The following is a 288,358-nucleotide window of genomic DNA, read 5'->3' as shown; positions in this document are numbered from 1 at the left end:
CTGTGCAAAGCATGATGGGATTTCTGATATTGTTGTTCTTGTTCTGCTGTTTTGGTGCAATTTTTTTTTTTTACATTTTGAATTTGACATTTGAAGCCTAGCGTGTGCAGCTGGGAGGGGTGATCAGGACACTGGACAGTTGGAACTGTGTCTCCTGCTCCCTGTCACCTCCTTTCAACCAAAAAGATGGCTGCCCCCATGACAAAGATGGCAGCCCCCATGAATCACAAACATTTGCCTGTTCTTTAAAAACAGGGCGGGTAAGAGATTATATTACCTATCTATTCTAATTAACATAACTAATGTAACTTGATGACAGTATGTTTGTTTAGGCTGAAGTTCCCCTTTAAAGAAACACTATTTATACCCACGTGTTCTAAAATGACAATGTACAAATAATGTCTAAGTAGTTGTGTAAACATTTTCTTACTTTTCATGTTAAATGTCAGAGGCAAAAGCTTTAATTCATTGTGTGTAGATTTTAGGTGCATATGGAATGTCTCATTTGCATAGGCAACTTTCTGCAGTCTGACATGCTAAGAACTATGTAATATTAAAGCAGAGTTATATGAATTCAAAAGCCTCAAATCAAATCAAAACAAAAGGTATTAGGTTTCACACACACAATTACAAATGTTTATGTTGCACATAAGATACATTTCCGCTGCTCTCTGTGAGAGAAAGCTCTGCCTGTTTCTGATGGAGCTCTCTGCACACACAGGGTTAACAGATGCACTGTGAGGGAATTCCCCCCTCCTCTCAAAGGCTGATTCTGGCATCAGATTAGAGCAGACTGCCATCAGAAAGGAATTAGATAACAGTAAACAAAGAGATACAGATTCAAATGCATACACCAGTACCTAGCAGCACTTCCCAAACATTTCCTATCTCAATTGAAAAAGAAACATGTTAACCATTTTAGCCACGCGGACGTGAGCTTCACGTCCGCAGTGGCAGCAGCTAGAGCTGCAGGGATGCACTAGTCATGTCCCTGCAGTTGCGGAGGTCTGTGCGCGATCCTGCGGGCAGATGCCTGCGAGCGCGCTGCTGCTGCTAGCAGGGGAATTTGCTGCAGGGGACAAAAGTCCCCTGTGCCAATCCGAGCATGTCCGCCGAGAATAATAGACAGTTTTTGCTCAAGATGGAGCTCCCGCCGTCATTTCCGCTGGTTTTCAACGCCTGATCATTAAATTTATGAATGGAAACAATGTTTCCATTCATAATCTCCCCGCCGCTGCTGTGATCGGAGGCTTCCGATGGAAGCCTACGTCACTTTCCCTTGTTACAATGTAACAATACATTGTATCCTATGTAGCGTAATTGTACGCTCAGCGGGGACATCTTGTGGCCAAATAGTAAAATACACCTCCTGACTATAGGGGAAAAAAATAATATCTATGTCAAGAGGGCCTCTTATTATTAAATAATGGGCTCAAAATTAGTGATGGATGTAAAACTGAAAAAATGCACCTTTATTTCTAAATAAAATATTGTCGACATACATTATACTAGGGATATAATTTTACCGTTGCAATAACCGAGACAAATGGGCAAATAAAATGTGTGGATTTTAATTACGGTAGCATGTATTATTTTAAAACTATAATGGCTAAAAACTAAGAAATAATGATTTTTTTTGTATTATTCCTGTCAAAATGCATTTAGAATAAAATAATTTTTAACATAATGAACCACCCAAAGAAAGCCTAATTGGTGGCGGAAAAAATAAGGTATAGATCATTTCTGTGCGATAAGTAGTAATAAAGTTATTGGGGAATTAAAGGGAGGAGCGCTGAAAGGGGAAAATTCCTCTCGTTCATAAGATAAAAAATACCCGCGGGCTGAAATGGTTAATAAATAGTGTTCCTTTAGAAAATTTTATTATGTCCAACAGGGGTGTAACAACACTCCTCTGGTCCCCACAGCAGACATATAAGCATGGGGCCCCTATAGCACCTTTTCTTTAAAGGTTATGATGCTGTTGTGAAGCTTTTAGAGCAGTGAGGATGTTCTGAGTTCAGGTACGCTTTAACAAAAGTGGAGTTGCATTGTTAAAGGGTGCTGTGGTGACCATTTAGGCCTCTTGCACACTGCAAGTGATTCCGATTCAGATTCCGCTTTTTAATCAGTTTTTACATCCGATTCCGATTCCGATTTGCAGTTTGCTCCCTGCACACTGCAAATCGTAATCTGAATCGGATGTAAAAACTGATTAAAAAGCGGAATCGGAATCGGAATCACTTGCAGTGTGCAAGAGGCCTTAAACTTCTTTTTAATAGACTCATGCCTTAGACAAGCTTTACCTACTCTTTGGATTCAATATATTTTCCAGCAGTAACAATAATAAATGATCTTTACTCTTCCCACAGGTGGCACTTTAACAATTATTGTGCAGGCCACTAAAGAAAAGTTCGGTAAGATCCTGTTGAAAAATATGTTACAATTATCAATCATCTCCACTGGGAAATTATTCTACACCTTAGGTAAAAAAAAAGAAGAAGAGAAATTGCAGCAGTGTGTAACCCGTCCGCGCAGTGACACAATGGGGAATGGAGCAATGGAGGCTGCGGGGCAAACCACATATTAGTAAATTGGTCTCGTAATTGTGACTTGGATTTTCATATCTTCCAGGAATAGGTTACATTAAATCAGCCAGTCCCTAAACCATTTATAGATTCCCATAGCCTTTTTTTTTTATTATCCAAGAACAAAACCCTATGTCTACTACTATAAGTGGAACAATAAACTCAAAGTGATTTTATTTCATTTTGACCAGGTTAAGAATATATATATATATATATATATATATATATATATATATATATATATATATATATATATACATATATATATATATATATATATATAGTGGCTTGCAAAAGTATTCAGCCCCCTTGAAGTTTTCCACATTTTGTCACATTACTGCCACAAAAATGAATCAATTTTATTGGAATTTTACGTGAAAGGCCAAAACAAAGTGGTGTACACGTGAGAAGTGGAACAAAAATCATACATGATTCCAAACATTTTTTACAAATCAATAACTGCAAAGTGGGGTGTGCGTAATTATTCAGCCCCCTATGGTCTAAGTGCAGTCAGTTGCCCATAGACATTGCCTGATGAGTGCTAATGACTAAATAGAGTGCACCTGTGTGTAATCTAATGTCAGTACAAATACAGCTGCTCTGTGACGGCCTCAGAGGTTGTCTAAGAGAATCTTGGGAGCAACAACACCATGAAGTCCAAAGAACACACCAGACAGGTCAGGGAAAAAGTTATTGAGAAATTTAAAACAGGCTTAGGCTACAAAAAGATTTCCAAAGCCTTGAACATCCCATGGAGCACTGTTCAAGCGATCATTCAGAAATGGAGGGAGTATGGCCCAACTGTAAACCTACCAAGACAAGGCCATCCACCTAAACTCACAGGCCGCACAAGGAGAGCGCTAATCAGAAATGCAATCAAGAGGCCCATGGTGACTATGCACGAGCTGCAGAGATCTACAGCTCAGGTGGGGGAATCTGTCCATAGGACAACTATTAGTCGTGCACTGCACAAAGTTTGCTCTTATGGAAGAGTGACAAGAAGAAAGCCATTGTTAACAGAAAAGCAAAGTCCTGTTTGCACTTTGCCACAAGCCATGTGGGGGACACAGCAAACATGTGGAAGAAGCTGCTCTGGTCAGATCGGACCAAAATGGAACTTTTTGGCCAAAATGCAAAATGCTATGTGTGGCAGAAAACTAACACTGCACATCACTCAGAACACACCTGTCAAATATGGTGGTGGCAGCATCATGCTCTGGGGGTGCTTCTCTTCAGAAGGGACAGGGAAGCAGGTCAGAGTTGATGGGAAGATGGATGGAGCCAAATACAGGGCAATCTTGGAAGAAAACCTCTTGGAGTCTGCAAAAGACTTGAGACTGGGGCGGAGGTTTACCTTCCAGCAGGACAACGACCCTAAACATAAAGCCAGGGCAACAATGGAATGGTTTAAAACAAAACATATCAAGTGTTAGAATGGCCCAGTCAAAGTCCAGATCTAAATCCAATAGAGAATCTGTGGCAAGATCTGAAAACTGCTGTTCACAAACGCTGTCCATCTAATCTGACTCAGCTGGAGCTGTTTTGCAAAGAAGAATGGGCAAGGATTTCAGTCTTTAGATGTGCAGAGCTGGTAGAGACATACCCTAAAAGAATGGCAGCTGTAATTGCAGCAAAAGGTGGTTCTACAAAGTATTGACTCCGGGGGCTGAATAATTACGCACACCCCACTTTGCAGTTATTGATTTGTAAAAAATGTTTTGAATAATGTATGGTTTTCGTTCTACTTCTCACGTGTACACCACTTTGTATTGGTCTTTCACGTGGAATTACAATAAAATTGATTCATGTTTGTGGCAGTCATTTTCAAGGGGGCCGAATACTTTTGCAAGCCACTGTGTATATATATATATATATATATATATATATATATATATATATATATATATATATATATATATATATATATATATATATATATATATATATACCTCTCACTACACTGTAGTGGGAAGAATATAAAGGCAGCCATATTTATTTCCTTATAAACAATACCAGTTGCCTGGCTGTCCTGCTGATACTCTGCCTCCAATACTTTTAGCCGTAGATCGAGGTCTGGCGCGGCTAGAGGGAGGGAGGGAGGGAGCGGCGGCTAGAGGGGTTGAATGGCGGCGCCTGGGTGCAATGCACCCGCAGCACCCGCCCAGGCTCGGCCCTGCCTGCACTATACGACTGCACTAGAGGCTTCCTGAGCCTAGATGCTTCCCTCTCCTTAGGTAACTGATTTTTTTTTTTACCTGAGATCTCTTTATGACATTTTAGGCCACCTAGATATTAGCACACTGTAGCTACTGCAGGTGCTTTTTCCTCAAGATTGACTGTGTGAACTCTGCTTGTTGCAGATTATTTTCCAAGCCCCCCAAGACAATGCCTATTCATTTTTTTCTGTATCTCATTTATAACTATATATAGCATCAAGCTGGTTCAGAAACAGTGATGGTTCTGTGAGAAGAAGGGCGGGCAATTTTAAATTATATCTTGCATTGTATAATTTAAATTTGCGTTGCATTTGTCTATTGTGTAGCAACCTTCTACTCCACTTCTCTTGAACAATTCTGATGTTTCTGCTTCATGCAGCTCGGATACGAAATTTTTTGAAACTACTGAGAAGCGATTAAATGATGGATCTTTCTAGCATTAATGTTATTCAGTCTTGCATTCTAATATTAAGCATTCTAATAATACAAATAATGATGATAATGATAATAATACTGTGCTCACAAGTAAACCTTTATCAAACCAAGGCAATTTAAGCTAACCTTGATAAAATTCTATGTAATAAGGCTTTACCATCATTGTTGTCAGTAGATTTGCTAAATACTGATGTAGATTTTTTACATTATATACAAACAGTTGTCTTTCTTGATTTAAAACGGAACTGAAATGACAACAATAAAAGTGTTTGACTTACCTAGGGCTTCTGCCACCCCTTGCAGCCTTCCTGTCCCACGGCGGTCCTCTGCGTTCCTCTGTTCTCCCGCCGCCAGCTACTTTCGGTTACGTTGACTCGGCAACTGTGCCTGCGCGCCCTGGGCCACAAGTATATTTCTCCGCAATAGCATCTTGCGCTATTAGCACAGAACACTATTGCAGGCAGGAAAGATACAGGTGGCTTGCGGTCGACTTACAAGTTGACTGTACGACAATATCTCCTTGGTTTAACACAAAATCCCCCACGGACAGAACTTGAGCTGATGTCCTCCTTAGTGGATGCGGTTGACCATGCGTCCTTTTTATTTCCTCTTTCTGTGTCGCTAGCAGCCTTAGGCTCGGTTCACATTAGGCTGTTTTCAGTCTACATTCCACTCCGATGAGCGGAACGCAGCAGCCGCAGCAATGCTTTCCCTATGAGAAAGTTCCGCTTTGGTCCGTTCCCTGCGTTCCGCTCATCAGAGCGGATGTTCCCGACATGTCGGGACCTTGCTTTCCCGCTCCGCTCACGGAGTACAACACAAGCGTACGGGCGGATGCGTCCTAATGTGAACCCGGCCTTAGGGGTAAAGCCCACTTACACCACTTCTGCAGTGCTTGCTGACCGCCTGCAATCAGTAAAGTGCAGTGCCAAAGGAACTCTATGAAGAGAGTTCCACAGCAGCATTGCGATTGCAAAAGCGCTGCCTGCACAAATGTTGCAATTTTCTTAAAGTGATCACTATACAAGGCAATGAGGGCCTTTTCGCTCCATGAATCACAGGGAAAATTGCTCTATCAGGCACCTGGCCTTAGGAAAAACTATATAAGCAATTAGTTTGTGGCCAATTCTGCTCTACATTTGGCTCCATACTATTGTCTGAAATTATTGTTACTGTTGGACTGTTCAAAAACCCTTCTGCCCATACCCTGCCTTGCAAGGTTCTGGCAGCACTCCTGTCTTCCCAGCCTCAATCCTTATATCTTGCACATTTTGGACCTGCGTGTAACCGAGTGCTGGGATGAAGGATAAAGTTGTCCCTTGGTTGAGCGGTGATGCATCTTGTAGGGTGAAAACTGCAGTGGAGATTAGGACATGAGAGGACATGGGCACTTAAGAGATCCATAGGCTTCACAACTTTTTTTGTGCTATCTTAAAGTGCATCCTGGGCAGTAACTTCCAAATTCCCGCATGAATAATTAGATGCACATAGCAGGATGCATTGCAACTCATTGTCAAAACCTGTGTAGTATGTAGATATGAACTTATTTTTTTGTAATTAAAAAGATAATTTCACCTGAACTTAAGTTAAAAGTGTTTGCAGGCAATTAACAAGTGAACATGGGCCCATGAGGTTGGAAGCAAAAGTTCAGATCTAGTTTCCCAATCCAGATTAGTATTACTATCCTCATACATCAGAAAGGACTTGTACATGGCATTTGCTTCAATACATGTTAATGCTTAATCTGATTCATATTAGGTTAATGAATTCAACCTCCCCCCCATTGATCTCCCCTAACATAGGTACAAGCCCATTGCATGACCAATATGAGCAGATATATTCAAATGTTCATCAAAAATAATAGATTGCTCATTGTATTTCCCTCTGATTTATATAGAGCCATCTTTTCCACGGTGCTTTACAGAGCAAAGAAACAAACATGGGTACATAAAAATACAGACACTGGTCAGTACTGCTAAGGGCTCGTTTTCATTGCAGCACAGGTGGCCGTGCATTGCACAGGGTTCCCCCAGAGGTGGCGCTTGCAATCCCATTAATTTATTATGAATGGGATAATGGCGCAAATGAGCGCTGAATCACAGCACATGTATGAAAGCAACAGACAGTGCAGTCTATGCACTCTCTGATGTACCTGCGATCGCATTTCCATAAGCGCTGCTAAAACCTGCGTATCTAAATGAGCCCTAAATCAGTGTAAGACTATCTTACATAATAAAAAACATCGGACCTGCGTCTGTGGGCTGCATTCATGCCAGGCACTGAATGCGCAGGTGTGGAGCATCGGCGGTTACCACGTGCACAGACATTTGTGGGTGTGGGATGTGGGCTTGTGCCGCATGCTGTCAGGCGGAGGATGGGGCGTGTGCAAGTGCTTTGCTTCCAGCACCCATTTTTGAAATGGGCCTAATTGCCTAATAGTGATGATCGCAATCTGCAAATTACGATTACGCGAAATTCCACATATTTTTCCGTAATTACGCATACACTTAATTACAAATTCGTAATGCATAGTTACATAGTTATTTTGGTTGAAAAAAGACATACGTCCATCGAGTTCAACCAGTATATTGACTTTGTGTAATCAGTCATAATTACGCATGAATTTAAGTGTAATTTACGGGAATCCTCTGGATGATCTTTTTCCTACAGTGCCCTTTAACAAAAAAATGTACAGCAAGACTCACAAGTAGAGCAGCATGGATTACACAAGCTACGTCAGCGTTACCCAGATACTGTGGTTTGCGCTAACTGTGCAACGCACAACATAGACTACATGAGTAATGGTAAAATTGCAGTGTGCTCCCTGTGCACAACTTTAATGAACATGACTAATAGCACAACGTAGATCAGATTGAATCCCAGCACGAAGGGTCCCACTCGCAGACACCTAAAGGAACGCTGGATTCATGCAAAGAGAAAAATGTATGCAATCTAGGCAAAGCAGTGGAAGCCCCACTCACAGACGTCCAAGCAGTAACACGGCAGGGTAAAGGCAGTAGCTATTGCAGAAATGGTGAAACAACAGATTGCAGTTTTAGGGTCTTTTTCCACTACCCTGTGATTTGCCATTTGATTCTGATCACAAATCACTAGGTACATTAAACTAATGGAAACTGCAGCAGCAATTTCCATTAGTGCGATCCGATTGTGATGCAATATTGGTCCAAGTGCAATCGTCGTCCTCTTGCGTTTTTGATGAGATTGAGCTCTACTATAGTAGCTCAATAGCAATCGCATGGTGGAAATTGAAAAGCGATTGCGATTGCATTTCATAGTGGAAAAGAGCCCTTAAAGCGGATCCGAGATGAAAAAGTAACTATAACAAGTAACTTGTCTATATATCTTATATAAAGTTTAGATAGTTTACACAGCAAATCTAGCTACAAACAGCTTTAATAGAATACGATTGAGTATTCCTGTGATACAATGACAGCAGCCGTGTTGTTTGTGTACATTACACAGAGGCAGGCTTATCTGCATCTTGAGCAAAAAAACCTAATACTCCTCCCTCTCCCTCAGAAATCTCTGGCTAGTAATACCTCCCCCTCCTCCTGCCCAGACTGAGCTCCCATGAGCCCTTGCTGAAAGTGCCTTGGCTCTCTGAAAACCTGTGGGTGTGGCTTCTTGAGTTTATAGGGAATTAGAGTATTAAGACAAAAATAAAAAAGTATTTGGCTTGAGGAATGCCCTATAAACAATAGGAAAGGAACACAATTATGCAATGAGTAAAAGTTCATCTCGGATCCACTTTAAACAGTTTTAAGCATGCAAGGTAAGCGTTGCTGTTTGGCACGCATATGAAGCAGTCAGCTTTTAAGCAGGGTGAAAAGTTCCAGACAGCCAGACAGCTACAGTATTTGCCTTAGTTTATACGTATTACTTCCACAGCCGTATTCAAATCCAATACTCGGCTGGGGTTCCGAAGCACTGCTGTGCTGAATACTGTTAGTCCAGTCTTTCTATGGTTGCTGATCATAGTTAGCATGCAGGCGACAGCATAGCAGCAGTATCCCTTGCAGGTTATGGAGTAGCATGGGACGCCAAAAGCGCCTACATTCAGGATGTCCACTCAACCTGCCAGTCAGGAGTGTGATGTCGGAGGTCTCCTAGCTCCGCCCACCTTAAAAGTACGTAGTGATATAACATCAGATGGAAGCCTTGTAGACTTGAAGATTCATCTCTCGGCTGAGCACAGGCTGAGCTCATTGTTCTTCTTCTTACACCTCCTATTACTTTCTGCCTCTCACCCTCATCTCTCCGCCCCCTTCCATAGCAACATCATTTGATCACTTTAGACTGTAAAGAGTCAAAATTCATAATAGAAAAACAACAATAGACAAATATAGATACATAATTACTTAAGGCAGATGCAGAGAGAAAATTCATGTGAGAAAACAGATAAAGCATAGATGAGGAGTTGAAGCAGATAAGGGGGTGTATGCACTAAATGTTAGGCACGATGAGTAGAGCATAATGCATTGCATGTAAAGTATTACATTCTGCTCTACTCATTGACCCATATGCAATTCACTTTTTCTCCTTAGTTTTCTCCAAGTTTATATTTTTACACATTGTAAATAATGTGCTTTCTAAGCAAACAGGAAGCAAGAAAATACACTGAATACTTTTGACAGTACTTTTCCACCTACCTTGATATTTTATTTCAATTGCAGAGTGCATAAAGTTATTTTAAACAGAAGATTAAAAATTATCCCCTAGGAGAAAACTTGGGTGAAAAAGTAAATTGCATATGGGCCATTGTGTGTACTAAACTGCTTAATGCAGTTTAGTACATACAGCACACAGGGTCATATGCAATTCGAGGAGATAAGAAGCTGAAAACATGCGAGCTTCTTATCTCCTCACATCGCTCAGGATTTACCGGAAAATTCAATTACCAGTTTCACCTGAGCGATGTCCTTGCGTAAAGGAGCATAACTCAGGCGAATACTAGGTATTCGCCGAGCGATGCTCCTGTGTGGCCAGCGATGTGGAGCGAGGCATTAGTGCTGGGGAGCTGTCCTTCAGCACCACACCACTGCAGCCTCGCTCCCTGGGAGATGCGCACGCATCGTCGCAAGGCTGTTACCCGCCGCCCGTCGCCTCCTGCCGCTTGTCGCTGCTGGGAAATTCTGAAAAAACATACCTCCATCGTTCCGGCTCGCCGCATGTCCCACGCCGCTCCTCCGCTCATCTCTGTCTCTGTGAGTATTCTTGCTGGGCGCAAAGCATCTTTGAGTCTCCCGCCGGGGCTCCCCATTCATCCACTAGGTGGCCCAATGAGAATCAGCCTGATTCTCATTGGTCCAATTAGAATCAGAATGATTCTCATTGGGCCACCTAGTGGATGAAAGGGGAGCCCCGGCGGGAGACTCAAAGATGCTTTGCCGGGCTCCAATACTCACAGAGACAGAGATGAGCGGAGGTGCGGCGTGGGACATGCGGCGAGACGGGAACGATGGAGGTATGTTTTTTGTTACATTTTAAATAGGTAAGGAGTCGAAACTGACTCCTTTACCTATTTAAATCCCTGGCATCTGGGGTTTCCTTAGTAAAGGAGGCTCCCAGATGCCAAAAACAGCCCGCAGACACTGGCGATAGGTCTTTTCGCCTGCTCAGAGCAAGTGAAAAGTTAGCACCTATGTTTGGCGGGAAGCATCGCTTCCCGGGAGGTGCAAAATGCAATTGCATAGGGGGAAAGGAACTTGCTGGGCGATTATATCGCCCAAGCGAGTTCTTTTCTGCCCTGGGGGGTGTTAAATGCAATTGCATTAGGCGACCTTGCTGACGCCTATTTTAAGACCTCGCCAACACTTAGCGCTGGCGAGTTTGGTAATTGCATAGGGCCCACGGAGAGATAGTTCATGAGATAAGATGGATATGGAGAAATATTTAATAAGACAAGTTTTGTGAATCAACCCTTCAGGCACTTGGGCAGCACAGTGGTGTAGTGGTTAGCGTTCTTGCCTTGCAGCGATTGGTCCCCGGTTAGAATCCCAACCAGGGCTTTACTAGCACAGAGTTAGAGGTCTGCGCGGGTCTAAATTTTCAGACCCACACTCGCAGCCCTGCTACCCACACCCGACTCGCAACCCGCTTTCTGGTGAATCTGGTACCTGCACCCGACCCGCAGAACCACTATCTGCACTCAACCCACACCCCGATTAAAATCAAAACTGGTACCCGACCTGCATTTCGGGTAACCCGCGGGTACTCGACCTGATGCAGGCCTCTACACAGAGTTTGTATCGTCTCCCCGTGCATATGTTGGATTCCTCCAGGCACTACAGTTACCTCCTGCATCCCAAAAACAGACAGAAAAGTTAATTGGTTTCCTCCTCAATTGGCCTTAGATTACAATACATACAAGGCTGGATTTACACTAGGTCAAGTATGTTAGGGCTTCCTTTTCATGTTTAACATCCGTGTACTGCAGCTCCTTTCTTTCATGTACAGCTCCCTTGGGCATCAGATTTCCTTTTTCATGTGCTACTCACTTTTTCAGTCTTCTCATTTATATGTAGCAGCTCCTATTCCACATCTAGATACCAACTTAGGCTTCAGCTGCCAAAGGCCCAGGCCTTTGTGGCCCTACCAGAAAGTTAGTGCTATATACTGTAAATACAAAATAATAATAATAATAATAATAATAATAAGAAGAAGAAGAAGAAGAAGAAGAAGAAGGAAGAGGAGAAGAAGAAAAAGAAGAAGAAGAATACACTTACTATGTGCATTCATGTTTTAATAATCAGACCTGCAGTATCTGGTACAACGCTGGGTTTCAGACATCAAACCAGAGATCATTTTTCCAAGAAATGGTTAGAGCAATATTTTAAAAATAAACTGACATTTACAGGAAAGATTTCAATGGAATGTATGTTTGTTTAGTATTAACGCTGACCCATATTTGCGCATTTATATCAGTTTAAACAGAATCGTGCACATGTCTTTGTTGTTGGAATTACAAGCTGTGATGGGAGTGCATAGCGCGCGTTGTCTAAATGCCAGTCTAATAAAGAGCATCAGAAGAGCGTCTGGTATTCTAGGATATGAAAATGTAAATGAATGCTGTTATTTACGCATATATATCAGATGGCAGGAGGGAGACTGACTCAGAATGACAATGTGTTTGCTAAATAGTTAATTAAGAAACACGGGTTAACTGGTGTTATCGTGTTTTAATATCCTGGATTACAGAGTAGGATAGGCAATCTATGAAAAGGCACGTCATTCTGGTCATACCTTGATTTGTATTAGGCTCGAAGCTTGAATGTGTAATGAAAAAACAAAATACTTACCAAGGTAGCGAGAAGCCTCTTAAACGTCTAGAGCAATGCTCCCCAAACCAGGCCTCAAGCATCACCAACAGTGCATGTTTTGTGGAAATCAGTGAGCAGCGAAAATGCCAATATTCTTTTGGCATTCATTTTTCACAAAAATAATGTTGACCTCTTGAGGACTGCAGGGCTAAACCCCCCTAGTGACCAGGCCATTGTTAGTAAAATTGGCCACTGCAGCTTTAAGGCCAAGCTGCAGGGCCGCAAAACACAGCACACAAGTGATTCCCCCCCTTTCTCCCAACCAACAGAGCTCTCTGTTGGTGGGGTCTGATCGCTCCCCCATGTTTATTTTTTTTTATAAATATTATTGTTGCTGCTTTTTAAAAAAAAACTGTTCCTTTAAATCCCTTCCCTCCCTCCCCACTGCCAGTCAATTACGGTGATCGGCTGTCATAGGCTTCTGCCTATGAGAGCCGATCGCTCTTTTGTCCCCCAGGGGGACAGCCATGTTACACGGCTGTCCCCAGTACAGCGCTGCTGCCGATCGCAGTGCTGTACATAGAAATAGATGGCGATCACGTCGTCTAACAGTCTCCCGAATGGCAATAGCCAGGGCCGGATTTGTACTTTTTACCGCCCAAGACCACTGTCACCAGACCCCCACCTTCAGTATAGGTTTCGAGATGACCCTTCCCCCTTCCCTTCAGTATAGGTAGCCGGATAACCCCTCCCCCTTCCTTCTAGTATAGGTAACCTGATGACCCCCCACAGTATAGGAAGCCAGATGACACCTCCTCCCCACTTTCCCTCCAGCATAGGTAGCCGGATAACCCCTCCCCTTCCCTCTAGTATAGGTAACCTGATGACCCCCCACAGTATAGGTAGCCAGATGACATCTCCCCACTTTCCCTCCAGCATAGGTAGCCAGATGACTCCTCCCCACTTTCCCTCCAGTATAGGTAGCCAGATGACTCCCTTAATACTTCCTTTTCCCACTCCCCCCTTTCAGTATAGGTAGCCAGCTCTCCTTCACACCACAGCAGCCACCAGTGTCACTCATTTCTCCACTTATTTCCAGTACAGAAGCTTCATCTTCCCCTCTGTCTCCAATGCTGCCCAAGTCCATAGCCGCCGGCGACAACGCAAACGTGCACAGAGAGCAAGGTAGCCGCTGGCAGCAGAGTACCCCGGTTAGGCGCTCACCTGATCTCCCTGCCCACAGAACTTACAAGTTTGCAAATGCTGCATAAGTTCAGCCTGCTGCTTTGGTGCCCTTGCCCCTGTGGTGCCCTAGGCCATGGCCTAAGAGGCCCTGGCCTAAATCCGGCCCTGGCAATAGCCGCTCGAAGACTGAAGGCGAGGCGGAGCTCCGCCCCCAAGCAGAAGATGCGCGCACAGCCTGCGTGCGATCTCCTGCAAAACAGAGCCCCAGGACTTTACGCCAATCGGCGTTAGGCGGTCCTGGGGCTGCCACCGCGGCTGCGCCCATCGGCGTGAAGCGGTCGGAAAGAGGTTAAATTCCACTTCCGAGTGAAAATGCCATCAAAAGAGGTACCCTGCTCTTTCAATCAAGGCCATCATCTCAAAGTTTTACGAGGTGGTGGTGGTGGGGAGTTGTCGTCATGATGTGTAGATTTGTAGTTACACTTCTGCTGCTTGGATATTCCACACAGCACAGTCCATATCTGGTCCTCTTTGCCCAACATTTCAGAAGGACTGGATTTGCTCCTAATCTGAGATATATGAGGTTAAAGTTTCAAAAACTTCAAGACATCAAATATTCTCACCTGACAGTCATAAGATCCGATCTGCAATTCTTCGGCTTCAAACGTCTCCCTCACCTTAGCTCAAGGAAATGAAGAAAACTTTCTTCTTCCTTCCAATTTTATTAGCATTTGTCTCAGACAGCAAACTCCAGATTATACATTCCGTACAAATGTTTTATATAGCATTTTATTCTAAACTTTAAAAAGAACCAAAGTGTTTTTTTTCCCTGGAAGTTTGTAGAAGACACACTCTCTTTCACTGCTTTATCTCTGTATAATATCAAAGAAAATTCACACCTCGCCAACAGACCTGCAAAGTCTGAAATTTACATTTGGCTGATTTTGCTGGTAAATAAACTTTCTTCCTCAAGCATAATTGCCAAATTAGTTACAGGAAGGCATTGCAACTCAACAAAACACACATACAAGGCCAGCTTTTTGTTATTTCTCCCACCAGCAAGATCTGCACTTTATGTTGACAGTGCCAAGTTTATCCTGACATTCCTTGAACCCTCTAAGATGTTCCACAGAAAGAGGAGGTCAAGTACTAAATTTCCAATGGAAACCTGTTTAGCTTCAAGGAGTCTGGAATCAGTAGAGGACATGAGCGTGCTAGCAATCTACAATGATCATTGCTGAAAACCAGTGTAGCAGAAGTGGCAACCTTGTTGACCTAACCCTTAGGCCCCGTTCACACTTGCGATTCGAGTCCGCAAGTGTCCGGGGGTCCGGGTCCCGCAAAGAGACCGTACGGGTCTCTGCCGTGGCCACAAGTTGCCACAAGTTGCGGATCCGGAATGTATCAGTTCCGGCTACAATAAAGTAGCCGGAACTAGATACATTGCAGTGCCAGAAAGGCACCGCAAGCATGGGGGATACCGGCGTGTAGTCTGGGCCCCCCAAGTGGCATAGGACCGGTGCTGGAAGCATCCGGTCCTATTGCCAGTGTGATGAGAAACATCTGTTTCTCATTGCACAGCATGGCCGCATGTTCGGGTCAGGATCCGGCCCAGGTGCGTGGGCCGGATGATCCGGACCGAAAAATAGCGCATGTTGGAAAAGTGTTGGAAAAGTGTCCGCAGTCCAGATCCGATCCGGCTCCGTTCTGTATGGAACGGACGCATGTGATCGTCCTCATAGACTTTGCATTGCTATGCGGAACGTACGTTCTGTTTGTACAGTATACGGTCCGGATCCGATCAGGCGAATCCGGACAGCGAACGCTAATGTGAACCAGGCCTTAGAATACAGAGGTTTTCACCAGAGTGTGCCACAAAGAATTTTGGACTTCAATCACCAAATTATGTGTATGCACATGCAGAGCTTAACACCCTGTTTCACATCAGTGATGAGTGAAAAGGCCAATATTCTTTTTGCATTATTTTTCCCGAAAATAATATTAAATTAGATTTTTGAACGAAAATGCCGTTAAAAATAAGTTTCGATATTTTTTGCATTTTCATGAATTTTCAAGGTAAAAATATAGATTTTTGTTGCAGTCATTTTTTTGCGTTAAAAATATAGTTTTCCAAGTTTTCATGATAAAATATCAATTTTCAATGAAGTACAAGCTAGTTTTCGCAAACATTTTCTCTAAACAAAAATCTCTAAATCAAAAATAGCATTTTCGATGACTTTGAAAATTTGCAAACAACACTGTTGAGCACCTGCAACCAACAAAGCACATGCATACATACATACATACGTGGGCATTCTTCTAGAAACAAGGACAAGTAAGACTGGTGTAGCTGTTTGGGCAGGATCAAAGCCAGGTGACCCTCACAACCAATTGTCAAAAATGGAAAGAATACTTGCCTGGTTTAAGTCTCAGCCCATGTGAGCCGGGTCAGAGACTAAATCCTTGTATGCATGGTTAATGTCTGACAGAGTGAATGAGGATAGTACTGGAATTATCATCCAAAGGCTCCACCTAACAACCTGTGATCTTTATCCGGGTCCAACCAGGCATATGTGTGAAAATAGCGATTGGTTAAATGGGCACTGGATATGGCCATTATTCTCATATTGTGGTAATTGTGGCTGGTAAAATGGGTGCCAGGAAATGCCTAAGGGCCTGTCTTTACTTGTCAGTTTTTCTGTGTGTCAGTTTTTCTGCATGAGTTCTCTGACAGTTTTGCATTGCTGTCAATTGTTTTTCTGCATGTGAAAAAGGCAATCAATTGGTTGTAGTTTTCTTATGCAGAAAATGCACAGAAAAACTTGGAGTGGAGACAGGCTTTAAAAATGTTTTCTAATTTTTCAATTTTCTACTATCTCTGATCCCCAATACTAAAATAGTGGTAATTACACCTGCTGTGTTGCTTTGCATCACAGATTCCTCCACACTTACCTACCATCATTAGTTACTTCCTCGAACACAATATATGCATATCCACACCTACCGTTGATTGATGTATTGAGAGAAAAGAAGTGGCCATAGCAGGCATGCCCTCCTCCAGTTTGCATTGAATGGAGGAGATGAGTGTGTTGGAGGTCAAGCTGCAGCAGTGATGAAGTGGTCTACCTTAAAGTGGTATTGTCAACATAAAAATCACATTTAAACAGCAACTGGTCTGCATGTATTAAGTAATAAAGATGCTAATTATGCATTCAGAACTTGCAAAACTTTCTGCTTCTATGGTTTGGAGTTATCATATACTTTAGGAGCACTGGCCCTTTAGTAGTCAGTGCCAAACAGTTGCATGCTCGGGTTCTTTTTATCTATAATATATTCCTCCTTTTCTATTTATTTCCCTGCCTAGCTGCTTATCTGAAACATGATCCCCTGCTCACTTGTGTTTACAAGAATGGCTGAGGTGACTCAACGATTGGAGGAGAAAAGAAAAAGACAGTGCAGTTCCTAGTATACACCTCAGTGGGAGTGTCTGAAGGCAGCTAATGAATACACAATGAGCAAGAGAAGGGAGGAGGGGAAACAAGAGTCAGGGAGGATATGATGTCAGTGTTATCTTAGCAAGATGGCCACTGCCTAGAATAGGGGATTTCTGCTTTTCCTTTATAAAATTCACAGGAATCATTACGTGGATAGCACAATACATCTGTTATGTAACTAGAACTAGTATTTATCTACTTATATATGAGTTTTTTATTTCTAGGTTAGCATGGGTGTCACTTGTTCTTTAACCTATTTTGGTTCCTGGACGTAGTTTCTACGTCCAGGAACCATGCGCGCTACCGCGCGCTCCCGCGGCCGATCGCCGCGGATTCGGTAGCCAAGGAATCAATGTATCGGGCTATGGTGCCCGATCATTGATTCCTCTCCCCCGCTGAAAAAGCGACAGCTTCTCTCTAGAGTTGGGCCGAACCTCCGATTTTAGGTTCGCGAACCCTGTTCGCGAACTTCCGCAAAAGGTTCGGTTCGCGAAAAAGTTCGCGAACCGCAATAGACTTCAATGGGGAGGCGAACTTTCAAAGTTTTAAAACATTCTATCAGCTGCAAAAATGATAGAAAACATGTTTTAAAAGCTCTAATACCTGGAGCCACACCTAATTGAGTGAAATACACATCACTGCTGGAGGACCTGCCCACCCTCCCTCCTCCAAGCAAGGTCCTTTATACCATTTGCCTACCTACACTAATTAGTTATGGGACAGCTGCTACACACTCTGCTAGGGAGATTTTATCCTACCTCCTACCCTTCTACCCTTCTACCTATTCCCTCCTGCTTAAGCAACCTAATGGTTCTATTGCATTGAGCATAAATGTTAAATTTTAGGCAAGCTTCACTTACTTCTGTAGTGGTACAGTGCTTAGGGTGACGTGCCCACCACACAGTGAGATCTGGGTTTGATTCCCAGCTATGGTATGATCTGGTGTTTGACATTTTTGTAAGATCTGACAAGATTAGCTGCATGCTTGTTTCTGGTGTGATTCACACTACTGCAGCCAAATAGATCAGCAGGGCTGCCAGGCAACTGGTATAGCTTAAAAGGAAATCAATATGGCAGCCTCCATATACCTCTCACTACAGTTCTCCTTTAAGCAACCTAATGGTTCTATTGCGTTGAGCATAAATGTTAAATTTTAGGCAAGCTTCACTTACTACTGTAGTGGTGCAGTGCTTAGGGTGACGTGCCCACCACACAGTGAGATCGGGGTTCGATTCCCGGCTATGGTATGATGTATACTGGTTTTTAAAATAGTATAATTCCCTGGCAGAAGAGACCCTCCTCCCTCCGGTAGGAGGTAGGAGGTAGGAGGGAGGAGGGAATGGGTAGAAGGGAGGAGGGAGGCCAATTAAAATCTCCCTAGCAGAGTGTGTAGCAGCTGTCCCATAACTAATTAGTGTAGGCAGACAACTGAGTCAAATGGTATAAAAGGTCCTAGCTTGAAGGGAGGGTGGGTGGGGTCTTAAGCAGTGTGTTTCACAATAACATGTCTGCTGACAGTAAAATGGAGGGGAAAAATTTTGCTCAATACAGCTTTATGGGGCGAATCGAACTTCCGCAAAAGTTCGCGTGTTGCAGGCGAACGCGAACCCCCAAAGTTCGCCTGGAACCGTTCGCCGGCGAACCGTTCGGCCCATCTCTACTTCTCTCGGAAGCTGCGCCTTTTCTGGCCGTTCCCTTCCCGATGTGTCACTGTAAGCGTATGTTACGCTTAGAGTGACGTCATGTAAACAAACTCATGGCCGCCATCTTGTGGCCAAAAAGTAATACTACACCTGTAAAAAAAATTTTTTTAAATCAACACACATTTACATTATAAATCTATTGTTTACCTCCCACCCTCCCAAAACTACCCAAATAAAATGTTTACTATAAAAAAACAAAAAAACATTACAATAAAAAAAAAACATGTAAATATTTACCTAAGGGTCTAAACTTTTTAAATATCAATGTAAAGATGAAATATTTCTATATTTTTTTTATTTTAAACTTGTAAATAGTGATAGATGCAAAACGGAAAAAACGCACCTTTATTTCCAAATAAAATATTGTCGCCATACATTGTGATAGGGACATAATTTTAACGGTGTAATAACTGGGACATATGGGCAAATACAATACGTTAGTTTTAATTATGGAGGCATGTATTATTTTAAAGCTATAATGGCTAAAAAACTGATAAATAATGAATTTTTTCATTTTTTTCTTATTCTTCCTGTTAAAATGCATTTACAGTAAAGTGGCTCTTAGCAAAATGTACCCCCCAAAGAAAGCCTAATTGGTGGCGGAAAAAACAAGATATAGATCAGTGCATTGTGATAAGTAGTGATAAAGTTATAGGCTAATGAATGGGAGGTGAACATTTCTCACGTGAAAACGACGGAACCTGAATGGGTTAACCTCCTTAGCGGTAACCCCATGTCAGGCTCGGGACGGAAATCCACAGCTCAGATTGATAATCCTGAGTTGGATCCAGTGCAGGTGTGGAATGTGTAGGGCTGCCACAGAGCTATCTAGCGGTATGATTTTTAGGGTCTAAAAGCTTGTGAAAAAATTGCAGTGCTTTTGGACAATAAAATCTGGAAATAATCATACCGTCGGGGAAGCCAAAGGGCAAACATGATATCAAACATCAATGATGTCACCATGAAGAGATACTTATTGGAACTTTAGTTGTTATGAAGGTCTAACAATGAGGATTTGGGTGGAGCAGGCTATCTTTAGTGTTAACTGGGGGGGGGGGGGAGTAATGGGGTAAATAAAAAAAATATAGCGCAGTTAAGCCTTAAAGTGGCCCTGAACTTAAAAATGTAATAGCAAGCACATAACACATGTGATACATTTTAGTAATCTAATCAAAATAAATTCATTTTACTTTTTAGATGTCAACATTTTTATGCCTGCTGTCTGATAAAGTGTATTTCCTTAGGGTTTTCAGCACACGGGAATAAAGACAGTTTTTGTGCCCCTCTCTGGACAAAATGGGTGGGACCACACATCAGAATGTGGTTGTGGTCGGGGGTGGAGTGAAATGTAAAAATGCTGTTTAGATAGCCAGATGTGCCCCCTTCCCTGTTTAGATAGGCAAATATGCCCCCTTCCCCTGTTCAGATAGCAAAATGTGCCCCCCTTTGAAAATAACCAAATGTGCCCCCTGTAGATAGTCAAATGTGCCCCCCTAAAGCTAGCCAGATGTTCCTTCCTTTAGATAGCTAGATGTGCCCCCTTTAGATAGCCCCACGTTTTCTGCTGCTGTTAATGCTTCTTCATTCCTCTGCCGAGGCAGGGAGAGAAGCAGGGCCACTTCGGGCAGCTAGTGAGCTGCCTTTCATGCACGTGGGGGTGCAGAGCCTGTGCTGCGTGCCCACACAGTGCTACACCCAGGAACATATGCCCCCCTCCTTGCCACCTCATAGCTAAGCCTCTACCAGGCGGCTCTTTCCTCCATTTACTTATTAGCTGTTTGTTTCCCTGTGACACTGTGTGACCCTGAGCATTCTTATCTTTTACAAGAAAATAAAATGACCCAGGATGGGGACTTCGGGGGGGGGGGGGGGGGGGGGTGTATGTGAAATCCACTGTGAGCTGTCCAGGGCACTACTATATGAGTCATGGGTTTCTCCCTCTGGAACCCCCTCCTTCCTTTCCTTTTAGGGATCTCATGCAGAGTAGAGATGTCACGAACATAGAATTTTCCATTCGCGAACAGCAAACTCAAACTGCCGTAAATGTTCGCGAACATGCAACCCACCATAGGCTTCAATGGGCAGGCAAATTTTAAAACCTACAAAGTTTCTGGCCACAAGTGATGGAAGTGATGGAAATGTTTTTTCAAGGGGTCTAACACCGGGACTATGGCATGCCAGAGGGGGATCCATATGAAAAGTCCTTATTAATCCCAAAAGGCAGGAATCACATTATGCACAGCTCTGGGTGTCAGTGGGCTGTGGAGTGTCACATACAGAAAAATGCAAAAGTACTATCAGAATACAGTGATATAATAATGCACTGGAGTGGTACTCTGTCTGTAAGTTTAATGTAGCAACAGCAGTAGCAATGGCTGATCAATGGCGAGCAGTATTCTGCGAACATCCGCTGTTCCCTTTTGCGGCAAACAGCAAACATTTGGCATGTTTGATTTGCCCCCTATACATTATCATTGAGCTAAACTTTGTCCCCTTACCCAACAGTCAGCAGACACAATGCAGCCAATCAGCTAGCACCTCCTCCTGAACACCCCACCACCCTATCAAAAAGCAGTTGCAGTGGCCCTATTGAATCAATTCTCTGCTGGCTGCTGACTGTTAGTGAGAGCAGGGACAGACTTGCTGCAGAAAGGTAGGGAAAGCATTAGCTAGGCCTGTGTTATTGTTCCTCACTAGCAGTGAAAGCAGCTCAAACAGCCCTTTTGAAGGCTAGCACATCGGTCTCCTGTGTTTTTGTGTGTGTGACACTCTACTGACGCCCACTGACACCCAGAGCTGTGTGCACACTACTGCTGTGCTGTTGCCTCATTAAGTTGCAGGCACAGAACCACTCCAGTGCATTATTATTTCACTGTATTGTGAAAGTACTATTGCATTTCTCTGTGTGAGACACTCCACAGCCCACACACAAAGAAATGCAATAGTACTATCAGACTACAGTGAAATAATAATGCACTGGAGTGGTTCTGTGCCCGCAACTTAATCAGGCAACAGCAGTAGTGTGCACACAGCTCTGGGTGTGTGTGTGGGCTGTGGAGTGTCTCACAAAAAACAACAACACAGGAGACCAATGTGCTAGCTCTCAAAAGGGCTGCTTAGGGTGCTTTCACAGCAAGTGAGGAACAAGACCACAGGCCTAGCTAATGCTTTCCCTACCTATCTGCAGCAAGTCTGACCCTGCTCTCACTAACAGTCAGCAGCCAACAGAGAATGATTCCAATATGGCCACCTCAACTGCTCTTTGATAGGGGGGTGGGGGGTCCATGAAGAGGTGCTATCTGATTGGCTGCCATGTGTCTGCTGACGTTGAGCAGGGAACACACTTGTCTTTCAGTTTTCTGCGCGCGTTTTCCTGCATACTTTTTCTGCACACCAAGGGCTTGATGCACAAAGCCGTGCAAACTGTTTAGCACGGGTGTGCTAAACAGTTAGCATGTGAAGTGCTGTTCGCGGACTTTTGCGCGAGCAAAGTGCCGCAATTCGCGCGATTGCGGACTTTTGCGGGCGCAATTTGCTTTGTGAATCAAGCCCCAAGTGTGTTTCCATGCAGGAGCATAGCAGCTGATGTAATTGATACAAAAAACTGACAAAATGTGCAGAGTCATGATGCAGAATGTCAGTTTTTTTCTGCGCGGGAACAAAATATTAAGTGTGTACTAGCTCATTGATTAACATGAGTTCTCAGTTTTTCTGTGCAGAAAACGCGTACGAAAACAGTCAAGTGTGTTCCCTGCCTCAGGTAAGGTGCCAAAGTTTGGCTCCATTATGATGTACAGAGGGCAGGTCAAACATGCCATATGTTCGCAGGTCGAAGAAAAGGCGAACAGTGGAAGTTCGCCGGGATACTGTCCGCTGCGAACCCTTTGGGCCATCTCTAACAGAGAGTGATTGAGAGGCTTCCAGTATGACTAGCACTGCACCTGGCACCTTACAGCATATCACAGGGAGAGTGGCGTATTACATGAATAAATGAAAGGATGATATATATCTTAATTAAATACACCCATAGCTGCAAATTATTGCAGGGTATGTATCAGCTGTAACAAAGAACTGTTTTTCTTTAAAAGTTATTATGCTGTTGTGTATCTTTTTTGAGCAGAGAGGAAGTTCTGAGATCAGGTCTGCTTTAAGTGTAAGTACAATTAATTTAAACCAAATAGAACACACAAGCTTACAAAGAACAAGATGTAAAATAAACCTGCCATGATATGAGGAATGATTTTGCTTTAAAAATTCTTCTTTCTTGATTGGTGTTTTAATTCTGCTTTTAATACATACCAAGCAGGGGCGTAGCAATAGGGGGTGCAGACACTGCAGAGGTTGCGATCACATCGGGGCCCTTGGGCCAGGGGGGCCTCGAGGGGCCCTCCCTCGATTGCAGTGTTAGCTCTCTGTTGGTCCTGTGCTGATAATAATGACTTCTATAGATATTTTGAATAGTGGTAATCATTAACAAACTGTTCCCCATCCCTTTCTAGCACCTCTGACACTGTAGTTGCCATTGGCAGGCTTTGGTGCGCCGTATTAGTTGTTATGTATAGAGTGCTAAGGGGGCCCCAATGTAAAACTTGCATCGGGGCCCACAGCTCCTTAACTACACCACTGATACCAAGTCACTTCCCAGCACTATGCAGGTGCTTCAACTTCAGATGAAGTCTTGTTGAGTCTTTGTTAACGCAGACTCTGCTGAAGCCAAGACATCCGCTAGGCATCTGGAATTTGGTAGGAAGGTAATAACAATGACAGACTTCATATTTCTCTAACTTCAGCTATACTTTAAATTGATTTATTTATGTTTGGATAATAGGAAGAGAATGAAGTGTTGCTCTTAAAAGCAATTTTATGAAAGCTGAATAAACAGGAAGGCATCATGTCTGCTGCAGCAAATAACATTATTGGCGGCTTTCAAACTAGTAAGTATGTCAAAGATCTCAAGTTTAGTCCTGAGCAGAGCTGAGAAAAAAAATGTGCTTTGTCTTCCTTCAGCACAAAAACAGCTGGCTGATGTCAAAAATATATTTTATTCAATAGTCACCTAAATTTGTGACATTAACATTTGGGGAGGGGGGGGGGGGGGAGTTAAAAAGAGAACACTTCACAAAAAGTTTGCCTCCGAGACAAAAAACACACATACACAAATGTGAAAAAAAGGCTGAAGGATTAGACTTGAAGAGTATATATTTATTTATTTATTTTCATACCTTTAAAAAGTCACATGAACGGTCTCCATGGCAACCCAACTGCTGACTTTCGCTGCGGACAAAATGTTGCATCTGCTTTCTGATCCCTGAAGGCCAAAACTCGAGAGTTGGAAAATGAAAACAAGGAAAAAAAAAGCAGAAGAGAAGCCTATAAAGGCTTAATATAAACCACGTCTTTTACTCAAATCTATAACTTCCCCCTGGTCAAAGCCGGTCTTTTCATCTGCCAATCAGACAGCGATTCCGAGTCAAGTAATAAGGAGCACAGATACAAGCTGATAGCTCGGGTTTTGGTTTTTCCAGCAAACTTTGAGACCGCACAGATGAAATGGTTTAATAATTTAAGGTAGGCTTACATGGAAACTTTTTTCCTGGCCATTCTACGGACATGAAAAGTGAGGGCCTGTTTGTATTATTTAACATGGTATTCTTTGTGATTTAAGAAAAATCCTACTTCCTTATTGAATCATTAAAAGCAGATATCTGGTAGAGTAAACACAAACTCTTCAACACATTGCAAAGAAAGCCAAAGTCCAACTTTTATCCTGCACTCAGGAAAGACTTGGATGTTGGATGCTATGTATTGCTAGCTGTCTTTTGAGGCACAGTTTAAGCAGAGTTTGTATTTCCTCATTGTATTCTTTTGGGTTCTGTTGAAAGTCTCTATTTTCTTTCCTCGGTCCAAATACACTCTGGAGGTGATTGATCACTACATGTGTAAAGGAAACTGGAGCAGAGATATTTACCCATAGCGGTCAATTAGGACTTTGCTATTACATGTGTTGTGTACTACTGTAGTGATGCTTGAGGAGTCTGAGCACAGAGAGAAAAACCTTTCTGTTCACTGCACAATTGTTCTAATGACTGCTGTCTGCTGAACTACTGATAAGGAATTATACAAAGATTTGTAGACAGTCCCTATTCAGTGTGCTAGTGCTGTACTGTAGTCATGCTGGAGAAGTCTGCAAAGCCAGGTCTCCTCCATCAGAGATGGAACGAGTGAATGTAATAAGCTGAGGCTGGGAGGACACTCATCTATCATTTTTTGGTATCTGTTTTCTGCACACCAAGGGCTTGATTCACAAAGCGGTGCTAACAGTTAGCACGCTGGTGAAAAGCCCTTTATCATGCCTAAACTCAGTTTAGGCATGATAAGTTTAGGTGTGATAAGTTTAGGTGTGATAAGTTTAGGCATGATAAGTTTAGGTGTGATAAGTTTAAGCGTGATAAGTTTAAGCACCAACTGGATTAGCACCGCAGTGCACAGCTGATCAAAAGTTTTGCGCTAGCAAAGTCTGGTGCACTTTGCATACCGTTTAATGGCGCTGCTTTGCTTGTGGGACTTTACGCGCGATCTAAACTTATCTAAACTCATCATGCCTAAACTTATTATGCCTAAACTGGCTTTTCACCAGCATGGTGCAATGGTTATCATGCCTAAAGTTTCTAACTGGGTTAGCACCGCTTTGTGAATCAAGCCCCATGTGTGTCTGTATGTGTGAAAACGTGCATTTTTTCTATCACAAAGGCTAATGTAATTGAGAGAGAAAATGGGCCATATGCAATTCTCTTTTTCACCTGAGTTTTCTCCAAGGAGATAATTTTTCATCTTCTATTTAAAATAACTTACTAGCACTTTTCAGCTGTTAAAGGCCTGAAAAGTAGCTAAATAGTACTATCAAGATTATTCTGAGTATTTTTTTGCTTTCTGTTGGCTTGAAAGGTATTTTATTGACACATTAAAACATATCACCTTGGAGAAAACTCAGGAGAAAAAGTGAATTGCATATGGTCCAATGTGTGCAGTGCTTCACTGCTGTCTGTTTTTATCTGCTGCGGAAAACACATTCAAATGTGCAGTAGCCAATTGAATAACATTGGTTCTCAGCTTACTTGTGCAGGGGGGAAGGGGGGGGGGTAGAGTAGGGGGCCCCATCCAAAGTTTCGCAGGGGGACCAGTGATTTCTTGCTACACCCCTGATCGGAATACCATGGACATTTTAAACCAATCAGAAGACTTGGCTATTACTGAGTTTTACTGAGTCTTGCGATTGGTTTAACATTTTTGTGGTATTCTGATGTCCATGGAAAAATTCTTCAGCCCATGATTGGTCCAATACTTTTGAGTTCTGTGATTGGACTAACATGTCCAATTTGCAGTAACGCGGTATTTCCATGGAATACCGATTAAGCTACTGTATTTTGTTCATTAAGATATATACAGGAAATGACATATTTAAATCTTTGGTTCCACTTACTAAGTCCTATAAGCTTTCCTTGTCAGTATCTTTCCTAAAACATAAGATATTAAAAGGGTGTCCACTGAAAAGGCTGTCCACAAATTTGGGCATCAAGTGAAGCCCCTAACGGGATATCGGTAAAATTTCTGATATTCTATTGGGCACCGGCTAATACCGATAGTAAAATATATCGGTAAACACATTAACTCTCCTTTTATCTACACCTAACACTAACCTACCCCGCACCCGAGGATATATGAGCCACAATGTCAGCCACTAAAGTGTCTGCTAACTTACATCATTTTGTTTATAAGCTGTGGCTCTGGAGACCCAATTATACACTAGGTGCTACAACAAACATTGCAGTCTGTGCATCGCCCAAATTACATGACAAGCGGAGAAGCCCAAATTATCCACTTTGGTCAAAGGCATGTGGATGAATTTAGGATTAGATAATTAAGTAATTTGAATTTATTGTATACGCCTCCCAAACATATTACAGATTTTCTGTAATAAAATGTTCTATGCCACTACAAATCCAAAGGATCACATAAAATTGGTCACAGTTGGGAATGACCTGTCAGAAAATTTAACAATATCCTCTCCATGTTAAAGAGGAGCTGTCAGTCATACTATCTCAGAAAAAAACACATATATAAGTAGATACACACTTGCTCTACTTACATAACATGATACGTATTGCACTGTCCACATTTTGATTTTAATGATTTTTCTACAGTAAAAAAAAGAAAATCCTTCTTACCATTGCCCATTTTAACTGTGGCTATTTTGAAGTCAATCCTGATGTCATTTCCTCCCTTACTCTCCTCTGCGTGATTGTGTATGCATTGCCCGCCCTTCACTATAGAAAGTGCATTGTCTCAGCATGAGAAATATTGGCCAATTGGAGAGGAACAGAGGTGTGGGAGGGGAAAACAGGAGGGAAAGAGGTTTCAGCCAATCAGGCTGCATAAGTTAAGTCTGAGGGGAAAGTAGAGAAGCATAAAAGGACAACCCAGCATGCCCTGCAACTTCCTTTGTGTGTACCAAAGTTTGTGTGTACCAAATAAGTCTCAGGTAAAGTGGGGAATGATCATTTTGTCAACAAGAAAATAATAGTTTGCCAGATAAAAATAAAGCATTTATTTTTGATTTTATGCCCGACGGTTACACTTTAAAGCCAGACTGCCATATTCAAACTTTCTGGTGCTACTTGTTAATTGCAAACTTGGCCATGATTTACTCCTTGGAACTCTACAGAAAATATTGTTTAGCAGAAGCAGTCAGAGCTGGAGAATCAATCTACCAGCTCTCCTATTTCTGAAAATGACTATTAAATTGCTTTCTTTAATCTGAGGTAAAGGTCTTGCTCCTTCCCCTCCCCCTTCTCCTCCAGTATTCTCAGTGGCTTAGTAGGCGATCACGTGGCTCATTTCAGATTTGAAGCAGGCAGCAGGTTTCCCTCCCAGCAGTTTCTGCCATCAGATTTGCTCTAAGCATATTTTTACAAATAAAGTAGCAGCAATTCAAGATTGTATTTTGAGTCTCCCTTTTTATTGATCTGACCGTTCTAGCTGTCAATATATGCAGGGTATTTTGTCTTGTAAACAGTTCTCCATAAAAGAACAAAATGTATTTTGCATAAAACTGTCAGCACTGAGCACAGCCTCTCTTCTTTATTCCTTGATGTTGGATGATATGATTGCAGATTTTTCCTGCAAAACAAGTACAGACAAGGAGGCACAAATAAAGCAGGCATTTATGCTACTGTTAGTAAATAATCATATGCTGCATATGGTTATGTGCATGTCTTTGACTAATGCTGAACCAGCAGGAATCCCACTGGGCCTCATTAGAAAGAGGTACAGTGCTGATGTTGTTCATAATCCAATAAAGCTATGTCAGAAAGCAGAGCACAAAATAATCATGCTTTTAGAGGTAGACATTCTTTTCTATATTGCAAGCATATTTTTCTTAATGTTTGTGATCTTAACTTCGTTAATGACTTATTTAACCTCTTCCGGGCCATGCTGATTGAAAAGGGTGTAATTTTCAACAAGCCCACTGCAAGCTCCAGCCGCTACCGCCGATCGCACTGCTCTCCAGCCGCTGCAGCCTACTAGCCCTGGTGTTGCAGTAACAGCTGAGCTCCGTGAGCCTGTCAAGACCTGATTTTATTGGCTCCTGATCCTGTGATCACTGTGAGCTAATCACATTGGCTTACAGTGATTACAGCGTCAGGAGCCAATCCAATCAGCTCCTGACCGGCTGATGGAACTCTGCTGTCGCAGCAACACTGGGGCTAGTGGGCTGCAGTGGCGGAAAAGCAGCGAGATTGAGTGGGATTCAGTGACGGGAGAGTGACACAAACTGCAAGAGCTACGGGTCCATGAGGCGTGATGTCTGTAGGCTCCATTTTTTCTACCAGTGATCTCTGGTCCGTAAACTAATTGTAATCCGTTTAAAAAAAAAAGTCAGAGACTCACCTAAGGAGTGGGAGGCTCTGGGTCCCATAAAGCACTTCCTCTCCTCTCCTGGTGCCCACTGTTGTCCTGGCTCCCCGTAGCGGCATCCCACCGTTTCGGTCAAATACCGCTGTCTCCTGGCCGAAGGGAGGCTTCGGAAATGCTTCGGGAGCCTGAGTGCTCCCGAAGACGGGCTGCTCTACACTGCACATGCACCCTCTATGACGCACTCGCGAGTGCGCCGCCTGTCTTCGGGAGGACTCGGCTCCCGAAGACTTCCGAAGTCCCCGCGGTTGCGGATGCGAACGAGAGAGACAGCGCAGCATGGAGGGCACCGGGAGAGGAGAAGGTAGGCTCATTATGACCGAACCTTCCCTCTCCTTAGGTGAGTATCTGACCTTTTTAAAAAAAAAAATCTGGGGTTACATTAGCTTTAAGAAGCCAGAGACTGCTTGTACTGAAGTGGTTAAAGTGGACCTAAATTTAGAGCTTTCTTTCTTCTCTAAAAGATGCACAACAGCATAATAGCCTTTAAACAAACAAAAACAAAAACAAAACACATTTCTTAGTTACAGCGGATACAAATCCTAAAATAAATCTGCACTGTCTGTTTCTACTTCCTGATTCATGACAGTAGACATATTGTTAACATCCTGTGCTTTCAAATGAGCCTATTTGCCATTTCTGTAATGGCAGTCATGCAACACATGAGAGAGAGGTCAAATTATAATTTGTGATTAGGCAAGACAAGACAAGGCAAATAACATTTATATCGCACTTTTCTCCTGGCGGACTCAAAGCGCCAGAGCAGCAGCCACTAGGGCACGCTCTATAGGCAGTAGCAGTGTTAGGGAGACTTGCCAAAGGTCTCCTACTGAATAGGTGCTAGCTTACTGAACAGGCAGAGCCGAGATTCGAACCCTGGTCTCCCATGTCAGAGGCAGAGCCCTTAACCATTATACCATCCAGCCACAAATGAGGGGGGATTAGACAGGCTAAACTCTCTAAATACATACAGGGTGCATTTCTCTCTGTTTTCCTTCTGTCCTGTGCAAGAGTTCAGGTTCTTTTTAAAAGAAACAAAACAATAACATTCCCAAGAACCAATTAATGAAAATGATTAGTACTATTGCCAAGACTGGATTATTAACCTCCCCAGCGTTCAATTTCCCCAGGATTTCTGTGCAAACAGTGATAAAATTTATTTTTAAAACTTTTTTTTTCCTGTAACTTGCCAAAATGTGTCAAGCAAGGGTCTAGTATACAGTGCAGGAGAGTATTGATGTGTATGCACGTTTATACTGTTCACAGCATGTTTTTTTGAACGGACATTTCTGTCCATACCGCTGGGGAGGTTAAGGGATACTCTGCCATTGCATTCCAAGTCCAGTCTGGCCAATCTAGCTCAGCTCTGTCCACGATTTCAATCCACAGCACTTGATTTCTGGAAATGAGGGTACTTTGGATATGGAAGAACGAGGTTGCTATTCATGAAAGGAATATATCTATATTTCTTGCTTGTGCTTGTAAGGAAAGTGGAGGGGGGAGGTACAGGTAGAGATGCTCATTTAGATTTCGCGGAGTTAAAATTGTCATATTTCCGATCGGTTCTCTGAAATCGGAAAAATGTAAATTGGATTTCTGGAATAATCCAGTTTACTACAACTCGGTAATTTTAGACCAATCACAGGACTCGGAAGCATTGAACCAATCAGAGAATGCAGAATTTTTCACTGAAAACCATATTGTTGCTTTAATTTTAGACCCGTCACAAGACTCGGATACTGCTGAGTATTCCTGAGTCTTGTGATTGGCGTAAAATGTCTCTGGTATTCTGATTACTGCAGTAAAGTTCTGCATTCTCTGATTGGTCCAATACTTTTTTTTTTTTTTAACTTTCAATTCTTTATTGAAAAATGTCTAACAGTGCAATATATTATAACACAGTACAGTGTAACATACATAAATCGGTTTATATTTGAACTTGCATATAATCACAGAGTACTGTAAAGGCATATTCAGAGATCCCAAGATGATACTTTTCAGCTCCTACCTTTTGGCTTAGCCAAACTACACCTATCATATCCTGGAACATCCTAGATCTCATTAGGTAATAAACCACATATGAATTGTATGTATATAAAACACAGTAACTTAACTAGTGGTGATACTAAGCAGTACTATTCTATTTTTCTCTACAAAGCCACCCCTAATAGGGTCAAACTTTAAACAGAAAGAACCGTCCCAACATATGTCTCAAAACAATGCAATGCGGGGAAATAGATGAAATGAGATGAATCCTAATCATTTATTTGGTTACTAGTTATGTTTAAATTATAACGGGGAGTGGTAGTAGTGGAGAGTGGAGAACTTAGGGGAAGTATGTATATCAATCCGTTGGTCCAATACTTCTGAGTCAACTCAGGAGTACTTGGTCAATTGCAAAAATTGAGACACAAAAAAAGCCTTCTCGAAAATCAGAAATTGTAAATTGGAAACCGGAAAATCGGAAATCTGCAGAATTGGTAATCGGCTTTGATGGAAATCAGAATTTCCACGTAATCAGAAATCGGCATTTCCGACCATCCCTAAGTACGAGTTGCAGAAGACTATGGGAGGACTAAGGGAGCACACTTGTTCATAATTGCAGAGGTTTTGTCACATGCGGAAAAACAATACAAGTCGATAGGCCACTCATTTTTTTTAAGTTTGTCTGTGTTTCATTTTTTTTTTTTTTTTGTAACACTGTTTTTATTAAAGCAAAATGTATAATACAAACAACTGAAGAAATCAGTATATGGAAATGGTGACAAAACGACATTTGACATTTTTATACCATAAATGATTGTACATAGATAGCATCGAATCACCAAACATAAATGAAATAGTCTGGGATAATCCTCAGACTGGCAAAAGAGAGAGAAGTAACATAATAGCTAATGAGAAATAACAAGAAATAAAAGAAAAAATCAAAAAGATACGACTAGCCCAAGAAAGCTACATGTCTGAGATCAAATATGAGGGATTAATCCCATAATCTAATTGTGACAATTTATTTTATATATAAACATACAAATGGGCCCAAATAACAATGAAGAAAAATAAAAAGATAATGGAAATCTACTAATTTGGTCTGTCCTCAAATCTGTGTTATAGCACATGGATTAGATAATACGTGGTTCCCACAAAAAATAAAGAGATTGTATGGTTAACAAAATAAAGTAGCAATACGTGCAACCATAAGATTAGGGCCCCTCTCCATGTGCATCCAGGCATGATTATTAGTAAGGGATAGAAAATATAAGGATAGATTCAATCAAAGGGGATGTAGTTCAGGATCTGTGTTGCATTTTTGTGTTTCTTTCCACAGTAAAAAAAATGGAAAACCTTCTGCTTTCTCATCGCTTATGGCACATATTTGTAATGTTATTGTTTTTTGCAGAAAAATGAAAAAAGGGTAATGAAAACAGATTTTTTTGCATGGAAAATACAAAAAAAAAACCCCACAATTGCTTGGTGACGTAAAAATGAAAATGCACCTGCAATGTCGCAAGGGCAAGTGGATGCCCTGCCTAATGGCCTAGAGAAGTGCGTTTTATCATGCACGAGTAAGGTCTGTGCATGCCCAGTAGGGGACACTTCTGCACACTGCACAGATTAAAAAAAGCTGTGCACAAATGTCTTCATACTACTGCATCTTACTCATGCATGCTCAGTCCAGCTACACTCATCCACAACCGCAAGTGAGACCAAAGCAAGAAAATGACCCTGTCCTGGAATGGTGGGCTTGACCAAGATCCAGGAAGTTTCTGGACCATCTGGAGGCTTTCAACTACTGAGGTGAGTATTTTTTTTTACCTGCTTTCCCTATTAAAGGTTTGCTTTTTAGGCGGTTTGTGAAACAAAAACAAAAAAAAACTGTCCTGAAAGTAACCACAACTGGAGAATCAACTTCAGACTAGGCTGAAGAAAAGTGAGAATGGTAGACAAAAAAGCAGGGGCAAGTGAACTCCTAGGTGAATGGCCATCAATGTTTGACTGCCCCATTTGTCACATTTTGTGTGATTGTGTGCTAAATTAATGAAGACCCTAAAGAACTCCACTGTTGACTGTTAAACTTTGAAAAAAAGACTGGATTTTGTTAAAATGCATACTGACAAACCACGATACTTCTGTGAGAATATCATTTGCACAAGTAAGACAAAACCAGGGGCTTCATGGAAACTCAGGCCTATGACTGCAGATTGAAAAATGAAGCTTTCAAAGACAAGAACATCATACCTACTGTGAAACTTGGAAGAAGCTGTGACTGGCAAAGGGTGCCTTGCGTTTGAACAACATCCAATTTGAATAACATCAAGAATCTACAAAAGATACCTTTGTTGAAGGTACCCTTCAGATATGACACAGTTGGAGCAGCTTCCTGTGGAACAGCGAGCCAAACTATCTGTTGACAGGTGCATCAGTCTCACTCAAAACTGCAATAATCCCTTTTTTGCAGTAATGTGATTGCCTTGAATGGCTGTACAACAAAATATTAGGTTGAGTAGTCCATAATTGCTGCCCTTGCCATTTGTGTCTGTGCTATCAAAACTTGCATTTTGTTGAATCAAACAGTTAAAGAAGGCCACACTGCATACTATTGCTTATATTTCTTTTTAATTTGAGAATTACACATTTATAATCAATATTTCTGACTGATTGTAATATTTAAAAAAAATATAACCAATGTACCAACACATGTTGAATTTGTAGGATGTCAAAAGCCAGCTCACATACATTGGCCAGGAATCGAACCCAGGTCTTCAAAAGATCGCTTAAATGGTCTTCAAAAGATCATTTCCGGTTTGCAATCCTACTGGGATCAGATATCCGACCTAGATTCGGATTGAAATTTTTTTTAATCCAGATATCCGACCCGGATAGAATAGAGGGGTATCCGGATCCGAATTATTTGCAGATAGGTAAAAGTGGTATCCAAGCACTCCTGCCTGGGGATTCTTCCAGCCCACTGTAGTCCATTATCTCCCTCAACCTCCTCCTGGTCCCCTGCGTTGTGGCGCTGTCAGCCCTGTAAAGTCTGTGACATTGCTGAGTTGTGAACTACTGTGCATGTAAAGTCTCGGCAGTGTTCACCACCCGATCATGCTCACGTGTCTGGGAGTATACTGTGAACACACAGTCCATTAATACTGTAACTGCACTGGCGCAGAACACTCCAGGCTATTGGAGCTTGATCAGGTGGTGTGTGTAGCTGGCCAGGACCATGCTTGATCGGTGGCCCGCAACCTAGCTGGATCACTGACGTTACAGGAGCATAGAGGATCGCCCCGGGAGGATGGAGAGGGAGCACACAGACTATGGGGGGCTGGAGGATGCCCCAGGTAAGTATAACTAATAACTAGATAATCTACTCTACACCTGTAATGCCTGGCAGATCTCCTGCTTTCTTTTCAGCTGCTATGCCCCAATCTAACACCACCTTCTTCACCCCACGTGGCGCGTCCCCCGCTTGAACAGGAGGTGAGTAAACAACACTTATCCGACTTTGGTTACACCCAGGCTTTAAAGGTGCAAGGTATAGCAGCTAAGGCCAAGAAAGCCTGAGTACCAAAAAAAACCATCAAGACTATGCAGCTGGGTGATATGGAAGAGGCTACGCAGATCACCACCGGAGTTATGGATAAGAGAGCAAGATTGTCCAGAGCAACCGCAGCTCTGAACTTCTGATAACCACCACAAATGAACAAGACACAGTGGTTGCTCAGGGCAACTGCCGCCTGAGCCGCTGACTGAGTAACAAGACAAACAATAGACAGACAGATTGGTTGTTAGCGAACAAAACACACTGGGATCGCCCTGAGCTTCTGACTGAGTAACAAGACAGACAATGGAGAGACAGATGGAATGCTTGCCAATCTAATTACTGCCCCAGAGATAGCAAGCCTCCACACTGACTTGGACAAGATGAACAAGTAAGAGCATAACTAATAGCAACCGTAGCCTATAGTTACGTTCACAGGAACAGGACTAGCACGAACAGACAGACAAAAGGATTGTTTGCCTAGCAATTGCAAACATCCACACTAATACAGACAAGACAAACAGGTAGGTGCGTAACTAAAAGCAACCGCTCCTATGGTCATGTCCACAGGTACAGAGCAAGCAAGATAACCACCAGTCACCAACATGGTGAAGGCAGTCTCCAACTAGCAAGATGGTAAGACTTCACTGTACCCCCACGGGTGCAGTGAACATGCAGAAAGGCAAGGTAATGCAAAGCAAAGTAATACAAAATACAACTGTCACAGCATGGACCCAGCAACAACTCAGGTAAGCTGTAAGCTATGTGGGGCAAAGTCTGGAATGACAGGCAGGCTTTTATGTGGACATCAGCCAATGGGAACAGACATGCAAATTCCCACACAGCTGAATGGTAATCATGCAATCCTGTGCTACACTGATTGAAGGCTGCAAGCTGTCTGTGAATGGAAGGAATTCTCATTATACAACCACATGCATGTAGTGAAATCAAAACTGCTCAGCTGCAGCTCTGCTGCAACCAGCAGGAGGGATCCTTACAACACCATTCAGTTTTCATAAAAAATAATCAGAAAAATAATCAGAAATCTGCCACTCCTGACCTTGTTTTATCAAAAAAGGGGGGAAGGAATTGACATAAAATTGGGTCATTTTATTGTATCGTGTATGGCCACCTTAAATCTGTCCTTTAATTTTTACCAAATATTATTGTCAGTTTTGTCTGTTTATTAGATTTCTTCTCTCAAGGATGTCTATTAACCTCCTTGCCGTTCGAATAAATCTGGCAAGGAGGCAGCGCCGCACTTTTTTTAAATTTTTTTTTTTAAATCATGTAGCGAGCCCAGGGCTCGCTACATGATAGCCGCTGAGTGGCGGCATCCCCCAACCCACTCCGATCGCCTTCGGCGATCAGGGTATGCAGGAAATCCCGTTGAGAACGGGATTTCCTGCAGGGCTTCCCCGGTCACCATGGCGACCGGGCGGGATGACATCACCGACGCCATGGACGTCGTGACGTCAGAGGGAATCCCGATCCACCCCTTAGCGCTGCCTGGCACTGATTGGCCAGGCTGCGCAGGGGTCTGGGGCGGGGCGGCTCGGCGCGGCGGGTAGCAGCGAATCGGCGGCGAGCGGTGGCGATCGCGTACTACATGCGTGTAGGAAAAAAAAATTATGCAAATCGGCCCAGCGGGGCCTGAGAAATCCTCCTGCGCAGGTTACCCCGAACTGAGTTCGGGATAACCGGCAAGGAGGTTAACAAATTTGCTATTTGTATTTGTAGTTACAAAGCCTATCCACTTCTAAAGGGAAACATTATATTTTTAGTATGTTACTCTTGCAGCCACTTTTTGTCTCCATTGTATATTCAAAAAAAATATTCAATAAAAAGTTCATGGGTATACATTTTCAATTATACATTTTGTACAGTTCTAAAATTGAGCTGTTATGTCTTCATTGTTCACTAGTTGTCACAACCCAATAGAATTTAGAACCTGAGAACATGTGCTGAAGCAATTCCAACCCAGAAGGTGCTAAACCCCTTCCGGGCCTAGGTAGCAGAAAGCTGTGCCCTTTTATCCCTGCCCGGGCGTAGATTTCAACTACTCATTGCTGAACATTCATGTCGCTCTTAACATCAATCAAATACAACAATCACAGTAATCACAGAAAAAATTCTGTGAAAAAAAAACAAAGAAACAAAAAAAATAAATAAAATCTGTGGTCCCTAACCACTTGCGGATCAGGTACGTTGAATCAACGTCCAGCAGGTGGTGCTACCGTTCTGACCGGACGTTGGTTCAAAGACCGCGCTAACAAACCGTCCCAACGCGATCGTGCACACCCGGAGGGGGAGATTAAGCTGTCATATGACAGCTGGCATCTCCCCCGAGTGGTCAGCAGCCATCGCGTATGGCTGCTGATTACGTGATCACTACGATCGCCGGCGGATCGTAGTGATCACTTTGAAAGCAGTGGCAGCAGGGGGGAAAGAAGAGGATCCACTCACCTCCCTGCCGTTCCAGCGACGATTGGCGCCCCCCTGGGCCCCCTCTGCTCTGGCCGGCATCTCTGTTCCATGTGACGTCAGCGCCGGGTCCCGGCTTGATAACGTCATCAAGCCGCGACCCGGACCTGAGCGTCATTTGGAGCGGAGATGCCAGCTAGAGAAAAGGTGGCTACTGCTGCTCATCGCTGGAGCCTGGGAGGTGAGTGAAAGCTGCCAGCTACAGGGGGGACACCTGCCGCCATGGGGAACACCATGCCCAGCCAGCCACAGACGGGATCCGTCCGCCCGACCCCCCCCCAAACGCGCCACCCCCCCATGCAAATTGCCCTGGTCCTTAAGGGGGGTTAGGCGGCCGGTCCCGAAGTGGTTAAAGTGTACCTGAGATGGAAAAAAACTAACAAAACGAATTCCATACCTGGCCCTTCCTTCAGCCACCATCAGGGTGATCACTCCCTCACCATCCTCCTCCATTGCCTGGACCATGCAAAATTAAGTCCTCCAGTCGGGGCCAGCCAGTAGAGGCTCAGTCCGGCTGCGCATGCTCCCCTTCACACTCCCATGGCTGGGAGCATTCTGCGCCTGGCGTGGAAGCATGATGAGGCATGTGCACGGACTGGCTGTGCATGTGCAGAACATTCCCAGACCGGAGTACTTTCAGGGGAATTATGGACGAACCAGGTGGAGAGGGAGGATGGTGAGGGAGTGATCAGCCTGAAGGGGGCTGGAGGAAGCCCCAGGTATTTTTAATTTTTTAAATCATTTTAGCCTACAGGGCATTTTACACAACAGCATAATAACCTTTAAAACAAAAAAAAACATTTCTTTGCTACAGCTGATTCAAATCCTGCAATAAACTTGCAGCGTCTCTACTTCCTGATTCATGGAAGCGGTCATATTGTTAACATCCTGTGCTTTCAAATGCACTTATCTGCCATCTCTGCTGTGGCAGTCATGTGACACAGGGGAGAGATCAAATTACATAAGACACAAACGCGGGGGAATAAAACAAGCTAAACTCTCTAAATTCTATCTGTCCTATGCAAGAGTTTAGGTCCAAGTCATAGCAACTTGGAAAGAGAAGTAATTAGGGGTCTGGTGATTGCCTTACCCTTGCTCGGCCATAGACATAAGAATATTATGTCTATGGTGGCGCCCCCAAGTCAGGCGCAGCGCGAGTTAGAGTGTGGGGTCTACATGAAAAGGGCGCCGGTAAAAAAGGGCGCCTGGTGGAGCCCATATATACCAACTTCGGCTACAAAAAAGGCACCTGGTGTAGCCCATATAAACTTCGGCAACAAAAAAGGCGCCTGGTGTAGCCCATATAAAAACTTAGGCTAGAAAAAAAGGCAATAATATGGGCTACAAAGGGGCACCTTACTGTAGCCAAAAACCTTGTAGCTGAAAAAAATACGCTTGTAGCCTATATCAAAACTCGGGCTCCCTTTTCTACACCTTGTAGCCCATATTTCCAGAAATAACATTGATGTCTATGGCGGCGCCCTTTTCATGCAGGCAGCTCGGGTGCCCTTTTCAACCAATCCCAGAGTGTGCACAGAAATGTCCTGCTTAGCTAATATTCCATGCTGCAAAGCTTTGATTTTGTAGCAGTGTTCATTACTAATATTATAATTTGCTATAATTATTAGTATGACAGTCTCCTAGTAAGCCTTCCAGTGTGATCTTCCTATTTGCAAAAGTATTTTATTATAATTTTTAACAGTGAAGTAGTTCTACAATGCTTATTAGTATTAATAATAGTAATAATTGTGTGAAAGCAACATCAACAGAGATAATCAATTATGCTCAGCTATTGCATGTAGTGCTTTCTCAGTTTCTTGGAATACACTTAGAATTCTGGGTAATGGTAATAAGTTAAGATAATACGTTATCTTCAGCACCGAGATCCACTTAATGTAAATATTGTAAGGATAGTAATTTCTCACCTATTTTATAGGAACCAAATAGCGAGAATAATTGCCATTATTTATTCCGATGTGCGTTTTCTCTTATAATTTGTCTCAATTACGGTAGGCTCCTATTTCCAACAAATACCCAGTAGGTTTCATGTTGTATCTGCACAGCTAAACTCAGATGAAGAACTATTATAATGTGGTTGGAAAATGTCATTTTTTTATTTTTTTCCATTTTATTTATCGCCGGGTATGAAAACATATGTAGGTATAGTATTTTTGTAAGAGCAATATTTCTTATCTCCGATATTATTCCACGCACGTAGCTAACTGGAAGCTAAGGGACAGTGGACCACACACTTACAAAATACCACTGCTCTCTGTAGATTAAGCCATTTAATAAATACAGTAACTCGCAGAATTTGTCAATGAGTGGGTGATGTTTCCACAGCTTAAAAAGCATGAAAGCTCAACAATACCCAGTTGGGTCATACGATGAAAAGAACACATTGGTCTAACTTAAGTTGACACTCCTTTCCTAAAGAAACTAAGTCTATTTTTCTTTTGCAATTACAGTAGGTGCATTTCTTTCTGAGGATATTGGCAATATATGTAGGCCCGGCCCACCCATGACGCCAAGTGAGGCGTCGGAAGTCTGGGGGCGGCACAAGACAGGACCAGAAAGTGTGCCTGGCCTGCAGTTACCCAGTTTATAGCTGCCTGCCTGGCCGTGTGGGTGTTTGCCATAACCGTGAGCCCACTGCCCTCCCTTCCTGAGTGCCTTCACCTCAAACTACCTATACTGGGGGCAATTATACTACCTACACAGGCAGGAATTATACTACTTGTACTAGTGGCAACTATACTAGCTACCTATACTGGGGCAATTATACTACCTATACGGGGCAACTATACTATCTTTTCTGCGGCAACTATATTAGCTACCTATACTGGGGCAACTATACTACCTATACTGGGGGCAACTATAATACCTATACTGCGGAAACTATACTAGCTACCTATACTGGAGGCAACTATACCAGTTAACTATACTGTGACAACTATACTCTGCTACCTATACTGGGGCAACTATACTACCTACACCGGGGGCAACTATAATACCTATACTGGGGAAACTATAATAGCTACCCATACTGGAGGCAACTATACCAGCTAACTATACTGGGACAACTATACTATGCTACTTATACTGGGGCAATATTACCTATACTGGGGACAACTATACTATGCTACCTGTACTGGAGGCAACTATACTACTTATACTGCGGGCAACTATACTAGCTACCTATAATGGGGCAACTATACCTGATACCCTATACCTAAGGCACCTATACCTGGCTACCTACCTATAGTAAGAGGGGGGGGGGGATTTTTGGGTGCTGTGCGATCATTCAAAATAGGAGGGGGCATCCTTATAAGTTTGCCTCAGGCAGCAAAAAGTCTAGAACTGGCCCTAAAAATTTGACTTCCTACAAGGGCATAACTACAAGTTATAAACATTTTTGAAACATTTTTGAAAAATGTTTTCCTCTTGTTCCCACTGTCCTCCTTAATACACTGAAAATTCTGTGTTTCTAGCACATACAGGGGCTTTGCTATTAACTGCTTAAGTCGGCTGCCATTAAAATGAAAAAATAGCCATTAATTCGCGTGAAAGACATATTTTTGGGCGACTATTTCACAGTTGAACTACCTCTGCCATGCAACCTTTACCTTTTTTAAATACATTTTGGCTGCAGAGATTCCCCGAAAGTTTTGAAGTTCTCCTGCCTATTAAAGTATATGGAGCCAGACGCGAATTGCCGGTTCGCAAACATTTGCTGTAAATTAGCGTTTGTAAACCGAAAACGTAATGTTTGCTTCATGACTATAAATCATTCATACAGTACTATAGCCAAACAAGGGACATGATTGCTAGGCAGCTGTTATAAGATGACAGCCTCCATATTAATTTAACTAATGACATTTAACCTCTTGAGGACCACAGTGCTAAACCCCCCTAAAGACCAGGCTGTTTTTTGTCAAAGCTGCAGGGCCACACAACACAGCACACTAGTGACCCCCCCCCCCCCTTTTCTCCCCACCAACAGAGCTCTCTGTTGGTGGAGTCTGATCGCCCCCTAAATGTTTATTTTTTTTTAATAAATATTTATTTATTTTTGTAGTATTTTTTTTTAATTTACCTAATTTTTTTTAACAAACCCCTCCCTCCCCCCAGCCGGCCAATCCTGGTGATCGGCTGTCATAGGCTTCTTCCTATGAGAGCCGATCGCTCTCTAGCAGGGGTGCTTGGATACCCCTTTTCAAAATCTGAATTGATTCAGATCCGGATACCCAGATATCCGAATCCAAACTTTTTGAAATCCGAATAGAATTGGATATCCGAACCCAATATCCGAGATATCCGCCCGGATTTGGATATCCGAATAGAAAACCGGAAGTCGTCTTTAAATTGCTTCTAAAACGTTGTTTAGGGTAAATGAGGCATTCAGCATCATGTTTTTATAAAGGGAAACACTAATTGATGATGTGGGGACTTAAAATCCCCCCCCCCCCCAAAAAAAAATAGCTGTAAATTAACATCAGGACTAGGTTCCAGACAGCGGTCATGCAGCCCACATTGTGTCCAAAGTCCAACCGCACAACTGGGACATGACAGTTTTTTAGGCCGGACACCTCCAAAAAATTATGCAGCAGTTGTGTTAAATATAGGTGGTATCAGTGGCCTGTGGCACCCTGGCGGTGGGAGCAGCACAGGCAGCAGGAGCAGGGCAATGCAGCAGCAGTAGGTGTAACGTCTGCCAGGAGCATGCTGGACATGGCACTTGGCACATGGCACTTGGCACATGGCACGTGCCAAGTGCCATGTGGCAAGTGCCACGTGCCACATGCCACAAGCCAAGTGCCCCGTGCCACATGCCATGGGTCAAGTGCCACATGCCACGTGCCATGTGCCAAGTGCCCTGCGCCATGTGCCAAGTTCCACGTGCCATGTGCAAAGTGCCATGTACCATGTGCCAAATGCCACGTGCCAAGTGCTGTAAAAAATGTGAACCAGGCGGCTTAGGTAGTAATAGTTAATCATGAGGAGCCAGGAGGTTGTGGTGGTGGTGGTAAGGGTGGTAAGGCAGGCATAGTGATTTCCAGCCACTTCATGTCCACCTCTTGCAGTACTGGGTATTGCAATGTGCACCTGTCACACACAGACAGGTAGCGGACAGGCAAAATGACACTTCGTGCGCTCATGTAGGTAGGTGGATGCACTGTGAACAACAGGTAGGTAGGTATATGCAGTGATGGGTATTACAATGTGCACTTGTCACACGAGTGAGTAAAATGGCCGTCGATGCCTGCCTTTTATAAGGGGGAGGGAGTGGCTCCAGGAGGGAGTGTAGCCTGATTGGCTACAATGTGCCTTCTGACTGTGATGTAGAGGGTCAAAATTGACCCTAATGGTGCATTATGAGGGCAAACCGAACTTCCGTAAAAGTTCACGTTCGAATGCGAACCACCGAAGTTCGCCGGGAACTGTTCGGGCCATCTCTAACCAGATATTGCCATCATCTTGAACCTCTAGCCCTGGATCCTCTTATATTCCAACATTGTGGACTTTGTTCCCTGCCACTGCCCTAGCTACAGCCTCCTAAAACTCTGTTCCTGCTCCTCACCCCCCCCCCCCCCCTGTACCTCTAAATCGCCCCCATTTACCCTCCCAACCTAAAGGGAGTAAAAAGTGACAGCACTAGGCAAGGCCAGTGGTACTGAAGAATTGCAGCTAGGACCCTTTGGCTTTCAAACCTTTTCTCCTTGGTCCCTACCCCTTCCCAAATTTCCCCTGTTGTGTTAATTTTTGCACCATCCATGCTGTTTATGTGTATTTTCTACTCTATGCCTACCTAAACTGTATTTTTATATATCATACCATCACCAACCCTGTATGGGCCAAAACCAATTCCAGGTACAACTCCCTAATGCACTTGGTGAAATCAATCTGATTCTAAATCTGATTTACCTGCAATGATGTCCAAAGATGTGATGTGATGTGAAACCATCCCATTGCTGGTCTGCAACAAAATACAGATCAATTTAGCAGATGTTGACTAGTTATTTGTAGCAGAAGTATGAACTCACACACACACACACACACACACACACACACACACACACACACACACACACACACACACACACACACACACACACACACACACACCTGCCCATTCAACCCTATATGAGCCCGAAAGTACTCAAAGTACAACTGAAACAATTAGTAGGAAAGATGTTTTATTGTTTTACTAACATGGGGTTTCCTCCAGCTCCCTGCAGTCCATCTGCTCCCTCTGTGTCATCTGGTCTTCTCCGTTGAGCTGCTGTGAAGTCCGCAGTCCAGCTGGTTTGTGAGATAATGCACATGCACAGTCCAGGCTACAAGCACATGTGCATTAGTCCAGGAGGACAGCAGCATATGTGCATTAGTCCATGACTGAGCTGAGTCCATGGGGCTGACAGCTGCATAACCAATGGAACCAAAAGGATGGCAAGGGAGCAGATAGACTAAAGGGGGCTAGAAGAAGCCCCAGGTAAGTAAAAAATCCTTTTATGCATTTGTCTCAGGAACACTCCAGAGTCTTGTTGATCTGCAAAGGACACGACGATGATTAAACATCAAAACTTTTTTGCGTGAACTCTATTCTCAGATGTCCAATTCTTCTTTTCCATGAAATCATAAGACATCAAGCTGCAATTAAAACACTCCAGACGAGAAGGCATTGTGAAGCCTTCGATATGCATTTACTGCTGCTTTTGATGATATAATAGATCACTTTACCATTAATTGCCGCTGATTAAAGGTTACCAATGATTGAAAATAATTGTGCTAAGATAATGTACCAGATTGAAATGAAGTCCATTGAAAAAGTGAACTGTTTTCCTTTAAATGGGCTAGAAAATTGGGGAAGAGCTAATTGCAATGAAAATCTGCAATGGTTCCCTTATAATGTAGCTGTTCCCAGGAAAATATAAGTGCATTTTGCAAAACACACAATAAATAAGAACTTTTTTGAAGGTGTGTTTTCTCGTGCCTATTGACTTCAATGGATTTAGAAAAAATGCATGCCCATAAATGTTTGCTTACATACTGATTTGGGCAAAAGTGTTTTCTCATTCCCATGGACTTCAATACATTAGGAAAAATTATTTTTTTTCAAGGATATATATATTTACAAACATTCTTATTTGTGCGAAACTGAGACACTTTTGTGAAAATTGTGGCAAAACCAAAATGTTCATACTCACCCTTTACTTCCTGACAAACATAAAACTTTTTAAGAAAAAGAAAGAGGACAAGTGTTGGCTTGCCTCTTGTAGATCCTATAAAACAAAATTAAATATTTAAGATAAGCTTTCATATCAGCATTCTTATCAGCTCTGCAATTCGGATTCTAATTTCTAAATGAAATGGAGGCTTTACACTGGGCTGCGGCAGGGAGTTAACTCACGACTCGCACCAGCAGCTTGTGTCCTGAGTACATTTTTGAAAAAGAAGAGCGAAGGTTGGGAACAGTGAGATGTGAGACTCCGTGGCATGCAGATGGCTGTGAAAGGGGGAGAGGTTGGGGGGAGGGGGGGTGTTATTGATTTAACCACTTGAGGACCACAGTGGTAAACCCCCCTAAAGAACACCAGGCTGTGTTTTGCATAATTGGCCACAGCACACGAGTGATTCCCCCCACCTTTTCTCCCCATCAACAGAGCTTTCTGTTGGTGAGTATACACATACACAAACGTTTAAGCGCACATCCTATCCAATATAAAAGTCCATAAAACACTATTCAGGAGTTTCTCAAAGCTGTTCTCATATGCAGTATCTTGCTCTCTTCTACCACCATCACCATGGACACCCAACAGTATGCAGACTCACCAGATGTATTGGCCACTGCTAGACTGGCCAACCATGCACAAATCCAGGAGCCTCAGTACTTCAGGATCCTGGTATCGCTGTGATGCTGTCCGTTTAGACCACCATCATCCTCCCCATAATCCATGCATTGTACCTCAAAGAAACAGCCTCCATAGCGTAATTCCGTAAAAAGCTTAAAACTTTAATATTAAAATTGCACTCACATGCTCCAGATTGTATTGCACATTTAGAGTTTCACGGGCTCTCCCCCGTTGCTTGGCAAGGCACAGCTTGTGTTGGGTCCTCCTGTTCCCCCTCCACTCAGCCTGCAGACACCACCGCCTTCACCGGCCGTTCACTTCCTGGTATGTCCAACCTCCCGCCCGATCGATTTCGTCACTCCCTCGTGACTCATCAGGGGCACGGGAGTTGGACTCATTACCAGGGTTTTTATATCCTTTGATGTGAGGGTAATTGCTTCCCCCTCCTCCTCCGTCCGCGTCATACGCGTCATGACGTACGCTTGATCACATGTCTCATTCAGTTTTTTTCGCTTCCGCCCTTACTACATGCGTCATTACGTCCGCGTTCGGGCACCGTTGTCCGCGTCATCCGTCCGCGTCGCATACATCAATACGTACGCATTACACTTGTTGTCAGGCTGCTCTGATTGGCTGCCTATTTCCGCGTCACATGCGTCATGACGTACGCGTTAGTTTTAACTGGTTTGCAAGCTGATTGGTGCTCCCTTTTCCCACTTCCTATCTCCGGGACCTCCCCACCCTATCCCAGTTAACCCTTCATGTAGGTGCATTCCACACTCAGGGCAACTGTATATAAACCTTATATTGTCCCTTGCAGGGAACATGGGTACTTATACTTTTACCAGGCCACCCCTTCCTATACTATTTCCCTACAGCCCGCCCTGCAATGGGGAAGGCCCGTTTACATCACAATCCTCTACATACACATTAATTGCACATGGATTATACCCCCCAACATCAACCCCTTCACGTCACATATTCTTAATATCATATTGACCTCTATACTACCTATTAGTCTTGATCAGTTGTCAGCTATAAAACAGTTGAGGTCTAGGTCAATATTTAGCCCCCCTGGCTGCAGACTCCCCAGCCCATATATCCATCTTGTCTCTTTCCTGGATATGTGTCGGACCTTGTGACAACCCCTCCACCCATATTCCATCTTTTCAAGGCCGGAGAAGTGTAGTCCCCCCGGATTGCATTGGTGGTGGGTTCTGAAGTGTTCTGATACACTATGTCCTCCAAACCCTTTCTTGATGTTCCTGATGTGCTCCATCACCCTAGATTTCAATGCCCTGGTGGTTCTGCCCACGTATTGTTTCCCACACCCACACCACAACAAGTATACCACCCCCACTGTATTACATGTAATGTTTTGTAATATCTTGAACTTAGCTCCATTTGCATGGGATGTGACCTCATTTATCTTGCTACCCTTGGCCTCTTCGCATGCCTTGCACCCTCTACACGGAAAGAAACCTTTCTGCTGCCAAAAGGCTGCCTTTTTATTCTTAGGCCCTTCCACCAGGCTGGGTGCCAATATCTGTTTTAAATTGGGGGCCCTTCTGTATATAAACTGGGGCCTCTCTGGCAGGATCCTCTGAAGTGTTCTGTCCTCCTTCAATATATGCCAGTGTCTCCTGACCGCACCCTCCATCTCTCTATACTGACTGGAGAATTCTGTGACAAATGGAACAACATACTTTGTGCCCTCTTGTGTTCTTCCCCCCCTAATCAATCTACCCCTGTCTTTCTTCCCTATTTCGATGACCTCTTTATATAACTCTTCCTCCCTGTACCCTTTTTCTTTAAACCTTTCCACCAATGTGTGTGATTGTTCCATATAATCTTCCACCCTACTGCAATTCCTACGAATACGTGTGAATTGTCCCCTTGGGACTGCCTTCAACTAGTGTTGGGCGAACAGTGTTCGCCACTGTTCGGGTTCTGCAGAACATCACCCTGTTCGGGTGATGTTCGAGTTCGGCCGAACACCTGACGGTGCTCGGCCAAACCGTTCGGCCACATGGCCGAACTAAGAGCGCATGGCCGAACGTTCCCCGAACGTTCGGCTAGCGCTGTGATTGGCCGAACGGGTCACGTGGTTCGGGCCCGAACGCGCTCTGATTGGCCGAACGGTCACGTGGTTCGGGTAAATAAATACCCGAACCACGTCATATCTCCGCCATTTGTCTGTGGGTTTAGCTTTGGGTAAGCAGGCAGGGTAGTTCGCTCTCCAGCCACGCTAGCCAGGGTCCCCCCCAGTCATTGTGTGTCGCTGCTGGGAACAGTAGTACACCGCTCGCTCAGCCACACTATATATAGCATTGTTTACTGCCACTGTGTACCTCGCTCAGCCACGCTATATATATAGCATTGTGTTTTCTGACACTCTGTGTACACGGCTTAGCCTGACTAATATAGCATTGTGTGTACTGCCACTGTGCACCTCGCTCAGCCACGCTATATATAGCATTGTGTGTACTGCCACTGTGCACCTCGCTCAGCCACGCTATATATAGCATTGTGTGTACTGCCACTGTGCACTTCGCTCAGCCACGCTATATATATAGCATTGTGTTTTCTGACACTCTGTGTACACGGCTTAGCCTGACTAATATAGCATTGTGTGTACTGCCACTGTGCACCTCGCTCAGCCACGCTATATATAGCATTGTGTGTACTGCCACTGTGCACCTCGCTCAGCCACGCTGTATATAGCATTGTGTGTACTGCCACTGTGCACCTCGCTCAGCCACGCTATATATAGCATTGTGTTTTCTGACACTCTGTGTACACGGCTTAGCCTGACTAATATAGCATTGTGTGTACTGCCACTGTGCACCTCGCTCAGCCACGCTATATATAGCATTGTGTTTACTGCCACTCTGTGTACACCGCTCAGCCAGACTATATACCGTTGTTTACTGACACTCTGTGTACACCGCTCAGCCAGACTATATACCATTGTTTACTGACACTCTGTGTACACGGCTCAGCCTGACTATAAAGCATTGTGTGTACTGCCACTGTGCACCTCGCTCAGCCACGCTATATATAGCATTGTGCTTTCTGACACTCTGTGTACACGGCTTAGCCTGACTAATATAGCATTGTGTGTACTGCCACTGTGCACCTCGCTCAGCCACGCTATATATAGCATTGTGTTTTCTGACACTCTGTGTACACGGCTTAGCCAGACTATATAGCATTGTGTGTACTGCCACTCTGTGTACACCGCTCAGCCAGACTATATAGCATTGTGTTTACTTCCACTCTGTGTCTGCTGGGCCTGGGAACAGTAGTACACCGCTCACCCGCCACTGTATAGCATTGTGCTCTGTGTCGCTGCTGGGAATAGTGGTACTGTATAGCATTTCTGTACTGCCACTGTACTGCTGCCAGTCAGCGTGTACTGTAAGGATAAGTGAAATGAGGAAGAAATCCGGTGAAAGAGGAAGGGGCAAGGGAAGAGGTGTTTCCCCTGACGGTTCACGTACAGGCCACAGGGGAGCACCCAAGAAAACCCACTCAATACCGCCCATGTTGTCCAGGACAACAACCCTCACAAATCCAAAAGAACAGGACCAGATAATTACTTGGATGACCTCTCAAGCGTCCAGCAGTGGGTTAAGCAGCACCAGCACATCACGCACGAGGTCCGAGTCCTCAGCCAGTTACAAGGAGCCAGTGGGCACAAAGCTGACACAACCGGCAGCGACACCACGCACACAACTGCCAGATAACCAGTCCTATGAATTACCTCAGGACACAATGGGGTATTCGCAGGAGCTATTCCCAGCCCAACAAACTTCCACCTATGAAAGGTCAATGGAGGAACAGCCAGAAATGTTGTGCCCGGATTCACAACCATTAACTGTGGGAAATGCACCGCGCACTGAAATACAAGGCGAGTCCGAGGAGGACTCGGAAACCCAAATCCCAGAGCAAGTTGGGCAGGAGGGGTTGCAATTGCAGGAGGTCGGCCGACAAGATCTGGAAGACGACGTTGGAGTGAGCTGTGCAGAGGTTGTTCTGGGGAGCTCTACTCCACGCCGGCGGCCCCCCACAATGACATATGACGAGTTTGAGGAGATGGAAGAGGAGGGTATGGACAATGTGGACAGAGACCCAGATTTTATTTGTGAACGAGAACATCGCCGTCGTAGCAGCAGCACAGATGAGTCTGTTGAAGAACCCACTGCTGCACGAGTTCGCCTTGTGCCACAAGGTAGGCGGCGCGCAATTTCAGGCACCACAAGCGTGGAAGTTAGAGTGAGAGGCAAAAGAGGAGGAAACAGAAATCGCCAGCAAGGAGGCAGGTGCTCCAAAGTCTGGGCTTTCTTTGAAGACTGCACTGAGGATGTTACCATGGCGATTTGCAAGGTGTGCAAGACTCGCCTGAGCAGGGGGAAAAGTATTAACAACCTCTCCACCACCAGCATGAGCCGCCACATGCTATCCAAACATCCCACTCTGTGGGCAAACGCGGCAGGACAGGGTACCAGCAACACTGCCTCCCTTGGGTTCACCAGACTCACCACCAGACCCGCCTCAGCAGCAGCAGTAGCCCAGCCATTGCGTGGTTCACAACATTCACAAACATCAGACGACGCTGACACTGTCACTTTCCGGAGTAGTGCTCTTGAGGTCTCCCAGTGTTCATCAAACACAACAACCAACAGCCTTTCCGTGTGCAGCGCTACGGTTCAGTTGTCTGTGTCGGAGATGTTTGAGCGCAAGAGGAAATTGCCAGCAAATGACCCCCGGGCCGTGGCAGTAACAGCCAGCATAGCCAAGCTTCTGGCCTGCGAAATGCTGCCATATCGAGTGGTGGAGACAAACAGCTTCAAGGGCATGATGTCAGTGGCCATCCCACGTTACGTGGTTCCCAGCCGCTACCACTTTGCGCGCTCTGCAGTGCCTGAGTTGCATGAGCACGTGGTCAGCAAAATAACCCGAAGCTTGAAGAATGCCGTTGCCTGCAAGGTTCACCTCACCACTGACACCTGGACGAGTGCGTTCGGCCAGGGTCGATACATCTCCCTTACCGCGCACTGGGTGAACCTTGTGGAGCCTGGCAGCGATTCCTCACCTGCTACGGCGCGGGTGTTGCCCACGCCGCAAACAGCTGCACCGCCGTCCCTCCCACTGGATAACAACAGCAGCACCTACCTCTCTGACTCCTTCTCCTCCAACGCATCTCAAAGCTGTACCTCATCCGGAAACGCTAACCCAGCAGCAGTAGGATCGTGGAAGCAGTGCAGCACAGCTGTTGGCATGCGTCAGCAAGCGTTGCTGAAGCTGATCTGCCTTGGGGATAAGCAGCACACAGGGGAGGAAATTTGGAGGGGAATAAAGGAACAGACGGATTTGTGGCTGGCACCGCTGGACCTGAAACCGGGCATGGTTGTGTGTGATAATGGGAGTAATCTCATTCGCGCTTTAAGGTTGGCTAAGCTGACACACATCCCTTGCCTGGCGCACGTGATGAACCTAGTAGTTCAGCGGTTCCTGAGGACATACCCAGGCATGGCCGATCTTCTGTTGAAGGTGCGTCGAGTGGCCAAACATTGTAGAAATTCCAGTACTGCTTCGGGGGCACTCGCCAAGATGCAGGAGCGCTTCAATCTCCCCCACCATCGCTTGCTGTGTGATGTCCCTACGCGCTGGAATTCTACGCTGCACATGCTAGCCCGCTTTTGCGAGCAGAAGAGTGCAGTGGTCCAGTACATGACGGCGCAGTACCGAGGCGCATCCGGCCAGCTGTCAAGCTTCTGTGGATCCGATTGGGCCAACATGTTGGACCTCTGCCAAGTCCTCCAAAATTTTGAGCAATCCACGTTGCTTGTGAGCAGTGACAACTCTTCAGTCAGCATTACCATACCACTGCTGTGTTTACTGAAGAGGTCGATGTTAAAAATCAAGGAAACAGCTGTCATGATGCAACTGGGGGAATCTGAAGGAGAAATCGATCAGCGTGATGGTACCAACATCAGGCCATCCGCCTCAGGGAACGCTGGCCCCAGCAGCTATGACGAAGAAGAGGAGGAGGAACAGCTGGAGTTGGAGCAGGAATTTCATGCCACCACTGACGAGGGCCAGAGCGGTGCACGTTGGACTTCCACAATTCAACGCGAATGGTCAGCAGAAGCAGACCAGGAGGAAGGTGACGACTATGATGCATCACAACAACTATCACAACGCTCACAAGAGGATGATGAGGATTCTGGTAGGACTCTGGCACACATGGCTCAATTCATGCTAGACTGCATTGAACGTGACCCACGCATTGTGCGCATTCTGGACAACACCAATTACTGGGTTTATACCCTTCTGGATCCACGGTACAAACACAATGTTCCAAAACTGCTTGAATAAAGAGTCAGACAGGTCAAAATGGAAGAATACCAGCAGGCCCTTGTGGAGACTTTAGAGAGGAGATTGACATCCTCCCCCTCCTCTAGCCAGTTGTACGCAGACAGACTGACTTCCGCAAACCCAGGACGACCAGGAGGGCAGCAAACAACGCAAGCCGCAGCTAGTACCCAAAAGGGAATGGTATCGGCAGTGTCCTTGGAGTGGGAAAATTTTCTGACACCCATGCAGCAGCAGCCCACTGAACAGCAAGCGTGCAGATCCACCTCCAACACCGATCGCCTGGAGAAGATGGTCAAGGACTACATGTCAGATGACGTAGCTGTGTCGAACAATCCATCTGCACCCTTCAACTATTGGGTATCGAAGCTAGACACCTGGCACGAACTGGCAATGTACGCAATAGAGGTGCTGGCTTGCCCGGCAGCCAGCGTTATGTCGGAACGCTGTTTCAGTGCTGCCGGAGGCATCGTCACAGATCGGCGTATCCGCCTCTCTACAGAAAATGCAGACCGTCTGACTCAAATTAAAATGAATCAATCCTGGATTGGAAATGACTACGCAACACTCCAGGACCCCAACCAAGTAACATGACCAATGAACATCTGGGATGGTGTAGCGTTTCCGGTCCCTGTTTATTGAACCTCTCATCTGTATTACATTTATGACTACATGGCGGCAAAAAGCATTGCTGCTATATCCGCACGCTTTTTGTCCTCATGCAAGGCCTGGGTTGTTGTGTCTCAAAAACCGTGGCCTTCTCCTCCTGCGCCTGCTCCTGTTCCATCACGTCTGCTGCTGCTGGGTTAGCGTTGCCGCGTGGTCCCTGTTTATTGAACCACTTATCTTTATTACATTTATGACTGCATGGCGGTACAAAGCATGCTATCCGCACGCTTCTTGCCCTCATGCAAGGCCTGGGTTGTTGTGTCTCACAAAGCGTGGCCTTCTCCTCCTGCGCCTCCTCCTGTTCCATCACGTCTGCTGCTGCTGGGTTAGCGTTGCCGCGTGGTCCCTGTTTATTGAACCACTTGTCTTTATTACATTTATGACTGCATGGCGGTACAAAGCATGCTATCCGCACGCTTCTTGCCCTCATGCAAGGCCTGGGTTGTTGTGTCTCACAAAGCGTGGCCTTCTCCTCCTGCGCCTCCTCCTGTTCCATCACGTCTGCTGCTGCTGCTGCTGCTGGGTTAGCGTTGCCGGTCCTTGTTTATGGAACCTCTTATCTTTATTACATTTATGACTGCATGGCGGTACAAAGCATGCTATCCGCACGCTTCTTGCCCTCATGCAAGGCCGGGGTTGTTGTGTCTCACAAAGCGTGGCCTTCTCCTCCTGCGCCTCCTCCTGTTCCATCACGTCTGCTGCTGCTGGGTTAGCGTTGCCGCGTGGTCCCTGTTTATTGAACCACTTATCTTTATTACATTTATGACTGCATGGCGGTACAAAGCATGCTATCCGCATGCTTTTTGTCCTCATGCAAGGCCTGGGTTGTTGTGTCTCACAAAGCGTGGCCTTCTCCTCCTGCGCCTCCTCCTGTTCCATCACGTGTGCTGCTGCTGCTGCTGCTGCTTGGTTAGCGTTGCCGGTCCTTGTTTATGGAACCTCTTATCTTTATTACATTTATGACTGCATGGCGGTACAAAGCATGCTATCCGCACGCTTCTTGCCCTCATGCAAGGCCGGGGTTGTTGTGTCTCACAAAGCGTGGCCTTCTCCTCCTGCGCCTCCTCCTGTTCCATCACGTGTGCTGCTGCTGGGTTAGCGTTACTGGTCCCTTTTCCTGGAACCTCTTATATGTATTACATTTATGACTGCATGCCGACAAAAAACATGTTACCTGTGCAAAGAAAACAGACATTTCCCGCATTTAAAAGACAGTTTTCCCTTTGAAACTTTAAAATCGATTTTCTCAAAAACTATAAGCTCTTTTTGCTAATTTTTTTTTTCCTCTTGTACCCACTCCCAAGGTGCACATACCCTGTAAATTTGGGGTATGTAGCATGTAAGGAGGCTTTACAAACCACAAAAGTTCGGGTCCCCATTGACTTCCATTATGTTCGGAGTTCGGGTCGAACACCCGAACATCGCGGCCATGTTCGGCCTGTTCGGCCCGAACCCGAACATCTAGATGTTCGCCCAACACTACCTTCAACTAGTGTTGGGCGAACAGTGTTCGCCACTGTTCGGGTTCTGCAGAACATCACCCTGTTCGGGTGATGTTCGAGTTCGGCCGAACACCTGACGGTGCTCGGCCAAACCGTTCGGCCATATGGCCGAACTAAGAGCGCATGGCCGAACGTTCCCCGAACGTTCGGCTAGCGCTGTGATTGGCCGAACGGGTCACGTGGTTCGGACCCGAACGCGCTCTGATTGGCCGAACTGTCACGTGGTTCGGGTAAATAAATACCCGAACCACGTCATATCTCCGCCATTTGTCTGTGGGTTTAGCTTTGGGTAGGCAGGCAGGGTAGTTCGCGCTCCAGCCATGCTAGCCAGGGTCCCCCCTGTCATTGTGTCACTGCTGGGAACAGTAGTACACCGCTTGCTCAGCCACACTATATAGCATTCTGTTTACTGCCACTCTGTGTACCTCGCTCAGCCACACTATATAGCATTCTGTTTACTGCCACTCTGTGTCTGCTGGGAATAGTAGTACACCGCTTGCTCAGCCACACTATATAGCATTCTGTTTACTGCCACTCTGTGTACCTCGCTCAGCCACACTATATAGCATTCTGTTTACTGCCACTCTGTGTCTGCTGGGAATAGTGGTACACCGCTCGCTCAGCCACACTATATAGCATTCTGTTCACTGTTCTGTGTCTGCTTGGAATAGTGGTACACCGCTCGCTCAGCCACACTATATAGCATTCTGTTTACTGTTCTGTGTCTGCTGGGAATAGTGGTACACCGCTCGCTCAGCCACACTATATAGCATTCTGTTTACTGTTCTGTGTCTGCTGGGAATAGTGGTACACCGCTCGCTCAGCCACACTATATAGCATTCTGTTCACTGTTCTGTGTCTGCTGGGAATAGTGGTACACCGCTCGCTCAGCCACACTATATAGCATTCTGTTCACTGTTCTGTGTCTGCTGGGAATAGTGGTACACCGCTCGCTCAGCCACACTATATAGCATTCTGTTTACTGTTCTGTGTCTGCTGGGAATAGTGGTACACCGCTCGCTCATCCACACTATATAGCATTCTGTTCACTGTTCTGTGTCTGCTGGGAATAGTGGTACACCGCTCGCTCAGCCACACTATATAGCATTCTGTTCACTGTTCTGTGTCTGCTGGGAATAGTGGTACACTGCTCGCTCAGCCACACTATATAGCATTCTGTTCACTGTTCTGTGTCTGCTGGGAATAGTGGTACACCGCTCGCTCAGCCACACTATATAGCATTCTGTTTACTGTTCTGTGTCTGCTGGGAATAGTGGTACACCGCTCGCTCAGCCACACTATATAGCATTCTGTTTACTGTTCTGTGTCTGCTGGGAATAGTGGTACACCGCTCGCTCAGCCACACTATATAGCATTCTGTTTACTGTTCTGTGTCTGCTGGGAACAGTAGTACACCGCTCGCTCAGCCAGAGTATATAGCATTGTGTTTACTGCCACTCTGTGTACACCGCTCAGCCAGACTATATACCATTGTTTACTGACACTCTGTGTACACCGCTCAGCCAGACTATATACCATTGTTTACTGACACTCTGTGTACACCGCTCAGCCAGACTATATACCATTGTTTACTGCCACTCTGATTCTGCTGGGAACAGTAGTACACCGCTCGCTCAGCCAGACTATATACCATTGTTTACTGACACTCTGTGTACACCGCTCAGCCAGACTATATACCATTGTTTACTGCCACTCTGATTCTGCTGGGAACAGTAGTACACCGCTCGCTCAGCCAGACTATATACCATTGTTTACTGACACTATATAGCAGACTATATAGCATTGTGTGTACACCGCTCAGCCAGACTATATACCATTGTTTACTGACACTCTGTGTACACCGCTCAGCCAGACTATATACCATTGTTTACTGCCACTCTGATTCTGCTGGGAACAGTAGTACACCGCTCGCTCAGCCAGACTATATACCATTGTTTACTGACACTCTGTGTACACCGCTCAGCCAGACTATATACCATTGTTTACTGCCACTCTGATTCTGCTGGGAACAGTAGTACACCGCTCGCTCAGCCAGACTATATAGCATTGTGTTTACTGCCACTCTGTGTACACCGCTCAGCCACACTATATAGCATTGCGTACTCTGCCAGTCAGTGTGTATATTGCTGGGATCAGTAATACTCCACTCACCGTCAACCACTATATGAGCTCAACATGAGTTCCCCAGAGACCTCCGCTGTGAGCAGCACTCCCAACAACAGCAACAGCCAACGCCCCACGCAAGCTATAACATCCACCCCAGCAGCCAGTGGTCAGCAGCAGCCCTCCCCGGAGGAGAACGTTGTGTCCATCAGTCCGTCGCCAGAGCGATTAATGAGGGCTGCCATTGAGGAGATGATGGGGCCTGATGTGGAGGAGGAGGTCTGGCTCAGGCCAGCATCCCAAGTTAATGTTGAGGACGATGAGGGGTCTGTGTCTGGGGATGTTGGGGTGGCAGAGGTGGTGGGTGGGTCAGACTCAGGAGAAGAGTTGTATGATGAGGATGATGATCGGGACCATCTGTATGTGCCTCAGAGTCCGACCCCGGAAAACATGTTGTATCGTGTGTTTAGGTACTAAAATCTGCGTTCCCTCCCAGTAGTGTTGGGCGAACAGTGTTTGCCACTGTTCGGGTTCTGCAGAACATCACCCTGTTCGGGGTGACTATATAGCAGACTATATAGCATTGTGTTTAATGCCACTCTGTGTACACGGCTCAGCCACACTATATAGCATTGTGTTTACTTCCACTCTGTGTCTGCTGGGAACAGTAGTACACCGCTCACCCGCCACTGTATAGCATTGTGCTCTGTGTCACTGCTGACAATAGTGGTACACCGCTCACCCACCACTGTATAGCATTTCTGTACTGCCACTGTACTGCTGCCAGTCAGCGTGTACTTTAAGGATAAGTGAAATGAGGAAGAAATCCGGTGAAAGAGGGAGGGGCAAGGGAAGAGGTGTTTCCCCTGACGGTTCACGTACAGGCCACAGGGGAGCACCCAAGAAAACCCACTCAATACTGCCCATGTTGTCCAGGACAACAACCCTCACAGATCCAAAAGAACAGGACCAGATAATTACTTGGATGACCTCTCAAGCGTCCAGCAGTGGGTTAAGCAGCACCAGCACATCACGCACGAGGTCCGAGTCCTCAGCCAGTTAAAGTCTGGGCTTTCTTTGAAGACTGCACTGAGGATGTTACCATGGCGATTTGCAAGGTGTGCAAGACCCGCCTGAGCAGGGGGAAAAGTATTAACAACCTCTCCACCACCAGCATGAGCCGCCACATTCTATCCAAACATCCCACTCTGTGGGCAAACGCGGCAGGACAGGGTACCACCAGCAACACTGCCTCCCTTGGGTTCACCAGACTCACCACCAGACCCGCCTCAGCAGCAGCAGTAGCCCAGCCATTGCGTGGTTCACAACATTCACAAACATCAGACGATGCTGACACTGTCACTTTCCGGACTAGTGCTCTTGAGGTCTCCCAGTGTTCATCAAACACAACAACCAACAGCCCTTCGGTGTGCAGCGCTACGGTTGAGTTGTCTGTCTCTGAGATGTTTGAGCACAAGAGGAAATTGCCAGCAAATGACCCCCGGGCCGTGGCAGTAACAGTGTAACCCTGTGTGTGTGTCATTGCAACAGACACACACACCAAGGGTTACAGATGCATTTACTTTTTGTGAAAGTGCTGCTGTAAAGGGAACCTGCAGGTGCTGTCAGGTGGAGCCCATGAGCAGGAAAGAAGAGAGAGAAGCTGGGCATGTGCAGGGAGGAAGTAACAGTTGAGTTTTACAGTTGAAGGCTAGTGAGGGGGAGGAGTCAAGTAGCCATGGAGACTGAGGTGATGAGGCAGCAAGAAATAAAGTGTGTCACGATACTATACTGTACTGCAGCAAGAAATACGCTTGATTTGTGAGGAAATAGAGTAGAGACACGGGAAGAGACCAGCCATTGGTGAGACGGTCTGAGCAAGGCAGAGGCACAGACAAGTAAGCACTTACCGGAAACTGAACTAAGGAAGAGAAAAAGAGCTGCAGACATTACATGAGAGGAGAGAGACCACTCACAGCTACAGGCCAGTAAAGAGCAGCAATACTGGAGAGATAAGCCAGAAGAGAAACAGTAAGCAATAAGAAAGAAAGACAAGGATATTAAAATGTACCTGTAACAGAGAGAGATAACAGAAAACAGCAGAGACATTACAGTGACACAGAGACAACAGGACAGCAATGCATACAAGAGAGAGAGATAACAGAAAACAGCAGAGACATTACAGTGACACAGAGACAACAGGACAGCAATGCATACAAGAGTGACACAGAGCAACAAGTGACAGGATTACAGAAAAGGAGTGAAGACTGCAGTGCAGTGTCTGAAGAGATTGTGTGACAACAGCTGGCAGACAAAATACAGAGAATACAGCGGTGCTTCTTATACATTAAGTGATCATTCACATAGTTACATAGTTACTTTGGTTGAAAAAAGACATACGTCCATCGAGTTCAACCAGTACAAAGTACAACTCCAGCCTGCTCCCTCACATATCCCTGTTGATCCAGAGGAAGGCGAAAAAACCCTTACAAGGTAAAAATTCCTTCCCGACTCCAGATGGCAATCAGATAAAATCCCTGGATCAACATCATTGGCATTACCTAGTAATTGTAGCCATGGATGTCATTCAACGCAAGGAAAGCATCTAAGCCCCCTTTAAATGCAGGTATAGAGTTTGCCATAACGACTTCCTGTGGCAATGCATTCCACATCTTAATCACTCTTACTGTAAAGAACCCTTTCCTAAATAAATGGCTAAAACGTTTTTCCTCCATGCGCAGATCATGTCCTCTAGTCCTTTGAGAAGGCCTAGGGACAAAAAGCTCATCCGCCAAGCTATTATATTGCCCTCTGATGTATTTATACATGTTAATTAGATCTCCTCTAAGGCGTCTTTTCTCTAGACTAAATAAACCCAGTTTATCTAACCTTTCTTGGTAAGTGAGACCTTCCATCCCACGTATCAATTTTGTTGCTCGTCTCTGCACCTGCTCTAGAACTGCAATATCTTTTTTGTAATGTGGTGCCCAGAACTGAATTCCATATTCCAGATGTGGCCTTACTAGAGAGTTAAACAGGGGCAATATTATGCTAGCATCTCGAGTTTTTATTTCCCTTTTAATGCATCCCAAAATTTTGTTAGCTTTAGCTGCAGCGGCTTGGCATTGAGTACGATTATTTAACTTGTTGTCGATGAGTACTCCTAAGTCCTTCTCCAAGTTTGATGTCCCCAACTGTATCCCATTTATTTTGTATGGTGTTAGACCATTGGTACGACCAAAATGCATGACTTTACATTTGTCAACATTGAATTTCATCTGCCATGTATGTGCCCATATAGCCATCCTATCCAGATCCTGTTGCAATATAACACTATCTTCCTTAGAGTTGATGATTCTGCACAATTTTGTATCATCTGCAAAAATAGCAACATTGCTCACTACTGTATCCACTAGGTCATTAATAAATAAATTGAAGAGCACTGGACCCAGTACAGACCCCTGTGGGACCCCACTGCTAACAGTCTCCCATTTTGAGTATGATCCATTGACCACAACTCTTTGTTTTCTGTCCATTAGCCAGTTCCCTATCCAAGCACACAGACTCTTCCCCAGTCCTTGCATCCTCATCTTTTGCACCAGACTTTTGTGGGGAACAGTGTCGAAGGCCTTAGCAAAGTCTAAGTATATCACATCTACAGCATTCCCAATATCCATATTAGCATTCACTACCTCATAAAAGCTGAGCATGTTAGTCAAACAGGACCTGTCTTTAGTAAACCCATGTTGATGCTGAGAAATAAGATTATTTTCTACTATGAAGTCATGTATAGTATCTCTTAGTAACCCCTCAAATAGTTTGCATACAACTGATGTTAAGCTTACAGGTCTATAATTTCCTGGATCTGATTTTTTGCCCTTCTTAAATAATGGGAAAACGTGGGCTGTACGCCAATCCACTGGGACTCTGCCAGTTGCAAGAGAGTCACAAAAGATAAGATAAAGGGGTTTATCTATAACTGAACTTAATTCCCTTAGGACCCGAGGATGCATGCCATCCGGGCCAGGTGCCTTGTCTATTTTTAATTTATTTAGTCTTGCCTTTACTTCTTCCTGCGTTAAGTATTTAATATTACAGTTAGAAGATTGAGACTCTTCCGCCTCTGTAATTTGCAACAGTGCTGTTTCCTTTGTAAAGACAGAAGCAAAGAAAGCATTTAATAACTCTGCCTTACCTTGGTCATCCACCATTGAGTTTCCACCTTCATCCTTTAGGAGTCCTATACAGTCAACCTTTCTTTTTTTAGAGTTGATGTACTTGTAAAACTTTTTTGGGTTAGATTTGATATCCCTAGCGATTTGATTTTCAGCTTCGATCTTTGCTAGCCTAATTTCTTTTTTACAATTTTTATTGCACTCCTTGTAATTGCTGAGTGCAGCCTCGGACCCCTCCTGTTTTAGGACCTTATAGGCATTCTTTTTCCTCTTCATTTTATCTCTAACCTTTCTATTCATCCATAGAGGCCTTTTTTTATTCCTAGACATTTTGTTTCAATTATCAATTCAACATATTTGTCTCATCCTGGATGTTGCTAGGTAACCACCAGACATTTCTCTACTTTCCCTTCTGTCCTATGCAAGAATTCAGATCCACTTTAAAAAGACAGCAGTGAAGAAGTGACAAATAGCAGAGTGCTGTGTATGGAAAATTCTGGCAAGTAAATGCTAATAAACTGAATTACTTATATGGTTCCTGAACTAGCCCTGATCCTAACAGGGTGAAGATAAGAAGTTTATGAATGTTTTGTCACTAAACTATTTTTTTATCCATATCATTTAATACAAATATTTCTTAAAAAGAACTTGATTGGTGTCTAGAGGATTTCTTTACAGTTAAAGCATTATAGAGGTGTTACAACAGCCAGCCAGCATAGCCAAGCTTCTGGCCTGCGAAATGCTGCCATATCGAGTGGTGGAGACAAACAGCTTCAAGGGCATGATGTCAGTGGCCATCCCACGTTACGTGGTTCCCAGCCGCTACCACTTTGCGCGCTCTGCAGTGCCTGAGTTGCATGAGCACGTGGTCAGCAAAATAACCCGAAGCTTGAAGAATGCCGTTGCCTGCAAGGTTCACCTCACCACTGACACCTGGACGAGTGCGTTCGGCCAGGGTCGATACATCTCCCTTACCGCGCACTGGGTGAACCTTGTGGAGCCTGGCAGCGATTCCTCACCTGCTACGGCGCGGGTGTTGCCCACGCCGCAAACAGCTGGATAACAACAGCAGCACCTACCTCTCTGACTCCTTCTCCTCCAACGCATCTCAAAGCTGTACCTCATCCGGAAATGCTAACCCAGCACCAGCAGCAGTAGGATCGTGGAAGCAGTGCAGCACAGCTGTTGGCATGCGTCAGCAAGCGTTGCTGAAGCTGATCTGCCTTGGGGATAAGCAGCACACAGGGGAGGAAATTTGGAGGGGAATAAAGGAACAGACGGATTTGTGGCTGGCACCGCTGGACCTGAAACCGGGCATGAAGCTAGACACCTGGCACGAACTGGCAATGTACGCAATAGAGGTGCTGGCTTGCCCGGCAGCCAGCGTTATGTCGGAACGCTGTTTCAGTGCTGCCGGAGGCATCATCACAGATCGGCGTATCCGCCTCTCCACAGAAAATGCAGACCGTCTGACTCAAATTAAAATGAATCAATCCTGGATTGGAAACGACTACGCAACACTCCTGGACCCCAACCAAGTAACATGACCGATGAACATCTGGGATGGTTTAGCGTTTCCGGTCCCTGTTTATTGAACCTCTCATCTGTATTACATTTATGACTGCATGGCGGCAAAAAGCATTGCTGCTATATCCGCACGCTTTTTGTCCTCATGCAAGGCCTGGGTTGTTGTGTCTCACAAAGCGTGGCCTTCTCCTCCTGCGCCTCCTCCTGTTCCATCACGTGTGCTGCTGCTGCTGCTGCTGCTGCTGCTGGGTTACCGTTGCCGGTCCCTGTTTATGGAACCTCTTATCTTTATTACATTTATGACTACATGGCGGTACAAAGCATGCTATCCGCACGCTTTTTGTCCTCATGCAAGGCCTGGGTTGTTGTGTCTCACAAAGCGTGGCCTTCTCCTCCTGCGCCTCCTCCTGTTCCATCACGTGTGCTGCTGCTGCTGCTGCTGCTGCTGGGTTACCGTTGCCGGTCCCTGTTTATGGAACCTCTTATCTTTATTACATTTATGACTACATGGCGGTACAAAGCATGCTATCCGCACGCTTTTTGTCCTCATGCAAGGCCTGGGTTGTTGTGTCTCACAAAGCGTGGCCTTCTCCTCCTGCGCCTCCTCCTGTTCCATCACGTGTGCTGCTGCTGGGTTAGCGTTGCCGCGTGGTCCCTGTTTATTGAACCACTTATCTTTATTACATTTATGACTGCATGGTGGTACAAAGCATGCTATCCGCACGCTTCTTGTCCTCATGCAAGGCCTGGGTTGTTGTGTCTCAAAGCGTGGCCTTCTCCTCCTGCGCCACCCTCCTCCTGTTCCATCACGTGTGCTGCTGCTGGGTTAGCATTACCGGTCCCTTTTCCTGGAACCTCTTATATGTATTACATTTATGACTGCATGCCGACAAAAAGCATGTTACCTGTGCAAAGAAAACAGACATTTCCCGCATTTAAAAGACAGTTTTCCCTTTGAAACTTTAAAATCGATTTTCTCAAAAACTATAAGCTCTTTTTGCTAAAAAATTTTTTCCTCTTGTACCCACTCCCAAGGTGCACATACCCTGTAAATTTGGGGTATGTAGCATGTAAGGAGGCTTTACAAACCACAAAAGTTCGGGTCCCCATTGACTTCCATTATGTTCGGAGTTCGGGTCGAACACCCGAACATCGCGGCCATGTTCGGCCTGTTCAGCCCGAACCCGAACATCTAGATGTTCGCCCAACACTACCTTCAACCACTGTGAGTGGTGGCAACTTTTTGTAGATAAATATCCATTCCTGTCCGTGCTTTTAAAATACGTGCGTGTGATAAAGTGCCCATCTTTTTTCTCTATTTCTAGTGTATATTCTTAGTGTCACACTCCATTTCAAGTCTTATATTCAAATCATTATAATTCAAAAAACTCCATGAACTTTTCCAACTCCTCCCTATTCCCCCCCCCCCCCCCCCATACAATGAACAAATCATCGATGAATCTTTTCCACATATATATCTTCCCCTTATGTTGTGCATTTTCCAGTACCAATGATTCCCACCTCCCCATAAACAAATTTGCAAGTGATGGTGCAAACCCCGCCCCCATTGCACATCCCCTAATCTGTATATAAAATTGTCCCCGATACCAAAAATAGTTCCTACCAAGTGCATAGGTCAACAACTCAAGTATGAATTCCACCTGTTCTTTCTCCAATGTTCCGTCTTCCCTAAAAAAAATGTTTTACTGCTGCCAAGGCTGCTTCATGTGGTATGTTGGTATACAGACTCGCTACGTCTGCCGTCACCATAATGCTATCATCATGAACCTGATTATCCTCCAGTATTTGCAACATATGTTTCGTATCCTTGATTACATATGGTAACTTCTTTACCAGTGCCTGTAAATAAAAATCTATGTATTGTCCCAGCCTGTGGGTTATGGACCCAATCCCGCTTATTATGGGCCGGCCAGGGGGGGCACTGGTGCTCTTATGAATCTTTGGTACCTGATATATGATTGGGATTCTTGGCGCTGTGGGTATCAAAAACTCAAATTCCTTGTCATCCACTATACCTTTGTTGAGCCCCTCCCTCAGGATCCCCCTCAATTCTTCTTTAAATTTCTTAGTAGGGTGCCCTTTTAATTTATGGTACGTGCTGGTATCATTGACCAGTCTGTCTAGCTCCCTGGTGTACTGATCTTTGTTGATCTCTGTTGGTGAGGTCTGTTATTTTTTTATAAATATTTATGTGTTTTTTTTATTATTATTTTTTACTATTTTTTATATATATATTTATTTATTTAAAACCCTCCCTCCCCCCAGCCAGCCAATCATAGTGATCTGTTCAGGCCCTTCGCATTGACAACATAATATACGTCATGCAGATAGCACTCCAGCCATGGCGCCGACCACTGTAAGTCTGCGACAATCAACCTCTCACAGGACTCAGTAGCATCATATTTTGGAATTTGCTAAACAGGTGAAGACTCTACAATACCACCAACAGCATCAGAGTCAGCCAGCAAGGTCAGGCCAACAGACACAACACATATTACCCTGTTCCCTGGTGGTGGTGTAGAAAAGGCATGGGGAGCTCCTTAGCGGATTCATCTGAAAATGGCGCCTGCGAATAATGGCGCACGGTGTTGCCGCTAATCTGTTTGCCGCTTATCGCTATTTAACGTTAAAGCCTTATTGTTATTTAGCGTTAAAGCCTTATCGTTATTTAGCGTTAACACAAAGAACCCTCTCTGTACCTATCCCTAAGCCCTAAACCCCCCCTGGTGGTGCCTAACCCTAAGACCCCCCTGGTGGTACCAAACCCTAAGACCTCCCTGGTGGTGCCTAGTGATGGGCGAACACCTGGATGTTCGGTTTCGGGAAAGTTCGCCGAACATGGCCGAGATGTTCGGCATGTTCGGGCCGAACCCTGAACTTCCCGAACATCCCGCTTTTGAGGGCCCTATGGGGTCGCAGGCATAAGGGGGGAGCATGCCCCGATCGCGGGGGGGGGGGTCGGAAATTCCCCCCACCCCCTCCGCTAGCGCTCCCCCCTCTGCCCGCTTCCCCATACAAAAGTTTAAGCAAAGTACCTGTAATAGTGGATGGCCTGGCAGTGGCACTGTGGAGTGAGGAGGAGGAGTCCGGAGAGTGACGCGTTGAGGGAGGCCGGGCAGCGGGCGTGAGGTCAGAGAAAGGGCGGAAGTACCACAAGGGTACTACCGCTGAACCGCCCGCTGCCCGGCCTCCCTCAACGCGTCACTCTCCGGACTCCTCCTCCTCACTCCACAGTGCCACTGCCAGGCCATCCACTATTACAGGTACTTTGCTTAAACTTTTGTATGGGGAAGCGGGCAGAGGGGGGAGCGCTAGCGGAGGGGGTGGGGGGAATTTCCGACCCCCCCCGCGATCGGGGCATGCTCCCCCCTTATGCCTGTGACCCCATAGGGGGGCAGTATTCGGCCGAACAGGGCCCTGTTCGGCCGAACAGGGGCCCTGTTCGGCCCTGTTCGGCGGCCATTTAGTAGTTCGGGGCGAACCCGAACTTAAAAGGCCGAACACCATCAGGTGTTCGGCCGAACTCGAACATCACCCGAACAGGGTGATGTTCTGCAGAACCCGAACAGTGGCAAACACTGTTCGCCCAACACTAGTGGTGCCTAACCCTAAGACCCCCCTTGTGGTGTCTAACCCTAAGACTCCCCTGGTGGTGCCTAAGGCTAACCCTAAGACCCCCCTGGTGGTGCCTAACCCTAAGACCCCCCCCGGTTGGTGCCTAACCCTAAGACCCCCCTGGTGGTGCCTAACCCTAAGACCCCCCCCCCCCCCCCCGGTTGGTGCCTAACCCTAAGACCCCCCTGGTGGTACCAAACCCTAAGACCTCCCTGGTGGTGCCTAACCCTAAGACCCCCCTTGTGGTGTCTAACCCTAAGACTCCCCTGGTGGTGCCTAAGTCTAACCCTAAGACCCCCCTGGTGGTGCCTAACCCTAAGACCCCCCCCCCCCCCCCGGTTGGTGCCTAACCCTAAGACCCCCCTGGTGGTGCCTAACCCTAAGACACCCCCCCCCCCGGTTGGTGCCTAACCCTAAGACCCCCCTGGTGGAGCCTAACCCTAAGACCCCCCCCCCCCCCTGGTGGTGCCTAACCCTAACCTTGACAGTGTTACATTAAATCCATTCACCGTTTTGCAGTTATACGGTAAATAATGTCTGCAGTTTGGCTTATGTAGGGCGCTATTGATAAATAACGTTACTGTGGGCAATAACGTCTGATGTTTGGCAAATGAACGGCACTATTGATAAATAACTTAAGTGTGTGCCACTATTGATAAATAACGTTAGTGTGTGCCGTTTTTCTTCTTTTTTCCCTGTGCGCAATTATTATGCAGTACTAACGATAAATAGCGATAAGCGTATCTTTTTAATGCGGCGCCATTTGTATGCATAGGTGCTGCGCGCCATTATTCAGTGATCCGCTCCTTAGCACCCCATTAAGCCTAGCACCCATCCCCAGCCCATCCCACACCCCTAGCACTCCAGCCAGCCTGTACCTATCCCAAGCTCCTCAGTCAGCCTTTAACAATCCTTAGCTCCCCAGCCAGCCTGGTACCCATGCGTAGTGCCCCAGATAGCCTAGTACCCATCCCTAGCTCCCCAGCCACCTTAGTACTCATCTCCAGTTTATTGGTTAGCTTAGTGGCCTTTAACAAACTTTATTGTTTTAAAACAATAATAAGGCGTACTGCATTAGAAGTGGACAAGCCGTGAGCATGGTGGTATGGTAGATGGCCTACACTTATGGCTCTAGGCCCCGGATATGACACTCGTCCCTGCTCTCACATAATCTGGTACATGGTTTACTACAAGCTTTTGAAATGTTAATTTTCTTCTTCAGGCATTATACAGAACTGGGTCAGAACCGTACACACTCTCTGCCATTTTTAACCTGCGCTTCTTTTTAAATGTATACACTAGGGCAGTGATGGCTAACCTTGGCACTCCAGCTGTGGTGGAACTACAAGTCCCATGAAGCAATGCAATACTCTGACAGCTCTAAGCATAACTCGGGGAGGCAGAGGAATGATGGGATTTGTAGTTTTTTCACAGCTGGAGTGCCAAGGTTAGCAATCACTGCACTAGGGATACTACTGTTATTTTTTTGCTGTTGTTTGTGATGAGCTGTGGTGTGTAGCTTATAGTACACCGCCCATGTAATATAGTGTGTGATGGTATCGATGTTACAGCTCATTGCTGTGTTAAAATAAACTGATTGAGCAAATGCACTGTACATTAAAGGACAACTGTAACATGAGAGATATGGAGGCTGCCATATTTATTTCCTTTTAAACAATACCAGTTTCCTGGCAGCCCTGCTGGTCTATTCATTGGCTGCAGTAGTGTTTGAATCACACTGGAAACCAGCATGCTGCATGCTTGTTCAAGGTCTATAGCTAAAAGCATTAGAGGCAGAGGATCAGCAGGACAGCCAGGCAACTGGTATTGCTTAAAAGGAAATAAATATGGCAGCCACCATATTCCTCTTGCTACAGTTGCCCTTTAAAAACTTTGTGTCACCTGACATTGTCACTCAAAGGCTATCATTCATAAAGCATTTCCGCATGTGGAAATGCTGAAAACAGCTGAATTTACCGAGCACTTAGCAAAGTGTTTATTCATAAAAGCTGTTTCCGCATGAAAAGCTGACATTCCTGAGCAGTGCAGGAAATTACCGCCTTGTGCGGTGATTATGTTAACAAATGTCACCATAAATCAATTCATAAAGATTAGAGCAAGCGGTGTCAGCACGGATAATACTGCTTCCTTGGCAGAGCCGATAAGCATGCAGAGAACAGCTAAGCTAATGAGACAGACCTCCCAGGCAGCAGCTGCAGCGAGAGCAGAGCAAAAAAAAAAACATCCCAGAATACCAAGGCTGTGTTTTTTAACCCCTTGGGTACCTGTTTTCAGATACATTTCACATCACAAAGCCTGCATGTGTAACATTTTTTTTGAACTTCCTCTAAGTTGTGAAAATTAAATAGATTGTTTACAAAGACTAATAGACAGATTCCGGCAGATTCAGGCAAGGAGAAGCCGTTTTAAAAAAATGCACATGTAAAGGGATGCTGGGGCTGCCTCTTCTATAGTAACGCTGTCTCTGGAGGAGAAAATGTATAAACTCGGCAGCTTCTAGTGCTTCCGCCAGCCTACCACCTTCCTAGTTCAGGGAAAATACCGAACTTGTATCGCAACTGTAAACATTTTTATGAATGAGCACACAGAAGTCTAAAATACTGATTGCGGTATTTTCCCGCACAGATTTTTACCGCACTGCTTTTATGAATGATAGTCAATGTGTTTAACAGCACTGTCTTTGTAGTGCAGTGTTAAGGCTCATACACACATCAGACTATAGTCTTTGGAAAATGTAAGATCACAGACCAATCTTACCCCCCTTCATGTAGTATGAGAGCCATACCTTCACAGTCTTTTCTATGGAGTTGAACTCCCCATCAGAGAAAAATCTTTGCAAGATGCTGCACACAAACATGCTGTATAGACACAAAAGATCAGTATCTGCAAAAGATCTGCTCCTGCCAAAAATCTGTTCCTGCAAATTGCATTCATAGTCTATGAGATCTGCAGATCATCATACACACCTTATTTAACAGACATTCATCTGCAGATCAGACAATCATCTGCAGATCTGAAAATCCATCCTGGTGGATCTTATCTGCAGATGAATGTCCATTAAACAAGGTGTGTATGATGATCTGCAGATATCATAGACTATGAATGCATTTTGCAGGAACAGATCTTTTGCAGGAACAGATCTTTGGCAGATACTGATCTGTTGCATGTGTACAGCATCTTTGTGTGCAGCATCTTGCAAAGATTTCTGTCTGATGGGGAGTTCAGCTCCATAGAAAAGACTGTGTAGGTATGGCTCTCATACTACATGGAAGGGGGTAAGATTGGTCTGTGATCTTTCATTTTCCAAAGACTATGGTCTGATGTGTGTATGAGCCTTTAGGCCCACACTGCACAAACAGCATACTGTATATTGCAACTTCACTGTCATTTAAAAAAAAATGTGTCACCTGACATTCTTATATTATAAATATTCATAATAATATAAATGTGATAAACATGTCATAAATATGTAAAAAAACAAACAAACAAACAAAAAACTCTAATGTAGCTAAACCGAATCCCTACCTGACTGAGGTATACAAGGTGGCCATTTGAAAAATCTGAAAACTGGATTTTTTTTCTTCATTTACACATTCATAAAGCCTCTGCATAAAATACTTTTTTTTTTTGGGGGGGGGGGGGGGGGGGTGATTTTATCATTGATCCCATCTGCCATGCCACTTCCTGGCTTTTTAGACAGTTTTGGCACATTTTTTAAAAAAATATTGTGGCTGAAAAAATGTCCTGAAGGTTTTTGAAGTTCACCTGCCATTAAAGCCAATGGGGGAGGTGGCTGGGGGGTCTGCCTTTTCGCAAATATTTGTGGAAACATGCAGTGGTATAGCTTAGGAGCTGTGGGCCCTGATGCAAGTTTAACATTGGGGCTCCCCCAAACTCTCTATACATAAAAATTGATACAGCGCACCAAAACCTGCCAAGAACAACTACAGTATCAGAGGTGCAAGAGGGGGATGGGGAACAGTTTGTTTATTATTACCACTATTCAATGTATCTACAGAAGTGATTAATATGAGCACAGGGCCAATAATGAGCTAATACTGAAGTTCAGGGTAGGCCCTACGGGGCCCCTCTGACCCAAGGGCCCTGATGCGGTCGCAACCTCTGTACCCCTTATTGCTACGCCCCTGGAAACATGTTTGTCCATCACTAGTGAGATATTGAAATTTCATTGGATTCAGACACTCCCTAGCTGTAACATAAACAGCAGTTTTACAGCAGAGGCCTTACAAAGGACTTTGTAAAAAAAAAAATTGGGAACTTCTAGATACAACCCCTCCATGTTCATTGTCAAAATGACTTGCCAGCTGCTTTCTATTTTTGCAATGGGAAGTGAAGCATACTACAGTTGTCTATTTCCTGGAGAGAAGTGGATTAGCAAAGTCCCCAATTATTTGGTGTTGGATCTTGTTTCCATTAGCTGCACACATACAGGTATTAGATCAATACAAGCATTACAGGTATTTAAGAACCCTGTGTAGCCAGCCACTTCTTGACAGTGACTTTTAAGTAGTTGTGCAGAAAAAAAAAAAGGATTCAAAGGAAACTTCATCCTTATTAACTTCAAAAGCTACAAAAGGCATACTTCTCTCAGTTCAGTGGCTTGCTTTTGATTACTTATGCTCAGGTCTACTCATACTGCTGAAACCATAGGCTCAAACCAGAGCTATGTTCAGGCATCCATTCCTCAGTCACCTTCTTTGCTGGCCAATAATTATTATTTTCTCAATGTATGCCTGCTTACTTTATATTATAAATCCTTTTCTCCACCATAATGCTAACTCTGACCTGGTATGTATATTAATGATACAAAAAATGAAATTAAAGCGGACCCAAACCAAAAAAATGTTTAATTTAAAATATTTAGTTGCACCACTCTGACACATACAAAGATAAATAAACACTCCTTCAAGCCTATGAGCATTTCAGTGCATGCTTTTCAGCCTCCTCTTTTCATAACTAGGGTTATACAGGTGGCAGCCATTAGCAATTCCTCCATTACCGGACACCACCTACTCCACCAGTTTGCCGGATTCTGTCCCGGCAATATGAAAGGAAGGGAGGGGTTCCTCCAATAAATGTAAAATATTTTATATTTGTCATCATGCAGCTGAAAAAAGGCTGCTATTTATTATTATAATTTAGAAAATAGATGTTATTTCTGAAATCTTGTATTTTTAATTTGGGTCCACTTTAAGGCATTGATGTGTAGTAGGCACCCATGCTAAAAATAAAATAATAAAGATGAGAGCGGTAGATGTGGAGCACTTTACCTATGAAAAACTCTTACCTTTTGTAATTTCAGTACGTAAGCCTAATGCATTTAGTGTCCAGTGCTTAGGCTTGCTTTCTTCTAGATTGTTGCAGCAGGTAGGCTTTCACTTTTGGTTTTGAAAAACTGCATAATTCTTTACAAAACTTTTACGCATCATTAATTAAGAAACTTGTCAGTTAAATGCAAGTAAAATCATTGAGCTTGACCCAAGGCCTTACATATTTTATTTTTGCATAAATGCAGAGTAAAGCTTTTTTGAACTTTAGTAGTGAGAAGAATATGGAAGCTGCCATATTTGTTTCCTTTTAAACAATACCAGTTGCCTGGCAGGCCTGCTGATCTACGTGGCTGTAGTAGAGTCTGAACAACACCAGAAACAAGCATGCAGCTGATTTTGTCAGATCTGACAATAATGTCAGAAACACCTGATCTGCTGCATGCTTGTTCAGGGGCTACGGCTAAAAGTATTAGAGGCAAAGATCAGCAGGATAGGCAGGCAACTGGTATTGATTAAAAGGAGTTAAATATGACAGCCTCCATATCCCTCTCGTTATAATTGTCCTTAAATTATTTCAATATAAAACTAATATATATTATTTTCTTCAAAGAATGCAACATGTATCTATCCATGTTTCTACATTTGTAAAATTCCTACAAGTGATCTATTTTCAAGCCCTTTCCTAAATGTGCAAGCCTATGCATGTGTTTATCAAACGGAAAAAGTGTATGTTAAAATCTATTATTTATCACCTTAACCTCCTTGGCGGTAACCCCGTGTGTGACACGGGGTAAGCCGCCGGAGGGTGCCGCTCAGGCCCTGCTGGGCCGATTTATATAATTTTTTTTTCAAACACGCAGCTATGCTAGCTGCGTGACTGCTCTGATCGCCGCCGCCTGCCGCCGATGCGCCGCTACCCACCGCGGAAACAGGCCCCCCCTCCCTGAATACCCCTTGCGCAGCCTGGCCAATCGCCGCCAGGCTGCACTATGGGGTGGATCGGGGCTCCCTGTGACGACACGACGTCCGTGACGTCGTGACGTCACTCCATTCGTCGCCATGGTGACGGGGGAAGCCCTCAAGGAAATCCCGATCAGAATGGGATTTCCTTATGGGCAAGCGGTGCCGGCGGCGATTGGAGGGGACGGGCGGACGCCGCGGGGAGGGGGGAAGCATGTAGCTAGCGCTAGGCTAGCTACATGCTACAAAAAAAAATGGCGAAAAAAACCCTCCCGCGGCTGCGCAGCCACACATTTCATACCGCCAGGGGGGTTAAAGCTTAGTACACATTTGTGAATGCAAAAACAATGTTAAATAATTACATTTTCGTGTTGTTATATTTATGTCCATATTAGCTAACTTAAAATTCACAAATAAACACTTTAATGCCAGAAACCCACTAGGGCCTAGTGCACACCAAAAACCACTAGCAGATCCGCAAAATGCTAGCAGATTTTGAAACGCTTTTTCTTATTTTTCTGTAGCGTTTCAGCTAGCGTTTTGCGGTTTTGTCTAGCGGTTTTGGTGTAGTAGATTTCATGTATTGTTACAGTAAAGCTGTTACTGAACAGCTACTGTAACAAAAAACGCCTGGCAAACCGCTCTGAAGTGCCGTTTTTCAGAGCGGTTTGCGATTTTCCTATACTTAACATTGAGGCAGAAACGCATCCGCAATCCAAAATCTGCAACAGCCCGGGAGTATGCGTTTCTGCAAAACGCCTCCCGCTCTGGTGTGCACCAGCCCATTGAAATACATTACCCTAGCGGATCCGCACCCGCAAGCGGATCGCAAACCGCAGCAGAAACGCTCCGGTGTGCACTAGGCCTAGGAGTGATTTTTAATTGCTAGTGATTTGCTCTTGCTAATGCAATGCTATGGGGGATTTTCATAAAATCACATAGCTCAAGTGGGATCACACCCATTACATTACATTGGCAAGAGTTTTCAAGTCGCAAAACGCTCAGAAAATCGCTCCTAATGGGTTTCTGGCCTCACAGTTTATTAATGAAAACAAACTTACAATGAACATTTGTTTTATATAAAACAAATAAAAGAAGAGAATATAAATAAGAATATAAACAAGTAAATAAGATATATTATATTATTAATAATGAATCATTTTAATAATTAATAACAAATGCAAAACAAAGTTTCAAGAAGGTGTGAGAAGATACATCTTTTTTTATTATTATTTAATCACAACAGTATAGTTGTGGCTTTATGAAATGGAAATATAGTTAGTTAAATTAACCAAGCCTTCAGCAATGTTTATTGTTCTCTTAAAAGGTACTTTAAAGAGACTCTGAAGCGAGAATAAATCTCGCTTCAGAGCTCAAAGTTACCAGGGGCACGTGTGCCCCTGCTAAACCGCCGCTATCGCGCCGCTAAACGGGGGTCCCTTCACCCCCAAACCGCCCACTGCAACACTTGGTCGCAGACTTGGTCGCTCCTGGAGGCAGGGCTAACCGCCGCAGCCCTGCCTCCAGTCGCGTCTATCAGCGGCGCATCGCCGCCTCTCCCCCGCCCCTCTCAGTGAAGGAAGACTGAGAGGGGCGGGGGAGAGGCGGAGATACGCGCTGACAGATGAGCGTGGGGCAGGGCTGCGGTGGTTAGCCCTGCCCCAACCAGGAAGCGCTCCCCCGCTGCACCGAGGAGGTTTGGGGGATCACGGACCCCCATTAAGCCGCAGGATAGCGGTGGTTTAGCAGGGGCACACATGCCCCTGCTATTTATGAGGTCTGAAGCGAGATTTATTCTCGCTTCAGACTCTCTTTAATTCATAAAAAAAAATGTAAACAGCAGCAAGTTCTTTTCACACAGTCTTCCTACAGATTCATGCAATTAGTTATTGGGAGTGACACAATTATAATTATTTAGTATTCACATAGCACCAACATCTTCTGCAGCGCTGTACAGAGTATATTGTCTTGTCACTAACTGTCCCTTAGAGGGGCTCACAATCTAATCCCTACCATAGTCATACGTCTGTAGTGTATGTATCGTAGTCTAGGGCCAAATTTGAGGAAAGTCAATTAACCTATCTGTATGTTTTTTTGGGGATGTGGGAGGAAACCAGAGTACCCGGAGGAAACCCACACAGACACGGGGAGAACATACAAACTCCTTGCAGATGTTGACCTGGCTGGGATTTGAACCCTGGGACCCAGTGCTTCCAAGGCAAGAGTGCTAACCACTACGCCACCGTGCATGCCTTTACAGCAGTGCAGCTGCATGGAATTTGTATAGTCTCCCTGTGTTTGCGTGTATTTTCCCTGGGCACTAAGGATGGTCGGAAATGACGATTTCCATTTCCGTGGAAATTCCGATTTTCCATCTTTATGATTTTTTCATTCTTTGATTTCTTATTTTCCTTTTTACCTATTTCAAATCTTCCAATTTTTTCCGATTTACGATTTTCTTGGAGTATTTTATTAGTAATTTTTTGCATCAGGGAAAAATGGAATCGAAAAAACGAAAAAACGGAAAGTCTTGTGATTCGTCTAAAATGTACATTTTGCTCACAATTCTGCATTGTCTGATTGGTCCAATGCTTCCCAGTCCTGTGATTGGGATACAATTACCAATTTGCGGTAAATCAAATTTCCGTGGGATTTTGATTTACGTTTTCTTAATTTCAAAATTTGGATTTCTGATCGGAAATGTCCACGGAATTGGAATGAGCATCCCTACTGGAGTATGAGAGGAATCGGGAGACTTGGGTGGAGGATCCAGCCGGTATGGCTTATCCTGCTCCTGCACAAGTTCCTGGCGATGTTAAATACTATTCCCCCTCCTGGCCACCATGGATGGTGGGGAATGAAATAATTCAGCTTCCAGCATTTGCTGGCGGCCAAATTATAGTGTTTTATAAGTAACTTTAGCTCTGTCTTCTGACGGCGCTGAAGTTACTCACTATGCACCGCTATAGTCGTAATTCCTATTATGGCCTATGGTGGCACCAGCTGCACCCAAATCTCCTGCACTAGAATGGAAGTGTTCATCCCTACTGGGCACACTGGTCTCTTCCCATATCTCAAATGTTGACTGATTCTATCCATTAATTGGCTTAAGAATTTGGTAGGGGCTATGACTATGGGAAGAATGACATTATGAACTCTTTAGAGAGACAGGTAATAATATGAGAACATACTCTGTTAAATGCTGTACAATATTAATCTGTACAACAGAGTATTCTGGGATGCATACAAATAATAACGGTACTTATTGTATTATGGCCTGTTCCCAATAGTACACTATTGGTAATGTTATTGGTACTCTACTATCACCTTATCTTATCCTCACACTACCACCACCCCACCACCACCAACTGTGCCTTGTACTAACATAACCAGTGGCATAGCTAAGGAGCTATGGGCCCCCGATGCAAGTTTTACATTGGGGCCCCCCATGCACTCTATACATAACAATTGATATGATGCACCAAAACCTGCCAATGGCAACTACAGTGTCAGAGGTGCAAGAAGGGGATGGGGAGCAGTTTGTTTATGATTATTACTATTCAAAGTATCTACAGAAGTGATTATTATGAGCACAGGACCAATAGAGAGCTAATACTGCAGTTGATGGAAGGCACTTCGGGGTCCCTCTGGCCCAAGGGCCCTGATGCGGTTGCAGCCTCTGCACCCCCTATTGCTATGCCCCTGAACCTAACCCCTACCTACTCCTTAAAGAGAAACCATAGTCAAGGACTGAACTTCATCCCAATCAGTAGCTGATACCTCCTTTCCCATGAGAAATATTTTCCTTTTCTCAAATGGATCATCAGGAGGCTCTGTGTAACTGATATTGTGGTGAAACCCTTCCCACAGTGTGATGTCATGACCATGGTGCTGACATTAAACTGTGGGAGCCTTGTTGCACTGTGGGAAATAACAGCTACAGTATTTCCAATTGCCAAAAAAGCAAACAGCATCTCCTTTCACTGACATCACCTGCCAGCAGTAAAAATGTCACCATGTGATAAATGTCAGAATGTAAATCAGGCAGAGGAAAGATTTTACAACGGGCAAACACTGACTGAATTATTTATACATAATTATTGTAAAAATTAAACACTTTTGTTCTTTACATTATTTTCACTGGAGTTCCTATTTAACTACCTAACGACCTCGTCACATCGATGGGCGTGACCGCGGCAGCAGCCCCAGGACAGCCTAATGCCAATTGGCGTCAAGTCCTGGAGCTGCAGTTTGGCAGGGAATGCATGCGCGATCATTCTCTGCCGGTTCACGGAGCTCGCTGTTAAGAGCCGACATGGGAAAGAATTCCCCTTTGTTAACAACTGTATAGCGCTTCTATCTCCTGCAGGGCTGTACGAGGGACACTGGGCTGTCCATCAGAGCGGCTCGATCTGCACGGCCTCTCATATGTATCAGCCTATGAGAGGCCACGCAAATCGAGCTGCTCTGAGGGCGGGGAACAGTGTCGATCGCCATCCCATGGCGATTTAGAAAGGCACAGGGGGGAGGGAGGGAGAGGGAGGACGGAGGGAGGAAAAGGCCTCTGTTTACTCAGTAACAAAAAAAATTTGATTGCAACAGTGATCAGATACCCCCGGCAGAGTGTCCTATTAACCTGCTGGGCGGTCTGGACGAGCTCAGCTCGTCCAGTACCGCCGGAGGCTGCCGCTCAGGCCCTGCTGGGCCGATTTGGCTGAAATAAAAAGCAGCACACGCAGCCGGCACTTTGCCAGCCGCGTGTGCTGCCTGATCGCCGCCGCTCTGCGGCGATTCGCCGCGAGCAGCGGCGAAAGAGGGCCCCCCTAGCCGCCTGAGCCCTGCGCAGCCGGAACAAAAAGTTCCGGCCAGCGCTAAGGGCTGGATCGGAGGCGGCTGACGTCACGACGTCGGCTGACGTCGATGACGTCACTCCGCTCGTCGCTATGGCGACGATATAAGCAAAACAAGGAAGGCCGCTCATTGCGGCCTTCCTTGTTTATTCTGGGCGCCGGAGGCGATCGGAAGATCGCCTCCGGAGCGCCCTCTAGTGGGCTTTCATGCAGCCAACTTTCAGTTGGCTGCATGAAATAGTTTTTTTTTTATTAAAAAAAAACCCTCCCGCAGCCTGCCTGGCGATCTTAATAGAACGCCAGGCAGGTTAAGGACACTAAAAGGAGGAAAAAAATCATTTGTGTGCTGAGTTGTAGGGCTGTGCAGCATGCTACCAAGAGGCATAGCCCTGTGTTGTAAAAAAATGACCTGGTCGCTAGGGGGGTGTAAGCCTGAGGTCTTGAAGTGGTTAAGGTGACATACACTTATAGATTTGTAGCAGATTCAACCATCAGATAGATTCCTGTCAGATGCCTGTCAGGTCGAATGTGACAGGAATCTAGCAGATGTGTGACACATACAAGGAACAGATTTCTAATATTGAAAATCAATCCAAATGCATTGTTGCACCATTTAATCCAATGCAACTCTATGGGCCATCGATCTGCTGCCAGCAGCTGATCGACCCAGATTTTCCATCTGGACCGATCGAGTAAATTAATGAAATCGGACAGAAATCGATTGATCAGCTGATCGATCATGCTTCCTGCTGCATCAATTTCTAGCCAATTTGATCAGAATGGTTGAATCGGCAATCAATAGATGGCACGCAGTGATGGTCATAATCAGCTTATTACGATTACGCAAAATTTACGCTTATACGTAATTACAGTTTGTAAATACAATTGATTTTGTATAGTGATTCGTAATTTACCTAAAATTTTGCGTAATTTGTGCGTAATTTTGTGCCGACTGACACCAAAATGGCTACAAATGTTAAGGAGAATAGTGAGTACAAGTTAAAAAAAAATGTCTAAAAAGATCTTGTAGTTTTTGAGAAAATCGATTTTAAAATGCAGAGAAAAAATGGTTTTCAAACAAAAAAATGAGTTTAAAAACCATTTTTCTTTGCATATTAAAAATCGATTTTCTCAAAAACTACAAGTTCTTTTTGAAAAAAAAAATATTGACTTGTACCCACTATTCTCCATAACATATGTAGCAATTTTGGTAGCAATAGCATGTATGGGGGCTTTGTTATTAACCGCCACAGTCAGCACCAAATTTTGCGCAATTGCGCGTCAATTCTGCAAAAACTTATGCAAAATTATGAAATATTATTATTACATACAAAATGAATTAAGATTTTCTCTGAAATTTTGTAATACGATTACGATGTGTGAATGCAAATTTTGATGCAAAATTTTGCAATCAACCAGTGTATAGGCCCTTTAACACTAACCTCCACCCTACCTGCACCAACCACTAACGTCCCTCCTACCGGCACACAACACTAAACTCCATCCTACCTACACCAACCACTAACATCCATCCTACCAGCACACAACACTAAACTCCATACCTACACCAACCACTAACGTCCCTCCTACTGGCACACAACACTAAACTCCATACCTACACCAACCACTAACGTCCTTCCTACCGGCACACAACACTAAACTCCATACCTACACCGGCAACCACTAACGTCCCTCCTACCAGCACACAGCACTAAACTCCATCCTACCTACACCAACCACTAACGTCCCTCCTACCAGCACACAACACTAAACTCCATCCTACCTACACCAACCACTAACGTCCCTCCTACCAGCACACAACACTAACCTCCATCCTACCTACACCAACCACTAACGTCCCTCCTACCAGCACACAACACTAACCTCCAGAATACCTACACCAACCTCTAACGTCCCTCCTACCAGCACACAACACTAACCTCCACCCTACCTACACCAACCACTAACGTCCCTCCTACCAGCACACAACACTAAACTCCATCCTACCTACACCAACCACTAAATTCCCTCCTACCAGCACACAACACTAACCTCCATCCTACCTACACCAACCACTAACGTCCCTCCTACCAGCACACAACACTAACCTCCACCCTACCTACACCAACATCTAATGTCCTTCCTACCAGCACACAACACTAAACTCCATCCTACCTACACCGAACACTAACCTCCCCTTATGTACACCTAGCCCGAAAACAACCAGTGAGCATGGAATGGCATGCATTTTTGATATTTAAGGCATACCTGAAGTAAGAGGGATATGGATGCTGCCATATGTTTTTCTTTTTAAACAATGTAGGTTGCCTTGCTGTCCTTTAAAGGTGTCAGACACTACAGTACACATCCTGAGTCATTCTGCAAGAGGTCATTTTTTATACATACCCTCCTTTTCAATTTCTTAATTCCGTTTAAATCTACTCATTGCCCTGAGTCAGTGTTTGTGAAAATTCTTGCTATATCAGCTGTTCTGCTTAAAGGATACCCAAGGTGACATGTGACATGAAGAGATAGACATGGGTATGTACAGTGCCAAACACACAAATAACTAGGCTATGTTCCTTTTTTTCTTTCTCTGCCTGAAAGAGTTAAATATCAGGTATGTAAGTGGCTGACTCAGTCTTGACTCAGACAGGAAGTGACTACAGTGTGACCCTCACTGATAAGAAATTCCAACTATAAAACACTTTATTGTTGTGACTTCAATGTAAAAAATGCGAACAAAACTTTCTTACAACAAAATTTGTGTTAAATGTGAACGCCGAACAGCCGATGTTCACCAGGAACTGTCCGGCGGTGAACTGTTCAGGCCATATCTATAAATGATTAAAAACAGTTTAAAAAGGAGAGGTATAGTTGGCTTACCACTCCCGTGGGTTTCAAGACAGCCAAACACAGTTAATATAACTTGATTGAGATTCAAGACTGAGTATTGCATAAAGTAGGGTCAGACAATGCATTTCCTGCTTCATCAAGTCAATAGTGACCACAGAAAGTGCCATTTTGCCAGAGAGCATCCTATTTAAGTACCTCAGTAGTCATCAAGGAGAGAGGTTTAAGGGACTGGATAGTAAGAAGTTGGTTTGATCCTTTTGGTAGATCAGTTAGGGCAGGGTATCATTTTAGGTTAGGCATTACGAAGGAAGATTTTTTAAGTGGCCAATTTAAAGTGTAAGTTAAAGTATATTCATTAGTGATGCATTGTGGGCGACAAAAGTCTCTCTCTTAAAAGTTAAATTATCGCAAATACCTTCTCTTTTTCAAGGCAAACTACACCGAGCATTGCTTTTTAGTAGGAGGGCTTTCTGGTCTCTTATAGTCTCCTATGATTTCCTAATAATTTTTGGTCTCCCCAAGCTGCTTGGGTATTCTGTAGGTTAAAGATGGGTGTCAAAAAGGAAGATTTGATTAAAGATAGAAGTTAAAGCTTGGTGTCAGAAAGAGTTAAGGGGATTACAGTGTTAGAAACCTATCCAAGAGAGAAGTTAACCTGGGACTGTGAGGTGAGGGTGCCAGAAACTATGCCACCCTGCCAGTGAAGAAAAATCACTTTTCTGAAAGGTTAGGGATAAGGTTATCCGGTACTTACATATTATCCCGTCTGGAAAGTTTGGCCGCTTTTAGTTAAAGTTCTGTTTGATCCCCTAACCATTTTTGGAAAGCTAAAAGTCCCAGCTTTCATTTGCACTGGATCCTGAGTCAATGCGATGCCCCATTCCCAAGTTAGGTGGGGTTTGGGGGACGGGTGTCCCTTGCACTTTGCTGCAGAGAGCTCAGTGGAATTGAGTCCCCTGCCCATGCCAGAGAGGAGGTGTGGGTGCATAGCTGTGCTGCTCCCTCTGCTCCCTCGTCTGTAATGATAGACCCAGGGCACTTGTCATAAGTTTTGAAGGCACATATTTATGCTGCGAAGGAAGAAGACCTACTGGGTGTGCTGCTTATCATAATGTTGGGTTCGTCCCGTACTTCTGTAATTACACTTTCGGCAGCCAAGTTTAGGGGACACCCCTCGTTTAAAACTCCAGAACTTGGGAACTGAGCATCATACCGACTCGGAAGCAGATGCAACAGAAAGCCGGGACTTTCAGCTTTAACAAAAAGCTGCCAAACTTTCCAGATGGGATAATACGTAAGTACCAATTAGCCATATTCCACATGAAAGTTAACTTCTTCTTAGCACTATCTCTAACCCTAACCTTGTAGAATTTCAATCTCAGAGAACTTGCATGTTAGCATAGTAGATAACATTCATGCCTTTTAGAGCTAGGGTGCCTGGTTTATTTCTCAGCTGGGACTCCGACTATATAGTGTTTATATGTTCTCTTTCTGCTTGCACATATGCTCTCTGGGTTGCTCCTTCACCCCAGAATCACTTTGATAAAAAAAAAAAAATGAAATGATGACAAGACTAACAGTTTTTCTGGTAGAATTTTTCCTTCAAGGAGATATTCTCTTTCAAGGAAAAGTCAAATTTATGCAGGTTAATTGGCATTATATATACATGAAATGGTATAAAACAACATTCAACAACAGTTCTACTTCCCCATAAACATTAATGCATTTTAGTTGAACTTATCGAAAGTTTCATTTCTAGCAGCAAAATTTATCTTTACAGAATTCATTTTGAAGTACAAAAATGTACTCAAATTTGGATCAAACTTTAAAACTTATCTGTACTCCTTGATGCCTAAAAAACAAGTCATTTTGTGGACAAAGACATCAAATGGTAAAAGAAAAACAAAACAAAACAACAATGATGTTCATATAGGACAACATAACTGGTGAAGGTTAGGGTCCTTCTTAGGAGAACATTGAAGGTAGTTGAAAACGGAGATCAATGGTACAAAAGTGCCAATCACAAAAAAAGAAAAAAAAAATTAAAATCCGTTTAAAAATGGAGATAGTGGTGGACTTACTTCTAACATTCAGTACACTACATATGTAATTTCAAGCAGAATTTCTTTATTTGCGACACATGAGACGCGTTTCGCTGGCATACCCGCTTCCTCAGGCAATGTTATGGAGCATCTAAGAGGGGTGTAGTCCCATTTGCCTTATGTGACAGTGAGCGAATTTTAGCCCGAATGAGGGTAGGCTTGTGATCCCCATCTGTGATTCTAGTGGTCGCCTGTATGGTGACCCATATTTGTGAGTATATTTTAGGTATCACTATTATTCATCCTGAGCAATACATACTTTACCATTGGAGGTCTCAGTGTTTGCATTGGTACTTGGCTTGCAAAAATAACCATTCTGTGTGACGTTTCCTATGAAGGCTCCATGTGCATACCATCCAGGCCCGGAATTACATCACAGGAGCTTATAGGCACACATGTCCTGGCACCCTAGACTCCATGAATCTACAAACCCCCTCTGAACTGCACCACAAGTGTGCTGGCTGGTCCAGCTGTCACTTCTTCCTTAACCATCATAGGTAGCTACAGGTGTCCCTTAGCATTAGGTAGCTAGAGGTGCCCTCAACTGAAGGTAGATCTGGTCAGTGGGATGCCAGGAGCTGGGTGAGTAACCTCTCATTAAACTCTGCTCATGACTCTGAAGGAGGTAGAGAGGCACTAGAAGAGGGGAGTGAGCCACCTTTACATCATCAGGTGCCTGTAGGCATGTGCCTACAGTGCCTTATGGTAAATCTGGCCCTGATACCATCCAACTCTATTGGCATTCAAAACAGATCTAACATATTTGAACTTGGTGTCTAACTGCTGGCCTTGAGATCAGCTTTAAGGCATGAGTTTAACCACTTGAAAGCTAATTTAGTGATACCATGTTGAGTTTCAACCCACGACTCAAATTTTAGAATTCAAAGAACCTTCATCTTTTGTGTGTCAATATAATATTTTTAGAATGCCAAATCTCTACAGAATCACATTTCTACTATGCACCATCGTTATTGTACTGTATGCAGGCCCGGATTTAGGGCAAGGCCGCCAAGGCCATGGTCTAGGGCACCACAGGAGCAAGGGCACCAAAGCAGCAGGCTAAACTGGTGGAAGTTTGAAAATGCTGCAATGCAGGGAGATCAGGCAAGCGCCTGACTGCAGTACTCTGCTGCTAGCCGCCTGTGCAGCGGCCACCCTGCTCTCTGTGCAAGTTTGCATTGTGACTGGCGGCTATGGACTTGGGCAGCATTGGAGACAGAAAGGAAGAGGAGCTTCTGCACTGGAGATGAGCGGAGAAATGACACTGTGACACTGATGGCTGCTGTGGTGTGAAGGTGAGCTGGCTACCTATACTGAAGGGGGGTGGGAAAAGGAGGGATTAAGAGAGTCATCTGGCTTCCTATACTGAAGGGAAATGGGGAGGGGTCATCAGGCTACCTATACTGAAGGGGGGCGGCTAGTGACAGTGGCCTTAGGTGGTAAAGAGTACAAATCCGGCCCTGACTGTATGTCAAAGCATAACACCATTGAATGACTAGTCTCCCCTTCCTACGGGCTATTTAATTGTGTTAACTCACCAAATGCTGCAAAAGCAGATACCTTCTTTTGTTGACAGGTATTTCAAAGATAGATCTACTTGACATTTCAGCAAGAAATTTGAAGTGATCCTTCTATATTTCTAATTACATATAAGAATGCTATACTCCGGAGGAAGTGCCACAGTTAACTTCTGCGAAGCATGTTTAAAGAGAGTCTGAAGCGAGAATAAATCTCGCTTCAGACCTCGTAAATAGCAGGGGCACGTGTGCCCCTGCTAAAACGCCGCTATAGCGCGGCTTAACGGGGGTCCCTTCACCCCCAAATCCCCCTCGATACACCCGGGAAGCGCTTCCTGGTTGGGGCAGGGCTAACCGCCGCAGCCCTGCCCCACGCGCGTCTGTCAGCGCGTATCTCCGCCTCTCCCCCGCCCCTCTCAGTCCTCCTTCACTGAGAGGGGCGGGGGAGAGGCGGCGATGCGCCGCTGACAGACGCGACTGGAGGCAGGGCTGCAGCCGTTAGCCCTGCCTCCAGGAAGGGAAATTCTGCGACCTTTTTACGACACACTTTTGCGGGGGGTGGGTTGGGGGTGAAGGGACCCCCGTTTAGCCGCGGGATAGCGGCGTTTTAGCAGGGGCACACGTGCCCCTGCTATTTATGAGCTCTGAAGCGAGATTTATTCTCGCTTCAGAGTCTCTTTAAAGCTGATTAAGAAAGAAAAAAGGTAATGATGATGTTCATTTGCAACTCTTGCTACGCTATTGGCATGTTTGTTTTTAAATGACTTCCTCATGAGATTTGCCAATCTTACAGCTGAGAACTTCTTTGACAAGGTCTTCCTCAGAAAAACAACATGTTCTTCTGTTTGTTTGCATAATCAGGGCTGCTAGCAATTAGAGAGGCTTCAGCAATCGTTCGGGTACAAAGAGGGTCAATACGTTGATAGTTGATGCATTGTGCCTGCTTAACTCCCTTTAATTAAAAAAAAGGAGCCTTCAAAACAAGTCATCATGAATAAAAGAATGCTACTACGTTTCTTCTCATTTTCTTGAAGTAAAATGTTGTTGGATCATGGGGTATGACAGAGGTCCTCTCCACTAACTCTTTAGAGAGTTGATAATTTAAAGATGTTTCAGAAGCAACTTTCAAAACTAAGCTGAAGAGTATGCACTAAAATGGATTTCTTTGCGCTGAAACGATTGAAGGACTCCCGAAATGTCATCTTGGAAAAACACAGAGGTTAATTGGTGATGGAATGTCTGCTAATTGTGAACTTTAAGCTGTCTTGTGGAACTTAGCATAGTCTTAGGTTTAGCTGCTAAGTCCCAGTGAAAGGATTATTATCATAAAATATGTTCAAATTAAAATTCATATGAACTAAGCATTTATCTTAAGGTGGCCACACACTATACAATAAAATGATCCAATTTTACAGTAATTCGATAAAAACGATCGTATCTCTCGAAAAAATTAAAAGCTTTTTTTTCATTCGACTGAAAAATCCGATCAGTCTTCCCAATTTTTTTCGATTTAAATCGATCTGGAATGCCAGATATTTCTCTTTAATTTCTACTAAAGATTGTATGGTGTGTGTTGGAGTGTTAATTTATTAATATACACACCCTAACAATTTTCTCTGAGTTTCGAATCATTTTTATCATAATTGAGGAAAAAATTGAACATAGGTGTGTGGTATATTGGTCATATTTTTGAAATGTTACAATCGGTCAGAAAAATTGATTGCAATTCTTAAATTGAACAGATATTTAAAAAAATTGTATGGTGTGTGTGGCCACCTTTAGAGTAAGATGCACTATAAATTTCCCTTTTTCCTATGATTCTATGACTTACAATAGATAGTAAACAGCTGCAAAATGTGCTCTCTTTTACATCAGATAACGCGTGCACGAACCCAATTTCTTGCACGCGTTATGACCTCCGGCGTGATGTCGGGAGGTTGCGTTGTGACGCTGATCAGCGGTAGTTTTAATTCAACTGACGCGGAAATGCCAGTGCTGGACGTTACAAGCTCCCAGATGTGTTACAACGTAACGCTCTAGAGCGCTTTGTCTAATGTGAAAGTTAACATGAAAGTCAAATAGACTTTCATGTTACCTTTCTAATTGCATCCTAGGAGCGATCCGTCAAAACGCACAGATCAGCTCTTAGTGTGAAAGAGTCCTTTAAACTTTTCTGTAAAAAAACAAAAAAACAAAAACAAAGGGCAAATTCCTTTTGATTTGTGTTTGTTTGTTTTGTATCCCATGCGTGATATAAAACAGCATACATTTTAACTGAAATATGTTGCTTGTTGCTGTTCAGTGTAAGTGGATTGAAACTATAATGGGCAGTGTTTAGGTCACAGCCTAAACTCCCAAGAGTGTGTGCATGACTTTAGGGGCTGCAGTAGAATGAGAATTATAATCATAATAATAAACACTATAGCATGTAAACACACCATAGTGTGCTCCCTGCAACATGAGTCAAAGTTCAAATTATTCTTGTATTAATGTGCAAGTATAACAAATTGCTACATATTACTAGCTTATATGTGTGAAGGGAAATCATAATGTTTTTTGTTGTGTTGTTATTACCACATATGCAGGATTGTTTGCTCCTAAAACAGGCCTAATTCTTTGTTGGAAAAAAAATCTTTTACAAGATAGAAGCTTTCCTCTATAATTCTGGTCCATGTTGACATGATTGAATCATGCAATTCTTGCAGCTTTGTCAGCTTACAGCTGCACATTAGGGAAGCTTATTCAGAATCCGGGAAATGGAAATTTCTGCATTTCCGTTCGGAAATCGGCATTTCAGATCGGTACTCGGAAAAACGAATTCCGTCTTTGCCCAATCACAGAGCTCGGTAGCATTGGACCATTCAGAGAATGTAAATTTTCTGATTTTTTTGTGGTCATTATTTTGCATTTTCTTGTGCAAAAAAAAAGAAAAATAAAAAGCTCCTCTGAAATTGGAAAAGCATAAATAGTAAAAAACGGAAAAAAATTGAAAATTGACATTGGAAAATCTGGAAAATTTGCAATTGGAAAAAATTCAAAATTGGCATTGGCGGAAAATCAGAATTTCCGCAGAATCGGAAATTGCCTTTTCAGACCATCCCTACTGCACATTCATACTATGGATCTCTTGTTCTTTCACACCGCAAACCATCACTTCCCTGGACTGCTGGCACAAGTCAGGCTGGGTACATCAATTCTGTTGATGCCAAAATGTGACCGAACAATTTTTTCACTTTAAAAAACAAAACAAACTAAAAACAATATTTGTCTGTTTCTGACTGTTTTAAAATGCTATGACTAATTGCAGCATTGGCTATATTCTTGTATTCCCTTTATGTGTATGTAGTTTGCTCCTGATATATGCCTATAGGGACTCCTTTTGTATCCTAATCTATTGTCACTTTCTCTATGGTACTGTGGGGTCAATTCATAAAGCATTACCGCATCCGGTAATGCAGAAAACAGCTGACTTTACCAAGCACTTAGGAAAATGTCAATTCATAAAAGCTGTTTTTGTATGAGCAGTGAGGTAAATTATCGACTTGTGCGGGAAATACCTCAACAGACATCAGTAAATGTCAATTCATAAAAGCTGTTTTTGTTTGAGCAGTGAGGTAAATGATCGACTTGTCTGGTAAATACCTCAACACACGTCAGTAAATGTCAATTCATAAAGCCTACAATGTGCAGTAAAGCCACAAAATAATACCATCTGCTTTGAAGTGGTGAAAAGAGTGCGTAGTCTGTGTGAGAAGATTGTGCTGGAAGCTGTGACTCACAAGCTGTGACTGACAGGAGAAGAGAGCCAATAGAATCAGCCCCTGTTCTCCTGCAAGTCTGAATGATGGAATCTTATAGGACCCGCAGCCTTCGATGGAGGGACAAGATTTCAAACACCCCCCCCCCTCCTCCTCAGGAAGCAGCAGAGCGAGAACAGAACAAAACAGGCTTCCCTGAATACCTTAGGCTGTGTGGCTGTTTAGGTTCCTATTTTGAAGATGTGTAAGAGCTAATGGGGGAAAATCACCTAAGCAGGGCATGTGTAAAGTTTCTTGAAGTTCTTCTAAGCTGTGGCAATTAAATAGAATGTTAAGAACAGAGGCATGTTCTCTGCCTTGTGACATACCTCTGTGTCCCCATACCACTGCTCCTCCTCCTCCAACTTCCGCGCTATAGACCACCAAGATTGAAGACATTATTTGTCGCCATTTCAGAGGTAAACATAGGGGAGAGGGATTCCCTGTTCAAAAAGCCCACCCAGGGAGTTCCTGCTATAGCTGCCATTGGGCAACTCTCTCTCCCTGGCTGTGCCCCCTGCCGATCCCCTGCCTATCTGAGAGAATTAATCTCTCATCCCAGCGTTGTGGCCTATAGGACACAAAAGTGGAAGTGGGCCAGTGCAGCCCACAGGAGCGGCGTGGAGCAGCTTTTTTTGTGGCTACCTAACCTGCTCAGTCCCCTGTATCAGGTGGCCCGCTTTTAAAAAAAAAAAATGTTAGCTGACCTTTCTTTAACATTGGCAAGGAGATTCATCCACAACTGTTTGACCCAGGACTGACGAAGGGAGTACGTTTCATTGGGCTGCATGGATCTACCCCTTTTCTCTATATTGATGTTGCTGCCCACATTTGATAATAGTTGGCTGATAGGGATTTCCTCTGAAGATTTCCATGTGGGTGCTATTAGGTGCAAAGTTGGCTTTAACAAGTGACTGACTAGAGATTAGATAGAACTGTTTAGTTTATCCATGTAATATAGTAAAAGAGCAAATGTTGGGGATAATATGACTTGAGGAGATATTAAAGGGAACTTAAACTGAGAAAGATATGATTTTTTCCTTTTAATATAATACCAGTTACCTGACTCTCCTACTGATCCTGTGTCTCTAATACTTTTAGCCACAGCCCCTCAATAAGCATGCAGATCAGGTGCTCTGACTGAAGTCAGACTGGATTAGCTGCATGCTTGTTTCAGGTGTGTGATTCAGCCACTACTGCAACCAAAGAGATCAGCAGGACTGCCAAGCAACTGGTATTGTTTAAAAGGAAACATCCATATCCCTCTCAGTTAAGGTTCCCTTTAACTACTTGAGGACCACAGGCTTATACTCCCCTAGTGACCAGGCCATTTTTTTTACAATTCAGCACACTGCAGATTTAACAGTTCGCTGCACGGCCATACAACATACACAAATGAATCTGCCCTCCTTTTCTTGCCACCAACAGAGCTTTCTGTTGATGGCATCTGATTACTGCTGCAATTGTCTTTTTTTATTATTAATTTATTGTACTTTATTTAAAAAAAAATGTGTACTTTCTTTATAATTTATCCCTCTCCCCGAGAACAAATCCCTGTGATTGCCTCTCATAGACATCAGCCTATGAGAGGAATTGCTTTGTGAGCCTCTCTTGGGGACAGCTCAGTGACAGAGCTGTTCCCCGTACATTGCTGCACTAGATCGCAGCGCTGTACAAGTTATTTTGGCCATTTTCTTTGTTATAGCCTGGTAACTCCGATCGCGGCTGGCAGGCTGTTTAAGGAGCGGAGCTCCGTAACTCAGCAGGGGTGCGCACGCGGAAGATCCCCGCTAAGCTCCACTCCCAGGACTTGATGCCGATCAGTGTTAGGTGGTCCTGGGGGAGCTACTCTGTGGCTGCCAATTGGCATTAGACGGCCTCAGAGTGGTTAAAGACTTGAATAATTGTTCTGTTACTATGGGGAATTATCACAGCATATGAAGAAGAGTACTTGTATGTTGGTTGCATCTCCAATGTGTAAAGCAAGGGGACTAGAATAAGGGTACTGAGAGGGGGCAGGGAAGGCTCAATAGGATTCAGAGCCTTCACTCTCCATAAGTAAGTATCATTTTGTTTTGTTTTTTGCTTACATTTCTTCAGTTTTACTTTAAAGTGTACCTGAGGCAACATGTGACATGATGAAATAACCATATGTATGTACAATGCAAAACATATTAATAACTAGGCTGTTTTACTTCTTTTATTTTGCTGCTTGAAAGGGTTAATTTTTAGACATGGAAGTGACAGCTTCTGTCTCTTTGGTACATTATTGGGGAATATAGTAAACCTCACTGATAAGCAAATGACAGCCATACAAGTTTTCCTGGTAGAATACAACTTCTGAGAGCAGGGGGGTGGGGGGTATAAAAAAAAAGTCATTAGTTCATATATTTTCATTTAGGAACACTTAAAGAGAGTCTGAAGCCAATTAAATTATGTCTCTTTTTTGTACAGTTAACTTAAGCATTAAGATCAAAGCTGATTCTCTGCATTCCTGCTGCAGAACAAGGTATTTATCCCCTAAAATCCAAGGGGCAAAATTATTCTATCGCAGGATTGTGCTTCCTGGAAGAGGCAGAGCTTTGCACAGTAGCTCTGCCTCTGCTCCAGTCAATCTCTGCTGATCTCCACCTATCCCCGCCCCTCTCAGTCTTCGTTCACTGAGAGAGGCGGGGAGAGGTGGTGATTGACTGGAGAGGAGGCAGAGCTACTACACAAAGCTTTGCCTCCCCCAGGCAGCAAAACCTATGACCTGAAAAGTCGTGGAATTCTGCCCTGGGATTTAGGGGGGATAAATATCTTGTTTTGGGATGCGTCGAATCAGCTTTGAGCTTAATGCTTAAGTTAACTGTACAAGTAATACAGGTTATTTTATTGGCTTCAGACTCTCTTTAATAAACTGAGCTGAGGCAACAAAATATTCAATCTACTTTATAAATGTTTAAATATAAAACAAAACCATGCAATATCTAAAAAAAAAGACATTTTTTAGAAGTTGGAGGATAGATACGATTGTGTATCTCATCAGTTTATTTTTACTTTGGGTTCACTTTAAAGCACAGCTCTCATGAGAGAGCTTTGAAGGCGGCCATTTTGACCAGCTTAAAAAAATGGTATCTTGTTATACTGTTGATCATCTAGTAATAAACCACTCACTGAGAGTGGGTTTACCGATCAGGTGCTTTGATGACTCCCGTTTTGGGTGAAATTGGCAATCGCCTGAATTTGAACAATAGCTATTGTTTTCCCCTTGTGCAGATCTTAACAGGTGCAGGAAATACATGCACTGGGGCAAAAGATAAGTAAGGAAGACTAGGGTATAGAATGACAGAAATCAAATAAATAAATAGAGGCGTTTGTGACACAGTGCCCCACCCCTCTTTGGAGTGTCTTATGGGAGGAGGTGTGGCCCGGACTGTCAGTGTGCTGGACCATGCAAAGCTTTGTCAATTAGCATCAGACATGTGATCACTATAATTAAAGACTGAAAAATAAATCACATACAATTTAACATAAAACAATATGATTCTGGTGCTATTTTTGGGGTTTGAGCGAGCTGTACAGCGAATGTCCTATTTCATGTTTCGCCACTTTAAGATAAACTCTTGCTGCTCGAAGTGTGCCTTAAAGTAATCCGTATGATGAATACATAGGATGCGGCTATGATTTTATTACTTTCTGGGGTGAAAAGGGGGATATTTCATTGCCAAAGTGCACCTCCTCATTATCTATAACTTTTATAGTGCGCTGTCAGCACATCACATGTATCATTCTTCGGAGCGACTGAATTTGTAACAATTTACAGCACCCAGAAGATAAAAACTGCTAAGTCGGCATCGCAGAGCTATTTAAACGAGACCTCCGTGACCTCAACAGCTAATTTGACAGGATGCAAATTCACATTTACAATAATATATACAGAATATAAGTTGCCTTGTTTGCAGTGGCACTTCTATGTATTATTAATGCTTGGATTTCATTATACAATAGGGACAGAGTTGTCGGTACACTTGTAGCAGCACCAGTTTAACCACTTCCACCCGTTACAAGGAAAGTGCGTCTAAAGGAGAGAATCAAAACTACGCATTTCATGTACGGAGGTGTGAAAATGAAGCCATAGCAGAAACTTCGAGCCTGATGCACAACTCCGCGGTAAAGGTGCACGTAAAGGAGTGCAGAACTATTTTACCACAGTGTTGCGCATCTAGTGATGAGCAGAAATGATGCCCATGCATAATTACACTTTGTAATACACAATTAGGCATCTTAATGCAAAGTTTCGAGGGAATAGCGTAATCAATTTCGTAGTTAATTGTTCCCATTCGTAATTACGCATGAATGTATGCATAATTTATGCGTAAATTTGTGCTGACTTTTGCAGTGAATAGCAAAGCCCCCATGCATGCCATTGCTACCAAAATGGCTAAATATGTTAAGAAGAATTATAAATCAGATATTTCAGAGCGCTCCACACCAGGGATGGTCGTAGTCAGCCAACTTCGCTACGCTGGAACTACGCGTAGTTTTACGCAATTACGCTTCGGCAAACTACGGTTTCGAAATGAAATATTTGCTTTGTATGCATTTCGTAGACTACGCATTAAAATACGCAATTATGCGTAGTGCGAAGCGTAGTGTATGCAGATGCTTATGCCCGTATGCAGAACATTTTACGCATTAATTTCTCTTTAAATGCTTGTACTGGGACCTCTTCTATGCGTACATTCCCCTTTCCAATGCGTAAATTTGTAAGCATACAATCACACACAGAAACATAGATGCGAGTAATGCATTCATCGATCACTACGCAATACACATGTTAACTATGCATAGTGGGCGTAAGCTACGCGTAACAGTACTTTGCTACACGTAAAATAGTTTTGAAACTGCACCTATGAACTATGATGCGTAGATGCGAACTACGATGCGTAAATTCGCGCTGGCGTAGTTTCTGCTCATCCCTGCTCCACACTCTAACACAATATCTTTAACCACCTGTGGGCATGCTGCAGAGTTCAAACTGTTATACCAACATACAGAATATTAAAATAAATTCAAAAAACCTTGCACTACCACACAGTCCACTAATAGACGAAGTCCCCAATTGTACAGACTGTAGGTTGGATCAACTTCAATCTTCACATCTAATGCAGCCCAGAAAAGGAACAAAAACAAGGAAAAAAAGTTCATCGCACAGGCTGTCAGGTCAGTGGAAATCTTCCACCCACTACATTCCGTGCAAAGTCTTATATAGTATCACCAACTTCTTGTGTTCCGCCACCTCTAGGACCACTCTCACCTTTGCTTATGGCTGCCTAGACCCCACAGACAGCATGAGATGCAAAATCACAGGATCTTTTTCCACTTCTTTATATCTTATTATAAAGAACTTACTATATATTTTCTGAGGTGCATTTGATGTGAAGATTGAAGTTGATCCAACCTACAGTCTGTATTATTGGGGACTTTTTCTATTAGTGGACTATGTGGTAGCGCAAGGTTTTTTGAATTTATGTTAAGAAGAATACTGGGTACAAGTTACAAAAATAAATGTTCAAAAAGACCTTTTAGTTTTTGAGAAAATTGATTTTAAAAATACAAAAAAATGGTTTTAAACCATCTTTCTTTGTATTTTTAAAATTGATTTTCTCAAAAAATGACAACTTCTTTTTGAAAGATAATTTTTTTGACTTGTACCCAATATTTTCTTTAACATATATTTCTATTTTGGTAGCAATGGCATGTATGGGGACTTTGCTATTCACCACCAAATTCGGCACGTAATTACGCATAAATTACGTGTAAATTCATGCATAATTACAAATGATTATACAAAGTTAATCGAATTACAAATTTGTCATTATGTGTAATTGCAAAAATGTACTTGTAATTTTGCGTAATTGTAATTAGCAGCTTACGCACATCACTATGTGCATCAGTCCCAGAGGCATAGCAATAGGGGATGCAAAGGTTGTGACCACACCGGGGCCCCTGGGCTCATAACCAGTATTAGCTCTTTATTGGCCTGTGCTGTTAATGATCACTTATATGGATGCTTTGCCTTTGAATAGCAGTAATCATTATCAAACTGTTCCCCATCTTCTTGCACCTCTAATAGTGAGGTTAGCCTGTCATAATAGCTGTTAGGCTATGACACACTTGCTGCTTTTTGTTTTCCATATCTAATGTATTTATAATGTCTGTATCGCACTTTTCCAATAATAATTTTTATTGAATTTTGTCAATATAACAAGTAAACATTTTGCATGAGGAGCACCAAACATATACATGAAATACAATTATTCGTAATCGTACCTTTAACATTTTATTTTTTAAGTAGACTCGAGAAGAGATATGTAGTTAACCTCTCGTCAAATAGCCTTGATATGTCTTATTGCTCATACTGCATGATTAATGAGATCCCAACCACTACCTTTTATATTCGGCTGGTTTAGGATTCACAAATCCCATCAGTTACTCTGATTGATTGGCGCAGTGGTCATAGACCTACCAATCAAATTGACTCAATATATATCTAATGACTAAAGAGCAAATTAGCTTGAACAGTGATATTTGTCAATGATAAAGCTACATAAGTATATCTCTTCTCCATACCAGAATTATACACAAGTGTCTACCTGTATGATTTATTATGTAAGATAATACAGTGTCTCCATCATGTCTGGTTTGGAAAATCTGGAATATCTGGTAGAGAGGGAGAGAACGACGAGGATTTCTTCCTCTAGTGAGTAATCTATAAGATAGATTAAGATGCTTCTTCATTGAAAAATCTTATTTTTAACCTTAACTCTACAATATAAAACTTCTAACCTAAACTTCAAACCAAAGGAGGAAAAATAAAGTTCCATTTACTCCTGCTTCAAAGTTCTGTATAGCACTTTTGAGTACTCTAACACTTTGTTATAGTACCCCTGATGAAGCCCCTGTTTTTTATGGGGTGAAACATGTTGGGTTGTATGATGGGTTGGTGTGTGTTTAGGTACCATACAGTCTGGGAAAGAGGGGTTACCTACGGTGTGAGGATTAATATAGCCTCACTCACATGGCTCTGTGAATTTACATTGTGGGAACAGTTTATTTAATTTTTCAGGCTTAACAATTTTAAAACTATTACTTAATAATTATGTTTTAAGACATCTCTGTGTAAAGGATATAAAACTGTGTATTTTTTATCTCTAATAATTTGGTGGTCCTTGGCAGGTCTGGTGCATAGAGATGTTACGAACATAGAATTTTCCATTCGCGAACAGCGAACGAGAACTTCCGCAAATGTTCAAAGACAGGCAAATCTGGCGAACCGACATAGACTTCAATGGGCAGGCAAATCTTAAAACTTTCAAAGACTGTTTCTGGCCACAAAAGTGATGGAAAACTTGTTTCAAGGGGTGTAACACATGCCAGAGAGGGGATCCATGCCAAAAGTCCCACCAAAAATTACGGAGTTGACGCAAAGTCCAGTTTTAATCCCTAAAGGGTAGAAATCACATTATGCACAGCTCTGGGTGTCAGTGCGCTGTGGAGTGTCTCACACAAAGAGAAATGCAATAGTACTATTAGAATACAGTTAAATAATAATGCACTGGAGTGGTACTGTGTCTGCAACTTAATGAGGCAACAGCAGTAGTGTGCACACAGCTCTGGGTGTCAGTGGGCTGTGGAGTGTCACACACACAAAAAAAAAACACAGGAGACCGATAGTGTTGATCCGAAATTTTCGAAATTTCGCGTTACTATAATTACGCATGCGAAATTTGCTATTACGATGCGAAATTATGGTAGCGTAATTGCCATTAAAATCGTAATTGAAAATATCGTAAGCGTAATTTTCAACGCGTAATTTCGCGTTTCGTTCATAACGTAATTTCGCGTTAAACCATAACGTAATTTCGGGTTTGCTTAATTTTCGCGAAAGTTAGCTTATTTTTTTTCGCGTTTTCGTCTGCATGGTGAATTTTGATGCGAAATATCACTACATGGCGAAATTTATATATGCGTAACGCGCAAAAACGACGCGAAAATTAACGCTTACAGTAATATGAACTATCGCGAAATTACGTTATGTAACTACGCTTACAAACGGTTGCATGCAAGGCAAAAGTAATTTCGCGATACCCACTGTAATGCGAAAATTACGCGAAAATTACGCTTATGCGGAATTTCGCGAAATCCTTCTTTATTACGATTATGTACTTACGGCCATAATCGTAATTACAATAATTATGCGACATTTCGCGAAATCGTAATTAAGTCATTACGCTCATCTCTAGTGCTAGCCCTCAAAAGCGCTGTTTGAGGTGCTTTCACAGCAAGTAAGGAACAAGAACACAGGCCTAGCTAATGCTTTCCCTACCTATCTGCAGCAAGTCTGACCCTGCTCTCACTAACAGTCAGCAGCCAGCAGAGAATTAATCCAATATTGCCACCACTACTTCTTTTTGATAGGGGGGTGGGGGGTCCAAGAAGGGGTGCTAGCTGATTGGCTGCCATGTGTCTACTGACTGTGAGGTAAGGGGTCAAAGTTTAGCTCAATGATCATTTATAGGGGGGAATCGAACGCAGCAAATGTTCGCCACAAATACGAACAGCAGATGTTCGCAGAATACTGCTCTCCGGCGTACAGTTCAGACCATTTCTACTGGTGCACCATATGAATTGTTATGTATCAAGTGCTGGTGGGGGGGGGGGCAGTATAATACTTGCAATGATCAAGCCCTTCATTTTCTTTTAGCACCAAAAACCCAATGCAGTGGTTCAGAGGGTACTTATATTGTACTCTGAGTCTGTCAATAAGGCTGCATAAGAATAGGCTAAAAATGACCATAAAGTGCCATATGGAATACTGAAAGAAAAAAAAAATGCAACAAAGGAATACAGGGCAGTTTGAGTAGGATTGGTAGTTTAGGAGCTCTGGGCACTAGTACACAAGCACTTTAATGACAGCGCAGGTAGATTTGGGCGCAGCTGTAGTAGGAGTTACAGCTATAGCAGCGCACACAGAGTAACTCTGGTGCTGTCAGAAGACGGAGCTGAAGTTACTTTTATATAGGAGAAAACAGAGGCGCCAAAAGGATAAAAGGGGTTTTAAAGGAGCTTAAAAGCCAAAAATTTGGTAATTAATGGAGGCAGTGGTGGACTTACCTCCTCCAAGCAGACACAACACGACTGTACATTCAGTCTATTTATTAACGAACTCCAGATAAAACAAAGAAACGCGTTTCACGGGTCAGTGCCCGTTTCCTCAAGCAATAGAAAAAGGAGTTACAGCATCTAGCAAAACATCTTTGTTTTGCTAGATGCTGCAACTCCTTTTTCTATTGCCTGAGGAAGCGGGCACTGACCCGTGAAACGCGTTGCTTTGTTTTATCTGGAGTTCGTTAATAAATAGACTTAATGTACAGTCCTATTGTGTCTGCTTGGAGGAGGTAAGTCCACCACTGCCTCTTCTAATTACCAAATTTTTGGCTTTTAAGCTCCTTTAAAACCCCTTTTATCCTTTTGGCGCCTCTGTTCTCTCCTATATATTATTGTATCCACCCTGGGTGGAGGGTTGCGACCCTTTTCTACTATCTACAGAGAGCGACTTCTTATTCCTGAGTGGGGTCAGGATAATCTCCCCACCTGCCTTTACAGTGGTTGCCTATTGGTGACCCATGCTTGTGAGTATAACAACTATTACTCTTTGTCATTATCCCCTTTGTCAATACATACTACACTATTGGGGCTCTTGGTGTTCCTCTGTTTATCTCGTTTGAAGTTACTTTTAAAACACAATAATTCGGCCTCCAGCAATTGCTGGAAGCCAAATTATTTCATTCCCCTCCATCCATGGCGGCCTGGAGGGGGAATAGTATTTAGCGCAGCCGGGAACTTGTGCAGCAGTAGGATAAGCCATACCGGTTGTATCCTGCGCCCAACTCTCCCGGCGCCGATTTTATATGTATATACAGTACAACTTTCACATTGTATCAGTTTTGTATGTGTTTCTATGGCTGTGTTTACACATAAAAGGTGTAAAGTTTTGGTCTTGACAGGTAAATCTGATAGAAACCGATGCAAAACTGACAGGACGGTGCTGGACTGGACTGGAAAGTAAAGATCTGTGTATGAACCAAGCCAAAGTTAAAGCGGATCCGAGATGAAAAACTAACTATAACAAGTAACTTGTCTATATATCTTATCTAAACTTTAAAGTTTAGATAGTTTTCACAGCAAATCTAGCTGCAAACAGCTTTAATAGAAAATGATTATTTCTTCCTGTGATACAATGACAGCAGCCATGTTGTTTTTAAACATTACACAGAGGCAGGCTTATCTGTATCTTGAGCAAAAAAAACCTAATCCCCCCTCCTCCTCCCTCCTCCCCTCTGCCTCTGAAATCAATGGCTAGTAACACCTCCTCCTGCCCAGACTGAGCTCCCATGAACCCTTGCTACTGCCAAGGCTCTCTGAAAACCTGTGGGCGTGGTGTATTTAGTTTATAGGGAATTAGAGTATTAAAACAAAAGCAAAAAAAATATTTGGCTTGAGGAATGCCCTATAAACAATAAGAAAGGAACACAATTATGCAATGAGTAAAAGTTCACCTCAGATCCACTTTAAAAAGAAAAAAAAAAGAATAGTGAATACTGATGATGATAAACATAAATGTAGACAACAAAGGAAAACAAGTATGAAACAAGCAAAATAATAACATTCAGGCAAGCTTTACTTTCCCAACAAGGAAAGCGAACTGGAACTTTGAATTCATTTGATCTGAAATGATGCTACATGTGACACTTGTCTGTCGTGTTCAGACGATTTTGTCAAAGCAGAACACATCTTGTTGTCCCCATGGAGACCTGGACACCAGCATTCTGGGACCAAAGTTACACTTGCAACAACAGTGATAATTGCACGCTGTGTGCAGCTCTCCTCGGGTGAAATTATATTTCATCCCTAGTTTAGCACCAGCACTAAGTCTCATTTTACCCAACAGACTCTTTTCACCATGGGAAGCAGAGCGACTTGAGGGGGTAACAACAAAGCGCCGAGTGTTTCCAGTTCATACACATAGCCCAGTCCCCCACTGAGACAGCCAGCCGCCAGCATACAGCTCTTTCAGAGAATGGGATCAATTTGCTGACAGTGTGAGGCCCGAACTGTAATTTTCCCCGTAGTGTGTTGAGAGGTGCAGATTTGATGTTTTTTTAGAAAACGCATGTATATTCCAGGGTTTGATTACATGTAAACATGACTCTCATACAGTCTGACTGTGAATATTAAAGTCAAAGTCCCAATTGAGTCACGTTTCCTAGACCTATGTAGGCACACAGTGCTAGCTTGTTCATGTCTCTGTAGAGGTTCTTTGGTTAGACAATGTCAAATAAATCCCTTTTAAACTGGAGCTGTCAGCTATACTATCTCAGAAAAAAAAAATCCACATTTATAAGTAGATAAATACTTGCTCTACTTACATAACATATGCATTGTACTGTCCACATTTTGATTTTAGTGATTTTTCTATAGCTGAAAAACAGAGAAAATCCTTCTTAGGTTTCCCATTTTGTCTGTGTCTATTTTGAGGCCAATCCTGACATCATTTCCTCCTTTACTCTGTCTGTGTTTCACTGGCTTCATTTCCTGCCCCACTCCCAGTCTTCAGACACTCCCATCCAGGTCTGCAGTAAAAAGTGCATTGAGAAATATTGGCCAATCAGAAAGGAACAGTGTGGGAGGGGAAAATAGTAGGGAAAGAGGCTTCAGCCAATCAGGCTGCATTAGTTTTGTTTGAGGGGAAAGTAAAGAAGAAAAAAAGAAACCCCAGAATGCCCTGCAACTTTTTTGTGTGCAGCAGATGTACCAAATAAGAGCCAGGGAAACTTGAGAAAGATGTTTTATGGAGAAGAAAAAAAAAGAGTGATTTTTAACGTTTGGCTTGCCTGGTTACCATCCTTATTACTTGTTTACCAGATAAAAAATAAAGAATTGATGTTTGATTTTATGCCCGACAGTTACACTTTACAGTGAACTGGAAAGATGTGGTAAGAATCTGCACACCTCCTCACACACTTATAGTGTTGGTGTTTAATTTAAAGAGAAACTCTGACCAAGAATTAAACTGTATCCCAATCAGTAGCTGATACTCCCTTTTACACGAGAAATCAATTCATTTTCACAAACAGACCATCAGGGGGCGCTGTATGGCTGATATTGTGGTGAAACCCCTCCCACAAGAAACTCTGAGTACGTACTCTTGGCAGTTTCCTGCCTGTGAACCTTGCTGCATCATGGGAAATAGCTGTTTACATCTGTTTCCAACTGCTACAAAAGCATGCAGCAGCTACATCACCTGCCAGCAGTAAAAATGTCACCATGTAATAAATGTCAGAATGTAAATCAGGGATTTAAAAGATTTTACAATGGGCAAACACTGACTAAATCATTTATACATAATTATTGTAAAAATGAAGCAGTTTTTTTATTACATTACCTCTTTAAGGCTAGGCTTGGGTATCCTTTGAGAGCAACTTTACTGTACACACACACACACACACACACACACACACACACACACACACACACGTTTAAGGTATTTGCTTATAAAGTGTTTTGTTAATGTTGACACATAATAAAATCTTACCTCATCCTGATTTACATTCTTCAATTTATCAGAAATTCTGGCATCTTTACTGCTGGCAAGGTGAATCGCTGTAGTCCAGTCCTTGTGGGCCATATCCATGCCAGTGCTCAGGATGGACTGAGAAAGGGAGAAATGTGTTCTACTTGATAATCCGCACCCTTCCTTATCCAATCACTACCATCAATTTATTTGAGCTGTGCCAAAAATGTGTGAGGACCTCGGCCCTTGAGGACTGGAGTCGGACAGCCTTGGTCCAGGCTAAAAATCATTGAAAGGGTGAGGCTACATACCCATACACAGCAATATCTAGATTTAAGGCACATTTCTAACACTGAAACAAAGATAATTAAGGTAAAAATGGGTATCCTTAATAATGTATTATGTTTTATTATATATCATTATGGTTCCTCTTCAACTGGGTTGACAACCTAGACTTCAGTGCAAAAGTTGGAAATCCAATCTCAGTACACTTTTTGTCAAGCTTTGGGTTTAAGACTGTGAATCTTGTCAATCATTAATTTTGGTGGCATGTTTGACCATGTCTATTAATTGATTTGCAAGCACCGACTTCCATCTTCAGAGTGAAACATGTTAGCAGGTTAGAAGAATGTTTGCACCACCCTACTGCACCACCCTACTAGGAATGACCTGCAAAAACTCAGAAAACATGATATGGGAGAGGGAAAATAATGGATCTGATCAAAATATATTTGTGTGTCTTAGGACCCTATCACACTGGGGTGGTGGGGTGCGTCAAATTGAAACCGATCACAATCTGTGGTGGTGCTGGTGCTGATGCCCCCCCCCCCCCCTCATACATTACCTGCTCTGGCCGGCGCGTATTCCCGCTGTCACCGCTGTCTTCTTCTCCGCTGGGTTCCGCGTTCCGGTCCGGCTGCCTTCACTTCTTTCTGTCCGGGGAAGTTTAAACAGTAGAGGGCGCTCTACTGTTTAAACTTCCTGCCGGGACAGGAAGTGAAGGCAGCCGGACCGGAACACGGAACCCAGCAGAGATACGCGCCGGCCGGAGCAGGTACTGTATTGCCGCTAGCGTCAGTCGTCGGGCATTAGAACGCCGCTATCGACGCACTCCCGACCCGCCGGCGATTGAGCAAAATCTTCTGCACGGAATCGACGGGAACGATTGACTTCGGATGGAAATCGAAAATTCTGTCATCGTTTGCGCGACAATTGAAACAATTTCACAGCAGATTCGATCACAGTGATCGAATCTGTTGTATATCGGCGGGAAAATCGTTAGGTGTATGGGCCCCTTTTTTAGGATAGCTCTTGGAATAGGAGAACAGTGATTTATCATCATGATATACTGTATATAATGAACAAATAAACATTGTTGTAATTAAAAATCATTTATATGTGAGATAAACAAATTACAAGTCACTTCCACAGATCATTTTTAAGAAGCTCATCAGAGAGATCACAGAATGTGATAATGTGAGTTCTAATTGCAAAACTGAGAGTAGAGAAAGCAGAGTTTGCAGACTAAAGCCTCAATTTGCAGAGAATATGAGGTGTTTAGAATCACAAGAAATGATAGCAGTTCGATCCCATCTATGCCGCGAGCTAGCTGAAATCCCATCTCTACTAGGCATGGCCGATACTCAGGATTTCAAGTTTATTAACAACTGAATGCGCTCACAAATTTTACGGCGGAAATTTGGACACCAGAAATCTGAGGCACACCCCATTGACTTTAATGGCAGGCGAACATGAAAATAACTTTATGGATAAAATTGCTTTTTTTGCTTTTTTTTTTTTTTTACACAATTTGTTTATAGATTATTTAGTCAGTGTTTGCCCATTGTAAAATCCTTCCTCACCCTGATTTACATTCTGTAATTTATCTGTGGTGGTGACATCTTTTGTTCTGTCAGTTGATCTGTACGGAATGTTCATTACTGAGAGTGCTATGCACAGAGGGAGATTTTGCTTGCTTGTCAGGACCATGGTCACGACAGCACACTATGGGAGGGGTTTCACCACAATATCAGCCATACAGACACCCCACTGATAATCTATTCAAGAAAAAGTTAAATGTTATTGTGGGAAGGGGAGTATCAGCTACTGATTGGAATGAAGTTCAGCCCTTTGTTTTAGTTCCTCTTTAACCACTTCCCAACTGAGGGGTTTTACCCCCTGACCACCAGAGCAATTTTCACCTTTCAGCGCTCCTTCCATTCATTCGTCTATAATTTTATCATTACTTATCGCAATGAAATGAACTATATCTTGTTTTTTTCGCCACCAATTAGGCTTTCTTTAGGTGGGACATTATGCCAAGAATAATTTTATTCTAAATGTGTTTTAATGGGGAAATAGGAAAAAATGTGGGGAAAAAATTATTATTTTTCAGTTTTCGGCCTTTATAGTTTTTTAAATAATGCATGCTACTGTAATTAAAACCCATTAAATGTATATGCCTATTTATCCCGGTTATAAAACCGTTTAAATTATGTCCCTATCACAATGTTTGCCGCCAATATTTTAGTTGGAAATAAAGGTGCTTTTTTCAGTTTTGCGTCCATCCCTAATTACAAGCCCATAGTTTATAAAGTAACAGTGTTATACCCTCTTGACATAAATATTTAAAAAGTTCAGTCCCTAAGGTAACTATTTATGTTTTTTTTTATTGTAAATTTTTTTATTTTTTTTTTAATTACAAAAAAAAAAATTGGGGAGTGTGGGAGGCAGGAAGTAGAAAGAGGCTGGGACTTTGTTATTTTTTCACAATGATCGCGCTGCTCAGCCGAGCGGCAGCAGATCATTGCGGGCTTAGATCAACGAACGTGAATGGATTTTCCCGTTCGTTGATCTCTGGGCGAGCGGGCGGCGGCATGTTTACTAGCGGCGGGCGGCGTGTTTACGAGCGGGAGCGCGGACAGCGGCGGGAGTGCGCAAAGTACGGATTTCTCCGTCCCTGGGGGTGAAAGGATGGAAAAAGGGGCGGAGAAATCCGTACGCGCGGGGGTAAAGTGGTTAAAAGGACAACTGAATGTCATATTTATTTCCTTTTAAGCAATACCAGTTACCTGGCTATCCTGATGATCCTCTGCCTCTAATACTTTTAGCCATAGAGCCTGAACAAGCATGCAGCAGATCAGGTGTTTCTTGTTTCTTCCAGAGTAAAATGAGTCATAAATTACTTTTCTACTAAGTTGCTGTCACTTACAGTAGGTAGTAAAAATCTGACAGAACTGACAGGTTTTGAAATAGTCCATCTTATCATTGTGGCTTCTCAGCAAGGCTTTTATTCTTTATAAACACATTTGCTGAAAATAATGTATACAGTGATCCTGGCCAGCCTCCTAGCTCAATGCACCTTTTTTGGGCAGTTGGACAGAGCAACTGCTATTCACCAAGTGCTTTTGAAACTAAACAAAACCCTGAGAGTTGTTTCCATCAGATTTCTGCTACCTAAGTGACAGCTTCATAGGAGAAAAAGGAATTTACAGCTCATTTTACTCTGGAAGATGCATACTTCTTATCTGTATGTGTTTACACATATTTTACATTTTATAATTTTCATGATAGTGGTCCTTTAAAGGATACCTGAACTGAAATGTGACATGATGAGTTAGACATGTGTATGTACAGTGCCTAGCACACGAAAAACTAAACTGTGTTCCTTTTTTTTCTTTCTCTGTCTGAAAGAGTTAAATATCAGGTATGTAAGTGGCTGACTCAGTCCTGACTCAGACAGGAAGTGACTACAGTGTGACCCTCACTGATAACAAATCCCAACTATAAAACACTTTCCTAGCAGAAAATGGCCCTGAGAGCAAGAACGAGATAAAAAGGGGAATTTCTTATCAGTGATGGGACACACTGTAGTCACTTCCTGTCTGAGTCAGGACTGAGTCAGCCACTTACATACCTGATATGTTATTCTTTCTGGCAGAGAAAGAAAAAAGGAACACAGCATAGTTATTTTTGTGCTAGGCACTGTACATACACGTGTTTATCTCATCATGTCACATGTCAGTTCAGGTATCCTTTAAGGAGTGCTGCTGTTAATTATTGTTTCCAAGTTGCATAGAGTAACAAGCAGAGATGGAATATAAACAGCAATACACTGCTAGAATTGCACTGCACTGCTGAGTTCTCTTGGCAAGGATAAGTCACTCTCTCTGTACAGCTGTTTATGATGATGCCCTTTCCACAGTATCTCACTAGAGGGGTCACCAGGAATGGACTTCAGACACTCGGAGAAATCACAGTCTAAGCTCACTGAATCATCTCCTCCGCTGCAGCAACAGATTGAAATGTCAGGACTGTTCGCTCAGGTGCTGCTTGAAGACATTTATACAGTGACTGGACTGGTTTACCTTTGTGCAGCTCAGACGAGCCTGCCTGCTAAGAGGAATGGGAGTTCTCTTTGCCAAGTCCTATTTTGCTTTTCTCCTGCAATGTGTTTTGTGTGTAAATAGACTGCCTTTTATCAGGAAATCCTCCGTTTTACTTTTTACGACAGCAGCTGGCACTTGAATATCATGTACTGCTGGTTTCAATTAATCAAAGATCAGGGATGACAATAATGTTGACAGATCTCAGGTGGACTAACATGAGTTTTCAGATTACAGCCATTATTGTGAAAACACGGGATTTCTATGGAGCCGAAAGTTGAACCTGCTGGTGCCAAGTTTGGGGGCTGGGAAAATGTAAACACAATTGATTGCTGCTTTAGAGTAAACCTGAGATAGTTTGCACAAAATGAGGGGGTCGTTGAGGAACACAGCTGGTACCATAATGGGATGATTGCTTATGTCTCTCCTTATGTCTCCTGAATCAATGCCACCCACAGCTGTCCCCACTCCTTACTTGCATATGCCTGCTCTGAAAACTTAGCTTTTCAATATTATAATATGTACTGTGCATATGCACCAATATTATTCTATGTACTATGCATATGAGCTCCTAGATGACCATGCCCTACTGACAGAGGCATAAACACTGATGGATCTACCATGTTGTGACTTGAGGCAAATAGTTAAGAGCAGCCCGTGCCAGAGGCACCAAACTGATAAGGGTCCCGTAAACATTAACGGTCCATATAAAAAAAGAAAAAAAAAACTGTCTGCTCTCTGTGCTAATGACTGCATGTGTCCACCACACAGATAAGGAATTATACAAACTTACAATTTGTACACTATCCTTGCATCCTAGGGTTCATAAAACAATCTGTCTCAGTCTGCAGCAAGCAATGCTCTGATGACTTCATGTACAAAGTTACAGGCAAAGCAGTAGACTTTGTAGACTATCCCTTTCAGCCAGCCCTCTGAAGACATTCCTTAGATTCACACACAGGCTAATGACCACATGGTGTATGATTACAGACACAGTGGAGAGGGTAAGTTCAATCTGTATTACATGTCTGGAGATCAGAGTGATCAGATCTGCCTGGAATCAACAGGAAATATTGAGGAAAAGTATGGGCACCTTCATGTATTTACACCCCAGGAACTGTTATGTGGGGCTCCCAGACAACCTGGCAGCAGGCCACCCTACCCAGCAGCAAGCCAGACCAGTCAGCACAGAAGCCAAATAACTTTGTCTAGTTATATTTAAGTGGCACTGCCTATTTATGTGATATGCTGTATTTATTTATGTATTTTTGTATTAATGGAGAGGGGGCTTCATCCAACATTTTGCTGGGCATGCCTACTTAGACTGCTGTTAATTTAATGTAAATTAGGCTTCACCGAAGACCACACCCATATTCTGGTGGCCCCACTCATTTTTAATCTGGAGTGCCCAAAAGTGCCCCGGATCTCTTAGCAACGCCCCTGTAGGGAAGTCTTGTTGTGTGTCATTGGTTGGATACTTTTTCACTTTCTACCAGTGGGAGTCCAGACCACCAAACTAAGAGTTAGAGCCTCTAAACGTTAAGAGTAGATTAACGAGAGTAGAGTGGACCATGAAAAAAATGATATTCAGTCTGTTACTCTAAAATTATTAGTTGTATTCTTTTTTTTAAGTAAATTGCATAAATACATCTTTATTTGTGGATTTTCCAGATACATTAGTAGCCATGTATTTTATTGCTTGACTTTTTCACTGTAAGGTGAAGCAACACAAGGAAAAAAAACTGAAATAAAAATAAAGATAAATATTTCATAGAGACCCTTGTTAATGAAAATTAAACGTATGTCAAGTACAACTATTTCTGGAATGCCAGCCACACGTTCAAATGTGCTTGGTAAGCACTAACGATCTCCTGTCGACACGTGGGAATCTCAATGTAGTCTATAATTTAGTAGGATGATGAGATTCTTCAATTTATGAGTCAATATTTTCACCAGTAAGCAAACAGATAAACTGATTAATTTCTGTAAGAATGCTGAACGTAGGGAAGGAAGGTAATCATTATTTACATCCACGCTCTCTTTACTTTAGCTGTTGACTTAGGGGAAAAAAACACAGGATCATTTTTTCTTCTTATTAAATAAGACTTGATAGGCTGGTTTGTGAAATTAAGCCATCCTTGAAGCTCACTATGGCATTGGTATTAAGGATTCGAGCTGGTTTTGGTGCCTTTAATTGGGTCATCGGAAATAATGATACTCAGAAAACCAGTTAAGTAACAAATTAGGCAACAGATCTATTTCTTGGGAGCTAATAGGGTTGGCCTTCCCTTCAGAGCATCTAATTTGATGGAAACCAAAAAATATTCAGTTCTGCACCAATGGTTAGATAATTACAATTATGGCAAGTCCATGAAATATAACATTGCGTTTAGTTCCAGACTGTAGAGCAAAAGTGAAAGCACTGCATTGTGGGTTAAATCTTGTTACCCATAGCAACTTATCAAAATTTATAAATAAAGGAAATATGTACAGAGAGCCAATTTATATAGGAGATATGCCATAGACATTATGGAACATTTTCATTGTCTAGATGATGAAATTAAAATGCCATGGTCAATGAGATACTAATTTTTCCAAACTGGTGAAAAATTTTAGTTAATGATATGCAAATGTAGGCATCATAGAAATAGGTCAATCAAATTTAATAGACAATGCATTTAGTTGATTCATGTAAAGACTAAATACATTTGCCTCACTTTAGAATTCAGTAAAATGTTAGCATCTGATTGACCATCCCTACTTGCCATATTTACACTTGGATATAAATAAAATACAGCTTTATGAAGATCTGCATTATCCTGAGGCAAATATTGTAGGCAGCCCTCTAATTTTGAAAAAGTAAATACTAATCCTCAAAATGAGAGGTGGTATTCACTACCTGTCAATCCACCATACACTACACAAGTAATGTTTTGGATTGAATAACAATTGAGTTATTTACCCTCAGAATCGTTCTGCACACACATGCACATTGCATCTACAGTGCTGCCTATAAGTATTCATACCCCTGGCAAATTTTGACTTAAAGTTAATATTATTCAACCAGTAAGTAATTTTTGATGGGAAATGAAATAGGTGTCTCCCAAAAGATAAAGTGATGTACAGGAGGCATTATTGTGGGGGAAATACATTTCTCAGAGTTTATTTTCATTTGAGCATAACGTGTCTAGTCCAAAATTATTCATACCCTCCTCAATAATCAATAAAACAGCCTTTATTGACTATTACAGCAATCAAACACTTCATATAATTGCAGACCCACTTTTTGCATGTCTCCACAGGTATTTGTGCCCATTCATCTTTAGCAATGAGCTCCATATATTTCAGGTTGGAGGGTCTTCTTACCATCACCCCAATCATTAGCTCCCTCCACAGATTCTCAATTGGATTCAAGTCAACACTCTGGCTGGGCCACTCCAAAATGTTAATGTTGTTGTCTGCTCACCATTTCTTCACCACTTTTGCTGTGTGTTTTGGGTCATTGTCATGCTGAAATGTCAGGCCATGCTTCTCTGCAGACTGCCTGATTTTTTCGTTGAGAATCCTCATGTATTGCTCTTTTTTCATGGTGCCATTTACTGTGATTAAGTTCCTTGGTCCGTTGGCTGAAAGACACCCCCAAGTGAGATGGCATAACTTATGTTTTCTTGATGCTAAGCAGTAGACAGGCTCTTTAATTCTTGTTCAAATACTCTTTAAATTCTTGCTCACTTTAAACCATCAGAGAGGTATCATTGGCATATCTCAGACTGTTAATATTCCTGCCCACTATTTTAATTCCAGCATGTGACTCATCCAAACCAGTATTACTTATTCAGGATACAAGTTAAATAAATATGGAGACAATATGAGACCTTGTCACACTCCTTTATCAACCATGAACCAAACTGTTATTCCATATTAAGTTCTAACTGTTGCTTCTTGGTTTGCATATGGATTCCTCAAATTCTGTCCCTAGGCTTGCATAAAGGACAAGGGGGCATGATTTGAATATGGAGAAAAATGTTTTTGTCAGCTACCATAATTATAAAGAGGTTCTTTACAGTATGAGTGGTTAAAATGTGGAATATCTTAACTTCAGGCATACACTACACTACCACTTCAATGACCTTACCTGTCACACATAATTCCAATTCTTCCCTAGCAATCACTTTAAGTCAGCCGAATTGCAGTGCTGTTATCGACCCAAAAATATTTCACTGTAATTTTGCATTTTCACAGAAACATTTTTGTTTTCATTAAAATTTCAGGGACGCAAAAGCCTTCAGTTTCGCTCCTCACGCCTCCAAAAGTAGCAGCAAAGTGGAGAATTGTGAATTACTGGAACAAGAAGTAAATCTCCGACAACACGGATACAGGAACCAGTAAGAAACATTGCCGAAACCTTTCTCCAAGCAATGAGCGTAGAGAGCCATCAACAATTATTACGCTACATTTAAGGCAAATTTGCTTCTTTGTAGCATTCACAAGAGACTTCAGTATTATTTTAAAACTATTATAAGCCTATATGTTTTTTTCCCCTCAGTTCCCAGCAGCTTTAAAATGAATGCTGGAAATGGAAAAGTAAAACACAATGAAAAATATTGAAGCAAAGAAACAGCTTTATGTAGAAAGAACCCACACGCCTATCACCTATTATCTGCAATGTCATTATATGTGAGCTTTGATATTATATTGAAATACTTTATAGCCATAATATGACCTTTAGATATAGGAAAACAAAACATTCTAAGGCTCAAAGAAACAACAGCTCTGCCTGCATAGTCTACAAAAGGCAGCAGCTATGTAAATATAATGTGATCAATGCAATGAAATATCAAAATGTCACAGTCTTCACTGTTGCTGTTGAATAGTCAATAGCTATGGTATATAACTTTTATCCTATTGTTTTGTTGCATATATGCTTTATTTTACTTGTGGATTCTCTTCACTTTATTCTGGATTTTCAAAAGGTTATTATCTTTAAATATGTATTTTTTTTAAAGTGGAGCGTTCAGCCATACTATCTCAGAAAAAAAACACACATATGTAAGCAAATAAATGCTTGCTCTACTTGCATAACATATGTATTGCACTGTCCACATTTTGATTTTAGTGATTTTTCTATCGTAAAAAAAGAGACTTCTTAGGATTTTCCATTTTGTCTGTGTCTATCTTGAAGCCAATCCTGATGTCATTTCCTCCCTTACTCTGTTTGTGTATCTTTGCCCGCCCCACGCCCAGTCTTCAGACACTCACACCCAGCGCCCTCTACTGTTTAAACTTCCTGCCGGGCCGGAGGAACTGAAGCATGCCGGAGACCAGCGCGGACACGGAGCAGCGGTGACCGGGCGTAGACGTGCCGGCGGAGCAGGTAATGTTTGCGGCTCTATTGCGTCGGTTGTCGGGTACTCAAACGCCGCTAGCGACGTGCTCCCTACCCGCGGGCGATCAACGCTAATTTTCCGCACTAAGCGATCGACGGGATCGGACGAAAAGGATCGAAATTCGGCGTGTAGCGCAAACGATTGGCAGCAGATTCGATCCCAGTGATCGAATCTGCTGTCGAAACGGCGGCGAATCGGGCCTGTGTATGGCCACCTTAAGTGTTTATATAAGGTCATTAATGTTTTTAGTCACCTAAACCAGGTATTATAAGACTTGAAGAAGCTGTAGACACAAGGGTCCTTTGCAGTGCAAAATTATTTGCTTACTTGAACCATATCTTATTACTCTTAGTTGTTTTTTTTCCTGATAAGTCTCTCTTTTATAATACCCAAATCCTTACCAAGCAAGATCACTGGAACGCAAGATCACCAGACTCAGACTCACATATTTTGGCAACATGATACAATCAAATTCCTTAGAGAAAGACCTAATGCAAGAACTGGTCAATGACAAAAGGTGACAAGGCCACCAGAGAATGCGTTGGCTTGACACCATCAAAGCAGACACAGGATTGAGCTTAAAGCAACTGGTGGAAATGGTACAAGGTCGGACAGCATGGAGAGAGCTAACCGATAGAACCACTAAGAGTCGGATACGACTGAATGAATAGCATCATCATCAAATCCCTCCCACTCCATCCGTCCCGTATCCCCCTAATCCCCCACCCCCACTTTATTAACCTCCCTGGCGGTATTCACGAGCAGAGCTCGGGCTGGCTGACACATGTCAGGAGCGGTAAGCCCGAGCTCTGCTCGTGTGAGCAAAACAAATGGCTGCATTGAATTCCTGGGTCCCGCGCGCGATCAGCGCTTGTCAGCGGGACCCAGGCTTCTTCCACCCGGCCGCCGGAGTCCCCCTTACCGCTCTGATCTTTGGGGACCCGGCGGCCAAAATTAGCCCATAATTAGCCGATCAGCGGCAGAGTGACAGGGGCAGCGTAGGGTCACAGGGGAGGGGAGGGGAGGGAGGGAGTATTAAAAAAAAATTAAAATAAACTCCTCTGATTGGGCCAAAACAGCATTGTATTGGATACAATGGGATTTTGTATCCAATGCAATGTTGCCTTTTGCTTCCTGGATTGCTGAGGTGTTGTGGCTGTTGAGCTGGAGAGGAGCTGGCTGTGATCTCTGTGAGTGCTTATCTAATCTTGATTTCTGCCTACCTGTTACCGATTTTTGCCTGGACTTTGACTACTCTTTTTGCCTTCTGCCTGGATTTGATTGATTACCCGTTGCTGATTTTGCCTGGACTTTGACTACTCTTTCTGCCTTCTGATTGGATTTGATTGATTACCCGTTGCTGATTTTGCCTGGACTTTGACTACTCTTTCTGCCTTCTGCCTGGATTTGATTGATTACCCGTTGACGATTTTTGCCTGGACTTGGACTACTCTTTGCCTGCTGCCTGCACCGACCTCTGCCTGGATTTACTATGGCATCATCCTCCAGAAGACGTCTCACCGTGGAAGCACTGGCGGAGTTGGAGGACAGCGATCTGCAGTCACTGGCGGACTCCAGTGATAGCGACGCACCTGGGGATCTGTCATCCGACCCAGATAGCGACAGCGACAGCGACGCCATCACCAGCGACATTAGTGATGTCCGGGTTTGGTGCCCCATCGACCTTTCTCAGTCTCCGCCACCGCCCCCACGTTTCCCTTTTACTGGGGAGCCTGGCCTGAAGAAGGAGTGCGAGTGCAACCCCCTGGCATACCTGCAGCTTTTCTTCTCGGAGGCGGTTATTGAGAGGATAGTGGAGGAGACTAATCGCTATGCGACCCAACAATTGGCTACTCCTCAAGGACCCTTTTCCAGAAGCAGGACCTGGGAGCCGGTAACAGCAGCGGATATTTGGCTGTTTTTGGGCCTGATCATTCTGCAGGGAGTGGTGGGGAAGCCCCTGCAGAAATGGTACTGGAGCACGAATAAGATCATTGCAACCCCCTTCTTCGGTACAGTTATGTCCGAGTACCGTTTTTCCCTTATAATGAAATTTCTCCACTTTTCTAACAATGAAACTTTTGAGGAGTCGACCCACCCTGCTCCAAAACTAAAAAAAATTTGGGAGGTCTACCAGATGGTGGTGGAAAATTTCAGGACCACGTATGTGCCACAAAGGGACATCAGCGTGGACGAGAGCCTGATGGCCTATAAGGGGAGGCTGAGCTGGCTCCAATATATTGCTTCCAAGCGGGCCCGCTTTTGGGATCAAGTCATACACGCTATGCGAGTCAAGTACCGGATAGGATACATCTGGAATACTATTTTGTATACGAGAAAAGGCACAAAATTTTGTCCCAGGTTTAGCGAGTTTGGAGTGGCGACATCGTCTGTATTGTCCCTTCTGGATCCTTTGTTGGACAAAGGCTACTGTCTCACCACAGATAATTTCTATACCTCCCCTGAACTGTCTGAGATTCTTATAAAGCATAAGACTGACACCTATGGCACTGTTAGGGCTAACAGGAGGGAGATGCCGTCGGCCTTTGCCAAGCAGAAGCTGAAGACTGGGGACATAGCTGCTTGGCAGAAAGGGAAGATGTTAGCCCTCCGGTGGCGGGACAAAAAAGACGTCCGTCTCCTCTCTACTGTTCACGACACCTCCACTGTCCCCACCAGAACGAGAGGAGGAAAAGATATGGTAAAACCGCAGGTCGTGGTGGACTATAACCACACCATGGGTGGTGTGGACAAAGCTGACCAGGCGGTGACCTTTTATCCTGCTGTCAGGAAACAGCAGAAAAAGTATTACAAGAAGATTTTCCGGCACCTACTGGAATAAAGCATTTGGAATGCATACATTCTGCACAAGCAGGGAAGTGACAGGCCAGTGACGCATGCTGATTTCATCTGGAAACTGTGCGAATGTATCTGTCTAAGGTACCAGACTGCATCGGATGCCAGAGTTGGACGCCGTGCCTCTTATGTGGTAAATCCGGAGCGCCTCACTGGCCGCCATTTTATGGAATACATTCCACCAACTCCCCCAAAAAATGCCCCAACTAGGACATGTCATGTGTGCTGCAGCAAAAGCGACGAGAAGGGGAAAAGAATCAGGAAAGAATCACGATTCTACTGTCCAGACTGTGATGTTGCCCTGTGTGCAATTCCTTGCTTTAAAATATACCACACACGGGAGGTGTATTAGGAGTATATATGTACATACTGCATAATCTGCTTCCTTATTTGTACAGTTTTATTTCAGATTATTGATAAATTTATTTACTTCAACAATTTTGTGTTCCTGACTTTTATTTATATGCAGAATGTCTACCACACTTTTATTCGGATGTATTTTGGTGAGTTAAGACTTAAAAATCGGAGGCCTAAAATTAACGAAAAAAAATGTACTGCTTTTGACTCCTAATTCCTGACAGAAATGCACCGCCAGGGAGGTTAAGTAAGTAAGTAAGAGCCACAGCATCCAAACGCTTCTGTGACAGCCAGATAATCTTGACCAGCCCTGCTGAATTCTACCCAGCAGTCGGGATCCAACACAGCAATTAACACTACTGCACTTTTTGTACTGGAACACCTTGGCCAGCACTGCCAGATGTCAGCACTCGGGATCATCACCAGCGTCAGCCATCACCGCTGGTTTCTTTGAAGAACTAGTTCATCTTCTGAACCTTCGCCACCCTCTGTCCTCCCACCCATGTCTCCTTAGGGATGACAGATGATTGCCAAGTGTAACTGGTGGCGCCTTAGTATGGCAGCCTCAGCTCTTAACTTTCGGACACTATCCCTCCCATCCTTTCAGAACCTGTATGAGCCAAAACCAATTCTGGGTACAAACCCCCGTTTGTACTTGGCGAAATAAATGATTCTGATTTATTAGTAATAGTGTCCTCAGAGTTAAAAGCAAAAAAGAAGTGTGAAGAGGAAGCGAAAAAAAGAGAACGACAAAACAAAGGAGAATACATTTCTCTCACTCCTGCATCAAATTATTATTACATTATTGTGTACCTCTTTTCTTTGAAGTGAACAATTCATCATGTGTGCTCTTTCGCAATTCAAAAGTAAAGCACATGCATTTCCAGCAATATGCATTGATATGCATTAACTGACAAGCACATTATTGCATATGGGTACATGTGTGAACCTGCAGCAGCCTGAATCTGGAACTTTTTGAGTTTTTAAAATTTCCAGGACACGCCTTACTTACCAAACCAAAATACAATTTAGATTATTTTTTGTATAGTGAATACGTGTAAAATTCACAGATGTGCAGTGTAAAAATGAACTAAAGGAAACAAAATAAAATAAGTCTTAAATTAAATATATCCATTGTATTTAATACAAAAAAATTACATTAAAAGATACCGGAAGTCAGTGGTGGCTTCAGCTTCACATTTTTGAGGGGCACAAAGGCTAGCTGGCTGGTGGGGCCATTTGAGTGATCAAAATTTGTTTGTATGGTGAGTTTTAGATATTTTATTGCCTAACTCAGGTAATAAAATTAAGGCTAACTAGTTCAGCAATGATAGGAACCAAACAGGGGCGTAACTAAGACCCACCGGGCCCCCCTGCTGAAATTCTGAGTGCCCCCCCAGGGCCCGCTCAGGGCTGTTTTGGGGGGCTGGAGGGGTCGCAGAATGAGGGGAAAGCCATGGCCACACTCGGCGGGGAGGGAGGATGGTCCCCCCCTCCCTCACCTTGGACTCTCCCCTCTGTGCTCCCTTCCAGCTTCAATAACTGTGTGTGTGCAGGTGTGCAGCGGCAAGCAGCGGCAGACCCACATACCTTTCTTGCATTCCAGCGAGGAAGTTCTTCTCTCTAGCCTGTGGCATGACTTCCTGTATAAACAGGAAGTAGTGTCAGACACTAGAAAGAGAAGCATCCATGCTGGAACGCACAAAAGATATGTGGATCAGGATCTGCCGCTGCCCGCCACTGCATACACACTGTTATTGAAGCTGTAGGGGAGCACAGAGGGGAGAGCCTGAGGTGAGGGAGGGGGGGACCATCCCCCCTCCCTGCTGAGTGCGGCCATGGCTTTCCCCTCATGCTGCGACCCCTCCAGCCCCCCAAAATGGCCCTAATTGGGCCCCCCCGGGGGTGCAGGGGCTGCAGACCCTATTGTTACGCCCATGGAACCAAAGTAAACATCACAAACAGAACTCTTTTAAGCAGAGCAGATTGTCCAAATGATGGTGCTATTATTGAAGAAAAGTTACCTACATAAGTACTTGGCCAGTTTGCTGGCATCAGTGGCATGCTTTAATCCTTACTTGCTAGCAAGCTGCTCCTGTGTGGATCCCAAACAAATCATTCTAGTCACTAGCGGGGGGCAGGAGGGAAAGAAAAACTGTGAGTGCAACTCCTTATCTTAGTAGCTAAGCATTTCTGCAGACTAGAGCTTGTATTTTACAGCCAGGAAGTTTTGAATCAAGACCCTTGGTTTACTTAATGCCTATATAGACGTTGATTGAAATGGAGAGATTTTTACAGACCCTATCCAGTTCACTGTACGCTACTGGAGCCTGGCAACAGTTAACTATATGTTACTGGGCAGGGGGCAGTGTCGGTCTGGGAGGTGGGAAAGCTGAGGAAATCCACTTGCTGGCCAAGCAGCAGTAATCAGGTGTTGCTGCTCACACTGAAGACTTGCTGCAAGTTTTTATTGGGAGCGATAACACAGGGTTACTGTTGCTTGTCCAGCAGGTGGATTTCCTCAGTTCTTCCACCTCCCAGTCCAACACTAGCAGGTGGAGGGAATCAGGGGGGCACAGTGATTAACGGGGGGGGGGCAGCATTCCCCAGCATCCCCCAGTGTAGTGCTGCCCATGCCAGAAGTATACAAAAAGTGGCCAATTCATCTTACCGAGGGTTCATCCAGCCCCCTGTAGTCTCGTTGTTCCTCAAAGTATTTCTGGGAAATCACTAGAGATTGAAAGCAATCCCTAAATGCTCAAAAAAAAAATGCATTAGTGGGTTCCAGCCCTGAAAGACTTTGTTGGTGTAGTAGAACTTTTGTGTCTTGTTACTCTGCATATTCTTGCCATTTTATAGGATTTGTTTATTTTTTTACTTTGAACTGTCCCCTCTAGCTGAACATGATTTTTTTTCTTTACTCACAGATTCCTCCTATACAGATGTTTCTGGTATCATAATTAAGTTATGACATCAATCCCCCAGCATCCTTTGCACCTATGGTTTGGAAAGGAAAAAAAAAATGCCCTGGCCCAATTTCACACTGAGGACGGGGATTTCAAGACCATATGAGGAATACGAACCCTGGGGGTGAGAAAATGATACTTTATTATGTGTGATTTTATATATTTTGGCAATTTATTAGATTTAAAGCAAACTGTAATTTATAATTTAGGTACTCTTTAAAATGTGGGAACACTTCTTAAACTGTCCCTCTAAAAAACAATCCAAAGCCTTACTCAGAATCCCACTTAGCACCTTCTTACCATCCCAATCTAAACCTTAACTCTTGGGGTGACATGGAAATTCTTGTATCTTAATAAGATTATGCACAAAGAAAGACTGATGTTTTTCACGAATAAACAAGGCAATCACAAGATTCCAAATTCTAAAATAATTTCCTATTATAAATTGCACCATACACTTACTTCCATTAATCATAAACTGACCCACCTACCTGACTATATTTTAATCTATCTAAACTGTAAACATCCTTTCTAATGTTCAATTTTACTATGGTACTATATGCTTTTGCCTGACCTTACAAAAATCCTACCCAAATATGCAATTGCTTGGTCGCAAGACATGAAAACTAATCTTAGTATCCCTAAATTGATCAATTCTACCAGCTCCTTTCTCAAGTACTCAAGGTGTAACTCACACTGGGAAATACACCAGAAAGTCTTAATGGCATTCGGCATCATTCTCGAATGGTACCACAGTCCGTATATTCCACCAACTGGTTGAATACACCTTCAGGGACCCTCAAAAGGCTCTGGGAGCACTCGGGTCCTTGAGTGCCCATAATATGAGCAGGTCCATACTGCACATGCACGAGCACACACTCAAAAGGGCTCCCGGGGGTGGCGTCAATTCACTGGGGGACATCAACGGAATGTAGGGACCAAGAGGTGACAGAAAAGGCTCTATAGGATCCAGAGCCTTCTCTATCGATAGGTGTCTGACTTTTTTCTTCTTTTTAATGACTACAGTTTTGATACAAGTTCTGCAGTAATAATAATTAGTAACTAATAAGTATGGTTTAAATCAGGTTGGGATATGCATTGTATGAAAAAGTAAATCAATAAGCACTAAAAAAAATGATAGTCATATGAAAACACTCCAGGAGAGGAACAGCGGTGCAGATTTCAAGGCTGAGATCACAAGGGAAGCTATGTGTCTAAGGTGCTGACATCTGAATTTGGAGGCCTATTTTTAGACTGGTCCCTGGCCTATGTAGCCCCAAGCAATATCTCTAAAATTAGATAGTAATTTATTCTCTGTAAAAAAAGAAGCCACATCTCTTCACACTGGCAAATGATACATCAAACAGTGATATATTCCCAAAAAAAAAAAAAAAAAAAGAACACGCTCAACTAAGCACCATTTGCATTTAAAAAATGGCCGTACGATGTTACTTCATTTCAGAAGAAAAGTTTGCCTTTTCTCTAAGGGAAAAACTATATTTATTGCTACCTACAAATATAAAATGGGCATATGGAGAAAATTTAATTCCTGCATGCTTCTGTACCTTCCCCTAAGGCTGGCCTTAAAAATGTACAATTTTAATGTGTGCTCTTTATCCAATCATGTTTCATCTACCCAGAATGAAGGGTTATTTAATATAGAACTAAATAGTGCTGCTCAAAAATGGCACCATTCAATCCGAGGTCTGTTCCATTAAGACTGGTTTTACACCTGATGTGTACATTTGTATTGCTCCTGCCACACCGGATTGCACTGTAAAAATTTGCCCTTGTATGCACGTGAGTTACACTGCTTTAATTTTGCACCAGATCGAATGCTTCTGATGCATCCACACAACATTAAGTGTGCAAGGCTCAGAAACCATCTCAAGTCCCAAAAAAGATTAAAGTCAAAAAAAAAAAAAAAATCTAGTCCTTGTTTTATTTTTTACCAGCTGATGACCCGTCGTTACTCGGGTATGTATTTGGCTGGTGCTGGCTCCGCCCACTTATTCTAACCCACTTAATCTAACACACAAACACTCAATGACCAAAGTTTGTGAGCTTTGGGGTCTTTGGCATCAATAATTTGTATATTCCCATAGAAATTAAACAAATCAGATTGGCTGATTGTGACTCCACCCTCTCTACCAGCATTCGAACCCCAGTCACCCAATGACCAACTGTAGCAGGTTTAAGGCTTTAATGAATTTGGTCCCCAGTCACCCAGTGGCCGACTGTAGCCAGTTTGAATACTCTGCCATTAACAGTGTAAGAATGGCAGTAGTTTAAATATTCTCCTTGAAAATCAACAGGCAAATTTTGATTGGCTATTATAGGCTCCACCCACTTCCCTGAATATTAATCTCAGTCACCTAGTGACCATCTGCACAAAGTATGAGAACCCTGCCATTAACAGTGTAAGAATGGCTGCATTTTATATTTTCCCAGTGAAATTTGTTTTTGGCTCTGCCTACTTTTTGTTACCTTGACACACAGTCACTCAATGACCAAGTTTGTGAGCTTTGTGGTCCTTGGCATCAATAATTTGTATTTTCCCAGTGAAATGAAACAAATCTGATTGGCTGTTTGTGGCTTCACCCCTTTTAGTGAATTTGGACCCCAGTCACCCAATGAATGACTGTATCAGGTTTGAGGCCTCTGCCTTTAATAGTGTAAGAATGGTAGCAATGTAAATATTCCCCTTGAAAATCAATAGGTGCATTTCGATTGGCTGTTTTAGGCTCCACCCACATTTCTAAATATTAATCCCAGTCACTCAGTGGTCAACTGTGTCAAGTTTGGGAACCCTGCCATGTACAAAATGTAGTTGTTAGCACTGCTCACTTTTTCTAACCTTGACATACAGTCACTCAATTACCAAGTTTATGAGCTTTGGGATCCTTGGTATCAATAATTTGTATATTCCCATTGAAATTAAACAAATCTGATTGGCTGTTTGTGGGAGTGCCCCCTTTCTGAATTTGAAACGCAGTCACCCAGTGATCGACTGTACCAAGTTTGTGACACATGCTATTAACAGTGTAAGAATGGCAGCAATTTAAATATTCCTTTTAAAATCAACAGGTGAATTTTGATTGGCTGTTGTAGGCACCACCCATTTTCCTGAAAATTAATCCCAGTCACCCAGTGACCAACTGGGCAAAATTTTACAACCCTGCCATTAACGGTGTAAGAATGGCTGCAGTTTACATTTTCCCAGTGAAATTTGGTTTTGGCTCCGCCCACTTTTTGTAACCTTGACACGCAGTCACTCAAATGACCAAGTTTGTGAGCTTTCGGGTTCCTGGCATCAGAAATGTGTGAATAAAAGCAGTTTATCCACCAAGGAAGTCTGATTGGCTGTTTGTGGCCCTGCCCCTTTAGTGAATTTGATCCCCAGTCACTCAATGACTGACTGTAGCAAGTTTGTAGCCTCTGCCATTAACAGTATAAGAATGGCAGCAGTTTAAATATTAACCTTGAAAATCAATAGGTGAATTTTGATTGGCTGTTGTAAACTACACCCACATTACTGAATAATTATCCCAGTCACCCAGTGGCCAACTGTGTCAAGTTTGGGAACCCTGCCATTAACAGTGTAAGAATGGTTGCAGTTTTTATTTTCCCATGTAAAAAATGTAGTTTGCGCAGCCCACTTTTTCTAACCCTGAAATACAGTCACTCAATTACCAAATTTATGAGCTTTTTGGTCCTTGGTATCAATAATTTGTATATTCCCATTAAAATTAAACAAATCTGATTGGCTCTGCCCCTTTCTTAAAATAAACCCCAGTCACCCAGTGACCAACTGTACCAGGTTTGAGGCTTGTGCCATTAACAGTGCAAGAATGGCAGCAATTTTAATATTCCCCTTAAAAATCAACAGTTGAATTTTGATTGGTTATTTTAGGCTCCACTCACTTTTCTGAATATTAATCCCAGTCACCCAGTAACCAGCTGTGTAAAGTTTGAGAACCCTACCATTTACAGTGTAAGAATGGCTGCAGTTTATATGTTCCCAGTTAAATTGGGTTTTGGCACTGCCCACTTTTTGTAACCTGGACACACAGTCACTCAATGGCCAAGTTTGTGAGCTTTTAGGTTCCTGGCATCAAAAATGTGTGAATGGAAGCAGTTTATCCACCAAGCAAATCTGATTGGCTGTTTGTGGCCCACCCCTTTAATGAATTTGGTCCCCAGTCACCCAGTGGCCGACTGTAGCCAGTTTGAATACTCTGCCATTAACAGTGTAAGAATGGCAGTAGTTTAAATATTCCCCTTGAAAATCAATAGGTACATTTTGATTGGCTGTTGTAGGCTTCACCCACTTTCCTGAATATTAATCTCATTCACCCAGTGACCAAGTGTGGCAAATTTTAAAACCCTGCGATTAACAGTCTAAGAATGGCTGCAGTTTACATTTTCCCATTGAAAATGAATGGCGGAATTTGATTGACTGTTTAATGCTCCGGCCACTTTTCCTGGATTTGTAACCTCGGTCACCAAGTGGCCAAATGTGCCAAGTGTGGGGACTCTGGCTTGATTATTGTGAGAATGGCAGCCTTTTACATTTTTTCCATTGACATGAATGGGTGAAATCTGATTTGTGGTTTGTAGCTCCGCCCATGTGTGCTGGGGGGATGCAAGACCCCCAGAACATATCATCCTAGGGAGTAAGGGATCTATATACCTAGTTTTGCTCACATCGGTCAAGGCGTTTTTGCGTGATCGTGGCACATACACACACACACATCCGATTATATATATATATAGATTAATATGCAACAATGGCATGGGAAGACCACCTGATGAGAATAAACAGGTCCAAAGAACAAAATGGCATGGAAATACCACCAGATCCGAAGAACAAAATAATGTGAAGACCACGAGCTCTGAAGAATAAAATAACATGGGGAAACCACCAGGTCTAAAAAACAAAATGGCACAGGAAGACCAACAGATCATAAGAAAAAAATGGCGTGACCATCAGATCTGTTATGATGATCTTGATGAACAGTTTAGAACATGCTAGGTATACACCATTCAATTTTCTGTCCGAATGAAGGGTAATCTGACAGAAAGTTGTATCGTGTGTAATGTATGTCCAAACTGCTCCAAAATGGTAACGGGATCGATTTTCCGATGATAACTTTGCAAAATCAAACCTATTATCAATAGGAAACACATCAGACATTTCAGAAATAATCATCCGATTCCCATTAGTTGTACAGGAAATTGAATAGTGCATATCCAACATTAATTATGGCTAAAATGTGCTAACAAGAAGCAGTGCTGCTCCATGGTTGGTGTTTTAGATGTACTTGCAAGTTAGCACTATAAACCTCACAGGCAGCACAAAGACATGTTGATGATGCTTTATCCACTTGAGGACCATGGGCTTAAACCCCCCCTAAACACCAGGCCATTTTTTATAAAATGGGCCACTGCAGTTTTTAGGCCTCGCTGCAGGGCCGCAAAACTCAGCACACTAGTGACCCCCCCCCCCTTTTTCTCCCCACCAACAGAGCTCTCTGTTGGTGGGGTCTGCCCGCTCCCCTAATGTTTATTTTTTTATACAAATATTTATTTATTTATTAATAAATTTCCCAGTTTTGTAAATTATTTTTTATTCCCCCCTCCTTCGCTCCGCCAGCCAATCAGCATGGTCGATTGTCATAGGCTTCAACCTATGACAGCCGATCACTGTCATGTCTCCCAGGGGGACAGCCGTGTCCCCCCAGTACAGCACTGCCATAGATCGCAGTACTGTACAGCTATAAAGGATGGCGGGTTCACCATCTAACGGTTTCCTAGCGGGCCACTGGGAGGCTGATGACGGAGCGGAGCACCGTCATTCATGCGGATATGCGCGCGCACCGGCGCGCGCAATCTCCTGCAAATCCCCGCCCCAGGACTTAATGCCAATTGGAGTTAGGTGGTCCTGGGGCTGTCGCCTTGATCACGCCCAGTGTCATTAGGCAGTCTTTAGGTAGTTAAAATGCAGCTCTACTCCACACTAACTCTGAAGTCTCTGCCTTTGCCAAATTCTAATATTCTGCAAATGCTGTACTACTGAAGTTCCTACAGCAGTATAAATAAGCGTTATATCACTCAATAATATACCTAATGTGGGCAACGCATATTTTATCTGCATGACATGCTTACGCTATTTGCATTTTTTTTTCTTTTGTAATTTGCTTAAAGTGGATCCGAGATGAACTTTTACTCATTGCATAATTGTGTTCCATTCCTATTGTTTATAGGGCATTCCTCAAGCCAAATGCTTTTTTGTTTTTGTTTTAATACTCTAATTCCCTATAAACTGAAGAAGCCTCGCCCACAGGTTTTCAGAGATCCTTGGCCGTAGCAAGGGCTCATGGGAGCTCAGTCTGGGCAGGAGGAGGGGGAGGTATTACTAGCCAGAGATTTCAGAGGCAGAGGGGAGGAGGGAGGAGGAGGGGGGATTAGGTTTTTTTCAGAGGCTGAGTGCTGTATGTAATGTTTACAAACAACATGGCTGATGTCATTGTATCACAGGAAGAAATAATCTTATTCTATTAAAGCTGTTTTCAGCTAGTTTTGCTGTGTAAACTATCTAAACTTTAGATAAGATGTATAGACAAGTTACTTGTTATAGTTAGTTTTTCATCTCGGATCCACTTTAATTTGCACAGCAAAAAAGTAAGTGAACCTAAATGGTCAAACGCAAGGTTTTTATTTACATAAAAAGTTTTTTTCAAAGGAGTAGAAAAAAAGTGCAAAAAAACCCCCCAAAACCTATTCAGAGGTATTACAGCAGAGAGGGTCACACTGTAGTCACTTCCTGTCTGAGTCAGGCCTGAGTCAGCCACTTACTTACCTGATAATTAACTCTTTCAGGCAGAGAAAGAAAAAAAGGAACACAGCATAGTTATTTGTGTGCTAGGCACTGTGCATACACATGTCTACCTCATTATGTCACATGTCACTTCGGGTATCCTTTAAGGAAACTTTCAGGTTACAAAATGGATTATGAATCGTCTTTGTCCACCCATACAAGCCCACTGCAGCTATTGCCATAGCCCTTACACATATAGTTAGTAGGCACCGGAATGGCTTCTATGACAACAGCAGGTATGGCCGCAGCTGTAGCGGGTGCCTTCAAGCTCACATTTAATTGTAGCTTACTTAGGAAAAGGAAGAGAAGTTTATATTATAAATGAGCAAATGCAGGAAAGGGTCCACACACAAGCTGAATGCAGGAACCGTGTAATTTATTGTCACATCACACACATGTCAAGACATATGACTGTTGGGTGAACCCTTCCTTGGATTTGTTGTTTCCTTGTTGCGGACCCTGCCTTGGATTTGCTGATATACTTGCTTAAAGAGAAACTATAGTGAAAAGGGGGAAAAATCAATACATTGCAAAGTGAGAAGTCAAAAAATAGAAGAGAGATCAATTATTATTATCAATGATATTTGCCATGCAATTTCTTGTTATTGTTTGATCCACAATCAGCCTGCATGTCATCATCTTTGCTACTGGCAGACATGAAAAGAAACAGATAACTGCCATTACCTATAACCATACCCCCTAATAATATGATAGGCTAAAAAGTTTTTTTTAATATAGATATACTTATACACAGAAGGAGATACTGGTTGCTTGACAGTTGGAAACAGCTGTTATTTCCCACAATGCAACAAGGCTTACAGACAGGAAACTGTCAGGACCCAAGTCCTGACATCACACTGTGGGAGGGGTTTCACAACAATATCAGCTATACAGACTCCCCTGTTGATCTAGTCAAGTAAAAGTAAAGATTTCTCATGGGAAAAGTGGTATCAGTTACTGATTGGGAAGAAGTTCAATCCTTGGTTACAGTTCCTCTTTAAAGAGAACCAGAGATGAAGCACCCACTTGTATTTTACCTTATAAATCAGTGGGAACATGACAGTAAACACCTAATCTGCTCTTTGTTTCATTGTTCTCTGTTTAATCTGACTGTTATCACCTCTGATAAGAATCCCCGACTGAGCACTCAGTCTAGCTTTGCTACGGAAAGATTATAGCTGAGTCTGTCTTCTCTGGTGTCTTTTCAAGCCTAAACCTGCCCCCTTGTGGCTCTGCTATAATGACTCAGCTATAATTATTCCCTGCAAAGCCAGACTGAATGCTCAGTCCGGGATTCTTATCACAGCTGATAACAGACACTTTTAGCAGTGAGGAATGAAACAGAGAGCAGGGTAAGTGTTTTCTCTAATGTTCTTACTGATATATACTGTATGGTAAAATACACAAGGGTGCTTCGTCTCTGGTTCCCTTTAAGGATCCAGTACCAGCTTTTACCCACTTTCACATGGGTGTGGGTGTGCAATTCCTTTGGATTGTATTTTATACATGAAACATAACCTGCTTGGCACCCAGTGGTCAGTACAGTACAAGGCTCTCTTATATGCTGTGATTTCTTAACACAGTTAATCAAATAGATCAATACCTTGAGAAGAATACAAAAGAGCCAACTCAAAGTAAAATGGGAATGGTTAATCATTATGCTGATCAAGATTGGATTATGTGTTAATTACCATAGAAAATATGAAAGGTTATTCGGATGTGATATCTTAGACTTCATAAATGCTGCATTCAGAGGGTCAGAGTTGGCCATGACTGAAGTTGTGCTAATAGAATGTTCACTGTCAATTATATTCCCACTAATGTATTAATCTTTTTACAAGTCCTTCATCCAGGCTGGCATTAATTAACATTCCCACTCAGCGGGGTAAATTTAATATGCTGGAGTCCAGGCCTATTAGAAAACGCATTTCATTGGTCGCAGTTCGTAGAAAACGTCTGTTTTACACTGAATTAATTCATCATTTGTCTTCTTTCTTTATGAAGCATGTGCAGAAATGAACCAAGAAATAGAATGTAGAATATTTACGCCCATTGTCCTTTGTGCAAAATGGTTACTGAATTTGCATTAAAACGTAAATGTGTAAGATGGCTTATGAAATAATCGTGTTCATCTCGGGACTCCTACACCTATTAGTTAAAGTGTATCTGAGACGTAAAGCTATCAAAGGTGCTTCCTCCAGCCCCCTCCGCACCAATCGCTCCCTCGCCGTCTTCCTCCACCTCCTCGTTTGCCCAGTAGAAGACCCGTTGTCTTGGCCAGTTTGGGCCAGTGGGCGCAGGAACAGTCCACCCGCGCGCTCACCCCCGTCTCACTCCCGCGGCCACCTGAGTGGGCCCCAACTGGCGAAGCTAACGGAGGCTTCTGCTGGGAGAACTAGATGGCATGGGAGTGATTGGTGTAGCGGCTGTAGCGTCGTGATAGGGGGTGCGGGGGGTGCGACCCGCACCAGGTGGGGTGACCACTGCCGCTCTAGAGGGGGTGCACTTTAATGTAGGGGGGAGCCACGGGGAGGGCAGCCCGACCTCTCCCTCCCTCGCCCTGGGCCGCCCTCCATGCTCCCCCCTCCCAGTGCAGAGTGAGCACGCAGCCGCAGGGAAGCGCTGTTGTAAACTTCTCACCTCCCAGGTTCCAATCGCTGCATTTGCCGCCGGTCTCCTGCTCTGCATAGATGCTGATACACACGCTGCTTCCTGTTTAGCCGGAAGCAGCGTGTGTATCAGCATCTATGCAAAGACGGGAAGACCGGCGGCGAGTACAGCGATTGGAACCAGGGAGGTGAGTAGTTTACTACAGCACTTCCCTGCGGCTGCTTGCTCACTCTGCACTGGGAGGGGGGAGCATGGAGGGCGGCCCGGGGAGAGGGAGGGAGAGGTCGGGCTGCCCTCCCCGTGGCTCCCCCCTCCATTATGGGGGGCACCTACCTACCTAATACTGGGGGGCAGCTACCTATCTAGCCTATACTGGGGGGCACCTACCTAATCTAGCCTATACTGGGGGGCACATACCTAATCTATAGTGGGGGGCAGCTACTTATCTAACCTATACTGTGGGCACCTACCTAATCTAACCTATAATTGGGGGCAGCTACCTAATCTAACCTATACTGGGGGGCACCTACCTAATCTAACCTATACTGGGGGCACCTACCTAATCTATACTGGGGGCAGCTACCTATCTAACCTATACTGGGGGCACCTACCTAATCTAACCTATAATGGGGGGCAGCTACCTATCTAACCTATACTGGGGGGCACCTACCTAATCTATACTGGGGGGGCAGCTACCTATCTAACCTATACTGGGGGCACCTACCTAATCTAACCTATAATGGGGGGCAGCTACCTATCTAACCTTTGTTGGGGGGCACCTACCTAATCTAACCTAATATAACCTATACTGGAGGCACCTACCTATCTAACCTATACTGGGGGCAGCTACCTATGTAATGTATACTGGGGCACCTACCTATCTAACCTGTATTGGGGGCACCTACCTACCTAGCTAGCCTATACTGGTGGCAACTATACTGGCTACCTATATTGGAGGCACCTACCTAACTAACTTATGCTGGGGGCAACTATTCTGGCTACCTATATTAGCCCACTGCCTTACTGTTACATTACAGTCACCCCCACCCATGTGATGTCATGTCCACACCCATTTTTTTGCCGCTGCACGCTTCGTTTTTTTTTGGGGGGGGGGGGTGTCAGTAAATTATCCGCACCGGGTGTCAAACACCCTAGCTACGCCACTGTGTAGCAGGGCTGTAATAAGCCCCAAGTATGTATAAAACTTTTATAGCTTCACATCTCAGGGAACCCCAGGTAAGAAGGAGATGGAGGCTTCCATATTTATTTCCTTGTAAACAATGGCAGTTGCCTATCAGCCCTGTTGACCTTCTGGCATAAGTAGTGTCTGAGTCAAAACCCTGGAGCAATATGGCTAATCCAGTTAAACCTGAGTCAGAGTCCCTGATCTGCTACATGCATGTTCATGGTCAACTGCTAAACATATTAGAAACACAGGATCAGCAGGACTGCAAGGCAACTGGTATTGTTGAAAAGGAAATACAGTACACATGGCAGTCATTATATCCCTCTCACCTGGGGTTCCCTTTAAGCAAAACAGAAATGTGCTTTCTTGAAACAGAAGGTATTTGTGATTATTCAGGTTGGAGAGAGAATATGATGTCTCCCACAATGCATCACTGCTGAATATGCAAATCATCCCTTTAACAAGCTAAATAACACATCATTGCATTTCAGCAGTTCTGGAGACGTGTTTGGCTTTCAGGGACATGTGATGGGGACATCCTACGGGGCCCCATGCAAACTTTTTTTTCAGCGGGCCCCATACGTGGTAGGTAGGCCCTTAAGGCTGAAAGAAAAGCGCAAAGTTATAATTAGGGGTGGTAAGAACTCCAAATCCACAGAAGTTCCAAAATTTAGCAAGAAATTGCAAATGTGGGGTTTGTATTGTGAAAACACAACATTTTTATTTATTTGGAATATATTTTCACATACACCATGGCTTAATACGAATAGTGTGAATTTACAAATGTATTTCAAAGAGGAGCTGTCAGCCATAATATCTCAGAAAAAAACACATATATAAATAGATAAATACTTGCTCAACTTACATCACATTTGTATTGCATTCTCCAAAATTCGATTTTAGTGGTTTATCTATAGTAAAAAAAGAGAAAATGCTTCTGAGGATTCTCAATTTTAACTGTGTCTATCTTGAAACCAATCCTGATATCATTTCCTCCCATATTCTCCTCTGCCTGTTTGTCTATGCATTGCCCGCCCTACTACCAGTCTTCAGACACTCCTACCCATCTCTGAAAGGAACAGAGGTGTGTGAGGGGAAAACAGGGGAGGAAAGAGGCTTCAGACAATCAGGCTGCATTAGTTAAGTCTGAGAGCAAAGCAAAGGAGCAAAAAAAACAACCCAGCATGCTCTGCAACTTCCTTTGTGCGGCCGGTAATGTACCAAATAAGAGTCAGGTAAACTGGGGAATGATCATTTATGAACAAGAAAAGTAATAGTGATTTTAACTTTTGGATTGCCTGGTTACCACCCTTATTACTTGTTTACCAGATAAAAACAAAGAATTGATTTTTTATTTTATGCCCGACAGTTACACTTTAACAGTAGATTACAACTTTACTTAGAAGTTTACCTAATCGCTTTGGATTTTCTAATTTTCTATTAGAAGTTTTGTATTTCAGTGCATCAAGCATGCTCAGTATACATGGTTTGTTATTGATGCAAAAATTAGATAAAAACATTTCTTCTTCTGACTGGGCATGCTCAAGGGACATGATTTATGTGTTTATGAAAATGCAAAAATTATATGCAAAAACTCAACATTAAATCATTTCAAAATTTACAGCTCACTTGAAATTGCAAAATTCTGCAAAATATGGACAGGACGCTCCTCCATAGTAATAATGATTACCCCCCATGTGAAGCAGAGCCCTGGTCATAGCTCCACTCATTGTAACCCGTATTTCCTATACCACTGGATTGTATTTACGTATTTTTAACACTTTTTTGTTCAGCTTGGCAGATTTTTTTTTATAAAGAGGATGATCACTGGTTTAGATATGATTGCAAGTTGAATTCTTTAGTGGTGTGGAATGTTACATTTTCTTCCAATCTGAATGATCAAAAAATTATTCGCTTAAAAGTGTACCATTAACAGGGACCTTTTCTGAAAGTTTTGACAAATGATGAAATATTGAATATTTTCGCTTCAGGTTTGCTTTTAATTGAACCTGAACCGATTAAAATTATTTGAAATAAACACATGATGTACCTGCAAATGAATATTACATACTTACCTCAACATCAGTTCCTCTCAGAAGTTCACAATTTTCTTCTTACAATGATTCCTTCCAATTCTGAAAATGTTTTTGTGAGAACTGAAACATATCAGTTGCTGTCAGTTAAATATCAGATGCCGTCAGTTATAACTGAAAGGACAACTTATGAGCAAGGTAATGTCAATGTGTATCTACAGTTGTAGTGGGCAATATTACAGTTTAAGGGCTCATTCACATCTAGGGTGTTTTCTGTATTTTTTCAAGCGCAGGCGATTTTCAAAATCGCCCCAAAAACGCGTGTGCAATGATTCCCTATAAGAGAGTTCACATCTGAGCAGTTCGTTTCCGATCCGCTCAGCAAAGCGCTGCCTGTACCATTTTTGATGCGATTTTGCCTCAAGGGAAGGTATAGGAAAAACGCAAAACGCTCAAAAAATCACTTTGTGCAGCGATTGCGTTTGCATTTTTAAGAATAAATACATTTGATTTATTTTTTTCCGTGTCAAAGAGTTCACTTCCTGACTTTCGTCAGGAAGTGAATTCAAAAATCTCTCTGCTCTGAGGGCCCTTTTCCACTAGCAATCGCAATCACAAATCACAAACGCCAGCGATTGCAATTGTGATTTTTCATTAATTCTGTTATGCGATTGCGATTTGCGTTTTTCATTTGCATTGCATTATCATTGTAAAAATCGCTCCAGAAAGCGATTGCGATTTGCGATTTGCGATTTCCACATCGAATCACTGTAGTGGAAAATACTTCTCATGATTTCTATGATAAAGTAACAACCCTAGCGATTTAAAAATCACTAGCCATTTGCGATTTTGCGATTCAGCAATCGCTTTAGTGGAAAGGGACTCTGAAAAAGCGCTTATAAAAGCGCTTTAAAGAAAAATTGCAGTGCGCAGTGGAGCGCCGGGAGCCACAAAAAAAATCACGCACAAAATGCGTCTGCATTTGCGATTTTGATAATGGCCATTTTCAAAATAGAGAACATAGAATTCTATTGATCACAGTGGGCAAACAGAACACAGGAAAGGAGAAAGAGATTGAGGAGTAGACTACACGGGAGGTAAGTATGGCCCGTGTATGTTTATTGTATCCTTTAATTTTCAGTTCAGGTTTGTTTTAAGTCAGAAAGCCCGTGTATATCTTGTGACAGTATTCCCCAGAGTTGTACTAGGATCATTTTAAATCCCAGTACTGTATACTGTTTGTCAGTAAACAGGAAGCTCAGGAAAATGACTGAAAGAAAACCATTTGTGCTCTACACTGCTATACAGCTACATCAAAATGACTCTCTGGTACGTTTCATTGTAGCCGGAAACAGAAGACTAAATGCATTTGCCAGGCTGGAGGGGAAAAAAAATCCCTGTAGAATATCAGTGGGGGCTCGTCATTGAAAGACACAACATGTGTCAACATTTCATAAAGTCACAAATACTTGCAGAACTTTGTTCCAATCCAGCACTAATATCCATTCCTGTGCAAAACTTTCCCTTCCCTCTGTTTACAAAGAAAGGAGCCAGCATGCTTTATTCCTCTTTTACAAGGATTATAAGATCCTTCATATCCTCTTGCGTGGTATGTGTATGTTCTGGGGTGGAATCTGATGAGACTAGACAATTGACTTTTGCTGCCTGCTGATTTCAATGAGCAAAAGAGAGGGGATAGAACCGGCATAATTTCAAGCGTGTTGGGAAGCTCTCCGTGGCCATCATCTATAATCAACAATTTTACAAGTTTCCGATTGCATGCAGCTTGCGTTAGTTCTGAGCCACCTGTGAGCTTACCAGTCGTACTTAGGTAATACATCACTTTGTGGGAGATCTGAGTGACGGGATGATATGTGCCTCTTGAAAACTGATGTCTCGCAGGGAGCCACGACGACGCAATCCAATAAACCATTTCAATGTAAAGATTTAGAAATACCTGCTGGAGAATGTTCTAAGCCTAACTTTAGATGTTTGTGAGTTCCAGTGGACCCCCATCAAATGGAAATTGCAATTTTATTAAGGCCGTGTCACCCTTTGAATAGCTAAAGAGCCAATAGAGGAAGAGAAGCACGAAGCTTTATGAAAACGTTCCATGTGTTTCATCAAAGCAATGTTGAGTCTGGCTCAAGAAGGTCCTCCTGGGCTGAAGGTCATTGGGAACATGTAAGTGTTCCTTCAAGCCTAGCCTAGATGTGTTTCAACTTTTAATTGATAGAATACCTCACACATTATGGTTGTAAAAGTCCTCAACACTCAGACATATCACATCATAGTGAAGGTTTCTGAAAGACTGGCAAAAAAAAGAAAACAGCTGAGAAATTGTGGACCTATACTTGGTGCTGCCAGTTTTCATTTTATATCATTTTAGACTGTCCTTTATTAAAGTGTACCCGAGGTGATACGTGACATGATGACATAACCAGGTGTAACATATTAACCACCCTGGCATTCTATTGATTGCGCCAGGGTGGCGGCGCAGCAGTATTTTTTGCATATTTTTTTAAAATCATGTAGCTAGCCTAGCGCTAGCTACATGATTCCCCCTCCCTTTGGCATCCCTCCCAGCCCTCCGATCGCTATGGGCGATCAAGCCCATCCGGAAATCCCGTTCTGGGGATTTCCTTTAGGGCTTCCCCCGTCGAACGTAATGACGTGACGTCACAGGGAGTCCCGAACCACCCCTCAGCGCTGCCTGGCACTGATTGGCCAGGCTGCGCACGAGGTCTCAGGGGGGGGGCCCTGTTACGTGGCGGGTTGCGGCGCATCGGCAATCGCCCCGAACACGCAGCTAGCAAAGTGCTAGCTGCGTGAATTTTTTTTTAAAAAATCGGCCCACCGGGGCCTGAGCCATAACCGCCTGAGCGCCTGAGTGTTGCCCTCCTGCGGTTATGGACGAGCTGAGCTGATCCATACCACCAAGGAGGTTAATAACTATTTTCTTTTTCTTCCTGAAAGAGTTAACTTCTGGGCATGCAGTATATCTTCCGGACTTTTATCAGATTATAGCGTAGCTCTTACTGATAAGGAAATAAAGCCATAAAACTTTTTCTTGTAGAGAACAATTTCAGTGTGCAAGGGATAGATAAAAAAGGTCAATAATTCACTTATTTTAACTCTGAAACACTTAATAAACTGCCATTGAGCAGAGATAATAAAACATTAAAAATACTTAATTTTTACACATAAAATAAACCATGCAATATTGTTAAAAAAAAGGTCATTTTTAAGGGTATGAGGATAGATACAATTGTTTATCTCATCAGTTTAGTCTCCCGTCAGGTTCACTTTAAGGAAAAAAATGTAGCCTGAAGTGCATGCATTAGGAGAAGTTCTGAACTTTTAGCAGCCATTGCTACATTCTGATATGACCTAGGTGTAGATTTCAACCTGTTGCCATCTAGTAGATAAAAATGTTTAAAAATTCCAAACCAGTGAGTTATGTAGCAATGTGTGGATTGCATTTATTCCATGAGTTGCACTACTTGTGTGACACCTGTTAAATAGATTGTATGAGAATGTACCTGCACACAGAGGCGTTCCTAGGGTCCTTGGAGATCGGTGGCACCTGGGGGCACTGGGTGGGGGCAAAAAATAGGTGTGGTCATGCAGTGAGCGGGCGTGGCCATGGGTGGGGCCAATCGTACATTAGATTAGGACAGTGGTGGCGAACTTTTTGGAGGCCCAAACTGCAACCCACAAGTCACTTATCTATCGCAAAGTGGCAACAGCAATTTAAACTAAATACTATACAAACGTCTTAACACATACATGAACATTATGGAAAATCCAAGTTGAAAAACTGAAAAGATAAACAATTTCATCCATCCTACTCCTGAAAAAATATATGTATTTTTTTAGAACCTCCCAGTTTTATTTTCTGTTTTAAAAAGCTAAAAAAGTAGGTTTAATGCTATTGTCTCATATGATGATGATTCAGCTTTTCCCATAGTGTCGCAGTTAGCAATCATGTGACCCCCAACAAGACAAATTCAGCAATCATGAGGCCCCTATCAAGACAAATTCAGAAATCATGAGGCCCCCAACAAGACAAATTCAGCAATCATGATGCCCTCAACATGACAAAGTCAGCAAGCGTGAGGCCCCCAACAAGACAAATTCAGCAATCATGAGCCCCCCAACAAATCATGAGGCTCCCAACAAGACAAATTCAGCAATCTTGAGGCCCTCAACAAGACAAATTCAGAAAATATGAGGCCCCCAACAAGACAAATTCAGCAGTCATGAGACACTTAAATAGACAGCATTTCACATAAATAGGCAGAATGCCCCCTTAAAGCAGAATATAACCCTGCATTTCAACTATGCTCTAAAACATTATTTACAGCATATTATATGCAACCAGCATTTTTTTTTACTAGACCAGCATTGGAAGGGTTAAACACAGAGGTTTAAAGTTCTGTGGAGAGATATGCAGAAGTTCATTTAGATACATTTAACTAAATAGAATGTAACAAGTGATAAATGTTACACACTCTTTGGCTGTCCTCCAGCTCCTTCTCAGTCAGAGAGATGAGTCACATTCAACACTTAGATACATTTATGTAAACAAAATGTATCTATGTCAGCTTCGGATGCGTCTGCAGTTCTGTCCAGGAACTTGAAAGCTCTGTGTAACCCTTCCAATGCTGGTCTAGTAAAAAAAAAATGCTGGTTGCATATAATATACTGTAAATAATGTTTTAGAGCAAAGTTGAAATGCAGGGTTATATTCCGCTTTAATATGGTAGATACCTCTCACCTGGCTTCCGAATTCTCCTCTACTGGCTGCTGTACCTGGCAATACTGTTTTTGGCTGGATTGGGGATGATGTGTGAGCTGAAAGGCCTGGCAGTGATGCTGTGGCCTGGCTGGCGGTGATGCTGTGGCCAATGTTGTGGCTGGGTTGGCTGGCAGTGATGCTGGGCTGTGCTTGGCTGGTTGAAGTAAATGCTGGCCTGACTGGTGGTGATGCTGTGGCCTTTTTGACAGTGATTCTGGGCTGGTTGGCTGGTGGTGATGCTGGGCTGGCTGGCCTGGATAGTTTAGGTAGCGACAGGTGCCCCCTAGTTAAGGTAACGCCAGGAGTACCCCAGTTTAGGTAGTGACAGGAGCCCCCCAGTTCAGTTAGTGACAGGAGCCCCCAAATGTAGGCAGTGACAGGAGCCCCCAGTTTAGGTAGTGACAGGCACCCCCCAGTTAGGTAGTGACAGGCACCCCCCAGTTAGGTAGTGAGTGACAGGGACCCCCAGTTGGGTAGTGAGTGACAGCAGGGACCCCCAGTTGGGTAGTGAGTGACAGCAGGGACCCCCAGTTGGGTAGTGAGTGACAGCAGGGACCCCAGTTAGATCGTGAGTGACAGCAGGGACCCCAGTTAGATAGTGAGTGACAGCAGGGACCCCCAGTTAGATAGTGAGTGACAGCAGGGACCCCCAGTTAGATAGTGAGTGACAGCAGGGACCCCCAGTTAAATAGTGAGTGACAGCAGGGACCCCGTTTAGATAGTGAGTGACAGCAGGGATCCCCGTTTAGATAGTGAGTGACAGCAGGGACCCCGTTAGGTAGTGAGTGACAGCAGGGACCCCCGTTAGGTAGTGAGTGACAGCAGGGACCCCCAGTTAAATAGTGAGTGACAGCAGGGACCCCCGTTAGGTAGTGAGTGACAGCAGGGACCCCGTTAGGTAGTCAGTGACAGCAGGGACCCCCGTTAGGTAGTGAGTGACAGCAGGGACCCCCAGTTAAATAGTGAGTGACAGCAGGGACCCCCGTTAGGTAGTGAGTGACAGCAGGGACCCCCGTCAGGTAGTGAGTGACAGCAGGGACCCCGTTAGGTAGTGAGTGACAGCAGGGATCCCCAGTTAAATAGTGAGTGACAGCAGGGACCCCAGTTAGGTAGTGAGTGACAGCAGGGACCCCATTAGGTAGTGAGTGACAGCAGTGACCTTGTTAGGTAGTGAGTGACAGCAGTGACCCCTGTTAGGTAGTGAGTGACAGCAGGGACCCCCAGTTAAATAGTGAGTGACAGCAGGGTCCCCCGTTAGGTAGTGAGTGACAGCAGGAACCCCGTTAGGTAGTGAGTGACAGCAGGGACCCCTGTTAGGTAGTGAGAGACAGCAGGGACCCCCGTTAGGTAGTGAGTGACAGCAGGGACCCCCGTTAGGTAGTGAGTGACAGCAGGGACCCCCGTTAGGTAGTGAGTGGCAGCAGGGACCCCGTTAGGTAGTGAGTGACAGCAGGGACCCCCGTTAGGTAGTGAGTGACAGCAGGGACCCCCGTTAGGTAGTGAGTGACAGCAGGGACCACCGTTAGGTAGTGAGTGACAGGGACCCCCGTTAGGTAGTGAGTGACAGGCGCGCTCCCCACCCCACCTACCTTGCCGTGTCAGACCTCAGGATCAGCAGGCGACCCAACCAGATAGAGCGGGCGCCGGGCACAAAAATGCGGAAGTGATGTCACTTCCGCATATCAGCGGTGTCCGCTAGGTCCTAGCGCCCGCTCTATCTGGTCGCCCAGCGCTGATCGAGGTCTGAATGGCAGCGGGGGAGCAGGGCAGAGCGGGGCAGCGGTGGCCGGGAGATCCGTGGCACCCCAGGACAGATTGGGGGCACGCCCCCCCCAAAATAGGGCTAGCGACGCCCCTGCCTGCACAGTTCGCCGCGGCCCATGTGACCGTGATTGACAGCGGCACTTTGCGCAGCCGCAGTAAGGCTGGATACTGAGCCCAGAGACCGGGCAAATGGCGGGGAGCGGAGCGGTCGGCATTGGACAATCGGCTGCAAGGGGCTGGAGAGAGCCACAGGTGAGTAAACCTCATTTTCGTGCATTTGGCTGATAACTCCTTTAAGTTAACTCTTCAATCCTTAAAATAACTCCAGAATTCTAAAGTTAAAGACAGGCTGTTAATTAACTGTGTGTGAAAATAACTACAGAGGAGGTAACTTAACTACAGAGGAAGTAACTTAACTACAGAGGAGGTAACTTAAGTAATGAAGAGATAATATAACTCTCTCACTGTGTGGAGGTACATTTTCCTGTGCCTTATTATCTCCAGCATGATCTTAGTGAATTGAGGCCACTGTGTGAGATAAGATAAGAGGTTAAGTTGCTCCAAAATTTCTCCAATACAGTTACGGCTAGCTCCCGTCTTGTTCAATGTTGTAATGCTGCCTAATGCCTGATAACCAATGTATGGAAGCATGCTGACACCGCACACACTAAAGCCACAGGGGGAAGGGTTATTGAGCAGCACAGGGAAGAGAGGGCATTGACGGTTACTTGAACACTACCACACTAAGCCACTGCCCACAATAAAGCCACAATAAAGCCACTTGCGGTTATATAGGGGGGGGGGGCACGGGGGAGGGGGCATTGGGGGTTTATGATTTTTTTCAAAATTAGTGATTTGCTGGTTCAGTTCTATGACTCATGACTCATCCTGAATTGTTAAATCTGGCCATTGTTTACAGGATATCATACCCATGCTATGTTTGCAACAGGTCACACTTGAAAGCATTTTTAGCAGACAATACTAATTTATACCACTGAAACGAATGTTACTTCTTAAAGACCAAGCGTAACCCTAAGTTATTTGTTCCAGTTTCACGCACCAGGGGGAAACCACAGAGTTCAAAACTTATCTACAGTAGTAAGTCTGATAGCTAAGGGAATACAAATACACGGGCAACACCAGCAATTTGTTTCTCGCTAACACTTTGCTCTTTGTACAGTAGCTTATTGATCTTTCCCGCACAAAGTACTTCCTGGCTCACATTACAAGTGAGAATCAGGGAATTAAAACCTTTAGGTATGAGAAAGGTTCAAAAGATTTTCTAAGAGGTCGTTCAATTGAAGTCGCGTTTACATTGGAGATATACTGCATGCATGTGTGTGTGTGTTTCGGCTGTTGAATATTACGTCTAGCTCCTTGGTGAAATCCATGGTGCGATACAGAGGTCCCTTCTTCATTTTTGTATTTCATGGTATATATTACTTGGAGAGCTTTAGCATGATTACTTTCATTTAGTAATCCTTTAAAATCAGCGTAAATTATAAAGAAACTGATTAGGTCAATAATTTCATTTATAGACCTATTTGTAAATAGGACAGACCAGGGTTGAACTCTGTGTCCTTATTTTAGATTTAAAGAGAATCTGTATTGTTAAAATCGCACAAAAGTAAACATACCAGTGTGTTAGGGGACATCTCCTATTACCCTCTGTCACAATTTCGCCGCTCCTCGCCGCATTAAAGTGGTTAAAAACAGTTTTAAAAAGTTTGTTTATAAACAAACAAAATGGCCACCAAAACAGGAAGTAGGTTGATGTACAGTATGTCCACACATAGAAAATACATTCATACACAAGCAGGCTGTATACACTCTTCCTTTTGAATCTCAAGAGATCATTTGTGTGTTTCTTTCCCCCTGCAGCTATCTTCCACTGAAGTGTCAGGCTGTTTCTTCCTGCAGAGTGCAGACAGCTCTGCCTGTATGTAATTCCTCAGTATGTGAAAGCCCAGCCAGCTCAGAGGAGGATTTATCCAGCTTGTAAAAGATAAGAGAGAAGAGAGAAGCTGCCCTAATCTAAATAATACACAGGCAGTGTGCAGAGAGGGACCTGGAGGGGGGAGATGCATCACAGAACCACAACACTGAAGAACTTGGCAGCCTTCCAGACACAGGCTGACAAGTCTGACAAGAGAGAGATAAGTTGATTTATTACAGAGATGGTGATAGTAGAACGTGCTGCAGTAAGCCGGAACACATTAGAATAGCTTTTGGAACTTGTAGGATGATAAAAAACAGGATGCAATTTTTGTTACGGAGTCTCTTTAAGGCACAAGAAATAGGTTTCAATGCTATCTGATTGGCATCTGTTTGCTTAGGACAAAGTTATACAAGCAGGCCCGGATTTCAGTCACAGGAGTCTATAGGCACAGACTGGGCTGGCAATACCATAGAGGCAAAGGGGGCAATTGCCCCTTGGCCCGAGAGCCTGTAGGGGCCCCCCATTTTATACATGCCTGCAGAGAACGAGGAAAAGAGGGGTTGATGGGGAGAAGTCCAGAACATGGTGATGCCTCGTGTCCTGTCTGGATTATGTAAGAGTTTGCTGTGTGTAAACTATGAATTTGTAAGCGAAAGAAGAAGGGAAATAATGAGGACCCAACAATGCATCTGCGGACCTATCATGGGCACCTAATGATTTTGTGTGGCTGGGAGGGTGGTGGGATGGGTCCTGGGAGTCGGCTTGGGGCTGCAGGGAAATGTTGCTAGGGCCCCTCAAGTTACTTTTGCCCTGGGGCCCCATTGTAGCTAGAACCGGCCCTAGGCACAGATATTCTGATACCCTAGACTCCATGAACCTACAACCCCCCACCGAACCGCTCCGGAAGTGTGCTGGCTGTCATAGCTGTCACTCCTCCCTTACTACCTAGCTACAGGTTTCCTTTAGCATTAGGTAGCCAGAAGTAGTTAGTGGTACCCCAACTAAAGGGAGATCTTGTCAGTGGAATGTCTAGAGCTGGGTGAGTAACCTCTCGTTTACACTCCTCTCGGGACTCTGCACAGGGAAGGAGGAAGGGAGGAACTGGGGATGGGAGTGAGCCGCCTTTCCATCATTAGGCGCCTGTAAGCACATGCCTACAGTGCCTTATGGTAAATCCAACCCTGTATACGAGGCAAACCAGGTACAAAATACATGATCATGCAATTTTTGAGCTGGTTAGCTAGATCCTATATTACAAGTATGAGGCTGGCATAGGAAAGGAGCATACGATCAAGGAGAGCAGTGTTCCCCAACCCTGTCCTCAAGGCCCACCAACAGTGCATGTTTTGTGGAAATCCAAAGAGTTAGTTAATCAGCTCTGCTGAGACACTAATTACCCCACCTGTGCATGGTTGTGGTTTTCTGCAAAACATGTACTGTTGGTGGGCCTTGAGGACAGGGTTGGGGAACTGTGATGTAGAGAACGTTAGGGAAGGGAGGACCCTGCCAAAAGCTTACAATCTAAGGGATGTAAGAAGATCAGGGAAGCCTGTAGGATACTAAGGTATTTTTTATTTTCTTTATCTGACTTCAGGTACGTTTTGACAGTGAAGAAAAGGGAAAACACTAACAAGTTTCAAGTAGGCTTGGTACTATATTTACACATGTTGTTTAGGCATGGTACTATTTATACACTTGCGTAGTATGCGTTACTGTAGCAAATCTTGTGTTACCCAGGTAACGCAGAGCACACTAATTGCGCAATGCGTGCTACCTTGCCAGTATAATTATTTGTAGCATAGCCATGTGTATGCAACCAATGAGTGCATGTGGGGTGTGCAGAGAGAAAATCAGTGTAGATAGAACCCATGATTATCTAGCCATTTCTCTAAGCTGGTGTGCCTTGCCGATTCCTACTGGTACTGTAGAGATACTTGTTATACAGATGTAAATGGCTAGGGTCACTGTGTAAAATATACAGTAGCTCTTGATTAGTAATTATAACAAAGCATTTAAAGAGGAATAATAGAAACATAAGTGCTTTATTTTACAATAATTATGTATAAATGATTTATTTGGTGTTTGCCCATTGTAAAATCATTCTTCTCCCTGATTTACATTCTGACATTTATCACATGGTGACATTTTTACTACTGGCAGGTGATGTCAGCAGAAGGAGATGCTGCTTGCCTTTTTGGCAGTTGGAAACAGCTGTAAACAGCTGTTATTTCCCACAATTCAACAAAGCTCCCACGGTGTGATGTCAAAATCTCAGTGCTGTGAGGCGCTGACATCACATTGTAAGAGGGGTTTCACCACAAGATCGGCCATACAAAGCCCCCTGATGATCCGTTTGAGAAAAGGAATAGATTTCTCATGGGATAGGGGGGATCAACTACTGATTGGGATGAAGTTCAATTCTTGGTTACGGTTTCTCTTTAAGAATTACAGAACCTGGCTATTATAGAAGTGGCCTTGTTGTTTTGGGTGTTACTAATTTTGTCAAGCTTCAACTCTAGATCTAGCAGCCTGGTTCTTTAATTCTTAAATGTGTTGCTTTAATTACTAACAAAGAGCTATATTTTACAAGGGGATACTGGCAGTCTACATCTGTGTAGCGTGTAGAGAGCATGCTGCACATGGTGGGACCTTGCAAGTGCACATAGCACTACAATGGACAACCAGAAAGTGAATCCTGTCAACAGGGCAGTTTTTTAGGCCGTAACAAGAACTAAACGTGAAATAAGAGATCTTCTTGAAAGAAAAATATATACTTTTTATTATTTGAAACCAATATAAATTACATAAGCGCTGTTTTTCACCTCGTACACAAAAACAATAATTTATAGTTACTTCCTCGGTGTCACTAATCGGATTCAGTGTTATAGTTTGCATATTCATGCCATTTATTCTGTTTCTCTAAAAATAAGACAGGGTTTTACATTAATTTTTGCTCCAAAAGATGCATTAGGACTTATTTTCAGGGGCTGTCTTGCATTTCCATGAACAACAATCTATATTTATTCTTGAACAAAGAAAATTATTAAAATATTTCAATATGGTCATGTTTACTAGGGATCAGTGATGATCGTAATCAGCTAATTACGATTACGCAATTTTTTCGCGTAAATTTTGCCTATACGTTATTACGATTTGTACATTTGATTTTGTATAGTCATTCATAATTTTGCGTAATTTTGTGCAGACTTTGGCAGTGAATAGCAAAGCCCCCATACAAACTATTGACACCAAAATTGCTACATACAGTATGTTAAGGAGAATAGAGCATCAAAAAAAAAAATTTCCAAAAGGAACTTGTAGTTTTTGAGAAAATCGATTTTAACCACTTCCCCACCGAGGGGATTTACCCATGAAACACCAGAGCAATTTTCACCTTTCAGCGCTCCTTCCATTCATTCGTCTATAACTTTATTATTACTTATTGCAATTAAATGAACTATATCTTGTTTTTTCGCCACCAATTAGGCTTTCTTTAGGTGGGACATTATGCCAATAATTATTTTATTCTAAATGTGTTTCCAAAAACATACAGATAAGTTAATTGGCTCCCACTAAAATTGGCCCTAGACTACAGTACTTACACTACATAATACAGACATATGGCAATGGTAGGGATTAGATTGTGAGCTCCTTTGAGGGACAGTTAGTGACAAGATATATATATATATATATACTCTGTACAGCGCTGCGTAATATGTCGGCGCTATATAAATACTAAAATAATAATGGGAAAATAGGAAAAAATGTGGGAAAAAAATTATTGTTTTTCAGTTTTCGGCCATTATAGTTTTTAAATAATGCATGCTACTGTAATTATAACCCATGAAATGTATTTGCCCATTTGTCCCGGTTATAAAACCGTTTAAATTATGTCCCTATCACAATGTTTGGCGCCAATATTTTATTTGGAAATAAAGGTGCATTTTTTTCAGTTTTGCATCCATCCCTAATTACAAGCCCATCGTTTATAAAGTAACAGTGTTATACCCTCTTGACATAAATATTTAAAAAGTTCAGTCCCTAAGGTAACTATTTTTTATTTATTGTATTTTTTTTAAATTACAAAAAAATAAATAAATTGGGGAGTGTGGAAGGTAATGAGTTAATTTTATTGTGTAAAACGAATGTATTTGTATATGTAAAATGCTTTAGGGTGTAGTCTTTGTTCATGCGACCTGTAGCGGGCAGTGGCGTGCACAAGCGACGGGAGCGCGCGCACAAGCGGCGGGAGCGCGGACAGTGGCGGTAGCGTGGGAGGTACGGATTTCTCCGTCCCTTGGTTTTATAAGAGTGGAAAAAGGGACGGAGAAATCCATACCGCGGGGGGTAAAGTGGTTAAAAATGCAAAGAAAAAATGGTTTTTAAACTCAGAAAAATTACAGTTATCATTTTTCTTTGCATTTTCAAAATCAATTTTCTCAAAAACTACAAGGTCTTTTTGAACAATTATTTTTTTGACTTGTACCCACTATTCTCCTTAACATATGTAGCAATGTTGGTAGCAATAGCATATATGAGAGCTTTGGATATTAGCCAGTAAATTTGGCACAAAATTATGCGAAATTTCCCAAAAATTATGTGAAAAATTACACAAAATTATGAAATATTACTATTGCATATGAAATTAATTACGATTTCCCCTGAAATTGTGCATGACAATTACAATGTGTAATTGCAAATTTCAATGCAAAATTTTGCACCACTGCTAGGGATGGTCAGATATGCCCATTTATGATTTTTTTTCCAATTTCCAATTTTCAAGGAGTATTTTATTAGTCATTTGTTGCATTAGAGCATGCAACAGATAAAAAAAATCGGAAAAACTAAATCGGAAAAAAGGAAAATCTTGTGATTGGTCTAAAATTAACATTTTGCTGAAAAATTCTGCATTCTCTGATTGTTCCAGTGCTTCTGAATCCTGTGATTGAACTAAAATTACCAAGTTGTGGTAAATCGGATTTCTGCGGAATTCCAATTTCCATTTTTCGATATCCAAATTTTGATCAGAAATGCGGATTTGAGGAAATTTTTATTCTGCAGTATCCAAACGAGCATCCTTAGTTATCACACTCTTAATCATCATCATAATGCTGCAAGCCATGAATTCCATCATGAATTTCTTATAACTCTATTTTCTTTCTCCATGCACAACAATCTATGTTTACAGAGAGTCCGGCACTTGCCAGTCCTTATTGTTTTGGTTCTTGGGAGGTCTTTTGAGTGCCATTCTTTTGGGGTGTCCACCTCCCTTAGTGAAGAGTCTATCCGTCATGCTGCATTTTACTGACAATTGATTTAACTTTTTTACATGTATACCGTAGCTGCGTGTACACTATTTAACTTGACTTTTTATAAACTGTAGCTAGGGCTTATTTTTGGAGTAGGGCTTATATTTCAAGCATCCTAAATAATCATGTTTGTGCTTATTTTTGGCATACATTTAACAAAGGTGCCTGTTGAAAAGGGCACAGAAATAGCAGTAGCAGAATATCGGTAAATTTACCAATATTGTACCATTGTACTATTTAACTAACGTTAACCCCTGGTTGTAGAACAGTAAAAGTATAAAATGATTTAAAAAACAACTAAAATCCCCCATTTTAGTTGTTTTGTGGTGGTGGAGTTACTCCCCACAGAGCAAAGTATATATAGGAACAATCATTTTTGTCTTTACTCCAAAAACAGTACTACAACACGTTTCACAGTTCTATAGACCGCTTCATCAGGCAAATGCAATAGGAGTAAGCTTTTTATGTGTCAGGAAGAGAAAGAGTGCCTCTGAGAACCATAACCCCTGGTTTCCTGCTTAATTAGGGTGCCCACTATGCGAATTGTGACTAGAAATACCATTTGTAGCCACAGTTCACAAAAGGGGCGGCCCCAGGAACCGCTACTATAGTGGGCGCCTTTATTTTTGGGAAAGGTTTTATTTTCAGGAAAACGGTATAAAAATAATGATCCTGTTCAGAAGCATCTTCATTTTCATCCTTTATATGCATCGGGAGCTCGAACACGGAGAACAGCTTTCATCTCACCCGGCCCTGTGTGCGGCAGTACCATGCACAGCTCTTACAGTACTGCTGTAAGAAATACGATATTGCTGAAAATATTGCATCAACAATGGGATAATAATAAAGACAACAATACCGATTTCTCGTAAGTTCTAGGTGGTCGTTTGGCAAAGAAATACACATCAACAACAGTATAAATAAAGTTTATATTGCAAGTGGTATTTGCGGTAAAGGTACAGAATACTGATGAACCACAGAAAACAACATGTACAGAGCACTCCAACCATATAAGCACATAAAGCTTAGGAAACAATGCCCACAATGTATACATTAATACATAACATTAGTGCAGCTTCCCAATATATCTTCTAAATACAGCCCACAATGCGCAGATACATCTTACCATTAGCCATGGTTTCCAGCTAACAGCCTCACCAGCCCATTCCAGCAAAAGACCCCTCACTGCACATGGTCAAAGCCTTTATCCTGCTCTACTCCACCCCTTCACCACACATCACTTCCGGCTCAGTGTGGCGCACTGTCATTGGCAGAAAGGATGCCCCTCAGGAGATTCAAACTTTATCCCCGCCTAAGGTCAGTTAAGCAGGAAGTGACGTCCTTTGTCTGAAACATGTGCTCTAAGAATGGATTTTCAAACCGTCCAATTCTTACAATCCCCCACTTGAAGGTGATCGAAATTTATGAGAGAACCTTCACCAAAATGTAACAGTCCATAGATCCATGAATGGGATTAGATTGGATTCCAATGTCCATATAAAGAGTCCATCAATGTTAGTTTCCCACAAAAACAGTCCTTAAAGTTCTCCTTTTATGTAAATATTTTCCAAATTGCAGATTTAAAAGTTCATAACGACTCCAGTGGCGATGCATTTAGTCTCTTGCACAGTCGCAGAAGTTATCAAGACGTCTGCAGATAGCACATCCGGCTCAGGGTTCCAGCACACTGGATTCTTGGTTAACCTACATTTGCGCAAAATAACAGAACACAAAACAACACAGTTCACAGAATCACAAGTCCTACCCCATTATTTACTTTAAACAGCTTTGATAGGACTTCTGATTGAAAATGACAATGATATATCAAGACCCTGCATGGGACCCATCGAATTTTCCAAGAGTATCAATTTAGAGACTAGCACATGCTCTGTTCACTACTACTCCAATATCAGGCCACGCCTAGAATGCACACATCTGCAATTATCTGCCCAGCTCACAGTCTCAGCTCTCTGATCACTCACCACTCTGGGTGGTCACACTCCAGCTCTGTGTGACTTCTGCTGCCGAGTACCTCTCCCAGCTCACTCTGGTTCACAGTGGTTTTGCGCGGTTCCTGAGATTTGGACTTAGACATCCATGGCAAGTTACACCTGCCTCTCATCTTACTCATCTGACAGTACCACGTCACTCTCTGGCAGCACTCAAGCATGCCACTTACCAAGCCAGGATGGACTCATGATGCTCCCACACTCAGTCGTGTGGCACACGGCACCTCACATGCCACAGATGCTGGGAAATTAGTCAAAGAGCTCCACACTCCGTGATTCTGAAACAGACATATTAGCAGACAAAGCACAGCAATGGAACCTCATTATGATTTCATAGCTTCAAAAGCATATGCGTGAACTATATTACCCACTAAGTACAATAGTACTGCAAACTGAGCCAATCACTAGGGTCACCCATGTCTCTGTACATCAGCATCATCTCCAATTGTGACTCTGTAAATGTGCAACACATAGAAAACATTATAAAAACATAACCAACTTTGATATCTGGACTGTAACACTCTAAATGCAATGCCATTACAACTTTCTGCAAAAGGATCTCTGTTAGATGTAGACATACACAGTTCAATTCCATTACACAGTTTTAAAATCTTGTGGACCTCTAACTGCAGACTGCATTTACAAAAACACATCTCCAGGGTGAAGATACTCATAATGAGTGCACATGGTTTTTTTTTAACATTTGCTGAATCTGATTAATAATTCTGGCTAAATCTTGGCTGAGATATGGCCTGCATATTGGATCTGTACATTTAATTATTTGGGCATTTACCTTAACAATATGAACAGTTTCAATTGAGCTTTCTGTAACAAAACATCTGTACTAGAGCAAACATCCCCCACTTGACTATCTATAAAACCCCCAACCCAGTAAAAGGATTGAAAGCAAAAACTGTTGTTGATGTGTATTTCTTTGCCAAACGACCACCTAGAACTTACGAAAAATCGATATTGTTGTCTTTATTAATATCCCATTGTTGATGCAATATTTTCAGCAATATCGTATTTCTTACACTGCCACTGTGTACACTATATAAACGCACTCAGCTATTGGAATTCTCAGAATTAGAACGATGTCTCTTTCCATTTCTGCAATTACATTGCAATCAGACGTCTCTGACGAATGTTGAACCGGGCGGTCATGCAGAACCATTAGCTCAAGAGAAATCACATCTCTGTGACACTGACTCTTGGAAAATCACCAACGGATAGGGGTCCGGCTTGCTTTTAATGAGTTCTAAGCAGTTTTACGAACTCCGACCTTTAGCCCTTACCAGCTGAGCATCTGAAAGAATCAATAAAGTTGTAAATATATTTCCATGTAATAGCAGGAGCTGGTAATGGGACACGTGCTGCAGGACGGAGACAACTTATAAGGAATCCTCAGAACCAAGTAAGAAGCAGAGCGGTGAGTCTATCTGACAGCAAGCTCTAATTAACTACAGCGGAAGAGGACAGATTAGATAGCTGTCAGAGCAAACAAGGCACACTGTTATATGAAATATCAACAGGGGGTAACGCATCTTAGCAAACACAAAATCATAAATGCTCATTTTTATTCTTCTCTATGAGGAATAAGACTTTTCATACCTCTAGTGTTCTATATTGAAATTTGCTTGTGCATGTGCGTCCATTCGTGTGTGTGTATGTGTGTGTGTGTGTGCATGTGTGTGTGTGTGTGCATGTGAGCGTGTTTGGTACAGCACAAATAAAAATAAATAAACACTCCTCCTTCCTTCCCCCATACAATTCATAGGCTTTGATTCACGAAGCACTGGTAAAAGTGCCATCCACTCCCAGCACATGCATTATTATTATTATTAATTGTATTTATAAAGTGCCAACATATCAACCACTTGAGGACCAGAGGCTTATACCCCCCTAGTGACCAGACAATTTTTTACAATTCCGCACTTCACAACTTCAACGGTTTATTGTGCGGTCATACAACTTAGCACCCAAATGAATTTTACCTCCTTTTCTTCCCATTAATAGAGGTTTGTTTTGGGGGTCTCTGATTGCTGCTGAGATTTTTTTTTTTTATTAAGTAAAAAAGATCATTTAAAAAAAACCCCTATTTCTTTTATTCCCCCCTAAATTAGCCCTAGATCACGTTACATCCACTACACAATACATTCATAAGCATACGCCTATAATTGAGATTAGATTGTGAGCTGCTCAGAGGAACAGTTAAGTGACAAGGCTGTCCTCTGTACAGCGCTGTGCTAAATCGCAGTGCTGTACACATGTTTTTCACCATTCATCATGTAAATATCAGCCTGCCAGCTCAGATCACGGGCTGGCAGGCTGATTATGGTGGCCCCCTGTGTTTACTGCAGAAAAAGCGCACTCGAGTGCTTGTTTCCTGCAAATCTCGCTCCTCACGAGATGATGCCAATTGGCGTGACGGAGGAGAAGCCACTCTGAGGTCTATGATCAGCGTTAGGTGGTCGCAGAGTCTCGCTCCTCACGAGATGATGCCAATTGGCGTGACGGAGGAGAAGCCACTCTGAGGTCTATAATCAGCGTTAGGTGGTCGCAGAGTGGTTAAGCAGTGCTGCACAATAGATAAATGGGTTAACACACGAGGTCGTACAAACAAGGAACTCACAACAAAACAAGATAATGCAAATGTCTGATAACAGTAGTCCAGTGTCTTTGTTCAAAACAGTCTGTTCTAGTCCTCAAAAGGGGTGTCAGACAGTTAGATTGCATTATCAAGCTGGAGACACTAGAGGAGAGGGCCCTGCCAAAGGCCTACAATCTAAAGGGTGGGGGTAGAGACAATAGGTGCATCTGTTCAGAGGGTGCCCAGCAGAATGTATTATGGTACTGATGCGAGTGACTAGGCCAGCATGAAAAGGTGAGTCTTAAGGGCTCGTTTAAAATTGTTGGGGGTAAGTCTGATGGCTAGTGGGAGCGAGTTCCAGAGAGTGGGGGCAGCCCTAATGAAGTCCTGCAATCATGCATGTGAGTGAGATATGCGCGTTGTGAACAGGCTCAAGTCGTTGGAGGATTGGAGGGGGCGGGCCAGTATGTGCCTGTGGACAAAAATGGAGATGTAGATCGGGCATGTCCTGTGCACCGATTTGTAGGCCAAGCCCAAAAGTTTGAAATTGATTCTGAAGCGGATAGGGAGCCAGTGGTGTGCTTTACAGAGGGGAGTTGTAGAGGCACTGCGGTGAGAAGAGTTTAACAATCTGGCTGCTGCATTCATTACAGGTTCGAATGCTGGTCTAGTAAAAAAAAAATTCTGGTTGCATATAATATGCTGTAAATAATGTTTTAGAGCAAAGTTGAAAAGCAGGGTTATGTTCCGCATTAAGACATTGTTCTCCTCCTTACCCCACCCTCTGGAACCAGCTCCATTGTGTGCCAGGCATTGTCCCTCCACCCCCTCCATAGCCTCTAGGCTAGATATGAATCTGGATAGCACATCATTACTGTTCCTGTGGGTAACATTAATCATGCATGAGTACCTAACTTAAAGAGACTCCGTAACAAAAATTGCATCCTGTTTTTTATCATCCTACAAGTTCCAAAAGCTATTCGAATGTGTTCTGGCATACTGCAGCACGTTCTACTATCACCATCTCTGTAATAAATCAACTTATCTCTCTCTTGTCAGACTTGTCAGCCTGTGTCTGGAAGGCTGCCAAGTTCTTCAGTGTTGTAGTTCTGTGATGCATCTCCCCCCTCCAGGCCCCTCTCTGCACACTGCCTGTGTATTATTTAGATTAGGGCAGCTTCTCTCTTATCTTTTACAAGCTGGATAAATCGTCCTCTGAGCTGGCTGGGCTTTCACATACTGAGGAATTACATACAGGCAGAGCTGTCTGCACTCTGCAGGAAGAAACAGCCTGACACTTCAGTGGAAGATAGCACAGGGGGAAAGAAACACACAAATGATCGCTTGAGATTCAAAAGGAAGGCTGTATACAGCCTGCTTGTGTATGGATGTATTTTCTTTGTGTGGACATACTGCACATCAACCTACTTCCTGTTTTGGTGGCCATTTTGTTTGTTTATAAACAAACTTTTTAAAACTGTTTTTAACCACTTTTAATGCGGCGAGGAGCGGCGAAATTGTGACAGAGGGTAATAGGAGATGTCCCCTAACGCACTGGTATGTTTAGTTTTGTGCGATTTTAACAATACAGATTCTCTTTAAAGGGGCACTACGGCGAAAAATTGTAAAATTGAAAATATGTGCAAACATATACAAAGAAGAAGTACGTTTTTTCCAGAGTAAAATGAGTCATAAATTACTTTACTCCTATGTTGCTGTCACTTACAGTAGGCAGTAGAAATCTGACAGAAGTGACAGGTTTTGGACTAGTCTATCTCTTCATAGGGGATTCTCAGCAAGGCTTTTATTCTTTATAAAGATATTCCCTAAAAAGGATTTATACAAAGATGCTGGCTGGCTTCCCTGCTCCCTACACAGTTTTTTTTGGCAGTTGGACAGAGCAACTGCCATTCACTAAGTGCTTTTGAAAATAAATATATCCCTGAGTATCCCCTATAAAGAGATGGACTAGTCCAAAACCTGTCACTTCTGTAAGATTTCTACAACCTACTGTAAGTGACAGCAACATAGTAGAGAAGTAATTTATGGCTCATTTTACTCTGCAAAAAAATGTACTTCTTATTTGTATATGTTTGCACATATTTTAAATGTTACAGTTTTTCGCTGTAGTGCCCCTTTAACGAGGAACTGTAACCAAGGATTAGAGGTGTCCAGAACCTCCAATTTTCTGTTTGCAAACCGAGTTCACGAACTTCCGCAAGAGTTTGGTTCGCGCAAACTTCCGCGAACCGCAATAGACTTCAATTGGGAGGCGAACTTTGAAAACTAGAAACACTTATGCTGGCAACAAAAGTAATGGAAACGATGTTTCAAGGGGTCAAACATCTGAGTTTTTGCATGGAGGAGTGTGGGATAGACTCCAAAAGTCCCGAGGAAAGTTCTGGATTTGATGCAAAGCAGCGTTTTAAGGGCAGAAATTACATTGAATGCTAAATTGCAGGCCTAAAGTGCTTTAAAACATCTTGCATGTGCATACATCAATCAGGGAGTATAATTAGAGTACTGCTTCACACTGACACACAAAACTCACTGTGTAACGCACCGCAAACAGCTGTTTGTCTTGTGACGGCCGTGCTGGACTGGTGCGCACCTTGGAGAGATTGCTCTTCCTCAGTGATATCAGGTAATGTCTGACTGCCTTATCAACTTTTGATGGTTCTTTCTCTACCATTGTTAAAGCTTACATCTATTTTTTTTTTACATTTTCTGCTGGCTGTTCAGTACCTGTAATGAGAATCTGTTATGGAGGGCAAGTCTGCCATTGTGAGTGACTACGGGTAATGTCCGGGGAATCATGCAGTTATGGGTATCACAATGTGCACCTGTCACACACACACAGGTACCGGACAGGCACAGTGACACTGTGTGCGCTCACGTAGGTAGGTGGGTGCACTGTGAACAACACGTAGGTATATGCAGTGATGGGTATTACAATTTGCACCTGTCACACACAGACAGGTACCGGACAGGCACAGTGACAATGCATGTGCTCACGTAGGTAGGTGGGTGCACTGTGAACAACAGGTAGGTATATGCAGTGATGGGTATTACAATGTGCACCTGTCACACACAAACACAGGTACCAGACAGGCACAGTGACACTGCGTGTGCTCACGTAGGTAGGTGGGTGCACTGTGAACAACAGGTAGGTATATGCAGTGATGGGTATTGCAATGTGCACCTGTCACACACACAGGTACCGGACAGGCACAGTGTCACTGCCTGCGCTCACGTAGGTAGGTGGGTGCACTGAAGCGAACAACAGGTAGTAGGTAAGGTTTATGCAGTGATGGGTATTATAATGTGCACCTGGCACAGCAGTAATTACACCACCAAGGTGCCAAAGGCCAGCTGCGACTGACTGACAGGGCTGTATATAATGCAAGTGGGCCACACACACACAAAAAAAAAAATAGATCACAAGAACAAGATTAGCTCTCAAAAGAGCTGTTGAGGGGTGCTTTTTTAGCAATAACAATCAGCAAGGAGCAAGCTAAGAAGCCTACAAGAGCCTAACTAAGCTTTCCCTATAGGTCTCTGCACAGCTGCTCTCCCTGCTCTAATTAATGCAGGCACACGAGTGAGTGAAAAGCCGGATGCTGCCTGCCTTTTATAAGGGGGGGGTGGCTCCAGGAGGGAGTGTAGCCTGATTGGCTACAATGTGCCTGCTGACTGTGATGTAGAGGGTCAAAGTTGACCCTCATGATGCACTATGGGGACGAACCGAACTTCCGGAAAAGTTCCCGGTTCTCCGCAAACGCGAACCACCGAAGTACGCCGGGAACAGTTCGCCGGCGAACCGTTCGGGCCATCTCTACCAAGGATTGAACTTCATCCAAATCAGTAGCTAATACCCCCTTTCCCATCAGAACTCTTTACCTTTTCTCCAATATATCATTAAGGACGTCTGTTTGGCTGATATTGAGGTAAAACCCCTCCCACAGTGTGATGTCAGTTTCCTGTTTGTGAACCTCGTTCCAACGGCCAACCAAGCAGTACCTCCCACTGTGCTGAGTTTCTTGGGTGCCCGCTGGCTCCACTCCTTACTGTTATAGGCACTTTATTGACCTGATGAAGCAGCTATGAGCCGTGAAACGCATTGTCCTAGTGCTTAATAAAAGTATTTCTAATTAAACTGATACTGAGTCATCTCGGTTAAGGAAGGCTGATCCATTATATTATTTTTTTGCATGAACACCACTATTTTGGTCTAGTCGGTGACCATCTCACGGCATATATCAGGCTCCTCCCACCACCAGAGTTACAGTTAAACCCTAATGGGTTTAACTGTAACTATATGACCTCTCATAAAATCTACAATAGGTGTTTCAGGAGCTGTGACAAACGTGATCATCACAAGGCCGAGTGAGGATGGTCTTTCCCCACATGTGCAGATAGTGGTTGTTTGGAATGGATTGCAACCCTGACTTGTGAGTACCTACGTCGTACATTATTTCTTCCCACCGAATATCCTAGTACAGTCCCTGTACTTTTCTTTCTCTTTCCTATAAACAGACCCGATCAGGTCTGCTCTACTGTGCAGGCACATGTGACTTACGTCTGCTCAGTAGAGCGGAACTGATTAGGCTTTGGCTATTTCCACCAGAGCCAGTTGGAAAGCCGCTACTGCACCTGCACTGGAGCTGGGAAGGTAAAAGCTGCAGGTGCTTCTGCACTTGCGCCACAGCTGACAAGCTTATTGGCTATATTTTTGGTGGCTGCCAGCACTGGATCCCGGAGGGTGAAGAGGACGGGGGAAGCATCATTAGCATCCTGAAGCTTCCCCCTTCCAAGGTAAGTACCCCCTAGGGACTGTTTTTTTTGTTACAATTTTACTTTAACGCAGGAACATTAGGCTGTAGCTGTGACTGTGATAGGGATTTGATTGTGAGCTTCTCAGAGGGATAGATAATGACATGACCACGTACTTTGAAAAAGGGCCGTGAAAGATGTACGGGCTATATATAGTAAATATATAATAATAGTTAAAAAAAGCATAAAAAGTTTGACAGCTGTTTTTCACAATGCCCCTTATCAAACAGAGTACGCAAACTTTAATCTTCGAGGAATGTTCTCCCTTTTATCATAGACCAGCATAGCGCTGTATTATCTCTAGCTTAGACATCACCTCATTGTCATCCATATCTTATAGTAGTTGGGCTGCTGTAATGAAGGAGAGAACGGCTCGCCTTGCCAATCACCGCTCTTCCACACGACGCCGTCTTTGTGATCTGCATAGATTCATTACTTGCTTGAAAGTTGCCTCGAGCTAGAGCTGGTGGGATAGCAGCCTTTTCATATCTATCTTTATGTATGTATATATATATAAATATATATATATATACATATATATATATATATATCTCCTCATACATTTATACCATTTCATAAAATATGTACATACTTTAAGACTCAGTTGCCTACATTTTAGTCAAAAGTTTTTGGATATCCTATTATGCAAAAATCTCACTTAAACTCATTTTGGATTCCTCCGGGAATGCCTCTTTTTTAGAACTGTTAAGTCCTGTACTTCATTGCTGTAGAAAATGTTCTGCTAAAGAGAAAAAAAAAGGGGGAAGGAGATATGACAGGAGAAAGCTGTTCCCAACTAGACAAAACTCTGGGGAATACATTTCACTATCTGTCTAATGCAGTAAACTAGTGTCAATCAATCACCGTGCCTCGAAAAGCAAGAGGTTAGGCTTAGTTCCACCAGTCAGGATTCAACGGGAGACGTGTGTGACTGTGTGTCACTTGTGGTGGAATTACTTTTTTTAACAGATGCAAAGCACTCAAGTCATGTAAAGGCATTGTCTAGATGTATATGAATAGCAGACTTGAGCCATGACCTGGATGCCGCATGCATGGAGATAGAATGCCTGAAAAATGTATGAGCAAACTCAGAAATGATGTCAATGTATAGGGGTTGTTTCCTTATTGCATTAAAGGTAATTCCACGTGCATGAAAAAAGGGCGCCAGGAAAAAAGGGCCCGTCTGGATAACGAAATGGTGCCCGGGGTTAACGAAATCTCAATAACAATAAACATTGTTCACGAAATTGGTTAACGATAAATACAGTGTTAAAACAGGAGTTGATAACGAAAATATGTGAACGTTTAAAATCGTAACTTAATTCAACAATACAGCTTAACCCAACCCTACACTCACACAGAACCCTCCCCTGGTGGTGCCTTAAACTAACCACTTCCCTGGTGGTGGTACCTAACCCTAACCCCCCCCCCCACCCGTGGTGCCTAACCCTAACCACCCCCCCCCAGAAGTGCCTAACCCTAACCAGCCCCCTGGTAGTGCCTAACCCTAACCACCCCTGGGTGGTACCTAACCCTAACCCCCCCGGTGGTGCCTAACCCTAACCACCCCCTCTGCAGAAACACCCTTTTACACATAGAAACGATAATATACAGCACAGACCAAAAGTTTGGACACACCATCTCATTCAAAGAGTTTTCTTTATTTTCATGACTAGGAACATTGTAGATTCACACTGAAGGCATCCAAACTATGAATTAACACATGTGAATTGTGAAAGTATAGTACATAACCAAAAAGCATGAAACAACTGAAAATATGTCATATTCTAGGTTCTTCAAAGTAGCCACCTTTTACTTTGATTACTGCTTTGCACACTCTTGCCATTCTCTTGATGAGCTTCAAGAGGTTTTCACCTGAAATGGTTTCCAACAGTCTTGAAGGAGTTCCCAGATATTCTTTGTACTTGTTGGCCCTTTTGCCTTCACTCTTGTGTCCAGCTCACCCCAAACCATCTCGATTGGGTTCAGGTCTGGTGATTGTGGAGGCCAGGTCATCTGGCGCAGCACCCCATCACTATCTTTCTTGGTCAAATAGCCCTTACACAGCCTGGAGGTGTGTTTGGGGTCATTGTCCTGTTGAAAAATAAATGATGATCCAACTAAACGCAAACCAGATGGAACAGCATGCTGCTGAAAGATGCTGTGGTAGCCATGCTGGTTCAGTATGCCTTCAATTTTGAATAAATCCCCAACAGTGTCACCAGCAAAGAACCCCCACACCATCACAGCTCCTCCTCCATGCTTCACGGTGGGAACCAGGCATGTAGAGACCATCCGTTTATCTTTTTGCACAAAGACACGGTGGTTGGAACCAAAAATCTCAAATTTGGACTCATCAGACCAAAGCACAGATTTCCATGGGTCTAATGTCCATTCCTTGTGTTCTTTAGCCCAAACAAGTCTCTTCTGCTTGTTGCCTGTCCTTAGCAGTAGTTTCCTAGCAGATATTCTACCATGAAGGCCTGATTAACACAGTCTCCTCTTAACAGTTGTTCTAGAGATGTGTCTGCTGCTAGAACTCTGTGTTGCATTGACCTGGTCTCTAATCTGAGCTGCTGTTAACCTGCAATTTCTGAGGCTGGTGAGTCGGATGAACTTATCCTCCGCAGCAGAAGTGACTCTTGGTCTTCCTTTCCTGGGGCGGTCCGCATGTGAGCCAGTTTCTTTGTAGCATTTGATGGTCTTTGAGACTGCACTTGGGTACATTTTCAGAGCTTTCCCAATTTTTCGGAGTGACTGATCTTCATTTCCTAAAGTAATGATGGCCACTCGTTTTTCTTTAGCTGCTTTTTTCTTGCCATAACACAAATTCTAACAGTCTATTCAGTAGGACTATCAACTGTGTATGCACCTGACTTCTCCACAACGCAACTGATGGTCCCAACCCCATCTATAAGGCAAGAAATCCCACTTATTAAACCTGACAGGGCACACCTGTGAAGTGAAAACCATTTCAGGTGACTACCTCTTGAAGCTCATCAAGAGAATGCCAAGAGTGTGCAAAGCAGTAATCAAAGCAAAAGGTGGCTACTTTGAAGAACCTAGAATATGACATCTTTTCAGTTGTTTCACACTTTTTGGTTATGTACTTTACTTCCACATGTGTTAATTCATAGTTTGGATGCCTTCAGTGTGAATCTACAATGTTCCTAGTCATGAAAATAAAGAAAACTCTTTGAATGAGATGGTGTGTCCAAACTTTTGGTCGGTACTGTATTTGATAACATAAAATCTGTACATACATACAAAATAATACGACAAAAACTATAATGTTGCAAGCTTCTAAAAGGATAACATACTTCAAAAACTTTAATGTTCTAATGTTATTAACGATATTTATCGGGCACCTTTTTTCTGCTTTATTTGCTGTATTAATGATAATTGCATTCGAATCTAATCTATGGCGGCGCCCTTGTCGTCCACCAGCTGCCGGCGCCCTTTTTTCCTGCTATCATAATTCCTGGTTAACTAATGAGATAAGGACTGTAGATTTTTTTCTTAACCTAAATCTGTACATAAGTCAAAATACTGTGTCATCTCTGTCTGTTGCCCTCCTGTGTCTCCATTCCAGTGTCCCCATCAGTGTCACCTCTGTTTCCCTGTGCCTTTAGTGTCCCTCTCCATACAACCTCTGCCTCCCCCCCCCTCCGTGTCCCCTCTTTCTCAGGGCCGGTTCTAGACTTTTTGACGCCTGAGGTTAACCTATTTCAGCCTCAGGCCACTCCCCACCCCTTATTTGGAAGTAACATACAGTACCTGTCAATTTACTCTGCTTCACTTAATGCTCTCAGTTAGCAAGGGAGCATATGCAACAACTTGAGACACGAGATGCTGCTGCTCAACGCAATAGCACACTGACTGGCTGGCTGCGAGTCTGTGACACACTGCTCACTCTTCAACAACAAAAACAAAAGACCGAGAGCCCAAATTGTGCAGAATGTACAGATAATTGGATTAATAATTTGATTAATGGTTATACTCACAAGCACGGGTTGCCCCTAGGCAACCACTCCATATGCCAGTGGGGAGAATTAGAACCTGACCCCACTCAGGTATAAGATGTCGCTCTCTGTAGAAGGAAAACAGGAAGAATCCTTGCCACCATAGGTGGATCACTTTGTTATTAGGATGCGGATCAGAGGCGCCAAAAAGAGTAAAAAATGTAAACAATTTAAAAATGGGGGGAGATTTAATCCCAACTCACCACCCATAAAACCAAGAACCAGCATAAGACTCAAAGTTCAATAAGAACAAGAACGATTTATTGGTACTCCCAGGTGCTACGCGTTTCACGGGAATTATCCCGCTTCCTCAGGCATTCAAGCAGGAGTACAAGCTATAAGAGATACAAAATAATACAGTACATAAATTACAGGACCCCAAATGCTTGTAATTAAATATATAGAGTCTAGCAAGATGGCCAATATTTCGACTAGGCAAAGTGCAAATAACAGTGCAATCGTATGTCTTATCCATAGACTTGATTCATCATAATTAAGATTGATTATATATTTCTATAGTTGATGTCATAAAATAGAAATAAAACTAAAAATAAAAGCAAAAACGATGGTTTGCTATAGTTGTCACTTTGTTGCAGAGGTATATCAGAACACTGATGTAACATAGAACTAGCTAGTACACACAATATACCATATAGTTCTCATATCCCATGACATATTGTAAAGTCGCAAGTTCAGCCGTAATTGTATGCGGAGTAATGTATAATAGAAGAGGGACTCACCTATTAGGGGTCTGGTATGCACTTAGCGCCTCATTGTGGAGTACGCCTGGCTGATTTCTATATATAGAGAGATTGTACTAGTGGAGAACGCCGTCTCCGCATGGTGCTCAATTACTTCCGGTGTGTCACACGGAGGTGACGTATGACGCGCGTGCGTCAGAGGCTGTGGGCGCCATATTGGATCCGGGTACGCGATGCCATTAGGCGGCGGTGGATCTATGGCGTCAAAACAGACGCACGCGCGGCTGTTGGGCATAGTAACAAGTAGTGGAAATGACGCCAAAACGCCTGAACTAATGTCCAGTCGCATGAAGTGTGTAAATGCGTCTGTATGGACGCCATTATTATTTATAACATGGGCTGGAGCAAATAGCTGGTGCAACACTTCAACCATATATAAAAGCAACAGGATCGAGGGGAATATTGCTTGAGGGGAAGTATCTAGGTGTAATATAGATTGTATATACTGTAGTGTTGCACCAGCTATTTGCTCCAGCCCATGTTATAAATAATAATGGCGTCCATACAGACGCATTTACACACTTCATGCGACTGGACATTAGTTTAGGCGTTTTGGCGTCATTTCCACTACTTGTTACTATGCCCAACAGCCGCGCGTGCGTCTGTTTTGACGCCATAGATCCACCGCCGCCTAATGGCATCGCGTACCCGGATCCAATATGGCGCCCACAGCCTCTGACGCACGCGCGTCATACGTCACCTCCGTGTGACACACCGGAAGTAATTGAGCACCATGCGGAGACGGCGTTCTCCGCTAGTACAATCTCTCTATATATAGAAATCAGCCAGGCGTACTCCACAATGAGGCGCTAAGTGCATACCAGACCCCTAATAGGTGAGTCCCTCTTCTATTATACATTACTCCGCATACAATTACGGCTGAACTTGCGACTTTACAATATGTCATGGGATATGAGAACTATATGGTATATTGTGTGTACTAGCTAGTTCTATGTTACATCAGTGTTCTGATATACCTCTGCAACAAAGTGACAACTATAGCAAACCATCGTTTTTGCTTTTATTTTTAGTTTTATTTCTATTTTATGACATCAACTATAGAAATATATAATCAATCTTAATTATGATGAATCAAGTCTATGGATAAGACATACGATTGCACTGTTATTTGCACTTTGCCTAGTCGAAATATTGGCCATCTTGCTAGACTCTATATATTTAATTACAAGCATTTGGGGTCCTGTAATTTATGTACTGTATTATTTTGTATCTCTTATAGCTTGTACTCCTGCTTGAATGCCTGAGGAAGCGGGATAATTCCCGTGAAACGCGTAGCACCTGGGAGTACCAATAAATCGTTCTTGTTCTTATTGAACTTTGAGTCTTATGCTGGTTCTTGGTTTTATGGGTGGTGAGTTGGGATTAAATCTCCCCCCATTTTTAAATTGTTTACATTTTTTACTCTTTTTGGCGCCTCTGATCCGCATCCTAATAACAAACTGCTCACTCTTGGCCACTTCATTCATCCTTAAGGTGGCCATACACTGGTCGATTTGCCATCAAATCGACTAACAGATACATCCCTCTCTGATCGAATCTGATCAGAGAGGGATTGTATGGCTGGCTGACTTTACTGCAAACAGTTTGTGAATGGATTTCGGCAGGAAATTGATTCACAATCTGTGGAGCTGCCGCTGCCGCCGCCGCCACCTGCATACCTTACCTGATCCGGCCAGCGAGAGTCCCCCGGTCTCCGCTATCTTTTTCTCCGCTCTGGGCTCCGGGGGAAGTTTAAACAGTACAGTGCGGGACAGAAAGAAGTGAAGCCTGCCGGAGCCCAGCTGAGAAGGAGCAGCAGTGACAGCGGGGATACGTGCCGGCCGGATCAGGTAATGTATTGCCGCTAGCGTCGGTCCACGGACATTCAAACGCCGCTATCGATGCACTCCAGATCCGCCGGCGATCGAGTGAAATTTTCCGCATAAACGGATCGATGGGCTCGATCGATTTCGGCCAGAAAATTATCGTTTGGTCAGCGTTTGTGCAACAATTTCACAGCAGATTCGATTACAGTGATCGAATCTGCTGTATATCAGCGGGAAAATCGTTAGGTGTATGGGCCCCTTTAGTCAGCAGTACCACCTCCTCCCTTCTGCTGTGCAAGTTAAATGAAACACTTCTGCTCTCCTGCCTCCCTCTTCTCCTGCACATACCCTGCAAGATGAACAAGGCTAGAAGACAGGGAAACCCCAACTTAAAGAGAAACCATGACGAAGGATTACATTTCATCCCAATAAGTAGCTAACACCCCCTTTCCTATGATAAATCTTTTCCTTTTCTCAAACGGATCATCAGGGGGATCTGTATGGCTGATATTGTGGTGAAACCCCTCCCAGAGTGTGATGTTAGGACCATGGTCCTGACATCACACTGTGGGAGCATTGTTGCATTGTGGGAAATAACAGTTGTTTCCAACTGCTTAAAAAGCAAGCAGCAGCTACTTCCATTGACATCACCTGCCAGCAGTAAAGTTTCAGAATGTAAATCAGGGAGAGGAAAGATTTTACAATGGGCAAACACTGACTAAATCATTTGTACATAATTATTGTAAAAACTAAGTACTTTTTAACTATTTTATTATCACTGGAGTTCCTCTTTATTACGTAGCATGATGATGCCATCGCAATGAGTCTTTGGACCATTCATATTGACGGGTCGTTTGTAAATCAGGTGCCTGTAAGTTGGGGGCTACCTGTAATTCTGTTTATTTAAAGCACATCTAGTCTTAGAACTCAATGAAGACTTTGAAAAATGTGACTTCTTCTAAATATAGAAAACTAGTTATAGCCAGTAAGGATCAAGACACATTCCCTAGGATCAGCTGCAGCCAATAGGGGAAGGGAGGAGGAATGGTGGTGCTCTGACAAAACTGCTTTTAGTGGGTGGGTTTAAAGGGAACCTAAACTGAGACGGATATGGATGTTTCCTTTTAAACAATACCAGTTGCCTGGCAGTCCTGCTGATCTCGTTAGCTGCAGTAGTGGCTGAATCACACATCTGAAACAAGCATGCAGCTAATCCAGTCTGACTTCAGTCAGAGCACCTGATCTGCATGCTTGTTCAGGGGCTGTAGCTGAAAGTATTAGAGACACAGGGACAGCAGAAGAGCCAGGCAACTGGTATTATTTTATTAGGAAAAGTCCATATCCTTCTCAGATTAGGTTCCCTTTGAGGAGGGGAACAATGCTCTTATGGTGCCCATACATGGTACAATTTTTCACTTTTTTTCGATTACATAATTTTGTTAGATTATTCCGTTAGAGATTTTTCCAACATGCCCGATCAGATTTTTATTAAAAAACAAAACAGGATAATTGATTCTTTTTTCTTGATCGAAAAAGATTATTTTAAATCTTCGTCAAATAAAAGGGAAAATATTACGTTTTTATTGTACCGTGTATGGGCACCATTAGTCATTGCATTCACTTAAAGATCTGGCATTCCTGATCTTTTAATTACCTTGTACGTGCCACACCGCCACTGCCAGAGTAATCACAGTTTCTGCATCGCTCATTGACTTACATGCATTCGGTCACAGCAGAAATCCGCCGGTAATGTGCTGTTGACTTTGCAGCAGGTCATTGGTGGATCTGAAACTTCCCATGCAACGTGGTGTGACCTGGTTAGTGTACTAGGCCCCATATGTTTTCTTTGCTGTTGTGTTACGACACAAAAAATTTGTCTAAGCGTAAAAGGGGCCTTAAAGGGAACCTAAACTGGGAAGGATATGGATTTTTTCCTTTTAACCATTTAAGTGATTGTCATGTCCAGGAGGCTGATGCTGTGCTGCTGCCTGCTCCCGCATGGGCCCGTGCCTCCCCCGTTAGCCCGGAGATCAATGAATGGAAAAAATACTGACGGCTTCTCATCAGAAGCCGCCATCTTACTGACAAAAAAAAAGTTCCTCATCCTCCATATGCTTCCTGGAAGCGAGCACACCAAGAATTACCCAAATAAAAGTTTAATTAAAAAAAATACAAATACAAAAAAAACAACATATAAATAGTTACCTAAGGTTCTGAACTTTTTTAATATGCATGTTAAGAGGGTATATTAAGAACATTTTTAAATTATAAGCTTGTAAATAGTGATGGACATAAAACTGAAAAAAATTGCACCTTTATTTCCAAATAAAATATGGGTGCCATATATTGTGATAGGGATATAATTTAAATGGTGTAATAATCGGGACAAATGGACAAATAAAATACATAAGTTTTAATTATGGTAGTATGTACCATTTTAAAGCTATAATGGCCAAAAACTGAGAAATAATGATTGATTTTTTTTCTTAATACTTAATGATGTAAAAATGCATTTGGAAAAAAATAATTCTTAGCAAAATGTACCACCTAAAGAAAGCCTAAATGGTGGCAGAAAAAAACAAGCTATAGATCAATTCATTGTGATAATTAGTGATAAAGTTATTGACAAATGAATGGGAGGGGAAAATTGATCTGATGCATAAGGTGAAAAATACCCGCGGGCTGAAATGGTTAAAATGATACCAGTTGCCTGAATCTCCTGCTGATCCTGTGTCTCTAATACTTTTAGCCACAGCCCCTCAACAAGCATGCAGATGAGATGCTCTGACTGAAGTCAGACTGTATTAGCTGCATGCTTGTTTCTGGTGTGTTATTCAGCCACTACTGCAGCCAAAGAGATGAACAGGATTGCCAGGCAACTGGTATTGTTTAAAAGGAAACATCCATATCCCTTTCAGTTAAGGTTCCCTTTAATAAAAAAAAAATTGGACAAATGCATTTTTAAAGAAGTGGATTAACTGACACATAAGTTATATATTAAAGCACAACATATCTACAGGGATTCATGCCAACTCCAAAGCACTGTATATGGACAAGCAACTCATCCACATTTTTGCATTTCTGACTTTAGATTGGCCTTAATCTTTAAAAACTCTTGACTTGACTGGTTGATTGCAATTTGCAATACAGTACAGGCCTTTTATGTACCACATTTGAAATGTCTCAAAATTAAACTAATTTGGTTCATGAAAAAAAAATTACATCAAAGAAACAATACCAGCAGCCAAGTTTTCAAAGAGCTGAAAACGGCTCCTGTTAAATATATATGCTGTATATAATCTTAGGCTGTATTTCTACTGCCAGCCCATTGTTCTTGCCTTGTTTCACGTAGAATCTTATTTTTATGGCGAACTTGAGATTCCTAGAAAAAGAATCTTTAGAACTAGGAAATATATGTGCAATGCACTCTAGAAATTGAAGGTCTCTGCACAATTGTCATTTTACCAGTTGGTTATCTGGCTCCTACTGGGTAGTATATTACATTAAAGGCCACTGTATACCGAAATAGCAGCTTTCAGCAAACGTTGGAGAAAAAGATGTATGGTTTGAAGGTGTAATTTTTACAAACTACTGTTATGCACAAACCATAATCAAGATTCAATAAGTACTCACAAACTAGAGTCAAAGACTACAAAGTACAAAAACACGCCTCTCACCAAGTTTGCGATGTAGAGCTATATTTACTAACTTATTTTCCTTAAAGAGGAGCTGTCAGCCATACTATCTCAGAAAAAAAATACATATATAAGTAGACAAATACTTGTTCTACTTACATAAAATATCAATTGCACTGTCCAACTTATGATTTTAGTAATGTTTCTATAGTAAAAAAAGAGAAAATCCTTCTTAGTATCCTCCATTGTATCTGTGTCTATCTTGAAGCCAATCCTGATGTCATTTCTTCCCTTACTCTCCTCTGCCTGATTGTGTATGCATTGCCCGCCCTCCACCCAGTCTTCAGGCACTCCTACCCAGCTCTGCAATAGAAAGTGCATTGTCTCAGCATTAAAAATATTGGCCAATCAGAGAGGTGTGGGAGGGGAAAGCAGGAAGGAAAGAGGCTTCAGCCAATCAGGCTGCATTAATTAAGTCTGAGGGGGAAGTACAGAAGCAAAAAAGGACAAGCCAGTATGCCCTGCAACGCAATGTACCAAATAAGAATCAGGTAAACTGGGGAATGATCATTTATCAACAAGAAAAGTAATAGTGATTTTTAACTTTTTTATTGCCTGGTTAGCATCCTTATTACTTGTTTACCAGATAAAAATAAAAAAATGATTTTTTATTTTATGCCCGACAGTTACACTTTAATGTTTCATTTTGGCATTACCTTCTTACTCTTTTTTTATCTACAATAACATTTCAGAAAAGAAAATAGTGAGTAAAAGAAAGTCAGCCAATAGTGAGGAGCGATTATGTTGCGGTGGTGTTCATTGGGTAAACATGTTGGGGAACTTCTTGCAGACCAGCAAGCCTGGGAGATAGGATTTGTGGCTAGGTGAAACCACCATTGTGAATGCGGTCTCACCTGCCGAATCACACCACAATTTTACCTATCACTGTGCAGTCTCCTGTTACCTGGCCCTCATCCCTCTGCCCCATACCTTCCCCTGAATGTTTATTCACTCACCTTGCATGTGAGCCGGGCAGTGTGTAGGAGAGCAACTCTAAAATTGGCTATCAAATCCTGACAATTGTCATGAAAACTTATGTTTTTGGAAATACTTTTTTACAAAGTTAAATATACATTGGAACAGAGGCTGTAACAAATTCCTTTTTACATTGTACATGGAAGGACAACAGAGATGTGTATATAAAAAAAGGGCGTGGGAAATGTTAGCCACTAGTAGAATGTTAATTAAATTACCAATATTCTACTACTACTGGGCACTGGCATTTCCGATAGTAAAATATTAGCAAACTTTAACCCTATTGTCATACAAGCCCTCCCTCTACCGATGCCTGACTCTAACTAACCACCACCCCACCAATGCCTAACCCTAACTGACCCCCCCCCCCCATGAGCGCGTGTGGAACACCCAAACTTCTACAGCATCTCCGGTGCCCACATTTTTTGTTTCCAAGTGAGATTACATCAACCATCCCTTGTGTCCACACTCTGTGTAGTGCTGCTAAATAACCATTCAAGAATCTTTTTAAAACTTTGTACACACAGTAGACCACAATCGTAACCCCCCCTCCCCCACCCCCCCAAAAAAAGTTAGCAAGCATCAGCGAATGATGTTGGAGCACATTCAGCAATGGCACAACAATGGTCTCCTGATCAGTGGTGCTCGTAATGGCCCAAAAACTTAGTTTCGCAAATTTCGCTAAGTTTTCTGCATCGTAAAACTTCGCATTAAACTTCGCGTAGTATTTTACGAAGTTACGGGTACAGCGTAGTTACGGCTACGATACTACGCGTGTAAACGAAATTGCGTAACGTAATTACGCATCACTTAACTAGCCAGTGCGCATGCACCTACTATATTTTAATGCGTACAATCATGCTTATGATGCGTATAAACATACGCATTAAACAGCGCATGCGCGTCACTAACATAACATGTCCTCATGCGGAAATTTGTAAGTGTGCATCAATGCAAAATGACTAATATTGTAATGAACCGTAATTTCGCGAAGTTACGGAGTCATACGAAATTACGATACATAATTACGGTCTACACGTAATTTATTACGCATCCTCCCGTAAATTTCGCATTACAATTACGATGGAAAACGGCGAATTACAATGCGAAATTTCGCGCATGCGAAATTTCGAAGCACCACTGCTCCTGATAGGATTGTTACTGGAAGTGTGAAAATGAGGACCCAAAACTACGATATTCACAACACATGAGTATTTTGAATTAATTGATTGTTTGCCGTTGCGCAGTATGAATGACTAATGTCATTATTGTCCAATCTAGCAGGAGGGATTGGTCTACATTGATGATAATTGCTGTCTTTTAACGTCCTTGGGGAATTTTATTTTAAAAATGATTATCAGCTGACCTGCTGTATGTCATTTGCTTCTATGACCGCAGTTTATTGTGCTTTGTACTACAAGATGACCATTTAGAAAAGCACAAAGATAAGGTACTGAATGGCCGGGCCTGGATTTACATCACAGGAGCCTATCGGCACAGATATCCTGGCACCCTAAACTTCGCCCTCCATGAACCTACAAACACCGCAAGTGGGCTGGCTGGCCCAGCTGTCACTTCTCCCTTACTTCCCCTGCCTGGTGTAGGTAGCTACAGGTGCCCCTTAGTATTAGGTAGCCAGAGGTACCCTCAGTATTAAGTAACTAGAGGTGCTCCGGCTGAAGGGAGATCTGGTCAGTGGAATGCTGAGAGCAGGGTGTGTAATCTCTCATTTACACTCTGATCAAGACTCTGCATAGGGGAGGAGGGAGGCACTTGGGGAGAGGAGTGAGCTGCCTCTCCATCATCAAGCGCTTGTAAGCACATTCCTACAATGTCCTATGGTAAATCTAGCCCTGTGAATGGCCTCAAGGGTGCTTAAGGAATACCCAGGTAAGTATAGAACCTGAAATATCTTTCATCTCAGGTTCACTTTAAAGGATACCTGAGGTGACATGTGACATGATAAGATAGACATGGGTATGTACAGTGCCTAGCACACAAATAACTATGCTGTGTTCCTTTTTGTCTTTCTCTGCCTGAAATAGTTAAATATCAGGTATGTAAGTGGCTGACTCAGTCCTGACTCAGACAGGAAGTGACTACAGTGTGACCCTCACTGATAAGAAATTCCAACTATAAAACACTTTCCTAGCAGAAAATGGCTTCTTAGAGCAGGGAAGATATAAAAAGGGACAATAGTTCATACATTTTAGCTCTAGCATTACTTCAATGAATGTGCCATTGAGCAAAAACAATAAAACAGGTAAAACTTAAAAAGTAGATTTAAACATAAAATAAAACAGTGGAATATCTTAAAAAGTATTTTATAGGAGAAGGAAGATAGATACAATCTTTTTTTTTTTGTGAGTTTATTTTCACCTCGGGTGTCCTTTAATAACAAAAAAAAATGTGGCCTCTTTTAAAATAAATGAACACAGGCTGAGTCTCCTTGTAAGTAGTAAAAACATCTGATGATTGAAAAACACAAGGACATCCACTACAGTCTTTGAAGCAGAAGTGGTTGTTTAGTCATCATTTCTATCCACAGCAAAAATATTTAGTGTTAGCAGTTGGCCGGCCATGAAAAAAGCCCACTCTCTGAGGACCTAAAGTATTTATTAATATGCGGCGCAATAAAGGATTCTGCTCTTCCCCATCTGAATAAAGCTAGAATTCTGATGCAGCAGATGTGTAAACATGTTACAGTTCATTTGTGGAATGTCTTCTCATTTATTAACATAATTGTTCAGCCACAAAATGTTTGAGCATCGGCTAAGACCCATCTGCATCATGTACTGTGCTTTCATAAGGGGCCTTCTGGCAGAAGAAGACAACTTCTAGCCATAATAAATCATCACCTGATCACCCCCGCCATAAAACTAGCAACTGTGTCTGATTACGGATGTTGTTATTATTGACTCTAAATCACCTGAAGTTCTATTATTCCACAAATCTGTAATAAATGTTTCTAATCACTGCATCTGAATTTCAACTGTTCCTTTAGCATTAAATATATATATATATATTAGCTACCTAAACCTATTTTGTTTCTGGCAAAATAGCAAAGGGAATAATGGTTGTATGTGGATATACGATAGCTAAAAGGGATATTGTAGGGGGGTCAGGGGAAAATGAGTTGAAGTTACCCGGGGCTTCTAATGGTCCCCCACAGGCATCCTGTGCCCGCGCAGCCACTCACCGATGCTCCGGCCCCGCCTCCGGTTCACTTCTGGAATTTCGGACTTTAAAGTGTGAAAATCACTGCGCCTGCGTTGCCGTGTCCTTGCTTCCCCTGATTTCACCAGGAGCGCACGGCGCAGGCACAGACCATACTGGGCTTACACAGTACACTCCTGGTGCCATCAGCGGGAGTGAGGACACGGCAACGCAGGCACAGTGGTTTTCAGAGTTTAAAGTCTGAAATTCCAGAAGTGAACCAGAGGCGGGGCCGGAGCATTGGAGAGTGGCTGCGCGGGCACAGGATGTCTGTGGGGGGCCATTAGAAGCCCCCATGAGGAGATGGGCTAGTCCAAAACCTGTCGGTTCTCTCAGATTTCTACTACCTACTGTAAGTGACAGCAACATAGGAGAAAAGTAATTTATGGCTCATTTTATTCTGGAAGAAATGTACTTATAAATGTTATACGTTTACATATATTTAAAATTTTAAGATTACTGCGACACAGGTCCTTTAATTTTAGTGAATTTTTAGTGAAAGTACTATATTTTCATAAATTTTGACTTAAAGAACACTTGAAGTGAGAGGGATATGGCGGCTGACATATTTATTTTCTTTTAAACAATTGTGGATGCCTGGCATCCTGCTTATCTTTTATGCATCAGTAATGTCTGAATTTCCAAAGTCAAATCAAAAATGCTATGTTTGAATTCAATAAAGATTTTCACAAAAACTTGAAAAAAGGTATTTTGCTGCAAAAACAATATTTTTAGCGCAACATTTTTTACCGTGAAAAATCAATATTTTACCCCCAAAATTGTGCAAAATTCAAAAATTTACAAAACTTATTTTTGTTTGCATTATCGCTCGAAAATCGAATTTAACATTATTTCCGTGAAAATTAATACAAAAAGAATGTTGGCATTTTCGCTCATCACTGCAAATCACCTAACTGAAACAAGCAGTTGCAGTCAGAAACATGTTATCTGCATGCTTATTCAGGGTCTAAAAGTATAAGGCCCGATTCACATTCGCAGGTAAAACTGTCCATTAAGTGTACTGCACTGAAACGGATCCTAAGGGCTCATTCACACTTAAAAGCGCAAACCGGTAGTGCTTAGCGATACCATTCGGCGCAAGTGATGTTCCCGCGGTTAGCATGGTAAAATCCCTGTACACTCCTGCGATCGTGATCAGTGCTTGTTCAAGCACTGTACCACGATCGCTCGAGAATCGCGGCAAAATTCTGCAGGTAACACGTTTTGCAATTGCCGTCAATTGCGGAATGGCCATGATCGACGGCAGTGAGATCAGTGCATTAGGTTACTATTGCGCTAGCGTTTCAGCAATTAGCAGAAAAAAGATTTCCCTCCCGTATAAGTTGCTAGTAGCCAAATGACTTTCAAAGCAAATTTTGCATGCATTTGTGTCTAGGATCTGTACTGAAATTGCAATACAGCAAGTGGAAACTGGACCTTAAAGTCAGTTACTGCATGTTGGCGGTTGCCTCTCTGCTAACTCCCTCCCTACTCTGTCCTTTTTGACAAGTAGATGAACAGATCCATACTATGCACGCGTAAGGCTTGCACAGTATGGATACGATCATTTTTGGAAGCACTTGGGGTTGCAAATGTTTCCAAAGCCTTGCAAGGAGTCCCAAATGCATGTAAATTCAATGGGAGAGAACAAGGTGATGGAGAGAAGACTGGGACAACTCTATTGTATCCAGAGCGTTCTCTTTACATAGGTGAGCATCTAACCTGAAGCAGGTTTCCTTGCTTCAGTTTCACTTTAAATTATGTAGTGCCACTAGTCTTTTCCTGAGCAATATTTAGTAAATACTTCATGTCTGTGCTCCGACTATACATTTTTTATGGTGCTTTTCTTGTTTATCCAGCAATAGCTGGATAGTGTACTGGTTGAGGGCTCTGCCTCTGACACAGGAGACCAGAGTTTGAATCTTGGTTCTTCCTGTTAAGTTAGCAGCACCTATTCAGTAAGGAGACCTTGACCAAGACTCCTGAACACTGCTAATGCCTAGTGAGCATGCCCTAGTGCCTGCAGCTCTGACACTTTGAGTCTGCCAGGAGTGTAGTGCTGTATAAACATTCTGTGTCTTGTTTTACTCAAATGTATACTGAATTTTTTGTAAGAATTGTTGCACAAATAAATCAGTGTCAGCAACAAGGATGATTTTTTTTTGCAGATCATGAATACCTGAGGGTAATAATTTCTCCTTAAATCTCCTAGATGTTTATCAAATGCAATTCAAGTAATGTAATAGCCAATCCCAGTTATAAGAAAATTGAGTTAGGAGATGTGCTGCTCAGGACTGCATATTACAAAAAATAAAATAAAAGGTGCACCAGTCCATTTTGGATTTTAAACATTCTTTACCAAGTATAGTCACTTGGAAAACCTAAAGATGAGCACAACAGCATGAAAAGGCGCCCAGAAAATGATAAAATGAATTAAAAACAATAAAGGCGCTCAAACTTTGGGTCTTAAAGGCATGTACACACGCCTGATTCCTACAAACTATGGGTCGTCAGACCCACCCCGGGGTGGCTGTTCTGCCGACAGTTTCCCCGTGTCTACGGTCTATCGGCAGGCTGATAAGGCTGGTTTTGACCGATCGGATCAGTCAAAACCAGCTTTATCAGCCTGCCAACAGACACATGGGCAAACTGTCGGCAGAACAGACACCCCATTTTGGCAGCGGTAAAATACCATCTGGCCGTAGTTTTATATTGGGTACATTATAATTTTCTAATAGGGTATTTCCAAATTTAATTGATCACTTTATTCCACTTATTTTCATCTATCAGAATGCCCAAATCGTCCTCCCATTTTTCTCGCCATTGGGGTATTTATTTTAATGGAGTTTTCCAGAATATATTTGTAACCCTTCGATAATAGTTTGTTTGGCCTCTCGCCAGGGATTGTCCATTGCTGAACTATGTTCAGCTGAGTTCTAGTGCCCCAAACTCTTCTTTCTAGGTTTCTAATGCAGTTCCTTATTTGCAATTTACCCCAAGGTTGTATGTTATCGTCAACCCCCAGTAGCCCAGATGTTTTCAGGTCTGAATTACCCTTTATAGCAAGCAATCTGATATCAGGTCTGACCTTGTTAATTTTAAACAGTTGTTATCCAACGCGGGTGGGAACGCTTTATTCTGTGTGACCAGGGGAGTGACAACGGATTCCAAACTCCATCGGTTTAGCAGATCATAGAGTGGTCTAAGTGTTGGTTTAATAATAGGGTGTGATGTTCCATCCAGTAATTCTCATATGTTATTGGGGATCCATGTATGGATTGTTTCTAGGCTCACCCCTTCCTATTCTACCTTTATCCAAATTCTGTCATGATTAGCTGGACAGCACCAATCTACTTGCGCCCATTTTTCCTGCTACTGTTCTGCAGCTTGAAATCCCTGGCTAAACAGCCGTTTAGCTTTATGCATGAAGATTGATTTGCATAAAGTTTTTTAATTCGGGTGATAAATATATTACTTACTCCAAATTTTTCTAGGGTTTTGAATAAAACATTTCTTCATAATCTATTGAATGTCTTTTCTGCATCCACGGTGAAGGCCCTTTTACATAAGCAATCGCTAGGGTTAGCGCTAAACGCTAGCGATTGCGATTCAGCAAAACTCCTTTTTTCCCCCGATGTTTGCGATCCCGATTTTGCTATGCTATGCACCGCATAGCAAAATCGCGGCAATAATCGCTCCGCTGCGCGATCGCGTTTTAGTAAAAAACGAATTGCGGTAGTGGAAATTACCTACCGCGATTCCTATGTTAAAAAGCAAACCGTAGCGATTTTAAAATCACTAGCGGTTTGCGATTTTGTGATTCAGCAATCGCAAACGCTCTGGTAGAAAAGGGCCCTTACTAAGATGGCCTCTTTTTTTTTTACAGTCATGCACAAAGCTAACAGAAGCATGAACATTTTCCTGAATCAGTCTCTTTTTCCTAAAACCTATTTGTTGTTTGTTTAATATGTGTTCTATAATATTCTCTAACCTAGATGCTAATATCCTTGAGTATATCTTAATATCTATGTTAATTGATGAGATAGGTCTATATTGATTGCATTTTTCTTTAGATTTCCCCTCCTTTGGGATTACTGTTATATGGCCTTTATTAGACTTCTTGGAGAAGGTAATATCAGGATCTTCAAAGTTTGCAAGATTGCAGAATATAGGGGTTAGTTCTTCACTAACAGATTGGTAAAATTCGGCTGTAAATCAATCTGGTCCTGGGCTTTTGCGTTTTTTCAATCCTGCCTTTTCTAAAAATATTCCCAGGTCAAGTGCTGGGACATTTTCTAAATTGTACAATTTTTCATAATAGTCAGTGAATATTGCACCTATTTCTTCATTTTCATTTTGATCCCTAATTTACCCAAGAAAAATGTTTTTTTTCCCCTTCTTTAGGTATTCCGCCATAAATTTGCTAGATCTATTCATATTTTTCCTGAAGATTAATTTTAGTTACCAGTATTTGTAGGTAGAAAAAAACAAAGTCTTGTAAAAGTAATACCTTTTAATGGCTAACTGATAAAGTTAAATAATGCAAGCTTTCTGGGATCTAGTCCCCTTCTTCAGTTACCAGTTAGTTACCAGTATTTAAATCTTATAATATTATCGAGGGAGGAACACACTTTATTAGCTTCTTGTAGTTTTGTAATCATTCTATCTATTTTGTTCTTTTTTTCTTTAATCTTTGCGCTTTTCATCGCAATTAGTGTACCTTTTATGATGCATTTCATTGTGTCCCACAATATGATCTGAGAGATTTCGGGGGTCACATTGTTGGCCACAAAATCCTTTATATTAGCCAACACCTTATCTCTAACATCAGCATCTTCTAGTAAGGTAGAGTCCAATATCCACAGCCTATTTATGGTGGAATCCTGTCGTACTTCTATTGACAAGCATATTGGTGCATGATCGTAATAATTTATGGGGCCAATTTTAGTCCCCCTTACTTTCCCAATATCATTCTGTGATATTAGGAAGTAGTTGATCCTGGAGGCGGTCCTATGCCTACTCGAGAAAAAAAGTGTAGTCTCTTACATTAATATTTTGAAATCTCCATGTAACGATTATGCCACTACTCAGATGACTGAATGTTGGTGATCTGCGGAATAATGGTTTTACAGGACCTTACCACAGGAGTTGGTAAGGAACACTCAGGACACCAACAGAACAGACTAGACACACGGCCCCTTAGTGGGGCTGGAAGGTACAGACAGATAAATACGGTTCTAACGGTCACCTGTGGAGCAGGTGATTCAGACCTTACTGCAGTCTCAGAGATACAAATGACGCGGCTCTAATGGTCATCTGTGGAGCAGGTGATTCAGACCTTACTGCAGTCTCAGCGATACAAATGACACGGCTCTAATGGTCATCTGTGGAGCAGGTGATTCAGACCTTACTGCAGTCTCAGAGATACAAATGACACGGCTCTAATGGTCATCTGTGGAGCAGGTGATTCAGACCTTACTGCAGACTCAGCGATACAAATGACACGGCTCTAATGGTCATCTGTGGAGCAGGTGATTCAGACCTTACTGCAGTCTCAGCAACAAGTTCCTTCCGTAGTCTGGACTCTCCACGGGAAGGAGTCAGACAGGGAGAGGGAAGGACCGAACGTGAGTGACACCAGATAGAGGGTGTCACTAACAGGTCTGGCGTTCTGTAACGATCGGAGTCAGCAACCAGAGGGAATCCGATCCTTGGCGATCCGCAGTATCCCCAAGAATACAGATATACCCGATTATTGAGGATCTGCGGAATCGTCAATAATCAGATATGTCTAACCTCTAGACACCAGGGAGAGTGTAAGTGTTTGGTGCAACAGTAATGTTTTGAGGGCTGCACCTCAAGAGCAGGTACAGGGCAGCAAGGAGTACTGCGCAAGTACAGATTCCTTCCGAAGGCCTAGACTTCCCCGAGGGAGGAGTCAGGCTGAGCGCAGGAAGGACAGAGCGTGAGTGACACCAAAGGTAGTGTCACTAACGGATCTGGGAACTGCCTCTAACAGTAAGGTCAGTTCTCGCGGTCGGGCAAGCCAGGTCGAAAACACACGGACAGACAAAGTACAGATTCAAAAGGCAGAGGCGGAGTCTAAAGTACAGGCAGGGTTCGGCAACAGAGTATCAGAAATATCGAAGTACAAGATCAGAGTTTCAGAAGAATGGTCAGACAGGAAAACAGGTCATGACAATAATCACAATCAAACTAGTACTTTAAACTATCAACAGAATCTAGCTAAGTGTGGATCCCCGGCTCCGGCCGGTTCTAGCACACTTTGGGATCTGACTATGGTCTGAGTGCCTTCACGCAAGTGTTAGCAATGGCAGACAACCAGCAACTGACAAGCAGCAGAATATATAGTTGCTGGACTCTGCTGCCCCGCCCGAACCATTCAGCCAATCATGAGTCCTGCAAGAGTCAGCTGATCTTCCTGATCAGCTGACACCTCCCCTGCTGGTATAAAGGTCCTGCATTCAGGCCCGCGCGAGCATAGCTCTCCATCTGTCTAGGTGCACTAACAGACCCAGCCACACCAAGCACATGCTGCTGCATGCAAACAGCCGCTTTGCTGTCAAGACATGCGGCGGCTTTTCTGTGTTCCACCACACCGCCAGACGCGTGCAACCGCTGCGTAGGACGCGGAGTCAGCCGCCTAGCTCTTGGCACATGCTGCGGCTTTTCCGCGTTTCCTCACACTCCAGAAATATACCAACTCTAGTGTTTTTAGTCTATCCTTTAAGATTTTAAGGTCTACTTCTGATATACAGCTTCCATCCCTAGAGATGTCATTACTAGGATCAATAGCTAAGTTAAAATCTCCCCTGATGATAATCGTTCCTACTGCAACTTTTTTTTACCTTCTCCAAGAAACCCAATATAAATTCCACCTGTTTTACATTTGGTGCATACAAGTTGGCCAAAGTGAATTTCATGCCGTTAATACTTCCCAAGACAATTAATTCACTGGCTTCCCCATCTTTTATCACCTCATCAATTACAAGCACCAGTTTAGAACTGAAAATAATTGCAACCCCCCTCACTTCTTTCTGATTGTTTACATTAATAATCCACTTGCTGTATCTTTTGTCAAAAAATTTAGAAAATTTGTCGGTTTTAAAGTGAGATTCTTGGATAAATCCTATGTCTACCCCATTACGTACTAATTCCTCAATAATTCTTCCTCTTTTACATCCAGAATGTGCACCTTTAACATTAATTGATTCAAATTTTGTATTATTAATTATTATTCATTTTATTTATTTAAAGCAAAAATCGTTAACATTGGTTAGCATGGATTCCATTCACAAGGGATTACTTTAGAAGAGTCAGTTTTCTGGAGTCCTTAGCCTATCTGTCTAGTAGCAGCACTAATAAAACTCAGATCCTGAGGTAAAAAGACATTCAGTTAACTTTTATAATTCCCATCCAGTAATATGGATATGAGGTAGCCCAAGATCTTCTAAAGAAGGGGCCAGAGGCTCGCCGTCTCTCAATATTCCAGATGTATTATCTATTGTTACAATTAAACAGAGGGGAAAACCCTGTAGGTTGGTTCCTCCTTTCCGCTGGATTTCTTCTCGCATGGGTTTGAGAAGGCGCCTTCTCTCAATCGTCCCCTGTGAGAGATCCTGAAACAGTTCAATACCATGCTTTTTATATTTAATCGTGGACATGTTTCTGGCTTTTTAAAATGTTTTCCTTTAATGAAAATAAATGAAGTTTGCATAGTACGAGTCTGCCCCTGGCTCGGTTATCTGCCTTAACCTTATCTGCCTGACAAAACTGAGGTCCTGTTTGTCCAAAGCCAGTGCTCGCCATCAAAACAGCTCTATCCTAAAGCAACACCAATCAGGATTGGGAATTCAGACATAAACAGCTCCAACCTTGTGTGCAGCCTTGGCGTACTAATCGATGGGGAATTGAGTTTCAGAAACCAAATTTCATCTGTAGTTAAATCTTCCTTCTTTCATCTGAAGAACATTGCAAGATTAAACATCTGATTCCCCCAGAGGATCTTCAAACCCTAGTCCACGCCTTCATCACATCACGGCTGGACTACTGCAATGCCCTTTATGCTGGCCTCCCCAAAAAAGACCTGCGTCGCCTGCAATTAGTGCAGAATGCTGCTGCCAGATTGCTAACAAACCAGCCTCGCCACTGTCACATTACACCGATCCTTCGCTCACTGCACTGGCTACCAGTAGAATGAAGAATACTCTTCAAGATTGGACTGCTGACATTCAAATCCCTGCACAATCTGGGCCCTGGATACATGAAGGACTTGCTGAAGCTGCACCACACCTCTCACAACCTCAGATCAGCAAGTTCTATAAACTTGGTCACTCCCAGAGTGCACCTCAAAAACTCTGGAGACAGAGCCTTCTGTCATGCTGCCCCTACTCTTTGGAACTCCCTACCACACCCAGTAAAGACAGCACCATCCCTGGAGCTATTCAAATGCAGACTGAAAAGCCACCTGTTTAGCCTGGCATTTCCAGATTTATAAAATTCTTCCTCTGTACCACGATGGTCGGAGCTATGCTTATGCGCTTTGAGTCCCACGAGAGAAAAGCGCTTTACAAATGTTATTTGTTGTTGTTGTTGTTAACCCTGCCTATTTGATGCATTCTATTAATCACTATTTCTTCCAGTGCATCTGCTCCCAGCACTTGTTTAAATATCTCTGAATTTATTCCTGAAGATCTTCCATCTTTATTTGAGCAGGGATACCTCTTATTTTGATGTTGCTGCGTCTGCTGCAATTTACTAAATTGTCCAGTTTACTATTAATTGCCTGGGTTTGCTTTCTGTAGCTCTACAATCTTTCAGTTTGAGTTTGTGTCTTAGCGTTAATTGCTTTCAGTTTGTTGTCCATCCTCTCTATTTACTTAGTTAGTTTATGAATCTCTTCCTTAATTTGCTGGATTTCGTGGGCTACTGCCTCTCTTATACTCTCGTGCACCGTGGTTACCATTGTCTGCTGTATATTCTTCGTCAAATCCTCCATTATTTGCATCATTTTGGCCTCAAGTCCTCCCTCTACCCATTCTGTTCCTAAGACTTCTCCCGTCTCTGCTGTATTTGCTCTATTCATTTGTGTTTGGCTTGTTTTATGAGAGCTTCAGTTCCCCTTGATTTCTTTTAAGTTTGGTTGTTTATGTATCTCTGATATCCTTTTTATATGTACTGATATATCTAATGGTGTAACTGCACCATATAAAGCCAGTGGTGTTCCTACCACAGGGCGCAGGGGGGTGTGGCGCACCGGGTGCCAGACAGCCAGGGGGGTGTCGCCACGACCCCCCATAGAGGCAGTCATGCAGGAGCCAGAAGGGGAAGAGCAACGCTAGGAGGAGGGGTGACAGCAGGGATAGCGGCGGGAGGGGGGACATATCCCCTCCCTCACCTGGGTCCCCTCCTTCTGCCTCTCTTCCCCCCACCCAAAATGCAGGCAGCGGGCCGGGAGCAGAGCAGAGGGCATCGAGCAGGCGGGCACGGAGAATACTTACGTCACTTCCGCGTATCAGCCTGGAACGCTGCATCACCGTCACGTGCCTCTTCTGCGCTTTCAATCATTGGAGGCGCAGAAGAGGCATGTGACGGAGACGCAGCGTTCCAGGCTGATACGCGGAAGTAACATGAGTATACTCCGTGCCCGCCTGCTCGCCCTGTTTGCTGCCCGCATTTGGGGGGGGGGAAGAGAGGCAGAAGGAGGGGACCCAGGTGAGGGAGGGGGGGATATGTCCCCCCCCTCCCCACCGCTATCCCTGCTGTCACCCCTCCTTCTAGCTACACTGGGGGGGGGCACTATACTACCTACAATGGGGGGCACTATACCAGCTACCTTGGGGCCACTATGCTAGCTACACTGGGGGCAACTATACTACCTAAACTGGGGGCCACTGTACTACCTATACTGAGGGCAGCTATACGGGGGCCACTATACTAGCTACACCGGACCTGGGGGTCACAGTCACTATACTAGCTATACTGGGGGCAACTATGGGGGCCACTATATTACCTATACTGGAGGGGGGGGCACCATACCAGCTACAATGGAGGCCACTATACTAGCTACACTGGGGGCAACTTTACTAGCTACCTTTAGGCCCCTATACTAGCTACACTGGGGGCCACTATACTATCTAAACTGTGGGCCACTATACTAGCTATACTGGGGCAACTATGGGGGCCACTATACCACCTATACTGGAGGGCAGCTGTATGGGGGCCACTATACTAGCTACACTGGGGGCAGCAACACTACCTTCATTGGGGCAGCAGCTATGCTGCCTATCCTGGGGGCAACTATACTAGCTATATTGGGACAACTATACTACCTTCACTGGGGGAAACTAGCTACCTATACTGGGGGCAACTGCTAGCTACCTATACTGGGGGCATTGGCGGCACCGGGGGGGGGGGGGGCTGCTTTGGGTGCTGAAGCACCCCCTAAAATTCTCCAAGCACCCCCCAGAGTGAACTGACTTTCGGCATCTGATAGATGCCGTGTCAGTTCACCGCAGCGGCAGAGCAGGGCTATAGTAAAATGTCCGAAGCCCTGCTCTGGAGACTTTGGGAGTTTCAGTTGCTGGCTGCAGAGGATCGTGGGAGCTGTGCACTGGACGGAGGCCAGAACAGGAGCTCTGCTGCAGGTGAGTAAATGTTGCTTTTTTTTTAAATTTATATTAACAGCCAGGTGTATCGTCTAAGTTCTGGCCAGGTCTGCTACACGATTGAAGTGTTTTCTGGACAGGTGTGCCACACGATTGCATGCATTTTCTTGTCAAATCTGCCGACATGATTGCATGTATTTTCTGGGCAAATCTGCCGACATGATTGCATGTATTTTCTGGGAAAATCTGCCGACATGATTGCATGTATTTTCTGGGCAAATCTGCCGACATGTTTGAACGTATTCTCTGGGCAAATCTGCACACATTACATGTATTTTCTTGAGAAAACCTGCACAAGTATGTGAATTTTCTGGGGAAAGGGTCACCAAAACTTGGGTCCACTGTCTTTGCGTTGCACTTTTAAAGGAAACCCGAGGTGAGAATAATATTGAGGCTGCCATATTTATCTCCTTTTAAGCAATACCAGCTGCCTGGCTGCCGTGTTGGTCCTCTGCCTCTAATTCTTTCAACCATAGACCCTGAACAAGCATGCTTGTTTCTGGTGTGATTCAGTTCACTACTGCAGCCAAATAGATCAGCAGGACTGGCAGACAACTAGTATTGTTTAAAAGGAAATAAATATGGCAGCCTCCATATCACTCTCACCCCGGGTTCACGTTAAATTACAGTTAGTTCCACCCTCATCCGGTCACGGCCACACCCATTTTGTTGCCGCGGCGCGAGAAGCGCGCTGCATGTTATAGCTCCACCCGTTTTTTGCCCTTTTACTTTTTTTTGGGGGGGGGGGGGCGTCTTATAATACCCAGCACCGAGTGTCAAATGCCCTAGGTAGGAGACTGTATGAAGCTAGGATCGATGACTCCTGTTTCTTAGGAGGGGTTGTCATGTTGTTAGTTTCTTTCCTGGTCAGGGAAAGTTGCATAATCCCAGGGTTATTGTCTCTTATTTGAAATCCATATATTGATAACGGTAAGCCGTTGTTTCTTTTGATCGAAGTTCATTTCCCTCTATTTCTTGTGGCTGTGGCCATTTGCCTTTCTTTTAGTATTAACGGTAGCCCAGTACTCCAGGTGTCCATGACACCTAGTACAAAAAGAGAAACACTGAGAGCCCAATATAGTGTAGTATGTATTGGATTTGATGGATAGTTTAAGTAAGTAAATTTATACTCACAAACCAGGGTTACCCAATAGGCAACCACTGTAAATGCAGGTGGGGAGATTAAGAGCTGCCTCACTCAGGATTAAGAAGTCGCTCTCTGTAGATCGGAAAGAAGACAAGACAAACCAAATAACATTTATATCACACTTTTCTCCTGGCAGACTCAAAGCGCCAGAGCTGCAGCCACAAGGGCTCTATAGCCAGTAGCAGTGTTAGGGAGACTTGCCTAAGGTCTCCTACTGAATAGGTGCTGGCTTACCGAACAGGCAGAGCTGAGATTTGAACCCTGGTCTCCTGTGTCAGAGCCCTTAACCATTACACCATCCAGAAGGGGGTATATCACCCCTCCACCAGGGGTGGACACAGGTATCGCAGGAATTGAACAGAGGCGCCAAGTCACCAACAGGATAAAATATGCTAAAAACGTTCAAATTGCTGAAGAGGCAGTGGTGGACTTACCTCCTCAAAGCAGACATAAAACTGTCAATTTTCAAAGGTTTAGATGTATTAATATACTCCAGAAAACAGTTGCTTTTCTGGAGTATATTAATACAAACCTTTGAAAATTGACAGTTTCATATCTGCTTTAAGACAAGACAAATAACATTTATATTGCGCTTTTCTCCTGGCGGACTCAAAGCACCAGAGCTGCAGCCACAAGGACGCGCTCTATAGGCAGTAGCAGTGTTAGGGAGACTTGCCCAAGGTCTCCTACTGAATAGGTGCTGGCTTACTGGACAGGCAGAGCTGAGATTCGAACCCCGGTCTCCTGTGTCAGAGGCAGAGCCCTTAACCATTACACCATCCAGTAAGTCCACCACTGCCTCCTTAGCAAGTTTAAAGTTTTTAGCATATTTTATCCTGTTGGCGCCTCTGTTCAATTCCTGCGACACCTAGTATGCAGATATTGATCTATGTAATGCCGCCATATAGATGGTTCGCCCTGTAGTACCACCGCAATAGAATCAATTATTCACAGCCCTTTACAAAAGCTTCCACAGCAGTTCAGCAGTGCTTCCACTATCTTTATGCTTAGCTGATGTATAGAACTTCATTGAAGTATCTCTGATAATCAGACTTTATGGAAGTTGTATTAATTCCGCAGTAGAACAGCCTATATGAGAAAGACCCAATAGCTCAAATCAGTTGTTTCAGACCTGTAAATCCAAGGGGGGGGGCACAGAATAAAGCAAGGAGGCAGAACAGTGAAGCAGATCAGAGCAGCATAGTACTTGTAAGGCACATCTGGCACAAATGGTATGTGGGAATACCCCGCTAGCTAGGTTCAGCCAATTCAGACTAGTTCAGTGGATATGTTCGCCTGCCTGTATGCCCCTATTAAATCAGCCAAACAAGAAAGAGAGCAATGTAACAAAGCAGAGATGCACAGTGAGGCACTTGATTGGCTTGAGAAAGTGGGTGGGGACCCACAAAACGCATTGCCAGTGCTATTAAAGTTTATTTTAAATGAATTTATCTCCAATGAGGTAAGACACCTCAAACTTTATTTATTTTATTGTTTTTAATTTATGTTATCATTCTCTGAGCCCTTTTTATCCTTTTGTGCATTGTATAACCCCCCCCCCCCCCCCCTCCGCAGCTCAGGGTAGGGGATACCCTTGGATTCCGTTTACAGGCCCGTAGGGCCTTTTTCACAAAAGGTGCGACCGGCTAGCCTGGGCCCCCGAATGGAGTTGTGTTTGTTGATCTTCACCTGCCTGCAGTGGTTGGTTGCCCCTTTGCAACATCCCTGTGTGAGTACCCTCTGTTCATTTCTTTGTTTCTTCTATCATTTGTGAGGTACTGCACCATTTTGGCTCCCGGTGTCACTCTCTGTGTTTTTTCGTTTCAGGGTGACTGTTCTTGAAGATGAGCAGACTCCTCCACTTCCTCTAGGCAGAGTTGCTACCACTAGAGATGGCCCGAACCTTTAGACAGTGAGCAGTATTCTACGAACATCCGCTGTTTGCGGCAAACAACAAATATTTGGCGTGTTCGATTCGCCCCCTGTACATCATCATTGAGCTAAACTTTGACCCCTTACCTCACAGTCAGAAGACACAAGGCAGCCAATCAGCTAGCACCCCTTCCTAGACCCCCACCCCCCATAAAAAAGCAGCTGTGATGGCCATATCGGATTGATTCTCTGCTGGCTGCTGACTGTTATGCTGGGAATACACGTTTCGTTTTTGCCTTCATTGTAGCCTTCGATTCGTTTGGTAAACGAATCGAGTGTTGAAAACGTATGTGAAAATAGTCATAATCTCATTATAGTTTCGATTAATAGACCCCAAAAACGAACGACTAGTGATCGAACATGTTTGATATTATCTCTCTTTATCCATCTAATCGAGCCATTGGTAGGCTTGATGGCTGTTCAGATCGATTATATGTTCGTTTATGTTAGTCCGTCCCTGTAAAAAGGGATTTTCGTTTCGTTTCTTTGCAGCCTTCGATTATTGGAAAAACAAAACCATCAGAATCGAAAAAAAAACGAAACCGTGGGTGGTGATATTAACCGTACGTTCGATTATTTCGGGAACGAAAAGGACAAAAGGCACAATCGAAACGAAGGTTTAAACGAAGGCAAAAACAAATTGTGTATTCCCAGCATTAGTGAGAGCAGGGTCACACTTGCTGCAGATAGGTAGGGAAAGCATTAGCTAGTCCTGTGTTCTTGTTCCTCACTAGCTGTGAAAGCACCCCAAACAGCCCTTTTGAGGACTACTACTGTTGCCTCATTAAGTTGCAGGCACAGAACAACTCCAGTGCATTATTATTTCATTGTATTTTGATAGTACTATTGCATTTCTTTGTGTGAGACACTCCACAGCCCACTGACACCCAGAGCTGTGCATAGTGTGATTTCTTCCCTTTAGGGATTAAAACCTGACTTTGCATCAACTCCGTAATTTTTGGTGAGACTTTTGGCATGGATTCCTCTCGGGCATGCCACAGTCCAGGTTTTAGACCCCTTGAATTAACTTTTTCATCATTTTTATGGCCAGAAACAGTCTTTGTAGGTTTTAAAATTCGTCTGCCCATTAAAGTCTATAGCAGTGGAAGTTCACGTTCGCCACTCGTGAACGGAAAATTCTATGCTTGCGACATCTCACACTGGTCTTTCTCCTGCTTCTCCAACCATCCAAGATGACCATTAGTGGCTTGTGAGCATTTGCTGCTGGAGCTATTTTTGGCAACCACTTCACTATTACCACTGTAGGAGACAAACTAGCTGCATAACTACTTTGGACTTTCAGAGATTCTAGACATTACTAGGGAAGTCTAGGAAAAAATGGTGCTTAGTTCGACTTGGCAATTTCTGTCAACTTCTGGCTGCACTAATACAGATTTTATTTTCTCTAATTTTTTACCTGCAATGCACATATATAAAAAAATACAAGGCTCATTTCCAGGAATGAGTGCAAGTATCTTGCTAAACTCATACTTTCGGATCAAAAATTTTAGTTGAAATTTAGAATCCCGGTTCCATGAAAGTCTGATGCAGAGATTTCTGAACAACATTTGAAGTTTTGCTGCTGGGATGCACAATTTTTTTTAATATAATATCATTTTCACTATAATTAGTAAAAATGTCTGTTGAGTGTGCTCAAAGGGCATGACTGCAAACATTGTTTCCAAATTTGCAAAAAAATTCTATGTGAAGTTGTAACCTATCATGAACATATTTTCACAAATTCACACTAACTAATTTTAGGATTAATGTGAAAATTTAGTAACACTAAATTACAATTTGTCGACTTTGCAGTGCAAATTCGGAAAATGTGAAATTGTATGAACAATGTCAGAATTCTGCAATTATGACTGTCCTTAGTCATTTCATTGCATCAGGCAATTCTTGATTCCCATATTCTCTTTAATGCTGTCCAGATCCTTATTAACTGTGCAGCTTTTTTTGTTTTGTTTAGAAATTCAGGTGCTTCTAGCAATTTGCAAAGCTTATGGGGATGCTCATTTGATTTAGTGGGATTGAAATTACCGCATTTCGATTGGAAATCCGTATTTCATATCGGACTGCGATTGGAAAATGGAACTCAGATTTTGGCAGAAATGCTGCATTACCACAACTCAGTATTTTTAAACCAATCACAGAACTCAGAAGAATTGGACCATTCAGAGAATGCAGAAGCAGCTCAGAAGTATTTGGCCAATCAGAGAATGCAAAAAATAACCAAAGAAGGTACTCCTCAGAACTAACTCAAATTTTAGTGGAAATACCGTATTACAGCAATTCAGTAATTTTTAGACACATCACAGAACTCGGTGGCATTGGACCAGTCAGAGAATGCAAAAAATAACTAAAAAAAAGACCACATTGGCCAAAATCTATTTTTCAGTGGAATCGGATGTCAGTATTTCCAACCATCCCTAAAAGCTAAAATAAATAAATAATTTAAAAAAGATGAATAATAATAGTAAAAAAAAAAAAAAAAACCTAAATAGCCTATGACAATATATTAGTATTTAGTTCATTCAGCAGCTACTAAAACTAGACTGGAATCTGATTAGAATCTCGTCAGACATTCTGAAATGCAGATTGAATGGAACCTTCGTTATCAAGGAGCAGTTTGTTCACAACTAGAATATTCATTAAGGTGGAGATTAACTTTGATTGCTGTACAGTAAAGATGTGCTCAAGTGTGCAAAAGATTGCAAATGAAAGAAAACAGTGGTGTGCCATTTATCTTAAATTAACTCAACATAATTAACTGCTGTGTTGGTTAATTTGTAACCTGTATATTTGTGTCCCCTATTGTGTAAGTATGACAGCAACTGAAATGAAGACAGTGGGGGGTGCTTAGCCAATATGTGCAAAGCAGCTTGTTGTAAACCATGTTGTGACAGCTGTTGCTGTACTACAGGAATCAGCATGCCAGTCACAGTGAGCAGTTTGGCAGGTTTTTTTTTTTTTTAGGTTTGAAGAAATTTGAATTAAATTGAATGTTTGGGTTTGTAAACATGTGTAGGGTTAATGTTTATGTATGTTTTGCTATTGTCATTAATGTTATTATTATTATTATTATTATTATTATTATTATTATTATTATTATACAAAAATGGGAGGGGAAAGAGGGACCAAGATAGAACCTCCTCTGGAGCGAATAGTGCGAGTTTATTTTGGTGCGAGGTTACTTTGGTGCCCTCTCTGTGCTCACGCAGTGTCGGATTTGGGTGCCATATAGACTGTAATGCTTGCGGTACAGTGTTGCTTGAAAATTTTCACCAAAGTAATTTTTGCACCAAAATTGGCATTTTCAATTTCGCTAAAATGTTTATTCTACCGCAAAAATTTGCAAAAAAAAAATGCAATTACAAAACTATGTAATTGCATTTTTGATGGCATTTTCACTCCAAAAGTCCTGTTTAATATTATTTACTACTGTATAAAAAGGGAAAACACTGAGAGCCTAATATAGGGTAGTATGTACTGGAAGTATGTCAATCTTAAAGAGTATAAAATAGATACTCACAAAACCAGGATTACCTCATAGGCAACCACTGTACATGCAGGGGAGGATATTAGACCTGTCCCCACTCAGGATTAAGAAGTTGCTCTCTGTAGATCGTTAAGGAAGGGGGTATACCACCCTTCCACCCAGGGGTGGACACAGAACTTGTATAAATTAAACAGAGGTGCTAAAAGAATAAAATAGTCTAAAAAGTTAAAAATTGTTTGGAAGGCAGTGGTGGACTTACCTTCTATGAGCAGACACACAAAAACGGTCAATTTCAAAATGACATACATTTATTGAAATACTCCCTAGGGTGTTGCAATGCATTTCTCAGGTATGACCTGCTTCATCAGGAAATACACAGGGGTGTATATAACTGCAAACCAGAGACAAAAATGTAGTATTATGAATATTACTTTCATGGTGTATGTGTCTGATGCATCCTTTTTGTCTCTGGTTTGCAGTTATATATACCCCTGTTTATTGCCTGACGAAGCAGATTATACCTGTGAAATGCGCTGCAACACTGTGGGGAGTATTTCAATAAATGTATGACATTTTGAAATTGACAGTTTTTGTGTCTGCTTATAGGAGGTAAGTCCACCGCTGCCTTCCAAGCAATTTTTAACTTTTTTGTCCATTTTATTCTTTTGGCGCCTCTGTTTACTTTATACAAATGTACTACTGTAGTCTCCCATCCCCACATTCCCCCAACAAGTATGAAAGCATTGACTATAGAGCCTACAAATGAATCAAACATTCTGATTGGTTGCTCTGGCCAATTTTTTTTCTCATTCTCCTTTGCCAGTCTCTCCTTTCCCCTTTCCAATGCATGTGTGTTGAATGGAATAAAATACTCTCTAATTTCTTTTATACAAATTCTTTGCTGCAAGGAGAAAAAAAAACATATCTCCCTTCCCAAGAATTATAAATATGATATTTTCTGTAAATATTATTAAAGCATGATAATCAAATCAGACACTTTAGTAAGTGGCTTGCAAAAATTGCACTTTTCTGTGTTAAGTGACCCCGCTTTTTTCTGGTATGCAATTAACACTCATTATAAAAATAACAGTTTTTGTAAAACGGGAAGAAATGGCTCATTGTTGAAAGAAAAACTCATTGGCATTCTCCGTGGACTAGTGTTGATTCATTCCTTCTGATTAAAAGCAGCTGGTAAAAAAAAAAACAAAAACAAAAAAAACACACCTTTTCTGTCTTGAACGTAAAATAAGGTGAGATATGCTCAATTTCCAAACAAGTGTTTTTTTTTATAAAGTCTGTCTTCTAAGGTAAACCATCAGGTCACCAAAGAACCAAAATAATATGAATAACATAATTAGGCAACATGTCACTCAAAATAATATGTAAATAATGTGCCTCTCAGGATAAAATTTAGACAGCATAGTCCCTAAATAACATATACAACACGGCAAAAAATATCACAGACAAATATCACATGCAGCCAGCAGCATGGTCTACAAATAACTTATAAGGAACATATGGCCTCAATTCACTAAGATCATGCTGGAGATAATAAGGCAAGAGAAAACTTACCACCACACAGTAAGAGAGTTATCTTATCTCTTCATTCCTTACGTTACCTCTTCTGTAGTTAAGTTACCTCCTCTGTAGTTAAGTTACCTCCTATGTAGTTATTTTCACACGCAGTTAATGAACAGCCTGTCTTTAACTCTGGAGTTATTTTGAGGATTAAAGAGTTAACATAAAGACAGAAGAGTTAACTTTAGGTTTGCCTGAGGTAAAATGTTTCCTGAATACTACATGCCTTATCACCATGGTAACAACTCTAGAAGAGTTAATAAAGACAGGAGATAAGCTTAGTGAATTGAGGCCAATGTCTCAAAATATCATGTAGAATAAGGGATAAATTAAAATGTATAATTCATTGTGATTCCCCCCCCCCCCCCCCCCTAAAAATACTCTATTTTTATTAAAGTGGAAGAGGGGCAAGATGTATTTCCACAAAATGTTCATAAAATTGCTATATTCTCAAGCTTCTTTTCACAAAACTGCAGGCAAATACTTTGGCTCTGCACACAATGGAATCATGAAAGTATGTGAGAGAAACTAAATCGTGATAGAGGGATGCTGTTAGATGTTGAAAAGGGAAATAACCAACTTTGGCTCATGCAAATTTTTTTCTGCAAATTTTTTTAAGCAAATTCTGTCCTTTTGCAGTGGAAATATATTTAAAAAATTTGACAGCTCATTCTCATACAAAATAATCTCAAAATCACACGTCTGAAAAAAAAAATCTATCTATCTATCTATCTATCTATCTATCTATCTATCTATCTATCTATCTATCTATCTATCTATCTATCTACCTATCTAAGCAGTGTAAGTCCCAAGCAACATATAAAATGGCTTCCAAATGACATAGGTTGCAAGGCCTTAATATAACATATCGGCAGCATGATCTCGAAATCACATGGAACCAAATTAATATACAAGCATTTTGGCCACTACATAGCACATATCTGCCTGTGAGCTGGTAGGATGGGCAGGAAAGTGTTTGTACTCACCTAGACTTGCTTTGATGTCTCTTCTTTCATGTGCGCTCTTACAGGGACACTTAAGTCTGAAAAAAATGAGTTTTACTCACCTTGGGCTTCTACCAGCCCCCTGCAGCAGTCCTGTGCCCTCGCAGCCACTCACTAATCCTCTGGTCCCCCGCTGCCAGCTAGTTTTGTTTTTGCTGACAGGACTGGCCACGCGTAGCTTTCTCTGCATTCCCGACTGTAATTAGCGCTATTGCGGGCGCAACGTGTACAAAAATATGCATTGCCGCTTCACCTACGCATAGATATGATGCGGCAATGCATATTTTTGTATGTGTTATGGCCCGCCTGATGGTGCCTAACCCTAACCCCTTCCTGGTGGTGCCTAACCCTAACCCCTCTCTGGTAGTGCCTAACCCTAAGACATCCCCTGGTGATTACTATGATCTAACTTCTCCCTACTCTTACAAAGAACCCTCCCCTAACTCTACCCCCCCCCCCTGGTAGTGCCTAACCTTAAGACCCCCCAGGTGATGCCTAACCCTAAGACTCCCTTAAGACCCCCAGAATGGGGCCTAACCCTAAGACCCCCTGGTGGTGCCTAACCCTAAGACCCCCCAGGTGGTGCCTAACTCTAAGACTCCCCTGGTGGTGCCTAACCCTAAGACTGCCCTGGTGGTGCCTAACCCTAAGACCCCCCAGGTGGTGCCTATCCCTAAGACTCCCCAGGTGGTGCCTAACCCTAAGCCTCCCTAGTGGTACCTAACCCTTAGACCGTCCCCTGATTGTGATGCCTAATCCTAACCCCCCCTGCACCCCGAATCAAAAATCTTGGCTATAAAAGAGTGCCCTTTTGTAGCAGAATCAAAAACCTTGTAGCCAAAAACCTTGTAGCTAAATAAAAAAATATGGGCTACAAAGGGGTGCCCTTTTGTAGCAGAATCAAAAACCTTGTAGCCGAATAAAAAATATGGGCTACACAGGGGTGCCCTACTGTAGCGGAAAACCTTGTAGCCGAAAAAAAATATGGGCTACAAAGGGGCGCCCTACTGTAGCCGAAGACCTTGTAGCCGAAAAAAATTGGGCGCCCTTTTCACCACCTTGTAGCCCATATTTACATAAATAACATTGATGTCTATGGAGGCACCCTTTTCATACAGGCAGCTCAGGTGCCCTTTTCAACGAATCCCCCTAGGTACTAAAGGGCACCTGTAGCTACATATGATGGTCTAGGGAACCAAGGAAGAAGTGACAGCTGGGCCAGCCAGCACACTTGCCACCACAAGTTGTAGGATTATTGAGGTTGAAGTCTATGGTGCCAGGACATTCATGCCTATAGGCTCCTGTGATGTAAATCCAGGCCTACTATATATGGAACATAGGTATCTATAATATGGTATATGGAGACTCAGTAGCATACATTAGTATTTATTTGAATTGTTGGCTTTGCCAAGGTTTTCTTTTTTTGTTATTTCCTCTATTACTGCCCAGCTTATGGATTTTGTTGCTAATTGCTATCTTGATAATGGGATACTTTGAGATTTATATTCAGAAAGAAGAAGACGAGGACAAGTCTCTTTGTTGTGGACATGGTTAAATAAGGTTTCCCATTATTTTAAATGAAATCCCATAGGTGGCACTGCAGTGCAGAACAAGCCAGGATGGTGCAAATGCACCATTGAGTATTTCAAAGTAATGGCAACTACAAAGACAATTTTCTAAAATTATTTTTGTATTTTTTTCATTCCTTTTTTTTTGGCTGAGCCCAGCTAGGTTGGTGGCCTGGCCATCATTTGTTCATTACTGATTGTTGATAATATCAGAATGTATTTACAGTAAATTACCCCAAAACATAACTAACGCTTAATTTAGATCTTTTTTTTTTTGTTTGCATTGAAGTATATGAGTTAACTCTTTTCAAGTAAAATGAAAATCCCTTGAACATGATAACATCACCAAAATTGCTATGGATTTCAGAAGTGCCCATAGGAATTTGTGTTGAGTGAATAAAGAATTGAGAAGGCATAGTTTTTCCATGAATCAATGATAACATGCTCAATGCCATATTAGGCTGGAATCTTTGTGCCATCATCACTCGAAAACATTTTTGACCAATTTAAACAAAACTTTGTATACAGATCCCTTACTTCCTGGGATGATATGTTCTGGGGGTCTCATGTCTTCCCTGCAAACCTGGGCAGAACCAAAAACAGCCAATCAGGTTTTCCCAATTTACGTCAATGCAAAAAATGTAAAAAGCTGCCATTCTCACAGTATCACAGTAATAAAGCCAGAGTCCCCAAACTTGGCGCAGTTAGTCACTTGGTGACCAAGGTGAAACATTCAGTGAAAGTGAGTGGGAAATAAAACAGCCAATAACATTTAAGCCATTAATTTTACGTGGGAAATTGTAAACTGCTACATTCTTACACTGTTAATGGCAGGGTTCTCAAACTTTGCACAGTTGGTCACTGGGTGACTGGGATTATTATTCATGAACATGTGTGAAGCCTACAACAGCCATTCAGTATTCACCTATTGATTTTCAAGGGGCATATTTAAATTAAATTTACTGTATTTTTCGGACTATAAGATGCTCCGGACTATAAGACGCACCCAGGTTTATGGGGTAAAAACCAGAAAAAAAAAAACAACTAATCCTAGGTGAGTCCATGGTCCAGGAGTGTCTTATGGACCTTTCCTCCCCCCAAAGATGTTTCCATCTAAATTACACTTACAAGCTACACCCTTGCTGCCCCCATAGCTACTCTGCACTACACAACACCCCCTATCCCCCCCATCTACATTAATCAATCACTACAATAACATTTCAGGTTCTCACCAGCCCCATGGTGGCAGTAGCTGGGTCCAGTCTGGGTGTCCAGGATGCAAATCATTCAATTGAGGTGAGCAGAGGGGAGGCAGCAGTGCGATCCATAGTAACAGCTGTAATTACCCGCAGTACTTTACCTTTGATCTTAATCTTTAATTATGCCCCCCAGCAGTCTGATCCTTGAAGTGGCTGCTGTTATTACCCGCAGTGCTTTACCATAATCTTAATCTTTAATTGTGCCCTGCAGTGCTTTACCATTGATCTTTAATTGTGCCCCGCTGCGCTTTACCTTTGATCTTTAATTGTGCCTCGCTGCGCTACCTTTGATCTTTAATTGTGCCCCGCAGCGCTTTACCTTTGATCTTCCATTGTGCCCCGCAGCAGCGCGATCCGTCGGCCCCACAGCAGTGAGATCCACAGCGCTTCCAAGCGGCATTGGAGCAGCCGCTGTAATGATTTGCAGGGACTGTCACGTACGGCTGCCTCTATCTTCATGCCCAGCATCAGCGCAATCCCAGCTGACAGGCACATCTTTGGCCGCTTTAGTGGCAGAATCCTCAGAGGCTTCCGTACTGGGGCGCCCTCTCATGACCTGCGGCGCACGTTGGTCATGAGAGGGCGCCAGTACACAGGGCAGTACGGAAGCCTCTGAGGACTCTGCCACTAAAGCGCCCGAAGATGTGCCTGTCAGCTGGGATTGCGCTGATGCTGGGCATGAAGATAGAGGCAGCCGTACATGACAGTCCCTGCAAATCATTACAGCGGCTGTTCCAATGCCGCTTGGAAGCGCTGTGGATCTCACTGCTGTGGGGCCGATGGATCGCGCTGCTGCGGGGCACAATGAAAGATCAAAGGTAAAGCGCTGCGGGGCACAATTAAAGATCAAAGGTAAAGCGCAGGGGGGCACAATGAAAGATCAATGGTAAAGCACTGCAGGGCATAATTAAAGATTAAGATTATGGTAAAGCACTGCGGGTAATAACAGCGGCTACTTCAAGGATCGGGCTGCTACGGGGCATAATTAAAGTTTAAGATCAAAGGTAAAGTACTGCAGGTAATTACAGCGGCGTGGAAACTGGAAACACTATGGATAGCGCTGCTGCCTCCCCTCTACTCACTTCAATAGAATGGAAACAAGTGCCAGGATAGGTAGGTTTGTGCTACATTCGGACTATAAGACGCAGTAACTTTTTCTCCCCACTTTTGGGGAGATAAAGTGCATATTATAGTCCGAAAAATACGGTAAATTGCTGACATTCTTCCACTGTTAATGGCGGCTACCTTAAACCGGGAGCAGTTGGTTATTGGATGACTTGGCTTCAAATTCGGGTGGAGGAGCTGCAAACAGTCAATCATATTTGTTTGAACGATTTCAATGGAAAATTGTAAACTGCTTCTATTTTCACATTATTGATGCCAAGGACCCAAAAGCAGGGATGGTCGTAGTCAGCCAACTTCGCTACTCTGGAAATACACGTAGTTCTACGCAATTACGCAAAAACTACTGTTTCGAAATCAAAACATTCGCTACATTTGCATTTCATAGACTACGCGTTAAAATACAGAAGCTTTGCATAGTGCGAAGTGTAGTGTATGCGGACGCTTATGCCCTTATGCGGAAACATTTCCGCATTAATCCGCTAAATATGCGCATGTGTGAACTAATATATGCATACATTCCATGGCGACGAGCGGAGTGACGTCATGGACGTCAGCCGACGTCCTGACGTCAGCCGCCTCCGATCCAGCCCTCAGCGCTGGCCGGAACTGTTTGTTCCGGCTGCGCAGGGCTCGGGCGGCTGGGGGGACCCTCTTTCGCCACTGCACGTGGCGGATTGCCGCACTGCAGCGGCGATCAGGTAGCACACGCGGCTGGCAAAGTGCCGGCTGCGTGTGCTGCTTTTTACAGGGAGCAAATCGGCCCAGCAGGGCCTGAGCGGCAGCCACCGGCGGTAATGGACGAGCTGAGCTCGTCCATACCGCTAAGGTGGTTATCCGAAAAGGGACACATGAGACACCAGTGCACAAGTAGGCGAGAATTTGCCTTAAAGAGGAACTGTAGTGAAAATAGCATAATGAATAATAATTTTTACAATATTCATTTATAGATTATTTAGTCAGTGTTTGCCCACTGTAAAATCTTTCCTTACCCTGATTTACATTCTGAAATGTAACTGATGGAGCTGGATAGTGTACTGGTTAAGGGCACCGCCTTTGCCATGGGAGACCAGGGTTTGTATCCTGGCTAAGGTCAGTACCTATTCAGTAGGGAGTTCAAGGCAAGACTCCCTAACACTGCAGGTTGGCCTCTTGATTCCGCCCTTACCGGCTGCAGTTCTTGAGCGCTTTGAGTCCGACAGGAGAAAAGCGCTATATAAATGTTTGGATTATTATTATTATCTTTAGTTCTGCCAGATGATCGGTACGGCATGTGCACAGATGGAGATATTGGCCTCAATTCACTAAGCATATCTCCTGTCTTTAATAACGCTTCTAGAGTTATCACCATGGTGATAAGGCATGTAGTATTTAGGAAACATTTTACCTCAGGCAAACCTAAAGTTAACTCTTCTGTTTTTAAGTTAACTCTTCAATCCTTCAAATAACTCCAGAATTCTAAAGTTAAAGACAGGGGGCCATATGCAATTCACTTTTTCACCTGAGTTTTCTCCTAGGTTATATTTTTAAACTTGTCAATAAAATTCCTTTTAAGCCACCAGAAAGCAAGGAAATACTCAAAATAAATTTGATATTACTTTTCAGCAACTTTTAGGTACTTTTTTAGTTGGAAAGTGCTGGAAAGTTATTCTAAATCGAAGATGAAAAATTTTCTCCCAGGAGAAAACTCAGGTGAAAAAGGGAATTGCATATGGGTCAGGCTGTTAATTAACTGTGTGTGAAAATAACTACAGAGGAGGTAAATTAACTACAGAGGAGGTAACTTAACTACAGAGGAGGTAACGTAAGGAATGAAGAGATAACATAACTCTCTTACTGTGTGGAGGTAAGTTTTCTCTTGTCTTATTATCTCCAGCATGATCTTAAATGAATGGAGGCCATTGTTTGCTTTGCAGTTGTAAAAATCTGTTATTTTCCACAATTTATTGATGTTCACAGACAACAAATTGTCAGGTTCATGGTCATGACATCACACCGTGGGAAGGGTTTGCCACAATATCAGCCACACAGACCCCCCCCCCCCCCCCCCTCCCAATGAGCTATTTGAGGAAAGGTATAGATTTCCCAATCAGCTGCTAATTGGGATGAAGTTCAAGCCTGTGTTAAATTTTCTCTTTAAAGAGAACCAGAGATGAAGCACCCTCATGTATTTTATTACATTTATCAGTGGGAACATGACAGTAAACACCTACCCTGCTTTTAGGTTCATTGTTATCTGCTTAATTAGTCTATTAGCAACTGTGATAAGAATCCACCGACTATTCAGTCGAGGTTTGACCTGGAATCATTATAGCTGAGTCACTCTTCTGTGGAGTCCTTTCAAGCCCAAGCCTTCCCCCTTCTGGCTTAGATCTTCTGCTTTGCATACTGAGAGCTGTGATGACATGGGAGGGGCTGCTGCTCCTGAGAGAGAAGCCCTGTGGCTGTAATATGATCCCTGTGTGCTCTGTGTGCACTAGATTCTCATAGGAATGAAACTGCAGTTATTATCAGTGACACTTCCTACAGGCAGATCATACCGAAATGAAAGCACATAGATGAAAGGCTGCATTTAGCCTAGATAGCAGCATAGTCTCATATAGCCAAGACAGCACATCCAGAACAACTCATATAACCCGGAAGGAGAAGGGATATGAGCCGGCGGCCATATTTGATTTTTCCTGGAGCAATAATGGATAAAAAACACTAAAAAAGGCACACCAGAGCGGCAAAATTATCAGGTAGAGCATTTATTCTTTACAAGCTATCAACTGATATGTTTATTTTGTGTGAAACGTTCATCTCTGGTTCCCTTTAAGACCTGCTCTTCCACCTATCCCAGACTAAGTGAAACTGTAAACATACATACATTTTTTTGTATGGGAGACCAGTGCATTCAGCCTCTTCACCCAACATGACAGCAGCGAAGGAGACAGGAAGTGGAACTGATTAACCCCTTTTCACACATGCATGCTGGGGCTCCACCATACTAGCCACACCACCCAACATGGTCCGTGACATGGGGGGGCTCTGTAAGAGAGGGGCAACAAAGCCTCCCCCTCTCCTACAGAGTCCTTATCCATATCACAGACCAGGGACTCTTTATTTCCAGTATATGCACTGCTACTGGAGATGAGCTGCCCTTTCTTTACAGTGGAGGTCTGGACTGGAAGGTAGAGGCAAGACAAGGAGGACCCAGGATTTATTGCAGGAGGCAGACACCACTTTTTTCGAGAAGGAACATGAGTGGCGGTCGGGGATGGGGGGGGGGGGGAGGCTGGCTATACTGGGAGACCTGACTAGCCTGTACTGGTTAAACTTACTTAGCTAACCTATACTGGGGGCAACTTCCTGGCTAACCCATACTGAGAACACCTACCTAGCTAACCTATAATGGGGGCAACTATACCTGGCTGCCTATACTGGGGGCACTTATTTTTGGCTTTCTTTACATAGGGCACCTATACCTAACCTGGCTACCTACCTACCTATACTGACAGTGTTTATCTTTAGATTGTAAGCTCGCAAGGGCAGGGTTCTCTCCCCCTTTTGTTTCTTGGTAACCATTATACATTTTATTCATCATGTTAATTTTATCACTGCCATTATCAATTCTATAATTTGTTTTTGTATCATTCTTTGTATTTTGTCACTAATTATGTATCTTGTATTTTGGTGTACACCATTGTTTGTATTATAATGTACCCCATGTTTGTTTCTTACTTTGTACTGTGCCACGGAATATGTTGGCGCTTTATAAATCAATAATAATAATAATAATAATGTATTTTGTTGCACTGCAGCTATAACATGCAGTACAAATTTTTGGGTGGTGATCATTCCAAATCACGGGAGGGGGGGTTGGGGGGGGGATCCTCAGGTAGCAAAAAGTCTAGAACCAGCCCTGCAAAGGACTCATATCTAACATTCCCGCTTGAACACACCTATGGAGTAACCTAGCAAGGGGTGAAAAATAAACAGAAACAAAAACATCTCCAGTATACATTACGGCACGTAATACAGTTTAATACACCCTATGTGGGCCTAGATACCAGCGGTGTGTCAACCTTTGCACTGAAGGGAGAAGAGACAACCCAGGGAGGTAGGGAAGGAGTGTAGCGGAATGCCCAGCGATGGGGCAGACCCCAACTCTCCTGGGGTATAGGCTAGTAAGGATACATAGTAGGGAAAGCACAGGGTAGATAATGGGGAGTAATTTTACACAAAGTACTACAGGCCCAAGCGCTACATCATCTTGGTGCACAAGAACATACATTGTCACACAAGTAGCAGTGCTACAGTAATACAATCAACACAGTGGTATACTGCAAATCATAAAAGTGTACATAACAACAAGATGTTAAATGTATACAATGGAATATCTTCTGCAGTATTCGTACACAAACAAAATTATAGAGATGATGTTATTTGTCTCTCAAGGGCTGTTACACAGCACAGGCAATATGACAATCAAAAAATTGGCAGTGGAAAATTAAATAGTGAAACATACTCGCCAGAAGGAACAAATACAGATAAACTTACCCAAAACGGTATCAATGTGAAAAGGCAATATCAATTTTTATTAATAACTGACAAATATATAAAAAAGATTTAAAAAGGTACATGGGATGGCCACCCCGTCATAACTCATCCATACAAACCCTCACACATACCAACACTCATACGCTGGCTTCTGGACTAGATAAGTGGCAGTCTAGTAATTTCAGGTATAAACAATGTACAGTGAAGAGCAGGTGCTGGGGATCACTGGGAGCAGTAGATGACATATGTTTGTTCCTCAAGGTTTCCAGGCTATTGCCCTTGTCCCAAATACATCACAGTATGAAAGCCAGTTCAAGCAGGTAGTCAGGTTAGCAAGCAGATAATGGGTTAGGCATCAAGCGAAAGCTATAGGCAAAAGGCAGTGCACAAATAACTCACAGTCCAGTCCTAATTGCATCCAGCCAGTAGCATCATCTGCACCCAAGTTGTTGTTATCTCACCAGCTCCAGACGTCAGCTGACGGAACCACCAGGGTGAGGAAGAAAATCATACCCTTTGCTGTCCACAGCGATAAGGCGGTAGAGCTTGGCAGGCTAGAGGGTGGAAGCCCAGGTCTAAGCAGAGGCAGTCCATCAGCCGAACGGACTGCATGCGCGGCAGAGTAGAGATGCCCTTTTACAGACCTCATGCGGGCTTCAGACGGTGGTCAGGGCGGCATGGTGTCCCATGCAGGAAGCGTGCAGCTCCCCATGATGTTTCTCCGGCTTCCGGCTCTCTCAAGGGGGCAATATGACGTTCAACTGTGGGATCACTCCAGGGTCGTGCCAGCATAAAACAATGTGCCCTGGATTGGGTTTATGTAGTGGAGGTTATAGACACCTGAACACAACAACTACGAAGTGCAGGGTGAAGTCCCTTGTCAACTATTTCAGCAAGGCTTGCTGTACAGAGGTGCCAGAGTAGAATAAAAATGTTTAAAAACCGTCTAAAAGAGGGGGATATTCAGGTGGACTTACCTCCCTCGAAAATATAGAACTCAATTGAGTCACAATTTATCAATACAAAAAACGTTTTATTTAACTCCACTTAGTGCAACGCGTTTCGCAGGTCACAGAGGCGCTCACTTCTGCATCTAGACCCATTGAGTTATACTCCTGTTTGCCTGATGAAGCAGGACCACACCTGCGAAACGCGTTGCACTAAGTAGAGTTAGATAAAATGTTTATTGTATTGATATATTGTGACTCAATTAAGTTCTATATTTTCGAGGGAGGTAAGTCTACCTGAACATTCCCCTCTTTTAGATGTTTTTTAAACATTTTTATTCTACTCTGGCGCCTCTGTACACCAAGCCTTGCTGAAATCTTGATTCCACCCTCGGTAGAGGGGTGCTACCCCGTTTCCTATCTACAGAGAGCGACATCTTAATAACCTGAGTGGGGTCAGGTTCTAATACTCCCCACCTGCACTTGAAGTGGTTGCCTATGGATAACCCATGTTTGTGAGTATCTATATATATAATAGACTAAGTGCCTCAACCTTCGAGCAAGAAGAAGAAGTACTTTGCATGAGAAAATGTATGTGTGCTCAATCACCAAGTTTAAGGCCTTTTTTCCACGGACTGTTGAGCTGTGTGCTCAGCAAGCAGTTACCAGGCAGCAGCAAGCAGTTACCAGGCAGCAGCAAGCAGTTACCAGGCAGCAACAAGCAGTTACCAGGCAGCAGCAAGCAGTTGCCAGGCAGCAGCAAGCTGTTACCAGGCAGTAGCAAGCTGTTACTGGGCAGTAGTGAGCAGTTGTAAGAGTTTGAGAGGCATTTTACTGCCTATCAACTGTCCGTGGTAAAGAGGCCTACCCTAGCAAGTCTGGCTTTCCAAATCTGGCCTAATTGGCTATTCATGAGGCAATACTCATGCAAATTTGCTTTTGCGTGCCAAACTATGCAGGGTCAAAAAATCAATACCGCAAAGCGGTCGCCCTGCTACATGCCAGTGATGAGCGAAAATGCAAAAATTTGTTTCGACAAATTTTTACCGAATTTTCGTCTAATTTCGTTTTGACAGGCAAATTTTCCATCTAATTTTTTCGCGTTAATTTTCGCCTAATGCCAGTCATTTTCACGTTACTTGCGTATTATTGCTGACATTTTCCGCATAAGGGCATTAGCGTCCGCATTCAGAGAAGTTTCTTGCGCATTATTGCGGACATTTTTCCGTATAAACGTCCGCATAGACTGAATTTCCATGCGGATTATTGTGGACATTTTTCCGCATAAGGGCATAAGCATCCGCATACAATGAATTTTCGATGCTGGTCGAAAACGCAAATATTTCTGAAGATTTTCGTAAAAAATTCGCCAAAAATGAAAATGGGATTTTCGATGCGAAACTGCTATATGCTACATTAGCACTATCCAGGAGCGCCACAGGGAGGATTCCCAATGCCCCCTTTTTATACAACCGGGGGGACCGCGGGTCCCAGGCTCTCTCACTGCCTGGGAACCACAGCGGCACCCCGGAGGGGGAGGCTAGGTGGTGCAGGCGACCGCCCCCCCCCCCCCAAGCGTGGCCAGCGCCGGGAGAGCCGTCTGCACCCACCTCCCAATATTAGAAACAGACACTTACCTTAACGTCCATTGCGTTCTGCTACATGCGCATTAACTTGGGGGCACCACATGAGAAAGGAGTGAAGCATGGGTCACCCCGAGCTTTAGAGCTCAGGGCTGGCTCACATACAACACTCCGGGGGGGGGGGGGAAGGAAGGACAAGCACAGACAACTAACTCCAGGGCTCACACCGCCAGAGCAAGCCATCCACCACCTGCCTCCAAAGGATGCAAACTGCAAAAAATGCTTTTCATGAGAAAATTAATGCGCATGTAGCAGAACGCAATGAACGTTAAGGTAAGTGCCTGTTTTTAATATTGGGAGGTGGGTGCGGACGGCTCTCCCTGGCGCTGGCCACACTTGGAGGGGGGGGGGGGGCTGCGCCACCCAGCCTCCCCCTCCGGGGTGCCGCTGTGGTTCCCAGGCAGTGAGAGTGCCTGGGACTCTGCGGTCCCCCCGGTTGTATAAAAAGGGGGGCATTGGGAATCCTCCCCATGGCGCTCCTGGATAGTGCTAATGTAGCATGAACTTATTCCCGCAGGGCGACCGCTTTGCAGTATTGGTTTTTTGACCCTGCATAGTTTGGCATGCGAAAGCAAATGCATATTTGCATGAGCATTGCCTCATGAATAGCCAATTAGGCCAGATTTGGAAAGCCAGACTTGCTAGGGTTAAACTTGGTGTTTGAGCACGCATACATTTTCTAATGGAAAGCCTAAAGGTGGGTACACACATCAGATAAAAGTCTTTGGAAAATGAAAGATCACAGACCAATGTTACCCCCTTCCATGTAGTATGAGAGCCATACCTACACAGTCTATTCTATTGAGCTGAACTCCCCATCAGATAACATTTTTTGCAAGATGCTGCACACAAAGATGCTGTACACATGCATCAGATCAGTATCTGCAAAAGATCCGTTCCTGCAAAAAATCAGTTTCTGCAAAATGCATTCGTAGTCTATGACAATCATGTCGGCAGATATGCCCAGAAAATACGTGCAATCAAGTCGGCAGATATGCCCAGAAAATATGTGCAATCATGTAGGCAGATATGCCCAGAAAATACGTGCAATCATGTCGGCAGATATGCCCAGAAAATACGTGCAATCATGTCGGCAGATATGCCCAGAAAATACGTGCAATCATGTCGGCAGATATGCCCAGAAAATACGTGCAATCAAGTCGGCAGATATGCCCAGAAAATACGTGCAATCATGTCGGCAGATATGCCCAGAAAATACATGCAATCATGTCGGCAGATTTGCGCAGAAAATACATGCAATCATGTGGCAGACCTGCCCAGAACATACACCTGCTAATATAAATAAAAAAACAAAAACATTTACTCACCTGCAGCAGCAGACCTCCTGTCCCAGCCTCCATCCGGCGCGCAGCTCCCATGGGTGGTTGGGTGGATAGGTAGCCTGGTGGGTGGGTGAGTGGGTGGGTGGGTTGGTAGCCTGGTGGGTGGGTGGGTTGGTAGCCTGGTGGGTAGGTAGCCTGGTGGGTGGGTAGGTAGCCTGGTGGGTGGGTGGGTAACTAGCCCGGTAGGTAGGTAGGTAGGTAGCCTGGTGGGTGGGTTGGTAACTAGCCCGGTAGGTAGCCGGGTGGGTGGTTAGGTAGGTAGCCTGGTGGGTGGGTAGGTAGCCTGGTGGGTGGGTAGGTAGGTAGCCTGGTGGGTGGGTTGGTAACTAGCCCGGTAGGTAGCCGGGTGGGTGGTTAGGTAGGTAGCCTGGTGGGTGGGTAGGTAGCCTGGTGGGTGGGTTGGTAACTAGCCCGGTAGGTAGCCGGGTGGGTGGTTAGGTAGGTCGCTGGGTGGGTGGTTAGGTAGGTAGCCGGGTGGGTGGTTAGGTAGGTAGCCGCGTGGGTGGTTAGGTAGGTAGCCGGGTGGGTAGGTAGGTAGGTAGCCTGGTGGGGGGGTAGCCGGGTGGGTGGGTAGGTAGCCTGGTGGGTGGGTTGGTAACTAGCCCGGTAGGTAGCCGGGTGGGTGGTTAGGTAGGTAGCCGGGTGGGTGGTTAGGTAGGTAGCCGGATGGGTAGGTAGGTAGGTAGGAAGCCTGGTGGGTGGGTAGCCTGGTGGGTGGGTGGGTAGGTAGCTGGGTGGGTAGGTGATTAGGTAGCCGGGTGGGTAGGTGGGTAGGTAGCCAGGTGGGTAGGTGGGTAGGTAGCCGGGTGGGTGGTTAGGTAGTCGGGTGGGTGGTTAGGTAGGAAGCCTGGTGGGTGGGTAGGTAGCCGGGTGGGTAGGTAGGAAGCCTGGTGGGTGGGTAGGTAGCCGGGTGGGTAGGTAGGAAGCCTGGTGGGTGGGTGGGTAGGTAGCTGGGTGGGTAGGTGGTTAGGTAGCCGGGTGGGTAGGTAGGTAGGTAGCCGGGTGGGTAGGTAGCCGGGTGGGTGGTTAGGTAGGAAGCCTGGTGGGTGGGTAGGTAGCCGGGTGGGTAGGTAGGTAGGAAGCCTGGTGGGTGGGTAGGTAGCCGGGCGGGTAGGTAGGAAGCCTGGTGGGTGGGTGGGTAGGTAGCCGGGTCGGTAGGTGGTTAGGTAGCCGGGTGGGTAGGTAGGTAGGTAGCCGGGTGGGTAGGTAGCCGGGTGGGTAGGTGGGTAGGTAGCCGGGTGGGTGGTTAGGTAGTCGGGTGGGTGGTTAGGTAGGAAGCCTGGTGGGTGGGTAGGTAGCCGGGTGGGTAGGTAGGTAGGAAGCCTGGTGGGTGGTTAGGTAGTCGGGTGGGTAGGTAGGAAGCCTGGTGGGTGGGTAGGTGGTTAGGTAGCCGGGTGGGTAGCTATCCGGGTGGGGGGCCCGACTCCTATCCTCCCTCCCTCCCTTCCTCACCTCGGGGGGCCCCCTCCCGATATGCGCGGCGGGAGAGCGAGCGGCAAATGCAGGAAGTCTTCAGGGCTCTCCAGGCAGACGCTAGAGGCCCAGCCGCTTAGTCTCCAATATGTCTCCAACTGGAGACATATCGGAGACCAAGCGGCTGAGCCCTCTAGCGGATGCCTGGAGAGCCCTGAAGACTTCCTGCATTTGCCGCTCGCTCGCTCTCCCGCCGCGCATATCGGGAGGGGGGCCCCCCCAGGTTAGGGAGGGAGGGAGGATAGGAGTCGGGGCCCCCCGGGGGGAGAAAATTATAAAATAAAAAATATTAAAAAAAATAAATAAAAAAAAAAAAAAAAATACTTAATGGGCCCCTGAAGAAAACGGAACTTCAGGGGCCCTCGTGCGGCGGCACGGCCTGCACGGCCGTATGTCCGCCACTGGATAGATAGATAGAAGATGCGGCGTATGCTATGACGCGGGTCGGCTAGTTTCTAAATATTTTGCTTTAAACCACAACCAACTTAACAACACTACACCATATTGGGCTCTCGATTTCTCTTTGTTCTTCCAAGCACATCCCTTCTCAACTACCAGTGTGTTGCCAAGGATAAAGCTGTTCAGGTGTGTAAAACCTGATGAGTTGCCGGTGCCAAACCTCAACTGGATTACTCAATTGATCACGGAGCCAGCCAATAAGTAAAAAAGAGACGGCACACCACTGGCTGCAAAAAGTTGCTGTGTATTACGGAATAGGAGCACTACATGTTATGAACACGCAGGACCTTCATCAGGTGCAAAAACATTTTTGCCCCTGATGTGATGAAGGACCTTTGTGCCTGTAACATTTATTTATTTATTGTATTTATAAGGCGCCAACATATTACACAGTGCTGACATGTAACATGTAGTGCTTCTGTTCCAGCTATTTTTTACAGCCAGTGGTGTGCCGTCTCTTTTGTACTTATTGAAGTCCCTTGACCCTGCCCGCAAAGGAAAGTGGATAACTATAGCTCATGGCTAAGGCAGTGTTTAATGAGATGAAATGTCTTCCATTGCCAAGTTTCTCTGCACAACGGGCACCTGTAGACATGGCATAGGTGAGGTACAACAATAGTGTCAACAGGGCGGTAACAGGTGAGCCGAGATCATTAGCAGAAATCTCAAATCCCCAGGCTTGTGTCAAGGCCTGTGTCAGAAGAGGTGGGCAGAGGACCCAACTGCATAGTACTTACACATCAGGGTCTTCCTGCATATAGGCTGAGGAATGCCAAAACTGCAAAATAGCACCAGCCAGCTTTGAACAGATTGCGGCAACATGAAGAAATCGGTCATATGCCACTACCCAAAGCTTAGAAGGGTATAGAATGTCATAGTTAAGACCTAGGACACAGAGCCTCCTTTTCACCTGGATTAACTGAGCCCTCTGATGTTGTAGATCTATTAAGAAATCCGGGTAAAAGGATAGGTGGGTGTTTTCATTCACAATTTCCTCTTTAGTGCGGGCTGCCCAGAGCACATTGTCTCTCAGTCATGGTAGTTTAACAACTTCCAGATAAAGGTCTGTGGTGGCAGGCCAGGAGATGGTACCATTGAGGCCCTCTCTCCAATAAAGGCCCTAGAAAACATAGATCTGCCAAGGAGTTCAATTAGTAGATGCTCCATGAAATCCACTGGTGCATTCCCTTCTGCTTTTCCCCGGAGCCCTACAATACATATGCTGGACCAGCTGTGGTGTTTTTCAAGATCTTCTTGTTGTTTGCACAGTAGCCCGATATCTTGTTGGGCCTGTGATGTGTCACACTCTATAGGGCAGATGCGGTCTTCAGCGTCACCAAGTTTTTTGTTTCATCTTCCTGACTCTGTCCCAAAGGGTTTGCATGTCAGTTTTAGGGAGGAAACAGCTTCACCGTTATGGCCATGAGTGCAGACTGGCATGAAGAGATGCCCGTCATAATTTGTTTAAGAGAGAGCATTGGGACTTCATCCTCATTACTACCGTCGCCATCTTGGGCATCAAGTCAGAACTTGTGCAGTTTGGCAGCTGTCTCAGAACCGCAGAGTTTGGTGGCCATCTCAGACCCGCATCTGGCCATCTGGAAACTTGAGCTGCAGGTCATTGGGGACTTCAGCAGGGTAAGAGTTGCACTTATGGGCAGGATTAATAGCTAGGTTTAGCATTAAATGTGATTTTGAGATGTGTGAATGGGAGTTCCTTGTCCATGTGTCCTACTCCATCTGCTTCCGTTCAGATATCTTTTAAACAGCTTTTTACTTATGCAGTAAGAGGACAAAACTAGACTATTTGTACTGAAAACTAGTGTTGCTCATCACAAGCTCATGATCATGGGTAACCCATGATCACGAGCTGTTTTTCCTGATCCCAAGGTTGGATTCCGAATTCGTGATCGACTGTCGATCACGGATTCGGTTCCGAATGCACCCGTGATCGTGGTCCAAATCGGGCTCGTGATCTCGGATTTAGCCATGATTAGAGATGAATCGAGCCTTTCGATTTTAGGTTCGCGAACCTCGAACACGAACTTCCATAAAAGTTTGCAAACCTAGACTTCAATTTGCAGGCAAACTTTTAAAACTACAAACACTAATTCTGGCCACAAAAGTGATGGAAAAGATGTTTCAAGGGGGTCTAAAACCTGGAGGGGGACATCGCAAAGTGGGCTAAATGCCAAAAGTCCTGGGGAAAATTACGGATTTGACGCACAGCAGCTTTATAATCCCTAAAGGGCAGAAATCACATTGCATTCCAAAATTGGAGGCATAAAGTGCTTTAAAACATCTTGCGTGTGTATACATCAATCAGGTAGTGTAATTAGTGCGCTGCTTCACACTGACACACCAAACGCACTATGTAACGCGCCGCAAACAGCTATTTGTGTAGTGATGGCCGTGCTGGACTGGTGGGCACCATGGCGAGATTGCTCTCCCTCAGTGATGTCAGGTTAGGTAGTGTCTGTCTGACTGCCTTATCAACTTTCGATGGTTCATCTCTCTACCATTGTTAAAGCTTACATCTATCCCACTGCGGGTTTTGAAAAATGTATAACTGGCTGAAAACTGTAATGTAAAGGCAATTTTTAATAACATTGCACTAAAAAAAACATTTTTAACCACTTCACCACTGAGAGGTTTTACCCCTTGAACACCAGAGCAATTCTCACCTTTCAGCGCTCCTTCCATTCATTCGTCTATAACTTTATCATTACTTATCACAATTAATTGAACTAGATCTTGTTTTTTTTCCGCCACCAATTAGGCTTTCTTTAGGTGGGACATTATGCCAAGAATTATTTTATTCTAAATATGTTTTAATGGGAAAATAGGAAAAATGTGGGAAAAAATTCATTATTTTTCAGTTTTCGGCCATTATAGTTTTTAAATAATGCATGCTACTGTAATTAAAACCCATGAACTGTGTTTGCCCATTTGTCCCGCTTATAAAACCGTTTAAATTATGTCCCTATCACAATGTTTGGCGCCAATATTTTATTTGGAAATAAAGGTGCATTTTTTTCAGTTTTGCGTCCATCCCTAACTACAAGCCCATCGTTTATAAAGTAACAGTGTTGTACCATCCTGACATAAATATTTAAAAAGTTCAGTCCCTAAGGTAACTATTTATGTATTTTTTTTAATTGTAAAAAATTTTTAAAAAAATTTAATTACAAAAAAATGGGGAGTGTGGGAGGTAATGAGTTAATTTTTTTGTGCATAATTAATCTATTTGTATGGGAAAAAATGCTTTAGGGTGTAGTTTTACTATTTGGCCACAAGATGGCAACAGTAACTTTTTGTTTAATGCGACCTCCAAGCATCCTTCCGGATGCTTGGAGGAAGTAGTAGGAGGCTGGTAACGGGTTTTTATTCACAATGATCACGCTGCTTAGCGGAGAAGCAGCGGATCATTGCGGGTCTTAGATCAATGAACGGGAATGGATTTTACCATTCATTGATCTCCGGGCGAGCGGCCTGCGGCGTGTTTACCCGCGGGAATGCGCGCTAGAGCTAGCGGGAGCGCGGGCAGCGGCGGGAGCGCGGAAAGTACGGATTTCTCCGTCCCTGGGGGTGAAAGGATGGAAAAAGAGACGGAGAAATTCGTACGGGCGGGGGTAAAGTGGTTAAGCTCTTATGTATGTTTGTACCAAAGGGTTAAGAGCTATATAAAATTATAATAGTGACATAACAATCATGTCACCATTATTTGTTAAGCAGGGAAAAAATAGGTGTGCTATTAAATGCATAGAGACAGCCTGAAGTAAACTAGATATTGCATGCACAGATTCAATCAGGAGAAATCAATAGGCAGCGCACAATGTGCCGTTGTCACAATATCTAAGGAACTTAGGTTAAATCATAACCATCTGTCTCTTCTTTGTACTCTCAGTAATATTACAAGCCAAAGATGAGGCGACAAATTATTTTTCAACCACTGAACGGAGACAAGCTCAAAGTAATTAACGAAACGTTATCTGTTTTTCAGAAATTAGTGATGCTCAGAGGTCCGTGATTTGCCCTAAATGAGTTGTATTTTGTGTTTTGAGACAGACTCTCTCCCCTTTCCCGGGCCACAGCTACCATGCTGGCTTTACCCTGCTCCGATCCATCCCTGTTTGGGCCATGTGCTTTGTGCGGCAGCTCTTCCTAATTTCCTAATTACCCAGAGAAGTATATCAGGACTGCGCTCGCCATACATCACTTGCCAGTACATGGTCGTGCTCACGTTACTTCTAATTATCAAACGGCAGGGCTCCTAATTAAATGGTGTGACTCTCAGAGAGTCCTGCTGTGTAACACCTGGCTAAAAAGTATTTTTCCCTTGTCTCCCTGGGTCATAATTAGTTCTCTAAGACCAAGCTACTGTTTCTCCGCAGGAGCTACTGCTGTCACCATGAATCAGAACAGAGTCTTATTAAAGACATGGGGCCTTGGCCAGGACTCAGCAGCTAGCAGGCTCCGATGGAAAGGTCTTGTGCCCAGTATCTCTCAGCAAAATGCTTCTGCCTCCCAGGCAAATCTATCATGCACGTTGTTTGTTGCTCATGATACGTTTTGTTTTGTTGGAGCAAGTTCATGCATGTTGACAGTTTTATGCCAGGGCTCTTTGGGGCTTCCCTTCTCTCATGTGCTTTTAACTTCACTCTGATATTTTATAAGGCAAGCAAACAACATTACTACCATAAAAAAGAGGAGGCCTTCTCAAGAGTTAAGGCTGAACTCCAGGCAACCTTAAAAGATTAGCCAGTTGTGTACCCAAGAGAATTTTTTAAACACTATGGGCTTGATTCACTAAACCGTGATAACTGATATACACTAGCGTTTTGCATGGGTTATAACGCGTGTAATGTTTTGCACACGCTAACGTGAATTTTCGCATAAAAACATGGCCATTCTCATGCGAAAATCCACGTTAGCGCATGCAAAACGTTACGTGTGTTATAACACACGTGCAAAACACTAGCGCGACCGCAATATCAGTTATCACAGTGTAGTGAATCAAGCCCTACTAGTCATTTGTAATACTCCTGCATTAGTCATTTGTAATACTTATAAAAGTTTCTCTTTAAACCTGGGCATACATAAGCAAGATTCGCTGAATTATTAATATCTGTCTGATATCACTCTCTTGCCACCCCCCCCCCCCCCCCCCCCACAATTTTTTTTTGAGCCAATAGCTGGATAGTGTGCTGGTTAAGGGCTGGATAGTGTGCTGGATAGTGTTTGACCTCCCCACCAGCCTTGTACCTCTCTCTGTACTGCATGGAATATGTAAAGTGTGCCTTTTAATTTGTTTCAATTTTAAAATAAAAGTGAAGTTTTATTAAGGGATGTGCAAAGCCCTCTTCTTCTATTTATTGTGTGCTGGATAGTGTGCTGGTTAAGGGCTGGAAAGTGTACTGGTTAAGGGCTCTGCCTCTGATGCAGGCGACCTGGGTTCAATTCCTGTTCAGTAAGCCAGCAACTATTCTGTAGGATACCATGGGCAAGACTCCCTAACACTGTTACTGCTTATAGAGTGCACCCTAGTGGCTGGCTGCAGCTTTGGTGCTTTGATTCCATTAGGAGAAAAGCACAATATACCATTTTTTGGGAATGTAAGACGCTCCGGAATATAAGACACACCTAGGTTCAGAGTGCAAAAACCAGGAAAAAAATATCTATCTATCTATCTATCTATCTATCTATCTATCTATCTATCTATCTATCTATCTATCTATCTCTCTCTCTCTCTCTCTCTCTCTCTCTCTCTCTCTCTCTCTCTCTCTCTCTCTCTATCTATCATCTATCTATCTATCTATCTATCTATCTATCTATCTATCTATCTATCTATCTATCTATCTATCTATCTATCTTATCTATCTATCTATCTATCTATCTATACTATCTATCTCTCTATTCAGTATTTCTTTATATAATTTCCCTGTGTGTACCTGCATCCCATGTCCCCATATCAGTGCTTTGGTGCTACTGTGCATGTCCAGCACTGATAGCCGTTGGGACATGACGCAGGATGGGCCAGGGGACAGGCCAGACAAGAGTGTGCGCGCGCAGTTGGTGTGAGTGCGTGCGCGGCGGACGGGAGCACGCATGTGCACTGTAATGCTGAGCCGGTGACAGACCTAGAACCCATTTTTAAACAGGCTTAGGTCAGCTAGTATATATATATGTATGTATGTATATATATATATATATATATATATATATATATATATATATATATATATATATATATATATATATATATATATATATATATATATATATATATATCCTACTAATATAATAAATGGGAAAGTTCGGATGTTTGGATGTTTGGATGTCTGTTACTCGATCACGCAAAAATGGCTGAACGGATTTGAATGAAATTTGGCACACACATAGTACATTACCTGGAATAAAGTATAGGATACTTTTTATTCCCATAACCCAAAAGGGTTATGACAAATACAAATTTCACTGGAAAATGTAAGCTGCAGCAATTCTTACACTGTTAAAGGAATACTATCGATACCCAAGTGTTCTAAAATGACAGTGTACAAATAATGTCTAAGTAGGTGTGTAAACATTTTCCTACTTTTCATGTTAAATATCAGAGGCAAAAGCTGTAATTTATTGAGGGTAGGATTCAGCTATATTGGGACAAATCAATTGCAGAAGGGGTGTCTGCTTCAATGCACAGCCAGAGTTGCATATCAGACTACAGAAAGCAAATATCAAACATATCAAACTCTGAAAGCAAAAACAATATGAAAAAGCTGTGACAATTTGTTACATTTCCTCTGCTCTCTTCAGACACTTCAGTCAGAAACAGAGCTCCCAACAGCTGCAGCTCCTGTGTCCTGTCTCTCTCTGTCACACACAGAGCTACACATAGAGTTAACTGATCAAGTGTGAGGGGAATTTCCCCTCTCCTCATGGCACAGTCAGCCGTCAGTTTTGGCGTCAGTAAACTTTGAATGTATTTTGCTAACAGTAAACAAAGAAGTTGCTACTAAAATGTATACACCAGTACTTAGCAGCACTTCCCAAACAATTCCGGTGTCAATTGAAAAAAATATGTGAATCGATAGTATTCCTTTAATGGTAGAGTTCTCAAACTTTGCACAGTTGGTCGCTGGGTGACTGGTATTAATATTCAGAAAAGTGGGTGGAGTCTATAAAAGCCAATCAAAATTAACCTATTGATTTTCAAGGGGAATATTTACATTGCTGCTATTCTTGCACTGTTAATGGCACAAGCCTCAAACCTGGTACAGTTGACCATTAGGTGACTAGGGTTCAATTTCAAAAAGGGGGTGGAGCCACAAACAGCCAATTAGATTTGTTTCATTTCAATGCAAATGATTGATGCCAAACACCGCAAAGATCACAAACTTGGTAATTGATTAATTGTGTGTTAGGGTTAGAAAAGTAGGCACAGCCAACACCAGCCAAATACATAAGCGGGCAACGCTGGGTCATAAGTGGGCGGAGACAAATACAAATTTTACTAGGAAAATGTAAACTGCAGCCATTCTTACACTGTTAATGGTAGGGTTCTCAAACTTTGCACAGTTGGTCGTTGGGTGACTAGGATTAATATTCAGAAAGGTGGGTGGAGTCTATAAAAGCCAATCAAAATTAATCTATTGATTTTCAAGGGGAATATTTACATTGCTGCCATTCTTGCACTGTTAATGGCACAAGCCTCAAACCTGGTACAGTTGATCATTGGGTGACTAGGGTTCAATTTCAGAAAGGGGGTGGAGCCACAAACAGCCAATTAGATTTGTTTCATTTCAATGCAAATGATTGATGCCAAACACTGCAAAGATCACAAACTTGGTAATTGATTAATTGTGTGTTAGGGTTAGAAAAGTAGGCACAGCCAACTCCAGCCAAATACATAAGCGGGCAATGCCGGGTCATAAGTGGGCGGAGACAAATACAAATTTTACTGGGTGTAAACAGCAGCCATTCTTACACTGTTAATGGTAGGGTTCTCAAACTTTGCACAGTTGGTTACTGGGTGACTAGGATTAATATTCAGAAAGGTGGGTGGAGCCTATAAAAGCCAATCAAAATCCACCTATTGATTTTTCAGGGGAATATTTAATTGCTGCCATTCTTGCACTATTAATCACCTGTACCTGGTACAGTTGGCCATTTAGTGATTGGGGTTCAAATTCAGAAAAGAGGTGGAGCCACATCCAATCAGGTTAATTTTATTTCATTGTAAATTATTGATGCCAAAGACCGCAAAGCTCACATACTTGGTCATTAAGTAATTGTGTGTTAGGGTTAGGAAAAGTGGGCAGAGCCAACACTAGCCAAATATATACCTGGGCAATGCCGGGCGTCCAGCTAGTATATATATATATATATATATATATATATATATATATATATATATATATATATATATATATATATATATATATATATATATATATATATATATATATATATGTGTGTGTGTGTGTGTGTGTGTGTGTGTGTGTACCCACCTATCTACGTGAGCTGAGCGAATGCAGTGTCAATGTGCCTGTCCGCTACCTGTCTGTGTGTGACAGGTGCACATTGTAATACCCATTACTGCATATACCTACCTACCTGTTGTTCACAGTGCACCCACCTACCTACGTGAGCTGAGAGCACGCAGTGTCACTGGGCCTGTCCGCTACCTGTCTGTGTGTGTGTGACAGGTGCACATTGTAATACCCATTACTGAATATACCTACCTACCTGTTGTTCACAGTGCACCCACCTACCTACATGAGTGCATGCAGTGTCACTGTGCCTGTCCACTACCTGTCTGTGTGTGACAGGTGTACATTGTAATACCCATTACTGCATACACCTACAGACCTACCTGTTGTTCACAGTGCACCCACCTACCTACGTGAGTTGAGCGCACGCAGTGTCACTGTGCCTGTCCACTACCTGTCTGTGTGTGACAGGTGCACATTGTAATACCCAGTACTGCATATACCTACCTACCTGTTGTTCACAGTGCACCCACCTACCTACGTGAGCGCACGCAGTGTCACTGTGCCTGTCCGCTACCTGTCTGTGTGTGTGTGTGACAGCTGACAGGTGCACATTGTAATACCCAGTACTGCTTACACCTACCTACCTGTTGTTCACAGTGCACCCACCCACCTACCTACGCGAGTTGAGCGCACGCAGTGTCACTGTGCCTGTCCGCTACCTGTCTGTGCGTGACAGGTGCACATTGTAATACCCATCACTGCATATACCTACCTGTTGTGTTCAGTGCACCCACCTCATCACTGCATATACCTACCTGTTGTGTTCAGTGCACCCACCTACCTACGTGAGTGTACGCAGTGTGATATATTACTCCGTGCATACCTGTTAACTGCACCTGTGTGACTGCACATTGTATTAATCAAGTCAGTGCATACTTTTCACTTCATCTCCCCTGATATGGACACAATAGACAAACAGGCAGAGGTAGAGGCAGACCCAGAGGAAGGCCATCCGGCAGATTTGTGCAAGGTCGTGTTGATGTGATTTTGTGTGGCCCTCGACCAAAGTACAGTGCTCAGAAGAAGGCACATCCCATCAACTCCCAAGACTGTCAGGAAGTGGTTGACTATTTAACACAGAACACCTCATCTTCCACAGCCACCAGCGCTACTACAAGCACCACATCCGTTGCATTTGACACTTTGCAGGAGTTAATTGGTGGGGAATAAACTGATTCACAGCCATTATTGTTACAACCAGATGAAGGCGCTAAGCAAGTTACACCACCTCATATGTCGGAGTTAGTCGGCAACACTATGGACATAACGTGTGAAGATGATGAAGTACCTGCTGTTGGTGCAGTTTTGAGGTGTCTGAGGCAAGTGAAGCTGGGCAGGATGATTATGATGATGACGATGATATGGATACCATGTATGTTCCCAATAGAGGAGATGAACACGGGGACAGTTCAGAGGGGGAGTCAGAAAGGAGTAGGAGGAGATGAGTTGCTGAAAGAAGCAGGGGGAGCTCATCATCAGAAACAGCTGGTGGCACTGTCAGGCGCCATGTATCGCCACCTATGGACAGCCAGCCAACATACCCTTCAACGTCAGCTGCTGATGCCACCATAGTACCATCACCCCAGGGGGGCACATCGGTTTGGACATTTTTTTAATGTGTCTGCCTCAGATCGGAGCAATGCCATCTGTGTTTTCTCTGCCTCCAAAAATTGAGCAGTGGAAAGGCCAACACTCATGTAGGGACAAGTGCCTTGAGAAGGCACATGGAGAAAAGGCACAAACTGCAATGGGAAGAGCCCCTGAGCAAAAGCAGCACACAAAAGAAAAGCCACCCTCCTTCTCCTCTTCCTCCTTCAGGTGCAGCATCTTCAGCCACTTTCTTCCTTGCACCTTCACAGCCACCCTCCTCCACTCCTTCTCTGCCCTTGAGCGGTTCCTGCTTCTCTGCCCACAGCAGCCAGGTGTCTGTGAAGGAAATCTTTAAGCGGAAGAAGCCAATTTCTGCCAGTCACCCCCTTGCCCATTGTCTGACAGCTGGCGTGGTGGAACTGTTAGCTCGCAAGCTGTTACCATACCAGCTGGTGGACTCTGAGGTCTTCCGTAAATTTGTGGCCATTGGGACACCGCAGTGGAAGATGCCAGGCCACAATTATTTCTCTAAAAAGGTGGACACAATCTGGGGAGATGGGGATGTTCTGGCCCCTGAACTGGACATTGATGCAAAAGCCTGCGGCCGTTTGAGGAGGTGACCAACCTGAAGAGTCGCAGTGAAGGCACCATCAGCAACTTGATCCTGTACACTTACTTCCTGGAGCGTGCCATGCGTAGAGTGGTGGATCAAGCTGTGGAGGAGCGTGAAGAGGAACAGTTACAACAGGAACAGTTGTGGGAGCAATTTACATCAGAATCAGATGTTTCCTCAACACCTGTGGCAGCACAGAGGGGGAAGGAGGAGGAAGAGTCGTGTGGGAAAGAGGAGTCAGACTCCGATGATGAAGAAGGTGTTTCTTTGGAGAAGGAGGAGGCGGCGGCAGAAGAACAACCGCAGCAGGCGTCGCAGGGGGCTTGTGCTGCTCGACGTTCCCATGGTATTGTCCGTGGTTTGGGGGAGGAGGAGGACTTACCTGACATAACTGAGCAAGAGCAAGAGGAGATAATATGGCTGGATCCAACTTTGTGCAGATGGCGTCTTTCATGCTGTCCAGCCTGTTGAGGGACACCAATATAAAAAACTTATGGGTGGCCAGTTTAAGGGTGATGTCACAGCACAACGCAATAAAGGTACCACTGCCAGTAATCCTCCTCCCATGTCCACGCAGGCAAGGACAGGATGCTCTAGCGATCTCATGGTGATGTCAGACATGCGGACATTCTAAAGGTACCATGTTCCTGCTCCTTTGCCCACAGCGTGCCTGCTGCCTTCCTTGGATGTGTGGTGGTGGTAGCCATTTCTTAGGCTCCCACTCCGGACCGGAATCGAACCAGGATTCCCCGGCCATTACCCGTGGTCACTCGCAATGGCAGACTTGCCCTTCATAAAAGATTCTCGTTGCAGGTACTGAACAGCAAGCAGAACAAGTATTTTAAAAAATAGATGTAAGCTTTAACAATGGTAGAGAAAGAAACATCGAAAGTTGATAAGGCAGTCAGACATTACCTGACATCACTGAGTGAGGAAGAGCAATCTCGCCATGGTGCGCACCAGTCCAGCTCTTAAGAAACAGGTTAAGAGCAGGCTGTCCCTACGCAAACAGCTGTTTGCGGTGCGTTACACAGAGTGAGTTTGGTGTGTCAGTGTGAAGCAGTACTCTAATTACACTCCATGATTGATGTATACACATGCAAGATGTGTTAAAGCACTTTAGGCCTGCAATTTAGCATTCAATGTGATTTCTGCCCTTAAAACACTGCTTTGCATCCAATCCAGATTTTTCTGGGGGGTTTTGGCATCTATCCCACTCCGTCATGCCCCCCTCCAGGTGTTAGACCCCTTGAAACATCTTTTCCATCACTTTTGTGGCCAGCATAAATTTTTCTAGTTTTCAAAGTTCGCCTCCCCATTGAAGTCTACTGCGGTTCACGCAGGAACAGTTGTGGGAGCAATTTACATCAGAATCAGATGTTTCCTCAACACCTGTGGCAGCACAGAGGGGGAAGGAGGAGGAAGAGTCGTGTGGGGAAGAGGAGTCAGACTCAGATGATGAGGAAGGTGTTTCTTTGGAGGAGGAGGAGGCGGCGTCAGAAGAACAACCGCAGCAGGCATCGCAGGGGGCTTGTGCGGCTCGACGTTTTCATGGTATTGTTCGTGGCTTGGGGGAGGAGGAGGACTTACCTGACATCACGGAGGAAGAGCAAGAGGAGATGGATAGTACGTCTGGATCCAAGTTTGTTCAGATGGTGTCTTTCATGCTGTCCAGCCTGTTGTGGGACCCCCGTATAAAAAAAACTCATGGGGAATGAGCTGTACTGGGTGGCCACGCTACTAGATCCTCGGTATAGGCACAAAGTGCCGGACATGTTACCAACTCACCAGAAGGCATAAAGGATGCATCACATACAGAACAAGCTGACAACTATGCTTTACAATGCGTTTAAGGGTGATGTCACAGCACAACGCAATAAAGGTACCACTGCCAGTAATCCTCCTCCCATGTCCTTGCAGGCAAGGACAGGATGCTCCAGCAATCTCATGGTGATGTCGGACATGCGGACATTCTTTAGTCCAACGCCTTGCCTTAGCACTTCCGGATCCACCAACGCCTGGACTGACAGGTAGCCGACTACCTGGTCTTAAATGTGGATGTAGACTCTGTGAGCAGTGATGAACCCTTGGACTACTGGGTGTGCAGGCTTGACCTGTGGCCAGAGCTGTCCCAATTTGCCATCCAACTTCTGTCTTGCCCTGCCTCAAGCGTCCTGTCAGAAAGGACCTTCGGTGCAGCTGGAGGCATTGTCATTGAGAAGAGAAGTCGGCTAAGTCACAAAAGTGTTCAGTACCTCACCTTTATCAAAATGAATGAGGCATGGATCCCAGATGGCTACTTCCCGCCCGAAGACTAAGTCAGTCCCCACACACAGCATCTCTGCCTGCACGCCGTGTGACTGGCTGCCTGCCCCAAGACTAAGTCGCTCCCCACACAGCACCTCTGCCCTTGACTGCCTTCTCCGCCACCACCAACAGGGTCCAGGACTCCAGGCAGATTCCAGAATTTTTTAGGCCGCTGCTAGCAGCGGCCGCTATAATAATTTTTCTGGTCTGTGTACATGCCTGCCTAATTTTTCTGGCTGCACTGCGGCTGCAACAACAAAACAAAAGGTATGTACATGTGCCAATTCCCCTTCGTGATTGTTACCTTGCCGCGGTGAAGGGGCTTGCATATTACAATGAAGCAATGACCGACGGCTATATGAGTGTCTCGGGGGGTGGCACACCAAAGATAATAAGGTTGTTGCTTCATTGTGGACAGACCAAATTTGATCAGCTGGACAGTCACTGTTCTATCATTCAGTTACCTCAGCCCAACGACCATATGGGCTGGAAAGCCGCTATCACCTGCACTCTCGTCATGGTGCGCACCAGTCCAGCATGGCCGTCACTATACAAACAGCTGTTTACAGTCACTGCATACCTTTTTACTGCATCTTGGACTGCACATTGTGTTATACCTGGCAGTCAGTGCATACATTTCACTTGAATGGATGGCAGACTTGCCCTCCATAACAGATTCTCGTTAAAGGATTTAAAGTTGATTCATCTCATATACAGCAGAGCCTCAAAAGTCCTCCTGTATTGTTATTTTTGGTCACTACCTCGGGACGTGCATGTCATGCCTGTTGCCTTCCTTGGATGTGTGTGGTAGCCGTTCCTGCTCCTTTGCCCACAGCGTGACTGCTGCCTTCCTTGGATGTGTGGTGTTGGTAGCCGTTTCTTAGGCTCCCACTCCGGACCAGAATCGAACCAGGATTCCCCGGCCATTACCCGTGGTCACTGGTCACTCGCAATGGCAGACTTGCCCTCCATAACAGATTCTCTTTAAAGGTAGTAAAGTCTATCTGTGTCATATACAGCAGGGCCTCAAAAGTCCTCCTGTATTGTTATTTTTGGTCACTACCTCAGGATGTGCATGCCATGCCTGCTGCCTTCCTTAGATGTGTGTGGTAGCCGTTCCTGTTCCTTTACCCACAGCGTGCCTGCTGCCTTCCTTGGATGTGTGGTGGTGGTAGCCGTTTCTTAGACTCCCACTCCGGACCGGAATCGAACCAGGATTCCCCGGCCATTACCCGTGGTCACTCGCAATGGCAGACTTGCCCTCCATAAAAGATTCTCGTTGCAGGTACTGAACAGCAAGCAGAACAAGTATTTAAAAAAATAGATGCAAGCTTTAACAATGGTAGAGAAAAAAAACATCGAAAGTTGATAAAGCAGTCAGACATTACCTGAAATCACTGAGTTAGGAAGAGCAATCTCGCCATTGGTTGCCTTGGAGGCGACCCGTCCTTGTGAGTATAACCATTGTGTGTGTTTGCATCAGACATCACCTCATTAACATACTACACCATATTGGGCTCTCGGTTCTCCCCCTTTCTTTCAATCTCGCCATGGTGCGCACTAGTCCAGCATGATCGTCACTTTGTGGTGCATTACACAGTGAGTTTGGTGTGTCAGTGTGAAGCAGTGCTCTAATTACACTCCCTGATTGATGTATACCCATGCAAGATGTTTTAAAGCACTTTAGGCCTGCAATTTAGCATTCAATGTGATTTCTGCCCTTAAAACACTGCTTTGCTTCCAATCCAGATTTTTCCCCGGGACTTTTGGTGTCTATCCCACTCCGCAATGCCCCCCTCCAGGTGTTAGACCCCTTGAAACATCTTTTCCATCACTTTTGTGGCCAGCATAAATGTATCTAGTTTTCAAAGTTCGCCTCCCCATTGAAGTCTATTGTGATTCGCGAAAGATCGCACAAACAGAACTTTAGCGGGAGGTTCACGAACCCGGTTCGCGAACCGAAAATCGGAGGTTTGGGCCATCTCTAATCACCATATATAACTGTGCACCAATTACCTCTGCACAACACAACTAATAATCTCAAACACATAACAAAAAAAATAAGAAAAGTGCACTAATTAACACTTGACAAGGCAAAACTGTTAACTGACAGCCAATTGAAGTGACAACCTCATGAAGCTTTCTGAAGAGAATGACAGGAATGTGAAAAGCTGTCACTAAAGCAAAAGGTGGCTTCTTGTTTGTTCCCCCAATACCCCAATATAATAGCATATTAAATTGACATCATTAAGTGAAGCAAATCACATTGGTATCCAGCAGCAGATTACATCACACCATCACCGATAGATAGCCCCTCCCCACGGTGTAGGTAGCTAGAGGTGGAAGCAGGTGGTTATGGTGCCCCAGGCACCCCATAGCAGCAATGTTATGCTGCGTGGGGCACGTAAGAGTAATTCGGAGCTCCGATCAGAATTACACCTCACTCTGAGTTGCAACGACTTGGAGGGGAAATAGTATTCACTGCCGCTGGTGAGTTTAGCAGCAGCAGGGGGTGCTGTCATTCAGCTTTCCGGTGCCAAACTCACGGACTGCATATAAATACATATACGTCCAGAAGGATCACAGTATTGGGTAACCCCCTCCCAGTATGGGTAGTCAGAAGAAGGGCTTCCAGTACTAGCTACCCCCCCCCCCCAATAGAGGTAGCCAGAGGGGCCCCCAGTATTAGGCAGCCCCAATTAGGCAGTATTAGGAAGATCAAGAAGGCAGAGGGAGTGAGTGATGAGGCTGAAGGGGGCTGGAGGAAGCCCCAGGTATGTATGTTTTTTTTTTCATCTCAGGTTTACTTTAAGGGTGGTTAATTTATGTCTAACTGTGATGGGTACATTAAAGGATACCTGAAGTGACATGTGACATGATGAGATAGAAGTGTATGTATAGTGCCTAGCACTTAAATAAATATGCTGTGTTCCTTTTTTTCTTTCTCTGTCTGAGAGAGTGAAATATCAGGTATGTAAGTGGCTGACTCAGTCCTGACTCCTGACAGGAAGTGACTACAGTGTGACCCTCACTGATGAGAAATTCCAACTATAAAACACTAGCAGAAAATGGCTTCTGAGAGCAAGAAAGAGATAAAAAGGGGAATTTCTTATCAGTGAGGGTCACACTGTAGTCACTTCCTGTCTGAGCTAGGACTGAGTCAGCCACTTACGTACCTGATTTTTAACTCTTTCAGGCAGAGAAAGAAAAAAAGGAACACAGCATAGTTATTTGTGTGGTAGGCACTGTACATACACGTGTCTATCGCATAATGTCACATTTCACTTTGGGTATCCTTTAATAATGTGTGAACTAACTTTTACCCATTTCTCCTACGACAGATCTGGGATGTAATTCTGTCAAGCCAGCAGGGGTTTTGTGAAAACCTTTGTATCTATGTTCATCAACACTGGATATATCTGACAAACAAGTCCAGTGAGCCCTATATGTATCAAGTTTTTTGGAGGGGTGGCTCTACTCAACAGTGTCAAAAGCTTTTTCTGCTTCAAGAGTAGAGATGGCCCAGAACAGTTAACTGGTGAGCAGTATGCTGCAAACATCTGCTGTATGCATTCGCAGCGAACAAAGAACATTTGGCATGTTCGATCCACCCCCTATACAACATCATTGAGCTAAACATTGACCCCTTACCTGACAGTCAGCAGACAGATGGCAGCCAATTAGCTAGCACCCCCTCCTGGACCCCCACCTATTACAAAGCAGTTGCAGTGGCTATATTGGATTAATTCTCTGCTGGCTGCTGACTGTTAGTGAGAGCAGGGTCAGACTTGCTGCAGATAGGAAGGAAAAGCATTAGCTAGGCCTGTGTTCTTGTTCCTCACTTGCTGTGAAAACAACCCAGGCAGCTTTTTGAGAGCTAGCACATCGGTCTCCTGTGTTTTTTTTTTTGTGTGTGTGTGTGTGTGAGACACTCCACAGCCCACTGACACCCAGAGCTGTGCATAATGTGATTTCTGCCCTTTGGGGATTAAAACCCGACTTTGCATCAACTCCGTAATTTTTGGTGGGACTTTGGTCATGGATCCCCCTCACGCATGCCACAGTCCAGGTGTTAGGCCCCTTGAAACAACTTTTTCATCATTTTTCTGTGTAGAAACAGTCTTTGTAGGTAATAAAATTTGCCAGATTCTCTTGTTCATGTACATTTTCAGAGGTACGCGTTTGCCGTACGTGAATGAAAAATTCTATGTTCGCAACAACTCTATTCAAGACAGAGACACAAGGGTTCTAGAGCCAAAATCGACATGTTGATTGCATAAGTTGGTCATGAGGCTACGTAGATTCATGTCACATCCTTTCCCAGAAATAAGACCTGACTGATCCTTATGAGTAATCAATGTTATAACGCTATTAAGACACAAGGCCAGAATCTTTGCCAATATTTTATTATGAACAATCAAGAGATTGTTGATAGGTCGGTATGAGCAGCAGAGTGTTGTTCCTACTTATGTATGACTATGAACAGTGCTTTCATCACAGAAGGAGACACTCTGTCTGTATTGAGAATCTCCTTAAATACCTGTGCTAGTTGAGGGGCTAGCTGCTTCTTATAACAGGATATAAATAACTCGGAGGGCAAACCTTCTAGACCTGATTTTCTTCTCTTCTTAAGTAACAGCAATGTGTCAGCTTCCAATGAGTCAGCCTCTTCTTGGGAGCGATGGGGTAAAGTAATATCAGCCAAGTAATGTACAATCCCTGGCATGTGTATAATGTGGAATAATAGGCCTGAAATTCAGCATTGATGTCTCCCGGATGTATCAGCTCCCTGCCTGCATTGATTACAAGTTTGGCAATTTAATTAAGGCCCTTTTCTTGGCCCACTAATTGGGCAAGTAGCCTTCCTGTTTTGTGTCCTGGTTCAAAGACTTTAACAGATTTGGCATGTGACATCTTAGTATAATCCAACTGCTTACTAGATTTAGCAAAGCAGTGCACCCTGCCACAGCTCATATGACTCCTTAGTGCGGTCTACAATATAGGACTGCTCTGCCTGGTCCACCTCCTCCTCCAAAGCCATCATAACAAGTGGTAATTGTTTTTTTTCCTCTGCAATACTAGAGATGTAAGACCCACAAATCAAAAATTTCATAATTATCATTTGCCTAATTCCATGTGTGCTCCTTCATAATTGTGCAACAGAATACCAAAGCAACTCGGGTGACCCAAAACTACTAGTAAAGTATCATAGTTGTGCTGACTTCACAAAGTCATGTTTTATGTATAAAAAAAGATTTTTGATGTCTCATGGGCATCCAGAGGTTTCCCCCTACTGATGCAAGTATGTAACTTTGATTTAAAGTAGGGATGGGACGAATCCACAATTTCTTCGAATCCGAATCCGGATCCGAATCTAAAAAAGTTCTCGAATATCTCGAACCTTTCGAATCCTGAATCTAACAAATCCTGCACATACGAATTGTGCGATCTGTGGTATAGTTGCCCGCAGTATAGGTAGCGAGGTAAAGGTGCCTTCAGTATAGCTAGCTAGGTATCGGTGCCTTCAATATTGGTAGCTTTCAGTATAGGTAGCAAGGTATAGGGGCCTGCAGTATAGGTAGTAAGGTACATGTGCCTTCAGTATAGGTAGCAGGGTATATGGGCCTTCAGTAAAGGTAGCAGGGTATATGGGCCTGCAGTATAGGTAGAAAGGTATATGGGCCTTCAGTATAGGTAGCAGGGTATATGGGCCTTCAGTATAGGTAGCAGGGTATATGGGCCTTCAGTATAGGTAGCAGGGTATATGGGCCTTCAGTATAGGTAGTAGGGTATATGGGCCTTCAGTATAGGTAGCAGGGTATATGGGCCTTCAGTATAGGTAGCAGGGTATATGGGCCTTCAGTATAGGTAGCAGGGTATATGGGCCTTCAGCATAGGTAGCAGGGTATATGGGCCTTCAGTATAGGTAGCAGGGTATATAGAGGCCTTCAGTATAGGTAGGTATGTAGGTAGGTATAGGGGCCTTTAGGTAGGTAAAGGGACCTTCAGTATAGGTAGCAGGGTATATGGGCCTTCAGTATAGGTAGCAGGGTATATGTGCCTTCAGTATAGGTAACAGGGTATATAGAGGCCTTAAGTATAGGTAGGTATGTAGGTAGGTATAGGGGCCTTTTGGTAGGTAAAGGGACCTTCAGTATAGGTAGCAGGGTATAGGGCCTTAAGTATAGGTAGGTATGTAGGTAGGTATAGGGGCCTTTAGGTAGGTAGGTAGGTAGGTAGGTAGGTATAGGGGCCTTTAGGTAGGTAGGTAGGTAGGTAGGTACTTATAGGGGGCCTTTAGGTAGGTATAGTGGCCTGTAGGTAGGTAGGTAGGTATAGTGGCCGGTAGGTAAGTAGGTATAGTGTCCTGTAGGTAGGTAGGTAGTTAAAGGGACCTTCAGTATAGGTAGCAGGGTATAGGGCCTTAAGTATAGGTAGGTATGTAGGTAGGTAGGTACAGGGGCCTTTAGGTAGGTAGGTATAGGGGCCTTTAGGTAGGTAGGCACGTATAGGGGGCCTTTAGGTAGGTAGGTAGGTATAGAGGCCTGTAGGTAGGTATAGGGGCCTTTAGGTAGGTAGGTAGGTACGTATAAGGGGCCTTTAGGTAGGTATAGGGGCCTGTAGGTAGGTAGGTACGTATAGGGGGCCTTTAGGTAGGTATAGGGGCCTGTAGGTAGGTAGGTATAGTGGCCTGTAGGTAGGTAGGTAGGTTGGTAGGTAGGTAGGTAGGTGTCCCCCCCCCCCCCCCGTGCCTCCTCAGCTCACCCCCACGGCCTCCTCCGTCCCCCGTGCCTCCTCCGCTCACCCCTGAATAAGTATCAACTCACCTGTTCAGTGGAGCGCAGAGCGGCAGACCTCGTCATTACTTCTCGGTACCCTCTAGTGGCCGGACCAGCTTTTACTTATGACGTCATTGTAAAAGCCGTCACTAGAGGGAACCAGGAAGTCAGCGAGAGGTCTGCTGCTCTGCGTTTCAAGCCTCCACTGGACAGGTGAGTTGATACAAAATATGCGGGTGGGCGGAGGAGGCGCGGGGTCGGAGAAGGATGAGTGCGAGCGGCGGATGCGCGGCGATGCAGCGTCGGGATTCGGCAGATTCGTAAAGTGGAAAATGGCGTCGGGATTCGAATCCACGAATCTCGAATATTTCCCAATATTCGAAGGATTCGTGGATTCGCCGGATTCGTCGTCCCATCCCTAATTTAAAGTTACCGGTTTACTTTAAGCTGTGCACCTAGAGTTCACATTTAAAGGAAACCAGCCACTAACTAATTTCAAGAGAGGTGGATGACACGGAAAACAAAAAGTGCCTAGGGGCTGAAGAGTAAAGTTAGTGAAGGAGAGGGCAACCCCGGGGTTATTATCTTGTTTCATCTTTCAGCTTTTTTTTCTGTTACTCTCCCATTATTTTCCTTTTTTTAAGACTATTCTTTGGATTGTTACTTTTGTTTTTATTTCTTCTAACATAAAAGGATTAACCATTTCAATGAGTCAAATCTGCAGTATCAAATGTAATGGCAAATACAAGCGACACAGCTGGCAGCTGGATCTCATAGAGAGCCACTGATGTCCTTTATAAAAAATATTGATTAAATATACCTCAAAGCTTGCAAAACTTGTGATGTTGAAAAGTAAAAAAACAAAAATAAAAAATGTAAGTAGGAACAAGGCAAACAGATGATAAATACACCGATGATGTAGGAACTGTAAGGCAATAGTTCATAACACATATATATTACCTGAACAATGCAACTAATATAATAAAAATAAACCAGAAACTATGAATGTGAAGCAAAAAGCAAATAGAATGAATGGCTTGAAAGCCACGAAAAAAAAGAAAGAAAATGTTTATGATTAAAGTTATGAAGTAGAAAAATAACATAACTATAATTAAAAACGACTAAGGGGAAAAACTGTGCAAAATACTTCAAACTGTAAATATTTCATTTTTTTTAAATAAGGACCTACAATTTAATAACAATTTAACAAAAACCTATTGATTGAACAAAATAATTACTACTACTACTGCTGCTGCTGCTGCTACTACTACTACTACTGCTGCTGCTACTACTACTACTACTGCTGCTGCTGCTACTGCTACTACTACTACTACTACTACTACTACTGCTGCTGCTGCTGCTGCTGCTGCTGCTGCTGCTGCTGCTGCTGCTACTACTACTACTACTAATAATAATAATAATAATAATAATAAGCCACCCTGCACTGTTAGTGAGTCTTGCTCAAGACCACCTTACAAATACTGACAATGTAGCAAGCTGTAAGACAGATTTTTTATATAACACGAGTAATGTATAAAAGCCCAACAAAAATGAAAATGAACTACTTAAAAGCTAAAAAATAAATACTTAAAGGAATACTATCAATACCTAAGTGTTCTAAAATGACAATGTACAAAACATGTCTAAGTAGCTGTGTAAACATTTTCCTACTTTTCATGTTAAATATCAGAGGCAAAAGCTGTCATTTATTGAGGGTACGATTTAGCTATATTGGGACAAATCAATTGCAGAAGGGGTGTCTGCTTCAATGCACAGCCAGAGTTGCATATCAGACTACAGAAAGCAAATATCAAACATATCAAACTCTGAAAGCAAAAACAGTATGACAAGCTGTTACAATTATTTACATTTCCTCTGCTCTCTTCAGACACTTCAGTCAGAAACACAGGACACAGGAGCTGCAGCTGTTGGGAGCTCTCTCTCTCTTCTGTCACACACAGAGTTACACATAGAGTTAACTGATCAAGTGTGAGGAGAATTTCCCCCTCTCCTCATGGCTCAGTCTGCCGTCAGTTTTGGCGTCAGTAAAGTTTGAAAGTATTTTGCTAACAGTAAACAAAGAGGTTGCTACTAAAATGTATACACCAGTACTTAGCAGCACTTCCCAAACAATTCCTGTGTCAACTGAAAAAAATATGTGAATTGTAATTGATAGTATTCCTTTAACGATACTTAACAAATGCAATGCATCTTTAACATACATATGGTAGATAATACAACCAATGTAAAAATAGATAAATATAACTCCTCTTAATTGTACTAATAAACAGAACCAAACTGACACCCATTCATCCTATTAAGAAACTTAAAAGTTTTGTTAAAAACATTTAGATTAATTTTCCAATGTGTGAACATGATGTCACACAGAACAAAAATCTGCAGAACAAAAGCTGTTGCACTTGATTCTTTACAACAGCACAGCTGCGTATGTTGGTGCACCTAACAAAAATCCCTCAGCTGAAAAACTCCCCCTCAATCACCCCCAGTATCCTTGTTTTAAGAAGGTAGAAATTCTGTGTTCAGTAGACAAAGGGTGTGTTCATTTTAAGAGTCATGTTGCATGCTGTGTTGCTGCATGTGATTGCACTGTCCTTACAATTATATGGATGTGTTCACATATATTTATTGAAACGGACAATGTTGTCCAAGTCCACTTTCTTTGAACAGTAAAGGTTAGGGGCTATTTAATATAAAATACTGAAGTCCAAAGTTTTTGTTATTTTCTTCACGTGCAATTTTGAAAGTTCCTGAAGCAGTTATTTTAACCAGCCAGCGACTGCCTAACGCTCATGGGCAGCTGCAGAGTGGCTCTCCTGGGACCACCTAACACCAATTGGAGTCAAGAGCGGTGGGTAGGGATTAGCAGGGAATCAATGTTCGTTTGCGCGCCCATTCCCTGCAAGTAAACAGAGCAGGGATCCATTAGCAGTCTGCCAGTTCCGTACAAAAAAGACACACAATCATTTGTACAGCGCTGCGATCTAGCGCAGCACTGTACAGGGGACAGTCCTGTCACTTAGCTGTCCCTCTGATTGGCCCACAATCTAATCCCTCTCATAGGCTAATGCCTATGAGAGGGTAGTATAGTGGTCGGAGTGCAGGCTAGGGCAAATTTGAGGGGAGGAAAGGAGAGGAAGAAAATAGGATTTTTTATAAAAAAAAATATACCGCCGGGCTGGCCGGCGGACGTCATCGGACGTCCGCCGGGCTGTACTGCGCAGGCGCAGTAGTTCTGCGCATGCGCAGTACAGCCCGGCGGACGTCCGATGACGTCAGCGCGCCAGCGTGGGACGCGGAAGTCCCAGGAAATGGAGCGCAGAAGAGCCCGACCTGGCAGCCGGCCTGGCCAGGTCGGGTCGGGCACCGGAGACCACTGGGAGCCTGCGGAGCGGCGGCGAGGGCACCTCCTGCCTGCCACGGGCTGGAGGAAGCCCCAGGTAAGTGGAAATTTATTTTTATTTTTTGAATCCCCTCCCTGAACCTTCCCTTTAAAATGGAGCAATCCCATTAGTTTGTGTAGTAGCTGGAGGGGTCCCAGGAGACTGCCTGAGAGCAGAGCTGCAGTGAGGGACAAATAGGTTTCCAAGCCCCACGTACATTAATCTATTTTTTTTTAATTGTCAGATCTATCCTTTAACACACCTAGCAAATGTCATCATGAATCTAGCATGTATGGGCGGATCAGTTCATTTCGGCGTGCGGCTCTGAGAACCGAGTGCCGAAACTGGGTGCCGAAACTGGGCACCGTCATAGCAGCAATGCTATGATGCGCACCCCGCGTAGCAGCAATTCGGGGCTCTGGCAGCTGTGCCAGACCCCGAATTACATCTCCCTCCAACTTGCGACAACTTGGAGGGGGAATAGTGTTTAATGTCGCCTGTGAGTTTAGTGGCAGTGGGGAAAGCCATCATTCGGCTCTCCCTGTGCCCAACTGAGGGGCACCATCATGTATGGGCGCTTTGCTGGTAAGTCAGCAACATTGACTTCAATGCCATGCAATTACAAACTGTTTGGCATACATTTGCATAACCCCCAAAGTTCGAGAAAATTCTTGCAAGGGCAAATGTTATTTAAAACAGAAGATGAAACATGATCTCCTAGGAGAAAACGTAGGAGAAAAAAAAGGGGATTGGATCAGGCCCAGTCTTTTTTTTTTGTTTTCACTCATTGGGGATCAAGCATTTATTTTCTTTTTCCTCTTTGTTTCTTTTCTTGTTTTTTTTTTTCTGTTTACACATCCTAAGAACGGTATTACTATTATGCAATCAATCCTGTAGTATAAGCTTACAGTTAAAGCCTAATTTAATCTAATTCGCACATACTGTATGTTGGATAAAAAATGAAAATGTATATACATTTTCTCATTCAATTCAGGTAAGTAATAAATCATCTAAACTGTCTTCAAAGTATTAAAAGAAACGGCTTTGTGCCACCAACTATAATTGCCTGATGGATTGGAAATATTCCGTTACATGATGTGTCCTACCAAAAAATGACCATGTTCCTGGCTATAATTCATAATTGAAGATGCTAATAATTTATGACTCACATTAGTAGGAGTTTGTAGTTCTATAGAATTGCAAGGCTGTCAAGGTTCAAGGATTTAAATGAGTGAGTGACCAGGATCTGACACAATGATAAATGGATGTGGATTTTTAACAAGTGTGAGAGGCGTGAGATGTAAGGCGGTATTCTTCTGAAAGGTGACAATATTACCAACAATTCCACCTAAAATGAGACACGAGGAACTGAAAATTGAATGGACAGATGTAGTTAATACTTCATTTCGGCGTGTAGGAAAAAAAATGATAAGGAGCTCTTAAACCTGACCAAATACAGGGCAGATTGATATAGCAAGGAAAGCCTTTATAAGACATAGGTATATGTCAAAAGGTGAGTATAACTATGATGAATAACTTGCATAAAAATAACTAAAGTGATTTAGCTTCAAAGGTCAGTACACCATGGCTTGTTGGAGAATCTCTTTCTGATGGGGAAGACTGTTCATTCTTCTTATGAAAAAGAGGGATGGTAATATACTAAGGGCCTAATTTACTAAGGCATCTCAAGGCCAGAGGTAGCTTAAGAAGATAATTGGCAATTGTAAGAGATCCTACAGAACACTCAAAGCTGGATTTATACTTTTTTCTTCCATCTTACCTTGCCATCTTTCTTGTGGCTCAACTTCCATTTGCAGCTTTTTTTCTAATATAGCAAACACCACTTGTGTGTGCAGAAGTATCCCTCTTCTTCTATGTGCAGCTTTGTCTGCATTTATAAAATCCAAGTACAGAAGTGTGTCTTAAAACCAGGGCCGGATTTGTGGGAAGGCCTCCGAGGCACGTGACTAGGGCGGAGCCAAGCAAGGGGCGGGTGTGGCCGGAGAGTTTCCTAAGCAGCAGCACAAGTCGCCCCAGGCTGCTCCATCTACAGTCACACAGCACAATGAATCATATGCTCTGATCTGCAGCCACCTCGCTCTGCCCCTGCCTGCTGTGCTGTGTGTCTGTGTGCAGTGGGCGGCTACAGACCAGGAGAAGTGCGGGGATCAGTAACGGACAATAGCCCAATTACGTCATGCAGCTGAAGGAGGTCCACATGGCTGCTCCTGTGTGCAGTGTGCACGGAAGTTTTACTTGTGCAGTGAAGTGAAAACAGAGCGGATGGGTCTGCATGAGAAGCAGCAGACAGCATAGATACAGCGCTGCTATGAGAACAGGCCAGCCAGGAAAGTATTCAGAGCAAGCGAGAAGTTGGAGGGAGACGAGTTTGAGCTGGGAGGGGGAGAGGTGAAGACGAGCCTTTCATGGACTTGAGGGGAAAGATCAGAGGGGAGAGATAAGCATCATAAACTTGCGTCTCAGACTCTCAAATCCCTCACTGTGCTGGAGAAGCAAGCAATGAAGCAAATCATCTCCTAGCCAGTTCCTGGTAAGAATTCTGCAGTTACAGATCCCTTATTACACATCTGGCTTACTGCTCTATATTTTGTGTTAGAGTGTGTGGGATTTCCAGACTTGCCATTAAACTTACAGCTAAGTGTCCTTCTCTCCAAATCTCTAAAGGTGACCATATATCAGGCGACTTGGTGGGCGATAGACCATCCGATTCCATTATAATCGAATCAGATAAAAATTGATGCCGCCAAGTGCATGCCCGACTGACAAAGCGACTAATTTCGGACCCGAAATTGGTCGCATAATGGTTCGCGCATGCTGCAAGAGCGCAACAATACCCCCGGTGCTATGCCCCAATGATAAATGTTCCCCCTGGTGCCCCGTGCATGTAATACATTACCTTTCCACCGCCACCATTGATAGTCTCCTCAAGCTCCGGGCACACTCCACTCACCATACACGCGCGCCCCATGTGGTTTCCTAGTAAGGGGCGCGCGCATGACATCAGATGTCATACACATGGCCATTTTACTAGGTAACCACTTTGCATGCGTGTATGATGAGCAGAGTGCGCCTGGAGCCTGCAGAGACTATCGGAGGCGGTGGAAAGGTAATGTATATCTTGCACTGGGCACGGGGGACATTTGGGACATCATTAGGAGGATATCGTCAGGTGGCGCGGTGGTAGGCTGCAGCGTCACAAGGCTGATTCCCGAAAGATTTCATGCTGACATTGATCGGGAATTGGCCTGCGGTGTATGGGCAGCTGACAGATCTCTCTCTTTTCAGATTCGATTAGAGAGAGATTTTTCTTTTGGTCGAATCTGCCCATCATCTCTAGATGTATGGCTACCTTAAAGAGAATCTGTATTGTTAAAATCGCACAAAAGTAAACATACCAGTGCGTTAGGGGACATCTCCTATTACCCTCTGTCACAATTTCGCCGCTCCTCGCCGCATTAAAAGTGGTTAAAAACAGTTTTAAAAAGTTTGTTTATAACCAAACAAAATGGCCACCAAAACAGGAAGTAGATTGATGTACAGTATGTCCACACATAGAAAATACATCCATACACAAGCAGGCTGTATACAGCCTTCCTTTTGAATCTCAAGAGATCATTTGTGTGTTTCTTTCCCCCTGCAGCTATCTTCCACTGAAGTGTCAGGCTATTTCTTCCTGCAGAGTGCAGACAGCTGTGCCTGTATGTAATTCCTCATTATGTGAAAGCCCAGCCAGCTCAGAGGAGGATTTATCCAGCTTGTAAAAGATAATAGAACAGAGAGAAGCTGCACTAATCTAAATATCACACAGGCAGTGTGCAGAGAGGGGCCTGGATGAGGGAGTTCATAGCAGAACCACAACACTGAAGAACTTGGCAGCCTTCCAGACACAGGCTGACAAGTCTGACAAGAGAGAGATAAGTTGATTTATTACAGAGATGGTGATAGTAGAACGTGCTGCAGTAAGCCAGAACACATTAGAATAGCTTTTGGAACTTGTAGGATGATAAAAAACAGGATGCAATTTTTGTTACGGAGTCTCTTTAAGTATACTTTTTTAACTTTTCCTGCACAAGGTCTCATGACGCCCCATTACATTGTAATGGATATTGACTGTCAGGGATTGGGTCCTTGGATGACATCGCTGGGCTGGGATCTGTACATTACGTCCAAGCGGTGGGTGGGAGAGAGCTGTGCATAAAACAATTGGCCGTACAAGATTCACTTCAGACCTGATCACTAACTGCTAACTGAAGCGGACAGTGTAATGTCCACTCAGATAGTGCACTGTGGTTCAGTGGGAGTCTGGAGCAGATACGTTTCCACCACAGACTTCTGTAGAAAACGCATCCACTGTCCAGGTTTATCATGCAAGTTAGATTTTTCATTGTGTTTATCGCAACAGATCCGTTGCAGACTGCCCCCCATATCCAACTAAATTTTGTGTACACTCTTATAAACTAATCGGATGCCTCAGCAGCACCATTTTGAAGTGGCGCACACTTTCATGAAATTATTATAAAACATTTCACTAACTGATTTAAATAGTGCTGTTGTGCTGGAAGTTCATTATGAACATCCAGATTGGGGTGATCAGGGCTTGGTTGATCTGAAGGAAGGGGGGGGGGGGGGTGTCAGGGGCAGCCAGTCACAGCAGGCCTTGGGCGGCAAAAAGTACAAATCCGGCCCTGCTTAAAACTATGACTACCCTCGGCAACAGATCCCTTCTTTCATGTATAGTTTAACATTTCCAGCCTCCATATTTCTTTTGCAGTCTGCTCTTCCATTTCATTGCGGCAAACTCTGCAAATGGAAGAGGAGGCTGGACCAAGGCTCTGTCATTGAGTCAAGTGATTGGCTAAATGACGAAGCCTTGGTCCTCCCTACAGGACATCGCCTTCAATTAGAATAGCAGGTGGCGGTGATTGGATGGGCATGTTGCAGCCCCCACACCTAACTGGCCACAGGGCACTGGATGTTGCTGAAGCAAGTCCTGGTAAGCGGAGGCGAAAACGTGAATCTGCAGCTCGACGCAGGACTTCTGCGCATCTTCAGCTGGTCGTTAAGTATCTCACCTTTTCTCATAGACATATAAACTGAAGGGACAAGTACAAGATTGCAAAAATTTGCAAGCATATCTTACATGCCCAAAGTTCCACTCCTCAGACGTCGACCGCAGCCAGCGAGGGACATCAACAAGGGTACGTGGTAGCTTAGGCATAGCTCTGTGTACCTTGTGCTAATGATGACGCACTTCGACTTACCAGTGTGTCTTTGTCAAGTCAGTCATCCTGGCCACATAGCTGGCCACAGTTGATGTCCAAGGAGTGGAACATTGAGCATGTGAGATCCGCTTGTAATTTTTTGCAATCTTTAATGTGCATTTTTGGCAATTTGCTAACTGATTTAAAGGTATTGTACCATAAAAGTGCTCTGTTCTCTCTTCTTTGCCATGTTCTAGGGTGCCTGCTGTCTAAGGGTGGAGAAGGGACATAGAAGAAGGTGGCTGCTGCACTTTGAAGACCAGGATGCAAATTAAAAGCAAAGCTGCTTATGGACAGCTGAAATACTAGACAGGAACTGAGAATGAAATAGAGAGAATAAAAGTCTTGAAAGAAAGGGATTCACTAAATGGAGGCTGCAAATAAATAGGGATAGGTGCATTTTTTGTGTGAAAATAATATGTTTTTGTGAATTGTTCATAAAACATATGTATGTGAATGTCTTTTCTAATGCAAGTAGCATTTTGCATGACACCAACTGCTTTCTTATGGACTTGCAAAAATATTATCATGTAAAACCAATGGCTTCTTATTAAATCACAAGAATGCAGTCACATGAAACAAATGCTTTTCTTATTGGTTTGCAAAAATACGTTCTTGTAAAACTACTATGGGACCATTATTTATAAAAAAATATTTTTAACATTCATAGATTAGAGAAGACTGTATACATGTTACACAAATGGGGATACACAATGCAAACACACAGAAAGTCAAATTAAGCCTAAAGTGAGGGAGTTTTGGATACCATAGAGCCGTCTGGTTCCTCCGCCCAGCCTGTCATTCCACCGTCATACCCCTTTGTAGCATTTGGCCCGCTTGGTCAAATAGCTATTTGTATGTACTCCAGCAATCTTCAGAACTACTTCCATCCCAGGAACTACTTGGGGGTGAAAGTAGTTCTTAAGATTGCAGAGTGCTTATGGCTTATGATTTGAAGGGCTATTTGGTGGAACAGCTACACCGGGTGAAGGGCTGTAAAGATAGGCCAGCCTGAGGAGTGGGAAGGCCCTATACTATCCAGAACCTCTCCTTAAGTAAGTATGCTTTAAAGTAGGACTAAGTTCAAATGAGATACAAATAAAACACCTCTGAATATAACAACTTTGCAGCTTTTTTTGTTTTAACCTTTTGAGGACCACAGGCCTACACCCATTTATTACAATTCACTACCCTGCAGCTTTAAGTTTGTTACTGTGCCATACAACTTAGCAGCCAAATGAATTATGCCTCCTTTTCTGCCCACCAACAGAGCTTTCTGTTGGTGGGATCTGATTGCTGCTGTGTTTTTATTTATTTATTTTTTTAATTAATTTTATTCATCCTTTTTTTAAATAAAAATGGCTTTTTTTTAAATGATGCTTCCCCCTTTTCCTCCTTCCCCCTGAGATCCAATGACGCTGATCACCTCTCATAGGCATCAGCCTATGAGAGGGATTGCATTCTGAGCCACTCCAGGGGACAGCGAAGTGGCAGGGCCATCCCCAGTACAGCGCTGCGCTATATCGCATCACTGTACAAAAGAAAATTGCCATTTTTTTGTACCCTGACAGCCTGAAAGCTCTGATCGTGGCTGGCAGGCTGCTCAGCGGCAGGGATGGGATGAAATTGCGCATATTTGAAATCTCGCATTGAAATTCGCATTTTCACATCGTAATCATAATGTGAAATTTCAGGGAAAATCATAATTGATTTTGTATTTAATAGTAGTTTTTCATAATTTCACGTCATTTTTAGCGTCGTTTTTGTGCAATTTCGCAAAAGTTTGTGCCGAATTTGGCAGTTAATAGCAAAACCCCCATACATGCTATTGCTACCAAAATTGGTACATATGTTAAGAAGAATTGAGTACAAGTCAAAAAAAGAATTTTTCAAAAAGACATTGTAGTTTTTGAGAAAATCGATTTTAAAAATGCAAACAAAAATGTTTTTAAATATCATTTTTCAAGTTTAGAAACCATTTTTCTTTGCTTTTTTGAAATTGATTTAACTCAAAAACTGCATGGTCTTTTTTGAAAATTCTTTTTCCCCTTGTACCCACTATTACTTTTAACATATGTAGCAATTTTGGTGTCAATAGCATGTATCAGGGCTTTGCTATTAACCTCCAAAGTCAGCATAAAATTATGCGTAATTTCTCGAAATTAGGCAAATTTTAATGCGAAATTGTGAATGCCTACGAAATCAATTTAGTTTGCAAATCGTAACTACCTACAGGTGTAAAATTTTATGCAAAATTTTGCGAAATTGTAAATTTGCTGATTACGATCATCACTGCTCAGCGGGGATGGGGGCGGATGCATCCACGAGCGTGATCCCTGCTAATCTCCGCCTACAGGATTTGACGCCAATCAGTGTTAGGCTGTCCTGTAGCTGCCACCCACCCACCGCCAATTAGTGTTAGTTGGTCTTAAGGGTGTTTAAATAGTAAACATGGTAGTTGCATCTCTCTCTAGTATGCTGGATCAGTACCCTTCCTCTGGGTAGTGTACTTTCTTGGCCTGTTTAAAAATAGAACACCTGCATGCTTTTTTCTTTTTTCTTCTCTTTGTTTTTCTTACATGGTTTTCATTGATGAAGAATAGTCTACTCATGAGCAACTGGATTTGGAAAGTCTACCTCCACTTTCAATACGCATTGATCCATAATAAAACACAGAGTTTAAATGTCATGCCAATACTACGCAGTAGGCCAGTTTTGAAAAATAAGTAATTTAGTGGGGAGTAAAATGTCATTTGACATATTTTTGAAGCATGAGTCTGTCCCCAGGAATTGAGAAAGCTGGGTAACTAGGCATGGAGATGTCACATTTTGCAAAATAATAAATGTATTTCCTGCCGAGGGACCATGTGTTCATTATAATAGGAAGGAAGAAAGGGTGTATCTTTTTTGAAGAAGAGGAAGAGGAGTGCTAGAACTGTTACTTCTACACTTGTTTAAAGATCTCAGTATGTAAATATTAACTGAATAATTTACCAGACATAATTTTCGTTCGGCTGTCTGCAGGCAGCACACTCTGTTTGACAAGTAATTAGGAACTGGGGAAAGATCCTTGTCTGTTCCTTCTGCCAGATATCAGTTTTCATGTATGTGCCGCCATAGGCTTTGTTAGGAACTCTGTCCCTGAAGGTTAAGGACATTGTCTTTGCCTGTACACAGAAACTGTGCCGGTTTCTAACCAGGTGACTCTGGAGACTGGGAGTTGAAGGGGTTAATGAAACAGATGGCAGGACAGTTTTGTTACTTTGCTTGTCACTGCTAACAAGGTAGTGGTTCTCGATGTCTTCTTCTTACAGGGGAAGTGATGTTCCTAAGGAATTCTTGCAGCCATATTTTATTTATTCATATATCATTAGGTGCTAAAAAATACTGACCGTGTCACTGTTACAATTAGTTTGTAAAATGATGCAGTAGCCATAGCAGCCAAACAAGATCCTGTGTCACTTTCCTGTATGGCTGGTGCTGCTTATGTTGTCTGAAACCTCTCTCTTTCTCTTTCTCTCTCTCTCTGTCTCTCTCTTTGTAGTTTTGTTCCTTTTTTCATGCATTTATAAAGTGACAGCCTCATCCACTGTGCTTAACAGAGTACACTCAATAACTCATGTCACTAACTGCCCTTTAGAGTACTCAGTTAGTCAATGGTTAGCCAATACCACTAAGATTTTTCTAAGGGTCTAAGTGAAACCTAAAAACCTCCTTATTAGAACAGTTTGTAAAGATTCCAGGTGATCACCAGCTTCCTTCACAACCTATACCCCAATCTCCACTATGAGATGCACCCATAGACAGGCCCCACAGATTTCTGGGACGAGGCCAAAAACAGGAGCTCCGATGCATAATGATACAAGAGTCAGAGGAACCCAAGATCAGGAACCAACTAAGGGTCATACACAGTAGATCCACTGGTCAGCTGGATAAACCAGTAATACGACAAGAGCATAGTCAAGACGAACAGAGATCCATACATGTGCCAAATAATCCAAAACATGGTCAAAAGGTCAAGCAAGATTGTCACGCCCAGTTCAAATCAAAGTCCAGCAGCTTAGCACGTAGCAACTATTGTAAATGCTATCATGAGCAAAAATGCACTGGACAGGGCAGACCTTTATTAAGGCAGTTATGAATCCCTTTGGATTATAGGTCCCAGGAGCCTATTGCCTGCTTCAGTAACCAATTAGGCACTCATCCACCACTTCAAATAAATGTGATCACATCTAATTAATGTGTTAGAACTAATATTGCTTCAAAGAATGGGTAAAAGGGGAATAAAAGAATAGGAGAGTGGTAGCGAGTAGGTAAGGTAAAGTATATAGAAAACAATGAAAGGATATCAGGAACACCCATTTTATGAGTAGATAAATGAATACATGACACAAACCAGTGATGAGCGAAAATGCAAATATTCTTTTCGTCGAATTTTCACGAAAATAATTACTATTTTCATTTCGAAAGGCGAAAATTCGTCGAATAATTTCGCATTAATTTTCGCCTAAAGTCTGGTTTTTGTTTTCGCGTTAAATATCTAAGCCCCCTTAAAAACTAGAATCACCAAATTTGCAGGGTATATTAAGGAGATATGTGGGTACAAGAGGAAAACATTTTTTTGCAAAAACACCTTATAGTTTTTGATAAAATCGATTTTAAAGTTTCAAAGGAAAAAAGTATACATTTAAATGCAGTAAATGACAATTACTGTAGCAAACCTAGCGGTAGTGTAAATTTAGTAATATCAAATGAAAGGGCCAAGTGCAAAGGGCCAAGTGCAAAGGGCCAAGTGTCAAATGCAAAGTGCAAAGTGTCAAGTGCAAAGTGTTAAGTGCAAAGTGCCAAGTGCAAAGTGCCAAGTGCAAATTGTCAAATGCAAAGTGCCAAGTGCAAATTGTCAAATGCAAAGTGCAAAGTGTCAATCAAATGCAAATTGCCTAGTGCAAAGTGTCAAATGCAAAGTGTCAAGTGCAAAGTGTTAAATGCAAAGTGCACTTGGCCCTTTGCACTTTGCATGGCCCTTTGCACTTGGCCCTTGGCGCTTGCACTTGTCACTTGTCACTTTGCGCTTGCACTTGGCCCTTTGCGCTTGCACTTGGCCCTTGGCCCTTTGCGCTTGCGTTTTTTTTTGCAAAAACACCTTATAGTTTTTGAGAAAATCGATTTTAAAGTTTCAAAGGAAAAAAGTATACATTTAAATGCAGTAAATGACAATTACTGTAGCAAACCTAGCGGTAGTGTAAATTTAGTAATATCAAATGAAAGGGCCAAGTGCAAAGGGCCAAGTGCAAAGGGCCAAGTGTCAAATGCAAAGTGCAAAGTGTCAAGTGCAAAGTGTTAAGTGCAAAGTGCCAAGTGCAAAGTGCCAAGTGCAAATTGTCAAATGCAAAGTGCCAAGTGCAAATTGTCAAATGCAAAGTGCAAAGTGTCAATCAAATGCAAATTGCCTAGTGCAAAGTGTCAAATGCAAAGTGTCAAGTGCAAAGTGTTAAATGCAAAGTGCACTTGGCCCTTTGCACTTTGCATGGCCCTTTGCACTTGGCCCTTGGCGCTTGCACTTGTCACTTGTCACTTTGCGCTTGCACTTGGCCCTTTGCGCTTGCACTTGGCCCTTGGCCCTTTGCGCTTGCGTTTTTTTTTGCAAAAACACCTTATAGTTTTTGAGAAAATCGATTTTAAAGTTTCAAAGGAAAAAAGTATACATTTAAATGCAGTAAATGACAATTACTGTAGCAAACCTAGCGGTAGTGTACTTAGTAATATCAAATGAAAGGGCCAAGTGCAAAGGGCCAAATGCAAAGGGCCAAGTGTCAAATGCAAAGTGCAAAGTGTCAAATGCAAAGTGTTAAGTGCAAAGTGCCAAGTTCAAAGTGTCAAATGCAAAGTGCCAAGTGCAAAGTGTTAAATGCAAAGTGCCAAGTGCCAAGTGCAAAGTGTCAATCAAATGCAAATTGCCTAGTGCAAAGTGTCAAATGCAAAGTGTCAAGTGCAAAGTGTTAAATGCAAAGTGCACTTGGCCCTTTGCACTTTGCATGGCCCTTTGCACTTTGCATGGCACTTTGCACTTTGCATGGCCCTTTGCACTTTGCATGGCCCTTTGCACTTAGCCCTTTGCACTTGGCCCTTTGCACTTGGCGCTTGCACTTGGCCCTTTGCACTTGCACTTGGCACTTTGCGCTTGCACTTGGTCCTTTTTGCTTGCACTTGGCCCTTTGCGCTTACACTTGGCCCTTTGCACTTGCACTTGGCACTTGGCCCTTTGCGCCCTTTGCGCTTGCACTTGGCCCTTTGCCCTTGCACTTGGCATTTTGAACTTGGCATTTTGCACTTGACATGGCCCTTTGCACTTGGCCCTTGGCACTTGGCCCTTTGCGCTTGCATTTGGCCCTTTGCGCTTGCACTTGGCACTTGGCCCTTTCTTTTGATATTACTAAATTTACACTACCGCTAGGTTTGCTACAGTAACTGTCATTTACTACATTTAAATGTAAACTTTTTCCTTTGAAATTTTAAAATCGATTTTCTCAAAAACTAAAAGGTCTTTTTGCAAACATTTTTTTCCTCTTGTACCCACATATCTCCTTAACCTCTTGACGACCAGCTAACACCGATTGGCGTAAACTGGTCGTCTGCGGGTTTCCATGGAAATGGCCGCTCGAGCGGCCTTACCATGTCCGTTCACGGAGGGTGTCTCCGTGAACAGCCGGAGAGCCGCCGATCGCGGCTCGCAAGCAAAATGTAAACACGCAGGGAAGAAATCCCCGCTGTTTACATCATACGGTAAGGCAGATCGGCGATCCCCGGCCTCTGATTGGCCGGGGATCACCGGCCTATGATAGGCTGAAGCCTATCATTCAATGCGCAGGACGGATATCCGTCCTGCGCAGCTCACAGGGGGAGGGAGAGGGAGGGAGAGGGAAGGAGCGCAGAGAACGCTGCGGAGGGGGGCTTTGAAGAGCCCCCCCGTAAAGCGCAGCAAGCCGGCGGCGATCAGACCCCCCAGCAGGAAATCCCCCTAGTGGGGAAAAAAGGGGGTAAGTCTGATCGCCCTGGCATAATCCTGATCTGTGCTGCGGGCTGGAGAGCCCATGTAGCACAGATCAGACAGAAATCCACTGGTCATCAACTGGTTAATATACCCTGCAAATTTAGTGATTCCAGCTTGTAAGGGGGTTTAGATATTATTATTATTATATTAGGCGAATTTTTGCCTTTTGAAACGAAAATAGTAATTACTTTTGCGAAAATTCGGCGAAATCGAAAATGGAATTTTTGATGTGAAAATGACTTTAGCGAAAATTCGCAAGTAACACTGATACAAACCTTCCACTTTTCCTGTCTACCTGTCTATCTCAGGCTGTTATCCTGATGATAGCGCTCTTGTGTTTGCTCTGAAGGTATTAATTCTCTTATTGTGAGTTTTCTCCACTGCCCAACTGCCATGGAACACCCTCTGTAATCATTGCCAATCCACCTCTACAGGGTGGCTATCTGTTATGGGGAAATCATATTTTCAAGTGTAGAATCCCTCTACCTTTTTTTTCATATGAGGTTTATGTGTTTATATTCCTGTCTTCCTAATTAGCCCACCCTCTATCCAAAGTTTCATTAACATTGAGCTCCTCCTCCATGACATTTTTCTGACATGTTTAACCAGGTGTGGCGACCAAGTTTTTATCAAAGTTTCAAGTATAAGAACTTATCAAATAGTTATAGAAAAATATAAAGCCATATAGTGTAAAAGATGATATCACCAACAGTAATAAAGACTGGAATCTTAAGATACCAATGGAGGTTAACATTGATGAGAATCTCTACACATTCAGTGAAATAAAGCAGACTTGTAAAGTCTATAAGACACGTCAATCAAGTTATGCATCCATCACAAACTCGGAATTTGAGAAAAGTAAGAAAGATCCTAAAAAGAAAACAACCAAGAAAACAGAATGTCAGGAATCTTGTGTTGCCTCTTTCTGCCTGCTGGTGGCGGCATAAATCAAGATGTCATGGCCTTTCATTATTCCACCAGCAGATGGCTCTGAGGACTTTGCATTGTCCCGTCCCTCCACCATCCACCAGCAGGGGGTCTGTTATTGCTATTGTAAGGACTTGCAGACTTGCAGTTCCCTGTTTGGCCTTAGGATGGCTTCATGTGAACTCTCACCATCGGCTGCATCCTGTGTTTGCTATCACATGGACTATATAAGAACTGCCTCTTCCTCCTGCTAATTGCCAGAACGTTGTGCTTCCAGACCTGAGCTACTGGACATCTTGGTTCTCCTGAAATTCTGTATCTGCTTACTCTGTTGCCTGATCTATATTCTGTCTGACCTTGATTCCTGCCTGCTTCCATTGTACTGCAATTGGTTTGTTGCTTAATTTGTATTATGTTCTGATCGCGATTTTTGCCTGCTCCTCTTTTACTGTGATTGGTTGTATATATTAATCTTGTTTATATTTTCTATATATATTTAGTTAGTTAGTTAGATAGATAGGCTTCTTGGTGCATTGCACATTGATTTTCTTTGCATAGTGATTATTTTGTTATAGGGCTTGATTCACTAAGACAAATATCATGCCTTGTCAAAGTTAACACGACTTATCAGAGTAGCATGCAAACCTGCAGGGGCTCAGGTCAGGATGAGTGGAGCTCTCATCATTGCCAATTAGCAGGCATAAGTGCGTAGTGCTCGCTATGTTACTCTGATTAGGCATGTTAATTTTGATAAGGCATGTTGACTTTGATAAGGCATGCTATTTGTCTTAGTGAATCAAGCCCATGGTGTGTGTGTGTGTGCATGTGGTTGCACTTATTTTGCATTATATTGCATGCACATGTTCCAATAAAACCTTATTTGCATCATATTCCTTGGTCCCAGGGTCTGTATCACTGCAAACTGTGATCAAACCCTGTTTCTCTGTTCAGGGTTGTGACACAAGAAAAATAGAAAAGGTGTCCCTCAAGAGCAGATTTATAGGGTAAAGGGTATAGGGTAACAATTAACGTTGGCCTTTGTATTGAAACTAGTGAGGAATCAAGAGAAGGTCCTCGTATCTCAAAGGAGGCGCCATTTAATCTGAACAGCACTCCAGTCTCCTACAGCCTCCCATCAGGGGGAGCAGTGGGAAAAACCTAGGTGAACTTTTAAGGGGGAATATAATCAGGTGAGTAGATTTCCTGCCTGCTTCTAGATGGAGGAGGACACAGGTAACAGACAGGAACACAAGGAGGGAGAAAGGACATGGGGACACAAAGGGTGGTGGAGGAGGACACAGGACAATGTGTAAAATGCCTTGAAAACATTTATGAGTCATCAAGGGTGCCTTGACCCGAAAAAGTTTGAGAAATACTGCTATAGAAGCTATGGCTAATGCTTCACTATTAGAGCCCTGTTTCAATAGAATGCGTTTGTGGTTAAACTTTTAATCTTTATCATCTTGCATTTGTGTTCCAACGTCAGCCTCTAAAATAATATATTTTATTTTGCTATCTATTTTTATTTTTAAAACCGTTCCTCTAGAACTTTGAAAGCCATTAAAGTTTGTAACTTGATACAACCCTCAACAATACATAAAATAGTCAATTTATATTGAAACTTTGTTTTGGTTTACGGGTGCCAGAGGACCTGATCCTAGAATATCTCTGTCATCAAGTTTGTGATATTTGTTTTGGGACATCACACAAAAAGCGCTAATGCATCTACTATTCAATGCTATAATAAGACAAATTTGCCCCCAAAGATCCCGAGTTGCCATTATATGAACGCTAATGTTTTATATACATTGTCATTGTTGTTTCTTCCTATAATCTTTCATAATATCTATCTCTATTTTAAGGCTTTGCTGTTTATTTGTTTTATTATTATCGTTTTTTTTCCTTGTAAAATGGCAGCAGTTTATTTTATGTATTTTTGTCACCGCTAGAATAAAAGACCAGATAAGGTTCTTAGGTGTCCTGAAGCTTCAGTTCCCTCAGAGACCTATAATTTATGGATTTCGCAGTAAGGGGTTTCAGAGACATCACTGATTTTACTCTAAAAACATAATAATTGATGATCAAAAATGGAGAACATTTGCTTACAATGGTCCAACAAAACCAAAAAATAGATAGCCCAAATTCTCCAGAGAATCATGTCAATCTATATGTAAATTATAAATATTGCCTTTGGCTCTTAACTTCCCATGTTAAGCTGTGTTTATTTTTATTCATACAGGCTTAGGATCTCAAGACCCTATGGTGCCCATACATTACTTGACTTTGTGGCCCGATCAACCTTCCGATCCAATAATTTTGTCTGATTGAAGGAGAATTGGTGTCATAACAGGGCAATCCATTCAGTCTTTTGATTGATTTCCAGCTGAAATTGGTCAAAAAGATCGATCAGGCATGGCAGAAAATCTCAGTCGCAAGCGCTTAATTGGGTGCACAGTAGTGAAGACGTTCCACTTTTCATCAACCAACAGACCCCCGGCCAGTGTCTCCCGAGGTGTATGTGCCCCACCCTCCCTTGCCTCTGGTGAGTGTTGACTGTTGACGGCTCACCTGTTCACTGGTATGACTCCTGGCCTTGTCCTGTGTCTGGTGACACTGTGAGCACCTGTACCATGTGCATGTATTGAGGTCACTAAATACATCAATGTCACATGGTACAGGATTTTTCAGTGATGCCAAACCAGTGGACAGGTGAACTTTCAAAACTCACCATGGGCATGGGGGGATTACATGAAGAGATGGAAGGCTGTTAGGAGGCCAACATCTACAGATCTGTGGTTAATTCTCAAAGATGTTTGGAAAAACTTCCAGCCGAATTCCTTCAAAAACTGTGTGCAAGTGTGCCTAGAAGAATCAATGCTGTTTAAAAGGCAAAGGGTGGTCACTACAGATATTGATTTGATTTAGATTTCTCTTTTGTTCATTCACTGCATTTCGTTGATTGCTAAAAGTAAATGATTAAAGCTGAACTGTAGATATAAAATAAACACATTGTTTCACTTACCTGGGGCTTCCCCAAGCCCACAGCAGCTGTCCCGTCCCACGTCGAATCTCCACGAGTCTCCGTTCCCCCGCCGCCGCTCGGTCCTGTACCTCGACTTGTAAGCGCAGCCCTGCCAAGCGTATCCTTTCTTCGTGTTCCCCTCTGCAATAGCGGGGAACGCGAAGAAAGGATACGTGTGGCCAGAGCCGCGCAGGCGCAGTGGCCCAACGGCGAAACCGAAAGTTGCTGGCCGCTGGAGAACGGAGGCTCGTTGAGGAGCGGCGCGGGACAGGACGGCTGCTGGGGGCTTGGGGAAGCTCCAGGTAAGTGAAACAATGTGTTTATTTTATATCTACAGTTCTGCTTTAACACTTCTGCTTTAACACTTCCATTTTTTAAGCATTCTTTGTTTATAGCATTTTTTCACACCTGCCTAAAACTTTTGCTTAGTACTGTGTGTGTATATATATATATATATATATATATATATATATATATATATATATTTTTTTTTTTTTTTTTTTTCTATAACTAAACCACAACTTTATGATGACAGCCTAAATATTATTTTGGTTGTGCTTGTGTTATAGCATGACGCTTTCGCCCTTCTACTTTTTGCTAATTACGGAATTAAGAAAGACTGCCAAGAAGTGGTGTAGCCTTGAAAGAAACCCATTTTATTTGCTATACATATAGAGCTGAACTAATAGTTCAAAGCCATTGGCTGTACCTTTTGTTTATCTGGCTAAGCACGAGAGAAGTGCCTGCTTATGCGTTTCTTTATCTTCCTGGGAACGCTCAAGGCTTTCATGCTCAGTAGTGATGAGTGGACTGGGTAAAATCTGTGCATCCTGCAATCCGCTAAATCTGGCCCTGTGATCCTTTGGACCCCTTCTAAGCTGACAAATGCAATGGTTTCTGGCATGCTACGTTTACCTCTCTGAACTTGACACAGCATATAAGGAGAGCTGTATGTATACTTTTTGTAGCAGTTTTTTGTCATTGATATACACAGTTATTGGGGTCTAATGGATTACATAACTATGTATTAAAAAGCAGTTTATTGGTGTAAGCTGTGGACAGTAAATACAGACTGGCAAAAAACTACTGGAAAGGTAACACTAAGAATTTGCAATGACTACAAATATAAATACTGTTCAGTGTTGCTTGCACATTTTTGCCAAAGGCATTTTAACACTGAAAATGCTATTTTTGATTTTGAGAAAATATTTACATAAATGCACTGCATTTTTCTCAATATGGTCAAAGGAAACAATTTTTTTTTTTCTGATATGAAAATTTGACTGTGAACATTTATGAAAAGCAAGAAATGTGTTTAATTTAGAATGAAAAATTGGAAAACAAATCACAAACGTATTCCAACATTATTTTTATACCATTTTCACTCATAAGTCGATTTTAACATTATTTTTTTGAAAATTAATGTGAAAAGAATATCAGCAGTTTTACTCATCCTTGTTGATACTTGTTGGTATATAGAAGAGGTAAAGTCACCAAGAGGGTAAGTCCATGGAGGACTGAGTCATATTGTTTGATCCCAGTTCATTTGCTCAGTAATGCATCTGTTGTGATATATGTATGGGACACCAATACTTAGGCATATAAAAAAAGTAAAAAATTGCACAACAAACTTTTCCTTTTTTTCTACTCAGTATTAGTATGACCTGAACTGTGTATGATTATTTCATCATCACACTCCTTGTCAAGTCCATGTTTACATTATCACTGATTTAAATTTATATATTTATATTTATTTTACAAATTTACCAATATTAGCATTGTGTGCATTGCTGTAGGGAAATTGGTTTTGTCTGCCTCCCAGACCTTAAAGTGGATCTGAGGTGAACTTTTTCTCATTGCATAATTGTGTTCCTTTCCTATTGTTTATGGGGCATTCCTCAAGCCAAATACTTTTTTTGCTTTTGTTTTAATACTCTAATTCCCCATAAACTAAATAAACTACGCCCACAGGTTTTCAGAGAGCCTTGGCAGTAGCAAGGGCTCATGGGAGCTCAGTCTGGGCAGGAGGAGGAGGAGGTGTTACTAGCCATTGATTTCAGAGGCAGAGGGGAGGAGGGAGGAGGGGGGATTATTTTTTTTACAGGCTGAGTGCTCAAGATACAGATAAGCCTGCCTCTGTGTAATGTTTACAAACAACATGGCTGCTGTCATGGTATCACAGGAAGAAATAATAATTTTCTATTAAAGCTGTTTGCAGCCAGATTTGCTGTGTAAACTATCTAAACTTTAGATAAGATATACAGACAAGTTACTTGTTATAGTTAGTTTTTCATCTCGGATCCGCTTTAACGATTTATTGCTCAGCCTGGCCATACAACTTACCATCTAAATTAATTTTACCTCCTTCTTTCCCACTATTAGAGGATTTTTTTGGGTGGTCTCTGATTGCTGCTGTGATTTTTTTTATTATTACTATTATTTAAAAAGATTTTTTAAATACAAAATCCTATTTTTTATATTTCCTTCCCCCCCCCCAAATTGGCCCTAACTGCAATCCATACTCTACAGTACCCTCTCGTAGGCATCAGTACCCTCTCGTAGGCATCAGTACCCTCTCGTAGGCATGAGCCAGAACAAACCTTTCTGAATGTCCATTTTTATTGTCAATTTTTCTGTGACTGTGTTTAAAGTTAACCTGAGATAAACTTTTACTCATTGCATAATCGTGCCCCTTACATATAGTTTATAGGACATTCCTCATGCAAAATACTATTTTTGTTTTGTTTTAATACCCTAATTCCCTATAAACTAAACAAGCCTCATCCACAGCTCCTCCAGTGCCTAGGCATTCTGAGTCCCATGTAGGAAGTGCTCCTGGGAGCTTAGTCTGGGGAGGAGGAGTTTTTCCCAGAAGGAAGAGGAGGAGGTGTTACCAGCCAGAGATTTCAGAGGCAAGGGGTGGAGAGGGGAGAAGAGAGGAGTGGAGTTTTTACATGCTGAGGGATGGAGATGCAAAGCAGCTTGCCTGTGTAATAATGTCAATCAGAATATGGCTTAGTTACAAGTTACTTGTTATAGTTTGTTTTTCATCTCGGATCCACTTTAAACATTCAGGGGTGTAAAGTATGCTGGCTGGTATGGAATAGCACCATGAAGAGGGAAAAAGAGGCACATGCTTAGTAATGTGACCTGTGATTGGGCTGATTGATATCTGTATAAGTGGGAAGTGACCTTTTTTGTACTGTTTTTGCTGATTGCCATAGGAAATCATACTAATAGAGAGAAAAAAGTTATAGTCAGAAATTTGTGCACAGGGAGCACCCAATAAAATTAGCAGTGTCCATGCAAACAATATTGGTGTATGTAGCAGAACTCTAGTAAAAGATGGCATGCTGGGAGCAGTAGTTCACTGGAGTTAGGCTACGCTGTAGCCGACCTCCGGCACAAAAATAGAAATGAGTAGAAGTGGTTAGTGTTAGGAATAGGTGGGGGTGGTTAGGGTTAGGAGAAGGTGGAGGGTTTAGGTTAGGAAGAGGGTTAAAGTGAGAATTAGGATACAGAGGGTGATAGTAGATTGCCAGTAAAATTACTAATATTCTACTACAGCGGATGGTAGAATATCGGTAAAATGACCAATATTTTATTACCACTATTTCGTGCCTATTTTTGCCTGCTCTTCTTTTGCATAGATGCCAAGACTGCCATTGTTTCCTTATGGTATAGAACAGAATCCAAGCCTCAGGACCCTGGCTGTGCACCATACATCTGGTGAGTCTGAACCCATGTTGAGACATTGACAGCAGCCAAGCATATTCACAGCTCAACAGATAACAATTTTTGTATTAACAAAGATTATTTTGCTGGAGGCAAACTGGCAGTTTTACAAAGTTAAAAAATTTATGCCAAAACAGTCTCTATATAGCAAACAGTTTTTAATTTAAAGACTATGAAGAAGACTTATATGTGTGTTTTTGTTTGTTTGTTTTTTTTGTCTACACGTTTTTTGCTGCCTTTTTAGAGTAAGATAAAATATAGAACAAGAACCTGCTTTCCCAAATAGCAAAATTCACGGGTGGCTTTGTAGATGAATTAAGTCAGTTTAAGATGCCGTAAGGGGGAAAAAATTGTATTAACCGATGCTAATTCACTACAGCTTTCAATTCAAAAGGCAAAAGCAGCTCAAAAGAGTTTAAATTAACAAAGCATTTAGAACATCACATATTTCCCATGAGAGTGTTAAATTGTTCAAGTGCAATTTACTTTAGCAAAACAAAAGCTAGCCAATATGCTTAAAATGATCCCCGGAAGTCTAGAACGTCCCAGGACACGGCATTGTTGTAGAGTGGTTAAATAAAATATATGCAAAACTGCACACATATACTGGTGGAATAGAAGAAAAAAAGAGTGGAGGGTTCTTGCTCCAAGCATGTATCTAAAGTCACAAAACTCATCTTTTAGATGATCTCAGCTTAACTGTATATACTCGACTATAAGTCTAGAAATTTAGGTCTGACTCGCTTAATTAAAATGTAGGGGTCGACTTATACATGAGCCACAGGCAACACTGAGCACAGTGAGTAATAGTGACATTCCTGTTTGCAGCAATTTACCCAGTGGTAGGTAAAACTTTCTTGATAAAGGAAATGCCTAGAAAACACTGGTCTGAAAGTCCTGTCCAAAACAATTAACATGGAAAGGGGCAGGGGAAACATACTGGGCTGCAGGAGGAAGAGTGGATAGTTACAGCACTTGGGGGGGTCTGAAGGAGTTATTGGCTGAATTTAAGGGACAGGATAGGGAAATGGCTGCAATACTGTATGCAGGGCAGTCCAGTGTTGCCAACCGTCAGTAAATTTATGGATTGTCCGTAGAAAAACAGTTAAATTTTAGTGTCCATGAAATCCGTAAGCTGATTGGCCGCATCCATTAAAAGTATGTGACCACACTCCCTCCCGCAACTATGACGTGCCAGGATTATCTCTGAGTATCTGGGTTTATAGGGAAACCATTACATTCAGTCGCGCATGTGGCCCACCCTCTGCAGGCGGATGGGAGTGATGCGGCGAAGGGTGGCCACGGAATCCCATGCACCGGCAGCGGCACAAATGATTGACTACATACTGGATGGGTGTGTCCTTCTCACAGTGAGTGAGGGAACACCAAACCAACCAGCAGGAGATGGATTCCTGCTCTAGGTCACCTCTCCGAGTCTCTGGCACCACAGACAGACAAGGTGCCTCAGCAAAGGAAATAACAAGCCGACCAATCATGCTCCGGGTCCTCCCGGGGACAGCCAATCAGCCGCGATGCCCACAGCAAGGGGCGGGGCCAGAGAGTAGTGTGAAGTACAGAGAATTGCCGCCAGCAGTCATCCCCACACTGGTGACATGGCACAACTGCGTGGCTGTCCCAAAGTCACCTGACGGCAAGCTGGAGGCAGAGACAGAGCGCTGCAGGGTGAAGTGTCAGTGTCACTGGGAGAAGGTGCAGAACCTACTCAGCCAGATGTCCCCCAAGAGCCAGGACAGCACTGGTAAGTGACAGCCACACACAGATACACATACACTGTATACAGCCATACATACACGACACATACACCATTAATACATGCAGTACACACATACACAGCTATACATACACAGGACAGTGCTGTAGGGTGGAGTGCCACTGGGAGAAGTCCAGACTCTGCTCAGGCAGATGTACCCCAAGAGCCAGGACAGCAGCGGTGAGTGACAGCCATGCACAGCTATATACAGACATGCACAAGCTATGCATACAGTATACTGTACATACAATATACATGCACAGGACAGCACTGGTGACAGGCCACACACACACAGCCAGAAGCAGCAGCACCTCTTGCCGATGCAATGTCGCCACTGCTAGAGCGGAGAGGAATGGCCAGCGAACGCTGGATCGGCTGGACACCGCCGCTTGGGACAGAGAGATGTGAGGTGGAGACTGGTCGCTGCCGGTCCGCCAAAGAGATTCCAACCCACTCAGCCCTGGCCTGGCCAGTAATAGCAGCACTCTCACAGTCAACTTGGGAGGTCACTGCTGGAGAGAGCCTAATCAATCAGGCCTGCCCAGCAGCAGCACCCTCAGACCAGACAGCACTGGAGAGAGCCCACTCAGCCTAGGCCAGCACCAGCAGCACCCACCAGGGCTTGGCGGCAGGCCCACCATCCAGCAGCTCACTTAGATAGCCACACACTCACTGTCTGTCACATAAGGTAAAACGCTAACTAATTGTGCACTGAGCCCATCACTTGCAGGTGCTGCCAGATTTCATGTATTTTGGAGGGAAGATGCTGCCAGAGTACAAGTATTTTAGGTGAAACACTGCACTTTGGGGAGAAACACTATGACGGTGCTCAAACTTCCCTGGCAGGCCCACTTACACCACTGTTAACGTCATGTATCTTTTTCCCCACCCATGACCACACCCACCGCCACGCCCATTTTTTTTTGCAGCGCACATACTTGTTTGTGTAAAAAATATTGTGTAAAAAAATCCGTTGTCAGTAAATTTTTAGAACTTTGTTAGTAAAAAATTATGTAAATGGTTGGCCACACTGGTGCAGTCATTAACCCCTCCTGGTCCCCAGGTGCAGCTGTTAATTATTCCTGGTCCCCAAGTGCAGCCATTAACTTGCTGGGTAGACTTATAGTTGATTCAATAAATAATTCCAGCTTAAGAGGATCAAATATTGGAGTTATATTCGAGGATAAACAGTAATTTATAATTTCTCTTGTCTGCAGGGTCTTCTCCATCTTCTCTTCTTCTTATCTCTTCATCTTCTGTTTAGAATAACATTTCAACACTTCAACATCAAAATAGGTGAAAAAGTACTGTCAAAATAATTCTATTTTTTTTTTTTTGCTTGCTGGTGGCTTAAAAGGCATTTTTATTAAGATGTGAAAATGTTACCTAAGAGAAAACTTGGGAGAAAAAAGGAAATGAAATAAGGGCCCTTATTATTACTATTGATTTCTAAAGCGCCAACATATTCTGTGGCGCGAAGCAAACTAAGAAACAAACATGTGTTATAAAAATAATACAGACAAAGATAAAAAAAACAATATACAAAATACAGAAAAAGACAAGAAGGGAGGTACACCAGGAGCTCTCTATAGTGCATTGTGTTAAGTTTAACGTGAAAATGATAATATGTGCAAGAAAATACTCACAAAAGTTTAATCCTGTCGCTATAGGGTAAGCACTCTTCCACCAGGGTGGAAACTCGTATCTAATGGACAACAGAGGTGCCAGTCCAGACAGTGTAAAATGGTTTGAGTTAAAAACACTAAAAATGGGGGGTAGTGGTGGACTTACCTCCCCATAGAAGATTCAATTCTCTTTGTTAATGATTTAGGCACTGACTAGCCAACCCGCGTCGTAGCATACGCCGCATCTATCTATCTAATAGAGTACGTGCCTCAACCTTGAAGCAAGAAGAAGTAGGCTTTCCATGAGAAAATGTATGCGTGCTCAAACACCAAGTTTAACCCTAGCAAGTCTGGCTTTGCAAATCCGGCCTAATTGGCTATTCATGAGGCAATGCTCATGCAAATATGCATTTGCTTTCGCATGCCAAACTATGCAGGGTCCAAAAACCAATACCGCAAAGCAATCGCCCTGCGGGTATTAGTTCATGCTCCATTAGCACTATCCAGGAGCGCCACGGGGAGGATTCCGAATGCCCCCATACAACCAGGGGACTGCGGGGTCCCAGGCTCTCTTACTGCCTGGGAACCACAGCGGCACCCCGGAGGGGGAGGCTGGGTGGCGCAGCTGCACCCCCCCAAGTGTGGTCAGCGCCGGGGAGAGCCATCCGCACCCACCTCCCAATATTAAAAACAGGCACTTACCTTAACGTCCATTGCGTTCTGCAACATGCACATTAACTTGGGGGCACCACATGAGAAAGGAGTGAAGCATGGGTCACCCCGAGCTTTAGAGCTCAGGGCTGGCTCACATACAACACTCCGGGGTGGGGGGAGGACAGGCGCAGACAACTCACTTCAGGGCTCACACCACCAGAGCAAGCCATCCACCACCTGCCTCAAAAGGATACAACTGCAAAAAATGCTTTCCATGAGAAAAATTTTGCGTGCTCAAACACCAAGTTTAACCCTAGCAAGTCTGGCTTTCCAAATGTGGCCTAATTGGCTATTCATGAGGCAATGCTCATGCAAATATGCATTTGCTTTCGCATGCCAAACTATGCAGTGTCAAAAAACCAATACTGCAAAGTGCTCTCTCGCTGCCTGGGAACCACAGCGGCACACCGGAGTGGGAGGCTGGGTGGTACAGCCCCCCCCCCCAAGCGTGGCCAGCGCTGGGGAGAGCCGTCCGCACCCACCTCCTAATATTAAAAACAGCCACTTACCTTAACGTCCATTGGGTTCTGCTACATGCGCATTAATTTTCTCATGGAAAGCATTTTGTGCAGTTTGTATCCTTTGGAGGCAGGTGGTGGATGGCTTGCTCCGGTGGTGTGAACCCTGGAGTGAGTGCGCCTGTCCTCCCCCCCCCCCCCCCCCCCCCCTCTGGAGTGCTGTATGTGAGCCAGCCCTGAGCTCTAAAGCTCAGGGTGACCCATGCTTCTCTCCTTTCTCATGTGGTGCCCCCAAATTAATGCGCATGTAGCAGAACGCAATGGACGTTAAGGTAAGTGCCTGTTTTTAATATTGGGAGGTGGGTGCAGACGGCTCTCCCCGGCGCTGGCCACACTTGGGGGGGTCGACCACGCCACCCAGCCTCCCCCTCCGGGGTGCCGCTGTGGTTTCCAGGCAGTGAGAGAGCCTGGGACCCTGCGGTCCCCCCAGTTGTATAAAAAGGGGGCATTGGGTATCCTCCCCGTGGCGCTCCTGGAGGCCTGGAGCACACCAAAAACTGCTAGCAGATCCGCAAAATGCTAGCAGATTTTGAAACGCTTTTTCTTATTTTTCTGTAGCATTTCACCTAGCATTTTGCGGTTTTGTAAAGCGTTTTTGGTGTAGTAGATTTCATATATTGTTACAGTAAAGCTGTTACTGAACAGCTTCTCTAACAAAAACGCCTGCAAAACCGCTCTGAACTGCCTTTTTTTAGAGCGGTTTGCGTTTTTCCTATACTTTACATTGGAGGCAGAAACGCCTCCACAATCCAAAAAATGCCTCACCTCGGGAGTATGCGTTTCAGCAAAACGTCTCCTGCTCTGGTGTGCACCAGCCCATTGAAATACATTACCCAAGCGTATCCACAGCCGCAAGTGGATCGCAAAACGCTGCCGAACCGCTCTGGTGTGCACTAAGCCGGATAGTGCTACTGTAGCATGTAGCAGGGTGACTGCTTTGTGGTATTGGTTTGTGCATGCATTTGCATGAGCACTGCCTCATGAATAGCCAATTAGGCCAGATTTGCAATGTCAGACTTGCTAGGGTAAGGCCTCTTTTCCATGGACTGTGAATAGACAGTGAAATGGCTCTCAAACTCTCACAACTGCTCACTGCTGCCTGGTAACTGCTCACTGCTGCCTGGTAACTGCTTGCTGCTGCCTGGTAACTGCTTGCTGCTGCCTGGTATCTGCTCACTGCTGCCTGGTAACTGCTTGTTGCTGCCTGGTAACTGCTTGTTGCAGCCTGGTATCTGCTCACTGCTGCCTGGTAACTGCTTGCTGCTGCCTGGTAACTGCTTGTTGCTGCCTGGTATCTGCTCACTGCTGCCTGGTAACTGCTTGTTGCTGCCTGGTATCTGCTCACTGCTGCCTGGTAACTGCTTGCTGCTGCCTGGTAACTGCTTGCTGCTGCCTGGTATCTGCTCACTGCTGCCTGGTAACTGCTTGTTGCTGCCTGGTAACTGCTTGTTGCAGCCTGGTATCTGCTCACTGCTGCCTGGTAACTGCTTGCTGCTGCCTGGTAACTGCTTGTTGCTGCCTGGTATCTGCTCACTGCTGCCTGGTAACTGCTTGTTGCTGCCTGGTATCTGCTCACTGCTGCCTGGTAACTGCTTGCTGCTGCCTGGTAACTGCTTGTTGCTGCCTGGTATCCGCTCACTGCTGCCGGGTAACTGCTTGTTGCTGCCTGGTATCTGCTCACTGCTGCCTGATAACTGCTTGCTGCTGCCTGGTAACTGCTTGTTGCGGCCTGGTATCTGCTCACTGCTGCCTGGTAACTGCTTGCTGAGCACACAGCTCAACAGTCCGTGGAAAAGAGGCCTTAAACTTGGTATTTGAGCACGCATAAATTTTCTCATGCAAAGTACTTCTTCTTCTTGTTTGAAGGTTGAGGCACTTAGTCTATTATATATATAGATAGTTGGCCTGATGAAGTTAGTTCATCATGAAACGTGTTGCCCTAGTGTAAATGGATCTTCACTTTACCTTATAGCCATGTTATCCTTCAGGTAAGCCAAACAAACTGGTAGTCAGGAGGAGCACCACTCGAGGTAAGCAATGGTGTGCCCCTGTGTCCCAAGAGGCGCACACTGGTTCGACTTCAAGGTTGGATCGGCACCACACAGGAGGAAGTAATTATGCTGTTTTATTGCATCAAGAAGACAGCAATCGCAATGACAGACACTGTTTCAGGCCCTTTTTGAAATTGCATAAGCCATGACATACATCGATAAATGAATACTGTTTTATTGATCCAAACAATTTGGGACAATAAAATGTTATTAATTTATCAATATAAATTAATACCATTTTATTGTCCCAAATTGTTTGGATCAATAAAACAGTATTCATTTATCGATGTATGTCATGGCTTATGCAATTTCAAAAAGGGCCTGAAACAGTGTCTGTCATTGCGATTGCTGTCTTCTTGATGCAATAAAAGAGCATAATTACTTCCTCCTGTGTGGTGCCGATCCAACCTTGAAGTCGAACCAGTGTGCGCCTCTTGGGACACAGGGGCACACCATTGCTTACCTCGAGTGGTGCTCCTCCTGAGTCCTGACTACCAGTTTGTTGGGCTTACCTGAAGGATAACATGGCTATAAGGTAAAGTGAAGATTCATTTACACTAGGGCAACACGTTTCATGATGAACTTACTTCATCAGTACAACTATCAGTGCCTAAATCATTAACAAAAGAGATACTCAATACCAGATACATGGGACCAATAACTAAACATTATAAGTATAAAAATAACAATATATAAAAACAACAACAATATATGAGGCATGCTAATGTATAATAATCACATTGGATGCAATTCCAAAATTATACATAAAACAATATAAGTGAATCTAAAATATAATTAATTTCATTTTATAATAACTGAGCACTCTAGGAGACCAAGTTTTCTGCTTACTTCCCAATTAAAAAACAAAAAACAAAAACAAAAACAAAAAAAAACATTCCACAGTGATGCTCCTTGTCAGTAGTAAACATACCACCATCTGTGATAATTTGAAGAATGTAGATCAGGGTGAGAAAGATGTAAAAATGGGCTGACACTGACTAAATTATTTATAAAAAATATTGTGAAAAAAATAAACAATTTTATTCTTCTAGTTATATTCAGAAAAGTTCATATTTTACCCCTTCAGGCACTTTGCAGCGAAAGAAAAGTTTGTTCTTAGAACCTGTAATAACATCCCTTATTTATCAGAGCAGGAGGGGAATTCTGACTGTTGTTTCCCATTAAAAATAATCACAGCAAATCTAAGTAGCTTCAAACAAACTTTTACCTGCTGAAGTTAATTGCTAATGATGACAAAAATAAAAAGTTTGTCTTAATAAATGTAACACTTTTTTTTTTTACAGAATCCGAAAGTACAAAAGAAGATAAGAGCAATTCCAAAATTAATCAGTTCAACGTATCCGTGGGGTGTTTTCAGTCGTGCTAATAGAGCTGTCAGGTTTTATCTGACCTGTAGCAGTTGGCACATTCACAATTTCCCGCTCATCTACATCTGCCACTTTGCGAATTCTAGCTTTGCGATAACAGTTCTGTGGGATGCTTTGGCTTTTCTTGCCAAAAATTCTTTAAGCAGCTCTGCTAGCTAAACAGCATGATCATTTTTTCTTTCTTTTTTTGCCTCTTTATTAAACAGCAGGTTTCCAAACTGTCTGTTGTACAACAGTTCGCAAATAAACACATTCTCTTTTTGTTTTGTTTGCTTTTTCTTCACCCTTTCCATTATTTTTAACCACTTCCCTACCCTGGTCATTTTCACAGTTCAGCTCAGCTCTGATTACTGATTACGTGCAGGTCAGGGTACAGGTAAGTACCCTGACCTGCACGCCAGTGCTGAAGCCATGCCCCCCTGCAACATACAAAACTGTTACGGGCATGGGCTAGTGCATGACTAGAGAGAAGTGGTCACGCCACTCGCAAATCAGCAGCGTGCAACTCAGCTGGATCCTGGGAGCAATAAGTAGTCGTAGTGTGACATCAGGGGCTTGATTCACAAAAGGGTGCTAAGTGTTAGCACCACAGTGAAAAGCCCCTTAGCACACGCAAAGTACCTTTGCGCGCACTAATATTTGTGCAAATGTTATCGCGCACAAAAATCTGCATTGCGCGCATTAAGTCGGTGTGCCGAAACCGTTGCATGCGGTGCACCGAAACCGTCGCATATGGTGCCCCTGAAACGTCGCACCACGTAAATGTTTCACACACATAGGTAAATTACCACGCGAACAGTGCGACGTTAACAGCGCATCGTGCAATGTTTTCGGTGCGCCGCGCTGCGCGCAAACAGTAATAATTTTATGCGTGGAAACCACCTAGCACCCTAGTTTGCACGCACAAAGTCTTTAGGCGTGCATACTAGGTTAGCGCCGGTTAGTGAATCAAGCCCTAGGTGTGTTTGACTCTTTGAGATCCCACAGACCACAGCACACCAGGCCTTTCTATCTTCTACTGCCTCTCGAAGCTTGTGTTTGTTGCTTCTATGATACTATCTATTTATCTCATTTTCTGATGCCTTCTCTTCCTTTTGTCATCGATCTTTCCCAGCTCCAATTAATCCTGCCTCTCATTATGGCTCTTATTAAATTCACTTTTTTTCTAAATTTTCTCCTGAGTTATATTTTTTCACAATTAATCTATAAAATGCTTTTTAAAAAACCCCAAGAAAATGCTCAGAATAATTTTGACAGTAGTTACCACCTTCTTTTTGGTACATTTACGATTGCAGAGCAGGGATGAGCAGAAACTACGCCAGTGCGAATTTACGCATCGTAGCTCGCATCTACGCATCGTAGTTTGTAGGTGAGGTTTCAAAACTACGCTTACGAATTTACACGTAGCGAATTACCGCTACACGTAGCTTACGCCCACTATGCGTAGTTAACATGTGCATTGCGTAGTGAACTATGAATGCATTACTCACGTCTAATTTTCCGCATGCGATTGTATACTTACAAATTTACGTATTGGAAGGGGGAACGTACGCATAGAAGAGTTCCCGGTATAAGCATTTAAAGAGGAACTCCAGTGAAAATAATGTAATAAAAAAAGTGCTTCATTTTTACAATAATTATGTATACATGATTTAGTCAGTGTTTGCTCATTGTAAAATCTTTCCTCTCCCAGATTCACATTCTGACATGTTTTACATGGTGACATTGTTACTGTGGGCAGATTATGTAGCTGGTCTGGCTTTAACAGACAGCTGTAAGCAGCTATTTCCTGTCTGAACATTGTTACATTGTGGCAGTTTGCCCAGAGTACCGTACGGTACCAGAGCCTCTTGTGGGAGGGGTTTCAGCACAAAATCAGTCATACAGCGCCCCCTGATGGTCTGTTTGTGAAAATCATTATTTTTCTCATGTAAAAGTGGGTATCAGCTACTGATTGGGATAAAGTTCAATTCTTGGTCGGAGTTTCTCTTTAAAGAGCAATTAATGTGTAAAATTTTCTGCATGCAGGCATAAGCATCTGCATACACTATGCTTCGTACTACGCGTAATTGTGTATTTTAACGCGTAGTCTACAAAATGCATACGAAGCGAATATTTGATTTCAAAGCCGTAGTTTGGCGAAGCATAATTGCGTAAAACTACGTGTATTTCGAGCATAGGGAAGTTGGCTGACTACGACCATCCCTGTTGCAGAGTGCTGAAAAGTTATTTTAAACAGAAGATGAGAAATTATTTCCTAGGAGAAAATATAGAAGATTACGGGAACTGAATAAGGACCCATGTGTCCAAAGTATTTCAGCTTCAGCATTGCTTGTTTCAATAAACAAGGTTAATTTCTTCAAGGTTTGACAGTTTGAATTTTCTTGCATTTCAAGGGACTCTTGAAAGTCTTTTCCAACACCACGGTTTGGAGGAGTCCATTATTCAGCGATCAGCCTTCCTTCTGGTTCAACTCTCACAACCATACCCATGGCCGGATTTCAAAAAGGCCACAAAGGCCATGGCCTAGGGCACCAGGAAAGCAAGGGGGAGGCTGTGGGCAGCAGGTAAGTATTTCTGATAAATTAACAAAATATTAGACTTTTCTCGTTGTTGTGTTTTTATTTAATGTAACCCCTATATTATTTATTTATTTATTGTATTTATAAAGCGCCAACATATTACGCAGCGCTGAACATTAATTTAGGTTACAGACAATATTTAGGGGTGACATACAGCAATATGACAATACAGGAATAATAGAAAACCAGATCACACGGCACAGTATGAGTGCCAGGTAATGCTTAGTCATTGGATTGAGCATGTAGATTAGGCAAGTTAGGTTCACTCAGATGCATAGCATGGGTTCACAGTAATGGATGTGCATGATCAGGTAGGACACAAAAGGAGGAGGACCCTGCCCAAAGGCTTACAATCTAGAGGGAGAGGTAAGGACACGAACGGTAGGGGACCAGAGTTCAGCTGTAGGTTTAGAGCACTTGTGAGGGGTAGTAGGCCAGAGTGAAAAGGTGAGTTTTGAGGGCTTTCTTGAAGATGTTGAAGGAGGGGGCTGCCCTAATGGGTGGAGGTAGGGAGTTCCATAGTGTTGGAGCAGCTCTTGAGAAGTCCTGGAGGCGTGCATGGGACTGGGTGATGCGGGGGGCGGTTAGGCGAAGTTCATTGGAAGAGCGGAGTGAGCGGCTAGGTGTATACCTCTGAGTAAGATCGGAAATGTAGGTTGGACAAGTTTTGTGGACAGATTTGTAGGTCAGACACAGTATCTTGAATTTGATTCTGGACTGGATAGGAAGCCAGTGGAGGGATTCTAGGAGGGGATCTGCCGTGGTGGAGCGATGGGAACAGTGGATAATTCTAGCTGCCGCATTCATGATGGACTGCAGTGGGGCTGTTTGGGTCATAGGGAGACCAGACAGCAGGGCATTGCAGTAGTCAAGGCGGGAAATTATGAGAGCATGGATGAGGAGTTTGGTGGTGGCAGAGGTCAGGAAAGGGCGAATCTTACAGATGTTACGAAGGTAGAAGTTGCAGGACTTTGTGAGGTTTTGAATGTGGAAAGTGAAGGAGAGTGCGGAGTCCAGGGTGACACCCAGACAACAGGCTTGAGAGGTAGGGCGAATGGTAGTGTGGTTAACAGTGACATGCACATCTGGGAGGTTCGTGGATGGCCGGGGTGGGAAGATCATAAATTCAGTTTTGTCTAGATTTAGTTTCAGGAACCTAGCGGACATCCAGGAGGAGATGGCTGATAGGCAGGAGGAGACCTTGTCCATGGTAGTGGTGGATATGTCAGGGGTGTGGAGGTAGATCTGGGTGTCATCTGCATACAGATGATAGTTAAAACCCATGGAGGAGATAACCTTGCCAATGGAGGATGTGTATAGCGTGAACAGTAGGGGGCCAAGGACCGAACCTTGGGCGACTCCCACCGAGAGGTGGTTGGGGGTGGACGAGGACTCATTGAAGGCGGTCGTGAAGGAGCGGTTGGAGAGGTAGGATGAAAGCCAGGACAGGGCGAGATCGTGAATGCCCAAGGACTGGAGGGACTGGAGGAGTAGGGGATGATCTACTGTGTCAAAAGCTGCTGAAAGGTCAAGGAGGAGGAGAATGGAGTATTTACCTTCAGCTTTAGCTAAGGCAAGGTCATTGACCACTTTGGTGAGAGCAGTTTCGGTTGAGTGGGCCGGCCGAAATCCAGATTGCAGTGGGTCTAGGAGTGAGTTGGCATTGAGGTACTGGGTCAGGCGTTTGTGAACTAGACGCTCCAGGAGTTTTGAGGCAAAGGGGAGGAGGGAGATAGGATGGTAGTTAGAGGGTAGCGAGGGGTCGAGGGAGGGTTTCTTGAGCAGGGGTAGTACAGTGGCCTGCTTGAAGTCTGAGGGGAAGGTGCCTGTGGATAGGGAGAGGTTGAACAGGGTAGTGAGGACTGGGGCCAATTCCGTGAAGTGAGGCTGGAGTAAATCAGAAGGGATGGGGTCAAGGGGCGAAGTAGAGGTATGGGAAGTCTGCAGTAGGTGGTTGACTTCCTCGGTGGTAGTAGGAGTGAAGGATGTGAGGGGAGAATAGGGTGGAGGAGGAGCTGGTTGGGAGGGGGTGGGAGGTGAAGATTGGAGATTGGATATTTCTTGGCGGATGGAGACAATTTTGTTGGTGAAGTGGGTGGCTAAATCTGTGGCAGAGACGGAGGAAACGGAGGGTGCGGGGGGGGGGGGGGGGTAGGTTTAAGCAGGGAGTTGAAAGTGGCAAAAAGACGCTGGGGATTGGAAGCTTGTGCTCCGATAAGCTTGGTAAAGTATTCCTGCTTTGCATGAGCAAGGGCAGCGTGGAACTGCAGCAGGTTGGTCTTGTACTGTAGGAAATCCTGGTTAAGTCTAGTTTTTCTCCATTTATACTCATTTCTCCTTGGAAGGGGGTGGGTATCTGGGGATCCCATTATTAAAGGGCACTCCCAGATGCCACTATGAGCCCCTTCTTAGGGCATCAGCGGCCCGCACCTCCTCCAGGGGCATTGGACAAGGGCTCCGGTGGAGAGGTGGAGGCTCGGCTGCCCCCTCCCCCGGAGCCCCCCCATACAATGGACCATGCGGGCTGGTACAGCTCAGGATGAAGAACCCTACTCGGCCGGGGCTCCACATTCTGGCTATCCCAGTCTGCATAGGGGACAAGGGGTTAAAGAGGGGGGACCCCACGTCATTTTTTAAAAAGAAAATCCCACACTGAACATTCAAAATAAAAAAAAAATAGGTATCATTGCCAGGGATCTTTATACAGCCATTTTGCAGTTGTATAGCAATCCTTGGCCAAAGCGAAAATCATACATGATTCCAAACATTTTTTACAAATCAATAACTGCAAAGTGGGGTGTGCGTAATTATTCAGCCCCCTGAGTCAATACTTTGTAGAACCACCTTTTGCTGCAATTACAGCTGCCAGTCTTTTAGGGTATGTCTCTACCAGCTTTGCACATCTAGAGACTGAAATCCTTGCCTATTCTTCTTTGCAACACAGCTCCAGCTCAGTCAGATTAGATGGACAGCGTTCGTGAACAGCAGTTTTCAGATCTTGCCACAGATTCTCGATTGGATTTAGATCTGGACTTTGATTGGGCCATTCTAACACATGGATATGTTTTGTTTTAAACCATTCCATTGTTGCCCTGGCTTTATATTTAGGGTCGTTGTCCTGCTGGAAGGTGAACCTCCGCCCCAGTCTCAAGTCTTTTGCAGACTCCAAGAGGTTTTCTTCTAAGATTGCCCTGTATTTGGCTCCATCCATCTTCCCATCAACTCTGACCAGCTTCCCTGTCCCTGATGAAGAGATGCACCCCCAGAACACGATACTGCCCCCACCATACTTGACAGTGGGGGTGGTGTGTTCAGAGTGATGTGCAGTGTTAGTTTTCCTGCCACACATAGCGTTTTGCATTTTGGCCTCATCTGACCAGAGCACCTTCTTCCACATGTTTGCTGTGTCCCCCACATGGCTTGTGGCAAAATGCAAACAGGACTTCTTATGCTTTTCTTTTATCAATGGCTCTCTTCTTGCCACTCTTCCATAAAGGCCAATTTTGTGCAGTTGATGACTAATAGTTGTCCTATGGACAGATTCCCCCACCTGAGCTGTAGATCTCTGCAGCTCGTGCAGAGTCACCATGGGCCTCTTGACTGCATTTCTGATCAGCGCTCACCTTGTTCAGCCTGTGAGTTTAGGTGGATGGCCTTGTCTTGGTAGGTTTACAGTTGTGCCATACTCCTTCCATTTCTGAATGATCGTTGAACAGTGCTCCATGGGATGTTCAAGGCTTTGGAAATCTTTTTGTAGCCTAAGCCTGCTTTAAATTTCTCAATAACTTTATTCCTGACCGGTCTGGTATGTTCTTTGGACTTCATGGTGTTGTTGCTCCCAATATTATCTTAGACAACCTCTGAGGTCGTCACAGAGCAGCTGTATTTGTACTGACATTAGATTACACACAGGTTCTACAAAGTATAGACTCAGGGGGCTGAATAATTTTACAGTTATTGATTTGTAATAAATGTTTGGAATCATGTATGATGTTCGTCCCACTTCTCATGTGTACACCACTTTGTATTGGTCTTTCATGTGGAATTCCAATAAAATTGATTCACGTTTGTGGCAGTAATGTGACAATATGTGGAAAACTTCAAGGGGGCCGAATACTTTTGCAAGCCACTGTATATATATATATATATATATATATATATATATATATATATATACATACATATATATAGTTATCAAGGGAACTGCAAGAGGGATCCTCCAAAAATATCTAAAAGAATCTCTCTCCCTTTTTTTTCCTCCTCTGTCATTTGTGTTGTAAATTATATTTATTGGTCCAGGTGAAGGTAAGTTTCAGTGCCATCACGCTTTCTTATTCATCTCTGAGAACGACTTTTTGCTGGTCGCTCCTGGAGAATGTCTTAGTAGGTTTTTCCTACCACAGTCAACATCAAGCAGTGATTTAAGCATAAGAAAATGTTCTCAGCAGCGCACAGCACGCCACTCGTTAGTCATTTTCTCCCTACAGTTGTCTTGAATTACCTGTGAGACATGGATCATACAGACAAGCGCACAGAGAAGACCTCCTCTTTTCAAAGGCAGCTTCATCACTGATGGGGCACTTTTGAGAGAAGAGTATTACGTCTGGCTCTTCATCGGCTCCAGTTGACAGCTTGCAAATATTTTTACCATTAAAGATTGTGTTCAGCATTAACTTGAAGCCCCTATTGGCAGTTCAAGAATAACTTTAAACTGTATGTAAAACAAGAAACATGTTCTGCTGACTTATAGAAAAAGATAGATGCAGATGTCCAGTACATTTAACTGAAATGTGAGGCTAGAAGTATGGGAGCTTCCATGTCTGGAGTGCTTTCATGGTCCAAGCTACAGGTTGCCATCCTGATCCTGGGCTCACTGTTGCTGAGTCATTAGGATGGTTAAGGAGGTTTAAACATGTGAATTCCAATCCTCTATCCTAAGCCATCACCTATTCAGTGAGGAAACTTTGGGCAAGACTCTCTAACACTGCTATAGAGCGGTAGGGATGCTCATTCAGACTCTGCTGAATTTAAATTCCCGCATTTCTGAACAGAAATCGGAATTCCTGGGAAATCCAATTTACCACAACTCGGTAATTTTAGCCCAATCACAGATCTCGGAAGCATTGGACCAATTAGAGACTGCAGTAATTTTAGATCAATCATAAGACTGATTTTCCAATTCTCGATTTTCTTTTGTAATTTTTTTTGCATTCTCTGATGTAAAAAAAAATGACAAATAAGATATTCCTCTGAAATAGGCAAAACGGAAAATCGTAAAAACAGAACATCGTAAAGAACGAAAAATGCAAAATCGGGAATTGGCATTGGCAGAAATTGGAACTTCCGCGGAATTGGAAATAGCAATTTCCGACCATCCCTATAGAGCGCGCCCTAGTGGCTGCAGCTGTGGCACTTTTAGTCCACCAGGAGAAAAGTGCAATATACATCTTCTATGGCTTGTCTTGTCTCTATCCTGGTTTTTGGTTGTGGAATGCTATATAGTGAAGCCAGCAACAGATTGACATCCTTGGGGCTTAACCTTAGCCCCTTCTTAGATGTAACCTTCCAGGTTATCACTGTGAATATTATTACAGACGTATACTGCACTGAAAACTATAATTATGAATATTATTATAGACGTATAAAGCACTGAAGGCTATTATTCTGAATAACAATACAGACATATGTAGCACTTTAGGCTAACATTGTCAATATTTTTATAGACGTACTGTATATACCTCTGAAGACTGTTATTATGAATATTATTATAGATATATAACGCGCTGAAGGCTATGATTGGGAACTTAATTATAGACATTTATAGCACTGACACTTTTTTTCCCACAGTGCTTTACAGATGTTATTGGCCAAACTATGCAAGCCACTGTCCCTATGTAAAATTCAAAATTAAAGGTCTCAAAAAAATTCTACAATTTGAGTCTGTCAGCAACTGTCCCTTAACTAATTAGTGCAGGCAGACTAGTGAGTAAAACGGCACAAGGACCTTGCCTTTTATAAGGGGGGGGGGGGCTCCAGGAGTGAGTGCAGTCTGATTGGCAACAATGTGCCTGCTGACTGTGATGTAGAGGGTCAAAGTTCTGCTCAATAGAGCATTATGGGGCGAATTAAACTTCCGGGAAAGTTCGCCTTCGCAGGCGAATGGGAACCACCCGAAGTTTGCCTGGAACCGTTCACTGGTGAACAGTTCAGGACATCTCTAATTGTATATTGTATATTGTAATTATCCTGATTGTTATTCTGTGTATGACCCGGCGTGCCCTCCACTTTGATTAAAGTCTCATCCCTCTGTACTATAGCCATCTGATATTCGATATTGACCTCGGCTAGCCTAACGACCCTGTCTCTGTCTCATCCTTGTTTGTACCTCTCTCATCTAAACTTATGTTTATGACTTCAGCCTGTTTAGTGATTTAGCACCTGTCTCAGCCCTATGTACTGTAGTCATCTGATTACCAGTGTATGAACTTAGCGTGTTAACTGACCTAGCTGTCTTTATCCTTTTGTACTGCATATTTCTGACCTCACATGTATGACCTCAGCTGACAATCTGACCTAGATATCGTATACTCTGTGTACACCTTATACCAGCGTTACAAAAGGTGTATCCACCCAGCGGCAGCCGGTCCATCCAGTTCCTTCTACATTGGCGTGATGTGCTCTGACATTAGTCTTTCTCCTAAGCCAGGTGGGTCAAAAGACAGAGGAAGAGGCAGAGGGTACTAACTGGGGTTTGGAAGGTCCAGCACTGTAATGCCTGAACTGTAATGAGCAAATGCTGACATGAACGTGGGTTTGTAAACCTGTTCACCAGGCCTGGATTTACCTCACAAGAGCCTATAGGCACAGAGGTCCTGGCACCTTAGACTTCACCCTCCATGAACCTACAAACCCCCCCCGAACTGTACTGCAATAGCACTGGCAGTAGCAGCTGTCACTTCTCCCGTACTTCCCTTGCCCGTCATAGGTTGCTACAGGTGCCCCTTAGTATTAGACAGCCAGAAGTACCCTTAATATCAAGTAGCTAGAGGTGTCCTCAAGTAATAGGTAGCTAGAGGATCCTCAGTATTAAGTAGCGAAAGCTGCTTCTGATTGAATGTAGATCTCGTTAGTGGAAAGAGCAGGGTGAGTAACCTCTCATATATACTATCATCAGGGCTCTGCATAGGGAAGGAGGGAGGGAGGTGCTTGGGAAGGGGAGTGAGCCGCCTTTCCACCATCAGGCGCCTGTAGGCTTGTGCCTACAGTGCCTTATGGTAAATCTGGCCCTGCTGTTCACTGTTGCAAATCTCCATCCCTAGTTTCTTTTCCAAAATGTGTCAGTGCCAAAAAGTTTCTCCTTGCAGCTTTCTATTTAAAAAAAAAAAGGGCCAAACAATTCTTTGAAATGTGATCACTCACTATTATTGTTCTCAGTGTAAATGAAAATGCACAATATCTCCTTCTTCCTGCTCTCTCGGGCCGCAGAAGCAGTCTCTCAGTTCCTGCACACCACACACAGATTTTGGCAATTAAAGATAATTAGAACTAAACTATGTAAATAGGTTTTATGCAGCTATCTACTGAAACCATGAATGTTTGAAGCCTTTAAAGAGCAGAGTTCAACCACATTGTATTAAGTACTGTTTAAGCCTTTAATTCATTTTTAAGCTAACAGTAAACGTAAATTGTATTTGCACAAGTCTTATAATTTGATTCAGATGAGATGGAAGCCATGTGAGAAAGGGCTTGAGAACAGATTTGTTTACTGAGGTTGTAATTTTCTATGAATTTCTTTAGGAAATCCATTACAATCCATACTGTAAGCTTGTTATAATTATATTAGTGTCAGAGTACCTTTTACATAAACAAGCATTATCCCCTACCCATCTCTAAGCCTCGTACACAAGCTAGACTGCTATTGGCTGAGGTGGTCATTCGGGGTTATCTTGGCGGGGTTATCTTGGCATACCTACTAGAAGGGAGCAGAGCCAGTTCTAGACTTTTTGCTTCTGAAGGCAAACTTGTGAGGATGCCCCCCCCCCCCCCCAAATACCTGCTCCATCTTAATGACTGCCTAACGCCGATAGGCGGCGGCTGGTCGTAAGTGGAAGAGCGTGAACAGTCTGCGAGCCGCCGAACGCGGCTCGCAGGCTAAATGTCAACACGCGGGGAAGAAATCCCCGCTGTTTACATCATACGGCGCTGCTGTGGGCTGAATAGCCCACGCAGCACAGATCAAAAGAAAAGAGCCAGGTCCTTAAGTGGTTAATGTTCTCAGTCAGCAAGGAAGCATATGCAACAACTTGACTCATGACATGCTAAAGCTCAACACATAAGACACTGGTTGGTTGGCTGTGAGTCTGTGACAAACAAACTGCTCACCCTCAGCCACTCCATTTCTCCTCAGTCAGGACAGCAGTGCCACCTCCTCCCTTCTGCTGTGCAAGTCAAATGAAACACTGTTGCCCTCCTGTCTCCTCCCTCCTCACTCACTGTCAGACTCCTCACTCAGCACAACAAGCTGCTTTTCCCCAATGATGACCTCTTCACCTCGCTCTCCTCTCACTTCTCCTCCTACTCTGACTGCATGCTGTTATTGTAAACACAGTACAAACATGCTGTCCCTGTAATCTCTGCGCCTGATGTAAATGTTTCACCATGCTTCATGAGAGAACTGGCCCTGGAGGGGAGCAGTCCCTACACTAGCAGGGGGGCCCAGAGCTGTAAGGGGGCCCCAACTATTACTTCACTACCTACGATAAAGGGGTCTAGTCTTCAGATCAGGTGTTTTTGTGGCTACACTTGTTACAGGTGTGAAGATTATGATGGCCACACATTTTATGGCCCTTGCAAATGTGGCCCCTAGGCTGAGAGGGCCACCAAGGGAAAGGATGTGAACATTGGGTGCGACCCTTCAAAGGTTTGCAGGAAAGCCCCATGGTTTGTAGTTACACCACTGGCTGAGAATGTAGCATGTGTATAGGTGTCTGCCAAACACTTTGGTTCAGGTGTCTGCTATATCATGGACAAGGCACTCATCCCCACCTTCAGTTTCCAAGAGGAGGTGGGGTTATCACCCATGCATGTGGGGATCAGTTCTGGGGGCTTATAGTGGAATCTGGGAGCCCTCTTTATTAAGAAGACCCCCGGATGATCATCCACTTCCAAGTAAAATAATACCACTGGTTTAGTTCTAGGCTCCCGAGATCTTACACGATGTCCATCAGCTACATGCTAGGCTTCCCTGGCACTATTGCTTCACATCAGCTTGATATGGCCCTTTAGACCCATGGCCACCGTTTTTCTCCTCTTTAAACATCCAATAAAGAACACTGAAGCCCCGTCAAAAGCATCTTCATAGCTTCCAACAGGGCTCCCGATTGGTCCACTGGGTGGTCTAATGAGGGATTCTTAAGAGGATTCCTATTGGCCCACCTTGTGGTCCAATGGGTAGCTCCGGTGAGAGCTATGACAATGCTGCAGCTTAGCACTAGTGTTGTGTAGTAGGTGTCAGAAGTGGAGAATAACAGCAGCAGCAGTCCCTGCAGGTCCAATTATTCTTCTCAAGCCAGCAGGGAGTAGCAGGACGTAATGGTGCCCAGGTACTGTGGCATCTAGTGAGCTCTGGGGTGTCTTGGGCTGAAGAGGTAGTGAGAAAAGCAGTAGTGTCAGGGTGCTGAAGGCCAGCACCACCTCACAATAAAACCTCACTCCGCATTGCCCAGCAACCACAAACACTGCTAAGGTAAATCGCTACTATTCACCTGATTGAGGCTTATCTCACTCACAGATCGCTGGATAAGCCAAAAAATCCTGGGTGATGTACACTGCAAGCTTCTAATCACCTTGAATTGCATAGGGCCCTCTATGTACACTAACGAATGAGATATTTGAATCTCTGCTAAGAAATAGGCAATGGCATTTACTGTATTTGTTCCTTCTAATTTGCTGTACATTTTTGCTAGTAACAATATGTCAGTTACTGTGATGTTATGTGACATGTATGTTGTCTATCAAGCTTGTATTATTTGCCAGTGTGTAATTTTTATTTATCCATTTTACTCATTTTCATTTCTTGTTTTGTACCACACCATGGAAGATGGTGGTGTCACATAAAACAATAATAATATAAAAATAAATTGTGTTTTCCTTCTGGAAGACAATGGCCTTCCCATGTATAAAAGGATGCTAGCCCCTAGGACCAGGGTCCGTGCAACTGAGCATGTTTATGGAACAGCCAGATAGCGCCCATGCCAGGGTCGGATTTACACTTCAGGAGTTTGTAGGCACAGAGAATCTAGCGCTTTAAGCTCCACCCCTCAACACAGGCCACACCTCATCCCCTTATTTTCTTATATAATATAAAGTGCTAAGAGTGGGCTTGCCCAAAAAAATCTTGAATAAGGCCCCTTTTACTTTAATAATAAAAAAAATATAATAATTGTATATATGGCCCTAGTTACCTTACAAAACAAGCTACATACATTTGGGTGCTACACACAACTAAGTCACCATCTCACATTGCCTGAAGCCCAATCCCCAATCAAAAGGCTCGGCCCACCCATGACGCCAAGTGAGGGGTTGGCATCGGGAGGGAAGGGGGGGGGCACGTGAGCAGGTAGGGGGAGCAGCGCAGGAAGGATGAGCAGTGTGCACAAAGAGGTGGGGAGGGGGGCCAGACCTCGCTCTCACCTTGAGCCTCCTCTTCCGCGCTCCCCCTCCAGATTTTTGCACAGTGTGTCAAATGCGGCAAGCGGGGAATGAATGACTCACCTCCTTCCACGTTCCAGGCATCAGAGCTCTGCGTTCCACAGGTTTTCTCCTTCTTCAACACTGCCCACTGTACTTCTGCAAGTACAGTGGGTGGCATTGAAGAGATGAGTAATTCATTACCCGACCGTGGCGGTGGTGGCGGTGGTGGCCACTGACACACTGCTATAATATCTGGAGGGGGAGCGTGAAAGGTGGTGCTCCAGGTCAGCGAGGGGGCCCCCTCCCCACAGCTGTGTGCCCACTGCACCTCCTTCCTGGCTAACCTATACTTGGGCAACTATACTACCTATACTGGGGTAACTATACTACCTTTACTGGGGACAATTATACAAGCTACCTATACTGTGGCAACTATACTACCTGTACTGGGGCAACTATACTAGCTATCTATATTGGGACAACTATACTACCTATATTTGGGGCAACTATACTAGCTATCTATACAGGGGTACCTATATTTGTTACCTGTACTGGGGCAACTATACTCCCTACACTGGGGCAACTATAGTACCTATACTGGGGCAACTATACTAGCTACCTATGCTAGGGCAACTATACTACATATACTGGGGGCAACTATACTAGCTAACTATACTGGGGCAACTATACTGGTTACCTATACAGGGGGCAACAATATTTGCGACCTATACGGGGGCAACTATACTAGCTTCCTATACTAGCTTTCTAGGAATAGCTTCCTATACTTCCTACCTCCTATACTGGGGCAAATATACTGGCTACCTATACTTGGGCAACTATACTGGCTACTGGGGGAACCTACACATGGCTACCTACTTACCTATACTTAGGGTGAGAATTTTTGGGCACTGTGTGATCATTCCAAATTGGGGGAAGGTGCATCCTCACAAGTTTGCCTCAGGCAGAAAAAAGTCTAGAACCGCCCTGCCCACCAAGATGAGAAGAGGAGGTGGCAAATTGCAGTGTGTGTGGCTAGAGTATACAGCTGATCTGCGCTGCAGCTAGTGCGGCATACAGAGAGTGCAATACCCACACTGCCCACCTCGCTACTCTCACTTTCACAGTAGGCACTGATTAAGCCTCTGATCCCACCCCTAACTATGTGCCTGTGGCTGCTGGACTGGAGCTGGGTGGTGAGCAAAATTGCCATCCGGCTCTGCTGAGAGAAGGGACATTCGAAAAGGGGAGGAAGCTGTTTCTGCCACAGAAGGCACCTGTAGGCATACGCCTACATTGCCATATGGTAAAACCAGCCCTAGCTCATGCCAACCCAATCAGGGCCAATAAGTGGACTATGAATAATAAAATCCTTCATGCAGTAGTAGTAAATCACACCCTCTGTTAATTTGTAAACAAAAATAGAAACAGAGAATATTTGCGAATACTTATGCATACACAGTTTATGAAAGCCTAAAATACACTTTTTAAAAACAATTAAAATTTCTTGATAATTGTAAACAATTATTTGATTTACAACTATTATTTTTTTTTAATAAGCACGGCAGAATTATTTTTAATAATTTAAATGATTTATGTTTGACAGTCCTTATCTGAAATAATTAAAGATCCTCTTCATGGTTATCAAAACCTATCAGCTGCAGTTTTTTTCCCTGTGCTTGTATTATAGAGAATAAAGAACAGATTTTTTTTCAACAGAAGTTTATTGATACAAAAATAATAAACAGCACAGTATCGCCAAAGAGAAGGCCAATATTAGCAAACATAGTACAATACACAGTGTGTACGGAAAATGTTACAGATAGGGTATAGAACAATCCTGTATAATAAAACCCCTGTGTCCCTGCGTCCTCCTCTGTCCTAGTGTTGGCTGTTGGGCGAACAGTGTTCGCCACTGTTCGGGTTCTGCAGAACATCACCCTGTTCGGGTGATGTTCGAGTTCGGCCGAACACCTGATGGTGTTCGGCCAAACTGTTCGGCCATATGGCCGAACTAAGAGCGCATGGACGAACGTTACCCGAACGTTCGGCTAGCGCTGTGATTGGCCGAACGGGTCACGTGTAGTGTTGGGCGAACATCTAGATGTTCGGGTTCGGGCCGAACATGGCCGCGATGTTCGGGTGTTTGAGCCGAACTCCGAACATAATGGAAGTCAATGGGGACCCGAACTTTCGTGCTTTGTAAAGCCTCCTTATATGCTACATACCCCAAATTTACAGGGTATGTGCACCTTGGGAGTGGGTAAAAGAGGAAAAAATTTTTTGCAAAAAGAGCTTATAGTTTTTGAGAAAATCGATTTTAAAGTTTCAAAGGGAAAACTGTCTTTTAAATGCGGGAAATGTCTGTTTTCTTTGCACAGGTAACATGCTTTTTGTCGGCATGCAGTCATAAATGTAATACATATAAGAGGTTCCAGGAAAAGGGACCGGTAACGCTAACCCAGCAGCAGCACACATGATGGAACAGGAGGAGGGTGGCGCAGGAGGAGAAGGCCACGCTTTGAGACACAACAACCCAGGCCTTGCATGAGGACAAGAAGCGTGCGGATAGCAATTTGCGTTTTGTCGCCATGCAGTCATAAATGTAATACAGATGAGAGGTTCAATAAACAGGGACCGGAAACGCTAACCCATCACAGATGTTCATTGTTCATGTTACTTGGTTGGGGTCCGGGAGTGTTGCGTAGTCGTTTCCAATCCAGGATTGATTCATTTTAATTTGAGTCAGATGGTCTGCATTTTCTGTGTAGAGGCGGATACGCCGATCTGTGACGATGCCTCCGGCAGCACTGAAACAGCGTTCCGACATAACGCTGGCTGCCGGGCAAGCCAGCACCTCTATTGCGTACATTGCCAGTTTGTGCCAGGTGTCTAGCTTCGATACCCAATAGTTGAAGGGTGCAGATGGATTGTTCAACACAGCTATGCCATCTGACATGTAGTCCTTGACCATCTTCTCCAGGCGATCGGTGTTGGAGGTGGATCTGCACGCTTGCTGTTCTGTGTGCTGCTGCATGGCTGTCAGAAAATTTTCCCACTCCAAGGACACTGCCGATACCATTCCCTTTTGGGCACTAGCTGCGGCTTGTGTTGTTTGCTGCCCTCCTGGTCGCCCTGGGTTTGCGGAAGTCAGTCTGTCGGCGAACAACTGGCTAGAGGAGGGGGAGGATGTCAATCTCCTCTTTAAAGTCTCCACAAGGGCCTGCTGGTATTCTTCCATTTTGACCTGTCGGACTCTTTCTTCAAGCAGTTTTGGAACATTGTGTTTGTACCGTGGATTCAGAAGGGTATAAACCCAGTAATTGGTGTTGTCCAGAATGCGCACAATGCGTGGGTCACGTTCAATGCAGTCCTAGGCCGAAGAGGTCATAGCCTAGGGTCACAAAAACCTGTTTATTTGGGCTATTTCAATGGTAGTGATGGTGACGTACATAAATCTCAGCCATGGCCGTTAGCAACGTCTGAATTTCACGAAATGTCTCATGCAGGTAGAAGACATATTGTTAGACTTGGATTCCAAAGATGGGGTCCCTACATCTCTGCAAACCAGAGTTACAGGGGTCCAAAATTGGTAAAATCCCCCATAGACTTTCATTGCCTCCCTATTTCACTTTCCAAAATCTCACATCTTTTCAAAGGGCAATGGCTCAGCAGTACCAAATTTTCTAGCATTGTAGGGACCCTTAAGGGGATCATGACTGGTGAGTTTTGCCACTGCTGAGCCATTGCCCTTTGAAATGGTGTGAGATTTTGGAACGGTAAAAAGTAGGCCCAATGAAAGCCTATGGGGGATTTTACCAATTTTGGACCCCTGTAACTCTGGTTTGCAGAGATGTAGGGACCCCATCTTTGGAATCCAAGTCTAACAATATGTCTTCTACCTGCATGAGACATTTCGTGAAATTCAGACGTTGCTAACGGCCATAGCTGAGATTTATGTACGTCACCATCACTACCATTGAAATAGCTCAAATAAACAGGTTTTTGTGACCCTAGGCTATGACCTCTTTGGCCTAGGGGCCCGAAACTCACCAGTCATGTTCCCCCTAAGGGTCCCTACAATGCTAGAAAATTTGGTACTGCTGAGCCATTGCCCTTTGAAAAGATGTGAGATTTTGGAAAGTGAAATAGGGAGGCAATGAAAGTCTATGGGGGATTTTACCAATTTTGGACCCCTGTAACTCTGGTTTGCAGAGATGTAGGGACCCCATCTTTGGAATCCAAGTCTAACAATATGTCTTCTACCTGCATGAGACATTTCGTGAAATTCAGACGTTGCTAACGGCCATAGCTGAGATTTATGTACGTCACCATCACTACCATTGAAATAGCCCAAATAAACAGGTTTTGTGACCCTAGGCTATGACCTCTTTGGCCTAGGGGCCCGAAACTCACCAGTCATGTTCCCCCTAAGGGTCCCTACAATGCTAGAAAATTTGGTACTGCTGAGCCATTGCCCTTTGAAAAGATGTGAGATTTTGGAAAGTGAAATAGGGAGGCAATGAAAGTCTATGGGGGATTTTACCAATTTTGGACCCCTGTAACTCTGGTTTGCAGAGATGTAGGGACCCCATCTTTGGAATCCAAGTCTAACAATATGTCTTCTACCTGCATGAGACATTTCGTGAAATTCAGACTTTGCTAACGGCCATGGCTGAGATTTATGTACGTCACCATCACTACCATTGAAATAGCCCAAATAAACAGGTTTTTGTGACCCTAGGCTATGACCTCTTCGGCCTAGGACTGCATTGAACGTGACCCACGCATTGTGCGCATTCTGGACAACACCAATTACTGGGTTTATACCCTTCTGGATCCACGGTACAAACACAATGTTCCAAAACTGCTTGAAGAAAGAGTCCGACAGGTCAAAATGGAAGAATACCAGCAGGCCCTTGTGGAGACTTTAAAGAGGAGATTGACATCCTCCCCCTCCTCTAGCCAGTTGTACGCCGACAGACTGACTTCCGCAAACCCAGGACGACCAGGAGGGCAGCAAACAACACAAGCCGCAGCTAGTGCCCAAAAGGGAATGGTATCGGCAGTGTTCTTGGAGTGGTAAAATTTTCTGACACCCATGCAGCAGCACACAGAACAGCAAGCGTGCAGATCCACCTCCAACACCGATCGCCTGGAGAAGATGGTCAAGGACTACATGTCAGATGGCATAGCTGTGTTGAACAATCCATCTGCACCCTTCAACTATTGGGTATCGAAGCTAGACACCTGGCACAAACTGGCAATGTACGCAATAGAGGTGCTGGCTTGCCCGGCAGCCAGCATTATGTCGGAACGCTGTTTTAGTGCTGCCGGAGGCATCGTCACAGATCGGCGTATCCGCCTCTACACAGAAAATGCAGACCGTCTGACTCAAATTAAAATGAATCAATCCTGGATTGGAAACGACTACGCAACACTCCCGGACCCCAACCAAGTAACATGAACGATGAACATCTGTGATGGGTTAGCGTTTCCGGTCCCTGTTTATTGAACCTCTCATCTGTATTAAATTTATGACTGCATGGCGACAAAACACAAATTGCTATCCGCACGCTTCTTGTCCTCATGCAAGGCCTGGGTTGTTGTGTCTCAAAGCGTGGCCTTCTCCTCCTGCGCCACCCTCCTCCTGTTCCATCACGTGTGCTGCTGCTGGGTTAGCGTTACCGGTCCCTTTTCCTGGAACCTCTTATATGTATTACATTTATGACTGCACGCCGACAAAAAGCATGTTACCTGTGCAAAGAAAACAGACATTTCCCGCATTTAAAAGACAGTTTTCCCTTTGAAACTTTAAAATCGATTTTCTCAAAAACTATAAGCTCTTTTTGCTAAATTTTTTCTTCCTCTTGTACCCACTCCCAAGGTGCACATACCCTGCAAATTTGGGGTATGTAGCATGTAAGGAAGCTTTACAAAGCACGAAAGTTTGGGTCCCCATTGACTTCAATTATGTTCGGAGTTCGGGTCGAACACCCGAACATCGCGGCGATGTTCGGCGAACGTTCGCGAACCCGAACATCTAGGTGTTCGCCCAACAGTCTGTCCCTGTGTCTTTGCATTTTGGCCAGCGCGCATGCAGATGTTGGGCAGTACAGGAGGATGGGGGTGGTGGCGTGTACACGAGCATCACAGCTGTGTGCGTGCATGCGTGCTGTCCTGGTTGATGCGTTGGTGGCGACAGGGGTAGGAGGGGAGGGGGGTTGTGAGGCGTGTAGTGGCAGATGAATAAAGGTAACATATTATTAGCATATCCTGGTGCGACTTTTTGTTTTTTCTCTTTTTTGTTCAATTGTCTATATTGACCTGTTGCACAGGATATTGTGGTATTTTACAATATAATTATGTTATTAACGTTTGGTCGTGCTGGTAGCTTATTGGTTGCCTTTTGCCGGGTGTAGCGGCAGAGACCGAGCGTCCATTATTGTAACGGGCCTAAGGTCTAGTACTAATATAATATTACAGCAAGTTGAAGGCCACTAACTGCATGTGTAATACCTGGGCAACAGGAATCCTTGCTAATAAAATATACTGTACAAACACTCGCTCCAGCACTCAAGGCCGGGCACACAGAGAGCAATGACCATCCAAGTCCGTGAGAAAAGTACCATTCTGACCATGGGGACCAGACTTTAAAGAACTGGTCTTCAGGATCAAGTAAGGGAATGTTTACTCCCAATTAGAGATGTCGTGAACATAGAATTTTCCGTTTGCGAACAGCAAACACAAACTTCCACAAATGTTCGCGAATTTGGCGAACCACCACAGACTTCAATGGGCAGGTGAATTTTAGAACCTACAAAAACTGTTTCTGGCCACAAAAGTGATGGAAAACTTGTTTCAAAGGGTCTAACACCTGGACAGGGGCATGCTGGAGGGGGTTCCATGCCAAAAGTCCTACCACAAATTACGTAGTTGACGCAAAGTCAGGTTTTAATCCCTAAAGGGCATAAATTACATTATGCACTGCTCTGGGTGTCAGTGGGCTGTGGATTGTCACACACAGAGAAATGCAATAGTACTATCAGAATACAGTGAAATAATAATGCACAGTCAGCAGCCAGCAGAAAATGAATCCAACATGGCCACCGCAACTGCATTTTGAGGGGGTCCAGAAGGGAGTGCTAGCTGATTGGCTGCCATGTTTCTGCTGACTGTGAGGTAAGGGGTCAAAGTTTAGCTCAATAATAATGAATAGGGGTTGAATCGAACACGGCAAATGTTCGCTGTTCTTCGCAAATGCGAACAGCGGATGCTCACAGAATACTGCTCGCCGGCGAACAGTTTGGGCCATCTCTACTTCTTTAAAAAGAAGGTGTTTCCCAAATGCCCCCTACAGTCTCAAGTACCCCTTGACACATTTAGATTTGTTAAAAAATCTTCAACATTTGTGTGTAAGTTATTTTAATTCTTTTTCCTTTTTGTCAACTAAAATTACTTGTTCAGGCAAGAGCAGGATCATCCACCAGGCAACCAAGGCAGGTGTTTAGGGGTCCAGTGAGCATCAAGGGGCCCTCCTGTCACCTTCTTTGGCCACTCTCCTCATCAGCTTACCAAAAGAACCACAAGGGGCCCCAAATAGACTACCTTGCCTAAGGCCCCATTACATTTTTTTAAATCCAATACTTGTTGTAAAAGACTGGCTTGAAGTCAGCGAACAGTTCGGGCCATCTCTAGTCCCAATTAGGGGATGAGGAGGGAAAGGATTGGTTTGAGGAAGGAAGTGGATTAATAACCCTGGACAGGAGAAGAGCTGTGAGACGACTCTGGGATAACCTTATTTCATAATTTCAAAAGGGTGGACCTTAGAGAATTTAGTAGAGGGGGGCTGATAGGTAGAGCAAGATGAATGGGTTTGAGTGTGGCAGAGAGTGCTTGGAAGGACAAGAATGGTTATAGGTGTGACTGAGAAGGTACACGGGAGGAGAGAATGGTTGGTGCAAGGTGTTAGGTTCTTATAAGAGTGGTTGTAAATAGATGTGTTAAAACTATTGAAACACAAGCTACTCAGCTATAAATTGATAGGTGGTAAGATACCTGAAAAATCACATATATATTAAAAAGTGGTGTAACCTTATGTGACAATAATACATATGAAGTACAGTACACAATGCAAACCAACATCTGGAGAGCTTTGATGAAGCCAATCTTAGGGTTGGGAAAAAAGCCATTATCGCAGCTGAGTATTTTAAAGGAGAAAGGGAAAGGAAAGAAGGAAAAAATATATATAACAAACCTTAGTTCATAACAGTATAAAACCTTTACAAATATTAAATTAAACTGAACTAAAACTAGCATAGTTGCTTGTTGAGAATCTTGTTTTTCCCCACTTCTGACAAATGCTGGGATGCCCTCGCGGAATTTGTTTTTCAACCAACATGTTAGATGAATCGTTCCATCAATAAAAAAAAAAGAATTCTACAGGTCATCGGCATGAAGTGATGAAATATTCACACTGGTGTCTCTTGTATCTGACCCTGAATTTATGATGAAAAGTAAGCAAGAGCCACACCACACAACATGTGATTCATCCGAAGAACAATGCGAGCCCGGCTGTAAGCAAAAAAAACAACAGCAGTATGAATCATTTACGGCTCTCTACGCTCAACACAAACTAGCAACATGCAAAAATAATAACGGGACAATTCGAGCCTTCAAGATAAACCTGAAATTAAACAGACAAATGTGGGCTGTGAAACGAGGTAAAAATTACTAAACGCCCTTCTTGTTGTGCAGATGGGGATGAAGCACATATATGTATTTATGGACGTCTCGGCGGTGCATGGCACCGAGAGATTTGTATTATTTATGTCGGTGGAGATATTACTTGCCATTATTACTACCTGTTCAATCTCCAGAGCCGCAATAAAATGGATAGAAAATATGGAAGAATGATGAGAGAATTATCATAGCATACACTAGGCCTGGAGGAGAACAGGAACTATAAAGTACGGTGTTCATTTTACGGAGGGCTTCAATCACGGACGTGCTATGTTTATTGGCAAGCAGACATTTGGCTTTAGTTATGACATTACCGTGTAAAACATTCCTGTAATCTGCCGCCTATCATAAATACGGTCCTCCGGGATTCTCGTCCCCCCCTTTTTATTATTTCGAACCGATCAGTCTAGTTATTCAATCAGACTCTGAATCATAGGAACATAAATAAAAATTCCAGGTTCTTACAAGCAAACAGGGGAGAATGAGAGCAAGGTCAGGCCATCACTCAAAAAAAAGATCTATAGTCTATAACATTACTCCCACTTGCTACCGGTCTCCCCTTGCTCACTGTGCAATTCATAGCTCCGATATAAAGACCCATGTGTCAATATTATAAATTACCTAACATTTTCTTCTCTATTACATTCATCTCTTATCTGGCCTGTATTTGTCTTAGGGGAGAAGCTTTAGTTTAATTATGAAATGTAATTGCCTAGTTTAAGAACTTTTATTATTAAAAACCTTTTTTTATATTTTTTTTTATTAAATTGCTCTGACACTAATTACAATAAATTAAGTTGCTGGCACTAATTCAGGTTAAAGCAGGCCTCTAACTAACATCACACCGATATTAAAATGCACAATGTTACTAGTGGCGTAGCTACAGAGTCCCGATGCGGAATGTGGACCTGGCTCCACCCCCTTTGCTTAACATCTCCAAATACCAAATTTATCAATTAAAATAACCCATAATGTAACAAATCATTGTTTCTAAAACTGTATAATTGTTTCTAAAAAAAGTTTCCTATGTTTTCTCAGAACAAAATTGTTGACATTTCAACTTTTTGTACCACAACGAGCAGCTTCCACGATTCTCTTCTATGTTACTGGGAGGCCTGCTAAAATTCCCACCTTTGTATCAGTCTCAATGCCCCAATCTATCAACACAGTCTTTATCCTGTGTGGCGCATCCCCACTTGAACATGAGACAGAATTGCATCTTCATGACTTCAGTTACACCCAGGTCTTATTACGCAAGGTGTAGAGACTAATAAGGTAAAGCCAAGAAAACCAACAGTACCCAACTAGAGCACGTAATGAGTCTAAGACAGGGGTCATGCACAACAGGTCAGAACTCGTAAAGGGCAATCCAATTTTGTAGTCAAGGGCAAGCAGGGGTTGGTCCAGGTTGCAAACACGGTTGGTCAGAAACAGACAAAAAGGTTGGTCCAGGCAGCAAACATGGGAGGTCAAGAGCAGGCAAAAGGTCAGTCCAGATGGCAACAAGGGTAATCCAGGTACAAGCAAAAGTCAAATCCAAATGATCATTCCACAGGCAATAACAGCACAGATGAGAACCTATCAAGTAGCTATAGCTAATGCTACCACAGGCACTAATCATCCAGCAGCAACATACCTGTCTATCAGATGACTATGCATGTCAGCTCAATCATATGCTAATTTATATTATGTTAACAAATAGGGGATTAAGGTTAGGTGCCCTCCAGGGGGGGAGTTAAGGTTAGGCAGTGCACCGCCTAGTGTTTAGGTTAAGTACCACCAGGGGGGGGGGGGGGTTTAGAGTTATGCACCAACAGGAAAGGGTTCTGTGTGAAAGTAGGGAAAGGTTAGGTTATAGTAAAATATCAGTAGGTATTACAAATATTTTACTTCATGAATGAAGTAGTATAATATCGGTGAATCACTATTTTGTAACTTGTACTGGTGCTCATTTTACTAAATTTAAAAATAGAAAAATTACAGTGGGGAAAAGTAGAGCATCAGTATTATAAACAATATTTTACAGCATATCATGTCGCCCATTTTACTAAAAGATAACTTCATTAACGTTTACATCTGGCTTGCTTTTTAACTGGAGCCTTTATAATAATATATACACACCTAGTAAAGTGAGTTGCTCTTCACATATGTCAGGCCTAATAACCATGAACCAGAAAGCTACAGAAGCTCTCAGAACATAACCGTTAATTCAAGACCTGTAGTGGTGGTGGTCAGGGCCGGGACAAGGTCCGCCAACAACAGAGGCTGAGCTGCCCAAGTGCGCCCCCCCTCCAGACCCCCCCAAAAAAACACAAAGAAACAAAACATTGCAATCAGGCATGTTGGGGCGTCGGTAAGGGTGTATTCACTGCCTGTCAGCTGCTTTCCTCCACAGTTGGGGCGCCTGTTAGCGCCAAGTACCAGTGCTGTACAGGCAGTCCCCCCCACCATGGAGTCAGATCTGAACTCGGCCGCTGGTAGGATTACATTGTGAGCTCCTCTGGCAACAGTCAGTGACACTATGTACTCTGTAAAGTGCTGCGGCAGATGTTGGTGGTATATAAATGCATAATAATTGTAATAATAATATGGTAGAACATTAGACTTTAGCTATGGCAGGGATTAGATTCTGAGCTCCTCTGAGGACAGTCAGTGACATGACTATGTACTGTACTAGACTGACTGACAAGGCAGACTGACAGAACTGGGGTGTCCAGGAGGTGAGTATGACAAGGTGGGCAAAGAGGTGGAAGGACAGGGGAATGTTGAGGAGGAGAGACTGACAGACATAAGGTGGTAAACGAAAGAAAGAATGCATATGGGAAAAAGATAATATGACAGGGTATATAATATTACCTCCCTTTTGGTCATTGGCCTGGACTCTGCATCTCTCTAAAACACACTGCTGGGCTGTGGGCTGGCTCTGTCCTCCGTGTGACACTCTTTGACTCCCTCTTGAGACATCCTGGCTCTTTTCTGTGTCTCTTTCCTCCCCCCTCCTGTCAGTGTACGGCTCCTTGTGCTCTAGCTGCCTCCAGTGCTTACAAGCTGTCCTCATGCCTTCTCTCTTTAATTTTCGCGCTGGCCAATGATGCACACTGTAACAGACACAGTTCCCGGGAGAAATCAGGAGGGAGGGGCGCCACTGACTGTCTGTAGATAGCTTTAAAGCTGTGCGGGCGGGAATCTGCAACAATACTTTGTTTCACAGGCCCTTTTGCATCCCACAAGTACTGCACACAGAGGCAGCAGCTGAAAACGGCAGCGGGAGGCGAACAGCAGGCTGACACACAATACGCTCATCCTGACAAGCACTCAAAGGCTGGAGCCTCGCCAGCCTCTGTGTCGGCCTGGCTATGATGGTGGTAGCTGAAAGCCTTTAGATGGTCTTGAGGCTTCCCAAATCCTCTTAAGTTCAATGTTCTAGCACAGGAAGGATCCCTCTTCATCTTCTGGCCATGCTCCCAGCTGTGGACAAGTGCATCCAGACTGGGCTTGCAAGAGTAAGGTCTGCACATGCCTAGTTCAGTTAAGCTGCATGTTTTTTCTTCCTCTTTGCACAAGCGCGTCATTCTACTTGGCTTGTGAAGACCTTACTGGAGCATGCCCAGTCCAAGTGCACTTATCCATGACCTGGAGCATGGCCAGACGAAACCTATTCTCAGGGCCGGTTCTAGACTTTCTTCCCGCTGGAGGCAAACTTGTGAGAGACCACTGCCCCTCCCCCAGCCCTGGGGAGAGGCGCCAAGCTGGAGGGGGTAGCCGGTAGTAAGGGGGTATAGGGTGTAAGAAACTGTAAGAAACTATATGTTTCTATCTGCAACACACCTTTCTTCCGGCACCAGCAACTCATTAGTAAGAGCTGCAAACATGACTCATTACAGCAAGCAGGAGATAGAACTTCTTTAGGCGTCTTCCAAGTTTGAAGATTTTATCCAGTCAACAGATATACAGATACAGTTCTTAACATCTTAGCGAAGCATAATTCTTCTTTAAGTCCATTTGTTGCGTTGCAAGCTCTTGATCACCTTCCTGTTGAAGGTAATCAGGTCATCTTCTGTCTATACTACGTTACATCTAAACTAAGTATATACAACATACGTTATATCAGATTACATAAATAAAGGATAGTAGTTAGGGTTCCAGTCAGTAGATAGAGAGCGTGAAAGTAAGAGTGCGCTCCTTTGGCCCATCATGAACCTTAATACTGACCAGGAAAGAGTTTTTGTGACCTCACCTGAGCCATCCCCCAAAACCAACTATTGGCTCAGACCCCTCGTGGTGTCATAATACCGATCTACTTGATTAATATTCTATGATCCCTTTTCTTTACATACAGGAATGTTCTGTTTATTAAATATTAGCCTCTGTTTTCCCCTTTGCAGTCTGAAAGTCTGTACATTTGAACAGATAGTGTCCCTGTCCTTCGGACGAGGACAATCTGCTTCTGGTAAAAGTCTTCATAATTTCTCTCCGAGAAATTATGCTTAAAGAGGCCCTGTGCAAATCAAGCCTTTCAACTAACTCAGTTCAAATAACTGAGGCCTACATATAATACTTAAATTATAACATAGGGCTAAGCAGTGGGGAGGGGGTCGGACCTCCCCCCTCCCTCACCTAGGTCCCTCGATCTGCGCTCCCCCTCTAGCTTTTAAGTGCAGCAGCAGCAGCGTATTAATACCAGGCAGCGGGTGGGGATGACTCACCTATTCCGCATTCCAGTGTGCGTTCCACTCTTGTCACTTCCTGCAATGCCGTCCACTGACAATACAGTGGGCGGCATTGCAGGAAGTGACAAGAGTGGAATGCATGCTAGAGTGCGGAAGAGGTGAGTCATCCCCACCTGCTGCCTGGTATTAATACACAGCTGCTCCTGCACTTAAAAGCTAGAGGGGGAGCGCAGATCGGGGGACCTAGGTGAGGGAGGGGGGAGGTCCGACCCCCTCCCCACTGCTTAGCCCTATGTTATAATTTAAGTATTATATGTAGGCCTCATTTATTTGAACTGAGTTAGTTGAAAGCCCCCCTCCCCACCACTGTGCCCAATACCCCCTTCTTGCCCGCTACCCCCTCCAGCTCGGCGGCAGCCCCCCATACCCACGGCCAGGCTGGTGCTGCCCCCCCCCCCTGGACTTTGCTGCCTGAGGAACCCGCCTCACACCGCCTCATGGCCAAACCGGCCCTGCCTATTCTATAGGCTTTTGGTGAATGAGTAAAGAGAGAGATGCAGGAGGATCTGGGGCCAGGAAGCCTCTCCAACTACTGAGGAAACTTGTTTAACTTTTTTTCCCTTTAAAGAGGAACTCCAGTGAAAATAATGTAATAAAAAAGTGCTTCATTTTTACAATAATTATGTATAAATGATTTAGTCAGTGTTTGCTCATTGTAAAATCTTTCCTCTCCCAGATTTACATTCTGACATTTATCACATGGTGACATTTTTACTGTGGGCAGGTTATGTAGTTGCTCCTAGCTGTTTTGGCTGTTACAGACAGCTGTAAACCGCCATTTCCTGTCTGTGAACATTGTTACATTGTGGCAGTTTGCCCAGAGTACCGCGGTACCAGAGTTTCTTGTGGGAGGGGTTTCATCACAAAATCAGTCATACAGCGCCCACTGATGGTCTGTTTGTGAAATGCAATAGATTTGTCATGTAAAAGGGGGTATCAGCTACTGATTGGGATAAAGTTCAATTCTTGGTCAGAGTTTCTCTTTAAAAGCTAAAGCCTGTTGCACAGTGCACACAAAATCATCATTCCAGAGCTCTAGCCTTTTTGAGTTTCAAACAACATTCTAGAGCTATATCAGGACAAGAACTATTTGTTATGAGCTTTATTTATGACCCTGGTATCTATGGAAAATGCCAAGAAGTGGCTGTAGTGGTGTAAATCCATTGCCTTCTGGAGCAGTGACAATGTTCTCCGAAGATATAAATCATGCTTCACCACCTGGCTGTCTGATGGATGGGTTTGACAGATGCTAGCTTATCTGCCTGCATACATAGTGGTAGTCTGGTGAAGGAAAATCTTAATATGGCATTCAATAACATGTTAATGTGCAAAAAAATTGGTGGCAACAATTTTTTGGAGGGTCCTTTTCTGTTTCAACATAATCATGCACCTGTTCACGAAACATCATCCATAAAGGGTATTATTTATTGAGAACAGCATAGAAGAACTTGTTGGGCCAGCACAGTGCTCAGACCTGAGCCCTAGTACAGTAAGTAACCTTAGGAACAACTGGAAAGTTGACTCTGAGTTAGGTCCTAACTTCCAACATAGGTGTCTCACCCTTCAGATCAGCCCCGGATGTACATCACAGGAGCCTATAGGCACAGATGTCCTGGCTAGAGATAGCCCGAACAGTTCCCGGCGAACTTCCGGGGTTCGTGATCGCAGAGAACCGTAAACTTTTCCGGAAGTTCGGTTCGCCCCCATAGTGCATCATGAGGGTCAACTTTGACCCTCTACATCACAGTCAGCAGGCACATTGTACACAACATTGTAGCCAATCAGGCTGCACTCCCTCCTGGAGCCACTACCCCCTTATAAAAGGCAGGCAGCGTCAGGCTTTTCACTCACTCTGCCTGCATTAATTAGAGAAGGGAAAGCTGCTGCAGACTCTCATAGGGAAAGCTTAGTTAGGCTCTTGTAGGCTTCTTACCTTGCTCCTTGCTGATTCTTATTGCTAAAAAGGCACCCCTCAACAGCTCTTTTGAGAGCTAATCTTGTTCTTGTGATCTATTTTTGTGTGTGTGTGTGTGTGCCCCACTGATACTTGTGTTGTATAGACAGCCTTGGTAATTCCTACAGTGTGTGCCACTGCCAGGCCCAGCACGTTCAGTGACTACCTGTGTGCGTGACAGGTGCACATTGTAATACCCATCACTGCATATACCTACTACCTGTTGTTCACTTCAGCTACGTGAGCACACGCAGTGTCACTGTGCCTGTCCAGTACCTGTGTGTGTGTGACAGGTGCACATTTGTAATACAAATGTGTGTGTGTGACCGCACACTGTGTAATATACCACTCCGAGCATACCTGTTAACTGCACCTGTGTGACAGCTGCACATTGTATTGTAATACCAGTCACTGCATACCTTTCACTGCATCTGTGACTGCACATTGTATTATACCTGGCAGTCAGTGCATACCTTTCACTTGAATGGATGGCAGACTTGCCCTCCATAACAGATTCTCGTTAATGGTAGTAAAGTCGATTAGTAGTGTCATATACAACAGGGCCTCGAAAGTCCTCCTGTTTTTGTTTTTTTTTTGTCACTACCTCGGGACGTGCATGCTATCCTTGCTGCCTTCCTTGGATGTGTGGTGGTATATCTAATCACACTGCCGGAAAAGGCGTACTGGTGAAGATAAATATGTAAAACTTTGCCCTATGTTTGGCTTGACCTTTACGTACATATGCTCCAGAGGGACCTGTAATAGGGTCTCTCTTCTCTCGGTCAGAGTGTTTGTGTATATATACTCTGAGACCAGAGATTTGCTCAGATGACTTTGCATACAATTTGTTGTGTATTCAGAAAAGTCTGTATCAGGTCACCAGAGGGTTGCATACAGGCAGTATACTTATGCAGGGGTCTTTGCTGATCCCCCCCACGGACACTGATTTTAGTGGGGTGTAGCTATCCTGCACGGTATAAGCTCACTGCCTAGTCAATGGTATGCTACATACACCTCATGGGAACTGGTGAATACTTCACTAGATGCAACAAATGTTTTGTTGACCAAGCTGATAATAGAGTGTGTACTCAGCTTAATAATTCATGTCAACAAAGCAAATCCCCATTGGGGATAAATAACACCTTCACAGAAGGTAGCTGGGTAAAACATGAAATCACCATTGAGGTGTGTAGCGTGAGGAAAAAGTGTCAAAACATTAGGGTGCCACTCAACAATTGTTTCACCTCACTCATAGAGGCGTCGTCAGGAGTATGTGATACACAGATAGTTACACTATAGACATTATATACAGAAAGCAATCCCCCCACCAAGCAACAGAGATTCCCCCAGCAACCCGCTCAAGTCAGAGCTGAGTGTGAACTGCGCTGAGTGGTTTAAATGCACCCCTCCGTTACTGCCCCCTCCGGAAGGTACCTCCTCCAAGCGTGTATCCATCCTGATTTCTCCCCCATAGGTGCGCCGCATTGTGCCCTGTCCTGTGTATGGAGATACGTGCGACTACAGTACGTCATTGGCCGGCTGCGGGGGTTTCACTGGGCGCCACATTACTACAGGTGACGTCACGTCCGCCCACACTCCGGCGCCGCTGCTAGGGGCGTCGGCCGGACACAGCGATCCCGCCTCTCCGTTTCCACCAATGGCAGCGCATGTGAGTTGGGTTGTCAAGGCAACCCATGTACACATAAACAATGAGTGTACGTCACTATGCTCCGGGCGCGCTGATCACAGCTATCCACTCACACAAGGATCATCGAGTGGGTAGATCGGCGGTTCATGTGCTAAATTGGTAGGATTGTGGCAAGGAATGCGGAGGTTTCTAATGTCATGTCAAATGTCACATACTGCACGACATATTTTTATTGACATCGATGAACATGCTGATGATTTCATTCATTCACACATTTATGATGTCTGATGAATGGTGCTGACAATTACCCTATACTGTCAAATCCACTTGTTGACATCCCATACATCTATCGTGTCCCATCACATCTGCTTATTGGCATCAATTGTATCGTGCTAGGAGACCTCCCTATTATTAAACGATGTAGGAAATAGGGGAACACTGTTACTGGTGCATTTAGCACTGAATTTAGATTAATGGCATGCGTGTAGGCTGCACCCATCTTGTATATTGTCAAATCTAATTATTTGTCAAATATGTCAGACTGGCAAACGCAGTCCTCCGCATGGTTGCAATGTCAGTTGCCGCGTACCACTACAATTGCCATGCCAAATACCAACAGGTACATTTATCATGCGCTGCCAAACATATAAATGTCAAAAATCACATATTGTCAGCTCTCTTGCTATATGGTTCCTCCCCTACAGTGATACTTTATAGACCCACCTTTGTGACTGAGTGATGTCCCCCTATGGGAGTCCTTACTCCCTACCCCCCCCCCCCTCCACTCCTCCCCCTACCTGCCCTCCTTCTCCCGTACTTTTTCCACTGCAAATAATTTACAGCACAGCAGGTCATCATGCAACGAATAGTGCGTTTAATGCCCTGGGAACAGTGACTCTATATGCCATCATGTTGCATATAAGCAGATCTGACAATATGTGATTTTTGTCATTTATATGTTTGGCAGCGCATGATAAATGTACCTGTTGGTATTTGGCATGGCAATTGTAGTGGTACGCGGCAACTGACATTGCAACCATGCGGAGGACTGCGTTTGCCAGTCTGACATATTTGACAAATAATTAGATTTGACAATATACAAGATGGGTGCAGCCTACACGCATGCCATTAATCTAAATTCAGTGCTAAATGCACCAGTAACAGTGTTCCCCTATTTCCTACATCGTTTAATAATAGGGAGGTCTCCTAGCACGATACAATTGATGCCAATAAGCAGATGTGATGGGACACGATAGATGTATGGGATGTCAACAAGTGGATTTGACAGTATAGGGTAATTGTCAGCACCATTCATCAGACATCATAAATGTGTGAATGAATGAAATCATCAGCATGTTCATCGATGTCAATAAAAATATGTCGTGCAGTATGTGACATTTGACATGACATTAGAAACCTCCGCATTCCTTGCCACAATCCTACCAATTTAGCACATGAACCGCCGATCTACCCACTCGATGATCCTTGTGTGAGTGGATAGCTGTGATCAGCGCGCCCGGAGCATAGTGACGTACACTCATTGTTTATGTGTACATGGGTTGCCTTGACAACCCAACTCACATGCGCTGCCATTGGTGGAAACGGAGAGGCGGGATCGCTGTGTCCGGCCGACGCCCCTAGCAGCGGCGCCGGAGTGTGGGCGGACGTGACGTCACCTGTAGTAATGTGGCGCCCAGTGAAACCCCCGCAGCCGGCCAATGACGTACTGTAGTCGCACGTATCTCCATACACAGGACAGGGCACAATGCGGCGCACCTATGGGGGAGAAATCAGGATGGATACACGCTTGGAGGAGGTACCTTCCGGAGGGGGCAGTAACGGAGGGGTGCATTTAAACCACTCAGCGCAGTTCACACTCAGCTCTGACTTGAGCGGGTTGCTGGGGGAATCTCTGTTGCTTGGTGGGGGGATTGCTTTCTGTATATAATGTCTATAGTGTAACTATCTGTGTATCACATACTCCTGACGACGCCTCTATGAGTGAGGTGAAACAATTGTTGAGTGGCACCCTAATGTTTTGACACTTTTTCCTCACGCTACACACCTCAATGGTGATTTCATGTTTTACCCAGCTACCTTCTGTGAAGGTGTTATTTATCCCCAATGGGGATTTGCTTTGTTGACATGAATTATTAAGCTGAGTACACACTCTATTATCAGCTTGGTCAACAAAACATTTGTTGCATCTAGTGAAGTATTCACCAGTTCCCATGAGGTGTATGTAGCATACCATTGACTAGGCAGTGAGCTTATACCGTGCAGGATAGCTACACCCCACTAAAATCAGTGTCCGTGGGGGGGATCAGCAAAGACCCCTGCATAAGTATACTGCCTGTATGCAACCCTCTGGTGACCTGATACAGACTTTTCTGAATACACAACAAATTGTATGCAAAGTCATCTGAGCAAATCTCTGGTCTCAGAGTATATATACACAAACACTCTGACCGAGAGAAGAGAGACCCTATTACAGGTCCCTCTGGAGCATATGTACGTAAAGGTCAAGCCAAACATAGGGCAAAGTTTTACAGATGTGTGGTGGTAGCCATTTCTCAGGCTCCAACTCCAGACCAGACTCAAACCCTGACTCCATCAAGCTCTGGGTTATGGGCCCAGCACACTTCCGTTGCACCACTCTGCTGCCACATAGGGAATGCTTCGATGTAGGAAAAAGTGGCGTTAAACTTCTTGGAGCAGACTTACTTCCTACCTCTAAAAGACACGCATACATCCCCATAAAATCATTCAACAGCAACTGTGTGCACAGTCTCTGGGGCACAATTGGTTAGCACGTTGGGCTGTTAACCAAAAGATTGGTGGTTCAAGCCCACCCAGGGATGGCCTTACTTTTTTTGTTCAACAGTTATCCGAAGAGAACCCCAGGTAGCCATGTAGATTCATCTCTCTCTAGTGCAGAGTGGTGCAGGGGAAGTGTGCTGGGCCCATAACCCAGAGGTTGATGGATTGAAACCATCCTCTGCTAGGCATGATTTCATTTTTGCACCTCGCTTTATCGCATGGGCAAAACGGTTTCCATAGTCCTGTAAGAGAAAGTGTAGCAGTGGCTGTGTGCACATTCTCTGTGGTGCAGTTGGTTAGTGTGTTTGGCTGTTACCTGAAAAGTTGGTGGTTCAAGCCCACCCAGGGATAGCCTTGCATTTTTTGTTCAACAGTTGTCCAAAGAGAACCCCAGATAGCCATGTAGATTCAAGGTATATCACAATGGTACATGATAGGCTGGCTTCAGCAGGCAATGTTGGTGGTATAATGGTGAGCATCGCTGCCTTCCAAGCAGTTGACCTGGGTTTGATTCCTGGCCATGGCCAATGTATGTGAGCTGGCTTTTGACATCCTACAAATCCCTGGAAGACAAGACAAGAGGAGGAGATGAGAAGGACTTCTTTTAAATAAAAAAAAGACATCCGAATTCCCGAACACAAATTTTTGCCCGAATTTTGTTACCGACCTCGAACCGAATTTGGCGATCGCAACCGAATCCGAATCCAGATTGTCCCTGGACCCGTATTCGAATGTACCCGAATCAAATTTTTGGGTACATTCAAGCATCCCTGGTCCCCATACACAGCATATCTGGCTGCACGCCGCGTGACTGCCTGCCCCAAGACTAAGTCGCTCCCCACACAGCACCTCTGCACGCAGGCCGGTTGGCTGCCTTCTCCGCCACCTCCAACAGGGTCCAGGACTCCAGGTGGATTCCTGAATTTTTAAGGCCGCTGTGGTGTACATGCCTGCCTAAATTTTCTGGCTGCACTGCAGCTGCAACAACAAAACAAAACAAAAGGCATGTACATATGCCAACACCCCTTCATGATCATTACCTTGCCGCGGTGAAGGGGCTTGCGTATCACAATAAAGCAATGACCGCCGGCTATATGAGTGTCTCGGGGGGGGCACACCCATTTATGGACAGACCAAATTTGATCAGCTGGACAGTCACTGTTCTGTCATTCAGCTATCTCAGCCCGGCGACCATATGGGCTGGAATGCCGCCATCACCTACAGTCACTGCATACCTTTGACTGCATCTTTGACTGCACATTGTATTATACTTGGCACAGTCAGTACATACCTTACACTTGAATGGATGGCAGACTTGCCCTCCCTAACAGATTCTTGTTAAAGTATTTAAAGTTGATTCATCCCATATACAGCAGGGCCTCGAAAGTCCTCCTATATTGTTATTTTTGGTCACTACCTCGGGATGTGCATGCCTTGCCTGCTGCCTTCCTTGGATGTGTGGTAGCTGTTCCTGCTCCTTTGCCCACAGCGGGCCTGCTGCCTTCCTTGGCTGTGTGGTGGTGGTAGCCGTTTCTTAGGCTCCCACTCTAAACCAGAATCGTATCAGGATTCCCCGGCCATTACCCGTGGTCACCATGCTGTTGAGAAAGTACCATAGAAAGTTTCACACAGTTCAATGAATGGTAGACTTTCCCTCCATAACACATTCTAATTAAAGGCAAGTGGTGTCATCTCTGGCACACAGCGCTGGGTCAAGGGTCCACAGATGCCTGGTCTGCAAAGCACGGTCAGGGCAGGTACATTACTTATACAGCAAATGGGTCCTTACTTGGATGTGTGGTGGTGGTAGCTGGTTCTCAGGCTCCCACTCTGGACTGGAATCGAACCCTGATTCCCCGGCCATTACCCGTGGTCACTCACAATGGCAGACTTTCCCGCCATAACAGATTCTCGTTACAGGTACTGAACAGCCAGCAGAAAATGTAATTTTAAAAAATAGATGTAAACTTTAACAATGGTAGAGAAAGAACCATCGAAAGTTGATAAGGCAGTCAGACATTACCTGACATCACTGAGTAAGGAAGAGCAATCTCGCTATGGTGTGCACCAGTCCAGCACGGCCATCACTACGCAAACAGCTGTTTGTGTTGCGTTACACAGTGAGCTTGGTGTGTCAGTGTGAAGCAGTACTCTAATTACACTCCCTAATTGATGTATACACATGCAAGATGTTTTAAAGCACTTTAGGCCTGCAATTTAGCATTCAATGTGATTTCGGCCCTTAAAACGCTGCTTTGCGTCAAATCCAGATTTTTTCCCGGGACTTTTGGAGACGATCCCACTCCACCATGCCCCCTCCAGGTGTTAGAACCCTTGAAACATATTTTCCATCACCTTTCTGGCCAGCATAAGTGTTTCTAGTTTTCAAAGTTCACCTCCCCATTAAAGTCTATTGCGGTTTGCGAAATTTTGCGCAAACTGAATTTTTGCGGAAGTTCGCAAACCCGGTTCGAAAACCGAAAATCGGAGGTTCGGGCCATCTCTAGTCCTGTCACCCTAGGCTGGGTTTGAACTTACCAACCCCTGCTAAACCATGCCGCAAATCCCAGCTGTCATTTCTCCTTTACTTCCCCTGCCCGTCATAGCTAGCTACAGGTGTCTATTAGGATTATTTTGTCAGAGGTACCATCAGTATTAATTAGTTAGAGATGCCCCTGACTGAAGGGAGATCTCGTCAGTGGAATGCAAAGAGCTGAGTGACTAGCCTATCATTTACACTCTGCTCAGGACTCTGCATAGTAAAAGAGAGAGGCAGGCACTTGGGAAGGGAGTAAGCCGCCTTTCCATCACCAGGTGCTTGTAGGCACCTGCCTACAGTGCCTTATGGTAAATCTGGCCCTGCTTCAGATGCTTTTGTGTGAAAAAGAAGTTATGACATCCATACTGTATTTTTGTCAACTATGTTTATCTTTTCTCTCCAAGATCTAGCTTAGTCCATGTTTTTTTTTTTTTTCAATTATTTTTTATGCTGCACTCATATAACGCAAAAGAGACCCGTTTCTGGGGCAGGTGAGGTGGAAGACCACCTGGGACGCAGTGAAGGAGGAAGGAGCAGAGGGCACATAGGAACTCAACCACATGGAGGGGGGCCTGAATCCTCCTTTCCTCTCCTCGGGACACTTCCCCCACCCCAACTCCCTTCACCTCCGTGCTCCCCCTCCATTGCAGGAATTTATGGGCAGCGGTAGTGGTCTTTTACTCACCTACTGGGCTCCATGCAAAGATCACAATGCCGCCAGGCTTGTCTGTCTTCAGCACCACAGTATTTAAAAGGACACTGTAGGGGGGTCAGGGAAAAATTAGTTGAAGTTACCCGGGGCTTCTAATGGTCCCCCACAGACATTTTGTACCCGCGCAGCCACTCCCCAATGCTCCGGGCCCGCCTCTGGGTCACTCCTGGAATTTCAGACTTTAAAGTCTGAAAACCACTGCGCCTGCCTTGCCGTGTCCTTGCTCCCGCTGATGTCACCAGGAGAGTACTACGTAGGCCCAGTAAGGTCTGCTTCTGCGCAGTAAGCTCCTGGTGACATCAGCGGGAGCGAGGACACGGCAAAGCAGGCGCAGTGGTTTTCAGACTTTAAAGTCTGAAATTCCAGAAGTGAACTGGAGGCGGGGCCGAAGCATCGGTGAGTGGCTGCGTGGGCACAGGATGCCTGCGGGGGATCATTAGAAGCCCCGAATAACTTCAACTCATTTTCCCCCGACCCCCCTTACTGTATCCCTTTAAGCTAAGAGGAAGTAAAGCGGCATTGGAGACAGAGTAGCCCGGTGGCAAGTGATCCTCACAGGGAGCCCGGAAGGTGAGCAAAAGACCGCTACCGATGCCCATAAATTCCTGCAATAAAGGGGGGAGCATGAAGGGGGCCCTAAAGAGAGGGAGGGAGAAGTTGAGCCCCCTCTCCCTACAGCTAAGTCACTGTGTGCCTGCTGCTCCCCATTACTTTACCTATACCTGACTACCTACAATGGGGGCACCTACACCTGGCTACCTATACTGGGGCACCTATACCTTGCTAACCTATACTTAGGGCAACTTTATCTTTCTACCTATACTGGGGGCACCTATATCTGGCTAACTATACTGGAAGCACCTATTTCTGGCTACCTATATCTGGGGCACCTACACCTGGCTACTAGGGCATCTATATATGGCTTCCTATACCCACTTAATGTTCCAGGAGGTAGATATTCATCTATGGTCAATCAGTTGCGGTCTATGGTCTATCAATTGCTCTGGTCCTGAAATGGATACTGGAGGCACCAATACCTGGCTAACCTAGACTGGGGTCAACTATACCTGGCTACATACACTGGGGCACCTATACATACTGGCAGCACCTATACCTGCCTAACCTATACTGAGGGCACCTATACCTGGCTTCCTATACTGGGGACATCTATACCTGGCTACCTATACTGGGGACACATAAACCTGGATACCCATATTGGGGGCACCTATACCTGGC

General features: G+C 43.6%; 1 long non-coding RNA gene across 1 annotated transcript; it reads left to right on the top strand.

Annotated features, from left to right (window-relative positions):
* Window positions 1-56,948: 56,948 nt before the first annotated feature.
* On the top strand, window positions 56,949-228,425 carry LOC137561712 (uncharacterized). Its single transcript, XR_011030094.1, has 4 exons — window positions 56,949-57,915; window positions 107,430-107,543; window positions 114,686-114,848; window positions 228,102-228,425. It is a non-coding gene; the product is annotated as an uncharacterized lncRNA (long non-coding RNA).
* The last annotated feature ends 59,933 nt before the right edge of the window (window positions 228,426-288,358 follow it).

This window comes from Hyperolius riggenbachi, chromosome 3, assembly GCF_040937935.1.
Source record: "Hyperolius riggenbachi isolate aHypRig1 chromosome 3, aHypRig1.pri, whole genome shotgun sequence".
NCBI lineage: Eukaryota > Metazoa > Chordata > Amphibia > Anura > Hyperoliidae > Hyperolius > Hyperolius riggenbachi.
Note: the sequence above shows the minus strand (reverse complement) of the source record. Positions and strands in the feature narration are given on the sequence as shown.